We start from the raw sequence: 260,661 nt of genomic DNA, 5'->3' as shown, positions 1-260,661 counted from the left end.
TTGTATGGTTACCCACTGATTGGGTGTAAAAGGGGAAGAGGAGAGTCAAGACTATCTCTGGGTATTAATGCTCAGTATCTTTGTATCTTGTATCCTTTTATATGGATTGTTTTGAGCAGATTAGGAAAAAGAAGGTAAAGGTATTCTTGGTGTACTTTCAGAGTTTTACTCAATAGTAAAGGTCCAAGAGGTCAGAGAATAAGAAAGCTGATGAGGATTCCTCAGGGGCACCAGTGGTTTTGCAAAATGGGTCAGAGAACAAAGCTAGGCAGGTTGTTTTTGTTCAGAACTGCTTTTTTCCCTTTCAGACCCCCAGACAATCTACATTTAGGCTCTATCCTAGTTCCCAGCACACCTGTACCAAGCAGTCAAGAACACTGAATACTTGAATAATGCAGCCACATATTTTGTACTGGGAGAAAAAAAAAAAACTGTTCTGACCATGAAAACTGTTGGAAAACCATCCCAGACTTACAGAAATCTTGCATCTTAAAGCCAAAAACCTGGGTAAGATGAGCCATTTTTTTACTTATGTTGACCTATAGCCAAGGGAATATGAGACAGGAATAAACCTACTGCATACAACACAACTTCAAGATATGTGCCATCGACTGAAACCTTAGCAGTGTACCCAATTCAAATAGATAAAATATGGGGTCCTGCAATAAAATCTTGTGCCCAACTTGCCCAATGTTAGGGGTAAGCTGAACCATAAGAGAAAACAGTTACTATTTTATTAACCGGATTTTAAAGTATGATTCAAAATATCATTAATAATTAAATCTCTAATTGTATTAATAGTATTGGTGTTCATGAAACAAATCTAAATTAATAAAAATAAAAATAAAAAAAGTAATTATATAGCGCTTTTTACAACAGATGCTGTCACAAAGCAGCTTACCCACTGGCTCATCTTGCCCTGTTCTCCCCTACATAGTTTGTTAAAGTAATAATACAGTGCGTATTGCTGAACTTGTTTTTTTCCCAGCATGTAAATTAACATTTTGTTACCATCAGGCACTGGGCTTGGCAAGAGAAAGCCTTGGCATTGTAGCACTGTATAACAATGTCACGGAACGCTCCCCCCTCCCACTGTTCAAGTGGTATGGCCTGCCGCGTACAGTGGGAATTCAAGTTATTATAATCGTAACCATCACAGAAGGCATGTGATTACTGCATTCCATTTAAATGGACTCCCATCAGGGTCTCTCACTTATCATCAGGTAAACCTGCATGGACAATCTTTCTAGACTGATAAGTCATAAATCCAACATCTGTTGCAGTCTCATTAGCTTCATCTCTGCTATCTTGACTTGGAAGGACTATTGGAGCATCATGAACTATGATCTCTTCTCTTGAAAACCTAACTACACACTCATTTGTTTCTGTTACTAAGAAGTCAGTAAGGATCCAAACAATCCCACCAGTGGTTTGGAGGGTTTGCCGCCAGTCAAACACAATATACTCTCACCTATTGGTTGTACTTTCCTTGAGGGGATTATGTAGTGTATTTGCAGTATTTTGATAAGCACACTGAGTTGAGTGTCCACTTAACTACATTTTGTAATTTTGCAAAATTATCACACTATGTGGTATGACACTTTAAAAAAGGCCTTAGAAGTGTGCATACCTTACACTAATGTTCGAGAGGCCAATCAATCAAAAATATTAAACCTCCATTTGTTTAATTTCCTCTTTGCTAATATATAATACAATAATTGTTTCAGAACTTATCTTATGAAGAAATAAGGAAGCAGGTACAGATGTTCAAGAATAAATGTATATATGCCACAAAATAATGTACCTAAATTGGTTGTAAATATAGTTGGGCACAGAATTTGACACAAAATGTCATACATCATTTTGAGTATAGTTCTTCTTGAATTAGTTGCAATTATCGTAGTTGCATATTATACATGTTAATTTGTATTTCTATTCAAAATTAATTGGGTAGGAAAAAAAGGAAACAAAATTCCCCACTCACCTTCTTCCAGCAGGACCCCAGGTGTAGGCTGGGCAAAGATACCCCTGAAACAATCCAGCACACAACTATAGGATGCAAGCTGTGATAGGGGGCAGAGTATACACGGAATGTCATAACCAAGTGGCTGTCATAGCTTACAGAAATATCTGTGCCGAGTACTGGCTGGGACACCTCCCCCAAGGTGGTGGAGAATGTCCGAGCTAAGAACCTGTGGGACTTCCAGATCCAGACTGACAAATGGTAATGGCTAACCCACCAGACATAGTAATGACGGACAAACAACAGATGAGGGCCATAGTGATATATGTAGCAATCTGAATTGATAGCAACATCAGGAACAAGGACACAAAAAGGTCAAGAAATACCAAGGGCTGAGAGAAGAGCTGAAAAAGAAGTGGAAGGTGAAGGCCACAGTGGTTCCTGGAGTAAATGGAACACTAGGGGAAGTGACCCCCAAACTGGGATAATGGCTCCATCAGATTTCAGGAACAACATGCAAGATCTCCATCCAGAAGAGTGCAGTCCTGGGAACAGCTAAGATGCGCAGGACCCTCAAGCTCCCAGGCCTCTGGTAGAGGACCTGAGCTTGAAGGAAAAGAGACAACCTGAAGGGGATTTTTTTTTCCTTCCCAATAAATTATGAATACAAATGAATTTCCTACACCAAAAATTGCTGGCTAGGTTTACATTTATGGCATTAGCTGACACTTTTTATCAAAAGCAACTTACAATTATGACTGAGTACAACATGAGCAATTCAGGGTTAAGGGCCTTGCTCAGGGGCCCAACAGTGGCAACTTGCCAGTGGTGGTGCTTGAACCAGCAACCTTCCAATTACAAGTACCTTAACCACTGCCCATGTTCAAACCATGTAACCAGTTCTCAGTATTGCTGAGATAAGAACAGGGGTACTGAATATTCTCATAAAGCTTGAAAGATATTTGAATTATTTTGGTGGATTAGGTTCGTTTATTGGTGGTTCATGCTGTTATTCTCCATCAGCAACTTTTTAAATTCACTTCTGGAGTAATACCAAATCCCACATTCAATTGAGGTAATCACTAATGGTGTTAACAGAAAAATGTGTACAGGCCAAAAATCAAGGAATAATGGCCACATTATTGTCAAGCGCTCAAAACATTTCTCATGAAATACACTGAGTGATAACATCTGATTATGCATATATTTCTTATCTGTGATACAACAGCACTTACAGCAGAAATTTAATTTCAAAAGAAAATAAATGTTAGTCATTTTAATGATACATTTGCAACATTTCACTGATGCCACATCAGCCTGCCTTCATACTGATTGCGCAATCACCAAACTGATACAATCTTATATATGTTAGAGAGCAAGCAGAGAAGAAACTCCTCAAAAGCTGTATATTTCAGAGGCACTCTGCATACCACCACAGAAACATCTGTTGTCTAGGAAGTATTTAGAATCACAAAATGTGCAAAGTGCAGCAGAAGATAAAAAACCTACAGATTTTCCTGAAGCCAAGCAATGTAATCTTCCACTGCCCGAATTCCCACGGAGAAGTATAAGGGCCAGAAAGCGAAGCTCACGCAGCCATGGAAACAATCTTCATAGTGCTGCAGAGTGACGGAGACACCCGCCTGCTGCAGCCGCAGCCCGTACATGGTGCCGTCATCTCTCAGGACATCATGCTCACAGGTCATAATGTAAGCACGAGCAGCCATGCTCAGCACCTCCTCTTCTGCCAGCAGGGGAGCAGCTCGGCTATCCAATAGTGCCGGTACGTCTTTTAGGATAGACGGGGTGCCAACTGCTGGAATGACAGGCTTGTAGTTCTTCCGCATGTGCTTTGGGAGCAGTGTCATCCAGTCAAGCTTGGTGCGGTGCGGATCAGCGAGGATCTGGTCCTGGGCCGTGTGGTTGTTAAGTAGAAGACTGTGGATAAGGTTAGGGTCAGCACCCAGGTACTCCAGCCAGTAGTGAACCATCAGCTCCCGATATAGGATGGGTACATTGAGGTTCTGCTGATAGGACGCTGTGTTGAAATCCAATGCCTGAAGCACAGGGTAGATCAACACCTGGAGCTTAAGAGTTCCAGCAGTACTGTTGTCCTTTCCAATCTGTAAAAACAACAGCAAACACAAAATATGACGGAACAAATCAGCACTGCAAAGACACATTTAACACAAGTGAATACAGCACTGTGATACAACACTGAGGAGAGGGGTGAGAGTGTGGGGTGAGAGTGTGACGTGAGAGTGTGACGTGAGAGTGTGACGTGAGAATGGGGTTAGGGGTGACCTGCTGGGCCACTGCGGCTGCCAGGTTGCCCCCTGCACTGTCTCCACAAACAGCTACACGCTGCGGCTCCACAGAGTAGTGTGCCAGCACCTCAGGCCTCAGGAAGTGGCGTGTGGCCTGAAGGCAATCCTCATACTGCACGGGGAAACGCACATCAGGGGCCATGTGGTAGCTGAGGCCAGAACACACACAGTTCCACTGACCAGGGAAACCCAACCAGAAGAATAAAAGTACTGCTGAAATGGTTTGTTGGAATGCACTTACTCCACCGTTACGACAACTGCATTAAGTTCAGCAGCCATTTTCCTACAGAGTAGGTCATAAGACCCAAGTTCTCATGGTCGAATAAAAAAAGAACAAACAAATTTTACTAGACATTCACTGAAGCTTAACAAATAAAAAAGTGCATATATATTATGAAAATTACCTCTCACACGCACACACACACACACACACACACATAATACTACTACTAACTAGGAAAGCCTAGGGACCACCCTCCTCCATGGAAGAACACTACTGCTCTCCTCAGGGTGACCTGGTTCATCTGTGTGGGTTCATACACGCGTACAGGGACGCTGTGGAACTCAGCGTCATGGCTCTGGACACCCTCAAAGTCCACCGGAATCAGGCTCTCAAAAATGGTCACAGCATGGTTGATGATGTGGATGTGATGTCCCAATCCGAGAGAGTGTGTGATGTCTGCCTGAGGGAACAGCAGAGGCAGAGAGAACTGCTTGTCTTTTTAATGAACTTTCCCCTTAACAGTAACAAACAATTTTGCAATAAAGTTGCTACTGCTTTACGACATGTTTCTTGCTCTGACACAAAACATTAGTCAGGATGAAAAGAGTGCAGGCAAGACACTGTGAATACGGACCATTATACGGATCTTTACTGATGCCAGGTTGGTCAAGGGTCATCAGTGCTGTCTGTACAAGAACATATAACTGGAAACTCTCATAAGCAAACTTTCAGTAAAAGGCTTTCAAACAGGTGCTTTATTTCTTTCATAGAATTGTGAAATATCAACATGATTATAGATTATATAAGAATTGACCATTGGCATTTTGTTTTAGTATGCATGTATTCATGATGATTAATATTCTCACACAGGGAAAGGTTAGATAATGTATAAAAACCTTTAACACTATCATGAACAACATGTACAGTGTTATCATGGAATGAAACAGGCTATGCTATGATTTATACGGACCATCTTACACTGTGACAAATGACGCTAATTGAACGTATTGATTTAAGACAGGTAAGCATCTACCATCGTAAATAATACAGTACCTATACAGTATTGTCCTGTCTTTTGATAACTATCAGCTGCTATCTAAGATAGCGTCTCTTCCCAATTTTATCTTAATCTATCAGTCACTTAGATCACCGGGTGTTAAGTACAAAGTGTGGCAACTTACCACCTGTGTCACGCCGCGAAAAGCTGCCGCGACCACCAGGAGTTTCCACGGTTCCGAGAGCCTTCTAGGTAAAGGAATATACACGTAGTAGGCAACGGCAGCAGTTAATAACACGGTAAAACCACAGAGCAGCTTCATGATGAAATGACTTCGCCGTGGGTGATACGTTTTCGCCATCTGAGAATTATGCGCTGTGACATGTAGCAATTATTTAAACTGGATTTACTTGCTGGTATCATGGTTAGCCAGCCAGTCAGATTGGAGAACTGTAAACCTCTGGGAAATGTAGTGCTTTGACATATTTGCAGTACTCTGAAAGGCTTTTATAGCACAATTTTACAAATCAACATAAAAACTATAACTCTTTCACTCTTTCATCCTCTGTGTACCGTTTAAAGCATATATCATATTATAAGTAATTGGTCCTATGAATTACATTTTAGTGTATTTTCCATCACGAAATTTGAATGTTGGATTAAAAACGAATGGAAACAATGCATTTTGCATGCCTTGAATCATCATAAACTGAATAGCTACAAATGTAGCTATTTAATGTTTCACCTAAAATGTAATATATATTATCCTCCCCAACTATTCTCAAGAATTCCAGGGTAGGTCACAACAGGCTATATAGCTACAAACGAAACATTTCATTTAAATATTTTTAACTTATCTATTGTATAATTAAAGTTAGACCATCTATTAATTATGTCAGAGATGTTCATGACATGTTATATGATTAATAGGAACAGGCGGAAGTTGCAATGTATATTTATTTATTGGTTTCATATTATTAGGTTATAAATTTGCATTAGGTGGGTATGGTTCTAACAACAAGTTTCCTCTTTAGCTTGTAATATACAGTAATATATCATTTGTTTGTTTATCATTTGTTGGTTTCTACTTGGTTTATCTCGATCCATGCTATTGGTAAGTAAGACTACTCTTTGTGCCCTAGAGAGACTTGCTTGTTCATCATGAACTCATTGTCATTTTAATCTTCGGTTGAATAAATAAGTAGATTTATTCAGGTCATTATGTCTGACAAGGCAGTTTAATTCAAACAATGTCAGGGACACTGTTAGCAAAGAGATAGAATATATTTTATAAGCACGCCATGTCAGATAACAATGGATTCCATGCCGCATGTCCTCAGAGTCAGTATACATAGCAAAGGTCTTCCACAAGGAGGCAGTATTGTTTTAGGAAGGAGCTTCAGAGACTGTTATGTAAATACATAACCTGTTCAGAGTGGCAATTGTAAACTCCTAATGTGGCTCTTCACATACAAGACACAAATTTATGTCAGTAAAAAAGTCCAAACACATCTTAATGTTTTGTGGAATTTTCCATCAGTTTTTCATCTGTTGCAATTTTCTTCATGCAATAATCTTCATGCATCTGGTCTTAAAGCACTTGTGCTCTTCTGATGCATGTTTTTCATATTGGGATGAGCATTTCTGTTTTTCCAGCAACTGAATATGTGAGACATCACCTATTCTTTACCAACTCAATTTTCATTAGTGTTTACAGATGGATAATATACATTCTCTCAAAAATATTTATTGGTGTTTAGGGGAGTGAAAAATGACAGCATAAGATGTGAACTGGCAGAACACTCTGCAGAACTGGTAGTGTGTGGCAGGTATTTTGTACCCTTGCATGTGTGCACACCTATTGTATTGACCCTTGATATTCAGTCTTTGTTCCTTCAAGATTCCTGCAAATTTCACCCAGCTTTTATCTAGGAATCAAGCATGATGACTCAGAGTCTAATCAGTTCAGTGATTCCAAAACTACAGATTGAGCAGGTTTTGGAATCATGGCCCAAGATTGAGTATTAGGGTTTTATACCTTCTTTCAGTCATGTGTGGTCTGGAAGCCAGTGCTGTGTGACAAAATGCTGTAAATTTATTGAAGACTGTTATGAACACCAGGAACCATGCCCAACCCCACACTGCCGCACCTACCTCTTCTCGCACACCGATCTGGTTTGCCAGGATACTAGCATGCACCTGATCATCATTCTCCTCATTACTGCTCCCCTGCCTAAGCTCCTCTCGCTCACATTCATGTCGGGAAGTATTGCCAACCCTATGTTGCATATCCAGCTTTCCAGATTCGTGTTTGTCTTCCTGCTTTTTGACTCCTGCCTGTGTTTCAGACCTTGTCTCCTGCCTGACCCCTGGGCACCCCTCGGACTCTTCCCCGTGTTATCAACTTCGGACAAACCTGACTACAAATGCCTGCCTGAGCCCTCTAATCTGTTTGATTTCAAAAATAAAACCTCTTGCAGTTGGATCCTCCCCCTCGTGTGTGTGTGTGTGTGTGTGTGTGTGTGTGTGTGTGTGTGTGTGTGTGTGCGCAATCGTAACAAAGACCATTCATCTTGGCTTATAGATTCTTAATATAAAAACAGCATAACTATTATAATAAGAATAATACGTCTGACATCATATTAGTGTTCAATTAAATTTGGTAGTGAAATTTGGTAGGTTAGTATTATGGCAGGTTCACATTGTAACAATAAACATGCCAGCTGCCATTAGTTCCTTTATCATTCTCCTTTTCATTATTTATTGGTCTTTTATGTCAAGAACCATTTTCAAACACAATAAATTCCTTTATTAGTGCAACTGAAGGCCCACTTTCATCTGCTAGCTTCTTTTTGTATTACAGAGCCTCTGTGGTCTGCTTGTCATGCATTATTGTAATGCATCACAGCATTAGATTCTCTTATGAATAAACTAGTTTAAGTGATGAAGGAAGTAGTAAAGTTTTGTTGCTTGTCAGAATGCCAAGTTTTGCAGTATTCCAAAGCCAGTCCTCCCGCTCAAGCCCTTAGGCAAGTGAATACTGATTACCTGGCTTAGGCAGTTAGGTGGACCAGCAGAAAAAAATAGCCTGACTAGGGGGTCACTATGGCCACAACTCCATGCAGTGTAGCTGAATTGTTTTTTATTTTTCTAAAATATGTGTGCAGTTTTTTCTATACTTAATTTACCACATCCACGTACTGAATCTCTCACACTGGTACAGCATTTGAACATGCCCCATGCAGTCAGAATGACTGGAACTGTTTAGCTTGCTACTAAGCTATTATGTTATTTGTATAAAGACAGAGATGCTGAGAAGGAACGATAGCATTCTGCATATCAGTCTTATGACTGAGATGGGTGTTTTTACTGTCAACATGAATTCATCCCATGCAAAGTAGATTTTCAGCCCTCTCTTCATGAGAAAGATCACTGCTATGAGGAAAACCAGTAAGATCTAGTCATTGGATTAGATTTTTGCTACAGTAATTTGTGCCAAGATCAGTCCAAGCAGAGTCTGATGGATGGTCTGCTTAGCCTGATGGTTTGGGAGTTTTTTGTATTATATAAAATTGAAATATTTTAGACTGCCAAGGCAAGGAGAAAAAGCCCATGGTCTTTGCTGTGTGCTTGGCTGCATCTTTCTAAAGCAACAAATCTGCTTTCTTAGCAGAATACTTGAGGACAGGGTGAGTGTGAGGCTTGCTGGGCCTCAACTGGATATTAGCTGAATATACTGTACACAAGTGATATATGCCAATCAACGTAATATCCATTACAAGAGTAGATAGTTTGTAAACGGTGACTAAAAATGTGGTGTCAGCAAAAATTTAAACAGGGTTATTTAGACACAGGAAGCCTATAAAGCCCATCTAAAAACATTTCACCTAATCTGATCACAACAGATGTTTTAACAAGACTGTATTTATGCACAGTTAATTTGTAGCTTTTACTTTGAACACCCTTTGGTAGTGTAATATTTCAAATGTACTAAGAAAGCCTGACAGTCCAGGGGAATTAACATTAAACATTAACAAGATTAGCACTGCCAGAGCTATAAGGGATGTTACGAAATGGCAGCTGGATTTCTTTGGCTGCTCCATAACTAAACATGGATCACTACTGGCTGGTGGCCCTAAGATCTGTAAGGAGTTGGAGAGAAATTAAAAGTTATTTAATAAAACCATCTGTGGCGAGAAGCTGAAAAGTGAGACCAAGGCATACTAAGCCTTTATTTATTGGGAGTGATGTGTGTGTGCCTGTGTGGACGTGGGGTCTTTTGTTTTGTTTTTTGAGGTGGGTGTTACTGTACATTCATTCAATCAATACAATCATTTAGGAATGATTCACTGTGACTGCACTCTAGAGATGATCCTCTTGATTTCCTATCAGCTTTAAGACAAATTTATCAGCAGACTGGTTTTAGAATATGAGGAGTTACTAATAAGCTTCTTGGTGCTATTTAGTGACACCAGAATACACCCATGTTTTTATACACTTGGACAGTATTATATGGGGTTAGAAAAGATAATTCTACATTGAAATGTGTCTAGAAAAAGAACTTTTTTTTTTAAAGGGCTGGGAATCAGGGCTTGGGTCATATCTATTACAAAATTATTCTTCTAGCTTCAGTTCTGCTAGTTCAGCTGACATTCAACTGTTAATTGATATTTAATGAGATTTTTTTTTTTACATCAAATTAAAGTTATTATTAAATTTACATTTAAAACACATCTTAAATTTAAATCCCGTATGCATCTTGAGTTGATTCAATACATGGTAGGGAATATGTATATTGGGGCTGTCACTAAATATTGTGTATTGGGGATGTGACTAAGCTGTAACTCTTCTACGGATCTTAGGAATGACAACATCGATCTCAGTCTAGAACAGCAAAAATACTGCATATCCTCAAACTCCCAAGGCTCTGGTAGAAGGTCCTATTTATAGTGGATTCAGAAAGTATTCAGACTCTATTATGATGTGGATTTGATTTTGACCTGATGTTTTTGCCATTTTAATTAAAAATCAAAAAATGAAAGTTATGCACAAAAATAATTTTGATCCTTTGCTCCAGCATTCCAAAACCATGGTCAGGTATAAAACTTGGTTAAGTTCCACTTGTTTCAATTTTATGTGATCAGACAGTTTAGAAAGGTGCACCGCTGAGTCTATAAGGGCCTGAATTTGCACTGCATTGTCTGTACAAAAAGCAAGCCATGAAGTCCAAGGATATCTCTATGGATTTCTGTGTGGATCTCTGCAATAGAATTGTGGCAAAACATAGGTCAGAGCAAGGATATACAATATCCAGGATATCCAAGGATATCCAGCCATCTCTGGAGCAGTCCATAGCGCTCAAGCCTTTATGGCAAGATGCCAAGATAGAAGCCATTGCTGAACAAAGTTCAGCTGTCTTAGAGTTTTTTCTAAACAGTATGTAAAGGACTCTGGCAATATGTAGGAAAAGATTCTCTGGTCTCATGAGACTCTGTGAGCAGAATAGAATGTGCCATGTCTAGCAAAAAAAACCTGAAGATGGCAGTTTATACACCCTAGCCATCCAATCTGATGGTTCCTGAGAGGACCTATCTATCAGTATACTGGTGCTGCTCCTTGCCTCAGTTCCATGGTCCAGGTCCCCAGACTACTGATTGTTCATCTCCCGTCTCCGCCTACCTCACCTGTTGTTGGTTACTGGCTATATTTAAACACTGCTGATTCATATCTACTTTAAATACTGCTGATTCACATCTGCTGATTTTTAGCCTAACAGCTCAGTCTAGTCTCTCCTGCTCCTTGCTGTGCTTCTCCATACATTTTCCCCATTAGGATCTGTGCCTTGTCCTTGTTCATTCACTGCCTTAGTTTACATTGCTCTGTCTACCGGCTCTCTGACCAGCTGCCAGTTCCCTAGTTTTGCTATTAGCCTGCTATGTAATATTCTGTTATCCTGGTGTCTGACTCATGTCCTGTACTGTATGTACATCTTTGCCTATGACTGTATTTCCCAGTTTGTTGTTGCTGATCTTTGGATTGTTCTACATCTACTGCTAAATAAATCCTCCCTTCACGTGTAACCAGCTTCAGAGTGCCTCACTTATTCTACCATGAAAAATGTTATTGAATCTTGGTATTGCATAAAGGGTCTCAATACTTCAGGCTTTGATTTTAATTAGTTTTCAGAACATGTTTTCACTTCATCATTATGTCTAATCAAAACAATTCAAAATCAACCAGACAATAACGTTTGCAACAAATAAAGGAGTGTGAATACTTTCTGAATCCACATTCTGTTAGCAAAAAATGCTTTGCTGTTGAGAAAGAGCCGAAATGAATAGCCCGAGTGGTTTGAGCTGACAGGAAAGATATAGTAACTCAGCATTTTTTTTTACAACTATGTTGCACAGAAAACATCTCTGAATGCAGATGGGCTGTAACAGCAGAACAGGGCATCAGATTCCCCTCCTGTCAATCATGAACAAGTATCGGTAGACACAGGCTCACCAAAAAAGGACATCTGAAGATTGGAAAAGGTTGCCTGGTTGGATTAATCTCAATTTCTGCTGCGACATTTATGGTACAGAATTTAGTGTAAACAGCATGAATCCATTGACCAAACTTGTCTTGTGTCAACTGTTTGAGCTGTTGGTGGTGGCATAATGGAGTGGGGAATGTTTTTTCTGGCAAACACTGAGTCCCCTAATAGCAATTAAGCATCGTTTAAATGCCTGAGGCTATCTGAATATTGTTGCTAAACATGTGCATCCATATATGGCCATAATTTACCCATTTCTGAGGGTTACTTTCAGCATGATAATGCCTCATGTTACAAAGCACGGGTCATCATGGTTCTATAACCATGCCCATGACTTCATTGTTCTTCAGTGTCCTCCCCAGTCACCAGATCCAATAGAGGTGTTGAATATGGTGAAATGAGAGATTGACAGCATGAATGTGCAGTTGACAAATTTGCAGCAGTTATATGATGCAATCATGTCAGCATAGACAAAAATATCAAATCAATATTTTCAACACTTTTTGGAATCCATGCCATGAAGATGAAGAAGAGTATTACCCAATACTAGCATGGTGTTTCTAATAAAGTGAGTGAGTGAGTGAGTGAGTGTGAGAGTGTAAGTGAGAGAGACAGAGAGTGTGTGTATTTGTACATATTTCCAAAGTATCAGTATGAAATGTCTTTTGGTGTTTAATACAAGTCTGAGCTCTTAAAATGTAAGGAACACAGATCAGATTCATAATGAATAGTAACAGAATGCATTCCATCTGAATCACTGGGTCAATAAGATCAGCATTCCTAGGGCAACAGCAGTTCCAGAACCAGTGCCATAATATACCTGCTGATTAATAATATACCATAAGCCATCTTATATTTTTTGTTCACATTCTAGTTGACTACATTTTGTGTGTGGTCCAGGACATCCCAAATCCAGACCAAATTCAAAGGTAACATTCTATCATTATTCTCTCTAGAGTATTATTACAGTTGTTGGGTTACATTGTCTCCATTTGATACTGGAATAAATATCTCATATAGTAGTATGATTCCTTGAAATGTAATTTAAATGTTTTGTAGAAAAATTAAAGAAAATAAAAATTGAGTGTGTTATTGTCTGTCTAGAAAGCTTTTTGATATGAAAATGGTGATTCTCAATGGTGGAGCTTGGGTATATATGTACACAATCTACAGAATGTACAGATCCATTTCGTATAATAACATATCTACAGTTGTTGTGTAACAAGGTAATTGAATATAAATATATATATACAGATGTACAGATATACAGTTATGTTACATGGTGGTGGTGGTCCCCACAGTTGATCAGTTTCCCTGATTCAGGGCCCGAATGGCCTGTGGGAAGAAGCTCCTCTTCAGCCTCTCTGTCTTGGTCTTCAGGGAGCGAAAGCGCCTCCCTGACCTCAACAGAGAGAAGAGTCTATTGTTGGGATGGGTGGGGTCCTTCACAATTCTCCTGGCCTTGGTCTGGCACCGCTTGTAGTAGATGGTCTGCAGGTCAGGAAGTTCCGTGTGAGTGATGCGCTCTGCTGAACTCACTACCCTTTGGAGTGCTTGTCTGTCCTGCTTGGTGCTATTCCCAAACCAGACTGTGATGTTCCCCGTGAGGATGCTCTCGATAGTGCAGGTGTAGAAGTTCTGCAATACTTTGGAGGGCAGTCTGAAGTCTCTTAGGCGTCTGAGGTGGTAAAGACGCTGACGAGCCTTCTTTGCCAGGGAGTTGGTATGGCGGGACCAGGACAGGTCCTGCGAGATGTGAACACCAAGGTACCTGAAACTATCTACTCTCTCCACCGTGGTTCCACTGATCCTCACAGGTTGGTAGTGCCGCTCCTGCTTCTTGCTGCAATCCACGATCAGCTCCTTTGTCTTACTGACGTTTAGGAGGAGATTATTTTCCTGGCACCAGTTTTCCAGCTGTTTAATCTCCTCCAGGTAGGCCCTCGTCGTTGTCCGAGATCAGACCCATGACAACGGTGTCGTCAGCAAACTTGACAATGATGGTGGAGCTGGAAGTGGCTGTGCAGTCGTAGGTGTACAGTGAGTAGAGCAGGGGGCTTAGGACACAACCCTGAGGAGCTCCAGTGCTGAGGGTGAGGGTGGATGAGGCGCAGTTGCCCACCCGTACTGATTGTGGTCTGTCTGTTAGGAAGTTGGAGATCCAGTCGCACAAGGATGTATGCAGTCCTAGATCCCCCAACTTAGTAGTGAGTAGGGAGGGGATGATGGTGTTAAATGCTGAACTGTAGTCGACAAATAGCATTTTAACATAATTTCCCCTCCCTTCGTCCAGGTGAGTCAGTGTAGTGTGGAGCAGATGTGCAATTGCATCGTCAGTGGAGCGGTTGTGGCGGTATGCAAACTGCAGTGAGTTCATGGAGGCTGGCAGTGAAGATGTGATGAAGTCTCTGACTAGCTTTTCAAAGCACTTCATCACGACTGATGTGAGGGCGACAGGGCGGTAGTCATTGAGGTCGGAGGGTGGAGGTTTCTTCGGGACGGGGACGATGGTGGACCGCTTGAAGCTAGACGGGACGATACCGAGCGTCAGGGAGAGATTGAAGATGTCGGTGAATACCGGGGCTAGCTGATCTGCGCAGGCTTTGAGGACCCTCCCGCAGATACCGTCTGGTCCCATCGCCTTCCTGGTATTCACCCTTTTGAACACTCCCCTCACGTCACTCTCCGTGATGATGAGAGGGCGCTGTTCTATGGTGGGCCCCGCGCATGTGCCATTGGCTGCGCCGATAGTGCCATTTGGACTAGCGCTGTTAGCATTAGCGCTGTTAGCACTAGCGCCGTTAGCATTGGCGCTGTTAGCATTACCGCTGCTAGATGTAGCCTCGAAGCGAGCGAAGAATATATTCAGCTCGTTCGCCAGAGACTCATCCGCACTCATCAGTCCGGAGGGTGGGCTCCTGTAGTCCTTGGACTTTATCTCCAAGGAATCTTCCCATTACCTTCCCAAACTCTGATTAGCACGGTTTCATTTTCAAAGTCCAAAGTGCTTTTGACCTTGAACTTTTGACCTTGCTCACAGCAGGTTGATCTCGCACTGTCACTGTCATGAGTGCTAAATCAAACTGCTATGATGCCAAAATGCATCTGCAATGATGAACCCCATACTGAGCTTTTTTTCTTTATGAAACATTGTAGATTATATCTTAAATCTATTTTAGCTCATCTGGACTCTCTTCAATGTTTGAATTATTTGAGACGTGGCAGTGCTACATGACCTTTAATTACACATGCAGGGATTCATTCTACAATGCAGTGTGAATGTGATTCAAGGCTAACTGGATTACAGATTCATGCTCAGTCACCCTAGGATAAACCCAAGGTTTGTCTTAAACTTTATTTGGTGGTTAACTGTTACATTCTACAGTAATAACTTTGGAAAACCTAATTTTCCATACTATGCAATTTTAACAAAAGGGAAAAAAGATCTCTACTGTTACAGGTGGAGAACACACAAAAAGTAAACATGAGTCTCCAACTGAAAGTGAAATGAATGAAACAAAACAGAACATAAGCAAGCACAAAATGAAAGGCAACATAACATTAATGGCCAACAATAGGCCATACAAACACATAGGTCTTATAAGGAGCAACGTACAAGTGACGTGGCAAAAGAAGTTCAGCACTTACCGTTTGCGTGGGGCGTGGCACAAAAGCAAAACATACAACTCCTGGAATATGAGACACAGGCAGCAGTGGCAAGGCAGGTAAATAGCCACAGTGCGCAGGTACACCACCCTGTAGGAGAGATGCAGAGGGCACCACACCAACCAGAGAAGGGGGCATGGTGAGCACTGTGCTGCTTAGATCCTGGGACTCAGTAAACAATGCACCACCCAGGATCACACAGGGTTCTGGGCACAGCGAGCCCAGTGCCACCCAGAGCCTGGGGCACGCCACAAAAATCTTGGGGCACCGTGAGTCTAAAAGAGCATGAACACTGCCTCTCTTTTGTCAATGGGGGCTCTCTCTCGTTGACAGGAGCATAAAACCAAAACATGCAGCACATGCAACTGAACAACTGAAAAGCACAACATAAACAAAAGGCCAGGGCAGAGAGGTGCCGTCACACCTACAAATTGTCTGCTTGTTATTTTATTCATTTTACTGATATGACATATATATTTATTGATATTATTATAATACTGATATTAATATGAATATATGTGTTATTATTATATGTTTATGTAAAGAAAAATTCCAATGTTTTCCAAGGCTTCATGATGTTTTAAAAATAAACTTAATATATTCTCTGTAAAAGTTTATTGAACATAACTTTTGCTGGATCTTGTTAAGTGTGGAGTAATTGTAGTTAGGTCCCTGAGGCATCAAAAACAAGCCATGATAAAATGCACCTGTCTCTGGGTTTGCAAACCACCATTGACCTGCCCATACAAGCCAGACAGTATTTGCATACAGATGTAGAGGAAATCTATAGCTGAGATACCCAACCATGACATGCTGAAACCACCAATCTTAAGGCCAAAAGCTAATGAGGTGGAGAATCTGAAGCAACTTCTATCTCCTTAAAACTGTGTAATCTAACATCAGATATAATCAGTTATATCTGATTATATCTGATATAATTATATACAGCTTACAATTAATAGTAAGCTAACAATTAATTATAAAGAGTTTGCCATGCATGTTTTTAAATTCCATCACATTTCTCCTGCAGGAGTTCTTGGGAAATATGTTCCCAGACAGCATATTGTGTGTTGTCATGGGAACCCTAATCACTGGGGAAATGTCCATCCGATTAAAACATTTAATGCTATGAAAACATTTAATGCTATAATGTATGAATAAGATAATCATGATAAATTATCTCGAATAGAAAGTGCTAAATCTCATGAGTAAAGACATTTGTGTTATTGCGTGTATGTTTGTATAACTGCCTATAAAATGGTCACCTTTGCTAATGGTAACTTCTGTATTTTGGCTGTTTCTTCATGAAGTGGTAGTGGGTATACCACTATCCTATCATATAAATGTATCCAAGTTCACAGACCTCACTAAGCCTCACTGTCCAGACACACAGAGATTCCTCACTGCTCTGGAGCACTTGAGAAATTTACAAACTTTTTTGTATAGTTGATAGGGTAAATTATATTACATTATATTATATTATTTTAGTAATTAAAGTTTACATAAGTGAACTGAGGTAAAGAGGAAGAATAAACCAGATAAGCCAGTGAAAGATATGTAAAATCGTTTAGGTCTTTTGAGGATTAATGACAATGTAAAACTTATATAGGATGTTTGGGATGTGAGAACAGAACAGGAGTTCAGGAGACAATTGACTTGTAACTGTGGAGCATGAGGACTAAGAGTTTAAATATATCTTGTCTGGAGAGGTTTAGGGAGGTTTGAGCACAGCATAAGTCTATTCATATAGGCTGGTCATTGCAGCTTGAATGTGAGTGGCAAATGGATATGGCTATGAGGTGACCAGGCAGGTCCAGTGTAGAAAGCCAGAGATGCACCAGCAGGAATAGCAAGGTTTCACATTGGTGCCATGAAGCTCCATGGTGGCTCATGGAGTATGTGAGTTGTACATAGTGGCAAGATTGGACCTGTAGTGAGGAATGCCTTTTTGGAAATTTGTGTTCTGTAGCGGAATGGTAGCGCAGTGCACTTTGATAGTGAAACAGGCTTTCTATTTCCTTGAATCCCAGATATACATCTTTATTTGAAGAAACAACTGTTCTCTGAGAGGTAAGCTGTTAACTAAAGAGATAGATGTTTTGATTCTGAGTTTCAAACACATGACAAGGTTATTCCAAAGTGTGTGGGAGTGGGAGGGGGTACTTCCAAGAGAAACAAATACATGAATGACATGAACGCAAATTCTTGCACCCTTTTTGAAATACCTCTAGATGTGTGTGTCTCTGAGGAAGAGAAAGAGAGAGGGAGGGAGGAAGAGAGAGGAACAATGATTTATGACTGTCAAGTATCCTTGATCTCATTAACCTTGCAATGCCTCTCTGTAAGTTTTTGTCCAGTAATCACATTACCATAAGAGTGAGTGTCCTATCATAAGAGTGATAGCAGCAGTGTCATCTTCTTGCATGCCATTGTTCAAGCAGAGAAACAATTTCCATTCCTTAGCAACTTAATACTTGGATTGTAGCTGCATTTATTTTTAGGCAGGACATTCATTGCCATCTCAAAATCAACATGAAATCTGAAGTTACAAGTATGTACATGTGTGCACATTGAGTAAGCAGCTCTTCCTGTGTCCCAAGCCTGGCAAACATGCTGACTGGAGAACCCCTCACACAAAGGGCTGCTTCAGTGAGGTGAGGAGATACTGGCTATGGCCATGAAGATCAGATTCCAGTACATTCCTCACTGACTGTGCCCTTGGCATGCTGCCTTGCCTCTGCCCTCAAGCTGCCTGTAATCCCAAGATGATCTAATGAAGAAAGACATGGTGCATATCTGAAAGGGTCTTCAGACTTCAAAGGCATTTTTGATGCTTTCTAGTATAACAAGACATACTGATGAAATGAATAACAACCAGACAGCCTTTCACTGATACTCCAGGCCATCACTTGCTATAACTTGGGAAAATGCTGTCCATAAGGTCATGGGTCACTGTTTTTGCAACTGTTATTACAATTGGAACTGTCCTTATATTGTAAATTAGGCAGCACATCTTGTGGGTGTGTGTATGCTCACACTGGTTTGTTTGTGTGTGTGTGCTTGCGAGTCTATACAGGTCTATGAATGTTTATATATATACCATATAGGTGTGCAGGCATTCACCGTGTATGTATGTGTGTATGTATGTGTTTTGAGAGAAGTGTGTATGAGTGAGAAGTGTGGGAGGAAAGAGAGTGTTTAGCAGGCACATTTATGGTTCAACTCCTAATTTCATAGTAGCTAATAATTATGTGCAGATACACTGGCTGAAGCTGTGTGCTCTCCTGGTCTTGCTGTTATGAAAGCAGCCCCAGATGCAGAGATTTATGTATCTGTCTTCTGGCTCCAGGATGGGTCACACTGAGTTGTGTGATCCCCAAAACTGATGAGTTCATTTCAGGACACATGAAAATTGAACCTGAAAAATCATACATTCTGCTGTGTTTACCAGTGACAGAGTGCTTAGCAGCACCCAGATTACTACTGATAACCAGAGTGACAGAGACATATAACCTTTTCCTGTGTTAAGGTCCTACCCTGCAAAATAGATCATAGGAACTGCATTTCTGTTACTATTCTCTGACTGGTGTAGAGGAAAACTATCATAGGGTCTGAAATGAGAACTGTTTTGGCACATCTTTTTATTAGCATGGTCAGAGAAACAAAAGGAACCCATTAAACCTAGTACACATCATATATTGGCTGGCTTCCATGAGCCCTTATACATATACTGGCTCCCAAGGTTGCTAATGAATTGCTATTGCCTGCTGTATGTATGTTCTAAGACTCAGCTGACTATCAGTCTTAGTGGCTTGATATTCTGTCATCAGACTGATGCTATCAATCTCCGCAAGTAAAATGACCCAGCTGGCCCCCATATGTTCTCAACATTTATATTTCACTATGAAAAAGAGGTAGAGGTAGGCAGAGCCTCACACTAACCAAATTAGGGGGCTTTTCTTGGTCAACAGCACCAAGAGTCAGTTGCTTGAGTGTTGTCACAAACAAAGACAAAAGTCACATGCAGTATGGTGAATGCAGTTTAATAGAGAACAGAGGTAGTCCACAGTAGTAATCCAAAGAACATAAACCAAAGTCATAAATCCAGAAGCGCAGTCAGCGAAGCAAACCAAACAGACAGTGAATAGGCGAAAAGGGTAATCCAATGAAACATGCTGAGATCCCCAAAACCAGATGAAACAGCCACGATAACAAACGATTCAAAAACATGAAACGAGTTGACGGGACTGCACAATGACTGAACACAAACATGGGATTTTAATGCAAAGACTAATGAGGACTAACAAAATACAGCAATAACTAAATGGGAGCAGAAACAAAAGAAACCAAAACAAGGGGAAACAACGAAACAAAATCTGGAAGTAAATAAACGTAGTGGCGTTGCCGCTATGCCAGGAAACATGTTTTCCACTAAAAGTGCTTAAGTGTGGTTATAAGAGTGTTCAATTTTAAGTAAGCAGGGAATTTATGTTACTATCCACAATGTTGGGTGAGCAAAATGAACCTAAATGGCCCAAAGCAGCACTTCTATATCGTGCTAAAGAAATGTCAACCAAGACAAGCCTATTCATCAAACAAGCATAAACTGACCCACAATTACATGATGCCCATGTCCCACTAATAGACATTTAATTAGCACATAACTATGTGACATTATGGGATGCCAGTCTGAACACAGCAGAGGCACATTCTATTTCAGTCACATGTTAACACCTTGGGTCACTGAGCTTCAGATAGCTTGGAAGCACATCACGTAAGTATGTTGTCTACTGACATACCTGTTGCCATCAGGGAACCCATCATCTGCATTTTCTGATGCTTCAAAAGGAGTAGGTGAATTTGTATGTGTAACACTGAGTGGTAAGGAGGCAGATGCGTGTGCGGAGAAGAACGAGATTTATTAAGGGCAAATCCAGAGTTGTAGTCCAGGGTCATATTACCAACACAGAGAGTCATAGAATACATGATTAAACTAGACAAGGGCTAGGAAAAATGAAGCACTACTCACACAGAGGCTTGAGTAAACAAAGGTGAGAATTAAAATACAGGCTAGGGAAAATGGATATGACTTACATACATTCAGATTTACAGATAATCAGATATACATTCAGTACAACCACAATGAACAGTCAACATGCAGGGCATCAGACAGGGTTTAAATACCTGAACTTAACAAGGTAGAAACGAGAGACAGGTGTGAGAAATCAAACGAGGGGAGGAGAGATTGAAACTACAGCATGGAACTAAAATACATAAGATAGGAAAAACATGGAACATGGAAGCTGGGAGGGACTAATCGTGACTGTATGCATTGTGAGGGCTTTTAGAAACATGATGTCAGGTTTTATTAATGACATTGAGTCAGAACATGTCTGTGATGCTGTGATTTCTCTAGCAGACTCTTGGGAGGTCTATTGCCTCACTTAAAAACTTGGGGCAGTTGAAGCTCAGTGCCTATGGTACTTGCCTAGTAATCAGAAGATTACTGGTTCAAGTCCCACCACTACCAAGTAGCCACTGTTGGGGCCCCTGAGCAAGGCCCTTAACCCTAAATTGCTCAAATTGCACTTGGTCATAACTATAAGTTGCTTTGAGTAAAAGCATCAGCTGAAAATTGATAGGAACATTAACTCCCCATAGGAAAGCTGTAAGTACTGCCTGAGATGTGCCTTTGAGCTAAGGCACCCAATTCTGAGTTTAACTGTGCTGAGTCACTTTTGGCAATGTGTAAAAGGGAGTCACACTTTATTATGGTGCTATTACCAGTCATGATCTGTTTTAAACTTTAATAATTAAAGTAGCGGAATTTTAACTTAATGGAAACCTAATGGATAAGACACTAACTATAAAACCTTTTACTCTACACTCAGAATGATTGGAAAGTTTAATATGATTTTGTCTATTAAAGTCCAGTTTCTGCCAGATTAAAAGAGAATGTTCTCTTTTCTTTAGCTTTAACTCTCATCTCTTTTTTGGGCCAAATTTGTCCTTTCTTTCCCTTAATTCTGGCATCTGCAGAGGTACCAAATAGAGCAGCTCAGAGGCAGACACACTGATACTCACAAACAGCACTAGTATTCCCAACATGAACAGAGACAGGCACAAAGATGTCTGGACATCAAAGATACTCTCATGCCCCAGCATGGGCTCTCTGGTTATAGTGCTCACAATTACAAGTCTGAAGGTTCTGAGCACACTCTTCCTGTTGCATTTTATATAATTTTATATACTGAATAAATGCCAGTATGACAGTCTTAGGGAATCTGATTTGAAAGTGATCAGTTACTGTATCCTTTGTGATAAGTGAATCCATCTTTATGATATACCCGTCTGTGTGAACACAAGCGCAGCTCATTCAGTGACTAAAGCTCAGCGCCTGCTGATTAATGAGGCAGGCAGAGTCCCAGCAGCGTGTGATGGTTTCTAATTCAAGATGAGTCAGCCGGTTAACAATGTCTGTATTACTGTATCAGGTTTGCTAAAGTCCAGTAAAAAGCTAGCATTGATATGAAATATATGATTAATCAAATAAACCTTTCTGCTCAGTTAGAGCAGTTATAACCACAGTTAGAGTATCTACATGTAAAAACAAACAAAAAACAAAACAAAACAGAAAACCCTGTTGTTGTTGGTGAACCATTGTCAAACATCTGACAGTGCTGCACAGTAAAGGTGAAATGAATATCTCTATATCCCAACTGAAACAGTGAAGTGTGAAAAAGCTGATGACATTCCATCTAATCAGAAAATAGTGCCTGTGTCACCAGCAATCTCATGTGGAGCCAGAGCACCAGACAGTAATTCCCACTGGTTCATTATTCACTAAAAAGGCAAAAGGGTCTATGGAACTGTTATATCACGAATCTTACCTGACTATGTTGACCAGCTCTCGTACTGACTCCTTGGGCTGATCATGTTTTTGATGGATTCAAGACTTTCACATGACATAATCTTTTTCTGGATTTTGCAGTGACTGGGTATTATTTATACCAAACGTATGTCATTTTTTTCCTTTGTTGGTTTGCAGTTATTGTTTTTAATTCTGTGTTTACACTTGGCTGGACAGAACAGCTGTGAAAACTGAGGCATTAATTGTAATGTTGTGTCCGAGGCAGATCCTCCAGTCCTCCCTGAATTCTTTGCCGTCATTGTGGAGGAGTGAAGTTCCTCATTTTCCCCCCGCTGAGTAATCTCTGGGGAGAGGAAAAAAATCTGTCTGCAGTCTGAGTGAAACTCATTAAAACACTGGAAAGAAATTTGAAGCTCAGGCAGATACACTTATAGAGACTTGGTGCATAATTCTCTCTCAATACATTAATTTTTTGAGGCAACGTGGTCATTTTTCAGCAGTTAATTTTCAGCTCCCTAGACTGGAGGGCATTACTCCTCTCTACCCCTGATCTAGACATACAAAGACTGCTGTGTTTGATTGCCAGCTGCCCCATGGCTGGACGCTGACCATGTTCCAAATAGAACAGTAATAGAGAGGCAGTGCAGCGTACCAGATTCTTGACATTTATTCCTTTCCCTAAGAGAAAGATCTCTGACTTCCTCTCTCTTTCTCTCTCTCCCTTTGGGCTTTAATGGAATCCTGATGTTGGGAGACTCCTTTCTACATTACATCCCTGCTGGGACCTTCCTCCCAGTTCCTTGTATAAATGTAACTTTACCAGATGGGGGATGAGCCCCACCAAACCCAGCCTCTGGGCTAGAGGGACAAAGCAGGCTGTCGGTGCTGGAGGTTGGAGGCTATTCCGTGAGCGAACCTGGGAAGCAAACTGGCTCTGGAAAACAAACAGGGTCAGTGAGATATATGAGGAGATACACCAGAATCCTCACTGCATGTTACAAACACTGTATGTTATTTGAATTTGAAGCATATGTTTTTTAAGAGTGCAAGTGGTTACAGCATACACCAGCCTCATTATATATACATCAATAGCAGCACATTATCTGATAACACTTTTCTGCCAGTGTAGTAATCATATGTCTTTTTATCTAAGGACTGAAATCAACAGTGAGGGAGAGCAGTTACTGCAGACCTGAGCACCCTTCCAGCAGCTGTGACAACAAATATGGGTTTGCCGTGGAACATTCTAATGGTGAAAATGGGGCCATTTTCCATTTTCATGGGGTCAGTCATCAGTCATTTCATTAGATTTGGAAGAAATGTTACATCTGAAGGAGCCAATCACATTAATTTTAAGAAAGAAAAAAAACCTCTTTATAGTAATGTCAAGGTAAGTTTGAGTTCCACAGAGAGCTAGGACGCCCTGTGATCCTCTTGTGCTGATGCTTTCTTGGGCTGGTGTACCCAGCCATCTCGTGAGCTTTTCGCCCTGGTTCAATTGTCTTGCAACTGGTAATGAAAAGAAACCAACTGACACAAAGTCACTTCCCAGAATACTTCCAGAAATTACTAATTTGTTTAGAACTGCAGATGTGAGCCAAATGTTCAATGTTTTATTTAAGATTCACTTTTTTGAATGTTCCCTATAGTGGTGATGACTTATATAATTTATATCTATTATATTTTATATAATACAATTCCAGACAGAAGAAAAAACAAACAAATAAACAAAGAAAACAATGTTGTTTCAGGATAACAAATTCACAGTCTTAGAAGCAACTTTATACTGCTAAATGTTCCAGAGATTAGTGCAGACCACATAATGCACCGTTTCAACCTTTAAGACCAAGCTCAACCATGCTGTATATTTTATTTAGAGTCAAAACTGGGCATTTCTTGTAAAAATATGCTTTGATTATTATTTACTGATGGTTATTTACTCTTTTCTTCACTGCACTGCACTCTGCAACCACAATAAAATGCCACAGGTTACTATATTAACGTGGATCATGCTTTAGTGAAAATGATGTCTTCTAGAAACTGGGCATTGACTCTGATTTAGTCCTCTCAGACAAACTCACTGTATTACTTTTATCTTATGCCGTGGTCTCAGGACTGGCTGGGGTATCCACTGTCTTTGTTCTATTTTGTATGCAGCTGTATTTTTGGCTGCTGGTGTCTGTAGCTCAGAAGTGGATGCAATGGTCTATGCCCAGAGGTAGCCAGGTGCATACTGACGTGTGATCTATCTGGGAACAGCCTATCTGTCTCTGCGGTGGCTGTGTGAATGTTTGGGTGACAGTGGGACAGAGAGACTGCTGAAAGACAAGAGTTTCCTTTCCGCATCAGCACCAGAGACTGAAGTGTGAACTACAGCCCGGACGTGATCCCCACCACTCCTCCTCTCCTAACTTTGGATGAATGACTTTACTGGCAGCTGATGCCTGAGGGATCGAAGAGGCCCAGTCTACTTTAAATATCTCTGCTCACCTTGGCAGATGTCTGTTCACTGAAGGGGTTATGTCCCCACCTTGGAAGATGATGAAAACAGATAAATGAACTGAGGAGGAAGAGGAAGCACTGTAGGTAAGAGACATATATACTAATTTCAGTCACTTCACGCCTGCATTATTGACATCATTCTTATTATGTTATAAAACTTTAAAAATGTCCATGTGATTTTTTCTTAGTACCACATAACCTTCTTAGCCAAGATCAACTCCTCAAGGGACACTATTACAAATAAACTAGCAGTGTAATAATAATAATAATAATAATGCCATAATTTTAATTGGTAGTTTGGTCCAGACTCTGTGCCCCATTGATGCATTTGGTTTTGGATTAAGTCAGCCTAATCAGGGATTCAGAAGAATATTATGTTGGGCATGTTGTCATAGCAACTCCAGTGATGGAGCAATGCCAGCTCACTGACTATTTCTCCACTCCTGGAAAAACAACTGTGCACTCACCATTACACATCTAGCCACAGAGTGGCAGGGTGATTATGCATGCATACACACGCACACACACACGCACACACATGCACACACACACACACACACACATACACACACACACACACACACACACACACACAAACATTTCAATCTAATCAATCAGTTTTCCAACTGATTATAAGGAGCTGGAATTCCAAAACCATGCAAAAAAGGGGATGTCTCACCGGGACAGAAATTAATAAATGGAGACATTAGAAAATTAATTGTAGTTTCCTCTACTGATTTATTCTACCTTAAAGAAAAACGTATGAGGAATCTCCTGCAGTATTTATAAAAGTGTTTGGACTTCCATAAGCCTCAGATCAGCTCAGTAATGGCCACTCAGTCAAACTCTGCCATTAATAGATGTAATAGAAAAAAACCTACTGGGTGCTTTTGTGCCTAAAGACATTATTACAGTCATTAAACTTATTGTTTGTCAATTACTGTCTATTTGCCATCAAGGCTTATATATAGAGTCCCTTTATGTGAATACTACTGTTCACACACATCTTTAGTGAAAAAATGATTACATGGAAACTAGTTGAGATAAGAACTTTCTCTACGTAATCATTATTTCTCAAGGTTAATTTGTTATTATTCTGGAGGTAGCTCATAGCTATCTTTATCATTAAGTAAATGTTGTTTGTTCGCTTTTTTTTTTTTTTTTTTTTTTACTAATGTCTTTTTTCTGTTCACCACGCCTGGGTCACCTAGCCACTCAAGAGTCTGGTCCATCATCTGTGGTGTCCCATACAATAGACATATGGGTTTTAACACCTATAATGTAGATGTGAGAGACAATTCCAAGCATTTGCTTTGAAATGTGAACAAAGATTTGTTCATATTCCATATTGTCTAAAGGACTCAAATGCATAAGGATATCATAGTTCTATGTGGTTGCAGAGAATATTGTCAGAGACTCTGGTATTTGTGTCGGCTGGTGTACTGTGACCCATTAACACTGTCTCTGTGATACTGCAGAAGCAGGAACAGCTACAGCCTAATCACTTGTGGAAAAACACCCCGTAGTCTTGTTACTGAGCAAGCTTTCATTTTTGTTTCTTTGAACTCTTTTTAATTAGGTATGGTGCCAAAAAGACAAACGTTTCCAGTGTCAGGTGATGCAACTGGTGTAACCCCTTATGTTGTTAGTGGGGCTACACAAAAATTCCTCCTCAGTGTTCATCACAGAGAGAGAGAAAGAGAGAGAGAGAGAGAGAGAGAGAGAGAGAGAGAGAGAGAGAGAGAGAGAGAGAGAGAGAGAGAGAGAGAGAGACAGAGAGAGACAGAGAGATACAGCAGATCTGGCTCATATGTAGGAGTCTTATGAAAGCTTATAGGAATGAGGTCAAGGGAGGGTAAAGCTTTATGGGACATAGAGGTACCAATATAAACTTTCCTGTTCTTGGGGTTAACTGCACTTTCTTCAAATACTAATAGCCTATAACTGCCTTGTGTGCCTACTAGTAGTAATCACCATAATGAATAGGCTTTTTTCCAGAAGAAACGTTTGGATAACCTTTTCAGTTTATTATTAATGTGGCCATGATGACTTCAAATTGCTTTTGGTAAACATAAGGAGAAGTAGGCATGTTGTCTTGGCTTACAACCCGGCACTAGGTTAGCTTGACTGTTAGTTTCATCAGACTTAAGAGAAGCGATGTTAGAAATGCTGTTATCAAATACTGCTGAAGGAACGTTATCAAATACGAAACGTCATTCTGTAATTGCGACAATATAAAAATAAACAAAAAAAATGCAGGCAAATACTGTAAACAAACACTGCTGTACTCTAAACAACAAAACGTGTTAATACGAACAAAATTAGATAAAACATTATTTACATTATGCTATATATAACGCGTATATAGATTCCATTCAATTCCGTGAATACTTCTCAATGTTACCATTTAGGAATTCCCGCCCCAATCAGGCTGTTAGGAACTCCCCTCAGGGCGTGCTCGGTTTGCAGCTCTCCTGGCACCCTGTCACTACGCAGAGTAGAGCGGCTCACTCCGCGGACGGGCGTTACGTTGCTGCATCAGAAAACACCGCGACTCGGGGATTGGCATGCTGTTGACAGATCAGAAATGAAAGTAGCGCTCAGGATATTCGTCTGCTTCAAATAAGCAACGGCAACTCGGACACCAAACTGAACCTGGAACACGAAGGTACCTGTTAGTCTGTAGAATGAGTATTTTACGGCTCACGATACTTGTCGTAAATCTGAGTGAAAGTTACGTGTGCTTGTCAAATGTTAATGCAGGTTACCTTTAGAGACTGTTGAAGGCAAAAGTTTCGATCCACTTGTTCGTCGAAATAAAGCGTTGAGATAAGGTAATCTTAATTCTCTACGTTCGGTAGCCTATATATTTTTGGTTCGCGCTGACGGTTTACCACTCCCAGATTTGTATCAAAAAACGCTACCCGATTGGACTTTTTCACCTTCTCATTGTAACAAAACCTGTGGCACGTTGAATGATCGGAAGGGAAGGGTTCCTCCGCTGACTGATATTGTCTGAATTAAAGAGCTGCATTCATCCAGGCGGTTCAGCGATTCAGACTTGCATCATTCTAATGATTAATGCTCTGCTAACCCACTATCAACAGTGAAAAGTTTTTTCGGCTTCACCGTTTCTCCTTTTAATATACAAATCCAGAAAATTGTTTTTATTTCCCTTGTTTGATTTTTGGCTTCTCCTGTATTGTTCTGGAAGCAGTAAAGAAATGATTGTGCAACTGGCTAAAGTTTGGATTGTGAAAGAGGAGCTGATTCTCTGAAGCGTTTGTGTTGATTGCCTCCTTTCTGTGCTGATGCACCGTTTAAATGGTCTTAATGCTCTTTGCGGGCAGCGAAGGGTTGCCCGCGTATAGCACTGAGGTAGATCAGATCTCCGTAATGTCGTCTTTATAAATATATCAGTGGGGTCTCTTCCCTGCGGGTGTGGTTTTGTAGCATGCCTGTGTCGAGGAGGGGAACCTTGGGGTGCGCGCTGCGCTTTGTCACGTGCTCTAGACAGAGGCTGAGAGCGCTGGACAAGTTACGGGATCGTTTCTTGTCAAATTAGCCCACAATAGTACCGTATGTGAGCAGTGAGGTTTGTTCATTTAATCGTCTGCTAAAGAGTCGTAATCGATCATTTTAGGGGTCCGTTGTGGCCTATTGTCTTTTTCCAATCTGGTGGAAAAAGAGTAGTGTTGGAAACATTCAGTACATTTGAAGTGGAGCTTTTCTGACTCTTCTCCACTACTGGTGGTCCAGGCTGGGCTCTGGGTAGCATCCACCTTCTACTGTATCGTGCTACTGACTTGAGCTCACTGCAGGCTACGAGGAGGCTTCCCTTATTGCTGTACTGAGGTTTTTTTTTTTTTGGTAGTAATGGTATGGGGTGGGGGAAGGTGGTGTAGGTTAGGAGGTCATGCCTCCCACAGTACAAGGCTGTGGTCTGCATTGTGGTTTGTTCTAGAAACTGGCTGTGTTACTTTTGGAACATATGAAAATGTAGGTATTGAAGTGGAGAAAATCACAGATTGCAGATCATACTTCTATTGTTAGGAGCAGAACTGAATAACAGACCAATTGTTTATGCACTGAACAAAGATTCTTCAGTGATATTGTTAATCTGTTATCAAGATTGAATCTAATATTATGGTATACACATTTAACTATAGTAATGCATTTATTGTCATATTAATATTTGCATATGTTGGTATCTTATCATATTGTCAGTTTACTGATGTATTGTAACATACTAACATTAAACACCTGTAGTCCATTCAAGTCATATTCATCAATCCATTCAGCACATGCAAATTTGGAAAGCCTGGGACTTAGTGTTTTTAACTGCAAATAGTGAAGAGTTAGTGTTTTGAAGTGTGGCAAACCTTTATCTTTTTGTGCAGGTAATCATGCCCACGGCAGGAACAGAGGGCAGTAATTAGGGCTTTTGGCAAGCTTTTGTATGGTCTTACTTGCAGTGAGTCTAGCTGACAAGAACCCTTTACTCGATGTGACTCATGCCCAGCAGGTTTGGAGACATGCTGTTGCACTCTTTCCTTTTCTCAATGCTTTATTTAGTCAAAGCAAACCTTGTAATTTTGCAGATGCTTTGTTTTGCTCCATACAGTCTATTTTTGAATTCAATACTTGCATCTTTTTGGTTAAGAGATCTTAGAAGTTTGTGGCTCAGAGAAGCCACTCCCCCAAAACATGGCAAATTGATGAGCTTTGTATCAAACTTCCTACTTAAGCTTGTTAGGATTCTGTAACAGAAGTGCTCAGTCATTGACACAGAGGCTGTTGTTCATGTAGAATGGTTGTCATTTGTGATTTGAATGGTCTCAGCAAATGCAGGACAAGCAAAGACAGCTGCAATTAAGTGTCTCTCATGTAGTCCACACCTGGACAAGATCCTCGGGAACAGCAGACAGCTCTGACCAATAAACACACACACACACACACACACACACACACACACACACACACACACACACACACACACACACACACACAGACATACATACATTGCCATATCACTAACATCTAAATTTCCCAATTTCTACTGATTTGTGTGTGTGCAGAATATTGTTTCTCAAAGTTTTCCAAATAAACCAAATAAAATGTAAATAAAAAAGATTATAGCATACATGGGATTTTGTTGATCAGTCATTTAAAACTGCTCACCTTTCAGAATATGGTCATATTGCCCACTCCTGTGTTTATACAGTTTAAGCATTGTTTAGCATCTACACACTGTGATACCTCCTAGGAATCATCCAAATGTGATCCAAGTGTGTGAGATGGAGGAAGACCCTGTTCTGAGTTCGCTGTTGCAGGAAGAGTTCATTGTATTTGTGAAGCTGCAGCTCTAACAGGTCTATTGAGCTGTGTGGCTTCTGGATTGTCCTGTTGTCATTCAGCTCAGTCTTTGCGATAAAGCCATTGTGGCTAAGGGGATGAATATTGACTTGTAATTTTGCTACAGAAAGCGAGTGTTGCTGACATTTTTTGCTGTTATTGGAAGTCTGTTGCCAACATCGGGAAAATGTGTTGCTTCAAAATATATTAAGCTTCATGCAAAAATGTTTGCTAACCTTGTTGACTTTTCAGGACACAGCCAAAATATTGCCTTCTGTGCTAGCAGCTTAATGTGTGTGTGTGTGTGTGTGTGTGTGTGTGCCACATTAGGATCTGGCATAGGCTAAAACAGCAATATTTATGCATTACGTTAAAGCTATGTCACTTATTTATGACTTGTTGAACAGCTGTATCACCTGTCACTGGGCTGCTTATATATACTAAGGCATAATTACAATCTAAATGAAAACTATAAGTCAAAACATTATTTCATGTGTGCAACATGTTCTAGGCTGTACATGATTCTACCCAATCGTCCACTAATAAGGCATGTTTATGGAAATTCAACTGAAGTTGAACAGATTTTTAAAAAATAATAATCTTAATTTGATCACAGTGTTTTTGATCATTTGTATACTATTAAAAATGTTCATCCCCAGGCTTATGGCAGGTGCTTCAGTAAAAAAGCTGTGTATGAAGTGTGCACGCGTGTGTGTGTGCGTGTGCGCGCGTGTGTGTGTGCGTGCGCGTGTGTATGTGTGTGCGTGCTTGGTCATCAAGCCTTTTCTCTCCTCACACCTCCCTTTCTCTAACCACCTTTAAAGACTTGAGATGGACTTAATTATGCTGGAGCATTGATCCATTTCCAAGTCACAGACTAAGGGACATTGGATGTAGGAGTCAAGGAGGGAGGTAATGGAGAATTTGAGGAAAAAAACAATAAAAATAGACACTTCTGGAAACATTTCTGATAATGTGGCATTCTATTATTCTGTTATACAATAGAAGTGTGAAAGTTTAAAAAAAACTGTAAAATGTAAAACAGATTTATTACTAAGAAGAAAATGCAGTAGATCACAGCCCATTATACACTGGAGACTGATGGTTTGTCTTTCCCACACTACAGAAACAGCAGAGACAGAACCAGAGAGGAAAGCCAGTCTAAGCTGTCAGCGTTCTCTAAGCTAATGGAGAAGGAGAGGTTTCTTACAGGGCGCAGTGGGATTACAGCAGTTTTACAGTCGCTTTTTGTTATGGGCAGTGGGGGCACTTTGTTTTTTAAATGAGCAGCTCTGGCAACTTGAAGAATTATTACTCATGCAATGTCTTTTTTTAATGAGCAGCTCTATGTACATATGACAATAAATTACACCACACTCTGCACTGTAGTGTCTTTCTTCACCTTTATCATGGTAAAATTTAATTTGGGATTGTGTGGTTATAAGAGGAATTAACTGGTTTATTATGGAATTGTTTTGAAGGTTAAAATGTCTTGGCTGGAAACTGTCAATCCACTTAAAGTGGTTGGATAAGACATGCTGTTCTTTATTTATGATTGTGTGTGTGTGTGTGTGTGTGTGTGTGTGTGTGTAGCTGTGTGTGCATGCGTGTGAATGATACACCTATGATATTTAGTTTTGGCATCTATTTTAGCACCTTAGTGTACACAGGTGTTTCATGTATTGTGGTTTAAGTTATTCTCTCCAGTACCTTTTCTCCATCAGATGAAGAAAGAATTCCTGATGTGTCTGATGACACTAAGGCTGTGGAACTTCTTTAAAAAATGAGCATTGCCATAGTAACTGCCTGTCAGTTTTATTATGATAAGCTTATGGAATATAAATAGTATATAGTCTTATCTGTAACTTAATTCACATTTTGCTTAAGCCTTGAAGGTAAGGTTCTCAAGGCTGAAGACCAGTCTTTAGGCCAGTCTTTAAAGGTGCCAGTGTAGCACTGCCTGATACTCATGTAGACAGAGTGGGGAGGACCAGTGCCTTCTGCCTTCTGCGATGTTGCTGAGTTAGGAGGTTGATGACAGAGTGTAGTAGTTTGATTATACAGTATGTCATGCATTGTTTGATTACTGTTTTGCACAAAATAGATAAACACAAAAAGTGCACAAACACACATTGTGTGTGTGTGTGTGTGTGTGTGTGTGTGTGTGTGTGTGTGTGTAGGCACGCAAACAAAAAGGATAACATACAACAGATAATTGGTTAGAAATTACTGTTTTAATCATTTATACCAGGCAATCTTAATGGTACCGGGCTGATATGACTGAAGATTTTAGTTCCAACCAAGTAGGAACACAGATGAATCTGCTTGTTTAATCAGTTGTCGCCGGTCATCAAACAACTGATTTGTTGTATCGTGCTCCTGCTTGGTTGGGATGAGCTCTTTCTGGATAAGATTGCTTGCCCCTGTTCAAGAGGTCTGGAGGGCCACAACAAGATTTGTATTGAACCATGTCCTAATTTGGATGCCGCTGTAAATACTCAGTAGTCAAGTGTTGTGGGTCAGGGAGATTCCAGGCCTACCTCACACAATGCAAAACTAAGACTGCACAATTTAGTGTTTATTAGTTCTTTTCACAGTACTGGTCTTGGCAATTCTGATAGTGCTGAAAGTTCCAATTAAGTAACAAATACCTATTTTTATTGTATGTTGTGAGCAATGCTTTACCAATTTAGTTTTCTTTCATGCCATTCCCATGATCCACCATAAACAATATGTCATGGATGAAGGGTTTACCATTGCAACATACAAGGCATAACACAGTTTCACTGTGTAGCAGTGTAATCATAATAGTATTAAGTAGTATTTCATCCAAATCATGCAGCCCAGACAAGCCAGCATTTTGTAATAGCATCTTTTCCAGCCCAAATGTCTTGTTATAGATTACTGGTGGTCTGGTATTGATTGCTGGTGTCTTACAAATTGCTGGTTATTGCAGGTGGAGAAACTGGTGCCCATGTCCCCAGTGGGTCAAACTCAAGATGGCAGAACAAGGTGACTGGTCTTGAACCTAACACTAAACTGTCAGTTTAATATGATCCTGACTAGATACCTGTTTGCTAGCATTGTCGACTGTATTTGAGCTTGTATATGCCTCTGACTGATTAGTGCTGTGGTGAGAGGGCAGTCCTCTCCAGTAGGTCTGATGTGCATGCTGCGTTTGGGACCCTACACCCTGCTTCTCCCCAACTCTCAACTCGAGTCCTTATATAGGAATAAAGGCAGAGTGTACACATCTGTGCTTTTCTGAGTTTTCACACGTCTGGCTGATAAAGTCGGCAGAGCTGTGATGACTGAGCTATCAAAGATAACTTGAGCAAAGCCAGTGGCCTGCTGCAGATCTGTCATCAGCTTGTTACTGTGCAGGGAGGAACAAGGGATACCTTTGCTTTTAGGGGTACTGGAGTTTACAGTATGGACTATGTTATGTAATGTTTCTTTTAGAAAGAAGACTTGCACAGATGCTGCATAGAGGTTTTGTTTGATGTCTTTTGATGTCTTTGGAATGATGTAAGCATTATCTCAGCTTCCATTTCAGTCTGTGACATTAATCTGTTTATTCATCATTTAGACCATGGACAGCATTCTAATAAAACACTGGCCTTAGACCCATGTAGCACTACATTAATGTATATGTGCCCAGCAATCACATATCTTCACTACAGCTGTGCCTGTTCAGAGGTGATAATATTTAATCTGGTTCTATGACTCCACTCCTTAATATGAAGTTGCTTATGTTTACAGTTAACATTTTTTTGAAATCCAAATATTGTGGTTCTCATTCAAATAATCAAATAATCAGAATCAATAAACACCCAGTTTAATTTGAAAAAGAAGGTAAGCACCTTCATGAGCTGTGTGCTATGAGCCTTCTTCACTACTTCCAAGAGCCCTGTCCTGGGGGCGGAGTATGTTGTTATGTCCCACCCCTAGGCCCTCTCTCGCCAGCCCCAGGCGTGTGGAATGCAGCAGGCCTGCTAGATGGCTATGCATTGAGTGCTTGATTGTTGTGTCCTTGCTCCAACACTGCCTCTCTTTGTGAACTTCCCTCAGGCACACTGGAACATTCTTCCTGTGCCAAGTTCTCCAGAGGAAGAAATACAAAGGAAGGAGAGGAAAAAAACAAAGAAAAGGAGAACAAGGCTATTATGTTGCTTCAGTGATATGCTTTCTTCACTGGTCCTGTTGCGAATATGAATGTAAAAAGTAACTATTGTGCATTTGTTTTTAAGATGATGTGAAATGTGTTATATTTATGCAGTGGGAATGATTGAGCCTGATGGCTTTTTTGGAGCCATGAGCCGAACAACCACTGAGAGTAATTAAACAGTATGAGCTTTACTGTTGGGGACAGCTTCATATGGCTCTTGCGTTGGTCTGTGTTTATCATTTGGTCTGGTCATTACAGCATACGCTGTCAGGCCATGCAGACCCATGTTGCTTCCTGCTCTGTTCTCTTCCAGAGCATTGCTGTCATAGCCAAGCACAAAGTGCAGTGGATGCTAAACTATTTAGCACATGCAGGAGAAAAAGGCTCCTCTTCCAAAAGATGACCTTTTCCATCACCCACCCAGCTGTATTCCCCACCCCTACCCCTGCAGTCTCTCACAGTGACTCACTGCAAGTCCTGACCCTTGTTAATCTCTCTGTTTCCTCTTTTTTTCCATTCCACACCCCCAACATGTCTCCCCCCTTCCTCCATGTGTATAGCAGCATGATTTCCCGCTCTCACACATCTCATTCAGCTGATGAAAGGCATGGTAATTAGCTGCTGCATTCAGGTGTGTACAAGCAGGAAAACTCAGAGGGTGTTGGGGCACAGTAACCACCCAGCTCACCAAACCCCAGGAGCTGGGGTTTACCCTAGTGTTCACCCTAACCCACCCTAATCTATACAGGGTTAACCCTAACCCCAACCCCAACACTAATGTATGGAGTTAGCCCTAACCAAGCCCACAGAGATTAACGCAAACCCCAATATACCCCAGTCAATGGGATTACCTCAACCCAAATCGCAACCCAGCCTATATGGTTAACCTCAACAAAACATTCACCCCAGACCTTAGAGGGCAGTGGTATCCATAGGAATTAAAAAAAATGAAAGAAAACTACAATATCGCTAATAACATTCTCTTCTTTCTTCCAGTGTTGTATCGGGTTGGAATACCTGTGTAGATCAGGTGTCTCAAGCATGTTTAAAGTCATCCTCCCCTGTGAGCTCTATCAGTGCAGCATTAGTCCAGGGTCTCAGACTGTGTCCTACTGTACTATAAATACAGTCTCCATAAACAGTTAAATGTAAACTGCAAGAACACATAAAATGCTGTTATTTGAAATCCTAGAGCAGCTGCAGGGGGGTGGGTGAGCTTTAATGGCTACAGCTCTCCCCCACCCCTCCGCCCTCCCAGTGGGAAAGTTTTTCTCTTATGCTATTCCCTCCAGCTTTGCTGGCCTTTCTGGGGGAACAGAGACTACAAACAGGGTGGATCCCAGTGGAAGGCGAGGAGAAAAAAAGGACCAAACAAAACAACTCTTGTCACGTCTCACAAATGCAGTGCCTGTAAACCCTAATTGTGTTTATAAATATGACTTGTAATGAGCTGAGGTAGAGTGAGGTGGGTAAGTCAGATGTCAGGTGTGGCGGTCGGGTGTGATGGTCAGGTGTTAGAGCAGGGTATAAGAACTGTGTGTTAGGGACAGGTGGGGGAACTCTTTGCAGTAGTTGGGTGATATGACTGGGTGTGAGTGTTGGATATAAAGGATGGTTGTTAGAGCTGGTTGTGGGGGTTGGGTGTGGTGACTGGACGTTAGGGCTGGGTGTATGGTAGGGTGTAAGGGCTGAGTGTAGGAACTTTGGACTGGATAGGTGTGGGGGCTAGGTAACACCTAGTCGTTACACCTAGCCCTGGGCTGTGTATATGGGTAGGATGTGAGGTATGGGTGTGGGGATTAGTATGAGAGCTGAGTGTGTAAAGGGTGACTAGTCTAGAGAGGCAGCACTAATACTGCATCCTGTTGGCTGTGCGTTGAAGGTGAGCCCTAGGGGTAGCTGAAGGTGATCCCTGGGCGTAGCTGAAGTTCAGCACCCACTCAGGTTCCTGCCAAGGCCAAATTCCACAGGTCCTTCCTGACCTGACATCTATGCCAAGAGTCATGGCTGATAGATGGACCAAGCAGGGCTCAGACATTAAGAGAAGAATGTTCAATTCACCTCTTCCGTTGCAGTAATAGGAGAATGACTCTTATGGATTTGTTACTGGTAACAAGATATAAGATATTGTCCTTGTAGTCCTTTTTGCTATTTACCACAAGTGCTTCTTTTTTTGTTATAGAAGAACCACAATTACTTAAATACTTTATTTTGTAATTGGTTTGGATTTCATTTTTATTATTAATTGATATCCATGTTTAAATATTAAAAGGTCTGAGTCCATTAAGAGCTCTAATAGAGGATGAGCTCTTCTGTAAAAATTATTCTCACAACCTGGTGTACTTCTTGCAAAATGGAGAAATCATTGTTTATAACAAAGAAATGAAATTCAGATGTAAATTCAATGAGATGGGGGAGCGGATGGTGAGGGAATTCTGAGGCTCGGACAACATCTGAGGTGCATCTTCATGCAACCACAGACTACCTGCATCTAGATGGGGTCCTGACAAGAAGCCCAATGTTAGGAGTGAATACATGGATGGCTGAAACCAAAGCAAAAGCATTCCATAAAATGGCACTGTAGCCATGAGTGGAATGGTTCTGCGCAGCCCTGTCCAGTTAGCTTTTCGTGGCTGGTGTTGCTTTTATGCATCATGTCTGCAGCATTACAAAAATACATTGACACGCTTCCTTCAGGTTGCCTTTAACTAGTTACCATGGCTACAGACACTCTTTCTGCTGGTCAAGCAAAATGAGCAAAGTGTGTGTGTGTTCATACACCCCCTCCCCATCCCTGTCTTTCTCATTATAAAAAATATATTTTCATATTTCTATATATGCAAGTTTTAAAACATCAGACTTACAGATATGTGCACATGTATATACCAATAAATATATATCTTCAAAATATTTTGACCATGGCTCAAGAAGCAGAATTTTGGTGAATACCTCTCTTTTGGGTCTTCATACAGTACAGCAAAATCTGCAGTAACAATGGCTGTGTGCCTCCCTCCCTTGATATCTTTCTCCATAGCAGTGTCCCTCTTCCTCTTTCTTGGATTGGTAAAGAATGGAGTATAATAAATTGGTGATTTATCTGGGTACCTTTGTAGCAAAGTGCAGTAGGCTGATTCTTCTATTGGCTCGAGGAGAGAAGTGGTGGGGACAGTCTGGGGATGGTCACTCGTGATTTCAAGCATTTTAATCATTTTCATACTCCAGGCATTGCTGTATCTCCAGTAGCTTTTCGTTCATAGCCTGATACGCTGCTGTAGTCGTAGGAGAGTTTGGTAGCCAGAGAAGCCTACAGTCCTACAGCCTCATAACCGCACACTCTGTCTGAAGACACACTCAGTCAGGTCCACCAAGGCATGAGCCAAAGTGGATGTGCTGAAGCAGCGTCAGCCACCTGTTCCTCCAGGTCTGGAGCTTCAGTCTGCTGTTCTCTGCTAGTCAATCAGAAAAAACTGTGTATGTGCTGAAAAAAAGACAAATTATGCACATAGATTAAAAATATATATATATTGTGTACATCTTCAGGTAATAAAATAAAAATATATTTATTTTAATTAACCATTTAACTAATTATTAAAAAAAGAAGAGAGTCGTGTGCTGATTATGATTCCAGTATTGGAAACACCAAATGCGTATATTCAGATCCTAATTTCAAGTATGTTGTAATTATACAACAGAAAAATCATCGGAGACTGTGTATAATTATGTTTAGTTAACATGGTGCCCCTGAACATTGTGTGATTTTGTGTGCCTGTGCGTCTGTATATAACTGAGAGAAATGATCATACTGTATCATATATGAGTGGATTCCTTCCCTACTTAATTCATTATAGAAAAGTTTTTCTGTTGATCATTTTAAAAAAAGGTTATGAAGTCTGTTAGTGAGGAGTACGTCTAATTTGAACTGCAGTAAGGGAGTTAGTTGTGTTTTACCTGCAAAGACACTGGCTCAATAAAGCCCTCAGTGGTTAGACTAGGGTGGATCCCCTTACCACTGCCAACCTGGTTATCTATCAGCAAACATGAGTGTGAATGATATCTGTTGTGGTATTTATGGCTACAAGATTGTAGTGGGTCAATTCTCGGATTGCAGTTATTACCAGAGATTGGTGCGTGGTTAGTGCATGCACAGAGTAAACATCTCCAATTTATCAAAATATGTGATCACTTGTGATCCAGCAGAACACTCAGTCTATGCAGCCTGGAGACTAAGTATCAGTTTAGACTGATGCATTGATTCTAAAATATGATGTTATTCTCTCGAGCCAATGTACATGCATTCTTAAAACTTCTTTGAGTTTATTAAGTTTCCTGAATTGGTTTGTGGCCTAAAATCAAAGATTATAATACATATCTTAAAATGTAGTTATTAATAGTAGCTTAGTACAAAAATAGTGTAGTATATTAATATTATTAGCATATTAATAGTATTACAACAATAACAGTAAATTAGAAATGTAAAATGTGTTTTTCTAGAAGTAATATCTATTATATGATGATTTTATATGAGCAAGTGGTATCTCAGTGGTTAAGGTACTTGACTTGCGATCAAAAGGTTGCTGGTTAAAGCCCCACCACTGCCAAGTTGGGGCCCTGAGCAACGCCCTCATTTGCTCAAGTTGTTCTCAGTCAGAATTATAAGCCCCTTTGGATAAAAGTGTCAGGTAAATGTAAATAAGGTTTATGCCTTAAGCAAAGGCACACTCCATAATGGGTGAAAACTCACTCCACAGTGGCTGGAGACTTACTTCATGATGGGTAGAGAGTCACTCCAGAGTGGGTTGTGACTGAGCAGTTGCTATCCTGCCAGTGTCCCCAGGGTCTTGTCTCTCAATATTTAAATGAGATGGATATTTGGCCACCATGTATGCTTTTAATTTGTTATACCAGTTTGACACATCATAAGCAAGCATTTTGCATGGAAAGTATGTTTTATTTGAAAATCAGTGTTCTGTAGATGACTGGTAAGGATGGTAGTGAGTAATGTTTTTCTTTTAAAAACGTACTGCTTTGTCACCACTGGCTGCACTGTGTTAGGATCCATCATAAAATGTTTGTAGCCTAACTTGGTTTTATGCCATAGAATCTTAATATGGAGCAGGATTATATTTACATGGCACTGAGCTCCAAAAATACAAATATAAATAGGCCCAGTTACTTCAAGGTCAGTAGATCAGCAGCATATTAAATAGTATGTTTATTCTGATGCTGTGATCAGTAAACATTGGTGAAACTGAGATTCAACCATGCTCAAATATGTCAAACATATTTGTCAAACATATTTCAGGCCTCTTCGCACTTAGGCCTGCTCTGGCTTGGCTTTGTGTGGCCAGCAGACCATGTGCCAAATTTGACCCTTGCTAGTTACTTTTGTTCCATTAAATGCTTTAGGCCTAAAGAAGTTCAATCAGTCTGTGAGTTATAAAGAAGGCAATGGATTGCTGCCAAGAACAATAAGCATTTAACATTAAAACATTTGGAAGTCTTGCTTCTATTTGAGTGGCTATTGGTCCTGACTCAAGGGATTCAGTCCTTTGGGTTATTGTGGTGGGAGGTTGTTGCTATTTTAGACTGTACCTAGTGAATTTTGGGAGGTCAATATGACCTGTAGTAAATGTATCATTGACGTGTACACAAGGCCAGCATAGCTATTTCATCTGTGTACAGTACAGGCTTGCAAAAAGATTAGTTATCCCACTAGTCTTGTGATGTTACATGTATCCAGTCTATATTTCAAGAAAGGTGCAATGATCTGGCAGTTCTAACAATCTTAAATCACCTCTCAGTGTGTTAATGCCTCAGTTAATAATGTAACCTGTACTTAGATTCAGCAAGACAAGATTGCTTTGCCTGTAATAAATCTCTGAAATGCCAACAGTAGAAAGTTTAACACATGCATCCGAGTCTGTGGTTTCTAAATAACCACAAGGAAAAATCTTCTTCAAAATGCAGTACCACCATGACCCATCAAACATATAAGACCATTTTTGTGCTTGTCATTAAAATTTAAATTCCATATTATTTGCTTAAGGTTATTTGTGGCATAGACCAGCTTCAAAGCAAAACCAGATACAAAAAACAGGTCTGCCATCATCATTATGCGCCAAGCTTACAGTTTCCATGCGCTCAGTAACTGGAGCTTATTATTGTGGTAGGACTTATTGAAGTTATTCTTGGGCTGCTGTTCAGATGATTACATAGCTGGCTCATTACAGTGAATCATTATAGAGTTTTTTTTTCCATATAGTACATAGCAGGAGAGCCCTGGTGCCCTACGGTGTCATATTGCACTTCAGTATAAGCCATTATAACAGTTCAATAAAAAATGAACACAGCACAATAACAAAATGGATGTGCACTGTAGCTTTTCAGTTGTGTCTTCTTTTTTGAAAATTTGCCCTTGCTGTGACTTTGCACAGGAGGAAGCAAGACTTTCCATGAACTTGTAGAGCTGTGACCTGGAGTTGTAGCAAATCTGCCTCCACCCAGGTAAGCAACGCAGCTTAGCAGTGAGCACAAGACTGGCAGCAGCACCCACACGATTGGTTATTGATACAGCTGACTTGGTCTCTTCTCTTAATTTAAAGCAGGCAAGGTTAATCCTATAATACTCACACTCAGGTACCTCTCTACCTGAGTGTGAGTGAAAAATTCCTACACAACAGTGAAATGCACTGAAGCACTACCTCCAAATGACTCAGCCCCAAAAGAACTGTAGTGTACACCTGTGCCAATTGATTATAGAGGTTTTTTTAATTCCTTCACTTTACCTTGAGCTGGATGAAGCATGGTGGTCAAGAGTCTGTAAACCTGGCACAGACCTAAGGTATGCCTGTAACGAAAAGCCTAAACACGTACTTCTCAACTGTTTACTTTTGCCCTAAAGATAACTCAGCCAAGTTTAGAGTGCAACTCCCTGGGGGGGATAAAAGAACAGCTCACTTAAAATGCATAAATCAGAGAAGGCTGGTGTGTGGTGTGTTGGCCCCACCTTGCATGGAGCCATTCTAGAAAGACCTATGTGGGAGTAACACACACTCCAGCGATGGAACAGACAAACACCTCAGCCTCGGTATGGCCCTCCCGAGACATTCTTATAGAGTGAGGTAGTGCCCGGGGAGAAGTCTCTCAGCGATTCTGTGATTCAGCCCATGGAATATTCCTCCTTATGGGAAACTTATCCACCACTCCTTTTTCAGAAGGGATCCCTTTAAACAGGGCAAAAAAACCTCCCCCACGCATATATGCACACCATGAGGGGAGTCAGAGCTCAGGAACACTAAAACCCAGGAACATAATATGGTGCTTTGTCCATGGTAAGACGTGCCTATTCACAGATATTCACTGTGAAACAATGGAGATCAATCTTGTGACGATAAAATGGGGACAGCATTGTACCTAATTTTAACCTATTTTATTGGTCCCTTTTTTAAACATTTTGTTGCTTTATGAGAGTAGTCTCTGTGTCATTAATAAGGCCTGTTATGGCTTGCAGACACAGCTGGACTCTATAATTCCAAATGGAAATGATGTATAGTGGTGAGTAACCGCTTGTCTTTTCACTAGTGTTTGCCTGAGTCAGCCCCTTTCATCTGCAGCACTGGCCATTTTGTGTTCTGTGTGCATGTACTCAGAAAATGATTTATCCATATGCCCTCTCCTGTTACCTTCTCTGCGCCACCCTTTTCCTACAATTAGTAATCAGCACCCTGCACTTACACACCACAATTATTGTCTTAACAACGCAATTAGTGTGAATGAATGCTCTTAATGATTTTATATTTTACATGATTGTCATAATCAAAACAGTCCCTGTATGAGACAACAGAACCATCATTCTGTAAAAGAAATCATTAGAGGTTTTACTGGGCTTAGTTTTTCTTAGCGCTGCAGCGTTTTCCGCCCCCAGCTGCAGCTCTGTTCCCATCAAAGTGTTTTTTATTGAAGGAAAGCCTTTATAAAGATTTTATAAAATCTTTTTATAGAAATATTTTTTTTACCTCTCTCTCTCTCTCTCTCTCTCTCTCTCATATATATATATATATATCTCTCTCTCTGTGAGACATCATATACCCAGCAGGCACAACAAGCCGGCCAAGAGTAGCTGCTGACATGAAAACCAGAAAGCTTCTCATAATGCACAGGGCATTTCACCTGAGATCCAGCATCTATAGGCTGTATGCCATCTGGAAGGTAGGATGAACAGGCCTACAAAGGGTGAGCTACACTGTCCAGGATGAGATATGAAACATCCAAATAATGGAAGGGCTGATGAGAGAGTGCCTCAAAAAGATGTAAGCAACGAATGTGGATAACACAAGATAATCCTACAAATGGCTGGAAAAGGTAGGACTGAAGTAGTCATGGCAGCACAAGGTCAATCACTAAGCACTATGTCAATCAAAGCTGGGGTGTGTTACACCAGCTAAGACCCAAGATGCAGACTGAAAATGAGCTTCTGAGACAATCCAGCATCTAATAGTAGGATGCAAGATGCTGGCAGGAAAGCATACATTAAGAGACACACCCAAGTGGCAGGGATCATATATAAGAACATATGCAAGGAATATGACCTAGATACCACAAGTCCAAAAGGGAGGATCCATAGAGAGTGGCAGAAAATAAGGCTAAGATCCCATGGGACCTCTAGATCCAGACAGATAAACATGTAGTGGCGAAGGATTCAGATATTGTGATAGAACATATAATGTGGAAAATAGCAATGGTAATAGATGTGACAATCCCAGGTGATAGAAACTTCCAATGGAAAGAAAATGGAAAGACCCTGAACTGAAAAAGGACACAGTGAAAATGTGGAAGGTTAACACCAAGGTTGTTCCAGTGGTGATAGGGGCAAGTTGGGCTGTAAACCCTAAGATGGAGTGGCTCAAACAGATACCAGAAATGACAATATCTATCTTAGTCCAGAAGAATCTCTCTCTCTCTCTCTCTCTCTCTCTCTCTCTCTCTCTCTCTTTCTCTTGCTCTATTCAAAATTGTAGTGAAGAACACAAAGTCTACAGAGAACATATATATCCAAAGAATATTCCAGTTGAGTAATAGCAGTGTACTATAGTAAAATACACACGTGAAATACACAAGGCTTTCCAGACAAACCAGGTGTTTCAGGCAGAGGTCCTTTATCAGATGTGCAAACAAAGTGCCTCTGAAATTCCAGGAGCAGGAATGAGTTTATATTAGAAAATGTACATCATAACATAACATAACATTACATTACATTCCACGATTTTAAAGTTCAGAGAGTGTAGAACAGTTCTTTGTCTTTGAGTTTCCTAAATTATTTGCTGCCATAGCAATGACTGGCAATACAAAGAGATATGTTATTAACATATGTTATTAATGCCCATTAGCATTAATTAGTACCCATTAATATTAAAATTCCTTCTCACTGGACATGACAAATCCTTAAATCTGATAGTCCAAAGGCATTCAACAAAATTATCACTAAGACTTATCTTGTTTTCTGATTGCATTTCTTCTAAGTAATATGATAGATAAGTCCAACAGTCATGCAATGGGTGAGAACAATTGATCTTTTTGTATTAGTTATTTTAGAGGTTGTGTTAATAAATTTACATGTAGCACATCTGGAGCAGTTACAGGCCACAGTACCACAGTTATTATCTGAATGTTTATTTATCTCATTCTTGACGAGAATGGCTTTGATGTTTTTGCCTTGACTGTAGATTAGTGGAGGATCCTTAAAAATAGGTGTGGTCTCTGTATCATCCTGGAGGATTCGGAAATGTTTAAGTACAAAATTAGCCAGCACAATAGGAATTTGTTGTCTTAACAGTAGGTCAGTTCTCTGAAAAGGTAAAACACGGTTATGAAAATGTTCATAAGACCTAAGCACATTTGCAGTGAGAGTAAACAGTTTCTCAGGAAAAGTATGGATATATGGATGTATGAATATAACACATAAAAAATTAAATAATAAGATAAAAAATACCTCCAGTATTAGTGGGCATATAGCTCAGTGCTTACAACCAGTTGCTAGCATGGCATTGTGTGCAGATTGACCTAAACTGACTGATCTAATTGAAACAGAAGCAGTTTTGTAGAAGTAAAGCTGGGTGAGGGACAGCCATACCAACAAAACAAGTCTGTTGTACATTGTAGCAGTTTAACCCTGAAATGTTAGATCATGGCAAGATTGAGTAAAGCAACACAACACCCAAGACAAAAAGGTGTTTCCACATGTTGAGGATGCTGAGGACAGAAAGTCAGTGGTCGGCCATGGAAACTGAGTATAGAAGTGGATTATTAGTGGAGGAAATTTACTTGATTTTTGCCTATATTTTGCCTCAGAAGCATCTCTCTTTCGTGCCCAGAAATAGTCTGCAAACATAGAGGGGGTCCACTTTTCCCTACTACACATAATAACGTGATTATAATGTAACAAAACAAAACAGAATAAACAAAAAACTATTGGTTATAGAGAAAAAAAAGGTATTTTTCTACAGGAAGCAAAATCATTGTTGACTATTGATATTGATTTGATTTAGGTTTCTAATGCTTCCTTCAAGTTTATTGGTATGTGTATACACTAGATTTTTTATTTAATTATATATATATATATATATATATATATATATATATGTGTGTGTGTGTGTGTGTGTGTGTGTGTGTGTGTGTGTGTGACTCGTGGTACAAGTGGACTGAGCATGAAAACATCTTTTAGTCTCATATACAACTACAAGATGGGTTTTGGACAAGAAATGTTGCAATCAAGGCTTTCTTGTAAAATTTCTCTGTCCTGCATTTTTGTGTGAGTTGTTTTTCTCCCATATGTAAGGTAGCCACTATAAATAGCTATTTACAGAGACAGGATTTGCATTGTGTTTGTGTTTGCGGAGAAAAATGTCATTAGCTGAAACAAAAGAAATAGTCAAACCTGCCCAACACTAATAACTTATAACAACACTAATAATTTATAAAACTAATATATTGGAAGCATTTTTCACATGACATGTTTATTTGTCTAATCATAGCTGACGGAAATGGAATGAACAAATTTCAATTATTGAATTAGTTACTTTACTATTTTGATGAAACCAAGACCATTGTGTCATTGTGCAATCCATACATCATGGAAGGGGCACTGTGTAAAAATTAAGACTGTCTACACTCCCATGAATTACTATAAAACCATGTCTTGTCCTGGTCCATGAGTAGCCCATAAGAGGCTTGGCTGAGCTGTGTCCCTTCCGAGCCTACATGGAAGAAAATGATATCTAAGCGAGACAGCTGGAGTTGTCACATTTAATGGCTTTATGTAACCATTGCACACACAATTATTGCTGTTTATGTTAGAGAAGATGCATCATGATGTTTGTCCATGTGCAATCACTCTGAGTGAGAGCATTTGGATGCATCTCTCTGTTGTTACCCTCCTCACTCCATCACTGCTCTTTTTAATTGCTGAGTAACACAGCACTGCATTTCTGTGGCTGCAGAGAAACACTGAGAGTGAGACTGAGAGCTGAGAATAAGATGTGGCAACTGGATCTATCAGGTTTATAAACCTCATTTTGCACATACTATGTGCCTGTTGCGCATGCTTTGTGTATGCATGTGTATTTTGCATCTCTCTGCTTGATTCCAGCTCTTTCAGTTGTTACATTGCTCACTGATATGTTCCCCTTCCAGATGTGTTTGAATAAAAGTCTAAGAAGTTTCACTTCTGCTTAGCCCTGCAGATCTTGCATGCTGCAGTGAGATGAGTAGCTTCTGATGTCCGGTTGATTGCACTAGTTGCGTGCGCTTGAATATTTTAGTGTATTGTCATAGCCTTTAAGTTTTTACTTTTGCTATGGGTTTGTACATGTAATGATTTTTCAGTTTTTTATTTGGTCCATGCCGAATTTCACAGATAGGACAAAGTTCTTTTGGTATTCTGCTTTCATTAGTGTCACAAGTGGGTTTGACTTGATTTTCACTCTCAGCTTAAATAGCTGTGCAGGGTGGAAATTCAACCCATCCAGACATGTTTCAGTGTCTTGGGGCTCCTGTCGACTAGCGTGGGTTTCACAGTACTGTGTCACATGAAGTGTCACATGTGGTTTGCCAGATTAAGCAGGGGGCAGGTGGTCTTCACTGCAGGCCTTGTTTATGAGAGCCATGTTAAACCGTGAGTTCCTCTCAGAGTGGACAGTGGTTTGAACTGCTGAAACCACTTTGTCTCTGCTGAACAGCTTAGGCAGCTTGACCATCATGCTGGCCAGACCCCAGAATCTAATTATAAAATATAAACAGTATGTTGAATGAGGGGCCAGTGAGAATTACAAGCCTACTAGCCTGCTTTGCAAGGTGGCTGAGGAGTGTGTTTACAGTGTTGATAAGGGAACAGTTAAGGATTAGTGAAGAACAATGAATTTAATAGGAGCTGACTATTAGAAAGCAGTTGCTTAGTACCTGTTTCTACTTCTGTACTTTGAGGTTAATATCTGGCATTCACGAATTCAGTATCTACTAACTTGAATGTCCACAATTAGTTTCCAGACAGCAAAAGCAGATCAAACCATGGAGACCCCAATTGATAATTTTTAAAATTTTTAAATTTTTAACAGTTTATAACTGTATATCTCAGTTAAAGGCCTTGCACAATTTAGCATTTTCCTTCCTGTAGCACACCAGAGCCAGAACATTTCATGAGTACGTGGACTTCATTCGCTGTTTTTAGAAGTGTCCACTGTAAATCAACCCTCTCTGGTTTTACTCTCTTGGATGCTAAATGTACTGTCCTCTCTACAAACAAGCTTGTAAACTGTAGCTCCAAACCACACAGCCAGCATCCATTTCATATAAGAGGAGTGTTGGCCAATCAGAAAGTGTCAGGTTTCATAATAAAACACATTTATATATAACTCTGGTTCCTATATGACATACTACATTGGCTCCTGCATGACATACAACACCAGCTCCTGCATGGAGCAGACCCTTTTACTGGAGCCCCACTGCATTTATGTGCTGCCTGATGCATCCCTAATTAAAGAAATCTATATATTCTCTTATGAAATGCCAACCATAGCCAAAGCTTGCAAGGAGTAGAAAGCATGATGTTATTTGCCTGTACTAGCTGTTTGCATATGCTAATTGTTCTCCACTGACAAATTAATGAGCAGCAACTTTAGAAGGGTCCTTAGCTCTTAGTAGATATGGAAGACTTGGCTCAGCAAAGACAGGACATACTCACTTAAACACACACACACACACACACACACACACACTCACACACACACACACACAAAAAAAACACCACACCACACACAATTCACAGCAGTTCCCCACTACAGGAAGCTAAACTGCAGCCCAACAACCTTCTGCACTGCTCAGGTTTCCTTACTCGAGTCTCTTCGAATAGTTACCAAACCACAGGGTTCATGGTTTAACACAGATCGCTTTTGCATGAAGGCTTTAGCAATTAGCAGTGTCTGATTATAAGAAAACCCACCATGAAGTACTGTAATTGTCTGAAGAAAAAAAACAGCCCCACAGTGAGTGAAGGGAGAAAGTGAATGGTTGACCAGACAGTTATTTTGGGTGCTGCATATTGTTTCAGCCCTTGTTAGCTATGTCTGACATTGAGCAGGTGTCAATAGGTGATGGTTTCCTATTTTAGATCCTCTTAGATTCTGAAAATGCCTAGAGTCCAGTGGAAAGTAATGTACCCAGTCATTGGGACATAGATAGGTAAAATGTATGCTGGGGATACTGGGGACGTGTCCCCACCACTTTCAGAAATGGCTGAGATAATAAACTCCACTGAAACCAGTAAGAAAATTGCTTTACCTGCCAGCTGCATTCACTCAGCTATTTCACAGAACACTGCTTTTGAAAAAAAAAAAACTTCACATTCCTGTGTATCTCAGCTTTAATGAAAATCAGGTGATGGACTTCAGACTCTTTTCTCTTAACGTTATAACACGGGTCACAAAAACAAGCTCATATCACTTTCAATTTGCATAGCCTGAAAGGAATCTGAAACTGCAGTTTTAATTCCACAGCTGGATACAAAGGTAGGGCTATAAAAGTGAAATTACAAATCAATTTAAAAAGTGTTTTTCTTCATCAAATTATTTTTGGATTGCCATTGGCCCCTATAGCGGTCTTGCATGCTGTCAGTCATATTGTATCATCACAATGTCATCAGGGCTGTATGTTCAAGTTATTCCTTGTGCATGCACATATACATGCATTGTTCACTACAGGCCCCTTACACACTGCTCCTATACTGTTTGTGACACTCCTTCATTATTGTCCTGTCTTATTAAAGACTACAGCCTTGCATTTGCCAACAACTATCTACCTTCTCGTGCTGCAGTCCAAAGGCATTAAATTCAAACTTTGAAATCGTGTTAACCCCAGAATAGCACCACATTGTCATGTGGAATGGAAGCTTTGTCTAAGCTTGCGGACTGTATGGTTTAGTCTAATGGATCAGGGAGGGTTTGACAGCAAGATCCATTTTTGGTGCCAGTAGAGGGTCAAGACTACCACTTGCATGTTTAGGACGTGATCCTTGTCCAGTGCTCTCATTTCCACAGGACTCTACAACATTTGTATTGCCAAGATGATATGGTTTGTGGATGATGATTCTATACACCTCCAGCTTTATGTACCCTCTAGGTTATGATTTACCGTACAATAATGGAATACTTCACCTATATTTACAGTTCAGTAATGGAATTCTACATGATACAATGATTAATAAAAACAAAACAAAAAATTGGCATATTAGCATTACATTGGAATTCTGTAAATTATGTTGACTAATTTCCCGCGCCATTTTACCATTATTAGCCACATTCATGTTTTTGTTTACGGAAATTTAGATGCATGTTTTAGGACGTTGTGATTCAGTGTTGGTGTCACGTGACTGTAGGGCTGTGTACAGACTCTGGCGTGCTGTGGCGGTATGTCTGGAGTCAGACGAGTTGGAGAGATCACCGCTGTCTTGCATACCCAGCCTGGTGCGATACTGTCACTGCTGCACCAACATGTATCTTGACTCTGGTGGAGGATTAGCACCTAATAATACCCAACAGCTCCTGCCCTCATTACACTGCTAATATGGTGGGGTGAGTCCAACCACTCCCATCCAGATCAGTACTGATGATGTGGATACACCATTGGACCGGAGGTTATCATCCCAAACATTTGATAAAAATATTTTGTGTAGAGCCTTTGCAAGTAAGTGTCACTCAAAATTAAATAACGATCTTTGATCTATCAGATGTAGAAATCAGAAAACATTAACATTAGCTGTGGTGTAGGATCTTTGATCTGTAAAGAGAAATATGGCCTTTTTTACCATAAAGGCCACATTCACAACTTTTTATGAACTGATTGCTGATATGTAATATTAGTGACTGATACATTTGGCATTTTCATCATGCAGGTGTTTTATTAAAATAACAGTGATTAATTTAAACAGTGATTGTGTTAAATTAAGCAAAGAAATAGGCAGCACTTCTATTAAAAGTCAATAATATAACTCAACTTTACTCCCTCATGGACATCACACTCTGGTGATCCAATTATTTCCTACTCTTAATTGGTAGGGTTTTGTGTAAAAATTGTATATTGTGTAAAACTAGCATTCAGTTTTGACCTTCACACGATAACGTGGTATCAAAACTTTGGGGTTTTCCCTTGGTCAAAATTGATACAATGTTCCCATCAGCAAAAACACAAGATATCAGCAAAGCAACAGAAAAGGCCATTTCAGTTAAAAAAGAAAATTTGTGAACAAAGTGTATGAAAGAGATAGATATGACTGGTTTTATGCTTACTTTTTATGCTTACTTTGTATTATTGTTGTTATTATTATTATTATTATTATTATTATTATTATTATAATAAGTAGAAGTAGTAGTTGTAGTCGTAGTATTATTGATGCTATCTGCCAAGGAAATAAGTAGTGGTGTAAATGTTTATTCAATTTAATTTTACCCTTTACTGATAGTGTATACAGTTACTGTTAATTTACTATTATTTTTGAATATAATTGTTTCATCTTTTCTTAAATAAAGGTTTGTTACTTGAAAGTTGAGTGTATCAAAAACAAAATAAAAGAAAATCAGAAATTAAAACAGATTGTTCAATTGAAACTGAGGGACAAATCAAATAAAAAATACATTAAATCCTGACCTATCTTTCAGTTATTGTAATAACCCTACATAAATGAAACATTATATTTTGGTCTGTGTGCATCCAAACACACACACACACACACACACACACACACACACACACACACACACACACACACGCATGCACACACACACACACACACACACAGACAGACAGAGAGACAGACAGACAGACAGACAGACCTACCTGAAGACAAGGAATCTTATGTCTGAGTTATTAGTGTGGGTGAGGACAGGTGTTTCCTGAACTCTTTATTCACTTGTGAGGGTGTAGATGGAGAAAGAGAACCATAAGCAGGATCAGTCATCAAACCTAAAGCCTGAACTTTTACAAAAATCAGCCAAACCACAGAAGCTTTTATAAGTTAACAAGTCTAACACATGAAGTTGCCGAGATTTGTTCTAGAATTAAGAGGAATGAAACATTATAATTAATTTTAGGTTATGTAATAGATCACAGATAAACCTTTGCATTTGAGGATAAATTATCCAGCCATGTACTTTAGTGTATTTTACTGTTCCTTTTTTCAGTGGGCCCAAGCCAGGAAGGCCCCTGTGGTGAAAACTGTTTAATTCTATGTAATATCACTAAATAAAACCAAATCAGATACTGATGAAACCACTGCTCTCGTCTTTGCTAATCAAAAAACGAGTCTGTGTAGTGGGTCTGACAAATGTGCAGATATGCATATCTGCTGATGATAATCACAAAGCTCATTGTATTGCTAACTCACATCATAACACAAGGTGTAGATAAGATCTGATGTTTATATTGCACTGCTGTAACCTAAGTAATGTATATGTAATTGACCTTTTCTATGTGAAAAAAGGACCTTCTGTCTAGCTGTTGACGTACATCAGTAAAAGGAGGTCCATTGAGACATCAGTGGGCATCAGGAGTAAGGAGTAATAGAGGTTCAGTGCTTTCATTCAGCTCAGAAAGCAAAATAAATAAACCTCTAATAAGCTCTCATGTTCCCATGATGTGTTTGTAAACACTAGCATCTCATTGCCAGTTTTAGAGACCTAGCTATTGTCTCCTGCTCTGCTGGTATGTCTGCCTTTCCCATCACGGCCTTGCAGAAGTCCATAATGCACTCGATGTTACCTCCCAAGACAGTCATTGCCCCACATGGATGCCCTGGAGCAGGACAATGATTCCTGGTATGATGTTTAAAGTATGATGTTTAAATTGTGACCTTACAAGGGAAGATATTGGAACAGACATTTCCCACTTATTGAGCTTGGGGATGGCATTTTAGTTGTCTAAAGTGCACTTAGCCTGTGTTAAAAAAAAGTACAAGGCAACAAGGTATATGTTGGTCTGAAATAGCACTGAAGTAATCAATACTGTTTCGCTGAGAATAGTGGCAGTTAGAGTAAAGGTCAGGGGCCTGTTTTTGTAAGTTGCTGGTCATGTTCCTTTCCTGAAACCTGACGTGACAGCCTACGGTGGGCTTTCCCTGCAGTCAGAGAGCTAAATCTGACTGGGAGCCATCAGGCTGACTGAATGCTCAGTTGAGAAGAGCCATCTTGATGAGATGCCTGTTTGTCATGTAACCCTATGGAACTGGCATTAGGTCCCACCCTGATGGACAGAGACAGCCATGTCCATCCACCTATCCAGTCCACTCCACACTGGCCCTTAAAGTGACCATTCTGGGAGCTCCATGCCCAACCTCCCCCTGTAGCTTTGTGTGTCACTCTAATTTTGCTTAGGCTGGTTCTTATAAGCCTGTAAAGAAGAAATTTGCAGAAATTATAAAATATTAAGTATCTCCTACTAAGCAGTTCATAGTGGCTAGGAACAGTTTTAGTATGTAAGCTGGATAAAGTTCTGGACTTTGTGATACACAATAGCTGAATTAAATTTGGTGCATTTTAAAACCACAGGCTGACCTTTTCTGCCTCATATACAGTATCCTCATACATTCTCATTCTCATGAATATTTATTGCCATAGTCTAATGTAAAAGAATAGGATTTGTCTGAGGAGATTTTGTAGTAGCTTTTGAGTGTCCATACAGAGCAAGGTTGTGGCCTGAACACATATGGATCGAACATATCCAGCTGTGTGGTGCAGGGGGTGTGGCCTGAACACAGATGGACAAAATGCATACAGATGTGGGTGGAGCAGAAATCCAGAGTCCACTGAGGGGTCAAGCAAATGTGTTATGCCATGACTGGGCCAGCTGTGTCTTTCTCAGTCTACCTAAGCCTCACTCATTGTCCCGTACCGGGGCCGTACTGTGATAGAGCCCCTCCCCAAGGGCGCGACTCCCGGCGCACCAGCCTATCGAGCTACGGCCCCCGAAGCCAACACCAAATGGCGACGCTTGAGGGCCGAGCGACCCGACACAGGCCAGCGCGAGCAGGACAGAGGGGGGAAGGACAGGGACCAGAACGACAACAGACACAGGGAGAGACCCTGACAGGTACAGACACAGACACAAAAGTGCACAAAGTGACTGGCACAGACCGTGTGATGTGGACAGACACAATGATAGGGACAGGTACAAAACTACATAGAGGATTGGTAAAGAGTCCAGGCAAGCCGGCAAGTGCCCCGGGCTGTCTCCCAGTCGTCGGCTGGGCTGAAGTCCAACCTGCCCATGGGGGATCGTCCCTCACTGATTTGGGGTGTGGTAACTTTTGCTGCCCCGTTTCAGGAGTTGCACCGGCTACTTTGCCCATCTCTGGGGTGGGCACTGGTGTGGCTTCTTTCTTGCCTCTATGAGGCTTTGGTACAGGTGCACGAGTTCCGGGGCTGTGTGCCCTAGTGGAGGGAGTTTCTTCCTTGAACAAGGTCATCTCTATGCATGGGACGGCTTGCTTGCTCCTGAACGGTACCTCCTGGGCGGTATCTTAGGTGCCATAGGCTCGTCGCTGCTGGAGACTGCAGACTCAATGTCACTGTCAGTGAGAGGATCCCCATAGAGGATCTCCTCCACCTCCATTGACGGATCCTCCAAATAGTTGAACCCCATGTCCGACCGCAGACTAACGTTGCTGCACTCCCCCCTCCCTCCATAATCTGCGTAACCCTCACAATAGTCCATGTAGGGGTCGTAGGACCCAGTGGAGTCCACTCCCAAATACTGATCCTCAACGTATTGCTCCCGTACTGCGGCTGAGGTCTTTAGAACTCTGCAGGGTCCGACCTTGGACCATACCCAGGGCCCCCCCAAAATCCACCAGTTGTCTTCTCCCATGTTGTGGGAGTATGGAGTGAGGCCAGGATGACGGAGGATCTCACTGCACGGATTGTGGAAGGGCATTTGCTTCCTTTCTTCCCCATCCTTCTTTTGCTCCCCTTCCCAGGCATCCTTTGTCGGTCGGTGCTTCTGTCACACTTAGAAGGCAAAGCAGGATGCGGGGACAAGTCACGTAAAATAGAAACATACGCTTATTAATACATATAACACATAAGATGTAGCTCACAGGCTATCAGGGTCAAAAAGTGACAACAGTCAGACATAAACAACAGACTTTTATGCACACATACTAACGACACACAACAAGGAGCAGTGTGGAACACAGGGAGGGCATGGCCACCCGGACGAACACACACACACACACACACACACACACACACACACTGGGAGATGTTTGGGAGGAGGGGCTGTACCTTGACATTTTACAGCTACACTGCATCTAAACAAAGCAATCGAGATTTAACAAGTAGTCTGATTGTAACGTTTCTGGCCCGAGTGCCACAGGGTGCAGGGCAGGACGCACAGACTCCCTCGACTGTGAAGGACGTTTATTGACATTAAACACATACGACAGAGGTGGCACTCACACATAACACTGATGGTAAACATGACTCTACACTTAACATTAAACAAAACACATTAATATGGGACTACACAAAGCAACGTTACGGCTACAATGATCGAAAATTAACACACACATAGCGACAATGACCAACAAGGGAGCACACACTGACAGGGGTTTAAATACAGACAAGCACTTAACACTAAACCCCATGCAGGTGTGTGCTATCCCAGGGGGGTGTGGTTACGAATGATACACGTGAGTGCCTCTGCACGTGGCGGGCCATACCATGTGACTCGTGGGGGGAGGAGCCTTCCGTGACAGTGATAGCTTCCTTCTAGTAGCTTTTGAACCAAGTAAAATATTTCTGTTTAAGTAGTAAGAAATTTCTTACCATTGGATTTTCTAATATGCTTTATACACTGACACTCCGAATCAGCAGCATAGGAAAAGAAGCCAATGACTTGTTACTAAATAACTCAGTGTCCGAGACTGAACAGAGACATTGTACATTTACGTTTCTGTTTATTTGGTTAGTGTAGGCTTTCTGCAATTTTTGTTGCCTGTATGACTTTCTTGCTTGCATGCATATACTGAAAATGTAAGTTTTTCCCCTGGTGAAGAACAGCAGTCCTATAACAGAGCCATAGGGAACACCAAATTTTAATTTTGTACATGAGGAGACTTTCTCAATGACATTTACAAATGGATGGCAGTCAGTCAGATAAAATCTGAAAGAGGACAGTGCTATTTCTCTAAAATATTTTATTTTCTGATCTGTCTAACAGTGTCAAAAAAACTGTCCAAAAAAATCTGTGATGGCGGCAGTGAGGGAGTGAGACGTGAGTGCAGTTGCAGAGACTCTTTATACTCCATCAGAAAATAAACAAGGCACACAGCGGCGAGCAAATATGAAACTAAATGTAATAAGCATAAAACACTCACACCAGGTGCTGTGTGTGTGTGTGTGTGTGTGTGTGTGTGTGTGTGTGTGTGTGTGTGTGTGTGTGTGTGTGTGTGTGTGTCAGTGGGCATATCCCTCCTTCTGGGTGACAAATCTATACTGTTAAAAGGTGTGCAGAGATCATGTAAGGAGATTCAGCCCTTTTTGGATGCCAGTAATTAATGATTTGCCACTTTTACTAGTGCAATTTCAGTACTGTGATCACACTTGATTAAAAAAATTAATCTATTAGATTCCTGTGCAGAACTCGATGTAGCTGTTGAGATGTTCATCTCCTTTTTTTGTGACCTAAGAATTAAGGGGAGGATTTGAAATTCGCCTATAGTTTGACATTTCACAAGGAGGTTACATTTCTTAATCATAAGTTTGATAAATGCTAGTTTGAGAGCTTTTAGAACATAGCCAATAATAGAAGTGAATTTACTAGTGTTAAAAGAGGTAAGATTGTTTAAGAGTAGGTTAAACTAGAGCCTGTCTAGCCTATTTACTGCAGAGCTGTAGACCACTCAGCCTTATTACCCAGTAATAATGATATAAGGTGATGTGTTATTTGTGCTTTCGCCTTTGTTAATGGCGATATGTGGCTACAGTAACAAAAAGATCCATGCCTTCATTCATGTAAATAGAGACAGTATAGCAGGGTCTCTCCAATAAGATATGAAACGGGTCATGAAGGGAAATTCAGGTCAGCTGGCTGACAAGATTACTGCTGAGTATGGCGAGAAGAGCTCCTGGATGCAGTGGAATTCTTCTCTCTGCATGCTATTCTGTCTTTTGCAGACAAATCTATCTCCCTCTGTCTCTATTTCTTTCTCTTTGCCCCTCTACCACTTTGTGTGTTGCTGTCTTTTGTTTGCATGTGTGTGCTTATTCTCGCGTTGTGGCGTTAGAGCAGGATGCGGGGACGAGTTTCATAAAATACAGACATACATTTATTAACACACAACACCGAAGCCGTAGCATGCAGGCTATCATGGTTAAACACCTTTAACCGTCACACATAAAGAGCAGACTTTTATACACACATACTAATGACACGCAACAAGGAGCAGGTGATTTGTCATTTACTCATAGAATGTATCCTAGCCAGTAGAGTAGGTTGGAGTTCAAGATCCCATTGAAGTAGAATACTGTTGAGATACAGGGATCAATGCTAATGCCTAGAAGTGCAAAAAAAAAAAAAAAAAAAAAGTTTATTTATATCGAGATTAGATTCAGGCAGACAGTCTAATGCTGGTAACCTTTAAACTATAAACTAGTCAAGAGTTGAACTGTCAAAGCACACCGGTGAACAGGCTATTAAAGATCGAACTCATGAATAGGAACTGACAAAAAATGTGAGTACACAGTAAACACTGAACAACATAGTAGAAAACTCCACTGTAACAGCACCAGGTTATACCGCATTTCTTGACAATGTATGAAGTTGCAAGGTACACTTAATGATTTCTACTCTCATTATAAATAAAATATTCTATTCTGATTCTTATGATTAAGCTATTAAGCAGAGTTGTGCATATGTTGGTTAATCATAACATTAGGTGAAATGAGTGTGTAAGTGATTATTTGTGTGAGAAAATCTCCCTGTGTAAAATTTTGGATTTGTACTAGTATTAACATTATTGGCAGTTTTAATCATTTAGACACTTGCCCACCTGGGCCACTACCTTTCTGCACTGATCAGGAATGCAGACCCCTGGAGTCCATCTTCTTCTGGTTCTCTGATTAAGTAAGGCTATTTTGCATATGTGGAGCTCTCCCTTTTGTAACTGCAACCATGTGTGTGGAGCCTCTGCCTAAACAGTATGCTGGTGATGTGCCACAGTTTAATTCACACCATAATTTAATACACTTCATTGGACAGGGGGGTGTGGGGGGTGTTACTTTGTCCAAATTCACTTCCACCAAATTCAAAGTTCACCATTTATTTTAACCTGGTGTTCTGATTAAAGGCACATTTTTGTTTGTTTATTTTAGGGGAGTTGGGGGTGGGCAGATGTTAAATCTTGTTTGATGCTATTGGTTCTGGAATAAGCTAAGCCAACTAAAAGTGATGGACCAGCTGAATGACTCTGGGCAGTGTTGAAGTAGCTGTGGTTTCAGGTATTCTAGTTATTGTAGTGAGATGTTTGAATTGGACAGGCCTGCTTTGAACTCTCAGGCTCTTTCTGTATAGCACACTTGAACTGAGTGGGGCTTGGTTTGACATGACCCCAAAAAAGAGGAAAGAACAACAGAGCCAGATAGGGTTCATCGGAGATTGTTATCCACATTAAGGCTTACTGTGCACATAGTTACAGCCTTACTGTCCACATAATTGCATGCTTTATGTGTTACACCTTTATAGTCCTGCTACACCTTTACAGTCCACACTGGTACAGGGTTTATTGTCTGCACCATTACATGCTTAATGTCCACACTGTTATACCTTTACAGGCCACAGTTACAAGGTTATTGTCTATTCCATTACATGCTTAATGTCCACACTGTTACACCTTTACAGGCCACAGTTACAAGGTTATTGTCTATTCCATTACATGCTTAATGTGCACACTGTTACACCTTTACAGGCCACAATTACATGGTTATTGTCCACACCATTTCATATTTACAGTACACACAGTTCTGAAAAAATGAAAGCATAGCTTTTGTCTGCTTGGCATGCTGCCAGCCAAATGGGTGTGATGGGAGCTCCTCACACAATCACATTTCACAGAAGGAACATGCGAGATTGTTGATTATCTCTTTGAGAGCCAAATTTTGCTCATCATGAGGCACTCTTCGTCATTTAGATCAAATGTACTGCAAACCAAACACTGTTCATATAATTTTGTTACAGAGGACCTTTAAAATAACAGAATAACAGCGTTAAAACATTGTTAGCAAAAAGAGAATACCCATCTTCAGCTTGAATGCCTCAAATGCAGCTGAGCATTCACAGTTCTCAGGCAGAGCTACTGTGTCCTCATGGTACCCCTGTCCTATGGGAACAATTCAAAATCAGTGAATTGTTCATGGGCTTTGAGAGTTGTGTCTTTGGGGGAAATGCTGTCTCTGCTTATGCTTCCTTCTGTGCTTTTAAAAAATGTTTTTGTGTTTGGTTGTGCTGGAAAAGACATGAACTCTAGCTCGATTTAGAGCTTTGACATTGCTGGGAATAAAACAGTATTATGTGTAATTCAACTTGATAGGAAATTTCAACAGAATCCATCTGTCCTAATAGGGGGGGAAGACCTTGAACCAGATGCAGCTTTCCACATCAGCATCAGTCTCACCAATCTACTAGTGGAGTACCTCTAAGAAAGTATGTGTGCATTCTTCATTAGCAACAGGTGGAAAAGGTTTGATTTATAAACATAAATAGGAGTCTGTCTAATAGCTATTAACAGGTCAGATTCTACTTAATTTCTATAAACAGCACTGGAGTCTGCTTAATTGCTATAAACAGGGGAGGAGTCTGAGTTATTGCCACAAATTCTAGATTACTGATTCTAGATTACAAGTCACCACTCCTTATACTTTGTTATTGGCAGCCCTAAACTCTTAACATTCCTCCATGGTCTTTAAATGGAGATACAACCCCTTACTTCTCTTCAACATGAGTGCTCAACCATTCCCTCCCCAAAACACATTCTAATGTTGAAAGACACTTTCTGACCCTAAGGGTGGTGTGGTGTTCAGGATTTTTAGTTAATTAATGGCTTCTGTGGTTGCACTCCCTTGATGTCCTGTTCCATTTTCACATATTTCAGAATGTCAGAGTACACAACACTGACTCAGTGTTCTTTGAATTGTTATCAGCTGTAGGCATGCTTTGTGCCTACATCACTGGCCCTCTGTACAGCTGTGTAGCCTGTTGGCTGGCGATATTTTGCCTGGTGATTGGACCAGTGGCTCTGAATGTAAAATACAGGACTTAAGATATGAATGGAGCCTGTTACATCACAGAGCAGAAGAGCTGCGCTGCTCTGTCCATTTGCAAGTGTGAGCATACATGGCCCACATGTGTTTGTGTGTGTGCATGTGTCTATGAGAGCTGCTCTTACCTCTGCTGTGGGGGCTGGCTGGACTGCCCAATCATGCTGTGTCATACAGTGGAGGGTTATGGAAAAACTCCACCACCCCACTGGTCCCCATGTTCTTAAAACCCCCTGCCTTTTAACTCTTAAAGACTTGTTGTAGCTACCACCCACTTACAAGTTATCAGTGTCTTTCACAAATACCAAATTATTTTTTGCATACCCTATCTCTGTATGCTGGCATCTTAAAATGTACATGGCTGTGATTTAATCAGATTAAATCTATTTACTGCATACCTACAGTACAAATCAGAGATTTCTGTACACTTTAGGCTTATACATTTTTTTCATATTTGGCAGACACTTCTCTAGAGCAATTTACAAGTTTTCCGTCATGTTACAGAGGTAGGTGACTGTAGTGTTAGGAGTCTTAACCAAGGACTCTTATCGGTATAGTATTAGAGCACTTGCCTGGGGGGAGATTGAACTCCAGCCCCCACATGGGAAGCTACATTATATCAACCACCACCAGGTGGTTGGTATAGTGGTAGGTACCTGTAGGTGTTGCTGCTGCAGTTTTGGATGTATATCTCTGCTGTATGCAGGCATGCAGGCCTGAAAAGGGGGATGGCCTCTCATAGTCCCCACTCCACACATAGGGAATTTTAGACAAACCTTGGAGCTTGTGTGCATTTAGGATAGCACAGACTACAATCAGTTAGTAATTACAGGGCTAATATCTGCTTAGATGTATAGTTTCCAAAATAAATCATTTTAACTTACTCCAGTGTTGAATATTTTTGCTGCAAAGGCAGTTATTTGCTGTTATCCGTTTTGGGGGCTGCTTTGGTCCTGTGGTTTCAGTTTTACAGTTTAACTATCATATGGGTCAACATGTGCATCTGATTAACATGGTACTCTTTAAGGGCCTTTTAAAAAATTCAGTAAAACAGTAAATTTTTCACAAAACATAAAAAAAAAATGTTCCTGTATATTATATATGTTATGACAGTAACTGAAGGAGAGTGAATGGGAGTGGATTGGTCACCGTTTCTGTGCTGTGGTAATATCTGCTCTCCTGCTGAGTCCTGGTGTAACATTTCAGATGTAATATTTCAGATCCTGTCAGACTAAGTGCTTAAACTTTCTTTTTTCAGGTAGTTTAATCTGCATTCATGAGTTTAAGATACCATAGGATAGACATGGGGAATCCAAGCACATCTCTCATACTCACTGGAAAACTGCAGAAGTTGATAGGAAGTTTTCTGCCATGTGCTTGTTTACACACAGTGGTTTTGTGGGACCAGTGTTTATGAGGTGCTATAGCATTAGAGCAACAAAATGCATACACGAAACATATGCTGCTGTTTGATGCTATTGCTTGCTAGTTTCTACTCAGTTTGTGTCCTTATTATGATATTTTAGCATGTGCTAAGTCACCTTTGATGAGTTATTTCTAAGTGTGAATAGGTCACAGTGTCAGATGTGGCAAAGAAAATGTTTTGTTCTGTTTTGTTTACATTTTATGGAGATAAAGTATCAGTTTTACGTCATTTAGCCAGCTTCAGTTTACTATGAGTATTGTTTGCCTTTCTTACAGTGTATTTAAAACCTATCGCTCCCATCTGCAGCAGTAATCTGTGAGTATCATCTTCAGTGTGATGGAGATGACGTTTAAGGCTGACCTGTTTCCTGCTTTATTGGAACAGTAGCCTGCCTGCCCACCACTGGCCTGTCATTTAAGCAGTGAGAATCAGTTATTGCTATCAGCAATAGCTTCCAATTTTGTGATGTTTTTAAATGAACACTCCTGCAGATGTCTGTGAAAATATTGCAAGGTTGTTGATTGAATTTCACAGGTGAAACATCTGCAGTGCGTGACGCAGTGTTTGGAGAAAATCAGAACATGGGCGCTCAGAGGCTTCAATCCCTCTGAGGCTCCAGTTCTTTTTTAGGGTTGAGTCAATGGAAAGTTCTCAGGGGGCTGGAATACTTTCTAAATGCCCTGTGTTTTTTTCCATCCAGTGAAAAACCACCAACACATCCACCCTTTCTCTAGGCCCTCTCTCTCTCCCTGGGGGCCCGTTTCCTGAGCCTCCCAGAGCTGTGGCCCTCCAGACAAGACAGCAGTGAGTGGGAGAGAGGTGTGAGTAGTGGGGCATGTGCGTGTGGGCCCCGAGTAAGCCAGCAATGCCTCACATTCCAAGCATGGACACTGATGTATCTTTCCTGGCAGCCTGTGTTATCAGTCTGCTGCTCTGCTGTGGCTGTCCATCATTTTAACGCCTGTACTCCTTTGTCACCAGGGTGGCAGGGCACCCTGGTTCATGTTACTGCCCACTGGGTGCCAGGCTTTCTTCCATTTATTTTGCCCTCCTCCTGTTTCTTGTTTTCTGCATTTGTGCCTGACTTAAGTGTTCCTGATGTTCTGAGCCGAGGGAAAGATTTGACCTGCCTGTGCTTGAGCAGGTCCATAGTGTGCAGTGTGAATCTGGGCCCGGGCCTGGACCTGGGCTCTGGCAGCTACACACTTCCCATGCGTCCCGCACCTCTGTTAGAAACATATGGCACTGACTAATTGTCTAGTCTTGTAAATCCTCTTAGAGGAGCCAAGAGAGTCAGAGGAAGAGTAGAGAGAAACAGAAAGGAGACAGAGAAAGTTGGAAAGTTGTGTGCTTTGGTTTTTCTCATGGATCGTCCTCTGGTTGGTTAAGGTAGGCTCTAGCTTTACTTACTTTTGCCTTAGATTCTGTTAAATTCAAGGCTTGTTGTCTGAACCTAGTTGCTTGTTAGCTGTTATTAATGTATTTTGTACTTCTAGGCATCAGCACTGATCCCTGTATTTCTACAGTATTCATTGGTATATTGGACTCTAACTTACTCTACTGGCTAGGACGTATTCAACGAGTAAATGACAAAGCACTTTTGTAAGCTGCACTGGATAAGAGTGTCTGCTGAATGCTGTAAATGTAAATGAGATGAGAAGAGAAAAGGGGGAAAAAGCTAATAAAGACTTGCTGAAGAAGTGATCCTAACTCAGCTTCTGTGGTGAGTTGGCCAGGAAGGAGCTCTTTGTCTGTTGCCAGATCCCAAGGATAGTGGTCGTATCTCTCCTTCTCAGTATTTCTCCTTTCTGTTCTTGCTATTCTTTTTCTCCAAACCTCTAAAAAAAAGGCTTTGTGAGATTTTATGGCTTAGTCAATAAGGCGCCTTTGATGTGCAGAAGACCTGGTAGCTTGTAGAGTAGATGTGGATCTGTAGCTTATAAGATAACACAGGACACAAACTGAATGCCATCATCTCTGTTATGCCTGGTGTGGGCGTGTGTGGGTGTGAATGTGAGGGTAGGTGGGTGGTTGTATGTGAGTATATGTGTGTGTTTGCTAAACCTGTAATATGGCTACAAACTTTGTTCAGAATCATGTAGATTTGCTGATTGATCCAACTGGGTAATAGATTTTGACAACTATAAATGTGCGAATACTAGTTGTTGCAGTTATATTATTCCAATTGGCAGGATTTTTTTTCTCACAGCAACAGGTTCTAATTAACATTTAATACAGATTCACTGGATATAGTTTGGTTTCTTTTAATTTATGAAAAAACAATGTAGAATTAGTCTTATCATCTATTCATAAGTATGCTCCTAGCAAATAACTTTTTGTGTTTTGTGTGACTCCAAAATAGGAGCTGCATAATGCGAACTGCATAACAATAGGGACATGTGTCACGGGACGCCCCCCCCCATGAGTCACGTGGTACGGCCTGCCGCGTGGGGGGGGTTCACCTTGTGTGTGGCCACGCCTTTTGTGATTACGCGCACCTGCACGGGGTTTAATGTCATGTCTATTTAAATCTCAGCTAGTGTGTGTATGGTGTTGGTGATTGTTAGTCTGCTGTTATGTTAAACGCATATGTAGTCCTTGTTAAGTGTTATTGTGTAGTGTGTTGTGTTAATTATGGAAGTCATGTATTTTGTTAATATTGTGTATGAGTGCCACCAGTGTTGTTTGTCTCTTTCGTTAATAAATGTTTCACCTTATCGAGGGAGTCTGTGCGTCCTGCTCCACACCTATCGGCACTCGGGCCAGCAGATTCGTTGCAACATGTTCCAAGGGGGGATAATTATTTATGTGGAATCAGGTGATTTTCCATAACCACATTTCTGAATGTTTGTGATAAATGGAAAGAAAAACGAATCTGAAATTATATAAAATAAACTTTCTCTACCAATCATTTTAATAATTTAATAATGATCAGAATACACATGGAGCTACCAGCATCACTGAAAGCGTCCTAAATGTTGGAGGCATCAGGAACACAGAGGAAAGTGGATTTCTTCATTAATGTGGCACCCTTTTTGTAGACCTATTTAAATAAATTCTTAGAACTATGATCTATGTAGCCTGAAAATGAATGAATCTTTTAAAGAGCATTACCACATGCTATATTTGTTTTCTGCTCAAGCTGCATCGGTCTCACTGTTTTTCATGGGTGCTTCTAAGGGTTTGTTCTGCACAACAGATTTGATACGTCAACACTAACTACAGCAGTATTTCTATGGTTCCCTTGCTCAAACACTCCTAGTTCAGCTCAAGTTCAGAGTTTCTTAATAAGCGCTGGCCCATTTCCCAAAAGCACTGTAGTGTTAAGATCTTAAATGAGGGAGTGTTCAGTATGAAACTTGCTCTACTATTTAATGATTTTGTTTGTGTTACAATGCTTCTGAGAACCTCCGCCCTAATTAGCTGAACCATGAGCAGGACAGGGGTATTCAAGTTTCAGGTCTGAGAATCTCTACACTACAGAATTGATCAGATGATCTGTAGTTTGATGGAATTAAATAAATTAGCTAAACCTCCTTATGAAGTGCTTCATGCAATGATAAACACAAGCAGCGTTCAGGGAGATGTCCAGGACTCTGTGAGATTGTTTTGGATATATGCACTGGTGACTGGGGATTTTCTGATTTCTCAGGAGTGTTGTGAACCCAGCAGTGCAGCCTTTGGCCAGCTTGTTTTCTTTCCTGTGGGAAGTAAAGGGTTATGGGTGGATCTTGGCTCAAGGACAGACGAGCGGTATCCAGTGAACCTGTAATCCAACTTTTATTAACGTATTGTTATTGCCCAGGCCGAGTTCCCTGTCCAACTGAAGGCTTTTAAAAGTCATTACTCAGACTCAGGCTGCAGGGCCCCCTTTGGCAGCTACTGCACAATAACAAGACTGTGCATGACCACAAAGGAGAGCTCGCTCTGTCTGCTGCCCTCCCCAGCTCTACTCATGGTGCCTTTCTCCAGAAGGATACCATATTGTCCCTGAGCCCCAGTTTACTGAATCCCCAGGAAACTACTGGACACTTAGCTAGTTTCTCCTGGTGATCCCCTTCAGTATGAACAGACAAACTCATAATGATTAAGATTTGTAGAAGAACTGAGATGTTTGGGCCCCTGCACTATAGTGTTTATTGTTTTCATTGGTCGAATTTGCCCCTTTGAGATCAGTAGTAAGCTCTGTGATTTGCTGAGCAGGGGAAGCCCTAATCATTGCATTGCTGTGAGACATCAATGGTCTGTTTCACTAGCAGCAAGGGTGTGATGAATGTGTCTTCCAACAGTACCTGTTCATCCAGGCAAGAAAACCAATTCCCAGTCCTGGAACTCAGGGTCACCACAGCAATGGCAGTATATGGACATGCCTCCATACAGGGTAAATGTCATTAAGCGACATGCTTAGAGGACAATGGGCCTGAACAGAAACAGAAAAATGAGTCTCTCACTCTAATCCTCAATGGCAATAGCGCACTGTACATCTCATCTGGAACACACGCACACACGTTCTTTCTTCATGGCATGTATTTTAGGATAATGAGTGTGTTTGTCTACCATGGACACTTTCTGCTCTCATAATGAATTCTATGCAACCAGGAGAAAATGCTGTGGATTCTCTGAGGATGAAAAGGTAACTTCACACTCTGACATTGCTCTCTGATTATATTCATTGCTGGTCGTGGAGGGGAAGTTATGACCACACTGAGGTTTTAAGTGGCATTGAAGCTCTCAGCAGCTGTTTAGGTTGTTTTAAAGCACATTCTTGTAACGGCCCGAAGGTGCGGTTACGGCTTGCAGCATCGGCAATGGCTTGCAATCGGCCACCTCCTCAGAGGGACCTAGCCTGTATATATAACACATTGCACCCATAAGCACCGTGGATGCACACAACAACAAACAGACGCGCCTGTAGACAAATACAGAAGGCGCATCGACAGAGCGCCCACTGAAAGCGCAGGTGCTGGAGGCGTGTCCTTGACTCTACTAGACATGCAGAGGGGCACATCTGCCCCAGATCCAGACATGCTGCTCCAGACTACGGTCCACCTGTTGCCAGCCGCCCAAGGAGAGCCCCAGATGCAGTCCACCTCCTGGGATTTGGGCGGACCCATCCAGTACTCCTGGCCTTTCTACGGAAGAAGGAGAGCACAGGCTATATCCTCACTACCCAGGGACCTATCCAGCTCCAACAAACCGCCTACACCGCAGTTCCCGTTGGAGTCTCTCAGCTCTCCCTGACTTGGTAGCCTTAGGCTCCCCCCAAGAAATTCCAGGGGGTGTTCACCTCCTCCTCAGGTGTGGCTGCAAACACCGGTCGTGGTCCAGTCCCAAATATACAGGGATCCCGGGAGCAGCTTGGGATTTCCCTAAGCACATCCCTGAAAGGAAGTCTGTTTGCCATGGAGAGAATAGGCATCTTTTGGTGGTCAGTCATTCTGTAGCGGCCCGAGTGCCGCAGGGCAAGGAGCGGGACATACTGACTCTCTCAACGGTGATAGACATTTATTGACATATGTTAAAGACAGTGGCACTCTCAAAAACAGTGAACACGAAAACAAATAACTTGGAACCTTGTCAACATAAACATGAACACTAACACAGGCTACGACAAATGTAATGACTGACAGATGCACACTCCAGCAATGGTTTAAATACACACAGACATTATAACAGTAAACCATGTGCAGGTGTGCTGTCAACTGTCAATAGGGGTGTGGTTACAAATAAAACTAACAATGAACTCCCACTGCATGCGGCGGGCCGAATCACGTGACCAGTGGGAAGTCACATTACTTCATTTATTTCTATACATGGCAAAACCAACTGAGACTAAGATCCCATTTTTAGTAGGACCCTGTAAAACAACATACAATAAAACAAGCATATAATAAATATAAAATAAGAATACAATGAAATGAGTGTGTAAAAGATGGGTAGTAAACCTAAAAAAGTGGCTGTCAGACAAGGCCAATAGAATTTAGTCTATGCAGAAGCAAAGCAAAGAAGCAGACTCTTCCATCATAATTTGCTTCTGCGGCTGCTGAATTTTGTTGGCCTTGGAGTTTGACAAGAAAATAAAAGGGAGCGATGCTGTTATTTTCTAAGCATACATATGCTGTCATTCAGCCAAAGAGCTGCTGCAGTGGTTCTATGACCAGACATAAAACTAGACTGATGAGGATCCGAAACTATTTATTTTTTAAGGATCCTGATATTTTTGCTGGACAGAAAAGCTTTAATATTGTATTTTTAAATATTTAAACAATTCATATTTTAATATTTAATTAATGACAAGCTGCTTTTCAAGCTCTAAGGATAATACCCACATTTATTGTTTAGTTGTAGAAATTGACAAGTGGTCAAAAAAAAAAACAACAAAAAAAGTTTTTTCAGACCTCGAATAACGCAAAGAAAATGTTCATATTAATTTCTAAACAACACAATACAAATGTTTTAACTTAGTGAGAGTTTAGAAATCAATATTTGGTGGAATTACCTTGATCACTTTTGTGTGTCTTTCTTGTGTCTTTTATCATTCAATTTATGCCAGACTTAGGGTTTTATCATTTTCTTTTTTCTATCAACAAAAACACCCCTCCACTGGGTGGTATAGCACTCCCTCAGTGGTCCTTATAGCACCCCCTGAGTGGTCCTTATAACACTCCCTCACTGGCCCTTAAACGTTCCATTACTGGCCCTTATAAGACTCCCTGACTGGGCCTTATAGTGCATGCTGACTGGTCCTTGTAGCACTCCCGCCCCGGCCATTGTAGCACTCATTGTAGTATAACCTATAAGTACTGAAGATTTTAGCTGCAAACAGACAATCATTTCACAACATTTCTCAGAGACACTGGATAGTTTTGAAACGTTCACTGTCAGTACTAAAATGTTATAGTTCTGTGTTAAATTCTGTGTTGTTTAGTTATGAGTGGATTTGGACAAACTATAAGGAATTTCACCAAACCCACTTCTGTGCCTGCTCATACCTAGCTGTGAATAATTCCCAGAAAGAATCACTGCAATTTTCTGTTTTGGTAAGTATGCATTAGAGGTCTGATGGTGCTGGAAATATGATGCTGCCTGGCTGTCTGCTGGGCTTAACAGAGGTGAACTGGACATGGGAACATATTTGGAGCTGCATTTCTTTTCCTCTCCTCTGCTGTGCCAGGATACCATGTCCTAAAATCAAATCAAATCAAATCAAATCAAATCAAAGATGTATTTATTTATTTAGTGCTTTTTCCAACACATCTTGTCACAAAGCAGCTTTACAAAAGTTCCAGGCCCCCAGTGAGCAAGCCAAGGTGACAGTGACAAGGAAAATTCCCTAGAGCATGAGCCAAGATCCAAACGGGAGGCCCATCCTCCTCTGACTGACAACGGTCACCACAATAACAACAATTTTTAGAGAAAAAGAAATAATAATAAAATGGGAAAATAATGCAGCAATTAATGTCTAGTCCAATTTCCTAGAGGTCTTAGTCTTGTCCCGATGGTGTGCACATGTCCGAAACCCATCCTGCAAGAGAATGTCCATTAAGGGAAATGGAGAAATGTCTCGGAATGCTCCCCCTAGCTAGTCACGTGGTACGGCCCGTCCCGTACAGGGGGATTCACATGCCCTCCATGATATCACACACCTGCACAGGGTTTAGTGTGGTATGTCTGTCCGCATTTAAGCCCCTGTTGGTGTGTGCTTCCTCATTGGTCATTGTTTGTGTAGTCACTGTTAATGTTATTATAGTCTCTGTTGATGTTTTGGTCATTGTCATCAGCGTTATGTGTATTCATGTTCAGCGTTAATGTTATGTGTGTCACCATTGTCGTATGCGTTGTATGTTAATAAATGTTTGTCAAAGTCGAGGGAGTCTGTGCATCCTGCTCCATGCCCTGCAGCACTCGGGCCATCACAAGAAGGCTGGGGTGGAGGTGTGGTGAGCTACAGCAGGGGAATTAAGGGGTGGTGGGAGTAGCCATGGCAGATGAGATAGGTTGAGGCTCAGTAACATCATGACCTCAGGGGTAGGTGTACCTTGGCAGAAAGAGAGAATAGATTATTTGGCATATCCAGGTATGAGGGTGTGGACTCCGGCAGATGTAGCTATGGCAGCACAGTTAAAAAAAAATAGAACCAGAAGGAAACACAGGCATGAGGGCACCCTGGAACATCAGCACTCTGCCGCTCTTAGTCAACAAACTTGAGTGACAAAAGAGAGGTGAAGTGACAGCATCATAACATCCCAGTTTACCAGAACTGTCAATCCCCCAGATCTACACCTTTACCTAATATGGGAAGTAGTTAATAAAATGCCTGACTGTACATATAGATTTTCAGCTTAGCCTGAAAGACTGACACTGTATCTGAGTCTCAAACATTTACATGAAAGTTATTCTATAGTGTGGGAGCTTTATAGAAAAAAGCTCTGCCCCCTGCAGTAGACTTTCTTATTCTTGGTACTAGTAAAGAGCCTGCACCTTTTGAGTAGACTTGGTAAATTGTAATGCGCTAGGAGTTCTCTAAGGTACTCTGGGGCAAGACCCCTCAGTGCTTTGTAGGTCATTAGAAGTATTTTATAATTAATACAGAATTTTACTGGGAGCCAATGTAAAGTAGCTAAGATAGGAGTGATGTGATCAAATTTTCTGGTTCTAGTAAGAACTCTGGCTGCTGCATTTTTAACTAGCTGGAGCTTGTTTAGGCATAAGTGTTACAGCCAGATAGTAAGGCATTACAGTAGTCCAATCTTGAAGCGATTAAATGCATGGACTAGCTTTTCTGCATCATGTGAGGAGAGCATGTTCCTAATCTTTGAAATGTTCCTAAGGTCGAGAAAGGTAGTCCTAAAAATATTATTTACATGAGCTTCGAACAAGAGACTGGGATCCATAATAACTCCAAGAGCTTTAATTGTTAGAGAAGATGTGATTGGCAGACCAATGAAGTTCACTGAGTAATTAGAGAGTGAGGACCTAGCTGTCTCTGGGCCTAATATGAGCACCTCTGTTTTGTCAAGATTACGTAAGAGAAAGTTCCTTACCTTCCAGTGTCTGATGTCCTTTATGCATTTGTCAATAATACTAAGCTGATATATGTTCTCTGGTTTGGCTGAGACATATAGCTGAGTATCATCAGCGTAGCAGTGGAAAATAGAACAGTATTTACATATAATGTCACCTAGAGGTAGCATATATAAAGAAAAAAGCAAAGGCCCTAGAACAGATCCTTGTGGGACACCATAGCTAACCTTGTTGAATGCTGAGAAGTCTCAATTTATGTTAACAAACTGATAGCGACCAGTTAGATAAGATTTAAACCAGGGAAGGGGTATTCCCCAAATCCCAAGATTTTACTATCTAGTAAAATGTTCAGATCTATAGTGTCAAATGCTGCACTCAGATCAAGCAATAGAGACATAACCCTGGACAGAACCCAATAACATGTTATTAACTACTTGTGCTGTTTCTGTACCATTAGGCCTAAATCCTGACTGAAAGACTTCATGTATCTGGTTCTGATTCAGATATGAGCTTAGCTGCTGAGCTACAGCTTTTTCTTGGGATCTTGGAAATAAATGTAAGGTTTGAGATCAGCCTGTAGTTTGACAGCTGACATGTCGAGGTTAGATTTTTTGATAATTGGTTTGATTACTGCTAATTTGAATGATTCAGGAATGTAGCCAAGGTTCGAGGAGTTTATTAACTTTAGTAAAGGTTCAATTACTTCAGATAGGAATTCCTTAAGAAAGTGTGTGGGCAGTGAATCTAGTAAGCAAGTGGAGGATTTTGAATGCAAGATCAGAGATGTAAGTTCTGGCTCTTGGATAGGTGTAAAAGATTCTAGAGTAATTTTTGGCTTGGTTGTTCTGATCTAAGTAGCTGCGCAATGTCATGTTAATACTATTAATGTTATCTCTAATGTTCTTAATTTTCTCATTAAAGAAATTAATGAACTCATTACTACTGTGTGATGTTGTAATCTGAGCAGTGGTATCAGTTATTCCTAGTTAGATGTGCAATTGTACTAAATAGAAATCCAGGATTGTTTTTATTATTTTCTATTAGGGTCGAGAGATGAGCTGTTCAAGCAGTAATAAGTGCTTTTCTATACTTGAGGAGGCTCTCCTTCCATGCAAGCTCGAAGACTACAAGCTTAGTGTGGTACCAATTTTTGTTTTGTTTTAAATGGCGAATGTGATCATTATACCCGGGTACTAATTTTTGTCCCTATTTTTTTTATTCTTGAGTGGAGCAACATAACTGCAGCAGAGTACTGATTCTAAGCATTCAGTTATTTGATCAAGTTCCATGGGGTTTGATGGTGTCCTGGTCGCAAGTCTGAGAGATTTGCAATAAATCTAGGTGCAGTGGCTGACGTGATCATGCGTCTGGTATGATAGTGAGTGGAGATTACTATATTGTGGCTCATATGTAGTTCAAATTAAATTAGGGAATGGACTGAGATGGTATCTGACTGGGGTAGTATAACTACAATCTCTGTGTCTACACCGTATGTCAGTACTAAGTCAAGTGTATGTCCACCAGAGTGTGTGGGTTCCTTATACATGGGGTGAAACCAACTGAATCTAATAAAGAACTAAAGTCCAATCTCAGAGGGTCTTTGTCATGGTTAGTCCTTCCCAGGTTCCATGTTCCATGGTTTCCCTGTCTTGTGTGTTTTGGTTCCATTCCTTAGTTTTGTTTTCTCCACCCTCCTTTGGTTTTCCACGCCTGTCATTACTTTCACCTGTTCCTCGTTTCTCTATGTTGTTCTCCTTCTTTCTCTATCTCTATGTTGGTAATATGACCCTGGACTTTTCCGACGACTCTGAATTTGTATTTGCCCCTAATAAATCTCACTTTTCTCCGCACATGCGCCTGCCTCCCTACAGCTCACCATTGCAGTCTTGTGCACTGTCAAAGTGAATATTGAAATCACCAACAATAATGGTACTTTCTACTAGAGTGACTCGATTAGAGAGGAAATCTGCAAATTCGTTAATAAATTCTGAGTAGGGTCTTGGTGGTCTGTAGATGCCAATTTAGTGAAAGAGGCTAAGTGGGCTCCTTATCACTGGTTACATCATTAATGCTAGTAAAAAATAATTTCAAAGGACTCAAAATCATAACCAGCCTTCTGGTTTATGCCTAATGTGTCAGTATAAATAACTGCAATGCCGCTTCCACGGCCAGTTAGACGAGGACGGAGTAGCTACATAGCTGTAGCCAGAAGGACGCTCTTCGTTTAAAGCTATGTACTCATTTGGCCAGGATTCTGTTAGGCAAAGTACATTAAATCTATGATCTGTTAGGATTTCATTTATCATGAGCGCTTTAGACGTTAGGGATCTAATATTTAGTAAACCCAGCTTTACTAATAATTAATACTAATAATTAATACTAATTATGTTATTAAGAATTTTTTTTTTAACCTCGGGTGACGTCACGTAGCGACCAGCAGATGGTTGGTTTAGCCTCTTTGTCTGCTGCCTGGCCTCCACTCTGAATTGTCATAGATTTACTAGGTCTGTCATAAGACTATGGCTTATGTTACAGGAAAGGAGAGCAGCACCCTCCCTTGTAGGATGGATACCATCCTGCCCTAAAAGGTCAGGATTGCCCTTGAATATGTTCCAGTTATCTATAAACCCCACATTGTTTTGTGAGCACCACTTGGGCATCCAGCATTTCAGCAAATATAACTGGCTGTATGTTATATCGCCACACCGCATTGGGATGGGTGTCGCTAACTGACACACCTCTTCAATATTATTTTTAGTAATCTCTGACTGGCAAAGGTGTATATCATTGGCTCCTACGTGAATAACTATCTTAGAGAACCAATGCTTGCCCAAGACCTTAAGATTACCTGCAGTGTCTGCCCTGGCCCCTGGTATACAGCTAACTAATGCTGCTGGTGTCCCTAAAGGCCTAGATAATTTCACATGTTGCGAAACAGAGTCCTCTACAACCAGAGGTCCTTAACAGGTGCCTCGCTGAGTGGAGCAAATCTGTTGGACATGCGAATTGGGGACGTGTAGTGCTCCCGCGTGCGAGCCGAAACTTGGCTGCTTTGCCTTAACGTCACCCATTCGCCCCGTAGCGAGGGCTGTAGTGCCGGAGTTGAGGGCTTGCTAACTTCCCCTAAGGCCTCCAGAGCTTGTACTTCTAGTTCCTCAATAGGTCTAACACTTTCTAAGGTGCACTTCTAGCGCTAGAATGTTCTCCATCAGACTAGCAATTATTCTACACTTCTCACAGATAAAACTATTGCTAACGACAGATGAAGAATAACTAAATATGTTGCACTCAGCGCACTGAAGAAGAATGGAAGCGCCCATGATAGAAAAGCAAAATGTTAACGTTACTTACATTTTTGGTAGTTCTTTGGGTGTAGTTTGTGATTTTAAAAAGTGGCTTTCAATGTCTGATGGAAGCTGCCAGTTTCCGGGAAGAATGTAGTTAAGTCCAAGGAAAAAATGACAAACAGCTTGAGAGCAGTAAGGTTTACTATGCCAAAACAGTGGTGATGGCGCAAAACAGTTTCAAAAAAGGGAAGCAGTCTCTGCCACAGTCTCTGCCAGTGTGCACCAAAAACACAGCTGTTAATGAGGCTAGCCATTAGGCAGGAAAAATGAATCAAACCAGAAACAAGAGGAGCAAGACCAGCGCAGCAGTGACAGGAGAGCAGACTGAGCGGAAGAGGGAGATGGCTGATGATGGGAGAGAGATTCCTGGGAGGTGAATGGAGGAGCTTCATTCCTAATGCTCTTTCCCACATGTCCCAGTTTCCTGCATTGCACTGCATCTTCCAATTTCACACTGACTCATCTGTTAACTCTCAGTGGAGAGAAAGACAGAAACAGAGAGAAAGGGGGGAAAGGCAAAGATGCGTATTACAGTGCCATTGTAATAGCTGCTCAACAGCCAGTCAGAAATGTCTTACCTTGCTTGGATTTATTTTTAAATTTCTGTACATTTTTTGCAGCTTGAACCTTTTTATTGCATCTTGCGGCATTTGTAGCTAGAGGGGAGAGTATGTCATGTGATGCAGTTAAAGATTGCTTAGCTAATATAAGGCAACCCTGTACTTATATTGTCAGAAAGGACATGAAGTTTCTTACTGAATGTGAATGTTATCCTGGAATGCTTAAGTGCTTAAGCAATTATTTTATTATTTCTCATGGTAGCCTTCTGCATGTATAGAGGGCAAAACACTGATTTATTACTTTTAATTACCATACAGCAGATTGGATAATGATAAGTCCCTGTTAGATTTACCATGTGTGCTTTATTTATAATCATCACTGCATTTGATTTTAAAGACTGACCATGGTGGTTAAAAATGCAGATGTTAAAATCTACATCTTTACACTTTCCTCCAATTATTCCAGCTAAAAGTGTCTATATGTGCTTTGGTGGCATTCACCTTGATGCATGTATGACCACTGTATGAAATGAGTAGTGGGAATGAGTCACTCCTGGGCTAATCTCATTGTGCTGAACAGTCTGTGCTATTTGGTGTGTTCTGTTTGTTGTGTGTTTTGCCTGTGCTGTTCTGGCTAAGTTCTGACTGCTATTGATAGGTGCTGTTCAGTGTGTTCTATTTAGTCTGTGCTATTTGTTTTGTGCTCTTTTTACTGCTATGCTGTTCCATTTTTACTTTTTTTTTTTTTTTTTTTTTTACTATTTTTACTGTCTATGCTGTTCTGATTATGTTATGACTGTGGTTTTGGTATGTACTGATTAATGGGTTCAGATTGCTCTGTGCTGATCACCTGTGCTGTTTTGAGTATGCTACTTGCTCTGTGCTGTCTATTGTCTTTCATTTTCTGCTCCTTTACACTTTACAGTAAAGCTGGAAGTTCTTTAAGAGCACTGCCTTTAAGAATATAAGATACTCCCCATACTCGAATATTGTCAGGGACGCTTTTCCTGGCAACGCGTAAATGCTTGACTAAAAGAGAATTTGAAGGTGAATCCACATTACTTGTCCAACTCCTTAATGCATAATTGTGAATACCAGCCTACCTAAGAATCTGAAATGAAATGTATTTTCATTTCAGCCAAGATTGAGTTTCAGCACTGACAGTCTTTCCTGATTCACTGCTTTCTGTTTTTGTGGATTGCCACTGACTTTTCTGTTATTCAAAAGTTCCAAAAAGGGAGAAGTACTCTTCAACTAATGAAATGAGAAGCCAATATATATATATATTAAATTATTTATTGGTGGAGTGCTAGCACGTCGTTCAATTATCTGGGCTGGTGTGTTTATGCTCTTTGATCTCTTTAGAAGACTTTTGCATACTTGGAAGCTGTTAGCACACACTGATACAACATTAGGGAGCTTTTTAGGTCATGCAGTAATGGTCTAGGATCATTTTAAATATCCACCATAAAATAGTGTGACTAAAAGACTAATAACAGAACACACAACCTGAGAAACCTACTTACTGAGTTCTGTCTCTCTGCCTTTTGACTCACAGGTGATCTCACTGGACTCAGAGAACATTTGCGAGAGAGAACATCTGACTTGAGAGAGAGAGAGACAGAGGGAAACAGAGGGTGGACAAACGATTGGGACAAACGCACATCTGCAAAGCGAATTGAGGCAGAACGATCACCAGGCGGCCTGACATTTTACGGGGTTGGGGAAGAGGCCAGCGGACACCTCCATGCCAGCAGGACATCTCTGTGTACAGGGGAGATGACGTGGACCACTGTTGGCTGGCCTATCATTAGGCCACAGAGCCGTGTTCTGAGGAACGGATAGCCTCATCGCTATGGCTAGCTCTGCAATTACCTCATTAAGTACGGGGCAGCCATAAAAGACGGCCATGGAAATCTTTTTTCTTATGTCTGAAATCAGCAGGAGCAGCAGTATTTGAAGTAACCCCTTATTACTCTGTGCCTCAGCAAGGATTGTACCTATGCTAGATATTGCTTTTGTTTTGGACCCAAAAATGTTGATCTTTTAAATGCAGTTTTTTTCATTCATTGTCACTGTAATTGTTTTTAAGTGGAATATTTGTTATATGAAAAGACGTGAACATTTGAGAGAACATGGCAGCGACCTACCGCATTGTGGTCAGCAGCATAAACTGTTACAACAGTGTGGTGATTGACAGGCGCACACAGCACGCGGTGCATTACTGTAATGGGCCATGCGGTGCGCTCAGACACGGACTCAGCTGCACAGTGGCTCACCGCAGTACCTGTGCAGAACTTCTGGATCCTCCAGCATCCTGGCCTTATGCAGACAGGCCACTTAGCCTCCATGAGCCTGCCACAAAAGCGCTGGAAAATGGTACTGCTAGCCATGGTGGATTCTGTGAAGACTCCCACCAAGTCATCCCAAGAGTCAAAAAAGGATCTGCTATCCAAAGCTCAACCAGCCTGAAGGACATCACAGGCGAGGCCATCAACCTAGCCAGTGGGAAAATCAAGGAGTTTTCCTTTGAGAAGATCAAGTACTCCTCCAGCCATGTGACCTTCAGAAAGGGTCGAAAGGTCAGGCCTGACTCCTTCAGCCGGCGATCCACTGACCTCGACATAATTTATGGCAGCTTCACAGGCAACGATGAGAACTGCCCACCGTTCGGCATGCTGCAGAAGGCCACACCAGAGGAGCAGAAGCTCAGTCGCAGTGCATCACTGGAGCAGAGTCTGAACAACACGGCCACATTCTACCTGAACAGCCTCAGTGAGGAGAGCCTCATCACCCGCATACTGGAGAAGACCAAGGCTAACAGCGGCACATCAGGGGAAGACATCAAAGCCTGCCTAGACATCCTGCTTAAGTGCTCCGAGGACCTGAAGAAGTGTACAGACATTATAAAGCAGTGCATCAAGAGGAAATCTATGGGCAGTGATGGGAGTGACTCAGGCAACCCTGAGGCCATCTACAAGAACGTGATGGCACGACTCTCCACCTACCTGAAGAGGCTCCCTCTGGAGCTGGAGCTGGGACAAACTGGGCGGCAGGAGCACAGCGATCTGTCTGAGCTGCTTAACAGCCTCCATGGTTTGCAGCAGAGCCCCTTCTCTCCTTTTGGCAGCGAACAGCCACCACGCTACGAGGATGTTGTCCATTCCCCTCCACACACTATGTCGCAGTCTAAATCCAAGCCCTGCTCTCCTCAGCCAGAGTCCCAGGACCTCTCTAGGGATCTCACCAACAGCTTGAAACCCGTTCAGACCCTCACCACCTCCTTCCCAGCACTGATGCCTGCGAATGGCCTACAGCTTGGCCACCTGCTCTCTGCCTCCAGTGGCAGCCTGCCATCCACCCTTCACCACTCTCTCTCCACAGGCCGTCATGATGCCTTCTCCTCCAGCAACTCACTCCTGTCCTGCAGCAGTGACAGCATCTGCAAAGATGCTATGGAGGCCCTGTACATTGAAGAAGATGCAGATGTGTGCCGGGTGCTGGACAGGGCGGTGAGAGGGGACGGGCAACAGGGTTTCGGGATTACGGAGTCGAGGCAGCATTCTGCACGTGCTGGGCTGCCCCCAGATCCCAGTTCCAGCAGTCCAGAGAAATTGCCTGAGTTTAGTAGAAATGGAACTGCATATAAGCCGAAACCTGAGGCAGTTGTTGGCCAGCCATACGCACCCCTGCAGAGCATAGAGGCCAGGCTGTTCTCGAAACCAGCCCTACGCAACGGAAGGGAAGGCGAGGATGATATTGACAAACTACTGATGGACTTGGAGTGCCTCTCCCAGAATATGCAGAAGGAACCACTGCTACCACCTAAGATAAAGAACTGCACCCAGCCATCCAGCATCTCCTGCCAAAACCCGCATCTGATCGGCATCTCAGTGACTAAAGGTCCACCAGTGATCAGTTGTTCCGGCCACCCCTCCACCAAGTCGACAGATCGTGGGGCTGAGGAGGGGGGTACAGAGGACGATGGGGCTTTATTGCTGCGTATTCTGGAGAGCATCGAGAGCTTCGCCCAGGAGCTGGTGGAGAGTGGTGCCAGCACAGGTACCCAGACAAAGGAGCGCGAGGTAATGCGTTTGCTCCAGGACAATCTGGTCAGCACTAAGGCGGAAATGGCTATGGAGCCTGCTCCTGCATCACCGTCTGAAACTGCCTCTGGGCCTACTAACACTCCCATACCTACATCCTCAACTTCAGCTGTGCCTGCACTGGCCACTGCCATAGCTACAGGCTCCACAATACTCATCCAGCAGACACCCGAAATCATCCGGGTGAGTGCTCGAACATTGAATGAATGAATAAGTGAGTGAATGACTGAATGAATAGATGAATGAAAGGATTGAAGGACAGATTCATGTATGAAAAAAGATATACATGATGCTGTTAACCATGGGTTTGGCTCACTTAAAGTGAGGTGATTGTCAGTGAAGTGGAAAATTCATTTTACCATTCTGTGAGGCACAAAATGAAAGCCCCCCACAAAGCTGAATTTCCTTCTGAAATATGCATAGCATAAAAACTGAGAATAGGGATTCTTTTAAGTTTTATAATATAAATTATTGTGCTTCTAAAATGCGGGTTGGGATGGGATTTCATTTTCCCATCTATTGAATAAACCATAAGTTGAGCTAGGGGTCTGTATTTCTGATGCCTGAAACGGACAGACTGACTCACCCATTTTTGCATTTTTACTCCAAATAATCTCAGGAAGATAGAGGCGTTTCTATGACAAAGTGAAACTTGAGAATTTTTGTTTTGTTGCTGTTTTGTGTAGGTAAGCACTTGTTATATAATGAGGAGTGCACTATTAAATATATAAATTTCATTCATTTGTTTAATTTGTGGTTGGTGACTGCATTCATGTTATTATGGCATCAGTGGAGCATTCTTGATGTTCTTCCACTTGAGTAAAAACTGTTCCAATTCTCACCCAGAAACTGCTAAACTGCTGTGTCTTGTAGCCCCATATCAATCTGTTGTAACCGCAGGACTTCTGTTCTACTGCTGTCTCTTTCTTTTCTCTCTGGTAAATTGGGACATCACATGTTTATGTGCAGGGATTTGTAAACCAACACCAGCTCGTCTGCTATCTAGGGCTATTTATGATGTTGCCATGACACATGTCAGGAGTCAAAACCCTTTAGCAATAGCAACCCGTTTCTGGGCCTGCATGCAGCCTTACTCAGATCCACTGTGTTAGGACTCTCTTCTGTCCTCTACCACTTCTTATACATGTGGGTGAGAAACATTGGCACTTGCTATGATTTTGGTTTCAGAGGGCAGACATGATGCTGTCTCGCTGGCTCGAGTGGCTTTTAGGATGTCAGACTGCTTTTTGTTCGTAGAGATGTGAGTACTGGGATTTGCACCTTGTGCCTGTGGGCAGAGAAAAAAATACCCGATCACATAATTGCTCAGGGCTTTTATCTAATACCATTCATCCACACAGAAAAGTCTGATGGGTATCACGCAGGTGTAGCTGAAAGCATCAACAGGGCACCTTTGATCTGAAGCACATTTCTCTGGCTCTTCATAGGTGCTTACTGAATAGAGACTCCAACCCCAGTGAATATGCTGGTTTGGCCTTCCTTAAGGAGGGTATGTTCATTGGAGCACGTTATTTTGGGGGGAGGCCATGCAGCTGGTGCCATGGAGGCTGAGTCCTTTTACAGGGAGCTGATAGGTGAGAGAGCAAGAGAGCAGGAGTGTGGGGTTGCTGGGAGGAAGAGGAGAAAGAGAGAGTTAGAGAGAGAGAAGGAGAGGGAGTGAGTGATTGAGTGAGTGAGAGAGAGAGAGAGAGAGAGAGAGAGAGAGAGAGAGAGAGAGAGGGAGGATACTGCTGGTGTCATTTTTGCATGGAGCCACTTCTCTTCCAGATTCTACTTGTCATCCAGAGACAAAGGTGTGAGTGGAGCCTGTCAGCCTTCTCCCCTACTATGGCATTCTGCTAAGAGACTTAGTGTCGCCACAAGGAAAATGGACCCTGCACTGCTATGGCAGAGGGGTGGGGGCAAGGGGGTGTTATGGCTAAGTTTGGGAACGCTGCATTGATCCCGTCTCACACAAGGTGGCCAGGGAAATTACAGGGCCCACGGCCCTGCTCGTTAACCTAGCGGAACACAACGCTGTCACTCGCAGACATAAATACAGCAGCTGCCAATCACAGTGGTAAACACTGCAGCTGAGAGACACAGTACACTTACTCTGGAGTGTGTCAGTTCACTATGATGGCAACAGTCCAGTTAAAAATAAAAACAAAAACGAGCATGTAACTTTTTGCTTTTTATTTTTTATGGTGTTAATAGTTAATAGTTACATTAATTTTAAATGTTTACACCTTAAATTTGTCTCATTCCGACAGTGTGAAAGCTCCATTTGAAATGTTTGAAGATCGTGATTCATCTGAAAATGGTTTATATGTGTAAATGCCAGGTACTCAAGCAACACAAAGTACTCAAGCTGCGTAACACGTAACAGGAACTGAAGATGTTTTCCTTTTTCTGAGACATTAGTTACATTTGCCTGCATTGATTGTATTCTACATTAAAGTTAGAATGGTTTATCTTTATAGAATGCTTGCCTTTGTCATAACTGCCTTGTCATGGGCCACAAATGCCCTTAATGGAAGAAAATGCATTTGCAAGAAAGTTAATACCAGGCTCTGGTTGCTGTTAAGCTCATTTGCCAAGTAAGCTACCGCAAATATATTTAAATAGTTCTTTCCACAGCATGTATGCAAAGATATTAAAATAGTTCTTTCCGCAGCATGTATGCAATGCTAGAAAAAATAGGAACTGAGACTGATGGAGGCTGATGGTTTCTGTGGTTGGGTCTCCTTGCCAGTTCTTTGAGAGCTGACAGACAGCTGGATCTAGCTCCACCCCTTTGATCCACACTCGTTAGGGAAAGCCCTGCAAGCTAACAGCTCGCTGAGGCCTGGATGAAGCCAGGGTGGATGATTGGAAATGTAGCTCTGTAACATATGGCTCCCTGGGGAAAGGCTCAGGGCAGGAGCGTGGACATAGGAGCCACCTCTTCTCATGGCTGCACCAGTATGCTCCTGCTGGTATGGCTTCCCGGTGCTGACAGGGCATGTTGACCTCCACTGCACCTGTCAGGAAGTGCAGTTAATCTCCATGGCGACAGGGAACCCCATCCTGGCAATGGACGTGTTACAGTTGCCATAAATCAAAAAGATTCCTTTCGAGACGAGTGACCAGGCCAGCGAGTTGAGTGCAGAGTGCAGAGCTATGTATAGAACTCGGTTTACTTGGTCTAAAAAAATGAAGAAATCTTTATAAAAGCAACACTTAGCCCAAGTGTTATAAGTGATTAATTGTATGGGCATGTATGGATACAGAGATTAGTGAGAGTCTGTGGGAGAGTGAATAAATGTTTGAACTCATTGTGAAACAGAAATCTATTTTTATGTTAAATGTCAAATTAATGAAATTTAGAAAGGATTTAATTGCAGAGTGGCAATGAATGTCATTTGGTGCCACATTTAAAAAAAAATCTCTGCTGCTTTTCAAATGAATAATTCATAGAAGTCTCAGTAACTATGACAACAGTTTTTTCTTTCATTAAATACATTTGAAGTCTTTGTGTACATGTGATTGCTATATACTGACTACTAAATGTGCTTTTTGTATTTTCTTTGGATTACTTACTTCAACCAATTGAGGCCTAGATTAAGATAACTAGAGATTTTGAAATTGATAGTGAAGTTTGGATTTCCAACTACTCTAATCAGTTTATGCCATTGCATATATTGGGTATGTGTTTTATTATACACATTTAATGTCAAGTCAGCATGTTATGTTATTCAACCTGTTATTTTGCACTATTGTCTTTCTCATAAGGTTTCCCCTCAACAAATTTGGGATTATATCTAATTTAATTGTTTAAACATTGTTAAAAAGAAATATTTTAACATGTAGATCAGTCTTGGACAGTTATAAATTCTGCTTTCTTTAAAATGTACAACATCTACTCCATATTAAGAGCAGTTACAATGCAGTTTGTGGCCATAAGGTAATAAGGCTTTGTGTAGGGAAGCGTGAACCAGAACCAAAGAGGGAAAATACTCCAGTCACTGTTTGTTTACACTGGGGAAGAGGAGAATTACATCACTAGCACAGCTTCAGTGCACAGACAGGAAATTAAGTCACAGTCGAGCCTCAATCCAGCCTCAGCAAGAAACCCCCCACCACATGCACATGCATACACATCTTGCACAGCACACCACACAACAGAGTTACCAATTGCTGTTTTGACAGGTTTACAGTACAAAACAGAATAAACAGGATGTCTGTAGTAAAGCTAAAATTATATGGCAACAGGACAGTTATGAAACACTCACAGACTAACCGGCATGACATCAGAACTTTTCCCTCCATCCCTGTGTATCTCTATTGGGAGTGCTTTTCCCCAGTTCTAGCGCTGCTTTTTCTGAGGGCTGGGTGTGTCGAGGCCCTGAGCAGGCACACTGTGTCTCCAAAGTGAGATTTGCTGTGAAAGTAGCTATAGTAGTTACACAATCCAAACTACCTTCTGCTAACCAAACTCCTTCACGCTCCTGGAGTCCCCTCTGTTAGAGCTCTCTGGCTGAAATGCAAGTTCCCATGGGAGGCTGGGACAGAGCAGAAACAGAATGTGTTGAAAGCTCAGAAAGAAGGAAAAAAATGGAATCAGATTTAGTATTGGAGGTTTAGTGTTGGAGAACAGTGTGTACTGTGTAATTAGCAGGGTGATAGTCTGAGGAGAGTTTGAATGGATACCAAAGTAGCACGATAGGTGGGGTAAGATTCTGTTCTGTTATTATGATTGTGCGTGTGTATGCCTGTGTGTGTGTGTGTGTGTGTGTGTGTGTGTGTGTGTGCCTGTGTGCATATGGATTATAGATGTGACTTGGGACTGTGCCTTTACTCCTAGAGCTGTTTTAATGATGTGATTAGATGAGACCTTTTGCAACAATACATTTCTAAAATCTGGTTTCTCATAAGCGAAAAGCTCCCTACTAAAGGTAATCTTATAGTTATTTTTGGTCGGGGTAGGTTGGGAGATTGAACACAGGTTCTGCATTTGAAAAAAATACTGATATTCCCAATGTTCCTAGGGAAGAGTTCAGTTGGCCCAGTTTGACTTTTCCTTTTATCTATTACTCATTTTTAGGCAAGGTTTAGTTTCTTCAGACATTCTAGAGCTTGTGAGTTTTGTGCTGTGGGTGTTTGTGCTGTATGAGTGGAGAGGCCCTGTTTTGGGGAGGTGAGTTGCGGATCTTGTGGTGTCTGGGCTGGAAAGCCTTGGCACCAACACAGCTTGGCTTAGACTTTCGTTGAGGTTTACCAGAGATTAACTTGTCATTTTTTTTCCTACTTTCCAATGCGTCACCGAAAGTACAGTTGGAATAACCAGACTATGTATTCTAGATTCCACTGCAATTGATAACACTTGCTGGACTTTTTATATGTGTGTGTTTCTGTCTATAGCTCATGCCACTGGATGAAGTGTTCTAACCAATCGTCATCAGTATTATGCTGGACAAGGCCTAATCCAGGGACACTTTAAAAATACTATGATTGAGTCATTTCAGGAGAGCTGCTGATTGACTATGATATTTCTATGCTGTTAAAAGAAAAAAGCTTGAGTAACACTCTTACAAGCTAATTATGAATTATTACAAGATAATTACTAATTAAATAATTATTATACTATTATTAATTTCCAAATTTGACTTCGAAATGTTTTGTAGGTCTACTACTTTTGATACAATTTCCTGTCTTTTTAATCAGTAGTCTTGTGAGAAATAATAGCTAATTTACTAATATGAAAGTATTAGCCTAGTCTTCACATTTATGGCCAGAATATGCATATTTAAAGGCCCTGCACTGTTCTTAAAAAATCTGTGAGAAATAAATATTTCCGCAAAATGTTATATATTCCAGTTTTCTTCCAATTTTTCCCATTAAAAATAGTTCTGGAAAACACTGTAAATAAAAGGCAAAAACTCAATAACAGAATAGGGAACAGGGGAAAAGGCTACAATGAGGAACACAAACTATATAAACAGTACCTAAGAAACATGACAACCAAGGCTTAGTATAGCCAATGACCAGCAAATATGGACAGAAAACGCAGGGCAATTACACACAGACTATTGGGGGACTACAAGGAATAGATGATACAAATGAAAGCCAGGGAAACTCAAACAAGGGGCGGAACAACGTGGTAAAGCAAAACAAAGACAGGAGACTGCATAACCATGGTGACAGGGGCCAACCGTGACAAGTGGATCACACTAACATGGTTTAACTTGATGGACCTGAAGAAGCTATTAGGGGTTCCGTTCAACAGCAGAATCGGCGCAGTGTTTAAATGGAGGCTAATCAAGACTTCTGGCTAAATTATAGGCCACAACAGTTCATATTTTAAGAAGTATTTAGAGCAGTGTCATCTGTTCATTTCTTACATATTGATCATGTTTACATTAAAGCTATTAGCTAGCATTAGTGAGCTATTTTATAGCTATTTTACAACTTGAAGTTGTGTCCATGTTGGACCTGATGTCGTCATAATCTTCACCCTTGCTGTAATCCTCGTAGCCATCCTGGTAGTCTATAGGGGGCGAGTAGGACTCTGCAGAGTCCGAGCCTGGATACTTGTAGTTGTAGCCATAACAGTCCCGGTAGTCCAGCGAAGGTAGGTAGGACTCTGCAGGGTCCGACCCTTGATCACCACCATGGCCCCCCCAAAATCCTCCAGGGATGCTCTCCCTCGTTATGATGGCAGAGAGTGTGCCCACCAGGATGGAGGATTTCCCACATGGGTTGGGTTGGGGAGGCTATGAGTGGAAAAACTAGTAAAAATGTTTCCCCCATTAAAATGAATTGGAAAAGTCATGAATTATTACTATTAATAGTTACATTTTTAGTAGAAAAAAAAATTACTAGTAAAAATGTTATTTGTACATCTGAAAATGTAATTCTTGATATAACGAATTCAATTTTTACTAGTAAAAACTTTATATCAAGAATATAATTTTAGAAGTAAAAATTAAATAAAATTTTCATATGTATAAATTGAATTCATGGTATCATGAAAAACAGCTATAAAAGCTAAAACAGCTTTCCATACAATAATGAATTTCAGATATCGATTTGAAGCTCCCATATAAATAATTTGAAAATTGCATCATTCATTCTAAGCAAAATGTAATTAGAGATATCTTTCCTTGCCATTTTGCCTAGTCAAAATGTAATTAAAGATATATTGAATTAGAATTATGTCTAGGCCTGAATGAATTACAGATATCTGTAATGTAAATCTGTTCAGATTAATAAATGTTAAAACTGCTTGCCATAGGTTTGTGCCACTGAGAGAGACATTTGTGCTATCTCTTGTTATTGGCTAAAAGATGTATTTAAATGAATGATATCACCTAGCCACCCATCAACATAAAGTGGTCTTGTTTGTTTTTGTTTCCTTTATGCAGCTTTGTAACACTAAAAGACATGTTTGTGCTATTAAGTTTCAGTTTTCACCTATTACATACAGTTTTAGGCTAAGCAATAGTTTTTGTTTGTGCTGGTAATGTTTTTTGAGAAATCATTCAAAATATTTTATTAGCCAGGACATCACCCAGCCTCCATTATTGTCCAAATCGTACCAAAATACTCTTGTTCATTTGTGTTTTGATTGTGCTGGATTTTGCCATTAAAAGAAGCACTGTACTATTGTATTTCTAGATATTGCACTATGGGTTTTTATTTTTTTTTAAATAAACAACCTTAGATCCAGAGCCCAGCCATTTACTAAGGTGTCCCATATTAAGATGTATTTAAAAACACAGATTGAACATTATTTACTTATTGAACAATAACTGTGTTACTTATGTGCTCTCCAGAAGGAACACTGGAAAATCGAATTGTAATTTGTCATATCATCTGGCATGCATGACCATGTATGCAAATGATTCATACTCAGACCTCAGAATGAATGGGGTATCCAAATACACACTGAATAGCCACTTTATTAGAGACACCCATCTAGTAACACGTTGGACCTCCTTTGGTGTTCAGAACCACAGCAATTTGTCATCACAAATTCCACTATGGTGTTGAAATCTTTCTGCAGGAATCTTGGCCCATGCGGACAGGATAGCTTCTCTCAGTTGCTATAAATTAGTTGGAGGTACTGACATGCACTGAACAGCCTGTTCTACCTTGTCCCAGAGATGCTCTATAGGATTAAGATCTAGGGACTGTGAAGACCAGGGAAGCAAGCAAAACTTGCTGTCATTATACATTTTCCTGCTGTAAGTGTCCGTAAGACATAGGGTAAATAAGTGCCATGAGGGGATGAATTTGGTCAGCCACAATGCTTAGATAAGCCCTACTGTCTAAACTTCCATTCACAGGTGTCGGAGGACCCAGGGTGTACCAAGGAAACATTCCCCACACCACTAATCCACTTTTGACATCTGACAGGAAGGGATCATTTATTCATGCTGTTTGTGCCATTTCTGACCCTACCCTCTGCATGGTGCAACAGAAATCTGTATTCATCTGAGCAGGCGATGTTTTTCCACTGCTCAGGGATCCAAGTTTTGTGTTTTTTTGCTGTTTGGAGTCTTTCTTTTCTGTTTCCCTTAGACAGCAATGACACTCAAACTGGTCATCTGCTGTTATAGCCCATCTGAGTTAAGGAACGATGAGTTGTGCATTCGGACACATTAGCTGAAGCAACAGCATTGCTTGTGGCTGCACTATGCTTGAATGTGCACTGCCCATTTGTGAAAACAATTCTTGGCATCCTCTGTTTTGGTTTGTTCCTTTTTGTAGGGTTTTTTCTCTAAAAGTTTACTTTGCTATATGCTCTTAGAGAGGCTGGTTTGTTGTTCCAGCTGTCCCTGTCACTGGGAGAGGGAAAATCAGAACTGGGACAAGGGCGAAGAAAAAGAGAAAGAAAACAGAACCAAAGAAACTTGTCCTTGAAGCTTAGACATAGGACGACCTGTTTAAAAGGCTCAGAAGTGCAGACACTGGGAGACCTACTGCAGGCTGCATGGAGTATTATTCACATGTAACAACTTTCCAACAGGGAGCCCAAGGTGTAGTTTTTCTTCTTCACCACACCTGACTCAGTTCCCACAGAGCTCAAAAATTAGCTGCCAAGTTAATGACTGTGAATGTCAGCCCAGGGAAAAATCAAGGAATTGGCAGTCAACACTGTAATTTAAGCATAAGGATGTAACATCACATCCAAGAAGTTGTATCATATAAACATTTAAAACGAATGAAGCAGGAAATTCAGTGACACACAATAAATGTTGCATGATTTAGCAGCAGTAGGCTCAATACTAAGTATAAAACAGATTTTGGTTTCACTGATCTCCATAGTTATTGTGTCAGAGGAAATGGATTAAAAGAGGGCAGTGGTTTAATCTCCTGATTTAGGGAATTTCATATCAATTTCCATCGTCTTGCACTCCAGAGTGGGTGAGCTATTCCTACTGTCTGGATCCAGTATGTGCTCTTACTCATGGATGTGGGGCCACCACTGACCTACTGTTTTATAGACTCTTCCCCTGTGAGTTTCATTTGTTGCTATGGTTTCACGGCTCAGTTTTTGCTTTTTCCATGGGTGCCTGAGCAAGGTGCAGGGCAGGAGCTGAGATGTCATCCAGTGAGGTAGAGACAGGCCTTTCACACCCAACACACACACACACACACACACACACACACACACACACACACACACACACACACACACACACAGCGGCGGTAGAGATGGGCATTTCATACATAACACCAGTGCTTAAAATGGGAAAAAGGTGCCAGTATTTTCATACCTAACACACACACATACACACAAACACACACAGGTAGAGATGGGCCGTTTACATCTCTGTGCTGAGGGCTCCAGAGTCTGGAAGTGGGAACCCACTTTGCTCTGGTTCACATCAATTGTCCCAGGACTAGAGCATGTGGGCACTGCACATTTTATTCTGTTTCTGTGTACAACAGATTATTCAGATCAATTGTGCTGGAGTAGAGAACACTAAACTGTGCATTCCAGAGATATAGCAGGATATACTCTAGTCTTCCTTCCCACATTGTATGGGTAGAAGAGGTGTGTGTGTGTGTGTGTGTGTGTGTGTGTGTGTGTGTGTGTGTGTGTGTGTGTGTGTGTGTGTGTGCGTGCGAGTGAGTGAGTGAGTGAAAGAGAGAGAGAGATAGATTGTGGTACTTGATTCTAAATGGCATGACCTAATGTTTCTTCTGCTGAGCAGCTAATGGCAGGGCAGATCTGACCCCTCTTCAGTAGCACAGGCAGATGTGAATGAGCAGCATTGTTTAAAAATTGGAATGCACTCGACGCCAGCCATGGCCTCACTTTTTTCAGCTACTTTAACAGATTTCCTGGTTTTATGTGACTTTGGAACAATTACAGAAGCATTGGATTCATTGCAAAACACTCTATTCAGTTTAGGGTTTTTTTCTGCAGAGGTGCTATTTTGATATGTAAGCAGAAATCATTGTTATCTAATTTTTTGTTTGGTTAAGAGTGCTTACATTTTTTGGAAAGTATTTAGGGGCCACTGTAGTCCTCTATCGGCATCTGCTGGTGAAGACTTGTACTGTTTTGCATACATACTCTTATGCTTCTCATTGGATGTCCACTTTTAGGTTGAGTATTGTATGTTCTAAACTCATGTAAAGACATTTGATTCATCAAGTTTGCTTTATACATATGGTAAATATATTTACTGGTTATAGGTGTTTTTTTGCACAATTGGGTACTGCCTTTTAATTTGGGTAGTTGTTGCATTAATTAGTTTTACATGTACATGCCTATACACATACTTGTACTGTACTGTATGGACTAGTCCATCCCTGGTCCATGCTCTAGTTATGGTCATTGTTCTGTTCTTGGAGTATATTAATCCAAGTCTCTCGTCTCATGTAACATTTGCACATCATTGCACTTTACTGTCACTCTCTCTCATTGGTTTTATCTTGGACTATATTAATCTAGGTCTGCACATTTGAACTTTAATATATTTTGTAGTACATACCTTCTTGCTATTTTGCCCACTAGCAGTATCCATAGGGAGTTTTATCAAGCTTCAAAAGGAGCATGTGTTTGGATAGGAGATTAAATCTGCATTCTCATTCTTTTCAAACATTTAATTTTGTGCATTGATATGACACTGTGTGCAGAAAAGAAGAATAGTAGTTCTAATAACAATAATAGTAGTAATGATCATGGTGATAATGAATCAATAATCCTAATTACCTACTTATTAATTATCAGTTGCACCTGTTCCTCATTCCCTGTTCTTTGGCTAAGATGAGCAGTTTTGTTTTATTCTATAAACTACTGGCAACATTTCTTCCCAATTCCAGATAAAAATATTGTATTTTAAAGCATGTTTTTTTAATGAAAATGACTAATGGTCAAAATAACAAAACAGTTACATCTCCCTCTGTGTGTCTGTGTGTGTGTGTGTGTGCATTCGTCTGTATGGCCATGCCCTGCCTGTGTTTCATACCTGCCTGTGTATCGTTAGTGTGCATGTATATAAGGCCTGTGTTTGAATATGAGTGTTGTCAATGTTTGAACCCGGTTAGCCTGCTAGCCATGCATTTGTCTTTGTTTTGTGTCACGTTTTGCTGTGTTTGACACGACTCGTCCCCACATCGTGCTTTGCCTCCTCACGTCACAGAAACATTGACCGCTGAAGGATGCCGGGAAAAGAAGAAAAAGAAGGGGAAGACGGCACATAACCATTCCTCCCCAGCCCTTCCGGGGAAACCCTCCATACTCCTAGGCACTCTCGGTGCCCAAACAACAGGGGAGAGTGCTCCTGGGAAATTTTGGGGGGGCCCTGGCTATCGTTTAGGGGCGGACTCTACGGAGTCCTACAGGCCCCCAACGGACTATGAGAGCTGGTACAAGGAGGACCAGTATCCAGGTCCGGACTCTGCAGGGTCCCAATACCCCTACTGGGACTACCGGGAGAGCTACAGGGAGTTTGAACAGACTGAGGGCTATGGACCTGATGGACCTCTGAGTCCGATCGGAAGCTGATGTTGGTGTATTCCGATCGGACTCGGAGGTCCATCAGGTGGAGAATCCGGCCGTGGAGGAGGTCCTCCATAGGGATTCTCCCTCGGAGATGGATACCGCATTGGCGGATTCCGAGAGCGAATGACCTCTGGTTACCAAGGTACCACCCAAGGCTCTGCCCAGGAGGTGCTGCTCCGGAACAAGTAGGCTGCCGAATGGGGCTTGTAGGGAGTCGCCGACTCAGCCAATAATTTGGGGACTGGCTGGGGCTCCTGCTACCTTCCCCGGACTGTTTAATGGTTCTTTATGTAGTCCTGTTCTTGTACCTGTCTGGATCACTGCACCTATCCCTGTCTCGATTACCGTACCTATTGCTTTGTCCCCCTTTGTGTCAGTGCTTGTGCCTGTGAGTGTGTCCATTCCTTTGTCTGTTGTCGTCTTGGTCCCTGTCTCTTCTGTCCTGCTCGTGCTGGCCCGTGTCGGGTTGCTCAGTCCTCCAGCCTTGCCATTCGGCGGTTAGCCTGCTAGCCACGCATTCGTCTTTGTTTTGTTTCACAATAAACGTTTTCTTGTGTTTGACACGACTCATCCCTGCATCCTGCTTTGCCTCCTCATGTCACAAGACCACAAATAATGCAAAGAAAACAAGCTCATATTAATTTATAAACAACACGAGAAATCAATATATATGGAATAACCCTGATTTTTAATCATAGCTTTCATGCGTCTTGACATGCTTTACACCAGTCTTTCACATTGCAGGTGGGTAACTTTACACCACCCCTGGCACAGAAAATCCATGAGCTCGGCTTTTTTTGATGGCTTGTGACCATCCATCTTCCTATTGATCACATTCCAGAGGTTTTCAGTGGGGTTCAGGTCTGGAGATTGGGCTGGCCATGATAGGGTTTTGATCTGGTAGTCCCTCATCCACACTTTGATTGATCTGGCTGTGTGACATGGAGCATTGTCCTGTTGAAAAAAAACAGTCAGCAGAGTTGGGCAACATTGTCAGAGCAGAAGGAAGCAAGTTTTCTTCCAGCACAGTTTTGTAAGTGGCTTGATTCATGTGTCCTTCACAAAGACTAATTTGCCCGATTCGAGCCTTGCTGAAACACCCCCAGATCTTCACCGATCCTGCACCAAATTTCATAGTGGGTGCGAGATACTCTGTCTTGTAGGCCTCTCCAGATCTCCATCTTACCATTACACAACCAGGTGTTGGACAAAGCTGAAAATTGCACTCATCAGAGAAGATGACCTTATTCCAGTCCTTTACGGTCCAATCCCTATAGTCTTTCGCAAATTTCAGTCTGGCTCTTCTTTGCTTCTCAGTGATGAAGGGGCTTTTTCTAGCTTTGCACAACTTCAGCCCTGCCTCCAGAAGCCTGTTTCGAACCGTCCTCGCTGAGCAGTTCACCCCAGCTGCTGCATGCCGTTCTTTTTGTAGGTCACTTGACGTCATCTTACGGTTATTAAGTGACATTCGAATGAGGTGGCAATCATCACGGTCGGTAGAGAGTCGTTTGATTCAGTGCCTTGATTGAGATTTATGGTTCAGCAAGTGTAACGAAGGCTATTAGGGCCCAGAGACACAGTAATAGCAGAGCACAGCAATATCTCTGCCAGTTTGTAGCTGTTGTTGTCCCATGTGTTTGTTGCTTGACCTTGTTCTTATGAACCACAGTTTTTGAAATTTTCAAGATGGAAGCAACCTGACTCTTACTGTATGCCTCTGCCAGTAAAGCTACAATTGAACCCTTCTTTTCCTCATTGAGAACCTTTCTTTCCAACTCTTTTGGCATGCTCTGTAGCTCTATTTTGACTACACTTACTTTCTGGGTAGTCCTAGCACTGCTTTTCTGGTTCTATAACAAGAAAATAGTGATGACAGCAGCAGTGGTTTTTATACTGTTGCTCGTTAGAATAGGATTTTGTTAAGGAGATCACCTATTCAGCATCTCATTAAGTAGAATGAGGTGTGTCTGATTTAAGAGAAAATTGGAGTGGTCTCTTATTTTTTTTCTGGAGCTGTATATATACACTGCCTGGCCAAAAATAAAAAAAAGTCATACCCTCTAATATTTCATTGGACCGCCTTTAGCTTTGATTACGGAACGCAGTCGCTGTGGCATTGTTTCCGCAAGCTTCTGCAATGTCACAACATTTATTTCTGTCCAGAGTTGCATTATTTTTTCCCCAAGATCTTGTATTGATGATGGGAGATTTGGACCACTGCGCAAAGTCTTCTCCAGCACATCCCAAAGATTCTCAATGGGGTTCAGGTCTGGACTCTGTGGTGGCCAATCCATGTGTGAAAATGATGTTTCATGCTCCCTGAATCAATCTTTCACAATTTGAGCCTGATGAATCCTGGCATTGTCATCTTGGAATACGCCCGTGCCATCAGGGAAGAAAAAATCCATTGATGGAATAACCTGGTCCTTCAGTATATTCAGGTACTCAGCTGACCTCATTCTTTGGGCACATAACGTTGCTGAACCTAGACCTGACCAACTGCAGTATCCCCAGATCATAGCACTGCCCTGACAGGCATGTACGGTAGGCACTAGACAGGATGGGTGCATCACTTCAGCCGCCTCTCTTCTTACCCTGATGAACCCATCACGCTGGAACAGGGTAAATCTGGACTCATCAGACCACATGACCTTCTTCCATTGCTCCAGAGTCCAATCTTTATGCTCCCTAGCAAATTGAAGCTGTTTTTGCTGCTTAGCCTCACTGACAAGCAGTTTTCTTAAGGCTACACAGCTGTTTAGTCCCAGTCCCTTGAGTTCTCTGCATTGTGCATGTGGAAATGCTCTTACTTTCACTATTAAACAGATTTGATACAATTTGATTTCACCAAACGTTTAAGCGATTGTTGATCACGATCATTCAAGATTTTTTTCCAACCACATTCCTTCCTTGAAGATGATGTTTCCTCACTGTCCTTCCACTTTTTAATAATGTGTTGGACAGTTCTTAAGCTGATTTTAGTAGTTCCAGCAATCTCCTTAGATGTTTTCTTTGCTTGATGCATGCCAATAATTTGACCCTTCTGAAACAGATTAACATCTTTTCCACAACCAGAAGATGTGTCTTTCAACATGGTTGTTTAACAAATGAGAAGCTACTCACTGCATCAGTTAGGGTTAAATAACTTGTTGCCAGCTGAAACATAATCACCCATGCAGTAATTATGGAATTGGAGGTTCTTACCTATTTGTTTAGTTAAATCCAGGTGGTGACCTTTTTTTTGGCCAGGCAGTGTATATCACTGGAAATATCTAATCAGCCAATCACATGGTAGTCACTCAATTACATTAGTGATGTAGACATTGTCAAGACGGCCTGCTGAAATTCAAACCGAGCATGAGAATGAGGAAGAAAGGTCATTTAAGTGACTTTGAACATGGCAAGGTTGTTGTGCTAGACGGGCTGAGTATTTCAGAAACTGCTGATCTACGTGGATTTTCACACAAAACCATCTCTAAGGTTTACAGAGATTGGTTTGAAAAAGAGAAAATATCCAGTGAGCAGCAGTTATCTGGGCAAAAATGCCTTGTTGATGCCAGAGGTCAGAGGAGAATGGCCAGACTTGTTTGAGCTGAAAGGCTACAGTGGTTAACTCAAATAACCACTCGTTACAACCAAGGTATGCAACAACATGTTGAACCTTGAAGAAGATGGGCTACAGAAGCAGAATACCACACCTGGGGCCATTCCTGTCAGATAAGAACAGGCAACTGAGGCTACAATTGGGCTCACTAAGAACAGGTAACTGAGGCTACTGAGAACAGGCAACTGAGGCTACAATGGGCTCACCAAAATTGGGCAAAATGTTACCTGGTCTGATGAATCTTGATTTCTGCTGATTTCAGTCATTTTTACTCTATTTCACTCATTTGGATGGTAGGGTCAGAATTTGGCATAAACAACATGAAAGCATGGATTCATCCTGCCTTGTATCAGCAGTTCAGGCTGGAGGTGGTGGTGTAATGGTGTGGAGGATATTTTCATATCTCACTTTTGGTCCCTTAATACCAATTGAGCATGTCTGCCTGAGTATTGTTGCTGATCATATCCACCCTTTTATTACCACAGTGTACCTATCTTTTGATGGCTGCTTCCAACAGGATAATACATTGTGTCACAAAGCTCAAATCATCTCAAATATGTTTCTTGAACATGACAATGAGTTCAGTGTACTCAATGGCCTCCACAGTCACCAGATCTCAATCCAACAAAGTACCCTTGGGATGGGGTAGAACAGGAGATTTGCATCATGGATGTGCAGCTGGCAAATCTGCAGCAACTATGTGAAGCTATCATGTCAATATAGACCAAACTCTCTGAGGAATGTTTCCAGAACCTTGCTGAATCTATGCCATGAAAAAGTAAGGCAGTTTTGCAAGCAAAAGGTGGTCAACCCAGTACTAGCAAGGTGTACCTAATACAGTTGTTAGTGAGTGTATATATATGTAAACAGAGAGTGTGCAGTCTGAACTGATGGTATGTGATCTTCATTGCTCTGCGGTCAGCCTCTAATTTATTTATGAGTATAATGGAACTGATTATGGGTTGGTGGGTGTTTGTGTGTGGGGGGGGGGGGGATGAGTGAAAGTCTGTGTGTGTAAGGAAATGTGGGCGGGGGGTGAGTGAAAGTCTGTGCGTGTGTAAGGAAATAAGGCCTCTTTCATAGACATGCTTTCCAAAGTGCCTCTGTCAATCCAGGTAAAGGGTTATTGCTATGGTGATGGCATTTGGTTTCTATTTTTAAGATTCCAAATTGAAAACTGTGTCTGTTTTTCCAGCCATGTGTGCATGTGTATGCATGTGAGAATATGTGTTTATGAGAATGTGTGTGAATATGTGTCAATGTGTTATACATGTGTCTGAGAATACATGTCTAAAGTCTGCCCAGTGCCTGCTGCAGAAATAAACTGCAAATTAGAATCTTAATCTGTTGGAATCATTTTACACATGGCTCACATGGCTATAGTCCCTGCACCTGGAACTAGGGGGAGTGGAGAGAAGCGGGGCGGTTCTGTCCCAGTCCCCTCCCACAGAGAGAGAGCAATATATATATATATATATATATATATATATATATATATATATATATATATATATATGAGAGAGAGAGAGAGAGAGAGAGAGAGAGAGGGAGAGAGAGAATGCTTTAATCATTACTGTTCTCTTTTCTAAATTATATAAATTATGGAGAGGGACTGTGAGGCCTGAACACCTGTTCATATATGTCTTCCAGTAAGACACAGTAGACATAATGACTGTGCAAAGTTTTCAGAACATCACATGTCCTGCAGATGTTTTCGTTTGTGGTCGATCTCTTACATACACCCGTTGCTTCCACCTACCAAGAGGGATGAAGCATATCTTTATCACTGTACTCTAACAATTATAGCCTCTCTTTCACACACTTTTTCACACTGCCCTCACACTTCCATGTTGACACCAGGCTGTGGTATCTCTCTGATATACGCAAGCTCTGGTATTGCTGTGCTCTGCAATTACTGTGTCTCTGGGCCCTAATAGCCTTTGTACACTTGCTGAAGCATAAATCTGAATCAAGGCACAGCTTTTGACAGCTGAAATCAAACACGAGGAGTCGGGCAGTTATGCAGGCTTTTCCCCCTATTAGCTGGACCTGAGGAGTGACCTGACCTTCTGAAGGGTCTCAGTGTCCTCTTGTGTCGCCAAGGTGATTCTTGCATGTTGACATCATCAACAAGAGTGTTCAGGGTGTTGGGGGTGGGGGGGTGCTGGGAGTCGCTGCTATTGGCATTTAGAAACTACAACTGAGATGCTCTGTAAATAGATGGAATAAAAACATTATTGTTCTTGTAAACAGAACTAATTACACTGCATTCAGGCTTCTTTCAACAGGCTTTCTCCATGTTAACAAGCACTGCTGTTATTGCAGTACCACCACTCACTTTGACTGCTTACATGTGTAATGGATGTGAGGAGCAGGGCTAGATATTGGCTCCATCATTGTGTTTGTACGCAGACATTCTCCAGTCCAGCCACTCAGATATGGGTGCCTTTAAAAGTCTACAGAACCTCCTGTATGGTGACTGTGATTCACCCTTCATGGGTCACTTCACCAGATAAAAGTCAATATAATAATGAATGATAGCTGAAAGGAAGCAGTTAGCCAGATAGCCTTTTTGCTAACTGGTCCTCAGCTGTAAGGCCCGTTTAGTCACATTAGCATTAGTGGGTGGGTGTTCCTTTAAAAAATAGATGCAGTAGTCTTTTAAGAAAACAGGTGTAGTAGTTCTTTAAGAATCAGTAGATTGAATTCAAGAGAATGGGTGGAGTAGTCCTAAAAGAGATTGGGTGGAGTAGCTGTTTAGTGTAATGGATGGAGTTGTCCTTTAGTAGCCCTATAGGAGAATGCTGAGCTGGCTGATGGACTTTGGCTCAGCAGGTGAGAAGGAGACAGGTGTGTGTGTGTGTGTGTGTGTGTGTGTGTGTGTGTGTGTGTGTGTGTGTGTGTGTGTGTGTGTGTGTGTGTGTGTGTGTGTGTGTGTGTGTGTGTGTGTGTGTGTGTGTGTGTGTGAGAGAGAGAAAGGGGATGGTACGCTTGTCCATGCAGGCACATGCTCATCAATGGCTGCTGCTCCAGAAACAGGCTGCGGCACTGTTACAGCACGTCCCAGAACAGACTGGCCCATGCAGCTGGGTGGACAGGTGTGTCTCTGGGGGAGGGCAGAGGGGTATTAACTGTCCTCTGGTCATTGGGTTTCCCAGCACTCTGACGACATTGCTGCTCTCAGCGAATGCTCTCACACTCAGCAGTGACGAGCCCCTCTCCGTATCTGCCCATCTGCCTGTCTACCCCTGTCCCCTACACCCACTAACTGGTTCTTGCAACACCACACTAAAGATCTGAAGTTCTGCCTAGCTCACTCAGAGGATTTTAACTCCAAAGCCAGAAGTGTCCAGTGGCAAATAGCCATTTTTTGGCCAAAGTGAAACTTAGTGTTGATGCTGCTTACAGGTTACTTCCCAAAACCAGTCACATAAAGTTTTTAGGCCCTTACAGGTTTTCAGTGAGGAAAGACATTCAGACATTCAGAATTTACAGGAAATAATCTTATTTAAAATGATACATTTGCTCAAATCAGATTATGATCATCAGAATTCATTGTGACACTACCAATGTATTCCAGGTATTGAAATACACTTGACAGTAGTATTAGCACAAGTAAGAGTTGAAGCAAATCTTGGAGATCTCTCCAGAAGCAAGCCAGAGAAACCCCAGCAAGCTGTATGGAGGACACTTGGCAGTGCCTCTGCCCCTGTGTGGATTAGCTCGTCTCAAGTAGGGGGTCTGTACTTGCAGTGCATGTAGTTCAGCCTTTGGGCCAGTTATGTGAGTAATGAGAGCGATGGTGCAGACACATTTCAGCTGTGACCCCTAGGGGCCAACTCAAATGTGTCAGGCAAGGTGACCCTTGCAGGAGTAATATTGTTTAACAGGGAGGAGCACTTAAAGCTGGCTCCAGCGCCACTTGGCTGTTTGCCATGTTTTTTCAGGCACCAGGACCATGACGGGAGATCCAGGAATCCAGCCACAAGGATTGTGGTCTTCCTCATGCAAAGCTTGCCTGATCTTCCTGTAATAATTCATGCGCCATATGGCTTTGACCTGTATGAGAGAAGGATCAATTTCTCCCTACACAATTTGGTGTTTTCCTGACCTAGCATTTCTAATTCAGTTCAATAAGAGTGTGATTATTTGTTGATGATCAGCGAATTTTTGGTCTTATAATATCCTAACCAGTGGATCAACTAAGCTGATGAGTGTTATTAAAAGTGTCTCTGGAAAAAGAGATCTAGGATTTCAAGAGGCTTACCTAGTACATAAAAGCCATCAGTACGAATTCAGATCTGTGGTATCTATAACACCTGTGAGGAGCAGGTGAGTCTCTGTCTAGAGATCTGCTGCTAAAGTACTGTTCAAGTTCTGTATATTTGCTAGACAGCATGAAATGTTTCTTGAAAGAAAAGCTAAATATTTGGGGCATTTAAACTTGGTGGCTGGGTACTGATGTAAGGGGTGAAGCTCTGCAGGCCTGTGCATTGTTTGTCAAAAGCACTGTAATGTTATGATTGTCTTAAATGAGAGTGTTCAGTGTACTACTCAATCCAGCATTTAAAAAGTATCTCTTCAAAATGTTTTTGAAAAACCCAAACCTGCACTCCTATACCTGATTTGGATTTGGAATTAGCACATGAATGTATATGTGGTGGAGTTTCTGTGGTCCTCTTTGCTCTGGTTGATAGCATTAGCAAGAGTCATAGACTTCCCCAGCCCTGCCCAGCCTGGAATCTTGATGTGTTTGATATTCGTCTAACAGCTGCCAGGGTCGGGAACTGTGGGCTAACTATGTACAGCTGAAATGTCAGGAGGCCTCCTGTACACAGAGTTATTTATAAGACTGAAAGGGATGGGGAGAAGAGCAGTAGGCTACTGGCAGGAGGACATCTCAGCTATGCAAAAGCATTATTATCTACTGTGTCCCAGCATGAAGACCTCTGCGGTCTTCGCTGGCAACATTTTTAATGCATGTTGTCAGTTCCCTCCTTTATTATGATAAATTAATTAATTATGCTAACATTTAGTTACAGAACATTTATTGGATGGCTTTTGGTTTGATTGGTAATTTATGGATGTAGTCACTAGATGTCACTATATACATGCTAGTTGTTGTGTTTTTATATCTGCGAAGCTGGAGCAGTGACATTAGCAAATATGAGCTACAGGAAAACTTAAACACATATGTTAAGTGTGCAAGATGTGTGTCTTTTAGGCCTCATATTCATGACTGAACGGAGATTTAAAAAAGCATGATGCTTGCTACAATAGCAGTACCTGAGAGACAGTTCTGATTTAATAGAAGTCTCACCTCTTTGTGGTGATCTGGCCAATCAGGACCCTTTGGCCAATGATGTGGCTGTTGTTGCAAGGCTTTATTAGCAAATAACTCCATGAAGGCCATTCGGCATTCTCCCCTTCATACTCATCAGCCCCACAGGTCTCTCATTCCTTTTGTGTGTGGGTCTGAACCATGTGGTCCTTGAAGCAGCCTTTTATTGGTTCCATAGTGAGGGCTGTGTATGATATCAAAGTGAGACCCAGAGGAGATGGTCCACTGTTGGTATTGATGTTTTTGCACCATCGGCAGACGTGCCAGAAAAACGTTTAAACTCCCTCCCCCTTCCCAAAATGTTCTTAGTGCACTCACTGAAGCTGGATCTCAGCATCTGAGCTATTACCGTCTCTCGCTCTCTCTCTCTCTCTCTCTCTCTCTGCCTCTGTGCTCTTTCTCACCCCCCACATTTCTGTCTTTTTCTCTCTCTTTCTCTGTCTGTATGCTGTGCACATAAACAAAGTTATGATCGACAGCAGTTTGCACTTAATCTGTACTCCTGTCAGCTAACTTTAGCTCCTCTTGCCATGGAGAGGAGGGGGCTTCCTTTCCCATAATGCACCTTTGCTGATCCACGCACACAGGCACAAACAGACATCTGACACAGCTGACACCCTTTCCCCCCTACACCCGCTCACCTCCCACCCCCACTTCTGTGCTCAACCCTCTGCTTGTGAGGACGGGGCAGGCGGAGATCGGGGACTTGTCTCGGAGGCAGACCCCTGCGAGGGTCATGTTTCGCAGAACTGGAAGCCACTGGCTTTGGACTAGTCGACGTGCAAGTTGTATTTTGTGTTTGCGAAAGGCAGGCAGCAGCCTGAAGGCCTGAGTGCTGCCATGCTTCTGAGCTCCAGCTGCACTGCTTGCAGTCACCTCTCCACGCACCCAGACCCAGCCACCGGGAGCCCCTGGACCGGAGTCCACCAGGACAGAACACTGCCAGAATTTTGAGGGGGTGTGTGGCTGTGTGCGCGCGTGTGTGTGTGTGTTGCGTGTAGTGGAAGAGAGCGAAGGAGAGGGACTAAGAAATAGAGAAGCAAAAAGGTGGGAGAAAAGTGGGAGGCATTGGCCTGAGACGTTGATCTACAACGTCTTGATCAGAAGTCACCGAGGACATTGGAGTAATTTGACCAATCATTTTGGGCTTCGGTTCAACTCTCTGGATATCGCAACCATGATGATAAAAGAGGCCTCGCTCAGGGAAGATCCTGACCTACGGGGGGAACTGGCCTTTTTGGCCAGGGGCTGCGACTTTGTCCTGCCATCGCGTTTCAAGAAGAGGCTCAAATCTTTTCAGCAAGCTCAGGTCAGTAGGCAGGGGCCCTCAACCAGTTCCGTAAAGACCGCTAAAGATAGCTCATACATGCCAGGCAAGACAAACTATTCACAGGCACATACCAACAGGGTTATACATAGTCCCACTGGGATTGGGTGGTATCAAAGAACTTCAGAAATACAGTGTCCAAATGGATGCCGCATACAGAAAGGAGGGGGGTGTAAACCCCCCCCCCCGACTAACAGCTGTTGTGTTCAATACATACTGTACACAGGATCTGTGTGTTCCCAGTATGAATGTGCACCAAATTCAGGTGCAGAGTAGATGTTCATGTCTAGTCAGACCTTTTTGGTCTTTTGAGTGCTGTTGTGAAGTTTCTAGATGAGATTTCACAATAAGGCTCCTGGGCCTTGTTTCACACTGAGAATAAACACTGTAGAGCATTTGATCTGTGCACCAACCTGTCTCTGGAATTTACCCTACCAGTCATTTAACCTTCAGTTTGTGTTGGGTCCCTTGAGACCATTGCATGGTGAGGCAGGACACAGCTGTCAGTGGCCTGAAGTGTCTGGTGTGTAAATTAGAGTGTATGCATACCATACTTTAAGACCAAAACAGCACACTGTACTACACTGTTCATTAACTGTCAAAGGCTCTCTACTGTCAAACCTTGCTGCTTTATTTGATAAGCTCACAAGGTTGTTGGCACAGTCACTTTAAAAGTCTTTCATCTCCTATAACTACATTAAACGGCTACAGTATTCTAACCTAGGAACAATGTAAGTAGTTTTTAAGCAATATTTGGAAGCTCATTGATATTTATGTCTGTGACAGGGTAAATTCATTTAATCGAACTTCAATCAAATGAGATTAAGTGTCAGGAATGTGGTGGGTTCTGATGGATCCTTCCATGAGTTTTTTTTTTTTTTTTTTTTTTTTTTTTTTTTTTTTACAATTTGTTCCCAAGATGAGAAGAAACGTCATGGAAGTTCCCACTCTTGTGTTTAGAATGCCAAGGGAAAACATTTCTACATGCTTCCTATAGAATTATTTAGAGCAGATTCTTCTTACACATGACAGAGAAAAGGTTGGAACTTTCAGGAGTGTGTGGTGATTTACTAGCAAATAGTAGTACTAAACATACATATGAAACGATATACAAAATAATTAAATCTATCCTTATCAGGTGAGACGCAATCTTGTTATCTGGAATTATTAAGGGATGCATGGAGGCATACAGGTGGGTGACCTGTCTCAGGAACAGCTTGTTATCTCTCGAAGAAAGCTGATGCTGTGGTAGTGCAGAATATCCACTGGTCTGGGATCTGTTGAAGTTACAGCAGAATGGGGTGGTAATCAATGCCTATAAGCCAGTACAGCCTGTGGCAGAGTTCCTGCATGTGTTGACAGGCTTGGACAAGGTGAGAAAAAGGCACTGTGTGCTGATGGTTAATGAGAGGATTTTGTTTCTTGTAGCAGTTGAATTATTATATGTTATGCTGGAAGGCATCATCTATCTTAAAACAGCTTCTCCACTCCATCAACTTTCACCATTTTAACAATAAGAATTTGTTATAATGATTTATAATGAACTTGTTTTCAAGAGGATATTTAATTTCTCTGGCCAAATTGATTTTTGTTGTGTTTTATATGACTTTATGAAAAAATCAGAACATATAGAACAATCACAAACTCAGGAATGCAAGTTTTTGGTCTAAAGACAAGCTTAAGTAATCATACTTAAAGCATATTTTTGATCAATCTTTCTCTTTTTCTCTCCCTCTCTCTATTTAGATCCAACCAGAGAAGAAACCGGGAGCTCCTCCTCCAGCTATAGCCCCTCTCCCTGAACCAGCTCCACCCTCTCCTCCCCCCCCACCTGCAAAAGTGGTAGAACCCCCCCCTCCTCCCTCCATAAACATTCCACGCTTCTACTTCCCCAGAGGCCTTCCAAACTGCACTGCCAACTATGACGAGGCCCTTGCCAAAATCGAAAGAGCTTTCACCGAGTTTGAGGAAGAGAAAGCTGACATTTACGAGATGGGGAAGATTGCAAAGGTGCCCAAGAAGTCAATTACAGTGTTTTGTCAGAAGCATGATATGCAGCGATATACAGCGATATCAAGCTAGAGGCTCCTGATGAGAACCATGTTTTCATAATACTGATGTGTTCTTGAATGTAATTACACCATAGTTTCATCACAGCACAATGTATATGAATAAGGCAACATATATCAACAGCATGCAAACCTGAGTCTTAAGATAGATGGCCACATACTTCAAAGTCGTACCTAATAGGCAGTCATATATTTTATTGCAGTTGTAAGTTGCAGTCCACCATTCCTAGCACCACTATTGTACTCTGAAATCAGCTGGCTGGCTGCACCAGAGTTATAATTATACCCCATGTATATTGTCTCAACCCTTCCTAGCAAACACTTGGAGATACAACATAAGCAGATATGGATCTATACAATTATACAGAAAATATTCAGATATTGCCTGCTCTTTTTTGAACATTAAATAAAGAGGCCACTGGAAAAAAAGAACAGTTGTAAAGTGACAAGTATAACCAGTCATTGAACAGATCATAGTTAAATGATTTAAAAGAATTTAGTATCCTACAGCTATAGTCAAACCAATAAACTGGCAACTCAGTGTATAGTTATCCTTTAATCCAGTGTTTTTTTTAATATCCTTTTTACTTCACAAAAACGCATTAGGAGTGAGTTTTTGTCCTCCTTAACAGCTGCCACTGAAAGGGAACCAGAGAGAAACTATTTCTAAACATTTTAACATTTATCATGATCCGAGTCAAAGGTCACAGACAAGACTTGCACTGTGACCAACAAATGGGAATGTTTGATTATCACCAATGATTCTTAGCCACCAACAAATCTCAGGAGTGTTAGTCATGGACCCAGTTTGTCTTGTCTGTGGTATAGTCTGCGCTGGTCTGTGTTGATCTGAGCTGACTGTTTAAAGCTGACTCGTCATGACTTTAGGGATCTTGTCTACAGCTCTAGTCAAAGTGAAAGGTGTTTTTATGCTTTAGAATATGTATTCTGGTAGCATGCATGGTTCTACCTACACATGACAAATGCCGTCATGATAAATAAAGTTGCTTTTACATGCTTGATAAATAATAGCAGTGTGACAGATTTTTCTTTTTTTGTTCAGGCCTGTGGGTGTCCACTGTACTGGAAGGCCCCCATGTTTAACTGTGCAGGAGGAGAGAGGACAGGTTTTGTCTCAGTCCACTCCTTTATTGCCAACTGGAGGAAGTAAGTGAGCCAACAAGGTCTAGTTAAAAACAAACAAAAAAACACAATGACATAACCCACCCCTTCAACCCCTACCCCTAACCTTAAACATACTGTACACATATCCTAGTGCTCTACTTACCCCAAACCTTAAACATACCCTATACATATCCTAATAATCTACCTACCCTACCCTTAAACATACTCTACACATATCCTAATAATCTACCTACCCTAACCTTGAACATACTCTACACATATCCTAGTACTGTACCGAATACTAACCTTAAACATACTATACACATATCCTAGTACTGTACCTACCCCTAGCCTTAACCAGACATATTCTGAACAACACATCTGCACAAGCTCTGCATGTAGACAGGAGGTTCTCAGTCCCTGAGTCATCAGACCCTCTTTGAGTTTGTTTTCGCCCTATGCTAGCCACTTCTCAGCAGGTGAACAACATCATTTTTCCTGTTTCAAAGAAGCTCAGGAGAGATGCAAGCTTGGAGAAAGTTCTTTGTGATCCTGAAACACTGTGTTGTAGAATCTGTGATGAAGACTTCACAAGATTCATCATGGCAACCCGCTGTTTAGAGTGGATCTGTAGTTAATGTGTGCTCTCTGGCCTCTCCACAGGTTGTTACACAGCTGCTATGATGATGCATCCAAATTTGTTTACTTGCTGGCCAAGCCAGGCTGTAATTATCTGGAACAAGAAGATTTCATCCCTCTGTTACAGGTTGGCTTTCCACCGCAGAGAAAAGAAAGCTTCTGTGTGTTCACCACTGGGGTATAAGTGTGCTTGCGTTTAACTTTTTGTTTGTTTTTATTTCTTACAATGTCTTTTTAGGACATCGTGGACACTCACCCAGGGCTGACGTTTTTAAAGGACGCCCCTGAATTCCATTCCCGCTATATCACAACCGTATGTGTCTTTATTAAGACTATGATGACATTACACTGGCAGACATCTGTCACAATTATAGCAGCAGCCATTTTGTAGTCACTGCACAGTAAATGGTGACCTGTCCTTCAAGCTGTTTTGTTAGCAACTTTTTCTACACATGTATGAAAAAAAAACTTAGCTGCCCAGAGGTTGATATATAGATGAAGCTCAAAGCAGAAGTTGCTTGAAAGTGCAGTTATTTATAAGCATTGATCAGGTATTCTGGTGTTGAGCTCTGAGGTAAACTCAGCAAGATGAATATGGTAAACTGAGTCCATCTATTAGAGCTGAGTTAGTCAAGCTCACATACTCATCTTACTTGAGTAAGACATGACCCACTATGCGTCTGTCTGTCTGTGGACAGCTGGATGGGGTGTGGTGGAGAAGTAGCTTTGGTCAAGCCTGACATCACGGAAAGATGCCACCGTCAGTTCTACATAGCCATATTTAGCCCCTTCCTGTGCTATCCATTGCTCCCAGGAGCACAAAACTACCAGGAAGTGGTCTTTGGTCCTCTCTGAAACTACTAAGAATCCGCCCTTGGCCTTCCCTGAAATTACCCGGGCACTGTCTCTAGTTCAGCCCATAACTTGAGCACATACTGTCACTGAAGCTTTGCTTTTTTAGAAGGCTGACTCCTCTCACATAATCACAAGTTGTGCAGACCTCCTTTGAGACTGGAGATATATGTGACTTATTTACACTGCGCCTTTATACCTTCTGGCTACTGAGATCAACAATTTTTTTGTTCTCTTATTTTTATTTTATTTTTTATTATTTTATTTAACCAAGAGACAAAGAGACATTCTGGCACAGCAAAGACCCTTTACCAATTCTGATGGCTTTTCTAATCATTTAAGAATCAAAATATAACCACTGTAGTACCTTAATGCTTAGTCTTGATGAGCCAAATTTATAAAACCTACCACTAGATTTACCATGACATTAACAGCAAATTAACAGCCGCAGTAACACATTTCCTCATTCATAAATATGGATTGCCGACATATTTTCCCATTTATGTGATATATGGTGCTACCACATTTTGTCCTCGTTAGCATATGATGTTAGTGATTCATAATACAGTACTCCACAAAAATACCACCTAAACCTGTCCAGTGGTATATGTAAAGTGGGCTATTTTTTTTATTTCATGTGGATTTGAATGATCTTTTCTCTAACACCTATGCAAGTCATCCACAAAATTTTGCAAAACTCAATTTCGATTTTATTTTGATCTGTTTTGACTAAGCATAATGGCAAATATTGCAACTGCAATAGAAGGATTACAAGAAGAGGAATAAGTAAGATCTCAGAATACCACAAACCTTTGCCATAAGAAATACAAATGAAACTATAAACAGATATAGACAGAGAAGTGATACAATTTTGCTGTTTAGAAGAAGTACTGATGTAATCATCTCAGTGCAACCATGGGGTTCGCATCAGTTTTCAGCATACCTCTGGTCTCTTGACTAAGCTTAGTCAGTCATGTGTTTCCTTGTGTGAGTCTTTAATATGTATGGCCTCATTTACATGTCAAGTTTGATTGGCTTTCACCTAAGGCACAGGTTAATTTACCACAACAATTGACACCTGTGTGCCAATTATTGCCATGGTAACTTTATGAATATGAATTTAATACTCTCACGTACATTTTGCATGCCGTAACGTGGTTACTGCCATGTTTAATGAATCTGGCCTATTGTGTTTAATATTCCTTTTTGACTCCTTACTATATGCACTGTCACTCTTTGCCCTGTTGCTTTGTTGATATAGGTGATTCAGCGCATATTTTACACAGTCAATCGGTCCTGGACAGGCAGGATCACCATGACTGAGCTCAGGAGAAGCAACTTCCTACAGGTACAAGATGTATATCACTAAAATGTAGTACAAATGTCTCAACATAGTTCTTAAATCAACATTGTTTTAAAGGAGTCAAATCCTGAAGGAATGGATTCGTTTTAGATTTATTCTGTTCTTTGTGCATCGAGATGCTGACAAATCCTGAAAAGGGAAATGTAGATATGTGAATAATACATTATACCTGATCATAACTAGAATTGAAGTTTTTCGAAATGCCTGAAGTTGTCAAATAATCTGATTTTGTGTCAATGAACACCAGAAATCAGAAAGTATACATTCAGCATTTCAGCAGTACTCTCTCAGCATATCAAAACACAGAGAATGGAAGAAAACCCAACTGACTCATTTGAAGAAATTTAAATTGCTAATGTTGCTAATAATGATACCTTTTACTAATTCAGGATGAAAACTATCAGTTTTTCATTAGCAAAATGCAAAATGTGAAATATTTGGATGAAGAATTCCTTTATGCCCCATAGCTTTACTTGAAAACAGCACTCTCTTTTGCCAGACTCTTGCCCTGCTGGAAGAGGAGGATGATATCAATCAGATCACAGACTACTTTTCTTATGAACACTTTTACGTTATCTACTGTAAGTTCTGGGAGCTGGACACTGACCATGACCTCTTCATTGACCCCAAGGATCTGGCTAGGTACAACGACCATGGTAAGTGGAGTGAACAGCTACAATCAGGTTGAAATGTGAATATAACAAAGTCAGAACTGAGTTTTTCTGAGAGTGAGAGTAAGTGAATTTCTGATGAGAGTTCTGATGTAAATGTCTTAAATGCATTTTTTTTCTGAGATTGAGTTTTTGATTAAAGTTTTTTAGAAAGTGAGTTTTTGATGAGGTTTTTTTTTTTCTTAGAGTGAGTTTCAGATAAGAGTTTTTCAGAGAATGAGTTTCTGATGAATTTTTCATAGAGTGAGTCTGATGGGTTTTTCAGAAAGTGAGCTTCTGATTGTTTTTTTTTTTTTTTTTTTAACTCAGATTGACTTTGTTGTGAAGTTTTCTGAGAATTAATTTCAGTAGAATCAGTTTTTGAATGTTTTTCAGATTTTTTTCTTAGAATGAGATTCTAAGTGTTATTTTTCAGGGAGTGAGTTTCTGATGGGTTTTTTTCTGAGACTGAGTTCCTGATTAGAGCAGGTTCTGAGAGCAGGTTCCTTATGAGACTGTTTCTGGGAGTGAGTTTCTGAGATGTTTTTTTCCTTCCTGCAGCATCATCTAGCAGGATCATTGAGCGGCTGTTCTCAGGGGCTGTGACCCGGTAAGACAGAGGGGAAATAAAGTCCTTTGTAATGTCTGTGGGGTTGTACTGGACAGAGCTAAATTCCTCTCTTATGTTTCAGGGGAAACTCTGTGCAAAGAGAAGGCAGAATGAGCTATGCTGAGTTTGTGTGGTTCCTCATCTCAGAAGAAGACAAGAAGAATCCTACCAGGTAGCGCCACTGTTACTATATCAGCCATTTATGGGGGGTGGGGCTTTCCTTTTACCAGAACACTTTGCTCAAGGTGATGGTCCTTGCAACACTGCAACAAACTCTGCGAATAGCAGTGTGGGCATGATAATTTGGATGTTAATCTGGCAAGTGAGTCAGTACCTGCTAAGACTACACAAGTGGCTTAGCTCTTAAGCACTTAAGCATAAAGGTGGCTAAGGATGCTCAACTTGCTTGTGTTGGGAGCCGTGCTCCTGAAAAGTTTTTTAATAGGGATTTTTTAAATTTAAAACAATTCCACTTATGATTCAGAATGAACTTTATAGAGAGATGTGATGAACTTGAATTAGCTTGCCATAAAATGTCTATGATGTGTGTGTTAGTGTGGAGTACTGGTTTCGCTGTATGGATCTGGATGGGGATGGCGTACTCTCCATGTATGAGCTTGAGTACTTCTATGAGGAGCAGTGTGAGCGAATGGAGGGCATGGGAATTGAACCACTGCCCTTTCAAGATCTACTTTGCCAGATGCTGGACCTCGTCAAACCAGAGTACCAAGGTGAGAAAGGCTGGGCATCTTCTACCAAGTCCGTCTCAACACCACCTAATCAGATAAAAGTAAACTGACACAGATCATCCTCATGAAAACTATAGTATGGAATCTAAAAAAAAGAATGGAAAGTGTAAAACACATTCACACCATTCCCATGAAAATTAAGAAAGTGTAGAACACACCATGAAAATGAAGAAATGAAACATTCTTAGCCAATCTTCCTGATGCACTGACAGTGTTTTGGTTAAATGCTGTCCAGTAAATTCCCAGCTGTAATAAGATTAGGCACTGGGCAGCACAGCATACTGCTGTATTGATGTTTCCCCTCCCTTTTCCATCATAAAATGTTCTAATCAGTGTTTTTAAAATCTCCTCTGCAGTGCACATGATGTTTTCTCAACCCGATGATAATGTGGCCTCTACCTTTGTTGTGGTCTTTGCAGGGAAGATCACGCTTCGTGATCTGAAGCGGTGCAGGATGACACACATATTTTTTGACACTTTCTTCAACCTGGAGAAGTACCTGGACCATGAGCAGAGAGATCCATTTGCAGTGCAAAAGGTAAGACTCATTGTCTTTCTCCTACACAGACCCCCTGACTCAAACCATTTTCAGACATGTACATTTATAGTGAGCTGCCATGGAAACGTGGTGGTGGTGGTGAGATTTCTTTGCTTCTGCAGCACATTCAACCGTATTAGATAACAAAAAGCCTACAACTTTGCACAAAGCACACAAACCAACCAAACACATCACAAACACAGCTGAGATGCTACTATAGCTATGGCACGTAAAACCATTGTATCTGTCTGGACCAGTTGAGTTTGAGGTGAAGAGTATGTGTGTTTGTGTATGTGTGTGGTTTGCAGGATTTGGATGGAGATGGTCCTGAACCCTCAGACTGGGATAAGTTTGCAGCAGAGGAGTATGAGATCTTGGTTGCTGAGGAAACAGCCAGTGAGCAGCTACACGAGGGGTGAGTATGACCCCAGTATAGAACCAGCCTTTCCTAGTCTGTTTTGGCACAGACATATTAGCTACACATATTTATTTACTACTTATTTACATACTTTATGTTTGTGTTATATCAATATAGTAAGTATGTTCATTGATGTGTTTAATCTCCACAGTTTCATCTAAATGAATAGTCATCTGATGTGCTATGTGTGCTTGCTGTTTCAGGTCTTTTGAGGATGATTATGAGACTGATGAGATTTCAGTCCCCTCTGAGATTGGAAATAAAATGGACAAATTGGTTATTTCTGACCTGTCTGTGTGACCGTCCTCTGCTCTCCCAACTAGAGTGCAAAACACTCCCCTCCTAAACAGTTTTCTCTCTCTCCTCCCAAAAAAATGGAACTACATTTTTTTACCGTTCAGAATGGACATTTTCTGCCTGTGCGTAATTGTAAAATGTAAAGGTTTTTTTGGGCTCCCAATAAGGCTTCATGTGCAATATGTCTTAAGTGTAGTCACAAACTCATTATCCTCCCTGGCTGTCAGTATTTTGAGTCTTCCTGGCCCCATTGTAAATTGCCAGCTGGTTCCTTCTACAATTTTAAAAAGACTGACATGAAATCTAGGTGAACCCTTAGGACACAGTAGAAAGTGTTTTAGTGTGAGTGAAATGATGTTCCTGCAGCATTTCAAATGTGTTTTCATATTGCTTTTGTGTGACAAGTGTCCCATACAGAACACAAATACAGCAGTGTAGGACACTACAAGCTTTGTGGAAATCAAATAACATCACATAACACAGTGAATGTTTTTTATTTAAATATTGCACATTTGCACTGAAGAGAACTATTTGGAGATACACACAGCAAAGCTCTTCAGTGCTGAAATATTATTGGTGATGTACTACATCTCCTAGTGGTTACTAGAGGTGTTGCATGGAAAAACTTGAGTTGATTTTCCCCAAGGTACTCCGTAGTGAGAAACATGGTGATGTTTTTTTTTTGTTGTTGTTGTTGTTTGTTTGTTTTTCCTACAAACATCAAACTAAACTTCACGTCACTAAACATTTCCATATTCAAATTGTGATATATTTTGGATACAGGACAATCTTTACTGTTTAATAGAGACTGGTTGAATTACTGTGCTTGCCTCTCTCAGCCATATTTTTCTGATTAGGCATAAGAACTATAAGAGGTGTATGGGCACTATAGAGAGGCCTTTGTGAAATATTAATATAGCATGTTGAGAATGTTTTGAAAGACTGTTGTTCACTTATAATCCTGTATAAAGGTATGCAGATAGTGGTGAAAGTGTTATTTATTTGCTATTGTCTGCTGCATAGGAAAGGCTTATGTCCAGAGCTGGGTATTACCATCTGTGCCAAAGGTCACATCACATCCCCACACTAGCTGACAGGCTGTGCTTCTTATCCTTAGTGGCAGGGTACAGGACCTTTATGGTCTTAAAACATGCAACAAACCATCTGGTTCATCACTGTAAACACTCTGGCTGATGTTTCACACCAGAACTATTGTGGTTTCTAAAGCAGCTCAATAAAAGCTCTATGCAGCAGATGAGGGAGCTTGTTTACACTCTGCACCTCCAAGCCCAGGGCCCTCTCAGGCTTACTCAAACCAGTGAAAACGCTTTGTCACACCCACATGTTCACGACCATTGTCAGCCATTCTTTGGTCATTATCTTCTTTTCCCACTCCTTTTCTGACCAGTCTGAATTGCTATCATTAAAGTGCTTGGTGTCACTGGCATGCACAGAGAGACTGCCCCTACTATTTTTTGTTAAAAGCAAGTGCCCTTTCATACAGTAGTTTCCCTTCATATACTTGATTTGTGTTTTTCTACGCCCAGTGAGATGCTATGCTCTGATTGCCCCAAACACCATTGGCCTTTAAACTTTTAAAAGCCACTAAATGAGTAGGCTAACTGCTTGCATCTGATTTTGATGATGATGATGATGATGATCATTATTATTATTATTATTATTATTATTATTACTGCATCCACTTATAACATTCAGAGAAATAATCTCACCAAAGGCCTTGGTTTTTGATTTTCAATAAGGAGCCCTTTTGCCCATGCAAATCACTGCCTGACAGCCTCAGGCTGAGAGCTGTGGCCCTGCCGAGTGGCAGAGCATTGCCTCCCCCAGCTTCACCCAAATCCTTTGATCAAATCCTGGGCCCAAGCTCTGGGTCCTTGCTTATGGTGCAGTGACTGTGAATCAACTCTCCACTCTGGTGTCTTATGCTCACGCAACCCAGGGAGGAAGTCTACACGCGTCTGCTAGTGTCAATGTTCTTTTTCACAGGCAAGCCTCTCCCCCCACTCTCCCACTGTGTATACCGTTCCCATCGTTAATGTAATTAGTGTAATATATTTATATATGTGAAGTGTTTTTCTTTTTGTGTTTCCTGAGTGACACACAGTAGCGCTGTATACTGTAGCTGAGCTGGTGTGACCTTGCCATAGCATGTTGATTTTCTATAGCCACTGTAAATTACTTTGATTTTGTTTAGACTTTTATTTTATTGTTTAGCCCTGCCACTGAGTGGCAGGGCTGTTTTAAATTATGATATACAAATATAACTACAACTGCCAGTGTTAGAATGATGTGTATTAAGCTGAGAGGGAATGATTTTATGAAGGAGTTCTCTATGAATTCTCTATAAATTCTGTATGAATTCACTGTAAGATGACAATCAACTGGATCAGTTTTATGGGACAGCAATGTATCAGTAGCACTTCTTGGACACCAGAGCAATAAACCTGCTGTAGTGTTATACTTTTATCCGAATTATTTGATATTAAGATAAACCCACATACTTAAATATAAACTTGAGATTAAAAGTGTCTAACTTGGTCACTGCTGTCATTAACACATTAAAGTCTATGCAAATCCAATCCTCTGCACATAGATGGCAGCTACAGGAGCTGTTAGACATGTTAGTGTGCAAGTTTTTTTCTTTTTGTTTTTTTGAGTTTATATATATAAATTTCCCATGTGTATTTCTTTGGATCTAAGGTATGTCTTGCTTGTAGAAGAAGAAAGGATTAGCGGAGATTCTGGGATCTCCCTGCTCTGATCAAATCTGATCAAACTGTTTCGCATGAGTTTTTTTTTTTTTTTCCTTTTGAAAAACTCTTAAAATAAATAAAAATGTAAAAATCTGTTTATTTACACCTAACCTTTTCTACTGTGCAACTTTGTGTCTGTGTCATATTGGTTTGGTGGATGTATTTTTGTATACACATAGCTTATTTGTTATTGTGTTGCAAGTCAAGGCTCACAGGAATAAACTGTCAGGTAAAAGGTCCTTAATGTGGTAACATCCAGACCCTTAATCTATACCACCATTCAACTCCAAAACGGCACACACACATTTTAAGTGTGGAAGAAGGGACAGCGGTAAAGCAGAGAAGTGTGTATTTTGACCTCATGATATAACTATATGTCAGGCGAAATAAGTAATCCATAAACCCAATCAACATATACAGATAACGGATGATTATAGACAGTCAGAAATTTGATAATAGATAATAAAGATAATAGTCAAAAATTTGTCCATCCCAAAAAAAATCAGTTTCATGCAAAGACTGACAAGAGACAGGTATGATCCACAAAGAAAACACAGCCACATATAAGCCAATGGTTTTAAATTCTCATTTGTTTTGTCCAGCATTACTTTGGAAAGAAATATTAGATATGCAGCTGAATATACTACTACTTAGCATTTCCAAAGCTTCAGTATCTTCATGAGTTGTTATGGAGAATAACTCATTCAACATTCCTAGGAAGAGTGCAGGAGATCAGAGATAAACAACTATTAAGGCATAAATGGAAAAAAAAAAAACATAAATTACATCCTGGCTACCAGGATGTGTATATTTCTGCATGTATGTGTCTCTTCATATTTCTGTTTGATTGCTTTCTGTTTGATTGCTCTGAGTCACTGGCTGTCTGTCTGTCCCTCTCACTGTCTGCGTGTTTCTTAATATCAACGGCAAAGCGGCAAATGCACCTGTCAGTCATGTCACGCTGTGTGAAAGCAATTGTAAAAGGAATCGGAAGACTCCGAACATTCTGAATGAATAATTTAAATGTGCTGCTTGTTTGGTGTCTGGACCAAAGTTTTCTAAAGGTATTTTAGGAATGTTTTTGCTTTCAAGATGGGCGCCTTCTCTTCTCATGAAGCCATGGTGAGTTCGCTACCTCAAGTCAAACCTATCCAGCTCCCCAGCATCCTTTTTCAACCCAAAGCTAAACAATCACATCAGTCAATGTGTCTGAAAGACAGTCTGCACTTACATTATTTTATGTTTCGATGTCAAGAGTGAAATGAATAATTTAAATACGTTTTAACAAATGAAAATAAGTTTTTGAAGTCATAATGGATCAAAATTCCCCTTTCATTAAAAAAAAAACTGGATCGTGTAAATGTAAGTGATCTCCTCAGGCAAGGAACAAACGAAGAAGAAAAATGTGTGTCTAATGTTATCAGGCATAAGCCAGATGATTTACCACAACAAATTCCCCAAATCTGATGTAGTGGAGACAAAGAATCATAATAAGGAAGTTTTCCAAACTGTTTTCAGGATTCTGGGCAGGAGCTCAACATATTAAGTTCACTCATACAGACAATGGTCTTTCTGGAGACATTTGCTGCTTTCAGTATCACCATGAATATGCATGTATACAACTCATGTGTATGAGTTTGCATGTGTTGTTCATGATTGTTTACACAGAATAGACTCTACAGTATATACCAGATATTCATTCCAGAGAGCATTTGGAAAATATCTTTTTTTCTGTACATTTGTTTACTGTTTTTAGTAATTGTGTGTATTTAGTAATTAGTAACTGTGAATAGGAATATTTTGTGTGCATGTGTGTCCATGTGTGTGAGAGAGAGATAGAGAAATAGAGTGAGATGAATGAACATCATTTTCCATCCTCCTTCTCTTTGGCATACATGCAGAGATCACATTACTTTGGCATAACTGTTGAGTATAAACATATGTTGTAGCTGTCTGAGTGTGTCCAGTTCAGATGGAAAATTCACTTTCTGAAAAACCTGCCAAATCCCATCCCCTGTTAGCCCATAGAAAGAGACAGCTGGGAAAGTCATGCAGCCTTCACAAACATGTACAGGAAGCTAAAGTTGTGCAACTGCAACACTGGTGAGCCCACTGCACAACACTGCATGGTGATTCCCTCTTCTAATACAGCACACAGCAGGCCAGGGCAATTACCTAATGTGATAAAGAGGTTGAATCAGGTGTATTCCATCAGAGGGGGACACTAAATAGTGTAGTGCTGTGTTATGTGGGATCAGGAAACATGATGTTTCTACGTCAGGGCTACATGGGGCAGGGCAGTGAGACTGGATGGAGGACAAATTCTACAACATGTGATGCCCTGGTAAACGAAAGGAGAGAGAGGGAGGATGGCTAACTGATAAAATGAGGGCATGGGGGATGATTAACAAATACTATGGAACATATTAATGGCATGCATCTGTTTGTGTGTGTATGTACAAGAATTCCCCATTCCTCCATCCACTCCCAGTCTCCAATGAAACATCCATTCATCTTACACTTTCTCTGCAAACATGATGTAGCACATACACACAGCTCCTCGTACAACAGTAAATCCCAGCAATCTTTAATCTGCCACTTTCAATCAACAAAAGCTTAAATACCAGTGATGCACATTTGCAACTGTGCTGTTCATTTCAGACAAGAGTAAATGAGGAGTAGCGTTTCTGTGGCATATTAGTGATGCATTACCGCCACTTCAGAATGTATAGCCGGACATTCCAACTTCTGCAGCAGTTTCTGAGACATGCTCTTTCTGTGAGTTTCAGCATCAGTGAAACGCAGATGTGACCTGCCCTCAGAGTCATCAGGATGGCCTAATTTTCCACAATGGAATTTAATGATGGTGCTGAGTTTCACAGCACAGGCAAAATGCCAGGAAAAACATGGGAAATCAGTAACACCATGCAAGGACCCACTGGTGACCTCAGAGATGCCTGCTCAAAATTACACACTCAAGCTAATCTCCATCATACACACAATTCACCCTGAATTGATTCTGCAGTGAAATATTCTCTTAATTTGCCCAAGAGAGCAACAGAGCTGCAGAATGTTTAACATCAGTTAAATTAAATACACACATTTTTTTTCAGAGGTTCAACACTGAAGACTACATGAAGGATAACTATATGAATAACCTTTTCCACCCTTAATCGGTATTGAGAGAAACTAAATAAAAGAAAAGGAAGATATATTTTATCTTGCCATAAAAGTCAGTTTGAAATGAAGTTGAGGAGATGAAGTCTTAACTCTGCCTCAAACCACCATAACAGGCCATAAACTCCATTTAAATGTAAAGACCTGGTCCACATACATATTGTATGTTTCAATGGGTTGTGTTGTTCTAAATGTCAGTTCTTCCAGTGCTCAAAACAGGCCTCCTAGTTACAAATGAAGGAATCATGGTTAAACCTTAAAGCAATGAGCTAACCTCAAAGCGTTTCCCACTCAACAGGAGAATCAGATTCCTATAAGCCTTGAGTGAGGTTTGAGTACTCAAAATATGGGTACATACCTGGGCTATATATTGGACAGAAACGTAATGGTTTTTAAAAGGCCCGGATGTGTGGTCTGCTGCACTACCCCACTTTGACCTTTTGATGGCAGTAGTCCCTTAACTGCTGCTGTTTGAGAGGCGACATTAAAGAGGACATCGGTTTACTTAGTTGGGCACTAATATTTAGGTTATAGAAGGGGACGCCTATTGTCAGCACCCATAGATACAGTTACTGACAGGACACGGGCTCAGAGTGCAGTCTAAATGGCTTACATATCTAGATGACAAAGTAAATTTAGCTAAAAATGCATTACTGTGAATATTTTGCCATGCAAGAGGGTTACAAATGCTAACAAATTACTGAATAATAGTTTTTATAGTAATCTATCATGTACTCAGACTCATACAAATTGTGTTGGGGGAGACTGTATTATACAAATCTGGATTTCTTGAAATATAATAAAACCAGCCAAATAAATGCATTTATTTGTGTGATAGAGGCTTGACCTTACTGCTTTTGTGTTATCTTGTTTCTCTTACAAAAGATCAAACCATAGGAAGCAGTGATTACTCCACAAATGCTTGGAGCTACTTACACGTTCCAGAATGAACTCTCACGTGGACCAAGATGAGGAATGTCTTCTGGGAGCCTGCAGAGATCACAGGCAGCGAACTATCCAAATTAATATTTGGATGTGATTTTATCAAAATGTTGCTATGACTTTCATATCTTTGAACAAGGACACCTTTTTGGTTGGATGCATTTTACAATAGCTGATGTCAGATATGTAAGTTATAATTCAGGTAGACCCATATCACTCAGAAGTAACCATTTTATATGTCTTATAGAAACTGCAGTATGTCACAGTAATATGCATGCAACTATATTATTCCTTTCACATTCGTCACTGTTAGAGATGCATAATTGAAATGAAACATTAATAATGAAATGATTAAACTTGGTCTATGTGGATTTCCCAAATTATTTCGGCCAGAGGAGGTTTCCTCCTCATGTTCTAGGGAGTTTTTCCTTGCCACTGTTGCCTTTGGCTTGCTCACTGGGGGCTTGGATTTGAACATTTGTAAAGCTGCTTTGTGCCAACATCTGTTATAACTGTTGCACTATATAAATAAATTTGGATGATTTTGATGATTTAATTTATGATGATAAACACAAAGAAACCCCTTCAGTTCAAAGAAGATTTAATTCACTCATAAGTTTCCTCTTCAGGACTGAGGCTATAATTTCACTGTAAATACTACGGCCAAGCAGACCTTTCCTGTTGGAAACTAATGAAAATATAATAAGCACTGTTCTATGTTTGCGTTTCTTCACGTCAGGTCCATACAAAACCGGATATCTGTTCGAATGACCTTTGAAGTAACTTCATAGTTAAATCAGTGCGCCCTCAGTAAGGCACAACGTTACCACAATTTCTGTCCCACTGAATCCATAGATTTGTCATTTTCCATGCGATCTCGTACTTTGCTTGTTACGGTAAAAGTGGGCAGGATCTGCGCTCACTTACGCTCCGAGACATCATTGCCATGGCGGCGGATTCTCCCTCGGAGTGGGCAGTTGTAGGCAGGCTGTCTGGGGATTGCCAAAGTTCTGTCTGGGGTAAAAGTGGAGTTCTGGAGGTTCTTTGAAGATCATTTAATTGCAACGAGGTGAGTGAAGTGTTGTTTTATTACTGCCTGTATGCCGTAGTACGTGCCGTGCAAAATAGGCTCCCGTAAAATGTTGTCGTTCATAACGGAAAAGTGATTTTTTTTAAACATCTGGAGCGCGTTAGCCGGAGAACGGGAGTGAGGGGAAAACGTTGCTTCGGGCAGAAGTGGAAACTTTCTTTCAGAGGAGCGAAGGCGCTCCAGACATGGATATATCAGTGTTTTTCTGTGGACATGTGCAATGTTGATTCGCCTTGCGATTCACAACCAAACGCGCTTCTTGCGTGAGTGCTGGAGTTTGTGGTTTGGAGGATGGAGTTTAAGGTTTTGCCGTTGTCTGAAACTTAAATGCGTAATTGATTTTAGAACAGTAACAACCGTTTAGAAATAATAAATAAAGAAACCATAACTATAACGTTCTAAATTTTTAAATTTTTTTTATTTTGTACTGTCTTTTAGGCTGAAGTGCGGTGTTTTGCTAAGGAGTTCAAACATTTTGCGTAACTTTTACGGTGATGGAAGCGCTTCACGCGAACCCTTCCAATAATATTGGAACTGAATGGAATTTGCAGTTCTGCAGTGACCCGATAAGACAAAGATTTAAGAGTATTTTTTCCACTGATAGTTTTTTTTTTTTTTAATGATAAAGATATACAAAAGTGTTTGATAGTCAAATGATGATGTGGATGGCTGCATGCCAGGAGCCGGATAAAGGCGAAGGTAGTGAACTCCATCATGCCCTGGTATTCCAGAGAGCCTGTTTCACCGCTGCTGCGTAGATCACCGTGTCTGCTAGCAGGGAAAGCCTGCTAACGGACGTCTTTAATATAATCAAGTGTTTTTGATAAATTAACAACCCAACTGTTTTACTTCAGCACTTCACGGTGTTGTTATTGATGGGCTTTAGGCAGTAATTGATCGTATAAAAGAGACAAATCTAAATATAATCAAGGGGTTATATAAGATGTAACATATGGGCAGCATTTTATTTGCTTTTATGCACCCTAAGCTCCAAAGTCCTTTATTCATAGGTAGGCATGTCACATGAGAGATTTTTACCTGGATCTAGAGGGCTCGGTGGAGACAAAGCAATCTGAAAGACAAGAAATCTGACACTAACATATGACATAAGATTTACATTCCTAAGAAAAGTTTTTTGTGTGTTTTTAGAATAAAAATTAAAAGTATTGTGTACCTTGATTTATTGCCATGGCATGTTTGATATGATTCTGTAGCACTTGTTTAATGCTGCTGTATGAACCACCCCAATCAACTGGTTTCATTGATTAACCAAGTTGTGCTTGTTGAAGTTGCCAAATTTTTCCATGTAGTACAAAAAAAATTGAGTCGACATTGTCTGTTAGGTGTGTGCCTATCAAATCCTCACCACACTCATGTATGCCATAAAATGAGAGCAAAATCGAATAAAATTTAAAAAATGGACCATGAACAGTTAATATTATCAATCATTTATCTACGGTAAGATGTGGTGCACTGCACAGCCTGCTTCAGTCTTGATCTGGACTGACACAATGTCCTATATAATTATATCAAATATAACTTTGAGGTGGTAATACTGTTTGCACTATTTAAAAGACAGCAAACATTGCTGATAAGTCACTATTTCAAAAAGCTGTTTTAATGGCTTTGTGAAACACATTAAAAATCAATTGACTAATGATCAACAAATGACCTACCCAAATCTCACACCCATCCAGTATTCCACTATTCAGTGTTAATAATAATTTATTGATATCAATAAAACCTAATTCATCTTTAGCACCACATTATTATTCAAGGGATAGGATGTTGTTAATTTGCACTTAAAATACATTTAGACCCTTTTCACACTTGTCACAATAAGGGGAATCCTGGAATGCTTCCTGAATTCTGTAATGGTGATGGGTGCCTGGGCTCAAGTCTGCAAACAGAATACTGGCTAAAGGTTCATCTCTGTAGCATAATGCACTGTTTGGTCCTGCTGACATGGAGGTCTTCTCTTGTGGGAACCGCAAACACACACACACACACACGCGCACACGCGTGCCCCCCTCCCCCTATCACTTTGTTGGCCCCTCCTCTTCATTAATTTCCAGGCCAGCCAGCAGCCTGGTGCTTTGATGTGGGCTGATGTAACGTCACTCTGGATGATAAGATCAGCAGTCATTATTGCTAATTGCAGCGGAGAGTCCACTTTCTTTCAGACTCTTCCTCTCACCAGCTGATGCACAGAACTGAACATGAACAAGTGCATTTAACAAGCAAAAATTATTTTACTGACATCAAAGGGATTTGGATTTCTCTAAAGCTGCTTTGGAACAATGTCTCCTGTGGAAACTGCTGCACAAATATTGAATTAAATGCTTTTTTTTTTTTAAATATGCGAAATTGTTGGGAAACTAGAAACTTTGATCTGAGACAATCCTACATGATACATGGAAGCTGATCAGTTTTCACTTACTCTTTCAGTCTAAAGCACTTTAAAACCCTGCACCAGGGAAAAAAAAATCAGCAAATCTGTGTGTGGACCACAAAGCGCATGGACAACAAATGAATAATGAAGTCATATGGGCTGAACACAGTAATATGTAATGGAGTGATAATGGCCTGAATCAGATCTCTTACTTGACAAAAATAGTGCAGTGTTCTAGTGGCTTAGGAGTTTGGAATGGAGAGATTGGATCAGTCATCTCTACTAACATTACCTAGTCGCACTGGCCCCATGATCACAGTAACCCAGCACTGCACCAAAGGCTGCATCTCTTTTAAAACCCTACAATTATGGGAATGCAACAGGTCCCAGCAGCTGCATTCAGACAGTCTGTTTATGGGAGGCAGGCTGTTGCTAACCCACCTTACCTCTTTCCTTCTCTCTTATCTGTTGACTTTCAAGTCCACTACTCTGCCTTGACCCCATTTGTGGGTTTGGGGAGCGGGGGTGTGTGGAACCTGACCAGTGCAAAGATTGCGGAAAGGGGGCTGGGATGAGATCTGTTTGGTTAGTGTGTTTTTGCTTTAGCTAGTCAGGGCTTGTGTGCTATGTGTGCAGAGATGATGTGGCAGTCAGCTGGGCTGTGATTCAGGCTCCCACTGCCTGCGAGTTCAGCAACAGCTCCCAGCCAATTCCACACTGCAGTGCTTTCTTAAAGCAATGCAGTATGTTAGAGCAGCTCCTCACATCTCACTTTCTGCCAACTCACTCTTCTTGTGCGATGTGCTCAGTTTCTTCTGGATTCCATTCTTTGTTACAAGCGTTAGCATATCCTTTTTAGAGATGTCAGGCTGAGGAACCTACTGCTTTCCATCGGTTTGCTGCTCACACCTTTCTCCAGATGGTGTTGTCTAGGCTGCCAGTGTCATGTCTGGGTGCTGTGTGTTTGCTTGCAACAGAGCTCTTGTGTTTTCTGAATTCCTGCTCATCTTGTCTTTGATTTTTTTTTTTTTTTTTTTGATTCAGAGGCAGATAAAAGATGCCTTTCAACTTTTTCTTTCCTATCACACAGTGACATTTCTCATTGCACTGAAGCTAAAAAGGCTTTCCAGTAAGTACTCTGAGCTCTTAGGCTGGACACAGCCTGGTGGGCCCAGTTCAAAATGCTGATGAAACAGATGTGTTCAGTCATTCTGCCCTGCCTGGATGTCCTTCAGGCAAATTAGATGAAAACAGACGGGGACAACTATGGCGTTGTTTGGTCAGGTGGCCTTGGGAACACGTTCGTGCTCACATTAGCATTCTGAGTGCGGAGGCAGCACTGGCTGGCCAGCCGTTGGAAACTACAGCACATTAATGGTGCTTTTATTTGCTGGTGCAGTGACCAGTTTTAGCCCAGGAGGCAGGAATGTGTGTGCAGGGAGAGAGCCAGAAGGACCATTCTGGCTACAGAGGAAGTGTTTATTTTGGTGCAGGGTTTTATTGTCTGCTTCAACCCTAGCTCACCCTGGGCTCCCGGAGCTCTCAGAAACTTCACGCTGCTCTCCTCAGATGCTTGCAGGCACTACCAGACCTCCTGCTGTCAAAGCCTCTTCCATACAATCAGTAATGGCCCCATGAATATTAAGAGCTTTGTAGCAGCTCTTGTTTCGTACTTCCTGTTTTCCTTTACACAGAACCCCCTCTGCCAACCTTCCTACTTCTTTCTCCTAAACATCACTCTCATACACACTAACATTTACACACAACCCCCCCCCCTCCCCCCGTTGCTCTTACTCACTCACTCCCTTTCCCCTACCCACTACATGAAATCTGGAGGCCTAATTGAGGACGAGGAATTTGTCCATTTGACGTGTGTGTGTAGGGGTGAGGATGGTTGTGTGCATTCTCTCAGCTGAGATGGGTGAAGCCTGGTGAGTTTTTTCTGGCCAATGTCACTGAGAGTTTAGCACTTTAAGGTCTGCTCTGGAGGTGGTGGGAATGGCAGCCAGGAAGTGGAGCACTAAGCGCACAGCCTGCGACACGGCTTTTACATACCTAAACTTGCATATCTAGAAAACTCTAAAGCCTTCTTAGTAGGACGCCTTATTAGTAAGAATTTTGTTTCTCTTGAGGGTTGGGACAGTTACTCATTTGAATGTATAGCATTGCAGTATAAAACCCAATCCTTATACCATTGTAGAGTTTAAAAATGTCTAGTTTTAAAGTGGTGTTGTGGAAGTATATAACCTACTGCTGCAGTCTCCTTATCAAGCACATGACGGCACAATACAGACCAAATATGCAGCGTGTATTGGGTAACTTGCTATTTTGCGATAGCTGTGGTGCAGGGAGGTGATAGCACACTGCCTTGACCTCATCTGGGAAGCCATGGGGGACGAAGCCCATGAAAAGTCGCTTTGCTTGTCTAAGAAGATAAAGTCTGAAGTGTGGGCGTATTTTGTTGTTTTAAAAATCTACTGAGGGGAAGATGGTTAAGTACCAGGTAGGAAAAAAAGCTTCTGTGAAGAAAATGCTTCCAATTCCAATATTGTGATAATAGGTAAATTGTCATTTTGGTGAGTGTTGAAATCCCATACTGTCCCTTCCCTGTTTAGGTTCCTTTCCTTTTCTAAGTCTTTGCACAAGATGCCACTGCCCGTTTGGAGCAGGGAAGTCTTAAGCAAGGCAGTCACTGCACCTCTACAATTGCTCCACATCACTTTCCATCGCTCCACAGCACTCCTCATCACTCCACAGCACTCCTCATCACTCTTCAACACTCCATAGCACACCACAGCCCTCCTCAGCACTTCTCTTCAATGTGCCATGGTGTTCTTCAGCGTACCAGCCTTGACTCTACCTCTGCTCCACCATGGAGTAGTACCATGGAGTGCAGTGCTACTTTCCTTTCTGTGGCAGGGCTCCGGGCCCCACGCCCACTGCAGGGCCCATCCACACTGAAACACAGCTTCTCTAGGCTGTGCTACTGTGGTGCGATTTAGATGGGATTTTACTGAGAAGACGAGTATTGTTCTTCTCAGTTTTTTTCTTGTGTTGTCTGTTGGTTGTGATGCACCTTGTTTCATTAGCTCACTGCTTGTGTTGGTAAATCTTAATTTTGATTCATGCTGGGTTCTGATCGGCAGTGCAATGTGTAGGTGTGTAAAATGTGTTGCTTTATGATCAGTGCTGAATTAAAACATCAATTGCTGCATTACATTTAAGCTAACACTTTATGGAACAAAGTGGCATATTACACTTTTTAAAATATTATAGTATTTATCAGTAATATTTCTAAATAAAATACTATTAACAACAACAACTACTACTACTACTACTACTGATTTAAAAACTTTATAGTAATATTACTGATAACCTATGTTTAGAATGTTGAATGACAGTTTGATGAAACTTGTATGTACCTGAGTTGAGCGTGAAAGAGACAAACAGAATATCGAAACATGCATTCTGACCTTCTAAACATGGATTACATGTCCTGAAATTGAGCAGAAAATAATTGTGGGTTAAAAATCTTCAGCATGGTTTTCCCCAGAGCTGACCTGTAGAGAAGACTATCTGGAAATGATCTGTTGGTTCACGTACTATAACAGCTTGTTCGCACATCTCTGTTATCTTTATTCAGGAAACAATTCTGGTTTCATATGAGCTGCCCAACAGCAGTGAGGTAACTACAACAAAGCTCCCTGAACTTGTATTCATGTAGGTATTGAGGTTTGTTTATTTACCTCAACCCATATGTGAATGAATTTGAATTTCAGGTGGCCTAGAATTTCAGGTAGCTTGAAGCCTGGGACACAGTGTGTTGTGAATGTTACATTTCTATAGAGAGCCAGATAAAGCTTGAATAGTAGCTAGTGACTCTAACCAGTGTGAAATAAATGGAAAAATGTTATTTGCATCTGGGCTGCTGAGGCCCTCCGTTTTTGAGGGTTGAATGATGTGGCTGATTATTCCCCACTATTTCACTCTTCACCATCACCACTCTTCACTTTAAGAGTGAAATGTTGTGGGAAGCAGATGGCTGTGTGGTGCTCTGGGCATCTGCTTCTCATCTCATCTCCCTTCACTGGTATGATAGCTGGAGTAACACCTTTATTTTATGTTTTAAAATTCATGGTCTTACAAAAGGCTGCAGGTGATGTGTACCTTTTTATTTACTTTGTTCGATGGTAGGCTGGTAAGAGTGTCAGTGGCCAACAGCTTGGTAGGTGTCTGGGGCAGACGTGCCCTATTGTGGAGGCCGTGGTGGATGGAGACATCTGGGCCTGCAGCTTGTCGGCCGACTGGGCCTCCACATGATCTGCAGGAGTGGTTGCGGGGTCTCTGGCCTTCTCAGGGTCACTGCCGGCGCTCGTGCGCATGCTACTGGTGCACATGTACTAAGGCAGCTCGTGTTTTTGGTGGTGCCCGATCTTTCCACCAGATGACCCGGGGAGGCGGGGCTATCTTAAAGGGCCTGTGTGCAGTGAGGAGAAAATGGGCATTTTTGTTTCAACTGAGTAACTGTCCATGTGGGACTCAACTTCTTGACAACTTTCTTTTTTGTTCTCTCACTAGCTTGCGCACGCGTGCCCTGACCTCCTAACCCCCACCCTGCTCCGGCCCTGGTAACCTGGTAATAAGAGGAAAAGGAGGATGTGGGATGGGACCCTGAATTTCTTGTGCGTATTTTTGTCCTTTGACAAACTGGGGAAAATAATAGTCACTGTTGGATTGTGATTGATTGATTGTTGTTTGCTTATGTCTCTTAAGCATGGGACTATTGGATGAAAGCTTGCTCATTCGCTGCATGGAGTGAGAGAGGAAATTTCTGCTGATCCTCACTGTGGTCTCGCTCAGGGCACACTGTCCTCATTAATCTCACCGCCTACCCCATGTCCATGTTTAACAGAGTCTCCACTTGAAACCTTATTAGAACAGACTGTAAAAGTTCTCCAGATGATCCACACCTGTGGGCTTTTGAGGCCCTCATCAGCGATTTACTGTGGGTGTTTCTTTGCTTTCAGTGTGGCTATTTTTGTGCTTTAAATAGTTGCAAAAGATGCTCATTTTCTCCTGAACTCCCGCATTGGCAAGGCCCGCATGTTTGGAACAGCCTGGCTCTTTTCTCTGGTTCCTACCTGTATCTGTTTCCATGGAGATTGTTGTTTATTCTGCTGTGTATAAGGAGCTCCTAAAGAATGAATGAATGAATGAATGAATGAATGAATGAATGAATGAATGAATTGTTAATGGGGGAAGTATTTCTGCCCATGTTGGCTGTCCTCGGTGGAGAGCCATCCAGATCCCCTCTCTGTCCTCTCAGGTCTACCCCAGCCTTTACTTTTATTAACCACAGTACAGTCTTTCCCCTCTGATGACCTCACTGACAGCTGGTTATGAGATTTTTCAAACTATTAGGCCAAGCTGAATCAGAATCAGGCAGGAGAATTACTAGCTTATTGTCACCCTATTAAAACTGTTTTAGTGCACACATGCACATATGCATACTGTTCATTTACTGAAGCCGACACTCTTCAGGAGAAGGTGTGTGAGTGCATGCTTGTGTGGGGTAGTTGGTGCACGTGCATTGTATTGTAGGTGGTGATGATGTGAGTGTGTGTGTATGTTTCTTGCACTTTTAGGAGCAAGCCTGTTTCCTCTCCTGCCTCTCAAATGCAGGTTAAGCACTCACACCTGGAGTGCAGAAGTCGCAGTGGCTTTTCCTGTTCTCTGTTTCAGTGGTGCACAGGCTGCCATGTTGCCGCAGAAGGAATGGAGCACAGGCTACCATGGTGCTGCTGCAGGGCTTTCCAGCTCAGCATTTTCCTGTTTGTGTCAAATGAGTTTCCATCACATCAAGACCACCTGGCTCCAAAGTGTATTGCAGCAGTTCACTCAGTGGTGAGCTCCCTGCAGAGCAGCGTCTGCAAACTGCCTGCCCTCCGTAATCACAGGGACTCTGGACTGCACTAAAGCTGCATAGCTCCAAGGGCTACACTCAACATTTTGAATGCGTAGGTTATTCATTTTCTAAGTTGCTGATCAAATCTAAGTTTGGTATTCAGAAGCTTCTTTTAACTGCAATACATTTCGTCTGCCAATGCATTCATAATGTGACATCGGCAGAGGGGGAGCAAGATCCGAATACAGGAAACAAATGCTGCTATTTTCTATAGCAGGATGAAGGAATTGACAAAGAGTGCAATGGCGAGCTGGCTGAATATAATAAAACAAAGCTAACTGCCTGTGCTAAGGCTCAGCAAAACAGCAGCAGTCCTTGGGGCGTCTCGCTGAACGCAGGAGGCAAGCGATGCACAGTACTGGATGAGTGTACCTGTGGGCTTGAAATAAGGAGAGAAATTAAAGAAACAAACTAGGCATAGGTGCACATGGTTAATAATCAGTTGACTGGGAGCGGGGCGCGCGTGTGTGTGTGTGCGCGCGTCAGGCAGGATGCACAGTGACAGGTAATTGTAGAAAATGGACTATGCTATTGCATCATAAATTCATACTGTACATGTAGAATTCCACTTAGTTGTTTGGGCAAATATAAAATTCTAATCAGACAACAAAAATGGTATACAAAAGATGCAAGATAATATTGCAGCTATAAACAGTGAATCTCTGATTTTATTTTATTTTTTTATTTTTTTATTTTTTTAAATCTGAATTTCTGAATATTTCATTTTTACCTCCAGTAGAGAAATATTCATGGATATTCAAAGCCTTTGTGCTATTTGCGATAGTGCTAATTCCACTGATAGCACTTTTCCACTGGCATGGTGACAGTGCTGGTGCCATTCTTGAGTGATTCTACGCTTTTCCACTGCCAAAAATAACAAAGTTTCTTAGAACCAATGAACCTGTGACGCAAATGGCTGAAGGGTGGAATCTGATGTCACCATGTAAATTTGTAAAAATTGCTGTAAAATCACTTTTCAGTGATTTACAACCAAAAACACAAGAGCCACAGCAAAAACAGCAGCAATGAATCACCAGTGGTCCGAGTCAAGGTTTTCAGAGACAGTTAGATATGCCCTCACAGGGAATGAACCCATCCAGATACGTAAATGTATTAGGGAATGAACTCATCCAGATATGTAATTGTTGGGCTTACAAACCACTGGAAATGTGGGTCTGTTCTTTAAAAGGTTTGCTAGTTCACAAGAACCGCAACCAGCTCCAACGTCAGTACCGACATCTTGCTGGAAAAGTGGTATCAGTTGCAGAAAACTCTTTAAAGATGTATATGAAACAGACAGTGGTGGTTTTAGAAAAGGAGTTTTGAATGAGTCGGGATTGTGCCGTGTGGAACCTCAGAATGCCTTTAGACTGTGGGAGCTGTCCTGTGTTGCTAACTGGCAGTGTGTGGGGAAAGTAGAGCTGGTGGGCTGCTCTGCTCTCTGCTTGCAGGATCAGCTACGTGGCACTCGCACGCTGCTCAGCCACTCTGCTGCTTTTTACTGCCATCTGGCCCTCAGCCCAGTCCTGGCCACATGCTGAGATGAGAAGCTTTCCCCCCTCCACCCTTTCTCCCTCACTCTCTCTCTTCCTCCCTTCCGCTCCCTCCCTCTCTCACTGTCCTTTTCTCTCTCTCTCTGTTTCCTGTGCTGTAGCTACTGTGAAAAGTGGGCTGAGTATTTGGACTCATCCCTCAGACACTTTATTGCCTGAGCGTTCTTCTCTCCAGAGTGTTCCTCTGAGTTCTCTTGGGTCTTGCCATCCCAAAGGGACTTTTGGAGTGCTCTTTCCTTCTGTACTTTTATTCCACTCTTCTTTCATCCCTGGTGTTTTTTCGCTGAGCTTTGGGAAATGGCTCCAAACTTTAAACTTGGCTGGGCAGCACTGTTTTCATTCAGAAATGGGGCTGGGAATCCAAAACTTTGCAAATGTCAAATAAATAAATCTGAAATTTTCTCTGCCCTCCTCCCTGTGCCAGGGTTCCTCACAGTTAATGAACATGTAAACGTGTATACAGTGTTTTAACTGTATTTGTCTATATATCAAATGCCTAAAGCCAATAGAAATATTTGTAATTGTAGTGATGCAGTGTTACACGTGTTCTGCTTAGAGGTAAAAAAACCAAACACTGTATCCAAGTGTTGTTACTTCAAAATAATAATTACTCAAGTAGAAGTAGTAATTAAATTATTACAAAGAGAAAGTTAAAGCAAGTTAGTAACAGTGAGTTAAAAGTAAGCAAGTTACTTAATCAAATGTCATTTAATAAAACCAAGCAAAAAAAAATTTTTTTTTTTTTTTTTTTTGGTTTCATAAACTAAAGTAAGTGGACCTCATAGTTAGGTTTGGTTATTGCCAGTAACTTCACAATATGATGTGTATCACAGTATGGGCATCACAGTACAATATTATACCTAACAATTCTGTTTTACAAACAAGTTTACAGTAAATATTACCAAATCTTCTAGTAGTGGTAGCATTTATTAATAATAATTCATGAATATAATTTTAATTGTAATTTAAATGAATAACAAATAAAGACCAATAACATGGCCAGGGGGGCACAATAAATGTATAATTCCAATATAGAGAAAGAAATAAAGAATTCCTGAATAGAGAGAACTATTTCCCGCTGACAGGAAAGGATTTAACTGAATATTATTAGACATTACTAATGAAACACTTGCGATTATAAATTAAATGATGATTTCCCTCCTACATTTACCCAAATGTCAGCTTTATATTCTGAAGGGGCTTTTCATGTTTTTTCCTACATAAATGCACATCTTTCTTTTCTTTGAAGTGCCACCTTCTGGATGTTTTAAAATACTTAAACTTGAATCAGTTTCACACTGGTAAATAAAAGAAATGTTCATCGGTATCAGCATAGCTGTGACTGAATCGATTCAGTCACAGCTGTGAACACAATGTTTTTAAAATAATTTTTTATTGTTATTATAGATTTTCTGTTACAGGGCATTAAATGTGGCAGAGCAATACATTTTACAATAAGTATATATTACATATTCATAAATAAAGCTGTTATTACACTTAATATGTTGAAATATTCTGGAGCTCTTTCCCAAGGTTACTTGACAATGGACCAATTAGACTGGCTGGATAGATAATTAGGATACCTGTTGCCAAACAATTCTATCTGAAGGTGGAAACAAATATAAAATCAGTAATCTTAAATGTTTCCTGCTGTTCTAAAAATTTTCTTTTGGAAGAATGTCACAGCGTGGAGCATGCACTGGATGCCATGACTTCACTTGCTGCATTTGCTACTTCTATTGCTTGTAATCTAGTTATCTTGTATATAGCTAGCTAGCTAGCCATTGTTGTTTGCAGCAGAATATTTTGATGTCGCTTTATTTTCACATTAATTAATATACATTTGGAGACGGCACTGATGTTGTGCTACTAAAGATGTCGCTAATTTTTACTTTCCCAGGCCGGAAATCTTGCTCGTTTTCTGTTCGTTATGTTCGGACTACTTCCTGTTATCCAGTTGGCCTACTTACTGAACCAAAGCAGTGTTGCTCAGTCATCTTGAGAGATCTCAGTAGCCCTTCCACCTTTCAAAGTGTAGGTCATTAGGAGGGAGTTGAATGAAATGCACATTGAATTAAAATTGTTTAAAAATCTAATAGGAGGAATATAGCAAAATAAAGGTACATTTCTTACATTGGAAGTGTACACGTGTGTGTATAAAGTACCCTCTAAAACCACTTTTATGTAACGGAGGAAATGTAGCACATACTAGTACCATCCTCTGGCTGTCTATGATGTCTTAGTGGTCATTCAACAGTGGCACATGCATTAAACATGTACAGTTGTATTTCTTCAGCAGAAACAAAGCCTCACTATAAAGCAACCGAATATTGGATCTTAATTTAGAGGCTAATTATAGCAAAGGCAGTTTTTGCCTTCCTGCCAAAGTGGTTCCGCCAGCCCAAGTTGCTGCTCTCAGCTTCCTTTGCAACAGTGCACAGTACACATTCTGTCCCCATTTAATAGCACCCATTCTTTCATTCTCGGATAACATCAGAGTGGGGTGAGACGCAAGTGGCTCTGCACATATGTAACGTAACCCCAACCCCCCAATGCTATGTAGGCTGCATTGGCAGCCATGTTTGTAGAAGCAATGAGTGGATGTGCGCCATTGGCTCAGCTGCAGCAATCTGGCCATGGCTGCCAGCTCCAGGGTCCCCCCCCCCCCCCACCCTGTGCAGAGCTCCCAGGCACACATTTGACTGCTCTGTTACTCAGATGTGCTCAAGATGACAAAGATGACAGATAGTTAGCAAGAAGCACTTTAGCACTATAACATCCATCTGCATCAGCTTACCATTAGCCATTATTGGGAGACAGACAAGAACTGTGCTGGCTCTGCGTACATCAACGCACTACCCCACTCTGGGCTGCTCTGGGTGGATGAATGCAAGGTCCTACTCTGGGCTGCTCTGGGTGGATGAATGCATGTTCTTGTTCTTGGTTGCTCTGTGTGGATGAATGCAAGGTCCTACTCTGGGCTGCTCTGTTTGGATGAATGCATGTTCTTGTTCTTGGTTGCTCTGTGTGGATGAATGCATGTTCTTGTTCTTGGTTGCTCTGTGTGGATGAATGCATGTTCTTGTTCTTGGTTGCTCTGTGTGGATGAATGCATGTTCTTGTTCTTGGTTGCTCTGTGTGGATGAATGCAAGGTCCTACTCTGGGCTGCTCTGTGTGGATGAATGCAAGGTCCTACTCTGGGCTGCTCTGTGTGGATGAATGCATGGTCCTACTCTGGGCTGCTCTGTGTGGATGAAGGAAAGGTCCTACTCTGGGCTGCTGTGTTTGGATGAATGCATGTTCTTGGTCTTGGCTGCTCTGGGATGATGAAAGCATGGTCCTGCTCCGGACTGCTCTGGGTGGATGAATGCATGTTCTTGTTCTTGGCTGCTCTGGGTGGATGAATGCATGGTCCTGCTCTGGGCTGCAAGGTCCTACACTGGTTTGGCTCTTCTCATCTTTCCTGCAGCCCATATGCCAGAATGCTACTTTGTGAGATCTTTGGTTATGTTTATGTAGATCGCAAGTAGTGTAAAAGGCTGTGTCTGGAAGGGAACTGGACATCCTGGGATGAGGACTGAACTTTTGAACTGGTACCAGCTGTTGTGTGGTCAGGAGGACAGACAGAGACATGCATGCACACACGCGCATGTGCGCGCGCGCACACACACACACACACACACACACACACCCACCCACCAAAGAGAAAATATCTCCTTTCACTGCAGTTTTACCCCCTCCTCTCCCCTCAAATCTATTTCTCTTGGTCTGGACACTCTGTTGGAAAAATGGAATACATCCTTTGTGTGTTTCTGTTTTTAAAGTGATTGCTTAGCTGAGATGGGCTTTGTCCCTATGCACTCCTCTCTTCAAAGGCCCCAGCCTGCTTTCTCACTCAATACTCTGCTCCTTCCAGCGGGTGGGCTGTGTTTTAACACCTCTTAAGGGTGGAGTTAATGTATAAGATGTGTTTTGGCAATGTTTTCGTGGTGATGGTTTGAGTGAATTGTTGTAATGTTTGCCAGCTACAGTACTCCTGTGGGTAAATTTCATGCACACTTGTCTAGTTACACTATTTGTGAGGTTGCTATAAACATCTTTAGCTTGTGAGCATAATTTTGTTATTATACACTCAAAAAAGATTAAACCCTTTCCAAACTACGTTTCTTTTTCTTTCGACAAGCAGGAATAATTTGGGCTTCCTCTCAAATGGAGTACTTGGTGGTAATGAAGTGAAAAAACTCTTGCCTTTAAGTAGAATGCTGATGCTGTCATCGGAACAGGGTCGGGTTCAGACACGCTGGCTCAGGTGTAATGGCTCAGGTGTGCACGAGGAGCAGCAGAGAGACCACACGGTACCTCGGCAGCAGTTGTGTGCACCAGGAGCACCTCTGTCACTGGTACAGCAGCATGAAGGCTCCACCTCTGTGTGCCCCAGGACTGCACACTGCAGCTTCGTCGTGTTTAAAAATGATTGCATGTGAACATCAGTGGGCATCTGCTGAGCCAGTGGGTTGCTGCCTCTGAGATTTTTTAAATAAGTGAACATTAGCCTGTTAGTCAGCACCTTGCAGCAAGAATCCATTTTCCATACTTATATTTGTAATACGTCTCTGCTAAAAAAAAAAAAAATAAAAAAAATAAAAAAAGTTAAAAAAACTAAAATAGTATAACATTTTAACCACTTTCCTCTGTGTACTACTAAATTTGTCTAGGTGTCCTGACCCTGAAAATTGTAGCCTCTACAATTTGTAGCCAACTGTACTTCTATCTTAAAGCATGCAGTTCTGCCTCATGAGCTCACTATCTCAGCCTAATGTAGTAATGAGCAGTACTGAGGGATGGGTCTCACCTAATATACTAGGGTACATTACAATGCAGTGCAGTGCTGTGGGTTGTGTTTTTTACCCCTACAGTGTACAGTGCACCTGGCTGAACTGAACTTTTCAGATCAGATCCAATCATTAGACAAAGCAAATCTGCATATCAGAAATCAACATCAAAGATTTATTTATATAGTGCTTTTTACAACAGATGTTCTCACAAAGCAGTTTTACAAATGTCCAAGTCCAACCCCCAGTGAACAAAAAAAGCGCGACAATGGCAAGGAAAAACTCCCTAGAACATGAGGAAGAACCCTTGAGAGGAACCAAGACTCAAAGGGAGCCCAAACTCCTCTGGCTGACTGGCCAGCCCATAATAACAATTTTAAGAGAAAAATAAAGAAATAACAAAATGAGAAAATAAGCAATTAATGTGTAGTACAATTTCCTAGAGGTCTTGGTCTTGTCCCGATGGTGTGCACGTGTCCCAAACCCATCCTGCAAGAGAACGTCCATTAAAGGCAGTGGAGAAGTAGTTGGCTGGGTTGGCGGTGTGGTGGGCTACAGCAGGGGGCATCAGGGGGTGGTGGGAGTAGCCACGGCAGCTGAGACGGGTTGAGGCTCAGTAACATCGTGACATCAGGGGTATGTGTACCTCAGCAGAAAGAGAAAATAGATTAATAGATTATGCATATTCCTGGGTTCTGAGATCTCCATATTTTGGAGAAAGTATGCTCGTCTGTATACTCCATTTTATTCATTCGTTTCTATTCCCTCTGTGATCTGAGACTACACAAACTGTTTGTTTTGAGGTGAAGTGCCTCTCAAAGCCCACGACCCTGAGTGGTGGCTGTTATCTCAGGCAGGGCAGAGTACGTGTTTGATTAGTGCTGGTTTACAGTTCAGAAACTGCAGGCTGGGCTGGGTCTGTGCTCAGGCCTTGGGTACCCCTGTACCCTGCAGAGCTTTGACCAGAGGGGCCTTGTCTTTGAGAATGAGGTCTGCTGCTTCTTCACCCTGCCCTCTCCTACTCTACCCTATCTTACCCTGCCTTACATACTATACCCAACCCTACCTTATACCGTATCCTACTCTGCATCACTCTGGGTAAAAAGCTTCTGACAAGCTGCAGGGTTTTAAGTCATTGAGGCCTGTTGGGGCATGACAGAGAGGAGATTTTTTTTTTCATAATGAGAGAGAAAGATGGAGAGATGGAGGAAAAAAGGGGCAAAGAGGGAGGTAGAGGGACGATGTCAGGAATGGGAGAAGTGGAGAGGAGATTTAGCTGCAGCAGGCCTCTCGGCCGTGTGTCATGCCATTATTCCAATTACAGGGAGCAGAGCCCACTTGGCTGTTTCCCAGCAGCGCTGGTGACCACGCAAAGTGGTGCAACACTCGCTCCCTCACGCATTTGCTCACACACACACTTGCTCATTCCTTCAACGTTACTGAAGAAAACGCTTCACCTTACAAATAGTGGGCTGGTATTGATGACTAGGTGGAAGTCGCATGCTGTTGTGTGGGGCAATGGTCCTCACTTGCTGTTCAGGGTGAATTAAGCCTTTTAAATGTGTTCCAAAAAGACACAAAGACAGTGCTTATAGGTGCTTGGTAACACCCACCCCCCTCCCCAACCCACATTTTCTTCTGTTACTCCAGGTACATTATGCAGGCATTTGGTGAAGCACGGCTGGCAGTCTGAACCCAATGAACTCGTCTGCACCGACTCTGACTCACTGACTGCAACCATTTATTTCCACCCACCCCACAGAAACCTAATTTGCCATATCACTTTGTGTACTCCCTCTCTATCTCTCTATCTCTCTCTCCCTCCCCCTTCTGTCTGTGTGTCTGTCTCTCTCTCTCTCAGCTGAACTGGTCTACTGTTTGATCTCAGCAAAGGAGCATTCCAGCCAATCCCACTGCATAAAGGTGTGCCCTTCTTGGCCAACCTCTGTGAACAGCCATTGTGCAGGCAAAGCTGGAGAATGAGAGAAGTGTGTGAGCATGTTTCCCAGCCCTCGGGCCTCTCTCCTCCCCACAGCAGCTCAGGTTTAGCCACGCCTCCCATCCTCCACCACCATGCCTGTGTTCCTGCCCTCACGTGTGGGCTGGGTGTGCAGGGCCACATCTGAGTCAGCTCGGCGCTCCACGCGCCGATGTCCATCACACTGCCATGCCTCTGCCCAGAGGCATCTGCTCCAAGCATGTTTGGCAAGATTTGACCCCAGCTGGCATAGTTTGGTCATACAGTTTAGTCTTCAGTCTTTTATAGGAGTGTGTCCATGAGGACAGCTCCTTCAGTCAACAGGGCTTTTTTTCTTGATGTTGCCGAGACAGAATAATAACTGTTATTGCTGTTAAAAGTGTGTGTGTGTGTGTGTGTGTGTGTGTGTGTGTGAGAACACACTGGCAAAAAGTGTAGTGTTCAGCACTGGTTTGTTTGTTTTTTATTTTATTTAAAATGCTTAGACCTTCCTTCTGGAAACCTTGTATTACTGATTTTGGTTTTATCCGTTCTTGATTATATTTATTTATTTATTTATTTATTTATTTATTAGACTTCTCTGAAATGTTCTCTTATATTTAAAACAGGCAGAAGAAGGCTAATGTGTCTGAATGATGTCATCTTTGACCTCCTAGCCTGAACCTTTTATCCAGTGTCAGTTTGACCTGGAAACAAGGTCACACTTGAAAAGATGACATTTTAAAAGATGCAGTTGCCCAGGGAGATGGCTGTTGCCATGGTGCAGTTTCTTAGCCCTTGGAAAATGTTGAACATCAGCCCTTGTCATTGCTGTGGACATGCTGGATACAGACAGATCTGCCTCAAGAGTGGATATAGGGTGTTTTTGTGTGTGTGTGTGCGTGCACGCGTGTGCGTGTGTGCGTATGCTAGGAAATTCCTAACACATCTCAGTTTTCAGCTAGTGCATAAACATGCACAAATAGCTTTGCATGGAAATGGGGCATTTATAATCAATCAGGATCACATTTTTCTCCCTACAGTTGCAATGTTTTTGCTGGTGCTTTACCTATTTGTACATCCAAAAAAGAACTGTCAATGGTTTTACCTTTAGGAGGGTTTGCATCCCTGTGCAGCATGTTGAACATTTTAGGCTTAAACTATGTTACTAAAAGCAGTGATTTTTGTCCTGAGTGATCGAGCAGTCTTCTGTAGAGTCTTCTGTGAGTATTCTGTCATACGTCTGGTATTTACACAGCTGACAGACATTGCCAGACACAGCTTGTCAGTTTCAGATAATAACTGCAGGTGCCATGTTGCTCTGCTTGTTCAGTTCTCTGTTCTCAGCCTTTATTCAGCATTATGTAGACACGTATGTCTGCAAAGCAAGGGGATCATCTGCTCTCCTGCCTGCATTATCAGTAGAGTGGTGAGAAATTCAATATCTCGTATTCCCTGTAAATGTCTCACACACTCTCTCCTTCCTCCTCCTTTCATTTTCTCCTCACCTTCATCCCATATGTATTTCTCTGTGGCCAGAAGCATCTGGATCGATGCCTCAAAGAGTCGTAGACGTGCCCGAAGTGTACCTCCCCCTTGCTGTGCCTGGCCAATCACAGAGTACCTGTGATCTGAGGCTTGGAAAGTTCTTTGGCCTATGATGAATTATCAAATTAAAGCTGTCCCACTTCCACACTGCCATTAGAGCTAGAGATGATGTGATTTGTTTGGGCTTTGCTGAGCCTCTTGCTTTAAGCTTTGTGTTGCTCATGTGCTATAGATAAATGCTAATATGACATTTTATATGAAGATTATGAAGATTATATGAAGATTTATATGAAGATTAACACCCATGGTGTGTTATTTGGTAGCGAAGCCTTGCTGAGGGCTATGTGCTGGACTTCTACTCCCAGAGACTGTGTGTGGTGGTGTGTTGGCTTGACTCCTGTTGGAACAGGACATGCAATATTATTCATTCCTTAAGGGTGAGTTCTATAGAGGAGAGAAACCTCTTAATTGGTTCTTTGTGTGTGTTGGTGCTGTCTGGGTCAGATGGGTTTGTGGTTAAGCAGTGCTAATAAGCAGATGTCAGACAATTCTGACAACTGTCCCTGTCTGCGGCTAGTTGAGTGCATACCCTGAGCTCCAGATCACTGCAGTCTTTCTCCTGGCCACACCCCTTTCTTCTTTCCTCTGTATATAAGCAGACTATAGGGTTACTGGCTGTGGGTGCATGGCATCATATACGTTTCTGTGGTTCTCTTTCTCCTTCTTCGTTCTCCTGTTGTTCAGACGTGCCCTTGTTTCTATCCTTTGTCCTTCGCTGCTTTGGCATTAAGCTCATTTCCGCTGCCAATGGTGGCACTGACCGGTCGAGGGGGTTGTTGGGTGATAATAGTCCTGTGATTCTCAGCAGAGTGCTTTGTGTAGTGTGCTGCTGTGGGGTATTCTGACTCTTGAACAGTTGCTCTCTAGCTCCTCATCTCTGTAGATTCTGCTTCTGCCTGGCTCGGCTGCCTATATGGTACCTTTCCACATCTAATTCAGCTGCTTCCAACTGACAGTGAGTTTGACAGTATCATAGGAGCTCATTGGCAGTATAAAACACACCCACTGTTAGACTGGCGTGGCCATGCAAACAGCTGTGCTTGTCTGACAGCTTTTTAAAATAAAGCTAGTCAGCTCTGACCATACCACCTCTCATAGCCTCTGACTGCCGATTGGTTTCTATGACTTTTATTTTATTTTTTTTCTCCCTCTCGCCACGTTTGGGGTGACGTTTTGCAAGAAATAGGAGCAGGTTGGCAGAGGACTGTGGTCTCATAGCAGGAAATGTGAACGTGAAGCCTCTCACGCCAGCGCTCGGGACATTTGGGGTGCGGTATGTGCTCTGCCTCTCTGCAGCTGAAGCCCAGCTCGGTGCATGAAGAGCAGTGGACAGATGTTTTGCAGGCCTTAGATGTCGGCACCCCGAGTCTAGTGTTTGCATTCCTGGCTGTGGGCCTGAGTCCTAACAGTCCTTGGATCCTGTCAGCAGGCCCGCGTCTCCCAGAAAACTCCCTTTGTCTGGCTGGAGGGAGGGGGAGCATTAGGGCGGTATGGGAAGGCTGTCTTGAGGGCGGCGTGAGAACGTTCTGTGTTGTGCTCTCTGTCCAGCTTCACCAGTCATCTGAGTCTTCCCTTCTGCCCTTCCCTGTGCCAGCTGTACCCACGTGGGCTAACACGTGTGACAGGAAGTGCCGGATGGGAGAGGGAATGAAGGGGAGGTCTGGAGGGTGGGAAAGAGAGAGCGAGTGAAGCTTTTCACTGGCCAAGCTCCTCAGGATTTAATTATGCTGTGTGATATTTAATGCATAAATAAGAGAGTGAACTGCGTGTTTACACTGTCTGGCAGCACTATGAGCTCTCACTAGGATGTAACATTGACACGCACATGTGCCCTCACACATCTCATAAACGCACACACGCTGTAAGCAGTAGACACATTCATGCATGCACCTAGATGCCTGTGAGAAGTAAACAGATACAAACCCAAAGTCAGCAGTCACATACACACAGGGTATGCCGCATGCCTCTGTTGACTTGTGTGCTCCGTGGCTGTAGTGCACTCTGACACTAGTTGCTCTGCAACTGTGGTTGTGTGGTGCATTCTGCAACTGTGGTGATGTGGTGCACTCTGTAGCTGTGGTGCTGTAGCATGCTCTGTGGCTGTGGTGCATTCTGCAGCTGTGGTGCTGTGGTGCGCTCTGTAGCTGTGGTGCTGTAGCATGCTCTGTGGCTGTGGTGCATTCTGCAGCTGTGGTGCTGTGGTGTGCTCTGTAGCTGTGGTGCTGTAGCATGCTCTGTGGCTGTGGTGTGCTCTGTGGCTGTTGCGCGTGCTGCGTCTATGGTGCACACTACTGCTGTGATCCACTGTAGGGTGCTCCTAACACCTGCAGGTCCCCGTCTCTGCACAAGGTTAGGGTTAGACATTTCATACGCGTTCATTTTTTACATTTTTTATTTAATTTTATTTTTCTAGTTTTTATAGCTGGACCATATGGGTGTTCACTGGTTTGTCTGACTTGGTTCATGTATCAATAAAACAGGCTTGTACTGAATACAAACAAATGAAATCAAACAAACCAGCTTTATTTTATAGTAGTCAAAAATAAGGGTGGGCGATTCAAACTAAAATTCATATCGCTGTATTTTCCACTATCCAGCCAGTAATAATATAGTACTACGATGTGGTGGTGGTGGTGGTGGTGTAGTCACTAAAAAAGAACTTGACTTTAATACTTCTTAAATCAGAAGGCCAAATCATGAGTGAGTAAATTGCAGAAGAAAATCATGTTCTTCTTTATTGTGCAAATGGAAGTATACACTTGAGGTATAAATATGTGAGCATGAAACATAAACTGGTATATTAAATTAACTCTCTTAAAGCAACTAAAGCACATAAGAATAAAAAACCTGTTATATTTTAATGTTTTAATTACTGTACCTAAAATGTGTGTGAAATAAATTATTTGGATGGAATTATTTTTTTAGACATATGTACATAAAGTAATTTCACCAAAACACCTCTATAATGTTTATGATCAATTTACATGGGACATTTCAGTGTAAATTACAAAGATGGGAGTGGGTACTCAGTTAACACATTGCCATCAAACAAAAAAAGGTATGTGTATTATGTAGTTTTCCCTGGTCACAAGTACAAAACACACAATCTTGCACAGAGTATTAAATAAACAGTATCTATCTCGCTATAATTATCCAGAAGCATGTTCACTACAAAATGTTGATATCATCTAATAAACCTGCTTATAGTAAAAATAACTTGCGTTAGGTCTGAAAAGGCCTTTGGCAAGTAACTGCTAAAGTATGTAATGCAAATAAATGCTTCTTTGAGGTTTACATGTCTGAGAAAATCATGAAAACTAAATTCTACAGTATATTAGTCATTTTGTAGTAGATAAAGGGTGTATTTGCTGATGCAGTCTGTAAAAATAACTGACATGGCAGATTCAAACTGGAGTAAGGTCAGTAAGAAACATGAGTAAGAATTACGTTATCTCACTTTCCCATCTGCCATCCACTGTTACTGGAGTTAACTATTGCATGCACTCTTGTCACGTCATATTGTAACAATGTAATTTTAAAGTGATGAAGAAATTGCTTGCATTTCTACCTTTTTAGCTGATAGTGTGTTAACAATACAGTGCATTAAAAATACTGTACAGTTGTGGCCAAAAGTTTCGAGACTGACACAAATACCCTCTTATTTGGAGTTCCTCTAGCCTGCAGAAATATATACTTGATTATAGCTAGCTACCCTACATTATATATAGTCATGGCCAAAATTTTTGAGACTGACACACATTTTGGTTTTCACTGGTTTTTTTTTTTGTTTTTTTTTTAGCTCCTTTTGTCAGATGTTTATATGGTATAGTGAAGTACAATTGTGAGCATTTCATAAGGTGTCTTTTTTTTTTATTTTATTTATTTTTTTTTTATTGACAAATACATCCAGTTTAAGCAAAGACTTACATTTAAAGTGTTGACCCTACTTTTTTACGACTTCTGCAATTCACCTTGGCATGCTGGATATCAGCATCTGGGCAAAATCTTGACTGATGGCAATTTATCAGTGCTTCGAGTTGATCAGAGTTTCTGCATTTTTGTTTATCCACCCTCTTTTTGAGGATTGAACACAGGTTCTCAATGGGATTGAGATCTTGGGAGTTTCCTGGCCATGGACCCAAAATGTCAATGTTTCATTCACCAAACCATTTGGTTATCACTTTTGCCTTGTGACATGGTGCTCTGTCATGCTGGAAAAAGCATTGTTCAGCACCAAATTGCTCCTCTATCATTGGGAGAAGTTGCTCTTGGAGGATGTTTTGATACCATTCCTCATTCATGGCAGTGTTCTTAGGCAAGATTTTGAGCAAACCCACTCCCTTGGATGAGAAGCAACCCCACCGAAGAATGGTCTCAGGATGGCTCAATGTTGGCATGACACAGGACTCGTGGTAACACTCACCTTTTCTTCTCCAGACAATCATTTGTCCCAATCAGATGTCCCAAACAGTGTGAAGGGGGCTTCATCAGAGAAAATAACTTTACCCCATTCCTCTGCAGTCTAATCCCTATACTTCCTGAACAATGTCAATCTGTCCTTGATGTTTTTCTTGGGAGAGAAGTGACTTCTTTGCTGCCCTTCTTGACACCAAGCCATCCTCCGAAAGCCTTCGCCTCATGGTGCGTGCAGATGCACTCACACCTGCCATCTCCCATTCCTGAGCAAGCTCTGCACCGGTGGTGACCCGATCCCGTAGCTGCATCCTATTTAGGAGATGGTTCCGGCGCATGCCTGACTTTCTTGGGTGCCCTGAAGCTGTTATTGATTGATTGATAAATAAATGGTTGATTTTAGGTGCTCTTACAAGCAGCAATGTCCTTGTCTGTGAAGTCCTTTTGATACAATACAATTACTTTGGAGGTAGTCACAGTGGAAGTAAAGACTATCTTGGGCCATTTACTGTAGTAGACTACAGTCTACTAAGGTCATTGCATACCTACAGATCCAAGCATCAGTTTCAAATGGACCTACAATGTCCATAGCCATCTTTCTGCAATGGTCTATCCGGAAGTGGCATAGGCTGAAGCAGGGTGTGGCTTCATCCATTTTATCGTTCACCTGGCATCAAGAACTGATTGCATCATTTACCAGTGCATCCATTTTCGGCAACCAGTAGAGTTCACAAAGCTGCTGTTAGTGAGTACAATACTTTGATGATTCCAGTGAGCTATCGATACAATGAGAGAATGATGAGCAATATGCACAATCAAGCAGGATCCATGGAATATGACACACAAGAAGTTCACAACAAGTTCCAGTCGAAGCCTGTAATAAGGCAACAAGTCAGGATCCAGACCCTTAGGTGAAGGTCAACCTCACACAATTTGTGCATGCACCTTGGTCTGCTTGGGCATTTGGCACAAGCAGAATCCATGTTGGTAGTTGATGGTGTCTTGGAAACAGTGGAGAGAAGAGCAACCACTCCTGATTCAGCCTCATCAGCAGATGTAGGAATATCAGGCAAGGGCAGTTGAGACAGAAAGTCAACTATAGCATTCTGGGAGCTTGGACATCATAATTTAAATGATAGGAAGTGAGCAGACCACCTAGCATCACAAATACCAGCACAAGCAATACCCTTAGTAGTCAGTAGGGTTGTCAGTGCTTGATGGTCAGTTTTTAAGGTGAAGCAGTAAGTGCGCCACCTCTCCAAAGCCCATACATGGGCAGAGGCTTCTTTCTCTACTACAGAGTATTTCCACTCCGTAGCAGAGATTTTAAGAGGTGCATAGTCGTTTATGGGCTTGATGTAGGGAGACATGTCTATTCCATGGATGATAACATCATCTATGTAATGCTCTACCGTTGGCAAATCAGCCAGAATGGTGGACGGCATTTTTTGAAAGGCACCAGGGGCAGACACTAATCCATAAGATCGTGACTTTCCTTGTAAAAGGGTACTTGGTAATAGGCACTGGCCTAGTGACACCCCTCAGAAAAGAAAGCAGTTCATCCATATGGAGTAAGGGAAAAGAGTCCACAATCATGGCCTTATGGGGCTGGTGTAGGTCTACACACATATGTATTCTGCCCGATTTCCTTGATGGGAGACACCCACGCAGAGTCCATCAATCTGTTCTATAACACCAGCAGCCAACAGTCGATTCAGCTCCTCTGTTATGGCATTTCTAACAGAGAATGGAAACTGGTGCAGCATTTGCCATACCAGATTTACTGTCTCATTATTTTCATACGGTTATTTTCATAACAAAGTTGGGAGGCAGAATGCCAGCCACAGGAATGTAAATTTGGAGAATGTCCAAAGCCTGGCTGTGGATATGCATTAGCAAAATGTTGCTAAAATGACAATTCTGCTTGGCAAAACTCCCAGATGATTTGGTGTTGTCAACCATATTTACCAATACAAGGCTGTGAACTCAAACTGAGACTTCTGCTGTACATTTAATTTTGTCTGGTGCCTCTGTTTGTCTGTTTTGGAATTGCACACTTTACACAGATGTAATGTTAACATCAGAGGAAATGGCTACTGACCAGTAGTTGCCTCAATCTGAGTAGCATTGTCACTGCTTCATCCATTGTAAGATCCGGTTCTAGTAACAGCCTCTCATCCTTTCGGGGCTTATAGGCATGTTCTAGCATCTAATCCTGAATCATCAGCATGATCACCAGAGTGGCAGGTCACTACAAGGTCACACAAAGCAGCCACATAATATACCTCTGTTTCTTGTGGTCCCCAAGTCCTTTTAAGAAAACTATGGTCAGTACAACATTAGCTTTGCGTGGGCAGGACTGGTAAAGGTAAACTTGCAACTGCTGTTTCTGCTGTATCACCCACATTATTCACAGTATGGCGAAATCATGGCACTGCATCATAACAGTAGATCCAGCCCTACACTTTCATTATTTTTTTTATTTATTTTTTTTTTTACGTTAAATGGCAGCCCATTCTCATGATTAGCAGGACATGGGTGATGGTGGCAAACTGTGTGGCATAAAGAAACTTTCTGCAAATCATCATCTGGAGAGAAGGTTGTGAGACAGAGGCTGAAGGCTGTAGCGCCTTCTTGATGATCCTGCCGGTACCGTGTCCATGGCAGGCTGAAGAGATGGCTACTTCAAACTTGGTGTGCTCAACTCTGTCCAATCTTGGTGTATCTCTAAACAGTGTAAACATGTTGGTCCTTACACACACCTACAGGTGGAGTACCAGATGTGGCTGGACAAGTCCTTCTGCACAGAATATTTGGACCCCTGGTGTGTGTGTGGGTGGGTGGGTGTGTGTGTGTGGCTGAACTGCATCCAGCTGGGTGATGTTAGTGTTGTGCAATCGTGAATTGCAGCTGGCCCTCTCCTTTTTGCCAGCAGGAAACAGGAAATTGAGGGTGTGCATGACCAATTTTTTATTTCTTTATTTTGTTCACAGTGGCAGATGAGTCACCACAGCGCTAGAATCACAGTAATAGTGTGTGTCTGTGTGTTTGAGACCATTATGAACTGATCCTTTTTGCTGTCTTGTGACAGCATCCTCTCTCTGACCTATGAGATACCATGACTTCATAGCAAGAAGTATAATATACAGTGCGATCAGTGTTTTACATATTGCAGTTTGTCGGACAGGCAGTCCACTGAAGACTCTGTTTTTCTGTTCTTGTTTATTAATGGATTGCGAGAGACGGATGCTTTTCTAACCTGATGGAAACAACTATGAAATTTAAGAACAAATTGAAACAGAATGAGGCAACCTGTTCATACCAACTAGAGGCCAGTGATGATTGTATGTTTCTGTCTGTATGCGCCTGTCTCGGGGTGGGACTGGGTGTGGGTGAGGACCGATCTTGAGATCTCAAGATCTTTCAGTTTGTAGGGTGGTGGTAGTGCTGGCATTTCGTATGTGGGATGGCACTCTGAGCTGCTCTGTAAATTCAGAACACTTTTCTTCTGATGCACGCGCACACACACACACACACACACACACACAGCAGACATCACTACATATTTCTTCCAATCTGTTTCTGATTCTTAATGCCAATCAAAGAATGAAAAGGGACTGGAAAATAATGCAGTAATGAAAGGCCAGAAACCACTGGGGGACTCTCAGATTTATGTGCCTTTGGAATGGACTCGGAAACCCAAATTATTTTCTGCTTGTTTTTATTTTGTACTTGTACACTCTACTCTATTCTGCTCTGCTCTACTCCCCTCTGCTTCCCACCCATCCTCCCAATTTTCTGAACAAGCCTTCGATTGTTATACTTAGTCCTTGAAGGAATCTCTGTTTAGCTTTTTATCATCTTTTGGAATCGACACCTTTATTACTCAGACAGGAGAGCTGGGCACCTCATGCATCCTGCAGCGTGAGGAAGCTGTCCGGCACAGTCTCCAGAGAGCTCTCGCATGCTCACAAATGGGCCCTGTGTCTGCATGAACACAGCTGTGTCTCCATCTCACAGATGTGCAGCCTCTGGGGCTTAGCCCTGGTGGGGAGGCTGTGTGCTGCCGTCAGCGGTGCCGGCTCATCCGGGCTGGAGCTCCAGTGGAGCAAGCTGTGGAGTGACTCCTCCATTGCTATCCCTGCCCAGCCACTCGAGCTCCCATTCCAGCGCTCTCTCACTCTTGCTTCTCTGGCTTTTCACGCTTTTATACTGTGCGTGTGTGTGTCTCAACTTTGAAAGTATGGCTTAGTGATTCTTGAAATGTCATTAATTACTTTAGGTTTATGGTTACATCTCTGTGTGTGGCCAGTGGTGGGTTGGACTTGCACTCTGTCTCTTTGTCTCTTTGTCTCCCCGCTCTCAGTGATCCAATCTTACAGTTTTTCACTTGTTTGAACCCGGGATCATCAACCTTCCTTTGCTATGGTAGTAAGTTCTCACTTCTCCACACTGTCTTGATTTTTGTGTGTGTGTGTGTGTGTGTGTGTGTGTGTGTGTGTGTGTGTGTGTGTGTGTGTGTGTGTGTGTGTGTGTGTGTGTGTGTGTGTGTGTGTGTGAGAGAGAGAGAGAGAGAGAGAGAGACAGAGAGAGAGAGAGAGACAAGTGAAGAAGTGTTGCATTTGATGATGTGTTTGTGTGAAGACTGAGAAATGGACCTCAAGGACTATGGGTGTAAAGGCAACCTGGCCATGGGACTGTAACATTGTCTGCTTGTGCTGCTGACGGGGCAGTGTCCAGCAGGATGGTACCTGCAGCCGGGCTGGACTTAGGCACTTCATTGCTTAGGTGCACATTGTGGGCTTGGCTGTAAGCACCTGCTCATGCTTGGACTGAAAGAAATGGACATTGTCATACTGTCAGATTGTCCAGAGAGCTAGGTCATGTGTTTGACCCAGCTGTGTTTTGACATGGAAGAATATTGTTTGGTAACACTTAATTCAGACTAGATAGATGGCATCTGCAAGCTGTCAGCTGTGCCTTTCCAGGTCTGAACTTTCAAGATTAGTGGACCCTGGAAGTCTTTCTTCTTGGAAGCAGATCACTGGGTTTTAAGTGGTTTTAAGGGAAGGTAGATTTGCGGATACCTCCAGCCAAAAGCATCATATGGAATCCACGTTGAAGTCAGACACACAAACTCTATATGTGCAAAGAGGAGGACATTGGGTGGTCAACTGCAGATCCACACTTTGCTCTTCACAGACCTAAAGCACATATTTATCCCATTAGAAGGAGGCTTTGCTTTTGCTTATTTTGTAAGTTGAAGGAAATGCTTGAGCACTTTTATTTGTCTTGTACTGGGCATAGAGTAATATGTAGATTGCTAAGCGCATCGTGTGGGAGGGGTTTGCAAAGTTGGTGAAAGGAATTACATTTAGCTTCAGGCCTAAATGTGAAGCTACTCAGATAGTAAGGATGCCTGTGGTGAATTTTTCATTAGGCGAGGAAAAACTTACTAACCAGGTGCCAAGAAAAATCTCAATGCGAGGGAAAGGGTCACTGGATCCCAACACCAATCCAAATGGGGACAAGCACGGGCTGGCAGAGAGTCCTCAGGTCTTGGGACATTGAGGCATTGTATGTGCTTTTGTCTGAGAGGACAAGAGTTTATAGTACTGCAAAAGATGGCTTAATTATTTAGGCATTAATATTCATAATGCCCTTTTGATGGCAAACTTTAAAACAAAAAGAAATGTTATTAAACTTGTAGGCATTATTGTGGTAATAAGTATTTTAAAGTCTAAGGTTTGTCTTCTGTTTGGTATTTACAGGTTTTCTTAAGGTGGTAACAAATTGCGGTGGTTTGGTTTTCAAAAAATGGGACAGTATAGCCTTATACATAAATACATAACCAATTTAATTACTTACAGGACCAGTAACAGTTGCCTTCAGAGCGCATATAGCCAGATAATCTTATTCCTCTCCATTCAGCTGCTCCTTAATAAAATAAAATGTAAAAAATGTATTTGATAATTTTTATTTCATGCTGATAGAAAAAATGAATCAGTTGCCATAAAAATTCACATCATTTTAACAAAGCAGATGTGAAATTCACATGTGGAAATTTAGTCTTAATAGTCCAATACAGATTTTCATGCAAACTCCAAGGAGACTTTTGTCATGTTGATGTACACGGGCAAAACAGACACGCTAAAAAAGGGGCCCATCCAACAGAATATCTCTATAAGCTGTGTTTGGGCATTTTGGCTTCTTGATAAGGCACCCTACGTGAGATCACATTGAGGGTAAACTTTATGTATCCTCTTTGGCCATACACTTTGATGAAGCAGCTAGACACACCTACGGAGAAGCCGTCTGACCAATGGTTGTGTGCAGGTCATGTACATGATCAATTAACTGTGGCATGCAAGAAGGCGGGACCTATAGAGAATGGTCAAAGGAATGCAAAAACAGCTGCACAGTGTATGGTGATTGTAGAAAGCAAATGTCAGCATGAAAGGCGAGCCAAATCCTGGGCATTTTAGAAATCCAATCCGGACACATTTTTTAGGTACATGTCTAGGTACATGTGTAGGGAAAAAGATGATATATAGTCACCATACAAATATATAACCTCGAAATTAACAAAAGAATGCCAGTAATGTTACTTAATAGGAGCAAAACAGTTACATCATACAATATTTACATTTGTTCATCATTCTGAATTGTGGCAATATTGTTGAGTCTATGCTAAACAACAGCACCTGCAGAGATGTACTCTCATATTTTCTCTCTCCACACACACACACACACACACACACACACACACACACTCTCTCACCCTCTCTCTCCCCCACCAGTAGGAAGCATGTGTCTGAGAGGACTGGGATCATGGGGCCAGGCTGGGAGTGAGCCTGGGCCTCTCGTTGTCTTGGACAGATGGCTTGCAGGCGGAGCAGAGACTGTGTTAACCCTCACCATGCTCTCAGCTGGCTGGGGTAGGAGGACATGGACAGCCCCTAGCAGGGGAATCCTACCTCCCCCCTCTAACTGCTATTCTGACCTGCTGCTCTCCTATCTGGGGAGGTGGATGCCTTCTACCGGTCCCACCTCATGCACAGTCATTCCCACACATTTCCTGTGTGTGTGTGTGTGTGTGTGTGTGTGTGTGTGTGTGTGTGTGTGTGTGTGGTGCAATAAAGTGGTTGCTGGTAAGACTATTTAAGGTGATGGAAATGAATCATTATAGCATAACTTAGGAACTTCCAGGCTTGTGTTCTTGACTGCTTGGTTCAGGTGTGTTGTGGATGCTGAGAATAAAAGTCTGGCTCATTTGGGGCTCCCTAATGCTGCCCTAGCAAGCCTCTTTCAGGTTACCAAGTTACGCTGCATTCTGTGAGCTGACACACGCATACAAACACTATCTCTCTGTCTCTCTCTACAGAAGGGCAGTCCAGGAAGTCCTCCATGAATGTACGTCACAATGATGATGACCGATCAGATCCCGCTGGAGCTGTCACCACCGTTGCTGAGTAGAGAGGTGGCCATGATGCCTCCCATGGTCAACGGGGATGGAGCACAGCAGGTGTGTGGGTGTGGGACTCTCTAGAGGGGGGAGGGTGTGGGGGTGTGGGTCCCCCTGGGGGGGGAGGGTGTGGGTCTCCCTGTGGTGGTGGGGGGTGGTTTCTGTGTGTGGGTCTGTTGGGGGGGGGGGGCACTTTGCACATGTGTGTGGGTCTCTGTGTGTGTGAGAGAGAGAGAGACTCACTTTTATATTTTATTTTAGATTGTTTATATTATATTTTATATTGTTTAAACACATAAGCTGTTTGTTATATGCTATAAGTAAGAATCATTTAAAGTAAATTTAAGAAAATATGCAAAAACAGAGAAAATGCTCAGTGCCTTCAGAGTTAAGAACACTTTAGCCAAGCTGTCATGCTCATAGTTTAATTAGAAGAGTTGGTCTGTGTCCATGACTGTGTTGGGCTCTGTAATCAGCATTTAAATGCTGTATTAACTGATAAATACATTTCTCTCTAAAGAGGTGCTTCTGCCTGTTATTTCACATCTACATGCAGCAGACTGAATGGAAGCACAGTTTCCTGTTCCCTTCCTGCTCTAATAGATGGGGATCAAAGCATTCTTTTACCTCTGTCATTTTTCTTCTTCTTTTACCCCATCTCTTGTTCTTTTACCTCTATACCAATCTCTTCCTGAGCCCAGAACCCAGGGACTAAATGAGAAAGAAAATCATTTTGTATCTAGATACAAGAAACAAAGTATTGTGAATACCCACAGTTCCTCCTCTGGCTCCTACTACACACACACACACTCTCTCACTCATATCCTGTTGAATAGTTTCATGTGGCCAACAGGAGTTACAGAATCTATGGTATGAACATGCACAGGCTGTGTGTGTGTGTTTGCAGCTTTTTTTTTGTATGGACATGTGAGGCACACCTGTGTATTCTCTGAAGGGTTTAGCTGTGTGTAGTATGTGTTTCTATAGCGAGTGAGGGAGCTGGAAAGAAAAGGTGAGTAGCAGAACCGGGGGCTGGGGAGGGCTTTTCCCTTTTCCTTTTTAAACTAGGGTTGACTTGTTACCATAGCAACAGCACCAGCAGCTCACAGCTGTGACTGTGTGAATAAAGCAGGTAGTAGCTGTCCAGGTCTCTGGGCTTTGAAGCACTGGGATTGAAACATTGCCTGTCACACTGCTGTCTGGAGAGAGACAGTAAGGAGGCTCTCCCTGCCTTATCTCTCCCCAACGCATACACCACACACACACACACACACACACACACACACACACACACACACCCCTTCAGAAACACACTCTCCCTCACTTACACACACGATCTTCCGAACCTGGCACGCACTGTTTACAGTATGGCAGGGCAACTTTTTCACTTCTCCCAGCATGTGTGCACTCTGAGCAACCTGCATGCTGACAGCACCATGGTAAGCACTTTGATCTTTCCTCTGTTTCTCTTGCTCCTTTTCTCTTTCTCAGCCTTTCTGTTTCTCTCTGTCTTTCTCAATCTTTGTCTCTATATGTCTCTCTCTTTCTCAGGCTTTGTCTCTGTATACCTCTCTCTCTCCTCTCACAAAGCTGGTTCATTGTGATTTGTGCTTATTTCTAATGAAAAGTCATTAAAAGGTCATTAGTTGTCTGGCAACTGTTTACTTTGGGTGTGTGTTTGTGTGAGAGAGAGAAGTGGGTGGGGAGGTGGAGCTGGTAACAAATAATTTGATTTTTGTAAAAAGGAGACCATAATATAATTTAATTAATATACATGCAGATCTTATGTGAACGATGATTAGTTCAATGATGGGAGGTTTGTGGGACCCTAACAGAGCTCTGGTCTGATGCATCACCTGTTCTCTCCTCTCAGGTCATCCTGGTGCAGGTAAACCCTGGCGAGACCTTCACCATTAGAGCTGAGGACGGCTCTCTGCAGTGCATTCAAGGTACACCCACAGCTTTCTCTGTGTTCTCCATAGTGTCTCAGCTCTCTAAGAACAGCCTCTCTTCCTGCTCCTAAACTGACTGTCCTTGTCCTTAAACATTGAACAAAGATATCTTGAGGCAGGATGGTTTTGTCTCTGCAGGTGTGGTAGTGTGTGTTTGCTTCTGGAGTCTTTGCCTGTGATGTGAATAAGGAAGGTTTTATGTCTTTCTGCCGCTGCTGGGGTAATGCGTCTGGGAGTTCATAGCAAATGCTGCATTTTGCTTCAGTGTCTGCTAAGGATGCACATGGCAGAGGGTTTCCTAGGTCTATATGTTATAAGGGTTTATCCAGTCCATTACATTTTTTTCAGGAATTGAATGGCACAGAGAGATTTCAATAGTCTTCGACCCCCTAGTCATTTGCTCTATGTACAGTATCTTATTGGTCAGTTCAGGATAAGATCTCAGCTGTCTTCTGGCCGAAAGCCTACATATCTCTAAACATTAAGGGACCATTATAGGAAGTCCACGAAGAGCACTGGAGTGGACGCAACTGTGGAATAAACATAATCACATCTCTATACTGATGGAACCTCACTGTGTGTCTGAAGTGCCTATAGGTTCCAAAGCCAAACGAGGAGAAACCAGGAGACAGCAAGTTGGGGCAGGCCCCAGGCTTCTGGAGATCCTCCACCTGTCTGTGGGTAGGGGGCATGTGAGGTCAGGGTAGGGGGCATGGCCTGCTGAGTTCCCTCCCAAGTGAGACGCGTTTTAAGCAGAGCTGCTTTGGTGTCCAACAAAAGCGGGGTAGCAGGACAACGCTGGTAGAGGCTGGGACTTTGTGGAACCACACTGGAAGAGAAATGGCTCATCTGAGTTTTTGGGAGGAGCTGTTAGACATTAGCTGCATTAAATTTCTATTGCAGCATGCTAATAAAAAAAACAAGACAGTCCACGTTTTTGCTCGACCCCAGCTTCTTTCATAAGTCTACCATATGTTCATGTTCAGCATTATTGCTTGAACGATGGTGAGCTATAATAAAGCAAAATGTGGTCTGTGTCAGTGTTCCAGAGGAATAGACCATGAAACAAGGCTCTGCTGAATAGGTTTTTAACTATAAATTCAAAGATTTTGTCACTTGATATAGCTTTTCCTTCATTTGTGGCCCATTGTCTTGAGCTCTGTAGTGAAGTAAAATATGTTTAGTCATTACCAAGGTTGTTGATTTTATAGGATGCCCAAGTGCAAAGGCTTGCCAGCATTATTTGAGCAATGCCCCTCCTGCACCTGGCTTATGGCAGCTCAGTGATGCCCCTCCTGTACCTGGCTTATGGCAGGTCAGTGGTACAGCACTGTCTCAGCAGCAGGCAAATGGAAGCCATTTATACACAATTGTTTATGGCTGAGGGCAGCTGTCACTGGGTATACTCTCATATTAATATCCAGGCATAAAAATCTCTCAATTAAAATGTTAGTTGAGAAGATTAATAAATAGTTTGAACTATATTAGGATTGATCTATAGAAATGTCAAATGAAACTACATGGTTTACTGATATTTTGAAGTAAAGTTGTGTTGCTCAGCTGCTGGTATCAGCAGCTCTAGTTGAGCCGTGCAGGTGGAATGGCATTACCTGGACCACAACTGAACTATGGAGTATTTCTTCCATTGTAGGCAGCTTTGTTACAACATCCATGGACACTTTCAGACTCTTTGCCACACAAGTTGTTGTTGTTGTTGTTGTTTTTAAAGCTACTAATCCACTAGTGTGCAAAGTCTAAAACTGGATCTTTACACTGTTTTTATACTACTAAAAACAATATGGAGCCCCTTTCCCTTCCTCAGCTTTTAATCCAGTTGAGTCCCGAATGGTTCAGAGTCGGGAGGAGGCCCTTGGATGCTGGACCCAGGCATGCTCATGCTGTGTGATGGGGTACTGGGTCGGTGTGAAGGACGGGTGATGAAGCGGAGGTCCCGGACGGAGAAGCGCATCTCCAGCACGTGTTTCCAGGAAAGGTCACGGGGTTTAATTAAAAGCATGGAGAGGAGAAGTGGCCCTTGGAGGAATTGCTTTTTACAGAGAGCCTTCTTTGTCATTATGCAAAACCTCAAGGCAGAACCCTGGATTTAAGATTTTATATAAAGTAACCGCTGTTTAGCCTGCGGTGGGCCTGCTTCTGCGATGCAGCGGACGTGTCCTAGAGAGGCCTGAGATGAGAACTCAGCTCCCGGCATGGCCAGAGGCTTTTGACAGTTTACTCGCTTAACTTCTTACTAACTCCTCTTAATTGGGCTTATATAATTCTCTGTCTAATAAGGAACTGTCATCACTTTTAACCTATAGCTTGATTGTGGTTAGAGGTCATTATTCCTCTTCTGAAAGGTCCAGCTCAGCATTTGTGTACTGTGTCCAGTGGGAACATGAGCAGGAATTGTGGGTTGAAGGATGGTAGGGATTACTAGGCCTCTTGTTGTTTTAATTGTTTTATTGTAATCCTTCTCCTTTGGTCTATGGTGTTGGGGGACCAACCATTGGATTTTTTTTTTTTTTTTTTTTTATGCGGGTAAGTTGCCCTCACTGAGCTTTGTTCCTCATGGTAGTTGTAATAGTCATAAGTGCATCATGTTCGAGCTAAAGAACAGTGAGTTCTGAAACCTGGTACTGTAAAAGTCAGACACACACTCACACACTCACTCACAAACACAGCAAAGATACTGTAGGGGGCAGAAAAACACAGATATATGGTACTGAAAGGGATGGCCCAGTGGCTCTCAGGACCAGCACAGTGAGTGATGGATTATCCTAGAACAGTGATCTGTTCTGAACTTTGATGTGTCTTATGATTGCACTAGTGGTGTGAGCAGCTCTAGACTTTGTTGATGTATGTTATGATGGCATTAGCAGAGTGAGCAGCTCTGGGCTTTGTTGATGTGTGTTATGATGCCACTAGAAGAGTGAGCAGCTCATTATGACCCGGCGAACCTGTGTTTACTTCAACCCTGGTTTGGCCTGCTCTTGCTGTTAATTAGAGTGGAAGCAGTTGAACTGTAATCTTCATCTTGTTTAAACAGGGTGACCTTTTCCTCCTTCCAGGGCCTGCAGACCTGCCCTCCTCCCTGCTTTCCCACACTCTTTTCAAAGGCTGTGTGTCTGCTCTGCGTTTGGGCTCGTCTCGCACCCTGTTTGCGCTCCGCCTGTGCCCTGCAACATGTTCCAGTTCACCCCGTGCCGTGTTTGGGATTGCTCTCCCTGCTTGGGCTTGCCTATCTGGAAGAGGACAGGGCCCATCTGCTGGGGCGTGTGATGAGGGATTTTGTATACAGATTATTTGTGATTCTTGCTCAGCTGTGGTCTGTGTTTGGTCTGCCAGGAGGAAGGGAGGGTGGGTGCTAAGAGCTGGGGGCTGAGGGCAGGGTGGCTCTGGGGCCCTGTGAGCGTGGTGCTGGGTTGCTCCACCCGCTCCATGCAGGCTGGGGCAGTAGGGCATCCATAGCTGTGGGGGTGTCTGGACATCTTTTCCTGTTTGTCATCTGCTGGAGGTCCCATACCCTTTCTCTTGTTGCACCACTTGTCTCCGTGGCAGAGTTCTTGCTGGCCAACCAGGCTTCTCTACATTTGCACTTTTGTGCTCCTGGATTTTAGCGAGGGTGTTTTGCTGAGTCTTGTGACTTTTGTGTGTTACTGGACATCAGAAAGGGAAGCTGAGTCAGCTAAGAGAAGCTGGAAAAGGGGGTGAAGGGAAGAGGCGTTTGAGATGACATGACCCCACTGCCCTTCGCTGGTGTGTGTAGCAGTACTCGCTGGGGTGTAAAAGCCAATAACTGATTCTGCTGTTGTGGCTACTGGATTTCAATCCGAGTATGAGATTTCATATCTGACTGCATCTGTTGAATAACTTAAACGCATCAAATTTTGTGCCGGTCATAATACCTCCTCCACTCTGACAGGATCCAGGTTTGCGCGCGTGTGGTGTGTGTGTGTGTGTGTGTGCGTGCGTGCGTGCGTGCGTGCGTGTGTGTGTATGTAGGCATTTTGCAGTGCTGTTTGGCACAGAAGAGTAGTGCAGGCACTGTGTAGCAAATCAAATTTTCAGCCTTGAACACACAGTGTGTGTGAAAATAAGCCGGTGTGAACTCCCCTAGACGAAGACTCAGAGGGACTCGGACAGGGCTTTCATACGCTTGCAGTCTCTGGATGGACCAAGGACAAGCACAAACGGATCCTGTCACTGACAGCAGTGTGTGAGCGTTCAGAAGCTTTATAATACACTCCTCACTTGCTGATTCAGCCTGTGGTCTTATGTCAGCGCTGTCGTCTGTTTTTTGTGTTTTGGGGTTTTTTTTTGTGTGTGTATGTGTGTGACTGAGGGAGAGAGAGCGTGAGGGAGTGCAAGAAAGATTATTTTTGTGAAATTCAGCATATGAGCGGTTCATGAGTCCTGCCCCGTCCACACATGCAGAACACACAGCGGCTAAGCTGAATCACATTTGTTGATGTAGGGTAAGCTCTCCGCTGTTCACCGTTCAGAACAGCTACAGCAGAGCCCACTGACACTACCACATTGCTTTAGACCAGACTATGGGGAGAATATTTAGACCATACTCATTAAAGCAAAATAAAGTTAGGGTGCTCTATCAGTGAGGTAAAAAGTGCAAAGTTTCTCAGAGAAGGGAGGTATGTGAAGTGTCCGTAACACCCTCAAGAGGGATCAAAAGTGGAGTTACTCTAGAGTTAGTAGAGTAGAGTTAGGAGCAGCATGAACAGACACTTTTTAAGAGAGCGCAAGAGTGAGTGTCAGTCTGTCTGTATGGTTATGCTACAGAATGGTTGAAATTGACTGCCAGACCTCCATGGGAGCCCAGTGACCCAGACTGTGTGCGCATGCACGCACGCACGCACGCGCGCACACAGGGAGAGAGAGAGAGAGAGAGAGAGAGAGAGAGAGCAGAGGGGAGCACTGAGCGAGAGAATGAATGAGGCTGTTTTGTTTTTTTGGGTTTTTTTTTTCCATTTTTGAGACTTTTTATTGAGCCTCACCTCTGCACTGATTGAAGCAGAACTGAGGAATGTCACTGGATTCGGGAGGGCTTTGGAAGGAATGTCCCACTTTATGGTGAGCCTCTCTGCCATCTCCTAGAAAAGAAATCACAGAGCAGTCTTGAGCTTCAGTAGGTGTGAGCTGTCCTATAGCAGCACAGAGCTTCGTGGTGTTTTGGCACAGGGAAAAATGAAATCCTTACCCCCACCCCCCACCCCATCTTCGAAATGAGTACAAAATAAACAGTCTTGCAAACTCTCTCTGAAAGCCGTGCCATGTAAATTACAGAACAGTCTACGTGCATTGACGTGGAAACAAAACACAACAAACGCACAAAAAAAAAAAACCTGTTGGAGACACTACAGTATGCACAAGATGCAGGAAGGTGGAGCAGGCAGTGGGGAGAGAATTGCACCCGTCTCCTGGCTGCAGCGAGGGGTGAGGGAGTGCGTTTGGACCAGCCTCTTTGGCCTCGAGCAGACAGGCACAGGCGGGGCAGCCAAGCACACTCGCAGTGCCTGGGTCCACATGACCCGCCGCACCCAGGCAGAAGACGAAAGCAGTGCTGCAGTACGCGTGCCCCGCCAGAGAGACGGCATGAGGACAGATGCTGAAACAACCAGATGGACAGCCAGACAGGTCAAATTATTGCTGTGTCTTTACAGACAGTGTTGGCACTTAATCAAGCAGACTGGCCGTTCAGTTTAGTCTCCAAGCACTGACAAATGCCAACAAGTGCAAATAGTCGTGTTTTATTGGAAGACTGAAATTGACTAGGAGAGAGTGTGAGGTGTTGGATCCAGTAAGTGACCACCAGTCACTCTTCTTGCGAGTGCAGTGGAGTTGTATTTGGAGCAGGTGACTGACAGCAAGACTGCACGTCTGCGCGTGTCCTCAGTGAGAGCAGATGTGCTTCACTCGTCCTCACAGCACCAGATGTGTCCCAGCATCAAGATGAGACGGTACAGGAGTGTAGCTCTTTTCCAGGGAGAACTGAGTCACAGGGCTGGAGCTGCTCACAGGGTCTGGGGGGCGAGGGGTGCACCTCTTCTTCCTCACTCCCTGACATCACCAAGATTTGGCCATCCATCTTAATGGCCCTGGAGGCTTTCGCTAGCCCCTCTGCCTCCATCCACCATCTCTTGTCCAGATGGCTTGTCTTCTTCTTCTAATCTCCACTGTTGACTCCTTCTGCATTCTTACCTTCCTGCCAGGAATCGAGAACTCACTCTCTCTCTCTCTCTCTCGCTTATGACAGGCTTTCTGTTTTCTGCTGACGTGGCATTGCTATATGAGAACTGCTTTCTCATGCTCGCTCTCTCTTACTGTCTTTCTGTCTGTCTCTCTGCTCTAACTTTGTTAGCTGGCAGGCTACATTAAGCTTTCAAAGAAGTCAGTATTTTAGCTTCAGTATTGGCTAATTTAGTATGTTTCTTGTGCTCTGCCGGGCGTCTGAAGACTGTTGTCTGGGTTCGTCAGGAGCCTGGAGTGCCATGCTTGATCGTGTCTTCTCCTTGGGGTTGGTCGTGGTCTGCACTGGAGCCTGGGCCAGTCAGAACACTCTGGAACATTCCGGCAATCCTACTGCACCGTGTGGGGGAGGGAAGCACAAATGGAAGGCTATGATGGGAGAATAAGGTGGACCTGTAGCCCATCTTCTCTGGATGAATGTCTTTTGATACTGTATGTTCTTTTGCATCCCTTAGCTAGTGTGAATAAGAGGGTGTCAGGATGTTCTCTCTGGGAATGTTCTAACTTCACCACTGTCCACAAGTGCAGGAACTGTATGTTCTAAATGTGCCCCTTCGCACAAGTGAATGTAGCATATTAAGAATCTGTCTCTCTGCCTACAACTCTTCACATAACCTGCTTGTTCACATCTCAGCAGTCTGTAGCAAAGAGCCACTGGATTCCTGCATTTTCCTTAGTGGCAGCAGTAGCTCAAGGGAGCGTACTTCACGTGAAACCATAGATCTGGGGGCGATGCAGATGATGTGTATATGCTCCTCCCCCTGTGTGCGTGACTTTTACCTTCCCCCCCCAACAGCAGCAGGTTCTGTTTTATTGGTTCCTCTCATCTCCTCCTGGTGGAAGCTGTTAGCTCTGCTGACAGAATGAGTAATGTTGCCATAATTTTTACTTCCTAAGACACCCAGCACCTCAGCTGACTGACCGCCGTGAGAAGTGGCTTTATAGGCATTACCATATTCCTCTTCCCCTGAAGTTGCCTGGAGACAGTGACACATGAAACGGGACGAGCGATAGGCAGGCAGTGGGGGTTGGGCCACCACTGCTTGTACTACAGGGAGGGGTGTGCGCATGTGCTTGCGTGTGTGCGCATGTGCGTGCGTGTGTTCCAGGTGCATGCATGTGTGTACGAGTGTGAACTTGCTTGTGTGCGCATTCATGGCAGGGGTGGTGTGCATACATGCTCATATGTGTGCATCCTTATGTACGGACAAATGTGTGTGCATGTTTGTTTTTGTGTGTGAGTTGGTAAGTTCTTGACCAACTGTAAAACATGTTTCCCCTCTTGTCCACAGCAGTGACCCTTCCGGCGGCTTGTGCAAGTTGCCCACTCTACCTGCACTGTGCCACCTGTTCCTCAACATCCAGTGTTCCAACTCACTTATACTTCCCATGAGTCTGACTTCATTAACTCCTGTACGACACGCCTCCGGTGTCAGCGTTCTTCCCATCTACACCAGTGTTCTTCCCATCCAGTGCCAAGGTTTTCCCTTGCCCCTGTCACCTCTTCCTACCAGACACTTGCTTTGTTAAGCCCTGCATGGAGTCTGTGACCTTCACCACCCCTCTCTGCAGGGATACGGTGGATTAGAGGAAGGAATGTACCAGGGGGCTCTGATATGATAGCACAGTGCTGTGGATTCCAGCTCTGCTTATCCCTCCATCTCAAGGCTGCTGAGCAGTTGTATGACCCCCCCCATAAACAGGGCTGTGGATAATCCTGAGGCTTCAGCCTACCCTCATACCAGGTGCTTACCTACACCAGCGCTTCCTGGTCCAGCTTTGGACAACCCCCATCTAGCCCATGTTTGGTTGTGAAACTGCCCTTTAAGCGTCCGTTGCAAGGATGTTTGGACTCGGTGGGGTTTCTGTTCTTTTGTAAGTACAGGAAACACTTTGAGTTTGTTTATGGAGGAGAACTTGGGACTTCTGCTGACCCTGTTTAAAAAAAAAGTGACAAATAATGGAATAATGTTGAACCAGTGGATCCTTTGAACGCCATAAATATCCCAGCATATGTCCAAGGTCAGCAGTGTTCCTCAGTCACTGCATGTCCACGTCCACAAGCGAGGCAGATCATTGGCAGGTAAAGAATCCAGTGAAGACACACAATTTGGCAAGCAGTAACCTAACCCAAACCCCAGTAACAAGCTGGTTTAGCTGAAGAGAGAGCGTATGGGGCAGCACAGTGGCTCAGGTAGCCTGGGTTTGATCCCTGGTAAAAGATATTTACCAATTAATCTATGCATAAAGTTGTCATTTGCATTAGGACAACATGCAATGTTTCTTTTACACTAAACAATACTGACCTTCTCCTTCTGTTATTATTATTATTATTATTATTATTATTATTATGAGGAGGAGTCTGAAAGTGTGTGTGATTTTTACACCGTTTCACCGGTTACCATAGTTAACAAAGTATGCATGCTCTGTTACTGACAGTGTCCTGTGTATGTATTTACCATGTGGGACGTGCTGACACTAACTCGTCCTTTCCCGTCACATGTCCTTTCAAAACTATGGCTGGATCAGTACAGAGCCCACACACTATTGGCACACAGAGCACAGAGCTGGCTCCACATGACTAAAGGTCAGCGCTCTGCTCAGGACATGCGCTTCTACAGTCAGCTTCTGCAGTGCAGTAGCATTGGAACTGGAGAGCAATGCACTTCAGTGCAGCGCCTTCAGTATGTGGTCTGCTGCTGCACCATGCTGTGTTTGCAAAGTGTTTGTATTTGCTTTTTCTGTGTGTTTACTTTGTGGAGGTTTTTTTTTTTTTTTGTACTGAAACATCTGGTGTTATTTGAACACCTGGTATGCACTGAATCAACATGTGTGGCTTAATTTAACATTCACCCAGAGCCTAGCAGAACCTGCCAGTGAAGTGCCTTTCATGCTGCCTCAGAGATGAAAGAACGTAACGAAGTGAGTGTATGTGTGCGGAGTCATGCATCTGCTTCGTCTGAACCAGATCCAGAGCATCGTTACACACACTCACTCACTCACTCACTCACTCATATGTACTATGCACACATGCAACCTGCCTCTGATTACGGACAGTAAAGGTAAATGGCTTTGGTCTCCTCTACTTATGGGAGACAAGTCCAGAACATATGCCCCCTGCTGTCCTGGGTGAAGTTTGGGGAACCACCTCTGTGGAGGCTTGGAGGAGCAGAAGCTCTTGGGCCCGGGGAGGGAGGCTGGAAGAGGGAAAGAATAGCTTTCCTTTTCCCTAGCTTCTTCAAACACAGAGCCATGGGTCAAAGCCTGTCCCACAGGAGGGCGGGGGAGGTGGAGAGGGCTCCCTCAGCCACACGGCTTTGGTTTGCTCCAGGCCTCCATGCCTGCAGAGAGTTGTGATGGAAGCTGTGCGGCGCGCTGCAGGGGCCAAACATACATTCTTGTGCGCTCCATCAGTCTCTCATCCAAATGTAAATATGGGCACGTGTTTGGACCTGTGATGTCAGTGTGCAAGGGCTGGAGGAATGCATGCATGCATGCATGTGTGCGTGTGTCCATATGCACGAGTGAGAATCACCAAGAACATTGGTTAAAGGAGCCAACGTCTTGTTCCAGAATGCCTCTGGATGAGTTTGGTTTAGTCTGAGCTGAGCATGGCTCTGAGTGAGTTTGGTTTGGTCTGGAGGAGGCAGGATTCATACCTCTGAGCCCACCCTGCCACTGCTTTTTCCTGCACACTGGAGATAGGTTATGTTTTGTTTACAGGATACCGGGTAAAGAATGGTATCTATGACTACTGATGAGGAGGAGAGGAGTGTGAATGCCTATTTTTGGATGCTTATCTGTAGGGCAAAGCAGAACACCATCGTGTCAATTCCACATTCCAGCCCCATGAACTCAGCCTGGCTCCAAGCTAACATCCTGCATAAATCCAGACACACATACCCATACCAACATCCTTGCACAGTAAGGGAGTGGCATTAGTTCCTGCATGTGTGCTTGCCTGTGCATGTGTGTGCATGTGTGTGCGCATATGTACACTTAGTGTGTGTCTGTGCCTTATACACATTGTTGCATCCAGATGTGTAATAAACGCATATGGACAGGTAAGAGGGGACTCAAAATAAAGGCAGCTGTTGAAAATGAGCACTGACTTCAAGCTCTCAAACTGTTAGCCCAAACTCCGTCCCCCTGCGTAGCCCCTCCTCTACATCATGCTGCCAGTCTCTGCTGAAGGGAGTAAATTATTCAAGTTACAATTGACTAAAACTTATTGACCCAAATTTAAGCGCACACAAAACTACCTGTTTGTGTAGTAGGTGGTGTTAGATGGGACCTAAGGTCACAATTTGCCATATTTACATTGCATCTCCTCAGCAAACAGCAGGTCACCCTGAGCAAAAAGCATCACTCTCCTCTCTGTTCCTGGGGGGTCCTCTGGAGCTCCTCTTGACAGAGTAGTGGGTGTAAAAAATAATGCTGCTGTTGGGCAGGAAATATGAACCAAAGGGAACTAAATTTCATAGAGCTTCACCAAGACTCATATTTGTGGACAATACAGTGTGGGCTTGGGTTCCTGTGCCACTAGGTGAGGAGAATGTCTGGAACAGCTCCTCTCTCTGTGTCTGGCAGGCATGTAGTGAGGGACAAGAAGAAATGTGGGTGAGATGGTGAGTGGACGTTGGTGAGGTGGGTGATGTGGTTAGGGGATGTGGGTGAGGTAGTGAGGGAATGCTGGTGAGGTAGTTAGTGGCAGCAGTGCTCCGAGGAGGAGGAGCAGGAGGAGAGTGAGGAAGGTGAAAAGTGCTGACTCTCTCAAGCAGGAAGTAGTCTACAAGCCTGGCTGTTATTCCTTTGTCTGATATGGGTGGGTGGGTGGGTGGCTGTGTGTGTGTGCGCTTTAAAGATTGGGAAATATGAGTCATCAGGATCTGGGTTATTAGGCTGCAATGACATGCCTTGCCATAATTAAAAGCAAAAAAGAATTTCTCGCACGCTCTCTCGCTCTTTTCTGTCTCTTGCTGTTCCTTCATTTTGTCTCTGACTCTGTACACCCCCACACTGCCCATTGGTAGTATTTAATCATTACAAACACAGAAAGCCACTTCCCATCATTTTGTAATCAGTGCTAACAGGGTTTTCTCTTTTATCACCATCATACTCTGGAAAAATACAAGCTTTCTCTTGAGGTCCAGTTCCCTGGGTGGGTAGGGGTGTGTGTGTGTGTGTGTGTGTGTGTGCGTGCGTGCGCATGTGTGCATGGGGAGAGCGTGAAGCGTGACATGATTTTCTGGATTCTCTCCACAGGCTACAACAGACCAATACACTAAGAGCAGTGTCTGATGTATGCCTTGGCATAAGGGCAAAATTTCTTCATGACTCCCAAAGTCATTTTCATGATAAACACTGTATAATTGTGTGTCATGAGTTTTGTTAAAAGTTCTAACAATGGAAAACGATGAGATTTTTTTATTTAATCATATTAAGAGAGGAACAGAAGAACATCAAATGATTTATATCGATCAGTAAATAAATATGTAATATAACGAGATTGACAAAATGGGTTACTGTCCGATCAGCTCCTTGATGCTATGTGGTTTTAATTTAACACTGTGGCCCCACTGGTTGCTGTTTATAGGCCCACTGTAGTTGGTCTCTCTTTGTAATATGCAGCTGGTCATTGTTTTAGAAGCTAATAATACCCACATTGTCCTCAGAAAAGTCTGTTGCAACATAATTTATTGTAACTGCAGTAAGGCATATTGCTTAGCTCTACCTCTGGGGTGCAGGTTGGCTGGGGTCACTCCTCCACCACAATTCAGTGATGTCCTGTTCAAAAAACAAACAAACAAACAAACAAAAACCGCCCACCAATCCTCGCTCCATTATGCACCAGCTCACATTGCTAATAATGTTGCACCAGCTGTTGGCTTTTCCATCCGGATGAGTGCATCCGCTAACGGGTGGATATGGATGGAGCAGCAGGTGTGGTTTAGAGGCAGATCTGTCAGTGAAGCATGAGCTGTTGAATTTGTGTGTTTGTGTGTGTTTGAGAGTTTTTAGCCTTTGTGTTGTCTTGGTTAGTGTGTTGTGTGGCTTCAGATCAGTACTTTAGAACTTCAGAATCTCTCTCTCTCTCTCTCTCTCTCTGACAGACGTTACCATATCGGACACAGACGGAACAAGATAAGAACAGGAACAGTTGCTAAGCAATAGTGACAACATGCCAACGAGGGCATCTCTTGCAGACAGGACACACACATAAATGCACTTGCATGAGGGCATGCGCACACACACGCAAAAGAGAACCTCCTACTGTTGACCTCCATGTGTTTGCAGGCTGAAGAATTGCACTTTAATTACGGACTTAAAAAGTAGTGATTTGCTCAGGAATGTAAATCATAAGTTGTGGGCAGTGTTGGCTTTGCTGGCTGCTCACAGCTGCAGGGAAATGCTCTCAGCTCCCAGCATGTCCCGCCCACACAGCCTAAGCGCCGTCCTCATCATGCAGCCTAAAGCTGCCAATTAGACAGGTCTTTTGATGCACCTCAACATCTGAACGAAGACTTAGATAAGTATTTTATAGACATGAATGAGAGCTGAGTACTGATCTGAGTGATGGGAACATAAGACTCACTTGCATCAGTGCATGCAGATGTGCACTTGCTCTGTAAAGCACACATACCTCATTAAACATTCCTTGCTAAGGGATTTCCAAAAAAACACACCTGGGCCCAATCTCAACATGTGAACGCACTCAGACACCCACAGCTCAGCTGTTCAGCTGTTTGGTGTGCAGACTGCAGTCTGGCATTCAGACAGTCTAACTCTCACTGCCTGTTGGTTACTGTTATTTTCTAGTAGCACATGAATTGTGTGCACACATGTGCGTGCATGTTCGTGTGCTGCTGTAAGCTGTAAGACAGACAGAGACAGAGACACTGCAGGTCTGGCATAACTTGGGAGTAGGGTCTGTCTGCCTCGTTACCATTTCATGCTTTTTCAACACTTTCCACTCTGGCTTTCTCTTACTCTCTATCCCAATCCATCTGTAATGTTTTTATATTTATTCTTCATCATCTTTCCCCCCTTCCTTTCTCTTTATCCTTACTATCCTTTCTCTGCCTCTCTCTCTCTTCTCCCCACTTCTCTCAAGTTAAATTCAGAATAAACTGGCTGAAAATATTCAACAAAAGTAATAGTACTAAGAACAACAACAACAATAATAATAATATACATGCATACATATTTAAATCAAAAATAGTCCTCATAAGAAATCTCTGAGAGCTACAGCCAGAACAGAGCTGCTCTCATATATCAACAGTCATTCTCATCACTATAATACATCAACAGTCCCCTGGCCACTAGAGACCTCCCCTCAAAAACCCACACAGAGAACCCCCCCTACCCTGCCCCGCCGAGGAAAAGCCCACATGAGTGAGAGGGCAGGGAGTGAAAGGAAGAAAGAGATCACAATCAGGCATCATTTACCCCCAAGTGCGCACTGATCTGAAGCCAGTTGTTTCATACAGCACGCTCCCTCCTCCCTGTACCACGCTGTATGTAGGTCAGCTCTGATGCAACCTGTTGCACCAGAGCTCTGGCTCTTCCTCCCCATGTGGAGACCATGTGTGTACAGAGCACAGGAACAGAGAAAAACGCAAGTACGAAACAAAAAGAAAGCGCTTCACTCTTCTGTGTGTAGCTCTCCAGCTGGACCTGTTGTAGTTTTCACAATGTTTTCCTCTCTGCTTGTTGAAGAAGGAAATTTCATGCCTTCTCTTTGCTGAGGATTATGGGAGCTAAGGTGATATCAATGACATGTGGCTGGCAAACAGCTGAGACTGGGAACAGGGAGGAGTTTGAGGCTGCCAGACCACAGAGAGAAAAGCATGCAGAAAGATAACTTGGGGGGGGGGTGCACACATACACACAAACACATGCGCGCACACGTGTGGGTGAGAGACCAGGAAGGGAGTGTAGTGTAACGGACAATGTTTCAGTTCCAGTGCTTCAAAGCCCAGAGACCTGGACAGCTACTACCTGCTTTTTTCACACCCACACACCCAGTGAGGGAAAAGCAATATAAATATATATATATATAATATGATATATCATATATATAAACACACAAACACGTTAGAACCTGTAAATCTTTGATGTGGTAAATGAAGAACTACTTCCTCAAGAATGTGGATGTCCACCCAGTGATGAGGCTGTGCTTTACAGTAACACTGAATCAGACACTGAATCAGTCTGCATCCTGGAGTTTTTCATATTTCATGTTGGGTCCTGTACTTATAATAATTTTTTCTGTGTCCAATTTGCTATACTAGGAGGAATAAGGGGTGAACACTGGTGACTTCACTCAGTAGGAACATTTTTATTCTAAAAAGATTGAGGACTAGCAAAAAATGAAGTCTGAGTATATCACTGAGCATATAAACTACAGTGTGCAAATGTCACTGTGCTGATGACTCCCACTCCAGAGACTCTGCTGCTATTACAGTCAGTAGAAAGATGAGACAAACCACACATAAAACAGAAGTCATCAGTAGAGTAACTCAGCACCTCCTACAAGTCTGCACCTCTAGAAGATCCTTTCCATCACACTGCTGGACAGAACTCCTTAGTACAAAACTGTAATCATCAGTGTCGTACCAACCGAAGCTACACTGAACCCATTATCTACTCTTTTATGGCATCATCAATGAACATAATGTTCTATGGCCAGTTCCATTTTTTTTAGACACCAGCCAATCACTGGCTTTGGTGGAACAGAGTTCAGTTTAAGACTCAAACAAGGAAGGATCAGCCATTCCAACACTGAATAGCTGTGCTGTTCTTTTTGGCATGGGGTCAGGGAGGAAACGGATCATATGGGCAGGCATACTCAGCCTTGGCAGAAGCAGCATGCTAATAAAAGCAAAAAGGCTTCTATCAACCAAACTTAGCAAGTCTCATATTTTATGTGCATCTGTTGCAGTTTGATCCAGAATAGGACACTACAGCCATAAGACTCTCAAATAAGAGATGATGACCATCAGACTCAGTGGTGTATATCTGTCTGTCTGTGAGAGAGAAGGAGTGCACAATATGAAGAGAGAAAGAACAAATGAGTTTCTGCCTATATAAATGCGTATATTGGCCTAGATCGGTGTGTGATTGATGCATCTTGGTCGCCTGTACGTTTTGGTATGTGATTGGTGCGTCCCAGTTGCCTGTATGATTGGTGTGTGATTTGGGCATCTCGGTCACCTGTATGTCTCAATATGTGATTGGTGCCTCTCAGCGTGTGATCAGTGCGCCTTGTTTACCTGTTGCTCGCGGGGTTCTGACCCTGCACAGTTTCCCTGGCTGGATACATTTGTATGGCCTGTTTAAACCCCAGTCTCCCAGCAGGAGCACATCCTCTGTGCATTGGGATGCCATGGCTTTTGCCTATCCCACTGTAGGTGTGCTGTTTTTTTTACAGGTTTTCCCTGGCATTTTCTGTGTTTGGGATTCCATTGTTTTGGGGTGTTGTAGTGAGAAATTGCAGCTTCTTTTTGGAGTGGTATGCTATGGGATCATGTTGGTTTTTGGTGTACTGAAGAGTATGGACTGAGGTCCAGTGGTTTACATTTCAGTATAGGACAGACCACCCACCTTCAACACCATCCCCACACTGATGGAGACACATGCGTGTGGATCCCCTACATTCTTGTAACCCACCAAGTCAGACTTCCAGACTTTGTGAGCTAGGGAGAGAAGTAAGCGTGTGTGTGTGTGTGTGTGTGTGTGTGTGTGTGTGTGTGTGTGTGTGTGTGTGTGTGTGTTTCTCATATATATATTTTATCTTAATATTTTGTACAGACTAAGTAAAAGACATGCCAGTGAAACAGACTATGATTTGAGATAATGTTGGAGCTTACAAAGGATGGTAGGTTTTCTTCTCAGAGTGCCTCGTAGGGTGAAATTTCGTGGGGTTCAGCCTTCAGGACCTTTCCTCTCTCACAAAGCCCCGCTGTGGTGCTGTGGAGGTCAGGGGGAGTGTAAGCTGAGCATGCACCACAAGTCCCTGGCGTGCTTTCCCCTCACAATGAGCCCTTCTCAGGCCTCAGCGCATCCAAAGGTTCTCATGCTCCCAAGGTTTCGAATTTTCAGCTCAAACACTTGCACAGGTGGGTGACTGGCACACACTGCAGCCTCTGCCCTGCTGGCTTTCTGAGAGCAGTGTGCTGCCTCAGAGAAGAACAATCCCAAAAAAAAAAAAGATTTGGTTGAAGTAAAAGGTATAATTGGTGTATTTGGGAAATGCCTAAGAATAATGGGTGTAGGTGGGAGATGCCCAGGTGTAATAAGAGTAGGTGGGAGGTGCAGGGTGTGGCCTGAAGCAGGTTTTGTTGCCACTACCTATGTGCCTTAGCCTGTGTGCCCACTTATTTTTCACTTAAAAATAAATAAATAAAGCATCTACTCTGGGGTCTGACATGGGAATCACGCAGGCAAAACTTCTTTTACACAACTCGTTTGTGCTCACCTGAGTCCAACAGCAGCAAAAGCTTCCCAGGAGCAGGTTAGCTATGGAGAGCGAGCGCCTGTGGGGACAGAGGCATTACCTGCTGAACTGTCTTGCTGCCATTTAAGCCTGAGAAAAACCAATAATCCCATTGGTGGTACACTCCTCTGGGGAAATGGAGGCTGTATTTGGCATTGTATTTCTCTACAGAAAGCTCGTGCTCTCGTAGGGTAGCTGTGCATCAGCATGGGTGTGTGTGATGTGGTTGCAGACTACAATGTAGAATTTAAATGCATTATATTAAAAAAAAAAAACGGCATGGGATACAGTTCAAACCTAGATATGAAGTCACATGAGTGTTTGTGTGTGCACGTGCATGCGATGTGGGTGATGTACAATGTAGAACCTCTAACGTTTAAGTGTATAATCATTGATTGCTTTATATTAACAGGACACATTTTAAATCTAGAAATCTGAGGTCAGATTAAAGGTGTGTGTGTGTGTGTGTGTGTGTGTGTGTGTGTGTGTGTGTGTGTGTGTGTGTGTGTGTGTGTGTGTGTGTGTGAGAGAGAGAGAGAAAGAGAGAGAGAGAGATGGAATGTTGATGATAAGGGCTGAATGCACTTTCTGCAGCTTGTTGGAACTTGCTTCATCATATGTCATGGATCCTATGTGGTTAGCTAACCCAGGCCTGCCTGAGATTCAGCCTGTGTATTTGGCTTTTATTAACTACATGCAGTGTATACATTGCTGTGTACATGCGTGCATGTGTATGCATCCTACGTTCTTTCATTCTTTTCTTTCTGTTCCCCTTTAGAGCTCATTAATGGTGAAGCAGGAAGTCAGCTGATGTGCTGTATGTTTTCCAGCTCAGCGTGTTTGTAAGGGTTGGTTTGGTCAAAGAGCAGAGCTGTGGACAAACCCCAGAGTGTTAAGGACATGGCTGGCAGATAAAACACAGGAGACAATTGAGCCAGGCTACCCTGAGCTGAGAAATCTTGCCTGATGTTTGTATAGAAGTGCACATATTGGAATTTGTCACATTTGCTGTGAAAGTAGAAGCCATTATTCTTCATTTTGTTTACAGATTGACCTGCCACTTTGTGAGACGATGAGAAGAAGAAATTTGTTCTAAAATTCTGCTACTGTGTGTGTGTGTGTGTGTATATATATATATATATATATATATATTAATATTTTATATATATATATATATATATATATTAATATTTTATATATATATATATATATATATATATATATATATATATATATATATATATATATATATATATATATAATACATATTTGTGTGTGTATATATGTGTGTGTATGTATGTGTGTGTATATATAGATAGATATAGATAGATAGATATAGATAGAGATATATATAGATGGAGAGGGAGAGAGAGAGAGAGAGATATCTATACATATACACACACACAATGGGTGTGGGTGTGGGTGTTAGCTTTGAAGGATTGTATATTCTTTTACCTTCCTTTAATACTCAATGTAGCAATAAACTGCTTCATAGGCCTGTGTGTGTGGACACACTTTTGCAAAACTCCCCACAATCCCCAACTACAGCAGTGTGCCGTAGGGTCCCTGTAGACATTGCAATGTTATCCAGATGTTATCCAGCACTGGATAAACACACAACAGGCCAAACACACTGCGACTGGCTGAGAGTGCGAGCCTCCACTTCCCAAGCACCCTCTCAATGACCTCACACATGCATTCTACATTCCCTCGAGGGATGCAGTCTGCACCAGTGTCTGCATCTGTGCCTGTGCGCACACGCGCGCACACACACACACACACACACCCCTGTGGCAGGTCTACTCTGTGCGTGGTTACTTTTCTGGTTATGTGAAACAGAAGGGTGGTGCATATGGCTCTGCTGTTCTCCAGTCTTGTTTCACTCTCCTCTAGCCTGTAAAAGTGGGTCAGACTGTCCCAGCTGAAGCATGGCCTGCCACAGACATGCACATGCACCTCTGCTTGGAAAAGCGTTCAGCAGCTTAGTTAGCTCTGCGGTGGAAGGTGCTACAGGGTTGAGCTCACCAACCTCAGCAATATCAGGATAACATCTGATACGCCTGAGAATGTAACCTTTTTATCAGAGCAATGTGGTATTTTTAATCTTAAGGGTTATCAACTCCTGGAGGAAGGCACACATGACTCCTTGATTTTAGTATTTTGTTTTGTGTTCATCTTGGGCGCATGTGCAGCACACACCGGTGTGCAGATTTTACATTTACAGGCTGTTCAACACAACCTGGTCCCTGTTATTCTGTTTTTGTTGGAATTCTGAAATGTTTTCCCCCATTTATATAAATTAATTAGCCTTTTTAACAAATCTGTTTTTGTGTGTTTAAAATCACATGCCAAGATTAGTTAATTTGTGTTGGATGGTGTTCGTCTGAGCTATGCCATCATAATGCGCACCTATTGGCTGGCGGGAGACTGAAGCTAATGCAGGCAATCCCGACAGACAGGCCATTCAGGGACACTCTGAGTGATGATTGTAAAGATGAATCAAGGGAACAATGATGGGAAATCTTATGAATGGAGATTACAGATATGAATGGAGATTACAGATAGATCATATTCTCCAACCACATTTTCATTTGCATTTTCGGCATTTGGCAGGCGCGCCCTTCCAGAGTGAATAGATGGTTTGTCAGAATGACTGTATGTGTACTGTCTGGAAACTGAACCCATGACCTTGGTGATAATTCTTTGCTTGAGCTCACGTGTGGGGGTCCAGCCCAAGTGTGGGGTCCAGCCTCCTTGTGTCCACACCTTCCTTTCTTGGAACCAAACCACCTCAGGCTGTAAAGGATCCATCTCTAATGAAGTCAGAAGCAAAAGTAAACTAATTTCTCCGTGTCCTTTGTTTCATAAATAGCAAATGTTGTATTGGCTGAATAAGCAATAGGGTAAAAATATCCCTGTCTACTGACTAAGACTTATACAGTCTGTAGATGTCTATATTATTTGCATATCTGCCTGCTTTTAGGTTTTTTTTTTTGTTTTTTTTTTCTAAATTCCTGCATCAGTCTCTCCCACCCGTTAGTCGCTGTCTTTGTTTAACCACCACCCCTGGTGAGACAGCTGTCCACAGCTCTTACTGGGGCTTACTCTTACTCTTGTGTGTTTTCCAGTGCAGTGGCTGCATGAGAGAGCAGCTCCTCCACCTCCTCCACCTACTCCACACACACGTCGTTTCTTACTGGAAGATCTGGTCCCTCTGGATCCCACAGGACTGCTAAGGGAACATAATGTGCTATGTGAGAGAGAGAGACAGGCAGACAGAGAAAGTGTGTGTGTGTGTGTGTGGGTGTGGGTGGGTGTGTGTGGGTTCGCGCACACACGCGCATAGCTGCAGGAATGCTGGTGTTTGCTAAGCGCTGCAGAGACTGTCCAAACACACATTTACCAACTGGGAGCATATTAGTGTCTCTGTACTGCAGACCTGAATAGAGGCTCTTGTGCAGATGGAGGAGGCGGATGAGGGGACAACTGGTGGAGGGGCAGGCACTGGGGTAATGGTTGCAGGGGCTGCTGTAGGAGGGATGGGAGCAGGGGCCGAGTAGGAGTAGCCGGGGTTGAGGTAGTCTTGGGGTGGTGGGGGGTCTCAGGTTATGGGGGCTATCGATGGGCGTGTAGGGGTTGGTGTAAGAGGGGCAACGCACAGACTGGGCAAGGGCAGCAGGGGCACAGCTAGACTGGGAGGGTGAACTCGGACAGCAGCTCTGAATGGCAGCGCCCTCTTGAGTTCTTCAGGAGTTGTAACAGCTGATCTCGCCTCCACGAGCTGCTCCATGGAAAAGGAACCCCTGCTCTTAGAGGTCTTCCACTCTGCTGAACTTGGCCCCATCTTTCCAACGCTGTGCGTGGGCGTGTGTGTGCGCGGGTGTGTGTGCGCGTGTGCTTGTGTATTTAGGCCAGTCCTGGAAAAGGCATGGTATGTGGAACACAGTGGCATTATTTTTGATATAAGTAAAATTGTTTGAGCATCTGAAATTTTTAAACACCCTCCAAATTTTTGGTTCTGTCCATAGAGTGGGAGCGTTTGGGAGTGTGGGTGGTTTGTGAGCAGCAGCTGGCAGAGCTGATGTGGCAGGTTGTATTGGAGCATGGCACTCATGCAGGAATGCTGAAAGCAGAGCATTCTGGCTGTGCTGCACGACTTTGGAGGGACATGGCATGTTCCCTGGAGTGGTGGCCACTCGGGAGCCAGAGCGAGTGATGTGCATGTGGTCCTGGTGACAATTGACTCCCTGCTCCTGTGTGCTAGTTTTGTGGGACGAGCACCGTTCTGCAGATAACTGAAGCAGCGATGCTCTGGGAGGGTGGAGGCGCTGCACAAAGACGAGGGTGGTGGAGTAGTGGGGTGGTTGGTGCAGTGCTCTCTGGAAGGCTGTGGAGAAGGTGGGCTGGGTGTAAGGGGGTGTGGGCCTAGTGTGGGCACTTTGTGTGCTTCATACTCTGCTCAATGCTGTGTGCATATGTGAGAGTGTGTATGACTGATGAATCCCTGAGGTAGCAACATCTGTCTATAAACACACACTTTGACCGGACCACAATATCCAGCCTCAAGTCAAATGCCTATTAAATTCTGGCGGCTCCCCCAGACCCACTGTGCACAAAGTAGGAGACAAATACTGAATCACATTTCTCTTTCTATCTCCTTCTCTCTTTCACCCCTTTCTTTTTCTCCATTTCTCACTATTTCTCTCATTCTTTCTTCCTCTTTATCTCTCCTTTCTTTCTGACAGTCAATTTCTCTAGGTTTCTGTCTCTCCACACTACCTGTCTTAGGTGCACATGTCTCCACACTATCTGTCTTAGGTGTACAGTTAGGTAGCACACGGTGTTGCTCCAGAACAACCATCTCACGCTGCCAGCTTTCCTTTTGAACATCTTCCTTAACACAGCAGTGCACATACACATCCTCAACTTTGGCAATAACACACTCCACCATGTCCAATGGCAACATTCTCCTGTTGTTACGCATTGTTTGGTGCTACCATTTTGGTTTAGGTTCCCAGCCAAGAGAGGGAAGGATGGATGGATGGATCTGTTCAGTGATATTTAAATTTTGTTACTACCATTTTTCCAGTATGCTTTCTTAAGGAGACACTTCTCTGTGCCATGGACTTGTATCATTATTTATTAATTCAAGATGTTTGCTCACACAAAGGAACATTTACACACATTATCAGGCAGTTTCTGCACACAGCCTGTTCTTCCTCTGCCTCAGCTGGAACTCTTGCTTTTTCCATTACTATTTATCAACTGGTATTTATTCTCTTCTTTTTATGTAGTCTGTGTATGCGTGTGCTGTATGTCATGTGTGCATGGCTCAGTGGGCATATAGATGTTAGACTTTGCTTGTGTTTGGTGAAGAGGGGTAAATTTGCAGGGTACACACCCACTCATGAACATTCCCACACACACAGATTCATGCACACTGACTGACGGGCTGTTCCTAATACACTAATATGCTCATTACACTTGTAAGAACACCATGTTTTACTACATGCATACACATGTCCCCTGTGAAGTCTCTGTCTCTGTCTGTCTGTCTCTCTCTCTTTTCTCTCACTCATTCACATTCACTCAGTCACACACACATTCTCTCACACACACACACACATTTAAAGCTCTTCCAGTAAGAACCCCTCCTTCACTCTTACCAAAAAAGGTGCTTTGATGTCAGCTGGAGCCGCCAGTAGAGTCATGGCTTCTAAAACGCTGCTGCTTGCCACTCCTGCCAAATATTTACTCTGCCTCTACTGCGCTCCTCACACTCGGCCTGCCTTCATGGCTCCACCCCTATTTAATGGAGCCTTTGTGATCTTTGATGCTCCCTGCCTTTCATATGCACAGACAATAGAGCTTGGCTATTAAATGCCTGGGCCACATGGTGCATCACCCTCTGCGTGGCTGGGCGTTTATTTTCAACATCAGCTCACAAGCTGTGCTCCTTTATTCAGGCCACTGTTGTTTTCCAATTCAGCTGAGGTGGAAGGTGCTGCCGCAGGCCTTCAGCCATGGAGTGGTGTCCTGAGGCACGCTGGTCGGCCTCTTCTTCCTGTGTCTGCTACTGCCACTACAAATGGCTCTGGGCCTTCTGGAATGTTCCTCCAGGATATGACATAGTAGCTGTGTTCTTGTGAGGAGGCCGGCGTGCTTTTGTAGTTACTGAGGTGTCAACCAGAAGGCATTACCGTCCACCACCTGATTTACGTCGGCCAGAGCGAACCTTGGTAACGCTGCTGCCTCAGGGCCACTGATGGCTCTAACAGGCTTTTCTCATGGCCAGAGAGAGGGACACAAAAACAGAGTGGGAGAAGCAAAAACCCTGGAGAGAGAGACGAGAGACCGGGATAGGGAGAGACCGAGAGAGACCATAGTAGACAGAAGTGGAAAAGTCATTCATGCATCAGAAACCAATCATAGTGCATCACTTTTGAGAGGAACTGTGTGTGCGCATGTGTGCGGATGTGTTTGTATTTGAGTGTCTGAGGTTTGTGTGTGTGTCTGGTTACCATACAGTTGCTGGGAACAATCTTAATGTTCTAGTTTTGAGTCCCAGAAGGCAGGACACCCCCCCCCCCCCACAGCACCATGTCCTGCTCATGTTTCAGTATGATCTCATATAGTGTTTGTGTGTATCCGCGCCTGTGTATCTGCGCCTGTTTGTGTGTTATGTACAAAAATAAATGATGCTGATTGATGAATCAGTGCTTCTCTTGGCTTCTGCCGTGTGTGTGTGTGCATGTGCGTGTGTGTGTTCATCAGAGTGTTTGACGGTTGTCTCTTCTCCACACACAGGGCCTGCTGAAGTTCCAATGATGTCACCCAATGGGTCGATTCCTCCAATCCATGTGCCTCCTGGCTATATCTCCCAGGTGAGTGCGTGCATGCGTGCGTGAGTATTTAAAGTGTAAGAGGGAGTGTATAAATCTGCAGGACTCCACTTGTATCCAAGCTCCACTTGTTTTCAATATATTTATGGAGAAAATTATTTTAGGAACATATTCCGGACTGTTAGACCACTGCTCACTATGTGTCTGGCAAAGTGTATTCCTGTTAGCATTTCAGCAGGCCGCACCAATGAACAAAGTATTTGTGCAAACATGCTGTTGTTGAAACATTCTAGGCGTCAGTTGATGGAGTAGAAACTACTTTTAACTAGCAGCTAGCGACACGGGTCATTTATCCTACGTTATTGTTTCATTGACTCGTCTAGCGCTAACATGCTAGCTTGCATGTTTCAGCAGTAATAATAATGGTAGGTGATGCATGCCAGTTTGATGTTAATTTCTCCTTGCTTTTGATAGAGATGACAGGCAGTCTGTTTGATGGGTGTCTGCTCGCATTTTCCATCTCCTGCTTACTATTTTTCTTCTTGTGTTTTTGCTCAAGTAAGTTTATGCAAGATGTGACCAAAGTTCCTGGCCCTGCTGTATGCTTTTCCAACTGTGTTGCCATGGGGTAGTTTCTTTCAGTATCTTAAATATAACGGGACTGAACCATTTTGACCAAGTAGAGCCAGAGTGAGCGGGTGAGAGACAGAGGTGGCTCTAGAGGTGACTTACCAAGACAACATGCCTGATTCTCTGGTTGTTCATGGCACCATGGGTGTGCAAGATACATACCCTAGAATTTATGTGTGTGTGTGTGTGTGTGTGTTTCCTAATTTTAAACATATCATTCTGTACTAGTTCATAGTTTGGACAGAAGGAGCTCATTATCAATATCTGTTTAAGGTGCAACTCCACACACAAACACACGCGCACACACACATACAAACACACACATACAAACACACACACACACACACACACACACACACACACACACACACACACACACACACACACACACACACACAAACACATTCCTTCTATGTCCTTGGGCTCTGCTTGAGTACAGAAGCAGCTTTGCCCAGAGCTACCTACAACCTATCTCCATGGGGAGGAGGGCAGACAGAGAGGTTGAGCCAGGGCACGGCAGGGGGAGTGAGTAAGTGATTGTGCAGGTTTATTTGTCCTTTTCATCTCTTTCTTTCCTCTCTTTCACTCTCTCATGGACTGAATGTGTCACCCTGAGGCAGTTCCTAAGAAATGTTGTGCATCAGGGTGGACTCGGATAGGTTTTCAGATTTGTGGAGGCTCATGTGGTCACCTGAAGAGCTGCCAGTAGTGAGTCATGATGAGATTATCCATAAGAATGTGTATATAGCCTGATCTTCACTCACTCCTGCCTGCTAGCCCAGACAGGGAGGTCAGTATTTCACTCCCCAAATCACTGATCTGGAAGTCCACTACAAATCTTAAACCTGTATTTTTGTCTTTAATTATTTGGAGCATCACCATAAGTCTCTGTAGGAAGAGATTATGACCTTAATTCACCTCAGATGGTTCTTTTTGTTCTATTCAGCAGTTGTTCTAGCCCTGGCACACTGCAGTGCCCCTCTCTCCTCATTTACCGTAGAACAGGTCACAGCTCACGTCATCCGCCGTAACAGTTTGCGGGAGCCAGCCGGAGCACAGCTACCCCGAGGGAGTTGCAGTACTTCTCCTGTCAGACTTCTTCCCTTAAGCCTCACTGTGCTTGCCAGCGAGTTTGGGGAATTGGTGGTGTTACTTTGAAGCACTTTGTTACTTTGAAGTAAATGTTTGACTCGGTTAAAGTGCCTCTGTCATTCAAAAACTTGATGGCCTGCCCTCAGTCTGGGGCAACAGGGCTATAACATACTCACCCTGCTGATGTCATTTCCCTGAAGGGTCTGAACCGAGAAAACACAGTTTATGTATACGGACAGAGGTTCGTAACGATCCTCTCCCACGCTTTGGACTCTGCCCTTGCAGATGGCGCAAAACAGGAATAATGGTGGGCAGAGTAGAGGGGAAGAGAGAGAGGCAGAGAGAGAGAGAGAGGGAGGGGAGGGCAGAGAGAGATAAATGAGACCGGGAGAGACATGGGGGCAGTGAAGATGGGTGTGTGGTTGGTATACAGATCTGGCAACTATTAAGAGTGTGACAGTGTGAGAGAGATTTAGAGCAGGCCATGTATATGCCAGCTTAGAGCAGAAAACAGACACACTTATATAAGATGCGTGAGACTTGCAGCAGGCACAGGATCAGGGTGTGGCAGATCAGGGATCAGAGATCAGGGATCAGAGAATGGCAGGGATACTGATCAGGGATCAGAGAATGGCAGGAATGGATTCAGCCATCTCCTGTTTATCCCTAACGATCTATTAGATTGAGATGTGTTGGAGGTTCTGGTTTAGGGTTAATTGCATGACCAGAGCTGAATTCAGCATTGCTCTTATGTGACTGCTTGAGTCTGCTGCGGGGTCAGAGGTTAAGGGTGAGGTGCCTAGGTGCAGGTTCAGTTTGCATAAGTGATCATCTCTAAACATGCCCCCTTCACAGAAAGAATTTATGTGCCAATCTGAAATTTGTCTGAATGATGTCCGAATGATGCTGCTCTGTCTGTCCAAAAGTCAAGGTTCAAATGTGTACTGCATATTTGATAGTCACTCCAGCCATTTTTCTCCCTCGCAGCTCCTCCACACATCAACATATTTGCTCAAAGATCACAGTGTAAAAAGATGCTCACAAAAGCCTAATGGCTGACTGAACAGCCTTGGATGCATGACTGATGGAGAGATCCATCAACCATCATCATTTTGTTTCTCTGTAGGTGCTTGAGGATAACACCGGAGTCAGAAGAGTGGTGGTAACTCCCCAGTCTCCCGAGTGTTACCCCCCAAGCTATTCCCCTGCCATCTCCCCCACCCACCACTTATCCCCATACATGACCCACCCCCACTTCATCCCCAACTCCCACACAGCCTTCTACCCACCAGTCAGCCCTGGGGACATGCCCCCCCCCCAGTTCTACCAGCACCACCTCCCGCCCATGTACAATGAAGGTAAGACGCTTCCTCTCCTCAACTGGGTTCTCCGCCCTGCTGCTGTGCTGCACTGCAGACGACGCCCCGCTCCACCTGCTCGGACACGCCTGACTCTATACCGGAAGGGCTCGAGCGTCACCGTGCAGTCGCCCAATGACTTGAGGTCGGGTGTGCCTGTCCTGGAAAAAGACGCGTGTGCAGTGCAGTGAGGCTTCTGGGGCTTGAACCGAGAGCCATCTATGTAGCATAGTGCTGGCTGGATGAGCTATGACCATAATGTTTTACTAATGTGACGTGTGTCTGTGAACACGTGCGCATGTGTGTGTTTGCGTGTCTCCAGAGATTATCCCTATCTTTGGAGTGAACTACGGGGGTCGGGAGGAGCAGTACAAGCCGCAGCCCAAGAAGATGAAGGAGCGGGTGGAGCGGCAGAACTGCGCCAACAGCCTGCCCTCGTCCACTTACAAGAGTGCCATGACCTGCAGCAGTGTCTACAATGGCTACAGCAAGAGCCACGCGGGTGGAGGGGGAGGTGGAGGGGGGTTGGGGGGAGGGGGTGGAGCCAGCCCCGGAGCCAAGAAGGTGGGCCGAGGGCCACGGAGCAGCCCCAGGAGTCAGGAGCCCGACATGCCAGGTGAGCATCTGGACAGAACAGAAGCCTTGTGTTTTACTGTTGCCTGTGCTTTCTCTGTGATCTCTCTATTCCTGTGTATTTTCTCTGTGTATGTGTGTATGAGTCTCTCTGGGTGTAAGTCTGTATATGTGTGTGTGACGGATGTACCATCAATAGTCAGTTAGCATTGCAAGTTGTGTAATAAGAAAGGGAATATGCTTTTGGATTAAAACACACGTTTGAGCTTTAGCATCTCGGGGAGTGAATGTTATGCTTAATTAATTAAATGTGTACAAATGTTTGGGACGGACAAAGGGCAGGAAGGAGCCAGAGAGGTGGGTGGGTCCATTCTTCTGGCTAGCTGGCAGTAGAGGAGGTGCTATCAGTTTTCCTGCTCCTACAATGTAGCCCTTGTTGGTCAGCTTGGGCTTGACCCACATACCTACAGTGTTGTGTTCTTGTGCTGAAGGGCCCCCGTTGAGGCTCATGTCCTCCCCCTTTATATAACCACACCCCCTACATGGGGACTGGTGGAGAGGCTCCACCTCCTCCCATGCATCATTCTCCTTCTGTGTGTTTCTGGGCTTTATTATTTTTTAGTGACTCATTATTTTATGCAGAATTGCTTAAACGCCCCTGCTGTGCTTCACAAAAACCATATGGTTCCTCAGCAACTACATCTGCCACGCTTGTGTCAGTACCAGACTGGCCTGATGTCTCAGGTGGGGAGGTTCTTGTAGTAGTCATCCTCTTCCTCAGCCCAGGATCACCCTAATTCTGCACTGACCATAAAAATGGGCATTGTGGCAGTTCTCCATGTAGGTGTGTGTGGGACCTGTTATTTGCTGATGTCATGGAAATGACATGTATGAAACGGCTTGAAGAAATTAAAGGGCTTGGCGTTTCATTTCTTCAGCATTTTTACCCACTCCCATATGACACACACACACACACACACACACACACACACACCATCATGCTCCAAAGTGGATGTATGTTCTAGATAAGGGGAGTAATCTCTAGCTATTGTTCACTTGAAACCACAGTGAACCAAGAGTAACACATGCCGTCAGACACCACCTAGTGGAGAGCAGCCGAGTTTGGCTTTACGGCGTAGCCCATCCCACCAGTCCACCTTGCATTTGACCCACGCTTGTTGTTGTCAAATGCGGGGGGCTGAGATCCACTAAAGATGACAGATGATAAAGCACTCAGCTGGTGTTACAGATCTGATTTATAGCTGGATTTGTTCAGGATTTTGCCTTCGGATTTCATGCATGCTCGCGCACACACTCATGCGTGCACACGGTCTGTTTCGCTTTCAATACCATGTTGGAGATCAGGTGAGCGCAGTCCAACTGATCCATATCCTTCTGTAAAGCAGCTGAACTTGGCTGAGCAGTTCCTGCCGTAGGTTGTCATGTTGTCATGCTGCTGGTGGTGTGGGTGTGTCATCCAGAACTGCTTATGGTGTGGGTGTGTCCTCACTGAATTGCAGCTGAATTCCAGATGCATGTAGATATTTAAAAAAAAAACAAAAAAAACACCCCAGCCTGGAGTCCACTACACTCACACCAGCCTGGAGTCCACTACACCAACCCCAGCATTCAGTCTGGTGCTGTCTGTATGTTCAGTATGCAAATCAGCCAATCACACAGCCCAGATACTCGCTGTTAGGTCTCATTGACAGGGCTTAGAGGCCCAGTAGAGGCACAGTAAAGGACACAGTGCACAGCTAGTCTGATGCTTCAGCCACCTGCTCCATCCTGAAAGTAAAGTCTCTAAGCCTTCAAGAAGGAATAACATCCTTCAAAACACCCATACACATACACACTCACATACATGCATACACACACACTCTCACTCACTCTGGCTCTACTTTAGTGTTTGTGTTGAGCCAGAAGGTGATGGATTCCACTTGTGAAAACCTGTGGTATTCTGCATGATTTTTGCAGATTCCGGCTGGCCTTAACACCCCAGCTGCACCAGATGTGTCCTAATCCTCCATCTTGGCTGAGATGTTCTTCCATTGTGGGGGAGTCCCAGACACTCATGTGTAAACATACAAACACAAAAACACACACTTTACTTATATGGGCCACTACAGTGTGACTTGTTGGGTAAGGGGTCACAGCAGTGACACAGCTCTGCAGCGCAATGGCAGGATTGAGGGGCACAGGGAAACTGGCCACCTCACTGCCTTCCGTGCAGCTGCCATGGGTGAGCTCCCAGCTGTCTGGGTTCCAGGGCAGGCCTGAGATCTTCCAGACACTTTCCCATAACCCACGTCCCGACAGCCCCTGGGAATGGCTGCTGCACACACTGCCAACAGCAACCCTGCGCCTGCTACGCTTTGAGTGTGGGAAGTCCCCCCCAGGACAGCCCTGCACAAGGCCCATCTGTGTGAGGGCAGGGATGCTGAATGGGGATCGGATCTGCAGCATCAGAATCAGAATTCCACATAGAAGAAATTTGACTTGATGATGTCAATCAGAATAAACACTATAAAAATCTAAAGACTGTATACTATAAAAATAGTAGATAAATAAAACTTTAAAACGTTACAGTAAATAGATAAAAGGACTAAAGGATTCATCTGGAAAAGAGCTCACAGAGTGCAAGTAAGGAAAAGGGGGGAAAATAGGAAAAGATGTGCAATGCAGTGAGTTTATACAGTGTGCAGTGCATCTTGGTTTAAGTCATTGGGGGACCCGGGTCATGTTGATGAGGCTGGCTGCTGCAGTTAAGGGGAAAAAACAGACCTCAGTCTCTTGCCAGTGGGAAGTGTTTCGAAGATGTCAAGTCCAGGGTGTGAGGGATCAGTCATGATCTTGCCTGCTCACCTCAGTGTTCTAGAGGCGTGCAGGTCTTGGAGGGACAGATGGTTGCAGCCAAACACCCTCTCAGCAGAGGAGTTGATACAGTGCAGTCTGCCCATGTCCTAGGCAGTAGCCACAGCGTACCAAGTGACGGAGGAGGTTCGTATGGATTCAGTGATGGCAGATGCACCATCAGTGAAAAATGCACCATCAATGGTTTTGGCAGGTTGAACTTCAACTGACGCAGGAAGTGTATCCTCTGCTCTGCCTTCTTAGTGATGGAGCGGATATTCTGCTTCCACTTGAGGTCGTTGGTGATGGTGGTACCCAGAAAGCAGAAAGACTCCACAGTCAGTCAAATGTCAAAGTCAAATTTATTCATGTAGTTTACAACAGCCATTGTCACAAAGCAGCTTTACACATGTCTGAGTCCAAGGCCCCAGTGAGCAAGCCAAGGGTGACAGTGGTGAGGAAAAACTCCCTAGAGCCTGAGTAAGAAACCTTGTGAGGAACCAAGACTCAAAGGGGAGCCCGTCCTTCTCTTACTAACAGTGGACACAGTGTCAACTATGGAGTCACGCAGAGTGATTGGGTCAGGTGCTGGAGTGCAACAGCAATGCTGGGCTCTGCGGTGTGTGTGTGTGTGTGTGTGTGTGTGTGTGTGTGCGTACTCTTTTTCTCTTACTCTCTCGCTCCTCCCACCTCATTCTTTCTAATGCTCTGAGTTCTGTCCTGCATGTGTGTGTTTCAGACCAGAAATAGCAGTGTGTTGTTACTCTCGCTGAGTGTCACTGGGAGACTTGTGTAAGTGTGTTGGAGACCAAGTGCTAGCATGCGCACACCACAAACAAACACTCCTGTGGCTGATGAGACGGGTGCAAGAAAAGGCACACACATCTGCTCTATTCACATGTCGCACGTCCGCAGTGGGGTATGCTTAGTGCCTGCAGGTGGAGAATGTGTGTGTGCATGCTTTCGTGTGTGTCTATGGGTGTGGGGACTGTGGTGGGATGGCAGCAGCTTCGGAAGTGGGGTATATCTAAGTGTGATCGAGTGGAGCGGGTGTCAGCGTTAGGATCGCAATTAGCCAGCCAGCTGTGGAATGTGTGCTATGCAGGGATGAAAATGAGTCTGGAGTTTTTCCTCTCTCAATCTCTCACCTCCCTCTGTCCATCCATCCCACTCTTCTCCCTCTTTACCTGTCAGCATCTCATTAACAGCCTCTGTATGTCTGTCTTATGAAGTCTGCCTACATGTCCTAAATTCAGTGTCTCAAGCCTCTGGCCCTCAAGACTCGGACTGGAAGCAGTGAACAAGCACTTGTTTATACTGGCTTTGGCCAACAGGTGGCATAAAGTCACCAGTGTGAAATGTTTGCGATTTCATTTGTGACGCATTGTCTGTCTGTCTGACTGTCTGACTGTCTGACTGTCTGTCTGTCTGTCTGTCTGTCTGTCTGTCTGTCTGTGAACACAAGCTTTTTATTTCTCTCAGCGGTACATTTGGAGTCCTCCTGGAGACATCTGTCTAAAAACAAAGTGATAAGCCAGTGCTACACTGCCTTTGAGTGGTGTTTAGCGTGAGTGATCACAACGCCCACTAGCAACAATCCCACTTCTTCCTGAGAGCTGTTTTTGCCATTAAGACTTACAAGACTGATGTCTGAGGAGATTATATGTCTGTATGGTCTTGTATACATGCGCACAGACACACACACACACTGAGACAGCTTGTTGGTGTAGTTAGCTGTATGACCGTTGGGTGTCTGAGAATTCTGTTGATATTCCTGGAGAGGCTTTTATCCTCTCAGTAGTCCCCAACAGTTTACCTTTTCATACGCACAGACACATCTACACAAACACGCACTCATGCTCATACACTCACACACACAGACGTACAGCCATACCATGTCTGCTGTTGTTCCCTGCAGACCATTAGAAAAGAGAGCTGGTATGTTTGGGGCTGTGTGTGGGGAGGTTACTTAGAGTTGTACAGTGTTCTGTGGGTTGGTTGGTAGATGGTGGGGGAGTCGCATCCTCTTGCACCTTATCCATCTTTAAATGAGCACATCCACCCTACCCAACTTGCCTACCTTACCCACTCTACCCTCCCTATCAACCTTTCCCACTCTATCATATGCATAAGCTGGAGAGAGAGACAGAGAGGGATGTATTGACACACAGAGAGAAAGACAGACTGAGACACACACAGATGGGGTCAGGCCAGGGTTGCCAGTTCTCATTTTGTGTTCTTTTCTCGTTTGCTTCATGAACATTTAACAGAGCCAAATACCAACATCTTGAATACACTACTTGAATTCACTGTTACACAGATGGGGTCTGAGTCCTAAAAGAGCTATTGTGAGAACAGCAAGTACTGTGAGATCTTATCAGATCACACTCACACACACACACCATTTATTTTATTATAGTTGGTGTGTGTTAAATATGTACAATTTGTCTTTCTGGCCTTCCGTCCTCTGAATATCGTCTAACCTCGAATCTTTCAGGGATATAAAGTGATCTCTGTGGTCCCTCTCCCATTTGTGATCCCTCTTCCACTGTCATCCCTCCTATTCCCTACTGTGATTCCTCCCCCTCCCTACTGTGACTTCCTGATTTTGTAATAATCCTCCTCTCTCTCTCTCTCTCTCTCTCTCTCTCTCTCCCCCCCCCCTCCTCCACATCCTCTCATCCTGAAGATCAAGATTCAGAAGTGAAGAAATTGCAAGATGTTCTTTCAGAAATGGAGAAACCACAGGTGAGTTGTGAGTGTGAATGGGTCCACCTATAGCGTCCTACCCATACTGTCAGGTCTGCTGTGGCATGGTGGGAAATGTCCACCACAAAATGCTTTGAATACTCCGGCGTCAAATCCCATGCTTGTGGTGGCAGTATGCATATATTCTTGTTGTGGGATAGTGCCACCATTAGTATGTGCGCTTGATCAGCCACTTGCATTTCTATATACAGCCACATGGTGGCAGCATTTTGCCATCCTAAGGGATGTTTGAGTTTTTGGTAACCTGATGCCAAAGTAGTTGTGGTTTTAGTTTCTTTAAACAGTGTGTGTTGCAAGTTGTCATCTACTCATTCATGATGGAAGGTGCTTGTTTTTATGAGTCACTGTGGTGATACTGTATTGTTATTGTCAACTACAGGCTTATTTTTCAATTCTGCTACACTTTCTTTTTTTTCCCCCACAGACACAAACAACTCATTGGGGCTGAGTCATATGCATTTTTAGTACTGTTTGTCCCATTCCCTGTGCTCTATATTTCTCTTCCTGTATGAAGAGAAGAAGTAAGAACATTTGACTACTCTTAAAATCTTAGGAGTATAAGGGAAAAACAGTTCATTTAAAACTCATTTGCACAATAAAGCTAATTTAGCCCTATATAGTCTTTTTAATATGTTAATAAAATTATAAATAATATTTGTAATATACCACTGTAGCTGGTATCTCAAAATCTCTGTCTAGCTCATCTGTTCTTCATGACCATAGGTTTTCCTCAAAACTGTATACACTGAAAATGCAATGCCAAGAACACTTACTGAAGTCTTTTTCTTAACTGGTCATACACTGCAGATGGAGCAGTCAGAGATTAGATTAGAAGGTGCTGCAGATTTTTCTTCATGTCCCATTTTTATGGCTGTTCTGTCAGGTATAAGGAATTGCTGTCCTTTTTTAAAGCAAAATTAAATTCTGTTTATAACCATCTGAAGTGTAAGGGCACTTTCTCTGTTTCTGCATATTTACTTAAATTCACTTTAAAGGTACTTACTTATAGCACTTATAACAATCCCGGGTCTCTTCCTAATGAAGTGTCATTTGACCTAGAGTACTGCAACAAGAAATAATATAGCCCTAAACTTGAAAATATGCAGTCCGGTTTCAAAAATTTATCATATCTCATGTGAAAACATACCAATGTCGCTTGTCATTACTTAGATTGAACAAACATTTCCATTATAGAAATGACACAATTTATTAGAATAGCAGGCCATTTTGAATTCCGTTCAGAATTCTGTTCAGCCTATGCTCATTCATGAAGCCATCCAACACCTACAGTGGGTTGAGCACCAATGCATTAAGATGGCTGAAACAATGCATATGTTGTTTCAAAAGGAAACACTGGTAGCACAGCAGCATATGTCTGTGGGCCTGCCCCAGCCTGCTGTTATTACTAGTGGGTGCAGTGTGACCAGCTCCATCATGGTCAGTCATTTGACTCAGGCCTCTGGCAGCTTATGAGGTCACCTAACAAACCTGCAGTTGGAGCTTGGCCTTCAAGTTTCAGGTTTGATTGAGCTAGAACAGGTAGTCCAGTCATAGGATATGAATCTTTAATAATGAATAAAAAATCAGGTTAATAAAATCAAGAGGAAGGAAGCAACTAACAGGAGGGGAAACAGAAATGGCAACAGAGGTTGAAGTATCTTACATATGTACTCACATGAAAGTTTTAATACTGATGTGTATAACTATTTTTACAAGTACATTTACGGGATTAGCAGACGCTTTTATCCAGAGTGACTTACAAAAGTGCTTTGTCATTTACTCATAGGGTACATCCTAGCCAGTATGGAAGGTTATATATACCAATGAACTAGAATATTGTAGAAATACACGGATCAGTGCTGATGCCTAGATGTGCAAAATACATGAGCTCTATCTTAGACAATCTTAAGTGCAATAAACAATAAGTACAAAAGTTTTAGTCAACATCAGTATTTTTAAACATACAACTACAATTTAAAACATTACTCAACACAGCTGTAATTAAATCAGCAGGGGCTGAAGGTATCTTCCCTTTAGTTCTGTTACCTTTTTACTGACTTTGCTGGAGTGTTCAAAAGCAGATGAGAGAGAAGCATGTGTAATGCATCAGACACACTGCCTAAGTCAATTCCAGATTAATACAGATTGGAGTGATCTCCCCTGTTAGACACTGAATGGCCTGTTGTGAACCTGCTGTCTTGCACAGTGGTCAGGCAGAGCTTCTGTTCAATTCGGGGTGTTAAATCATGGAAACTTGCTCAGGACCCATCAGAACTGGGGTCTGACTGAACGCTTAAAGCAGAGAACATTTCCAGTGTAATCTTGACCCACAGGGTGACTTCACACCCTGAAGCTTTCATTGTTTTCTGTTCTTAGTCAGGATAGATTCCTTCTAGAGACTGGTTTCATGTTTGAGAGGAGCTCATTATTCCAGCAGCAGCACAGAGTTGAGTTGGAGATCTAGTGCTCACGACACTGGCGTTCACCTGCTCTCCTGGGGAGCTCACGGCCTTGCTCTCTGTTATAGCTCCAGGCTCTGTAACTCTGGGGTTCTGTAGCACCATCCTTTCTGGCTCTGGGGCTCTGTAGGTCCAGGCTCTAGATACTGTAGCTCTGAAGCTCCAGGCTTTGTGGCTCTGTAGCTCCAGGCATTGTGGCTCTGGGCTTTGTGGCTCTGTGGTTCTGTAGCTACAGGCTTTGTGGCTCTGAGCTTTGTGGTTCTGGGGTTCTGCAGCTCCAGGCTTTGTGGCTCTGTGGTTCTTGTAGTTCCAGGCGAGTGCTGCAGGTGGACACCACATTGCTTCCCCCTTGGGCTGGTTCCTGCTCCTGTACACTTCAGGTTGTGAGTTCATCAGAACAGTGTTAACACATCATGACCAAGGACTATGGTTTAATGCTGAAGGAACTCACTGACATGCAAGATGACGTTTCTGCGTGCTAGGGGCAGCATTTCATTAGCCAATCTGACAATCCATGCAGGGAAGATGGGGTAGACAAAAGCTTGCCTAAGAGTTTCATTTGTTTAGTTTATGCAGATTACTTCAGGTGTGGGGTTTTCTTTGTTGGGTTATTTCTTAAGTAGGCCTCCATCTTTCGTGGCAGTATGTTTATCATGCTTAAAGTTTCCATCTCGAAACTGCTCACTTGAAGATATGACGCTGCAGATGAGAAATGTCTGTTTTTGATATTCAGTGCAAATGCAGGGAAGATGGATCTGAGGTTGAGTGAGGTTTCATCATAAAATTTCTTCACCTAAGATCTTTCTTCAAAATGGCTTCTCCCCTCGTTGTGTGTTTCCTAAATTTGACACACACACACACCCCCCCCCCCCCGACCCCCCCAATCACTTTGGGGGATGAAAAAGAACCAAAAAAAACAAAAAAAACCCCATCTTTTTATCCTTTGTCTGGCCCTGCAACACCATGACTGCAGAACAGAGATGTGTGACTAACTGTTGATCTGAGTGTCCCACTGACCTTATGCACTGGGCTTTGTGCCTGAATGTGCCAAATGTGTACCGGGCTATGTGCAGGAGTATGTTAAGTACACACCTGGCAACTAGGCTTGTGCACCTGTCTTGTGTATGACCCATTGCTGAGGGATGCTGCTGTTTTACGTGCAGGTGTCCAATGTGCAGGCCCGCACGGCTATGCTGCAGTGGTCGCCTCCAGCAGCCCTGCAGAAGCGGGACAGACAGAGTGATGGCCACCCGTACTCCTGCACCTACGAAGTCACCATCTCGGACAAGGGCCGCGATGGCAAGTACCGCGTCATCTACAGGTAAGACCAGCTGCACTCAAATGGGAAAACATACTCTAAATGTATGTCCATTTTACTTTGGTTATCGGCCATTAATACGCTGAAAGAAAACATATGATTACATATGATGTTAATCTAACTAAAGAATGGGTATTTCTTGAATAAATATTTCCTGGTTTTGGTCCATCCGGCTGGCTAAAATATGAAGAAAAAAAAATTAAAACTGACTTAGAAAGATCTATTTGTGCTAATGATTATTAAGTTCTTGGATCCAAAGCTGTCAGTGAATTTGATGAGACTTGTACAGCTAGGTCTATCTTCCTCTGCTGGTGTTTTGTTTCATTGTGTGAGGCAAGCATATTGTATCAGATCTCCACCTCTGAATATTATGATAATAACAATGTATCAAATAAATAAATATTACATTAAATAAGAATATGCTGGGTCTAAGTAAAAACCTTGGGTCAAAGTAATCTAAAAGGAACTTAAATTTCCGCAGAACATGGCCATAATGAAGTAATTTATGATCGTGTGGAATTTTGTTAGAACATAATAACTGAGCTGCAAGAAGAGCCCACTCAAAATGGAAGCAGAAGTTAAAACAATTAGAGACAGCCATTGTGTCAGCATCCCAGAATGCACCTTTAAGACTGATTTGTCCTATTCCAGTGGTGAGGAGTTGGAATGCACTCTGAAAGATCTCAGACCAGCAACAGACTACCATGTAAGGTAGGACTGCTGATATATATATATACACACACACACACACACACACACACACACACACACACACACATTTTTGTTTACATCGACTAATCTACATGACATCTGGAAGGGCAATCACTCAGGCTGGCCAAGTAAAGTGCGTGTGTTGAGTGTGATGAGCATCCAAAGCTTATTTTTGTCCTCAGATGTCAGTGTTATTACCATTTTACTGCTCAGTGTTATTACATGTTTTATTGCTTAGTGTTATTAACATGTTCCTGGTAGACAATATGTAGGTGTTCTATTCATGGTATAATTTACATAATGTTACAGTCACTTGGAGGAAGGGAAGGAGGACTAGGGTCAAGCCAGGGAGACCAGAGAACCAACCACTACAAACAAATAAACCATCAGAGAAACGAACAACACAAACAAATAAACCAACAGAGAATCGACTTCCACAAATGAACCAACAATACAGGGTCTTTCTTAACTCTGTCCATTAACCATCTGCTCCTGTCCCCATCAAATCTTCTGTGGGAGAAAAGGGGAATTGAATGGACAGTGAAAGAGTGAGGGACAGGTATACAGAATGACCCATCCTTGCCGTCCGAGCACACCCTCTCCTGTTCCCACCTCACACCAGACCACACCTAAGCAATGCTATGCAGTTCCAGAGCTCCGAAATCCTTTAGCATTAACATCAGTACATCAGTATCTTGCTGATTTAGTCTGTGGGCTCTGTTGACCTTAGTTTCAGAGTACAGGGTGTCATTGAGTATGGGCCTGTCTGGGTGAGTCATGAGGCTTGGAGCAGGTGCACTGTTAACCTCACTACTTGAACAGCTGGCTGTGCTGGGACACCGCTATCTAAACGGGCCAGAAATTAAATCTGGAATTACCTCAGGATTGCCACCTCACAGCAGACACTCATAAACAGTGTAAACACCTTTGAAAATAAGTTGTAATTTATTGTACTGTAATTGAACATATTTACATTGTTGCTAGCTATGTATGTCACTCTGTTTCTCTGAATCAGGAATTTGTTTATCTTTAGTCGCATTTGTTGTGTGTGGGTGTGTGTGTTTACTGCAGAGTGCATGCCATGTGTAATTCATTGAAGGGCTCATGCTCAGAGGTGGGAACTTTCACAACTCACAGCAGCTCCCCTGACTGCCCCTCTCTCCCAAAACTGTCTCACCGCACCAAGAGCTCCCTCACCCTGCAGTGGAAGGTAGGAACTGCCCCTTTCCCCAACCTTCACACGCCCCTGCCTTCATACCTCACTCACTCTCACCTACCTCACACACCCTCACATGCGCCTTGCACTCATATACTTCGCACGTGCCTCACACTCACCTACCTCACTGAAAGTTTTGGGCAAAATTTGTTCTTGTATTTTTTTAATGTACTTTTGAGCTTGTCAACAGTCCACAGCTAGAAAATTGTTTGATTTCTTAGTGTGGATAGTCTTATCTCTGGCATTTGATTGTCTTGGTAACAGGGGAGGAAAAAATTGAGTCTCTGCATGACTGCTGAAATTGTTTGGAAAAATTGCCCATAAAATTTGAAACTGCGTCACAATCTTACTAGATCTGCCTGGAATCACATGTTTTAGCCTTTATCATCCCAGTATGCTTTCTTATTTTTTGCTTTGATTCAAAAATGCTGTCTATTTTCATCGTCATCAGGAAAGATGTTATCAGCCGATAGAAGATTGCTGCTGTAACAGTTCATTTGACATGCTAAAAGCTGAGCTTTTGTGTTTTGTCCTTCTGCATTTGAGCCTGCTGTAGTAGAGTGCTTCAGTACCCAGGTAGACCTGAGGTCCATCTTCCCCAAACAGGGTAGGCAAAATGTAGTAAGAATGAATGCCTTTCTCTTTACATGTGACATCTCCATTTTTCTCCCCTCAGCCTCCCGTTGATAACGGATCAAAAATCACCAGCTACCTTTTAGAGTGGGATGAGGTAATTCACCTTCCCCTGCTATCTGCTGTGGATATTTTGAGCTGTAGTTTATTCACAGGTGACCTGAAAACTGTGTAAAGAGTTGATTTTTGCTTTGGTAGCAAAATGCTTTATTCTGGCCAATTGACTTCCTACCCATTTTCCTTAATTCTGTCTTTTAACATCAAATCTGTGGTTTTCTGACAACCAGCTATGTTTCTGCTTTTGATTTAGTTCTGTCTTCATAATGATTGTCCAATAAATCACTCTTTTGTCTTTTGTCTCCAACAGGGCAAAAAGAATAACATTTTCCGAGAATGTTACTTTGGGAGCCAAAGGCATTATAAGCTGATCCGTCTGTGTCCGGCCATGGCATACACGTTTAGAGTGGCCGCAAGGAACGACATCGGCACCAGGTGTGGGCTCCAGATCTCATCGGCTTGCGTGTTTGTTTGTGTGGGGGAGGGCGGGTGTTTGTTTGTGCATAAGTTTGAGTATGCGTAGGTATGTCTGCAACCTTTTCTGCACGGTCAGAGTTGCATTACTCTGACCCTGTGTGCGCAGTGTGTTTTGTCTCACCCTGTTGGTGACAAGAAATTAATTATCACCACACAGTCATTGTTTTCTTCCTAATGGAGGGAGAGAGCAATGGAGCCACTTTGATTTAGGAGAACAGCAATGTGCTGGAGATGAGGTCTCCTTTCTCTTTGGAGAAATGTTGCTGTTTACCTTCTTACCGTCTCTTTATAAGTGTGACTAGTGAACACCCATGCGTGCACACACCTCTACCTATGCGTGTCTCACTGTCTCACACACTCCCTCACTCACACACAGCCACACATGCACCATTAGTCTATGTATTGCCTGCGATGCAGTAGCAAGGCTGCTTGGAGAAGTGAACAGAGAGGCATGTGGAGAGAAGGGCAGGGAAACTGCCCAGAGCTCTGATGGTGTCGATTTTTATAGCAATGCGGCGAAAAAGCTATGTAATCCACCCCCCCACCCCCACCCCCACATGCATACACATAAAGAAATTATTTAATTAATTAACTAATAGAATAAAATAAAGAAATAAAAGGCCAAGGATGCATTTAGCCTGTAAATGAACATGAATAAGTAAATAAATAATTAATGTCTTTTTTATTCTCCAAACAACAAATGATTACAGCAAAATTACAGCCATAATAATATTATTATTATTATTAATTGGACTACAGGGATTTTAAGTCCCTGTCTGTAAGTAGGGTTAGCCTTAGCCTAAGTCAGTAACAACAATATCAAAGTGCAACAAAAAAAGAGAACATGCATATTGGGCAACTTTTGGAAAGTATGCTAGCCTATGAGTCTGTATTGTGCTTGGTGTACGACTACTTACTGGGCTTCTAAAGGGAATCAGCATATCCTATTGCTTTATTTTTCAGTCTTCATGTTTCTTGCCAGTGAATGCGTTCACTTTGTCTGGTATAAGGGAGGATCTGAACACTGGCAATATTGCCAGCCATACTAAATGCGCGTCCCGAGGGAGTGCTTGAAGCACGTGCTTCAGGATGGTTGATTGTAAAATGTAAGCGGAAGGCTTTCGGGGCTCAAAGCAGCAAATCTTTCTTAGTTTTTAAAAATAGCTATAATAACTTTGTGTCATGTCCCCTCAGTCTCTCTAACTGGACTAGCAAATCAGTGGAGCAAAAGTTCTATTATGGGCACACCACATCACACACCATATGCATTGCTGTAATTTTGACCATCAGTATATAAAGCTCATGGAATTTGATTGGTTGCTCTGAAATGCTTACATAATCCAGCCTTTCCTTAGCCTCTGAAACTTCTAGACAAAATACTAAACAGAATAGCATGCCCTTCTTTTGTGTACATTAGTATTTGCTTGTGGTGTGGTTTGCACTTTTATTTGATTTGATTTCTCTCTCTCTCTGTGTGTGTGTGTGTGTGTGTGTTTGTGTGTGTGTGTGTGTGTGTGTGTGTCTCCATCAGTGGGTTCAGTCCTGAAGTGGTTTTCTGTACGATGGGCAGTGTGCCACAGCTGCCAGCTGCCCCCCGGCTAGTGCGTGCTGGAGTCACCTGGATCACACTGGAGTGGAGCAGGCCTGATGGCTGCACTGCTGATGAGCCTGTCACGTACACTCTGGAGATCCAGGAGGACAGCAAAGTACGTCGTTGGCCACCAGTGCTGCCAGTCATCATAATGCATAGTGCTCCTCTCCTCTTTTTTGTACAATGTCACTACCCGGCACACGATTGCTTTTGATTATCCTTTTCCCATACCACTTAAATGTTTCTCGTTTCTCATTTCATTTTGATCAGTTTACGTTCTGTACAATAATAACATGTTTTGGATGTGGGTGTGTCTATTGCTCCGCTCCACTGTGTGCCTGTCTGTATTGTATCTGTACTGGGTGAATGTGCGTTTGCAGGGAGCTGAATTTCACCCAACGTACACTGGACAAAGCTTGAGCTGTACTGTGGAAGAGCTGAAGAGGAGTTCGCAGTATAAATTCCGGGTGAGTGGAGGAGAACAGGCTTACACACACTTTACCCCCCCCCCCCCCAGTGTTGATATATTCTGATGTCAAGCCAAATAGCAAAGACAAGGTCATCGTGCAGATGCCATCATACCGTTTAGTTTCCATTAGCTTACATTCACTGATGGCCACATTGCTAATAATGATTATGCATAGGAGAGTTTCTAAGTATCTGGATTAAGCATTCTGTTCATATATCTGTCTAGATGTCTCTCTCTCTGTCTCTCATCCTGCCTGTTTTCCTTGTTATAAATAAGCTTGGAATAAAAAGAATAATAGCCTAATTCTACAGACACAGCAGGACTTTCTCAAGTCACATATCAGTTGTTGTTGAGATTTGGCTTGGTTTATTTCTAGAAATTTGATGCTGCTAGGTTTTTATATACTGGACATCCACAAAATGGATTTTTTTTTTTTTTGTATATAATGCAGAATGGCACAGAAGTGTAAACACCCAGACAGACAAAAACATCCTTTTTATGTACAGACACCTGAGTACTTTTTGGACTAGACTTGATTATTACTATTATTATTACTAGAATATTTATTGTGTGCACTAAAATATTTACACAATATTGAAGTTGTAAATGCTACTCTAAGGCTAAGTTCAGACTGCAGGAAAATCAGATTTGTTTCACAAATCAGGTCTTTTGAGACAACTGTCCACACTTGCAATTAATCATATTGGATTTATATTTACATCCATCACCAACCGATCAGCATGGGGTTGCTGTGGTAGCAGTGTAGGCATCAGTAACTACATAGCTATGCCGCATGTCAGACACGGACGCAGGAGAGGTAGTGATGCGTCATCTCGCACTCCAAACAATCAGTTTGTCATGAAGTCTTTTGTCATTTGTTTCAGAAGTCTTGTGTTGTAGCAGACTGCTGTACTCATCTATTCTCTTAATTTGCTTAATTTTCTACCATGCATTTTGGAACTCTTTTTGAATCCCAGCACTCCAGTTACACTGGATTTGACATTGTCACTGTTTGTCACATTGCAATTGATGCAAAAATCCGATTTTAAGTGGCGAGAACATCCAGACTGAGACACAAAATCTGACTGGATCACACCATCTTCAAATGTGGTTTGATCCAATTTTCTAAAATCAGATTTTGTGGGGGTTTTTTTGTTTGTTTGTTTTTTGATGTCCAGACTGGATACAATGTACATATGCCAGAAATCAGGTTTGGCCTGGGAATCTGGACATAGCCTAAGACGAGACCTCAGTGCAGTGGTCAGGCTGCAGGTTAGAGGTAGAGTCTTTATGAATATCCATACACCGAAAATAATGACATGAACACAGCTAATTTTATTAGTACATTTGAATTGTGTGTAAACACTGGATTAAAATTATTTGACTTTTGGTTACACATCAGTTTTCACTTTGTGTATTGGAAAATCTGTACAATGAAAAAGAAATAGATTTCCATGGTTATGGGCTAAAGATGCACCTAAAAGTAACTAAACGCTAAACGACAATATAGAAGGGTGATAGTAGATGGGTATTAATAGAGATAATACTGAGACATTAAACACTGAACTGTGCAGATACTTAATGTTAAAAACTTGGGTCAATAATTTAGACATAGGTCATTTTTTCCCTGAGAAACTGTACCTTCTCTCTGTGGCCCAAGCTGAAACGGAGTTTGTTGCCTTTAAATGTAGTGATGGATGTGAGGTGGAGAACTTGCTGGTTTATACTGGATCATTAATTAAACATTGAATTGTTTTCAAATTGACCACTTGTTGGGCTGTATTGGAGGAAGTAGTAATGAAACTTTCATTACAGAATGATAATGTCCTGGTGTTTCTCTGCGTAGTGCTGGATGCTAGTGAGTCAAAAGGCAGGCAGCGTGCTGAGGCACACCTCGGGATTTACAGGTTGAACGCAATGTTTTTGTTTACACTGATAGGTGAGTGTATCACAGTTGTGTATCTGTCACCATGCCATGTGAGTGTCAGGGTAAATCTAGGTTTATGCATCTGCAAATTTCACTTGAAATGAACCAAAGGCCACTCTGTTAGTGAGTCATCATTTCCCCCATCATTTCCCCCCAGTGTGCTCACCTTTTGAACAGCAAACAGGCCCCCGCGCAGCTCTTCCTGCAACTGAACGCCTTCCTGAAGGTTGTGACACGTAACACCCCCCCCCCCCTTACTGTATTTGTTGAGTGAGCTGAACCAAAGCAAAGTTGGTACAGAATTATTTAATGAATTATGTCACTCAAGCTGCACTCAAGCTCCTTTTCATATGGCAATGATTGCCATTCAGAGGCTTTACAAACTGATCCTTCACAGAACAACTTTCAGCTTTTTTCACTTTTTTGTCTGTGGTATAACTGGAACTTAATCAGTTGATCTGTGGCATTGTGTATCATCTCCCCTCTGAACTTGCACATGTCTCCTTTCTCTCTCTCTTCTTCTTTGTTTCCCCACATTTGGACCATGTCATCTTCTGTAGCTTATGGCCTCCAATACGGAGGGGCGGAGCAGTCCCAGTGAGGTGCTGGTGTGTACCACCAGTCCTGACAAGCCGGGCCCACCCTCCAGCCCCTGCGTGCAGGACCCGGTCAGCCCCTACGGCTTCACCATCAAGTGGGGTACGTGGTGTCAGCCCATGCTCAGCTGGAGTGTTCAGTGGCATCGCTGAGAGCATAGCTGAGTGATGGACAATATTGAATATTGTGAATATATTGTCAAATTAGTGATGATATGAATCAAATGATCAGAAGGTTGCTGGTTCAAGCCCCACCACTGCCGAGCAGCGCCAGCAACCTTCTGATTACAAGTCAAGTGCCTTAAGCACTAAGCTACCACTGCAATGACCCACTGCCCACTGTAACTTAAAACTTAAAAAAAAATAGCCACTGTTTGGCCTCTTGGCAAAACCCTTAACCCTCAATTGCTCGAGTTGTATAATTTACAATTATAACTGATAAAAGCGTCAGCTAAATTCCATAAATGTAAATTACATACTCTCATGCAAGAAATGGATGAGCTTGTCCAAAAGAAGGCATTCAGTATGCCAGTTTAGCAAGGTTTTGGGTTGAGGTAGTGTTGCATTAAATTAAAAGATCTCCACTGGTCGATGCTCACTAAATTTAAATTACTGTAGTCATGAGTTCCAGAAAATGTTCATAGGCATGAACAGATGGAAAAAGTTAAGCTATTTTTTTCTTTAACATGGTGTTGATTTTTCCAGAATTAACCTGTGTTAAATTTTAATTCTCTGTCAGTCTCCCACTGAGATGCAGCAGATCACTTGCATAGTGGCTACAGAAAAGGGTCAAAGATGAACAAATCAAAGACCCTGGAGACAATAATCGTTTGTCTGTACATGCATTTGTGTCTGTCTCTGTCTGTATGTGCATATGCCAGTCTCTTTTTTTACACTGTACCATCCATATTGTTTCATTTCAGAACCCCCAGAAGACAATGGAGGATCAGAAAGCTTAACATACCTCTTAGAGATTTCAGATGGAAATGTTGATGGTATGATGAGGGCTTGTGGGTGAGTGGGTGGGTTAGTGGGTGGGTGGGGTTCTTTATTGTTCTGGTTTAATTGGATTTGGCTTTCTATTCAGTGCTTATTGTCTGTGTTTATGAAACTCCCCGCACATTCACAGAGGATCTTAGCATAGCACGGCTACTCTAGGAGCAAGATATTTCAGCAAACAGACCAACAGTAATGTCACAAAGAGTTTCCTCAGAATCATACAGCAAGTTCACACTGAGACACCTCAGAATTAGACAGCAACGTCATACTTGTCTCATTATCCATAGACCCAAAGAACTACATGCTCAGACTCAGAATCTCAATCTCCTCTTGACTCCTCGTACTCAGAAACCGCTATGTCACAGTGACTCCTCAGACTCAGACAGCAAAATCACACACTTGATTTAATAGTTATTTTTCCCTCAGTATCTTCACACTGAATCAGTCTCCTCTACTCCTCCCTGTGGAAATTCAGCTGTCCCAGGTGTAATTTACCCTATCGGGCACCTCCCGCATGGGAGTCCAGATAACAGTCTCTCATATCTACTGCAGAAGCAGTCCATCTTCAGCATGCACTGATCAGATGGAGAGGCTGATTGAGCCTTGTTCTCTCTGTGCCTGCATTTCTGTTAGAGCAGCATCATCAGCCAGTCATTAAAGCTTGTGGTTTGAGCTCTCTCTCTCTCTCTCTCTGCATGTTGGACATTACATATGCAGACACAGGAATGTTGGGGTTGGTGGTTGACAGCAAGAGTGTTAAATCACACATATTTTGATCGCCATTGTGTGTGTGTGTGTGTGTGTGTGTGTGTGTGTGTGTGTGTGTGTGTGTGTGTGTGTGTGGTGTTTGTTGAGCAGCTAATCAGTGGGACATCGCATACAGTGGACCCGCCACCCAGTGTGTGTGTGAACGCTTGAAGCCAGGCACTTTGTATAGACTCCGCCTCTGCTGCATTAGCACAGGGGGACACAGCCAGGTACACACACCCACACCTGCACAACATTATGCATTATGTTCACAGCCAGGTACATGCTAGAAACCTGCACAGCATCACACAAGTTCCAACCACATGGTAACACACCTAAACCACACCACACACACTAAACAAACATACACCATACCTGAATGGTATACAAGTGTATTCAGAAGATCCCTTACAGTATTGGTTACTTCTGAAACATAAGCTCTGCAAGGACTGAAATTTTCTAAATTAAAAATCGTTATCCCTTTTGTCATCACATTTAGCCTTTTCCTCCTCAGAACTGGACTAATAGTGTGCGTGTGCGTGCATGTGCGTGCGCGTGTGTGCGTGCATTTGTAGTGTTCAGACAGCGTCCTGGTGCGCACTCTGAGTGTGGCCCCTGGCCCCTGCCAGCCTCCCAGAATTGTGGGCAAAGCCAAACACAAGGAAGTGCAGTTACAGTGGGGTGAGGTTCCTCTTCCTATCAGTGCTCGACACACACCCATACCCACACACACACTCACTCCCTCACCATGGCCTGTGAGGATTCTGCAGTGTGAGGGTTTTGGTTATAACTGTCCTTGTATCAGCAGGAAGAAAGCATGTCGTAAGAGGTGAGCTACCACTGTTGGCAGTGGTTAAGGTACTTGACTTCAACTCGGAAGGTTGCTGATTCAAGCCCCACCACTGCCAAGTTGCCACTGTTGGGCTCCTCAGCAAGGCCCTTAACCCTCAATTGCTCAAGTCGTACTCAGTCATAATTGTAAGTCGCTTTGGATAAAAGCGTCAGGTAAACGCAGGTGACACAAACTTGTCCAGTTACTCTAGAGCTCAGCAGGGAGGGAAAATATTTGGCATTTGACAGATATTTTTAGCCAGCTATTTAGCCAGCAAAACATCTAAATGTAACAGTAAAAAGTAATAAAAAGTACATGGTAAACATTAATAACCTAAAAGTCAAGAGTCTGATGCTAGCTTGATTAACTGGACGTACAAGTTAGATCACACATTTCAAAGTGCAACATTACAATAATAATAGCAAGCTAGCATCATTTGCATGTAGAAAAGAGCTTCTTAGCAAGTAAACAAATTGGTACAAATTATCTTACATATTCTATGAGTGCCAAAAGTGCCTATAGCTACATAAGCACAGTGCATTTCTGTGAAAAACTCATAGATCCTGTGAAGAGTTTTAAGACTGTGGCATGTCCGAGATGGAGCAGTTCAGAAGGAAGCTCGTTCCTTCACTGAGGGGCGAAGTCAGCAGCAAGAGTTTCCCTTGTGGCATTCTTTACTTCTTAATGAAGCAGCATGTCGCACAATAAGGTTTTAAAGGGTCCTCAAGGATCTGAGTATCCATGCTATGTTTTAGACATTATTGCTGTATCCTTAACTGGAGTCAGAGATGCGTCAGAACTATAATGTTAAGATGGTCTTTGGCTAATGGCTCTCATTGCTGTCAGTGGCTCTTTCTCACTCTCTCTTCCTCCCTCTTACGTGCTCCCTCTCTTCCTCCTAGACTGCCCTCCATCTGAAGGTTCGTGTGGACTGACAGAGTACAGCATAGAGATGCGCGAGGGGGAGGCAGAGCCTGCCGAGGTCTACCGTGGTCCTGACCTGGAGTGCACAGTCAGCACTCTGCTCCCTGGCGCCACCTACAGCTTCCGTCTGTGTGCAGCCAACGATGCAGGGGTGAGTGAGGCAGCAGTACAAGTGCGAGGCACCTATGCCTTGACTCAGACACACCTTGCAGCAGTAGTGCTGGATGACCAGAACTTCAAATGTACTGCATTAAATGATATAATAGAAAGCAGGAGCCTTTTTTCTCCACCTTCAGTAAACTATGAACATTTGACAGCTTCTGAATTAAGGTCCTGCTCCTGGATTAAATAAATCTTGGTGCTGGGTTCAAGGTCTCAGCCGTGTGCTGTGGTTCCATCTTTCCAGTTTTTTATGCTAATGGGTTAATATGCCTATGGGGAATATGCCTAAACACAGGCTTCTATGTGCAGTGAGACAGGCCAGTGAGCGATTCTAATTTCCTCATTTGTTTACCATTTTTATTTGTCAGCCCAGAGATCCCAGATGAGGGAGTCTCGAGAGAGAAGCCTTCATCTCCTAAACCCTGAAACAGAGACTTTGCAAACATGCTCTGATTTTAAATTTGTTTAGGTCATATCAGTGTAGCTTCTAAGATGATTATTATTTCATCTCTGTAAAGATTGGTTTCCACAGACTGCCTGGAAAATTGTTGGTGTGTGTCTCCACGGGTTTGTATGAAATACATGTGCATATGGCTGCCGTCAGAGCAGGTATTCAGGAGAGGTTGTTCATGGCTCAGACATGAACATCACAGACCTACACATGGGTTTTTTGGTTGAAGTGACACCAGAACACAACCTTCCTTTCTCATGTCACCTTTACATGGGTATGCCATCATACACACCTTCACATAGATATATCACTGTGCAGTCATATGGTTACCACCCTCGTGTTTCTCCTTCACAGTACGGCGCCTACTCTGAACCCACTGAGGTTACAACTGCAGCAGGCCCTCCTGGCCAGTGTGGGGTGCCCTCCCTTACACTGACTTCCAATACGTGTGTGCTGGTCAGCTGGGAGGTGAGTACACACACGCAAGAATCTGGGAGAAGCATTCAAACACTTATTCTAGGGTATCCTGAATAGAATTTTATTATAACTTTGTAATAGGTTTAAAGCCATATCGTTTTGAATTAATTGACACTAAACTGTTATTGTAATTACATTGTATAGATTAATGAGCCATCATTAATTATCAATGTTGTAGGCCCATTTATTATACATACTCACAAAGGCACCTTAAAGTTTTGTAGCAATAATAGAAGAAGAATAGAAGAAGAAGCGGTGAGATGTGGTCTGCCAATTTGTTGTCCACGAAGCAGAAGAGGGCAATACTAATGAGAGTCTGGTGTGTGTCTGGCTCTTCAGAATCTAGAGAGCTCAGGCGCAGATATCTCGGAGTTCCGGCTGGAGTGGGCCAAGGACCAGGAGCCCATGGAAGTGATCTACTGCGGCTTGGACACACAGTGCGAGGTCTCCAACCTGACACCTGCCACACACTACTGCTGCAGGCTACAGGTAGACCACCCAGCCCAAAATTAAACCACACACTACTGCTACAGCTGCTGCTGCTACATACACTACTAAATAGTCCTATGGCCAACAGAATGCTCTTGAGGACAACATCACCTAACACCACAGCATGCACTACTAGCATATTTAAGTAGAGTATAAATGCACTCAGTCTCAAAACCATTTGAGCACGTGTGGCCCTGCAGTAAGATAAGCTGCATTCAGACCACTCCCTACAATTATCTTCACAGCCCAAATTGAATAAATGTCAGACATGCAAGACACAGCACTGGCACTGCACTCAATTGCAAAACAACCCGATCACCATAAATAGGGAACTTTGTCATGAGCATTCAAAGAGATTTTGAAAAGCAATATACAGGCTGTCTCACTCTGACCCTCTCCCTGAATTTGCTGAGTCACCCTCTTTCAGTTGGACTTGCAAGTTCTTTATCCAAAATGCTTTATGGTCTTTTTCCTTTTTGAAAATTTGTTAGGGAAAGGGTGGCCTTATTGAACTCATGCTGTTGCATGTCAGCTGCTTGAGGAGATCCAAGAGGAATGTCTGTGGTAATTAACAACCTTGCAGGCTAAGTTAATGTGGCACAGATTTTAAAGGTCAGTGCACTAGAGGATCCAGCATGGCAGCGTAGAGTACTGTGGACTTGGTTGAGCTCTGCACCACTGCGCTGATATTTTTGAATGCATTTTTGAGCATGGATGAGACATTTCTGAAAATATAAGAATTCTGCAAGTCTGACACTGCAAATGGCTCATCAACTGGCATCAGACATCGACAGAGATGACTTGGGACCAAGATCTTTCATGTCTGGAGATGCTTGAACGTGCACAGTATGTCTTAACACATCGATGACCTCAATAACATGGGCAAGAGGAAGAATGTGTGAATCCTCTGTCTCGCCAAGGGCTCAGAAGGCAGCCAACCAACACTGTGTTTTGAAGCCTGGATACCTCACCTTCCTGAAGTGGAATTCAAGAGTGGCCATATTGAAATCAAAACGGCACACTGCACACAAATTCAGAAGCCAAGTTTGAAACTGCCACCAGCCCATTATCATCAGATTTCATAACTGTGCAGAGGAAAGGTGTTTGATGCTTCAAGATGCAACAGGCAGATGGACAAGCAGACACTAAATTACAAAGGCTCCAGGATTGTGTTCTTCCAGGACTGGTTGTCCTACAGAGGTGTGAAGGCTTTGATGAGGTTTAAGCAGCTTCTTAAGGACACTGGCACCCAGTACGTATTGCTCTACCTGGACATATTGAACCACATCTACAATGGGCGCACTAAGCTGTTCCCCACCCTGTTAAGGGCATTATAAGCATATACTGTTGCATCACGTTTTACATAGTTGTTGTTCCGTTGCCTTCTCAGCTAACTGGCACAGATTGCTGTTGTGTGTGACCAGTGACTATTAGCTTTGTTTATACTTGTCCTTTATTTTTAATCATTTTGTCAATGTGATGCAACGTAAGATGGAGCAGTAGGAAAGCGTGACATAAAAAGGTGTCTTTTCAATTTAAAAGACCAGAAGTGCCTTGTTGTATATCTGTTGTTTTGCTTATTTTGATGGTGATGAGACAGAAATCGGAAAGTTGAGAGTTTGTCTAATCCATGTTTTACTTCATGGGGAAGACCCTTTGGACTGTGTTGTCAAGACTGTCACAGTCATAGAGAGAGTCAAAATTACAGTGTATCCAGATTCAAAAACTGTTATAGTGGGTGCTAGGTCATTTGCCAATTAAAAAACAAAAAACAAACAAACAAAAAAAATTTGATAGTCACACAACTAGTTTTGAACAAGTTTACTGCTCATTCTTCACTACAAAAAGAGGAAGGTGGCAATTTTAAGAAAGGCTAAGCATTTAAATTGTACAAAAGTTTTAAAGACAAATATGGACAGTTTAGGCTTATGAAGGCAGAAACTTGCAAATGGAGGAATTTGATATTTTCAGTATTACATGTTTACCACCCACCAAGTCATCCAGTCAAATTCCTTATAGATGTACTTTCTAATTTAATGAAGTTGGTAGTGGAAAATATCATTATATGTAGGGATTTTAAATGTCTCTCAAATCCAATGATTGATAGATCTCTGCAATTTGTCCCAGACATCACTATCGAAACAAATCACTGGTCTTTGTAAAACCAACCACTTTTTGTGATTTGTTTTTACAAAGAATAAGGATACATAGATGTCTGGAGGACACTTCACTCATACTTCTCTGTTACACAAAAATCGGCTTTTCAATTCCTAAAAATTTTTTTTAAATATTATTTCTGATTATGCTACTATATATCTTGAAATGTTTTTAAATTGTTCAAAACAATTCAAACATTGAAGATTCAGCTCTTTTATTCTTAAAGATTACAATTTTAAAACATTCTTTGCCTCAAATTTAAGTAGTTTCTTCACGCAATTTCTCCATGGCTAGTAATCCATTCCTACTCTGTGAAACTTCCAAGGGTTATATCAGGGGACTTGTAATATCCTACATTGCCATTAAGAGGTACAGAATTGCAGAACAGCAGGTCTTTTTAGGAATTCAATTCAAACAGCCAAAAACAATATATTAAAAATCCTGCATGAATTAGATTAAAAGAAAGTATAGGCCTTCATTGGACTCTTTATTAACGCAAAAAAGATGGTGTAAAATTGGGATTTGCAATCAAAGATCATTTGAACTTGGGGACAAGTCCACCAAATACCTGGGTTATTTAACAAGGAAGAGAGTAAGATCTTAAATGATCTCCTAAGTGTGATCAATTGGACAGGATCTCACTCTTCTGATCCTCAAATTTTAATAGTGTCTTTAGAATTTCTTATTGAAACCTTTAAAATACAGAAGTAAATAATGCCACAAACAGTTTAATGGGAGCTTCCATTTCTAAGCTTGACCTTTCAACTATATCAACAAAAGCTTCTTCTTGATGAAGCTCCTCTTCTCTGCACTCAAAGTAGAGGAGCACATAAGACCAAATAGCAAAGGCCTTGGGCCCTGATGGATTTAGCAGTGAGTGAGTTTTATAAAGAGTTTCAAAACCTCTTAATGGTGCCTTTGTTACATATATATAACTATTCTCCCAGTTTTCTTAAGAACACCAACATCACTATTTTAAAGAAAAGGAAATATCCTGATTATAGACCATTCTCGGTCTAGTAATCAGAAGGTTGCCAGTTTAAGCCCTACTGCTGCCTAGTTGCCACTGTTGGGGCCCCTAAGCAAGGCCCTTAACCCTCAATTGCTCAAATTGTACTCAGTCATAATTGTAAGTCGGTTTGGATAAAAGCATCAACTAAATGCTGTAAATGTAAATGTAAATCTCACTTCTAAAGGTAGACTTAAATCCTATCCAAGATCTTGGCCAAACGCTTTGATGGAATCCCACCTCCTATAATTTAATTAGGTCAAATTTCACTTCTAAAGATATTTCTGAAGATATCTGCTTTACCCAAATGAAATGGTTGCCTTTATGGGCCATTATATTATTTCACAGTTAGACAATTGGACAACTTGTTTAGCTATTTTATTGTGAATAAACAAAGGCCCCTTATTAAGATGCCTGTGTTACAATTATGTGAAAGATCTAGACCTTCTAGGTATTTAGAAATATCAGTTAAGTGCCTATTTATAGTATATAGGTGACTATATATGAAATGATGGCTCCTCTGTATGGATAGATATTGAAGCAACTCAGTCAGAATGCCCTCTTAGAAATGTGATTTTATAAGGTTCTCTACAGGCTGCTAAGGGGTACTGCAATAATCCAGTATCATTAAAAAAAAAAAAAATAAATAGCATGGAGAATAGTCTGATGGATCGTATACAGAGCCATATTAATTTTGGTTTTCAGTCCAATTGCACATAATCCTGACTTCTTGCTGAGCATTTTAGATGTGGGATTTAAACATTGGGCCTCCTAAAGGACTTTAATCTCTGGATGATTTATTTGATGTTATTTTAATGACCTTTAATCAATCAAATAAATACCTTTTAAGTTGCTAAATTTCAAGTACAAAACTTTATTAAAAAAAAAAACCTGATTATTGAATTAATTATTCACAGAATTAATTAATTAATTATTCCCCCTAGCTGGGGGGGGGGGGGCCCACATTGTGTCCTTAGTGTAAAACAGACACAGGAAGTCCCATCCATAGTCACTGGTTATGCTCCAAATTACAAAGATATTGGAGAGCTATTTTGCATGAAATAGTTTTGAGTGTGAAACTGAAGTTTGATTCAATTTTTCTTGTCCTGGATTTCACTAGGAAGTATATTGTTGATGTGCATAGGAGAAAGCTCTATAACATCTTAACTTTCTCTTCCAGGAAAAATATACTCCACTCAATTTCAATAAGCTTCTGTCAGTTGCGGGGTTGCACAGATTAATATTAGAGCTCGTCCCTTTGGATTTCTTGACTTGCCTTTGGCATGAGAGGACAGATTCCTTTTTATAAAGTATGGAAACCTTTTTTGGATGTAAATATTTTTAAAAATGTATATGTGCTATAATATGTGGAACCTTTATATACAAGGGATAGATTGATCACATTCACTTTGTATATTATACTAAGCCTGTTCTTATCTATCCCATGTGCTGTATTTAATGTACTGAGGAAATTAAACTTCTCCAAAACTGCAGAGAGAGAGTTATGGAGGACTTTTTTTTTTTTTTTTTTAAGAATAAAAAAAAAATCAGGAAGGGTGGCAAAGGTATCAGCATTTGAGGATGAACTCACCTTCATTAAGCTGTTTGCTCTCCGTTTCTTGGATGTGGAACTGCACTTTGCTTTACTGAGCGCACCCACATTTCACATACAAAACCAGAGATACAGGAGACACCTAGAACCTCCATGCAACAGGGTTCTGGTTGGCAGTGTTCAGATAACACTAAATTATTAAGTCTTGCTATGAACTTCACAGCTGTTAGAGTGTGGGTTTAAAGCAATATACACCATGAAAGCAGGTTTTATTAAAGCATTGGGTAACCTAAATCTGTGTGTTCTGTCTAATTAGGACCATTTTGCTCTTTGGCACAGTCTATATATACCAAGTGGGTCCTATGAGTACTATTCCAAAGTCCAGAAAATGACCAATTTAATTATCCAGAATTTTCCCCATATGTGGTTGGTGAAGGTACGTGCATAGAAGTCTCAGCTCCTATTATCAGATGCTGGTGTCAGAGTGATGTATTTGTATTACTGTAACTGAACTATAGTGACCACTATTCAAGCATGCACACATTTTTTACAGTGATTCTAAATGTTTTAAATTTATAAAATAGATTTTGCTTCTGTGTTTATTTGTACTAAAGGTACAGTTTCATGTAGCACTTTAATTTCTGTCTATAAAAGGCCTGAATATGTTGCTGGTCTGGAAATCCAGAAGTGCTCATGTGTTTATCTCTCTGTCTCGTTCTTTGTTTGTTTGTTTGTGTGTGTGTGTGTGTGTGTGTGTGTGTGTGTGTGTGTGTGTGTGTGTGTGTCTCTCTCTCTCTCTCTCTCTCTCTCTCTCTCTCTCTCTCTCTCTCTCTCTCTGTCTCTCTTTTTCCCCATCACTCCAACCTCTGCAGGCAGTGAACCAGGCTGGACCAGGGCTCCACAGTGAGCAGGTGAGCTGTCACACTCCAGCCGCTGTGCCAGATGTGGTCATGGGGCTGTGCGTGCTGGACCACGACCCCACAGCCAGCAGCATGTACTGTCCATCCACCTGCCTTGCCCTGAAGTGGGAGGAGCCCTGCAACAACGGTGCAGAGATCAGCTTCTACACCATCATACTGGGCGAGCAGCTCATCCAGCTAGAGGCCTGCACCTGCCACATGCTGCAGCACCTACTGCCTGACAGTGAATACAGGTACAGTGACAATTGCACAGTTCTACACACAATTACCCAGCAGGATTAGCAGTGTACTCTATACGCTGTAGGCATGGTGTCATCACTGATTTCCAACCCACACACCTTTTCACTCACCCCTCTTGACGCATTTTGTCCCTGCATGGTAGTATGGAAATGCATGTAATCAGGGGCATATAAAGTAGAGAGTCTATACAGAGTAGTTGTGGATCCCCTCTGTGTCATATTTGGTATCATACATGCAGACCCCCATAAAGATCGCTGAAGTTAGGCTACATTCAGGCTACACTAGGATCAATGACAAATGTACACTGTAGAATAGAGTTCATTACAGTAGATGAAACTATATAAAAAAAAAAAAAAATCAAAAACATGTTCACAATTTATAACATTTACTGTTTAAGGAAGTACACAAACATGCATGAACATCTCATGCTTCGAGCTTCTTTCCCCCAGTTGACCGGTGTCTCCCACAGCATGCTTCCCTGTGCGGCTGCAGACAGCAAGTGCTGAGCCCCACAGTTAACAGCACCGGCCCTGTGGCGCTGTGCTGGGATACAGCAGCACTTTTGCTATATACCATATCGCACTGGTATGTCAGCTGGTGGTGGGGTAGACACCTCCCCCTCCTGCCCCGGTCCATCTCCCAGCACCTCTTATCTGTGCTCCTGCCACTCCTCTGATCAACTCTCAGACACAATTCAACAGAATTATTTCTTACCCTCTCACAGGGTCAGAAAGGTTCCCCTTTGTGGGTTGCCTATCTGCAAGAGGTATACTGTCTCTTGTAATCATAAAAGCAAGCACAGATCAATCAATTCTCCAAGCACAGATCAATCAAGGCCATTGAGAGGGTCAGTGAGACGGATGTAGCCAAGGCCTGTGTTAGGCAAACTAACATAGATGGTTTGATGGCTTTTAGATTGATTTGATTGTCTGCTGTCATTAAGCCCTTTCAGTCTTGCAAAAGGTTAGTGTGTGTTGTTTTCAGCTAAATGTCAGCCAGGAAACCATGCAATTGGAATGGTCCACAAACCTCAGCGAAATACTGATTATTTTTATTTTGGCCCCATTTTTTCCAATGTTTGAGTTGTGCTTCTTAAAGATTGCTTTAGCTGTTGCTCCTCATTCTTTTTACTTGTTTGTTTGCTAGTTGTTCATGAGATCACTGATGCAGGCACGTCTTTCCCACTAGTTAGGTCTGCTTTAGTTGTGCTGTTTGGCTATTTAATTATCACACTGTTTTGCTGAGCTTCTCCTGGGATGATGGTCTTTTCTCAGTAAAGAAAAAAGTTCATGAAGATGGAGAATTATGGAGGAACAAAGAGCTCGTTTCGCTTTTGCCAATAATCCACTAAGTGCTTCACTGCATTGCTTCTCTGTTTTAATGCATCACATCAAAGAAGTGAATTTGTTGCCATCATAATTCAATGTTATCGACTTCATACCTGTTGTTCTTTTAATTACATCTATTAAAATAATTTTATTAGATGCATTTTTCTATCCATTCCTACCTGTGACAGTCTTTGTTTGTGCACAGACTCCTTTTCACCTGTACCAATCTGTAAGTTTTGCTGATATTTTGATCATTTTGATCCATTATTTAATTTCTTATCTCAAAACTCTTTAATGACTGAAGGTAAATACCATGTAGTGTCATTTTATACTCCCAAAACATTTTTCTTAGACCAGTAACAGAGAAGGAAACATTTGTTTTCCCCAAAACGATGTCCTATTTTCTTCTCTCCACATCTTGGACCTCATTCTACTTTTGAGCCCAGCAACAATACATACATACGTTTTAAAAAAAGAATATTCACTGCATCTATAAATAATAAATAGTATTAAATGATTATTAAATATAAATACTGTGCTCTACTAACCTATAGTAAGTTAGTTCTTATGACTGCTCTGGATCAGAGTGAGAGGCCCCAACGGACTGTGGGGTTTTTCCGCTTCCCTTTTCCTTCCTGTAGGGCAAATGCCAACGAAACTTTAATGTTAATGTAACTCATGTTATTGATGTAAAGCTGGTCACTCCCTGATGCCACACACAAACGCACAACCACCAGTCACTTCATTCACTTACAATGACATTTATATAAAATAAAAATGACTATTTATGAATGTGGTAAAAGCTATGGACAAATGAACCAGTCATGGAATACTGACAAAAGCGACTATAACACATGCTGAGTGAGGAATGAATAATGGTTTAATTAGCATGAAGTGTCAAATGTGTGAATGCCCTGAGGTTTAATTCACCTCAGTTAGCCTGTTGAGGCTGTTTTACATATCCTATGGGAAAATAATTGTACACATTTGCTCACAAAGTACCTAATTTGTCATTTCTGTCTGGCTGCTAGAAGGTAGTGTTCCTCAATGCTTTTGCTTACACAATCAAATCCCCTTTTTGTCCTATATTATGCTCTTTATAGCTGACTGGTTGAACCAGTGTTAAAGCTGTGCAATATTCTGAAATAGCCCATGGTATTTATCTCCATTGTATATTTCTGCGTGTGCAAGTCTACCTCTCATTGTTCAAAGTGTAGGAACTGCATAATATGTATGGTTGCACATGTGTGCAGTTGCATAGCTGAACTAGACAGCTGTGTGTATTCTCAACGAGCCTTTTTCTTCGAAAATCAACCATGTATCTGAAATGCATGTCTACCACAAAATCATCTAGTCTGACTGCTATCATCTGTCTTTTTCAGCAGTTGCACAGTTTAGAAATAATCCCGATACAGGCAACATTTCAACGCCATGGTATACAAAATGGTGAGCAGGTCCTGTGTGCCGTGTGTTAGTGTGCAGATCCAGGCAGTGAATGGAGTGGGGGTTGGCCCATTGAGCCCTCCACTGCTGGCCCGCACCAAGCCCCTACCCCCCACACCCCCCCGCCTGGAGTGCAGTGCTGCAGGGCCCCAGAGCCTCAAGCTGAAGTGGGCGGACAGCAGCACCGGTGCCAGGCAGCTCCTGGGTGAGGAGGTGATGTTCAACCTACAAATGGAGGACAAGAACAGCAGGTGAGGGCTCCTGCCTGAGCTACAGGATCTCTGTCCGGCTCCCAGTACACAGAGAGGTCTGTGGGGAGTGCTGGAGAAAACGCTGCTGTTGGAGAGTGGAGATCGGATGCGATATTGCTAGTCTTACTGTGAAAGACCTGTGTGAGTGCAGGGAGGTGTGTTTGTGTGTGCGTGTGTGCGTGTGTGTGTCCTCTGAGACCTTGTAGGTTTCACCAGCTGAGCAGGAATCACTTCTGTTGTAGTGAGGGCACCATGTCAGACCTACGTTGCCATGAGCATGCCACATGCCTTTAGTTAATTGAAACTGCTAGTTGTTTTTCTTGGCAACATTAGCATGTTGGCACCTTTGGCAAGTAGGAATGGGACCTGACAGATGGGCTTCTAATGTGAGGATAATTAGCACCCTGACTGCCAGCCTGCCAGAAAGCCTTTCTGTGTTAGAACTACCTTAATTCTCTTGTCATTCCAATTAGCCTGTTCCAAAGGTTAAGGACAGGTTAGCACAACTTCAAACAACAGTTTGGGCCTTTTTGAAGAAATGCTTCATTACTGCTAACATTTTTGATGATGAGGGAATGTCAGAAGGACCCAGCTAGAATTGTGTATATTGCTTCTTTTTTTTTCATTGCATTATTGATTTTGAAGATGAACCTTTCTTAGATTAACTTTAACATATAGTTGCAATGCTAAATGTCTGTGATTTTGCCGTTTTCATATATACTTGAGTGCCTGAGTGATGTTCTGTGTACAGTACTGTGTACCATAAATGGAAGTCAGAAGAACATGGGGAAAGTGTGAGCTTCAAATGTGTCTATAAACAACCGCTTTAAAAGAAATAGTTTATTTTTAAATTCTTGCCATTAAAATCACTTTTTGTAATTTTAGAACAATAACTATTTGTTAATGCTTTTTGGCTGATTACTCTGTCATTTGGAAAGCATAGGTGTTTGGTAAACATCATGTTTTTAGATATTTTTGTGACTCAAGTACTTAATCACAGTTAATTATGGGATGAACACAAGCTAGCAAGCCTCAGAAATAAATAAGGTGCAATTATACCCAGAGTCCCATTATTGGTGACATCGCCATAGTAACCATGAAACAACTATGAAACCAAGAGACAGAGATGTGGATATGTAGATAATGTGCTCTACAGCTACAGTGCTATATGGATGGGTGAGGGAAGTCATTTGTATTAATAAAACATATAATTGCAGCCCAGAAATGAATGAATCAGGTTATTTCACTGTGTGGCAGTACTTGACAGTAAAAGTGGCTTTTGAAGGGTGTAATTTATATGTATATTTGCAGGTGCTGGTTAAGAGCATAAATTTGTGGTTGCAATGCTCAGTTTATAAGTGTCATGTCTCTTAGCGTATTGTGTAGCTTCCACCAGGATCCAGCCAGTCTGCCTCTTAATGCCTCTGTTCACATGTGTGATGCCTTTGTTCTGTGCAGGTAGTAGTCCTATGACCTCTTTACACCTGCAGAATTGTATGTCTGCTCTGGAGCTGGGTTGGCTCAGGGCAACCTGAGGCTATTAAGGGCTCTTTACCCTGCAGTGTCTGCAGGGGTCAGTAGGGCAGACTGAGTCATGCGTTAGAAGATAATAAACTCTAAATTGCTGGATTTCATGCAGGCAAAAAGCACAATTTTGATTAATAATGAAAGCAGGTATTTTGGCACAGCTCCATTGGCCTAACTCTCATTATTTCTATATCCATTTCCATCAGGATCTGGCAAATTAGCATCTGTGCCTGTTCTGTCACCTCTCCTGACCTCTGCAGGCTTTGCCCTATGAGCATGTGTGCACGTGTAACTGCTATCTATTCATTCAGAATGGGTGAAGTGAGGGACATTTGTCTTAATGTGCTGGTCTGCTTTGCAATATGCTACCCAGTATATGCTGCTTGCATTGCCAATAAATCTACAATTAATTTTATCACAGAGAATAATATTGATTTTTACATGACACTAGTTTGCTGTGGCAGCCACCAAAATTAAAGATAAAAATTAGCAATCTTTGCTTTGTGTTAATCTATCCGATTTATATTCCACATTATGGAGTATAAAAATGTTCCACATGGGGTATGAACTTGTTCCGATGAGACAGATTTCTAAGGTTTCCTTGGACATGGCACATGTATAGTCAGTGCTCTATTTTAATGTGTAGTTTTTCCTTTAAGGTTTATCACAATCTACAGAGGCCCAAGCCACACATATAAGGTCCAGAGGCTGGTGGAGTCCAGCAACTACACCTTCCGCATCCAGGCAGTGAGTGACGCTGGGGAGGGCACTTTCTCCGACACACACACCTTCACCACTACCAAGTCTGTTCCCCCTGCACTCAAAGGTACGTTCTGCTCTCAATCACACACTCAGAAAGACCTTAAGGGTCAAAATGCCTTCAAATGGCAAATGAGTGTGTGTTTAAGCGTGTACGGTCTCTGCAATGAGTGTCTCTCCCTATACAGCTCCCCGTGTGGTACAGCTGGAGGGCAACATGTGTGAGGTCACCTGGGAAAGTGCTCCACCAATGAGAGGAGACCCCATGAGTTATGTGCTACAGGTGCTGATCGGGAGGGAGTCTGAATACAAACAGGTGAGCTACCACTATTTTCATGGTATTCTAAATGTTCTAAATCTCTTTGGTCAGTGTCTGAGCATGTTGGTTTTGTTCTGAGAGACATGGTGTGTAAAATGTCAGTGTAAATCCAAAGGCCTGGTGGGAAAATGTCTTCACTGCCACTGGGTAGTAATCACCCATTCACCCACATCTACAAGGGCAACTTTTATTAGACCATTTTAATTGTGATATGATTTTTTTAATTTGTGACTTAACATGTGCCAGACTGCTCAAAATTTCAGGCACCTGTCCTGTGTATACCTGTTCAAAGTGGTGGCAGGTCAGTGGAATCATGGACCAGAGTGGTTGATATAATCTCTGACTGCTCCTGCTAGGCTGCTCGTACAGCTGTTTAGCTCACACTGGCCCCACCAAGCAGCTGTTCCATCTTCTTCACCTCTCACTGGTCACACTGAGGCGCTGTCCTTGATGATTACCCCCCCCCCCCGATTACCTGTCTGGTTCACCATTTTTCCTTTACATGCTCCCACAAATACACATGCATGCAGGCACAAACACGCACGTGTACACACACGTGTTTGGTAGCAAATGAAAAAAACATGGCTGCAAGTGTAAATGAAAGTGTCCAAACACAACCATGTAGACATTCGCACTTTGGCAGTTGACCTGATCACTCCCCAAGTTCACCATACTTATTTGACAAGACGGAGACCTACAGCACTGCCCAAATGCTGATTCAAATCATATTTTGCATGCATCCACAGCATGTATGTACATATCCCTCAAGGTCTGTGATAATCTGACATAGAGGCCAAAAGATTTAATGATTTGCTGTACAATCCTCTTCAGGTTCATGATGATACTTGCATATATTTGCATGAACAATTTCACTGTGATATTTTACCTTTACACTATGTTTGGTGATCCTTGGCCTTACAGTATCCAGTTAAACTGGAGAAAAAGGAGAAGAATCAGAAACCCATCAGTTAAAATAAGGGTCCAGCACTATATTCTTGAACCATTAATATGGATATTGTATCTAGAGGCAACTGCTATGTTTATCTTTGTTAATAACCTGTTTTCTGGTGTGGAGTACCCAGTACATATATTTATGTGCAGGGAGAGTTTTATGGCAAACTGCTCATCACTACCCACAGAGTTCCCTCTGTGAGTACCCTCTTGGGGAAAGAGAGCAAAAATGCATTTGTTTTGTTTTCTTTAGAGAGATCAGTTGAAAGCTTCTACCTTGGGACCTATAATTATTTTTCTCTTGGTAATGATGTTCTTTGTGTACATTTTTAATTACCTCAGACTATGCAGAGATTTTGTACATTATAAAACAGCAATTTATGTATGAGTAATGGGAGTTCCTAAAGCAGTTTTCATCCTGAAACCACTTGATATGTACTTTTCAAAAATTAATTTGTCTCAATGGCTGGTACAGTACACAGGAACAGAAAATATGTATTTATTTTTCTTTTTTTTCGCATTTTATTTTGCTTTTTTTATATTGTCTGCCTTTGAATTAACATAAGGGATTCAAATACATCTATTTATTAAATAAACATATTTAGATATTTAGATTGGTTTGGTACTGTGGGGTCAATACTGAATTTCATCCCAAGTGTCTGTAACTTCCTTCACACCTTCTCTCACATCTAAGGCCAATCGGATGGGTTGGTTCAGGAAGAGTTTACTGCACTAGGCATAGTTGCATTGGGTGCCAGCAATCAGAACAGAGCACATTGCTTGTCTGCTGAGGGAGCATTTGTTATGTTCCAGGTAAGGTTAAAAAAGGCCAGTGTGGATGAAGGATATGTCTATGGAGTGACATCTAATACGAAGCAGCTGCTGCCAACCCTGATTTCCAGGCCACTATGTGGCAGGATTTATCGCAGTTTGGTTTCTAGTGGGTTAGACCAAACCAGACATAATTTCAGAAGACACTCCTGTTTCTGCTGAACAAATAGTGTCTGCTGCACAAGAAACATCATCAGGGGCATCTCCCTCCTGCTCAAAACCAAACTTTTTTGTTGACAGGTATATTCTGCCCCAGGATTTTTAAGACATCAAATTGCTGTGCCTTTTTGGGTTAAATGATTCTGATTAATATAAGCTTTAGAGATACAGTAGTTGTATGGTATGCCATGGTGTAAAGTAATGAATTAATGTAATTGCAGCTTAGTAGTCTCTTTAATAATTTTAAAAGATGTTTAATGCGGTAGACCTTTCAGTCCAAGTGAAAATTCAGTTTACACTGAGCAATTTCTTTTTTCCTGAAAATGCATTCAGTGTTATTTCTCCTTAATTTATTACCCTCTGCGGTCCAGAGTTGTTATTTGTTGTAATTAAAATAAAGTTTTCTTTATATAGTATTATATGTTCTATTGTAAATACTTTTTGTTTTACAGAGTGCTTTTACATGACATCAGTGCCATGGTAGACCTCAGTTAATCATGATTTTTTTTTTTTTTGAGGATGATTTTTTTTGGTTGAGGATACTCATTCATCCTAGCGAGTCAAACAAGCTCTCTTTGAAAATTTGACTCTGGAAACTTTCAGAACCATCAGTCGTCTCTCTAGCCATGGAAGTGGCGTGTAAGTCCTGCAATCCCTGACCTCGTTCATTATTATTTAGCACTATATATACAAAATTACAATATGCAATTCCAAATTCCAGGGGTAGTTCCACTGTATTTGCACTGCCCACTGCTAATTTACATGTAGGTCTGCTTGAAAAAGTGTGAAAGGAAAAAAATCTCAACAGATGAAGCCAATGCTGCTTTTTGATTGCATTTTAGTTTTGACACTTACTATGCATTTAATGAAGAAATAAAGCCAAACTGAGGATTTCCTTTTCCTTATTAGCCATTTCATTTCAGCTATGACCATAAAATATCATGATGATGAAAATGAAATGACAAAATGATGATTTGATTTTCTTTTTCTATTTGTCAAAATTGACTCATGCTTGTAAGGGAAATTAAACTGTAAATATCGCCATTTCATTTGTGTTTTCATTTAGGCAGTATTTTTGCGCACATGTATGGAAAAAAAAAAATAAGGATTTGCATTTTCATTTTATTGGTTTAATTACAACATCCTTTTTGGCCAGATTCCCATACAGTAAGAAGCAACTGGTGTGTTGTGTGATCCTATACTGTTGTTTATTTCATCAAAATGATAGCTTGTCACAAACTTGAATATTTGGCTTTGTTTGCGATTCGTTTTTTGTTCCATTTCCTTCCTGATAAAACAGTCATAAAAGGGAACATTCCATTAGAGTATGTGAGGTCCATTGATAACATCACATTTTTCTTTGCTTTTTTTTGGTTTTAAAATAACAGAAGTATTTCTACTTTACTCAGATTACATTTTGTACTTCAGGATGTTGTAGTTCTCACAACCCTTGGTGGTGTGATGACAGAGATGACCCCAAAACATTGCAGTGTATTAATGAGATGCGGTATTATCCCATTCACAATTGACAGGATATGAGCCCTGGTGCTTAGTACAGCCACTTTCTCATTTGGCCCTGGCTTGTGATTATGATGAAAACCCTCATCTACACAACAAGCAATACTGTAGCAAATATCTCCCTGTGAAAGATACAGGCTGACAGCACCAATGTTATTAAATGCCATCACGTTCTTTTCTGGACTCATAAATGTAAAGGAAAATGTAAATATTTTTTTTAGAAACATATTTTCTACATGCCTCAAAGTATTTTTGGTGAAATGTGTCCTTCAAGAGTAAGAGACTGTAAAAGTGACCTCCTGATAGGCATATAGTCTTTTATAACTACAAATACAAACAGTTGAGTGGCATGACATCAACACGCTATTGAATTAATTATAAACAAATGATCTATAAACAAAACCATAAAATTTGTATATACTTATTAGTCTATTAGTTTCCTGTGTTCTTGTGTCTAAGAGGAAAGTGGTGTAATTTCAGGATTACTCACAAGGATTGGATTTGAAAGCACAATAATGAACAATGTGTATATCCAGAGATCTACATATTATACATGTAGGCACTTTCAGGGAAATAATGATTTGAATATCAGTCAGTCTGCACAGCACAATATTAATATATAGCAAAGCATCACCAGCTGCAACATTCAAACAAGTGTGGAACAGTAAAATGGTCCAGAAAAGGTCTCCATATTCCATATTCTCCATATTTCCACTATGGTGGACTATGTACTAAATGCCACCAATCTCTCACATTCTCTGTTTCTGTAGGTATATAAGGGAGAGGGCACAGTGTTCCACATCTCAGGCCTGCAGTGGAACACAGACTACCGCTTCCGCGTTTATGTGTGTCGCCGTTGCCTAGACAGCACACAGGAGCTTTGTGGACCGATAAGCACACCCACACCCTTCACCCTCCACCGTGCAGAGCTTCCTGTGCCTGGTGAGATACCTGCCAGCCAGACAGGCAAGGCTGCGGGCATGTTTGCCACGGACGAACGGTTCGCTGCGCTCCTGGTGGGAGCCTTTGGTGCCCTGTCTTTCTTCATAGCCTTTGTGGTGGAGCACTTTTTCATGAAGTAAACAGCGGCACGTGAGAAACAGACCAAAACACTTGAGATGTACACCGCTGACATACGCATTGTAGTTCAATGATTACTTAAGGTCCTCTCTCTTTCACTCTCTCAATTGCTCCCTCTTGTGCTCGCGCTCTCTCACTCACAAGCTCACTGTCTTGCTCTCTCTCTTATACGCTCGCTCTCTCTCTCTCTCTCTCTGTCTCTCTCTCTCTCTCTCTCTCTGTCTCTCTCTCTCTCTCTCTCTCTCTCTCTCTCTCTCTCTCTCTCTCTCTCTCTCTCTCTCTCTCTCTCTCTCTCTCCTGGGTCATATGGATTTTGCTCTAGACAAGCCCGAAGCCTTTTACTGCACCTTAGGAAGGGAAAATCACATGATCAGGCCTTGCGCATTGGCGCTCATTATCATTGTGCCATGTATTGCATGCTCCTGAATCCCTACTCATGTACACCATATACCTGTTGAAAAAGTTATTTTCTCTGCATTGATCGCCTCACCTTGATTTTTTTTTTTTTTCCTCCCTTCGGTATTTTTTCCTTTAAGGCTTATTACAAGGCATCTATTTTACAGATATATACAAATTATTGGTATTGTAGCTTTAATATGATAAACGTACTATTCAACAGTTTTTATTTTATGATGATCGCCTCTTGTCCTTTCTTTTACTATTAGTTTGTGTGCTCTGTAGAAACCCCATTGTAGTTTTAAGGCTGTTTTAAAAGCCCCAGCGTTAAGCAGCCAAAGCTAGTTGTAGTCAACATGTGGTTTATGTGATGCTGCTATTCTGTGTTTTATTTTCCTAAGAAAGAATGGAACCAGTTATCTAATATATACATGTATATGAAAATTTATAAGATTCTATAGAGGTTAAGTAATATAAATTACCTTGACATTTGAAGTATCTTTTCAAGAGCTTGTGTTAACTCACGTTCTATGGTGCTTTTCGGATCTGTGGTCAGTAGTGGTGGCGGAGGTGGGTTCGGGAGTTTGACCGACATGCAAAATGCGTTAGATTGGAACACACACACACCGCACCACCACATATATACACACACCAGTCTCTGTTCTACACACAGCCCCTTGGTGAAGTGCTTGGGCTGCCAGATGCATTGTCCTGCCCCTGTCTGACAGCTTGCAATCTGTGGCTATTTGGCCCTCGAAGGTGAAGCACCTGGTGCTGAGAGACTTGCTTTGCCCACGTGTTGCCTAAGCGGCTTGGATGCCTTCCAAGCTGGATGTGTGCTCTGCTAGGTCCTTGCTCACCCAGAACACAGGTGGTGCCAGAATTTTCAGTGTGTCGCTGTGAAACAGAGGGCAAAGTAAAAAATAAGTGTATTGTCTTGATCACTCTGTGAAACTCTTTCATGAGCACATAGCCACCAAAAAGCATTTAAGATGCTTTTTATTCCAGCACCATTCATTTAGGAACAGGTGTCTTTGCTCTTCAACCTCATTATGGAAAAAGCCTGTTAGAATTTTTAAAGGTGCTTTATTTGCCATGTCATCAGCGCAGCAGAGATGCCCCTCCCCCACAGAGCAGAGTTCAAGCCAAACCAGCCAGGGAAAGAAGTGGTATTTGCAAAGCATGATTAGCCAAGTAAAGGTACAAACCAGCAGATCTCACTGATCCAAAGAGTCTTGTGTTTTTTTGTTTGTTTGGTTTTTTTTTGGGGGGGGGGGTAAGGGTTTTTTGTTTTGTTTTGTTTTGGGGGGTTTTTTAAAAGGGGGAAAAACAAGGGACAGAAGTGGGTGTAGTTTAGTTTCAGAGTGAACCCCACCCTTTGACTGATTGAGAAGCCTGTATTTGTACCTCAGGGACATGGACTATCTCTTGGTGAAGAAATTAATACTCTGTTTAAGAGAGGGTGCAGAACACTCAACTCAAAAGAAAGTTTTTTTTGTTTTTTTTTAATTGCTGTCGTCATAATGGTAGCCTCTTGTCATCTGCCTTCACCTTTATATGCAGTTATTTTATTGGTTATTGTTGCCTAAGCTGTGCCTTTGCTCTGATGCATCTGTAAGCAAAATCGTTTACTGGCTCAAATACTTTTGCCAAAGTTAATGGGAAAGTAAGGTATCATTCTACTTAGGTTTATTTATACTATGTATTGCAAACAGTACTTTAAAAGCCAATTACAGTGCAATCTTCATTTATTTATTTTTAAGAAATTAAGAGATGTAGTTATGTACTAATTTTTTTTTTTTCTTGTAGCATGTCTTTGATTTCTTTTCATTGTGTGTGTGTTTGTGAGAGCACACGTGTTGTAGATTTACAGTTAAGGCCAGCGTTTCTAACATTAAGAGTCGGGTTTTCTGCAGTAATTGGGAGCATGTGGCATACTCTTCAGAAAGCATTTTAACCAAATGCCTTATCTCCTTTTACAAGACTGAATCTTCCAGCCATTTTATTTACCTAGTGATTTGTAGCATATGTTTAAGCAGCTTCTGTTTTGTTTCAGTTCAGTGTAAGGATATGCAGAGATACATTTGGCTATGCTCCATAGTGTTATGAAGCTTACTTTAGTTTACTTTTGCCAAAGCATAGGCTTGTCTACTTTGATACTTCCTGTTTATTTTTAAGGGTTCTGTGACAAATCCATTGTGATCCTTAGAGCATCCTAATTCTTGAAAAGGAAAATGTCAACTTTATCTGTGATTATCTTTTTTATAGATAAAATTGTGCCATTTATTTGTACAACCCCTCTGAGGTGAAATGTTTCATGTTATTTCACACTGAAAAGTAACACAATCAAACGTATGTTTTGAAGCAAGTGATTTTTTTTTCCCTGACATCATTATCACCGTAGTGAATTTATCAAGTATTTTTGCTAAGGAGTTATACATAGAGTTTATAGATATAGTGTGACAACTAACAAATGAAGCACTTTTTTAAAACAAAGCATTAGGAGGTTTAGCATGATCAAATTATGATGTGCGGAAAACATTCTTTTTTTTGCAAGTGTATTCAAATCCTGATTATTAGTACAGTATCAATTGTTTGAAAAATATCTGTAAAACTAGCAAACTGGCCGTGTAGTAGTTATGATCATATCTAATCAGATGACATTGGCATGAGGACCCCCTTTTTTTAGAAAAAACTTTTATGACCCAAATGCAATTTTGTATTTTTTGTATTGTGGGAGTGTTCTGTTGTTTTATATTTGTTCTGGCAAAGGTTTGGAGATTTATCAAATCCTAAATTGATTGATTCAATTGATTCCAGATAAATTGTAGAAAACCACAAATGTATTCAAATATTTTCCAAGAGCAAAGTTTATTTTTACCTCAAAGATTAAAAAAGGAAAAACATTCCAAGGTTTTGATGATGTATGATTTTTAAGAATCATACTTTGTTCTAGTATTGTAAATGTTAGACAATTTCATATGCATATATTAAAGAAACTGCCATATCAATTTTAATGTATAGATTTTTTTGCAGATACTACCCTATGTAAGACCTAACTGTAACTGTAGCGTATATGTAATATATTTATACCCAATAAATGTTTTAATTTTTTCTGACTTTTAGATGTGTTTATTGTATTTGGTAAATTTACTGTCAGTTAAGATGGAAAATGATTCTCAATCATTTAATTGTCATATTTGCTAAATCATTAAAAGGGTCTTCCTTGTAAACCATTATAATTCAAGCATCACTCATTTGCATGGTTATTTCAGAGACACTTATTGAAGAAATACTTCAAGACCACAATTACTACTCACACTATGTCTGAAATAGCAGTGATTTAGATTTCAGTTTATATTTAGGTGTAATGGTTGACATATGAATTTTTCAATGGTTGATGCTGATATTTAGAGAGTAGGGAGGAGGATGTGTTGGATTTAGCTTTTTGTAAAATACAATTTAATAATAATAAATGAAACAAAGTTAAATGAATATTTAACACTACTATTGTCTGTTATTTTAAATAAAAATGCATCAACTAAAATGTCCACATGTAATCAAAAAGCTTTACTTAAACTGCTTGAGTTACAGTAGGAAGGTTCACTCACAGATATTCATTTTCTTGATCACATTTCTTCTACATTCTGAGTCTCTAGGCCTGTATTATTGTAAAGGTTTCCTAAAAAAACAGAACTTTTCAATCCATTTGTTTATGACCATACAATAGAGTTTAAAAAATTTGTTCTTGCAGAGTGTGGGATGTTGAACTTGAAGTCTGTACTTAACGCCATTAAACTTTTTTTCTGTATCTAGAGGAGTTTCATTCAGCTCATCACACCAGTGAAGGTAAGTGGCACAGGACATCAGGCATGTGGCTGTATGGATTTCAGATGTGTACTCTCTTGTGAAGTTGTGAACTAAACATAGGCTCCACTTGAATTTGGAGTTCATTGGTCACAGATATTTCCTGTTCTTACCCATCTGAAGACATGACTTGGTTGAGTGAGACGGGCAGAGCTCTTTAAGGGAACAGTGTATGAATTTCCTTTTTTTTATTTGAGAAAAGGATTAATTTATTTGAGAGGATAACGCTTCTCTGACCACACAGCTAATAAATTGAATTTACTCAACGCTGAATATGCAGATTTGCTCAATGAACAGCCGTGCACCATTCAAATTTGGAAAACTTAAAACACTTACATGCTTGCGAAGTATTTTTGCTTTCAGCTCCACAAACCTCTCTCAAGTTTTACATCTGCTTGATGTAAAATGCTGAAATGTTTGTGCCAAAACTCCAGCCATTCAGAAAAATCCCTGTTGTTCTAACAAATTGCAACATGCTTTACTAATACAATAAACGATGGGTGGAAATTGGTGGAAATGCAAGAGCAAACAAATTTCTCCCTTTGCTTTCTTTGCCAGGGTGTTGGGTGCATCTCAGATTGTGACCAGATTGCTGTTTAATTGTTGATAACTGAATCTCATCATCTCGCTAGCTAACTACAGTTGTGGCCAAAAGTTTTGAGACTAGCATAAATTTTGTTGGTTTTTTTTTTTTACAAAGTCTTCTGTTTGTTTTTATGGTGGCAATTTGCAATAACTCTAGATTGTGAAGAGTGGTCAGATGAATTGATATTTAATTGTAAAATCATTCCTTGCCATGAAAATTAACTTAATCACAAAAGGTACTCATTCCAGCCCTGCCATAAAATGGCCTGCTCTCTTTTCAGTGATCTATTCGTTAGCGTAGGAGAAAGTACAACGCAGCTGATATCACTGTCGTGCTGATCAGAAAAGCAGACCGGTTGCTTTAAAAGGGTGGTGGTTGATGTTTTCTTCTGTTAACCATGGTTACCTCCAAGGAAACATGTATAGTCATCATTGCATTGCATTAAAAGGGCTTCACAGGCAAGGACATTGCTGCTTGTAAGAGCACCTAGATCAACCATTTATTCATCAAGAACTTTAAGGAGAGATGTTCAATTGCAGTTAAGAAGGCTTCAGCACACCCAAGAAAGTCAAGCAAGCACTAGAACTGTCTCCTAAAGAGGATGCAGCTACAGGATCGGGTCCCCACCAATGCAGAGCTTGCTCAGGAATAGCAGAATGCAGGTGTGGGTGAATCTGCATGCATAGTGAGGCGAAGGCTTTTGGAGGATGGCTTGGTGTCAAGAAGGGCAGCAAAGAAACCACTTCTCTCCAAGAAAAACAACAGGGACAGACTAACATTCTGCAGGAGATATAGAGACAGATGACTGGGGTAAAGATGTACTTTCTCTGATGAAGCCCCCTTCAGGCTGTTTGGGACATCTGGAGAAGAAAAGGTGAGCACTACCATGAGTCCTGTGTCATGCCAACAGTGAGGCATCCTGAGATCATTCTTAGGTGGGGTTGCTTCTCATCGAAGGGAGTGGGTTTGCTGAATTTTGCCTAAGAACGCTGCCATGAATAAGGAATGGTATCAATGAGAGCAACTTCTCCCAACAATCCAGGTGCAGAACAATGCCTTTTCCAGCATGACAAGCACCATGTCACAAGGCAAAAGTGATAACCAAGTGACTCTGTGAACAAAACATTGACGTTTTGGGTCCATGGCCAGGAAACTCTCCAGATTTCAATCCCATTGAGAATCTGTGGTAAAACTTCAAAAAGAGGGTGGACAAACAAAAATGCAGAAACTCTGATCAAATCCAAGCACTGGTTAGGCAAGAATAGGTTGCTATCAGTCAAGATTTTGCCTAGAAGCAGATTTCCAGCATGCTCAGGTAAAAGAAGGGTCAACACTGTAAATATTAAATCTTTGCTTAAACTGGATGTATTTGTCAATAAAAAGTGGGGGAAAAAAACTTATGAAATGCGTATACTTGTACTTCACTATACGATAAACAGCTGACGAATGAATCTAAAAACTGAGGCAGTAAACTGTGAACCAAAATTTGTCGGTCTCAACTTTTGGCCACGGCTGTATATAATGTATGGGAGCAATTCTAAAGAGGAGGGGCTTAACTCCAAACAGCCTTCTCTTAAATGCTTTCTTATTGGTCTAAGAGGCTAGTGTTTACATACATTTCTATGTGCTTTACCTGTCATCTCAGTGCAGCTAGTGTTTTTTATTTATTTTAAATATATGCATTAGTTTTAAATACATAAAAAAAAATAAAACCCATTTTAATGTAAGACATTAATGGAAACAAGTTTTTCCTTCTGTAACTTGACCCTGAAACAAGGACGGTTACTCCATGGGTACGACAAAGTTCCCCTCCATTCTGCACACCTTAAAAGAGGTGGCACGATAGAGAACAAAATCGCTATGCGTTATCATCGGATAAGCGGAAAGTTGGTCAACATCATGCAAAACGTTATCTGAATGTTGACAACACTGGTTAACTGAAGTTACAGGCCTACTACAACAAAAATAATAGGCCTGTTTAAATATCGGCTGTGCGTGTAAGAAACACATGAGAGTAAACGCGAGGTGTCGTAGGCATGGAGCTCAGACCTTTTGGGACCTATAAACTACGTATCCCATTGCGTTTCATATTCGGTATGTGAAAATACGTTTATCGCGTTAGTTGATATACTGCATAATTAGATCTGGTGGTATTTGGTCATAAAAAAAACACTATGAAACGGCAGTGCCAACACATTCGAAGTGATGCCGATTTAATATTCAACTTTATGTAACTACCAGTTGTTCGAATATAACTAGACGAAAGTGAACAATAAACTATTTAATTGTAGCTTAATGCAATAAACTGTATCCAATTCCAGTTAGTCTAACATATTATTTTAAGACACAGTAAAGATAGGCTAGATAGCCCAGCTGCAACTGATTCCGTCATCACAAACAGGTTTGTCGGTGCCGGTGCAGATAAAATACACTTGAATTGAAATGTCTCCCGAGTAGATAGACTGCCCTGAGCATGTTAGCATGAAAATGCTTTAAAACGTTGTCTTGTATACAAACATTTTGAGAAAAATAAAGAAACTCCCTTGAACTAACTTCACAGCATAAGTTGCGGCTGATCGATGCAATGATGGCACTATATGTGCTACAATAAGATATTTCAGCTAAAGAGGAATTCTGCAAAGGAAATACACTAGCATTTACTTAACCTAGCGTTACCTGACTAGAGATGATTCGAAACTATATATATTTTAAAAGTTTCTTCACTAGCAAATGTTATATCGATACATAAGATCTGCTGAGAAACCGAAATACCATAAATTAGATAACAAGCCGCGGTAGTTCTTTGTGGCATTTACATTTATGTTATAAAGCAAGTTACTCATATAACCCTAGCTAGCTAGCTAATGTCAAAAAGGTTACAAGCAGATACTACCATGGCAACGAACATTTAACAAGCTCCAGCTAGTTCAAAATGCAGCCGCTGGAAATCTAAAAGCATTTCATCACATCACCCCTATCTTAGCTAGTTTACACTGGCTCCCAGTAAAATTTCGTATTGATTATAAAATACTTCTAATGACCAACAATGCACTGAATGGTCTTGCCTTAGAGAACTGTTAGTGCATTAAGATCCACCACGTCTGCTTAGATCAACAGGTGCAGGCTCTCAAGAATTCCACACTATGGAATAACCTTCCTGTAAATGTTTGAGATTCAGACACAGTCACAATATTTAAGGCTAGACTGAAAACCTAGCCTATACAGTCAGGCATTTTATTAACTACTTCCCATCTTATGTAGATCTGGGGGTCCATGGGCACTGAAAGTAATGGTAAACTGGGATGTTTTTATGCTTTGGCTTCACCTCTCTTTTGTCACTCAAGTTTGTTGACTGAGAGCAGTGGAGTGCTGATCTTCCAGGGTGTTATGCACATAGGAGTTTTTGAATGGAAATAACATTGTCAAGTAGGTTTTCAAGTTTTGAATGAAAGTACATTTTTTGATCAAATCCAAAGATATTTACCTCCACATTAAGTGCTGACAGGGGCGTCACTAGAAATATATCAATAGGAGAATTGCAGAAATGAAAAAGAACAACACATTAACACCTGCCCTAAATGTCAAATTGTTTAATGCACAAGTTGATTTTAGTTTGCTTGTTACATTAGCATTTGTTTATTAGTCATCAGGGTTCCTTCTGCTAGCTTAAAGGCTATGCACCAGCTAATATGAAAGTGTATTAACATATAAATACAGCTAAAGCTGAGCCTCTAACCCTCATGCACAAATAGCCCCCAAATCCCAAAATATCCAAAAATGGACAAAATCTGTTAACTTTAAAAGGGCATACTGGAGAGGACCATCCGTTTACTCCATTATATGTAGTGCTTTACCACAACTATGGGATGTGTAAAGCTTAGGCTCATACAACTTGATCTTAAGACTGCTGCTTTTCCAACAATATGAGCATGTAAAGAAACTAAAGAGAGGTGTTCAGTAGCCTCTGTGTACATGGAAATAAGGTTAAGGGTAAGTGCAATTACTTTGCTCATTTATTTTACATTAGATAACATTAGCTAGCGTTGCTAGCTAACTAGGTTAGTAGCTAACTCACTGACTTGCTACGCTTCTGTACCATAACGTTACCAGACAAAAACTACTCCATGTAGTTGTATTACAGTGATTTATAGAATATCAGTAATGGTATCATAGATTACCCAAACTTTAAATATTTCAGAGTCAAACTCTGGTTCAGGTTTCAGGGCTGTTATACAGCAGCAGCACTTCTCCCAGGTCCTAGGTCCTTTTTCTCAATATGTTGTAAATTTGGAGATATGATGGCATGGTTGAATAATATAGAATAATGAGAACTATTGATGATTTAAACTAATAATGCTTATTTGGGGGAACTAAAGAGCATTTAAAAGGGGATATAGCCCCCCTAAAACAGGCCTAATGATGCCCCTAACTACTGATAAGTGCATTCAAGTTTATTTGCTGTGCAGTCAGAGCACTGTTTTCCTCTCAATGTGTATTATTCCTTTTAATAACATAATTATCTTCTCTAAAACATTTTGGAACAACAAAAAAACAACAACAACAACTCCATAACAGTGTTAGCACATTCCTACAAGTATTCTCAGATCTGTGTCCAAGCCAGGTATGGGGCAAAGTTAATGCGCATAAGCTCAAATAGTTCCAGGGGAGCACCCACTTGCTGTGAGAGCAGGCTCCACAGAGGTGAGGTCAATTATGACCTCAGTTATGGCTTTTTGGTCTGGAGTTTAAACATAGGATCTAACCATAATACAAAATCATATTCAAGGACTTTGTGAAAGAGGTGGACAATAACCCAGCTCAAGCTTTTCTTGTGGGACAGCAGGTCATAGGGCAATATGCATGGAGACTCATGTATGCCCTAGCTTTTACAGCTCTACTTCTGCTCCAGAGAACAGAATGCAATTGTACTCATTATACACCATATGTATACATCTTATATGTACATTTAGAGAATATAGCCCAGTTGTTGCCATGTACACCCCTAAATTCCTCATGACTGTTCAGTTTCTGAGGGCTGCTACTGGCTGGTTATTATTAGGTAGACTCTTAATCCAGAAGTGGTGTTGGCACATTTCTAAGTTTCAGGAACACTTCTACACTGATGTACTCATACCAGCACCAACACCTAGTACCACATCACTACTATGGCTACGTCAGCTATAAATTTGGTTTTAGGTCAGCTCCCTGTCCTCCATTCAACAGAAGGCCTGGGCAAACAACTATTTGTCATCCTTCTGGAGTGAACTGGTAGTTGTTTTCCATTGATCAGTATTATTTTAGCACATCACTGGGTCAAAATTATGTCAAAGCAATACTTTGTATTTAATTGGTTTAACAGATAGCTTTTGTACCTCACTTGCCGGCTAACTGCTGAAAGTCAGCACTCTAAATGCTAAACAGTTTTCATTTACACCCTTTTACCTGGACATTAGCAGAATATTCCCATTGCATCTAATGGATTTACACTTTTTTTTCTACAGACATCTCATCTCTTTAACATTTACTTAAAAACATAAATCACAGAAATACAAGTAGCATAATGTTTGTGTATTTACAAATTTTATTTAAGTTTTTACATAATTTTATAAATAGTTACAGTTTACAAGAGACAGCCGAGGAAACAGATATTCACTCAGCAACATCGACATTGGTTGGACGTTGATAGGCGTTTTAAACACAATCCTTTGCAATCATTTCATTGGTTTGCGATGCTCAAATGAAACGAAATGAAATTTAATTTTACAGTGCAAGAATATGAAAAGACTCGAGCTAAACTCATCTTACCACACACAACAGCGATTGTAAGCGAGTTATTTGTGAGGCGTAAGTCATATTCACAAGCCACTGCTATCGTGAGATTTTTGGTCGTGACAGAACGAAAAAAAAGCCTTTTGTGCTTTTTTTCGTTGCTGATTCTGTAGGCATGTGTCGGAGCCCTGAGCGTGCGCGCGCATGTTACACGCACACAACAAAAACTGGGCAAAGCTTGTTAAGAGACGATGACATTTCAGGCACATTTAAAATAAAAGGCAGCACTTTGGCATCTCCTTGTCGAGTGCAAAAAGACGCTGCTGTATCTACAGTGCTAATTTTGTCCTCCAGATTTCTGTTATATAAGGCAGCTGATGTTCTTTTGTTCTATGTACCTCAGTTTTTACAGTTTATATTCATTTGTTAAAATATTTGAAAAACCAACAAGACAACACTCTTAAGTTGTACATGATTGGTAACGAAATACATGCACTAAATTCCTCTTACATGCTCCCTGATCGTTTATGATGTGTTTGACATTGACAAATCGTTTCCAGTGTTCCGTGACCCGCTTCCCTCCCCTCCAATGTCCACTGTGCATCCATTTAAAAGTTATCTTTATTCTGAAGTAACCACTACTTCTTTTTCTGAAATTAGTGGTCAAAATCAACAGGTCTTTCAAAGCGAGAAAAAATGTGCTAAGCTGTATTACAATGTATTTTACAGCACAAGAAATTATGTTGAGGTTTAGCATTGAAGTCACAAACTAATACTGGACTCAGTCAAGCCCGGGGAACTTTCGCCTTTCGCTGCGCTCGCGTGCTTCCGCGGGACGCGTCTGAGGCTGAGGAGTCTGCATGCCGCAATCCTGTACTTCTTAGACATAATGTTGTATAAGATAGGGTTGATAGCGGCGCTGAGGTAAAATAGCACAAAGGAGACGATGCTGCAGTACTGGGTGATCAGAGACATGATCGGTGATACAGCTTGGGACGATTTGGAGATCAGATAGCGGCCGACGTGGAAAGGAAGCCAACAGAGTACGAAGGCGAATACCACCACAGCTACGGAGAAAGCATCAGCAACAGTTAACACAGCAAAAGGTTTTAAATCACATAACTAATGAAACATGATAAATAATAGTAAATTTGTAGGACAACTGGCACGGTTTATATTGGTGGCAGGGAGCTCATGCGTATTTGTTCTTGGTTATGCACATATCTCCAATCCACTCTCCGCGTACTCAAATTTTGGTCGTGTGCATCAGTAGAGCATGGCAGTGATAGGCTGCGCTTTTCTATAACTTCACTGTGTAAAATATTAAAATTGTTTAATTTTCACATTTTAAAAGATTTAGCATCGCGTGCGTAATGTGCTCAGTCGTGCGTAACGTACGCAGTTGGAAAAAGCATAACAGTTACGCGACTGTTAATCTTTATACATATTAAATCTTTATACATATTAAACACTTACCCAACATTTTCACTGTTTGTCTGTTGTTTTTATCTCGACTTGATAGATTCGTTCCAGCTGTTTCTTTTTTTCTCTTCCAGAGCTTTCGACCAATAAGACTGTACAAAACAGTTAAGCAGAACACGGGCAAGAAAAAAAATATGCTCGAGACCCACACCATAATGGTCAACAGTCCTGACCTGATGGCATATTCTGTCGCTTTGCATTCATTGGTATCCCGTGAATTAGTTCCATTTTCGTGCTCGACTCCAACGAGGACAACAACGGGTCCTGCACTGACGAAAGACAGTGTCCAGAGAAACAGAATTACCCCCCGCACACGACCCTTGGTTACTACTACTTTCGCCCTGAGGGGAAAGCAAATCGCGAAGTACCTCTCCACGCTCAGGGCTGTAATATTAAGAATGGTCGAGTAAGTACAACACTCACTAATAAACTGGAACAGTTTACATAGTGCATTGCCGAAATTCCATGGTCGGTACCTCCAGATGCGGTACAAGTCCAAAGGCATGCATAGGAAAATGAGTAAGTCCGAGAAGGCCATGCTGGATAGGTATAGATTTGTGGTTGTTCGCATGTCCTTGTATTTGGTAACCACAAGAATCGTCATTAGATTCCCGGAGACTCCTGCAAGGAAGAAGACAACACAGGTGACCGTGACCCCGATAAGGACCGGGACAGGGAAAATGGTGACCGGGTGCTCGCTCTCCCACAATGTAGCATTATCATCCCAACTGCTATTAATGGAACAGTTGGAGTTGTTGGTACAGGTATACATACTGAGAAGTGTCTGACTATCTAGCGACGTGTTTCGATTCGCCAATGTGAGAGATGTCGGGGTGACAGTTGCCACACTGATTCCCCATAGCTGTTATCCCTAGGGGTGATGACCATTTGTAACCGAAGTTCGGTCACCTTTATCCAGGGCACGAATAGCATAAACACAAATAGCACAAACGTGCAGTTTTACAAGTGCCTGTGTGTGATATTACCAAACACATACCTATAATACTAAAAGGAAACCTAAAAACTTCCCATCAATAAAGGATCGCACTGCGTCCAAATGATCGGAAACTCAATGTAGGCTTTTCAGCATGGAAATCCAAGTTTTGTAGTATCCCAGAAATCCGTTTGCGCGCCACAGAGAAACATTGCCTCTTAAGCAGCCTTACGTTCCTGTAAGACGACAGAGCAGGAGAATGACCGAGGTCACGGTATCCTGGGGGATGTGATCTCAAGGCAGCCCAATGCATTATGCACGCTACCTATGAATGGATATGCGTAGACCTACGCGTGGATGCCACGGATGTGGCTTAAATCATTTTGTCCTAACCTGTTAGTGTGGAGAATAGTATATTTGGAGGGGGGGGGGGCGCCTTAATTTATTTGTTTCTAATAAATAAGCAAACGGACTATAGTACCTAAAGCTCATCTAATGATGCCATCCAGCGGTGACACAGTGTAACAGAGTTGAAAAATCCTACGTTTAGCTTGGTCTACGTTGGGCTGACTCAGTCGTTTATTATTGGAAGAAATCTTAAAAAACCGAAAGTGTTAACATAACTGGAGTGAGGTGGGAAGAACGAAGATACCTCTAGAGTTAAGCGCCAGGAGGACATACAAGGTTTGAAGGGTACAACAAATGCTTGCAATGTATACATGTAATAAAACTGAGGTTTCCGTTAACCTTACTTTAGCCTAACTTTACTTTAACCATTAAAAGATCCTCCCGGAAACCTATGGGCTCTTTGGGTCTCATATAATGTCATTATGTGTATAGCCTATGTCTAGACAGTACACAGAGTTTTTAAATGATTTGAGACATAATCATCCTAATCTGACTATAAACAAACAATAGTTATGGAGTGGTTATTAGATGACAGACCACTAGATGGCGAGCGAGACAATCCTGTAGATCCTAACGTATGTACTTTTGACCCGCATAAGAATTTAGAACAAGGAAACATTCAGTATATGTCAGGCAGACTGGCTTAAATGTGTAGCAATATGTATCATTTATCCCTCAGTATTTATAGATAAATGTATTGATGGCTGCAGATAATGGTCCCTTCACTCTTCTCTGCAATGATTTTACACACACTGTAGCCATGCCTGGGTCAGATAAAAATGTCAAAGAAGTTGTGAACAGTAGACAGCCTGCTTTCCAAATGGAGCTTGAACTGCCTTGTATGTGGGTGTATCCACAATGCCTTATGTTTTGGACACCTGTGTTTGATTTGGAGTTCAGTGCAGTGTTTAGAGCACATGTTAGAACACACTGAACCAAACCTACAGTGTGAGCATTGTGGCAGCAGGGCAGGGTTCTGCCCTTCAGGCTGAGTCAGTAAAATGCTGAATTCTGTTCCCGGGCCAACCCTGTTCAACAGGTGATGTCAAGATATTTGGTGTCATACATTGCAACCTTTCCAGCACCACAAAAGGGAACAAATGTTATAAAGTATAATATGTATATTTGTAAATAGTTCAGTGTTAAATGTGTTGCCAGGCCTCTGCTGAGCAGTACAGGTGTGCTTCCCTGGTGTGCTTTTGTCACACTGCTGAATGCTTTCAAGTAACATGTGCTCCATGGTCTGTAAATTCACAGGTGTCCTGATTGGCTGACCAATCAGGACCTTATGAGAATGTTTGATCTGGCACAGAACTGATTAGCAGCAGAGCAGCTGAGTGTTTGCTGCTCCAGTAACCAATACTTCATACTGAATAGAACCAATTTCAAGTTGACCATACCGAGCACATAGCTTGTAAGAATGCAGGTTATGTATGTGACTCAGTTTACTGCAAATCTCTTCAAATACTCTATGCATAAATTAGCTTCAGCAGTCTACTCCTGTGCCTAGGAGAGTTGGACTGACTGGACTCCACAGCTTGCTCTTGTACACTAAGGGTTACTCCTTTCATAAAGGAGGAACTTGACTGCATCCTGTCTTCCCAGTACCACAGAGCACCCAAGAGATCTTTGGCTTATCTCTGTTCTAACATGCCATTGGTTGTTTCTAAAGCCCTGGGCTATGTTCTTTGGAGTGGGTGGTCTATTGTTTTCAGCAACAACATGAGATCTTGACTGAGTTTTCCTCAAATATAGGAGGGAAAACCAGCCCGGCTCTGCAGACAGACACAGCAGTGGTCTCACACTAAAATGCCTAGTGGAAAGTTGCACTCAGATATGCAGTCACACTCTGGACAGGGAGTTACATTCTGTCTAAACAAAAAACATTGCGGCCTGACAGCCAAAAAGGCTGTGGTTTGGGGTTTCACAGAACACGGCTTCTGCTTATTGTGACCTCTCAAACAGTAGTGTCTTACACTTTAACATGTCATGCTTTTTTCAGGGAACTTAATGAGAAATACTACACTCAGTGTTGTGAGAAGTATTGATTATCAGAAGTGCAGTGTTTTTTGTTCTGAACTGTTTGCATCATCATATTGTTGCAAATAAACTAACATTACCAGTGGAGACTGAATAAGACTGCTCTGACAGAGGGTATTGTGTTTTATAATTCTTCCCAGAGCACATACCCAGGCCAACTCTAGCCTGTAAAACAGTATTGGGAGGAGGAGTATGTGAGCACAGCTGATTGGTGGGCTGGTACGAATTGAGAGGCTGAGCTAAGAGAAAGAACCTCCCTGTTCAGAGTCACAGGTCTGTGAATGATCTTTCCACTGTTCAGTCAGTCTGTTCGAAACAACACAAAGGGAGAGTACATGCTTCACTGTAGAGTGTGTATAAAGCATGTGAATGGTATTTAAATGCATGAATTCAAGCTGGAATAGAAAGCAGACAAAATGAAGAGAGGCAAACTGCAAGCGCAGGTCAGTAAAGTTCTTCTCTCTTTTTCTTGCTCTACTCCAAACTCTGGGCAGCAAAGCAAAGCTGTGGAGTTGGTTGGGGGTTGTTTCGGGAGATAGAGAGTGTACTACATGAGAGTGTGTGTCAGGGGCAATATTGTGTGTCTGGAGTGTGTTTTTACAGCTGGCTGGAAAACACTTTTCTGAAACTCCACTAAGACCTACAGGGAGAAGCTGCATTCAAGATATTTGGTCAAAATTTCTGAGTTCCTGTTTTACTGGTTGTTAGACTTTCTGTTGATTTTCTTTCACCTTATCTTTCAGTCACCTAGAGCATCCATAATAAGTAACCACTCTGTCTGTTATAGCTCAGGTATAATAATTTCAAACACAACTGTGAGAGGAGAGCTAAAATACTCTCATACACCAGCAAGATGAACACACTTCTCTGGAATGACTCGAGTAAGAGAAATGGCATTTTAGCTGGAAGCTGCATACAAAAACTGAGTATAGTGATTTTCTCAAGACTCAAGTTTGAGAGGTACAACTGGTCGCATGCTTCTGCAGTTCTGACTACAGTTCTTCCAGTCGGAATGAACAAGGCGCTGACAAAACTCACAAGGCTGCTGTGTGGTAGTAGATGAAAGCAAGCTTTAGCATGGAGGTGAGATGTTGGTCTTAGCAGGAAGCCAGCTGCATGCTCTTCACCAATGCACAGGACACATGGCCCTGCTTGGATAAACCTTACTGAACCTTACTCAAGTACTCAGAGGGACCTTCTGTCCCAGAGACAAGCTTGGAGCCTGCAACTGTATGGAACTTGAGGGTGTGGCTTTCTAATGTGATTATTGACCTCCTGATGACACCAGATGATGCAACCAGAAGTAGCTCACGGAATGTTCTCACCAATCTCACATGAACAACATTATATGACAATAATAGATTTACTCTATGTTGACTTAAGAGTTCCCTAAAAGTACCAAGACCTCCCACAAAGTTGATCCCTAACTTGTCCTCACACACAGGAGACTGAAGTTCAGAGATGTGAGGTGCTGATGGTGAAGAATCTTGTTTCAATGACAGCTGACACAACTAGTTTCATATCACTTTTATCCTCCTACCAAAATGCCTTTTTCAGGCCTTTCTCCAGGATAACCACAATGGCCAGTGTAAAGGAAATACTGCATTCTTCGGTGATTCACATACAGTCAGTAGTACCATGTTCTCCAGGAAAAAATGCTTATGTAAGCAAGGATTATTAAGGGAGTGTGACTGTAGATTAGATAAACAGGAACTGTCTAGCTTGTTTTACTACACTGCATGCAAAGAAGAAACGACACCCAAGCAGACTGTTACCAGCTGGCCTGAAGAGATGAGCAACGCTTAAAGCTGACTGGTCAGAGCATACAGCCAGAATTGTATATTAAGCAACGCTTTGTATACTCGGGGCTCCTCTCGGCAGTGAGTCCCACACTCTGTGGAATCTTTCTTTTCTATTAAAACCTTTTTACTTATTATCCACATCTGACTCCCCGTTTCATTGAATTTCCACCACACCAGGAACTAGTTGCCAGGAAGCAACAACTGATATCCCATCGTTGGAGCACAAAGGAAACAGTCTCTTTCTTTATGCCTTTCTGTTTCTTTCTTTTTCTTTCTTTCTTTCTTGTCTTTTCTTTTTCATTCTTTCTCTATATCTCTCCTTCTCTCATTCCCAGGCTGAGCTGTAAGTTGTCTCTATTAATGTATTTTTGGTTAATGTAGATGTGAAAAGCAGTGAATATATTTCCTAGTAAAGTTGTGGACAGGAGCTGATAGTCTGCGGTAGTTGGTGTCCTTCTGCTGGCTGAGGGTGTGCTGTGAAAACACTGCGCGAGGTACTTTTCTTCACATTATCTATGGCTGCACCTCAGGGTCCCCTTGAAACTCAACCTCTCTTTCTTTGTTACAGACATGGAAAGCCCAACCCAGAAACAATCTCTGACGTTTGTGAGACTAAGATCTCTGAGCATTTGTACCAAGGTTCTAGTTAATCTGCAGTTTATGTAGAGTGAATTAGACGATAATTCCACACAATGATGCTAAAATGAATCTGCTTTATCATTTGACAGAGGGAAAATAAACATGGGATTAGTTTTTGTATATCGTATTTGTGTTCAAAAACATTTATAGCAGCTAATGAACACTCCCTCTACTGCACTATTTGGCCATATGCCTTTTCCATAGTTTGTCCACTACACCACATAGCGACTAGTTCAGAATGGAGCTTTCCAAAAATATCCTGGCAGTTAGATAACCATAGAATACCCCCAAATACAGTACATGGTATCTTCCTTTTATGTCAACATCAAAAATCAGACATGTAAGAGTTCAAAATGGTGTTCTCCAGAGTTGCAGGTTGTACCACTCTGGGATCATTGGTGGGGTAGTTTAGTGAACAGTGCTGAGTAATATATGAACTTTGTGAATATGCATGTCAGTGTGCATGAGAATGCATGTTTGTGCATATGTCTGCAAATATACACATGCGTGTGTGTGTACATGTGCGTGGGTGTGTGTTGGAAGTTCATTCTGGACCTCCATGCCTTTTGCTGATCTCACTCAGTGGTCTTTCATAGCTGACTGTAACCATGGTGAGATACTCTAAATCCCAGGCAGTAATAGGACTATTCTGTCCTCTGTCCAAGAGAAGAAACATGCATCTATGGACAAATGAGAACTCTTAGTCTATATTAGTAGACAAAGTTAGATTGTCATCTATTTAATATTTTCAATATAAAACAAAAGTCATTTCAAATATAGATCAGGTTTATTCTTTGCCGTTTTCCAAGTAAATACATTTTTTTAAAAAATCAGATAAAAGTGGCTTGGGCTTCCAGTTCTTGATGTTGACATGGTGTTAGACTGAAGAGTCTTTATTGGAATCCTTGTGGAGGGCTGGACCTTGACAGTCTTTCACTGAGTTGGAACATCACAGCCTTCCTCTGAGCTCAGCTGGCTGCAAAAGCTTCCAGAGGTTGTTGGTTTCTGGCAAAGATGACATAATAGAGGACCAAACAGCTACAAAGCCTCTCTTTCCTGCTTTTTGGTGCATCCTTTAAGCAGAACGTCCAGAGCCCTTAACTCTCACCTAAGACTGGATAATTCACATCTTTAAGCTTGACTGTCTGAAGGACTTGAAAAGGGTGAATGCCCCATTATGTCTTTATGTAGCCACATTTCTGAGATAATTGCATGAAGGAGAAAGGACCTTGGCAGCAAAATCACAGCTGTGTGATGATGCCATTTGACTATCAAAATGAGACTGAGAGAGAGAGAGAGAACCTGAGACCACTTGCCAATCACTGCTGGTGCCAGCTCCTGTTCGCCAATGACCATGGTGTGCTTCTAAAAATCCTGAAACCAGTCTTTGTTCTTAAAGCCCATCAGTACACTGTGGATACTACACTTACCCTGGCTACTGAACTACAGAAGACTGTCCCTGTGTTAACTGGAAAAACGTATATTAAAAAATGACAATAAAAATTTTAATAAAAACAAACAAAAAAGTGCACATTAATAGTCTTTGGTAAAAGTAATCTGTCTTACATACTAATTTGTCATTTGTCAGCATAAATGTGTTTATGATCATTTAAACCTTTCGAGGCATAAACCTCGTAAATGTGTCAGCATGGCAGAGTGAGACATGGTGGTGCCATGATCATGCCATGCATAGTGTTACAGTTCTGAAGCAAACAAACCCCACAGCACAGGGCAGTCAGCAGCCTCAGGTTCACAGCAAGTATCCCACCTATTCTCACGATTACCTCATCTAACTGTACCATGCTGTTAAAGGACTTACCCCACCTAACCGTACCATGCTGTTATAGTCACACATTAATGGACACATAATTATATACAGTAAACACAGTGGAAAAAAACAGCGCGAAACCTATGTGGCCCCATGGGTAAATGTTTAATGTGAGAATGACTTTATGCTCTAATCCCATGTTTATTTTAAAGCTCATGTTTACTGGAGGGGCTTCATGCACAGATGGAGCACAAGTTGAACTATAACCTTATGACCCTCTGACACAGGAAGATGAGCTAAACATAGAAGAGAGCCAGTTAAATAAAACAAAGTGTGCTTATCTGAAATGACCAAGTGATAAAACACAGTGGATGTTTACAAATAGAGCAGAGATCTTTCCTGTTGCTTCATTTTTGCAATCTCAGCTGTGACGTGAGTTCGCCTGAAGATCTGACATCACCTCAGATTGATCTGTGGTTGATCTTGGCTTAATCACCACAGGCTGTTCCTGGAGAAGAATCCAAATAGCTCCCCTTCCCTTGTACTAAATCCCTACCTTTATGCTTAATAAAACAAGCACTTGGGAGTTTCCTAGGCTTTGGTTTCAGCTAGAGTTCTACATGTTTAAAAAAAAAAACAATTTCTTATATTTACCAGGCTTGTGTATAGCTGAAATCACACACAATATATGAGAAAATTATAAGTCTTGGCATTTTTAGAGCATTAACATATATGCTATTGATAGATTTTTTTATTTTATTTTTAGAACAGACTTGGAGCTTAATTTAGAAATACCTTTATTTTTATTTTGTGTGTGCCAGTTTTTGTTTTTTGTTTTTTAATATTAATGTTATCAATAGGCTATGGACAAATGGATGAGTGAATGGATAAATTAATGATTGACTGAGCAAATTAATAACACCTTGGATCACTAGTCCCACTAAATGCACACCTTTATAGGAAACTACACTTTTCACACAAAAGACAAATGTTGACACATGAGACAGTGGGAGTAACTCGACCTCACTGATCATAAGAGACTGACTGACTGTGCGTGTGTGTGCGTGCGTGCGTGTGTGCGTGCGTGTGTGCGTGTGTGTATGCACGCATGTGTACAGACAAGGCGTTCTCCCCAGACCCACTGTTGTGTATGTTGAGGGTGTTGCAGACCACAGACAGGAAGCTACTGCTCACAGACATGACCGACATCATGCCAAATCTGGACACTCGGGAGCTGGATCTCAGCGGGTCGGATGAGGAAGCTGAGCAGGTGGATTACCTTCAAGAGAACCATACCGGTGAGGAAAGCACTTTTCCACCCTCTCCAGTGCAGGACTCTGCGAGGGCGGGGGAGGAGGAAGTCATCAGTGGTTGGCACTATTTTTAGCACTTGTAAAGGAACTCAAGAGAGTGTCAATAGTGTAGCTAGACTATTATGGCTTAAAGTTTGTTTTCCATGTTCAGTAAAAAAAAAACGGTGAGAAAGAGAGCAAGGAAAAAAAGAAAGCGAGAGAGGCTTTGTGGTGGCAGGCAGGGTAGGAGGTAGTGCACACTCCCATAAAGATACTGCATCATGTCCCAACATGCCTATAAGACCACAATACTGCTCCCTCACTTACACACCTTCAATCACGTAGTGCTGTTTCTCTTTTTTCAGTTCCTCCCATTGTTGCTCCCATTCTGCAGCGTTGCTTACACAAACGATTGCAAAAGAGAGCTTATGTGGGACTGCATGGGGGATCTGAGTCATCCCTGTCTTTGTCTAACTTGAGACATGTAAGCAGGCAGGCAGGTTGCTCTACCTGTCCAGGGTGAGGCAACATGCAAAGACGCTGATATGAAAATTGTGATAAGTGGTATTGGCCCATTAATTTTTTCTATGCGTGTATGAGAATAAGTGCCCTGAGCGTTTCTGAACACTGGGGATCAAGATGTCACTGCTGGGCCTGCCAAGAGTAGCTTGTACTAAAGCATATAGTAGGATAGTAATTCAAATTGGTTTCAGATTATCTCTTAATTGTGTTGAAATCCATACTTTCATAAGCGGTTACAGCGCCACCACTGTGCTTTTGGAATATAGCACTGCTGTACCAATGCTCCTGGTACAAAATATTCCCATATTGTCAGTGCAGTTCCTGTCATTACCACAAATGTTTCTATGGACAAGTGGTGTCATCTCTGAAAGAACAGACTTGGAGCTTAATTTAGAAATACCTTTGACTGAAGAATTAATTAAAGCATTGTACAAAAATTTGTTTGATCTAAACATTTAACATTTAAACAATTAATTGCTCCAACAACTGCCCTAAGACATCTGTCATGTTTCAAATCAGCAGGTTATAAAATGTCAGAATTATCCATTGTAATTGAAATGCCATAGACGGGTTAGATGGAGAAATGCTGAAAAAAAATCTTTGAGTATAGATATTCTCCATACAGTATCTGTTTTTCTTTTAGTGATTTTCTTTTTCTTTATTGAGGCAAAATTGTTATTTAATTAAAACTATTATTTAAACTAAACCATCAACTCAGTATATCATTTATTTGATGTGATGTGTTTTCTTCTTGGTCTGTTTCTTGATATTGACTGGGTAATCAGTATCCTTCTGTGCTCCAGGAGAAATTCATATTCCATTCTCAGCTGTCTACCAAACAATGGGCTTTAAAGAGCCACATGCACGTGTCTTCCTCCCTACGCTCCCCATCACAGCTAAAATACAGGCAGTGGAGCGTTTTACCAGGTTCAAGGACCGTTTCAATGTCTCCAACCAGGGAGGTGTCTCTAAGGTTTGCCTAACACTCACTCACACACACACACACACACACACACACACACTTTCAGCACATCATTGTTAGTCCAGTCTTGTCCAGTAAATAGTTTAGCTAATCTGGGTCCAGTTTCCCAAGGATTGTCTTAACTGATAGTGTTCAATGTACCATCCTACCAATTAATGATCATCTTCATGTTAGTTTGTTCAGTGTTGGAGCTAAAGCGGAACTTCTGACTTTTTTTGTGTTGTTCTGGGTGGGTGTGGGTGGGTGTATAGAACACATCGACAGTGTTTCGTATTGAGCTGAGGCACGGGAACTTCATCTGGGTAGTAAAGAGAAAAGAGAAGCAATTCTTGGAACTGCATAGAGAGCTTCTGCGCTATAAAACCCTCATGAGGATTCCACTGCCCTCCCGCAGGTTAGACATTAGCACCACCCTGACACCTGAACCACCTACTAACATCTTCCCTGCTTGCTGAAAATCTGCCTCACTCACCACCACCTCTTTCAGGTCTGGCTGAGCCCCAACCCCACCCCACCCCCAGTACTTCTGTTGTCTTGTTTTCCCACACATCCTTTTTCTCTTTTCTTATTTTCTGCTTCTCATCATATGCAACATGAACAGTACATGGGATAGATATACTATGGTCCTTACTGCACAAAAAAACCCCAACTGTACTACTTAAACTCTACTACCCTGCAGGTTTGAAATTAAATCTCTCTCTCTCTCTCTCTCTCTCTCTCTCTCTCTCTCTCTCTCTGCCTTAGTCACACTATTCGCAGGAAGAGTGTAAAGAAGAGTGAAGCACGCATGATGCCCACTTTGCCCCGTGGGGCGAGGGATGAGCTCACCCGGGATGACCAGGTCTCTAGCAGACGGGTGGGTCATTCCAGCACTTCACACAGCCCTCAGTCACATGTTTACTTACATTATTGATGTGCATAAACACAATACACAAGGTTTGATATTGTGTATAATATTGGTTGCCATTCATGTTTTACATTATCATTCCTGATTAACATGCACTTAAAGCAAGTGGATGGCTTATTGAACGCCACTATAAGAAAACTGGCTTGGGTGTCTCCTCTCTGGTATATGCTGACTGAATCGAGCTGCCTTAAATACAGCCTATTTTTCTTTTTCTCTATAATCAAGGAAACTGATCATAAGCCCCAAAGTCTCTTTGGTTGCTAACTAACTCATCCAGCCAACCTCTAGTTTCTGCTAAGCAATTTTATTCAATCCAAATCTTTTTTGGATTATTTAAATGACTTACTCAGGAAGTCTATTTCTCTCTCTTATCTGTCCTATTTGATTTACACTTCCTGGTGTGACGTTACAGAGTGTGGGGGCGCAAATAAGAGGCAGGATGCAGAGACAAATCCGAAACAATGATATGATGATAATGTTTTTGAACCTTTTCAAACTGGCTTTCACACACTATGCATCACTAGGACTACTCTTCTAAGTACCCTAAATGATCTCCTCCCATCTGCTGACTCTAGCACTCCTCTCCTCTTAGATTCTAGCACTGCTTTAACACTATACATCACAATCACATCACTTCTCTCTTAGCAGTTAATATCAATGACCTACTGCTGACCTACTTCTTGGTTCAGATTGTATCTCAACAGCGGATAGTAATTTATTGCCGCTGGAAAGCACAAGTCTGCCTCTGATATTGAGACACATGGTGTTCCCAAGGGATCAGTCCTCAGTCCTCTCCAATTCATAATTTCCATGCTAGCCTTGGGTCAAATAATTTGTCACAATAATCTTTCTTTCTGCTATGAATATTACACTTACATTTATATTAGCACAGATTTAATTTTGTCTTTTCCACATGCCCTAGCATTATACCTAACCTGATGTCATGTATTCTTGACAATTATGGGTGAACTTCAACTTTCTGAAACTTAACACTGATAAAACTGGTCTCAAGTCCTTAGTTGTATGATTTTCCAACCTTGCCGTTCACTTTGTGAATGAGAGTATGTGAAACCCTCCCCTGTAGCCTGGAAGATCGGCATAGCATTCGACCTCATCGTTATTTTCACCTTTGCTCACCCTTGCCATCTGCTCCATACCAAAGTCACTCAAACTATAGCCTAGGTACGGCCCCTCCTCCCGAACGTCTCTTCGTGTGTGTGTGTGTTCATCAGTGTGGCCATGCTCCCCCGTGTTCCACACCTGCTCCTTGTTGATCCATTAGTATGCCTGTATAAAAGTCTAGTGTCTACGTGTTACTGTTGTCGGTGTTTGGATATGGTAGCCTGTGAGCTATGTTGTGATTGTTACGTGTATGAATAAACGTGTGTTTCTGTTTAATGCGACTCATCTCCGCATCCTGCTTAGCCTCCATGTTACACTAGGTCTTTATCATGATCCAACTTCATTACCATAAATCCTTTTTATTGGTATTGTGACTGAAACCCTATGTTGTCTCTACTATATGCAAAAATTAGTGGCAAGATTTATTGCATATACTACAGCTACATCACTTCTGTTTTTACACTGGTTTCTTGCACCCAATATAAACTGCTTATGACTCTCAAAGCCTTACGTGGCCTCCCTCCAGTCTCTGTGATCTTCTTCGAGACCACTTTTAGTACGCTTAATTCCTCTGGTATTGGGTTCCTTGGGTAGTGTGTATGTGTGTGTCTTCAAGTTTAGATTGTCCATTATGGGGGTCACGCTACCTCTGAGATTCTATAATTGCTCTACCATAACCTCTTTTAGGACACTAAAAGGTAACCCTTGAAGGTGGCCAGCTAGATGAGTGTCCTAAAGGCAATAACACTTTTCTTCTTCTCCTGTTCAGAAACAGATGGAGGACTATTTGAACAAGCTGTTCCAGATGGCCATGTACCTCAAGTACCATGCAACTGTAAGCCCTTATGCTGCCACCTTTAAGGCAATGTAAACAAGAAAATTTGCTTAACCAAAAAGTGCAGTAGTAAAAAATGAAAGAAACCATATGATCTATATCAAAACAGGTTCATTTGTATCATTTGTATCAGTATAACAGCATGTGATTCAAACACCCTATGTATCCTTAAAAATTGGGTTTAATGTCAGACTTCTAATTAAAGTATGATGTGCTCTCTCTCTCTCTCTCTCTCAGATGGAGTTTATTGATGTGAGCCAGATGTCTTTTATTCATGACCTTGGCCCAAAAGGCTTGTGAGCATTCTTTCTTCCTCATATTGTTTCATCACCAAATGTCCAATAACTGCCATCATACTGTGTTTGTGTTGGTTTTGCAGTGCTGCAGCACATGTCTCTGTGGGGTTTTTTTTAGAGAGGGCATGATTTACAAAAAATCAGGAGGTCACAGGATCCCTGGAATTAACTGCTGTGGGCACAGTCAAATCTGCTACCGCTGGTCTAAGAGGTCAGTAACGGCGCCATCATGCTCAGTGAATTATGCCTTCCCTCAGACATTCTCTTGCTCAGTTCCTCATACTCTCACACACACACTCTCACACATTCACAGCTCTCTTGCCGATGTCTTTACCCTATTATTTAAGTTGGTAACTACAAATGCATATAATGATGCATTTCGCTTTCTCTTTGTCTCTCCCCGTGTGTGTGTGTGTGTGTGTGTGTGTGTGTGTGTGTGTGTGTGTGTGTGTGTGTGTGTGTGTGTGTGTGTGTGTGTGTGTGTGTGTGTGTGTGTGTGTTCATGCGTGTTTATTATCTGAGTTAAGATGGCTGGTGGTGAAAGATTCTTTTCTGATGTACCTGAAGCCTGACACAGGAGCCATTTCGTTTGTGCTCCTAGTTGACAAGAAGTTCAGTATCAAAATGGACTCCAAATACACCGAGACAAAACATGGAGTGAGGATAGACAGTCTCTCCAGGTGAGCTCAGAACATATCACTACCAGAGGGAACAAGAAGTCATCATACACTGCTGACTGGTGCTGTCTGGTGCTGAGTATCACATGTGTGTCGTGCAGGACTCTGGTGCTAAAGTGTAACAGTTACAGACAAGCCCGCTGGTGGGGGCAGTCTGTTGAGGATTTTGTCCAGAAGTACGGAAAGGCCTTTCTAAGGACACATCGCTTTGACTCCTTTGCCAAGGAACAGGACAGTATACTTGCCAAATGGTACATTCCAATATTACTGAAAAATGGTACACTCTAATGAGGTTCTAAGAATGTATGTGAGCTACAGCTCTGCACAGTTTAATGATTTCTTGCTCCAACAGGCCTGATTAAATTCATTATATTTCTGAAGCAGGAAACCACTGTTTATGCACTGTTGCTGTCTTCCAGGACTGCTTTTCTAATATGACATTCCATCTGGCCTTCCCACAACTAATTACATATGGTGTGCTAATGTGTCACCTCCTATGTTTTCTTTATAGTGATATCTGTTTATACAGCTGTGATTTAGAATATAGTACTTCAACGTAGAGAAGATTGCATGTGTTCATCTGGCCCCTTTTACACAAAAACTCCACCAATTCCACATCCATACAGAAGACTGACCTAATTATTCAATTGTATTTAATGTATTTAATTATTTATTTGTTTTACTTGTATCTTAAAATTATATCAGTGAATGTATTTTACAGGTCGAATTTTAGATCATTTCCTGAATAAGATTAACCGAAATTTAAACCTAAATGAATAAACTCCAATAACAGAACTGTCACACTCCTGTACATACGCATGAAAGACTCGTAAAAGCCCATAAAAGACCAGAAATGGCATCTCCCACTGTTCTCTGCAGGTACGTGAATGGCAAAACCTACATGGAAGATGTAGCCAGTGCCCTGGAGGAGGCCAAAGAGGAGATCTTCATCACAGACTGGTGGTGTGTACTGCACCGGACTCCACACAACAACAGAGCAAATGCTCAAACACATTACTGTTCTCTTAATAAACATGGAAATAGGCTGTTCTGTATAATCTGAGGAGGGCTGCTATAAACTGGTAACAGGTGTAAAGGTTATTTGTCACATGGTGTCTGATCTCCACAGGAACAAAATGTGAACAAAATGTGTATATAGTCCAATAACAAGCCATAAAATATAATAACTAGCCATATGCAGCATAGTTGTGAGGTGTTTCTAGTTTCACAGAGAGGCACATAGCCACAAATATGTCCAGACAAATCGTTGCAGCCAGCAGACTACACTGAGGGGACGTTTGACTGTTGAGAGCACTGCAGAGCGCTGGTCCTGCTTCTCCCTGGCTGGCTGCAGTATCACTTACTTAACTGGTGTCAGTTTGCCTGCTTTTTTCATGCTATAAATATGAGGCCTTAAATACCCCCAGCATAGCAGAGGCTGGTGGGACAGGCATATTTATGTGTTTTTGTCCTCTAGTCTCCTCTTATCTGTGGTTTTCCTAACCACAGTTTCAATCTGAACATATTAAATGGAAAATTCCAGAAATACAGTAAACAATTCATATGTTGAATTACGTGCACGGTTTGAATAGGGTGATGAAATCAGGCCCGGAACATTACTCATCCCCTTACGCACTATGCTGTATCCACTACACTACAGTACAGTACAAGAAATATTTTAGAGAGAAAGAGCTTATTATAGTATATAATAATTGTTATAATTGTTCTATTTTACTATTGGTTATTGTTGCAAATGCCTTATTGTGTGTGGAATCGATCCCGTGTGGATACGGGAGGACTTCTGTGATCTGATTGTCACCTATTCACAGTGGTTTTCATGGCATACTGGTAATCTCCACATAGAATGTTTGACCATGCTAAATAATTGTGTGCTTGCGTGCGTACGTGTGCGTGTGCTTGTGTCTGCATGCATGCGTGTGTGCATGTGTGTGTTTGTGTGTTTGCTGTGGGGCAGGTTGAGTCCTGAGATCTTCCTGAAGAGGCCTGTGGTTGAGGGCAATCGCTGGAGGCTCGACTGCGTTCTCAAGCGCAAGGCAGTGAGTGTGTGTTAATGCATGGGCTTTACAGGATGTGCTCCTACCTGTAGTCTTTCTTAGGTTACATTTTAATTAAAATGGTTCATTGAGGCATTACATTTTCTGGCTGATGTTCTAGTTATAGAAAGAGTGGATGTCTCATCTCATCGTTTGCAAGTTTTATGTGTTTGTGTGAGTCTAAACTTTAGTGGTGTGTCGGTTTGTGTGTGGGAGAAACAGAGAGAGGATAAAGCTTAGTAAGGTGCGTGTGTGTGTGTGTGTGTGGGTGAGTGTTTACAGTTTAGTGGTGTGGGTGGGTGTGTGAAGCTAATTGTTGTGTTTGATTCCAGCAACAAGGTGTGCGTATCTTTGTAATGCTGTATAAGGAAGTGGAGTTGGCTCTTGGAATCAACAGTGAATACAGCAAGAGAACGTTGATGCATCTTCACCCTAACATCAAGGTAAGTGCCTAAGCATGTGTTTGAGTGAGTATGTGCATTTGTGTGTGTGTCTCTGTGTGTGTGTGTGTGTGTGTGTGTGTGTGTTTAGGCACGTGTGCACATATGCTTGCACACATACACAGGTGCAGTTACCTCTGCTTGTTTCCTCTGAAGGTAATGAGGCATCCTGACCATGTCTCCTCCTCCGTGTACCTTTGGGCTCATCACGAGAAGATTGTGGTCATCGACCAATCAGTGGCCTTCGTTGGAGGGATTGACCTGGCGTACGGGCGCTGGGATGACCGTGAACACCGGCTGACGGATGTGGGGAGTGTGACACGCTCTGCCACTCAGGAGCAGGTTGCTACTGACAGGAGCTTCATAGAGACTCACAGGGTTGAGGTAGCTCTCTATTGTTATTTCTTTGTGATATTGCTTATATCACTGTGGAGGCATATGCTAAACTTATAGCCAATGGACACTGTTTGCATTTAGTCATGATCTGCACCAGGTTCTTTCATTTAAGCACAGACAAGGCATAATTTATCCAAGATCTCCTCTTTCTCCTCCTCTGAAAGGGGAAGATGCAAAATCAATCACTGAACATTTATAACTAGTTGGAATAATCTGAAAGAGGAGGTATACTGGACTGGGATGTGGAGTAGTGTGTAACAATCTATCTAATCTTTGATCTTGATCTTCTAATCTATTTAATCTATTTAATCTTTGAATGAAACATTGGTTACATGAATACGTCAGGCACCTTTTGACAGGCACCTTTTTCAAAACTGGCAAGCTAAGGGGTGATTTTCTATGAGAAATATTTTACAGTGGCAGGTGAAAATTGCAGCTAAATGTACTTTTAAAGTGTGCAGAGAACCCAATTCAAAAAGGCCTTAGAAAAAATATAAAATAACTTATGGCACACTTGGTGTTGCAAGCTGCAGGGTGAACAGATTGATATGTGTACACCCGAACTGGATCCAAGTATCCTCTATGGGCTGTGGATGGGTTTTATAGGACCCTTGACCCAGCTGGCCTGGGACATACACAGCACTCAATGAACATAAATATCTATGTATATTGGCACTTGTTGCATGGCTGCTAAGGGGACACCAGCTCAGCTATTAATTTTGGTTACGGTGGCTATGTTGTCCATAAAAATTAGGGCCAGGTTTCCCAAAAGCATTGTAACACAAAGATCATAATCTAATGTTAGAGCAAGTACTGTACTAAACAGTCTCCCTCTCATTTAAGGATATCTTAACACCACAGAGAATCCGGGCCCAGAGCATGCTGCACTGTTATCCAGTGGCAGATGCATCAGAGAGATGAACAGCCTCAAGCTCAGGTCCTTTTATTCTTCAACCTCTCTGCACCTGCTGCTTGCTATGCAGCCCTCAAATACTGCAACCCAACCCATAAGAAAAGTCTTGGTGTTTATTACAATCTGGAATACTACAGAGCCCAGTAAGGTGCCCGTTAAAAAATACTCTGACTTTTCCAGGTCACCGTGCTGGAACAGCCATGTGCCATAATCCATGGTGGACAGTTTATGTCCTGGTCAGAATAGAATCATCCTAGAAAGCAGACAAGCATTTCCAAACTGTCCACTTATGTACATTTTCCCTTTGGACGTGGTGTGAATTGTCTCAAGATTCAAAATGATGCTGCTGATAGATGAACATGGTCTTATTTATCTGTGACACACTGAACTACTGGCAGAGGCTGCTGTGGCACAGAGACAGTGCCCATCCCATCCCCAGAGACGGGACAGTCCAAATCCCATTCCCTGAGACAGAGACAGTCCTCTTGCATGCCCTGGCAATGTTCCAGGCTCCTGAGTAGCATTGGGCTCACTTTGCTCTAAACAACCTCTGCAGCTCCTGGGGATCAGTGGACAGAAGATGTGGTGGGTGTCTGGGCACCCACCATAGGATGGAAGTAATATTTGTAATAAGGTAGGAATGCTGGCAAAGTGCTCAGAAGCACAGGTTTCCTTCTCAGTGTACATATCTGATGTTCAGTAAAAGTCTCCTACAACATTACACACACACGTACACCCCCTACTTGAGTGTGTAGCCTGTGGGGGGTTTAATGGTGTTTACGGTGATGGTGGGGGCAATGTCAGCTTCTACCCAGATCTCTGGCTTGTGCAGGTGAGGGCTGCCGATACCTGACACCATTGAAGGCCTGTCTTGCACACTTGATTAGTGCCAGCATGGATTGAAGGCCATGCAGAGAGTGGAGGCCATGGCAAGCCCAGGCTTTCCACTGCTCTCATCAGAACTTCCATAAGTTCTTTATTATATGGGTTCTGAAGGTCCATCTCCCCCCAGCTTACTGCTGTGTGGGCCTACTTGGAATTCTCCATTTCCTTGTCCTCTTCTCCAGTCTCCCACTTTTGTGCATGGAGTTGCTGCTGTTTCACATGCTGAGAGGACAGGAAAAAGGGTCAGCCAGTGCAGGCTCTGTGTGTTACAAACACAAATTCTTTGAGGCAATCTAACAAGTGCTTACTGCAGGTGGTTCAGTATTTCATAAACCATCACTGATGGTTCCATCACTGGCTCAGTGGGTCACGGGTTGGTTTGTGTCAGGGCTAGCAGACTAACATGCATGTCATTTACATATATGTTTACATTTTTGGCATTTAGCAAAAGCACATATCCAGATTGACTTACTGCATTGTGAGCAAAGTACTGCTTACTGCTTTGTGCTTTGTCATCTACTCAATGTAGATTTCATCTACCCAAATGTATGTGATGAACGTTTACTTGAAAATGCGACAAAAGGTGAGCAAATTAGCACAAAACAATAATGTGCAGCTGCAGAGATTGCTAAATGCAAACAAGACCAAAGCAAAAAAGCATTATAGCATTGTAAGAACTCAAGTTCAAAATTAAGGAAAACACTAAAAATAACTTTTAAAAATGCTAGATAATTGAGATAATGCTTTCATTTATGGTTAGCCATGTTTTTATTTTCCTCTACAAACATGTACTCTGTCAATTAGTGCAGCTGTCACTGCTGCATTAACATGTGAAAATGTTTTGTGTGGTTTTGATGCTGTGTGCCTTCTCCTCTGCAGACCAACAGCCCAGCCACCCTGCCCACTAAGGGAGTCTCTTCCAGGAACAGTTCCAGCGCCGCGGCTGTCAACACGGTAGAAGTGCTGAAATTGAAGGGCGTGGGTCATGCACGCAAAGCCCGTTTCAGCCTGCGTAGACACCTGCACAAACACGGGCTCCACCGTGTGGACAGCGTCAGCAGTGTGGATGGTTCAGAGAGTAAGTGCCCGCCTCACACTCCACCTGGGATCACTACAGCAGCACCACTCAGCAAAGATGTGCTGACAGGCCCCAAGATCATTGGCTCAGATACGGACCGCTGCAGGTGTTTTACACACTCAGTGTGTGCTCATTACTAGCTTTACTAGTGATGTGGTGCTAACTGGTAATTGCAAAGAGTTTGAAAATTGTGCATGAAAGATTGCTACTCAGAAACAGCTTTCTCGGCTTATCTGAAGAGATGTTCAGACTCCCCTTGGAAATCTGTTTCATATGTGTTTGGCCTGCTAAGAAGGTGCTGTTTATTACCTGAGCACAACAAACAAATCAGAAAAAGCAACCCTTCAGGGCTTAATCCAACTGTGTCTTTCGCCTCTTGCTCTCTCCCTTGCGCTGTGGTCATATCTTTCCCCTGTCTGGCTTGAGATACCCCCACTTCAAACCTTTCACTTTGTCTTCCTCTCCTGGCCATAATGATGCTGACCTCGTTGAGCTGTCTCAAAGGAACAGGGTTTACTCTGCGTGACTCTGCCATCTATCAAACAGAGAGGATTATCTGAGTTTGAAACAGACCTAAACTCCAGACAGCTCAAAAATGCTCGCATTAGTCTGACCTTCAGTTCCTATGGCAGCAGGAAAGCAAGCTACTGCTGGAATTGAAGTGTGCGAAATGTGCAAGGTGTGCAAAACCCACAAGTTCAAGGGTCATAAATCTCCCACATTTATTATAAAATGTATGTAAGAATGACTCTTAGAGATTGAGGGAGAGTCGGTTAGGGGGGTGGTACAAACATGACAAAAAGCTGCTTGTTGTGTAATTTGGTTTTGAGATGGATTTTGAGATGGATTTTTTGGAATATGTGAAAATTGGGTATGGTGGGATGATCTACAGCGATATTCTCCACGTGTCCCTTTCCTGGACCTTACCATCCTTGACTTGGTGGCAGGCTACAGCTGATAAACTTCCGAAAAACCAGATAATGGATGAAGTCAGGATGGATGAAGACCACCATAGCAGTCAATCACACTAATGTGCTGCTGTAATCAAGGACTGCTTAATGTGAAATATGCTGAGTGTATGAATGGCCATATGGAAATTTATGCAGTGTGTCTATTTGTGGAGATGGAGTGGAGTGCTGTTCTTGGCTCCTCCTTGTACTGGGTCTTTCCTCTGTTAACAGTGCACTATGTATTGGCTTGACGTTGTATCTGCTGTGCTGTCAGTGATTTTGCCTGCGTAGGAAACATGTGACAATGTGCTTCTGCACCCCAGGCCCTCCACATTGCTGAGGAGGGCACTGGTTTTCCTGCATTTCCACAACTGACTCCCCTCTTCTGCTATTTACCAAGCATCTGATTTGAATCTGGCGTGTTACAGCAATCAAAGCACTTTCTTGCACTGGATAACAGGAGCAGCATTGTAATTGATGGTATTGGTTGTGTAAATGTGTTTTAATGATTCTGGTGTGTCAAGTGTGTAACATTTCTCTAATGGTTCAGGTGTGTAACACTGCTCTCATGGTTCACATGTGTAATGGTTTTGGTGTGGGCCCACAGGGTATGGCTCCAACCACAGCCTGGAGACAGGCATGGGTGAACTTTTAGGCAACACACGTTTCTGGCATGGCAAAGACTACTGCAACTTTGTCTACAAAGACTGGGTTCAGCTGGAGAAACCTTTTGATGGTGAGATACTCCTTCAACTGGAAAAAATACACTTTTGATGAAATGCTGATGAGTTATTTTACTTTCAGTTTGAATTTGTTTTAATCTATAATCATATACAACTGCGGTCAGTGTCATACTTTTGACAGAGAAAGTTTGAGCTTTAGTAGTAGACCCACTTATACAGTAGATAAACTTCCAGTGATTGCTCTCTCAGTGTTTGAACAGTTTAGTGTTCAGCTGATTGATATATCATGGTGTGTCTTGCAGACTTCATTGACAGGTACACAACTCCCAGAATGCCCTGGCATGACATCGCCTCTGTGGTTCATGGGAGGGCAGCCAGAGATGTGGCCAGGCACTTTATTCAGCGCTGGAACTTTAATAAGGTCAGCTACTAACTAACCTGTCTGCCACACAGGCCAGCCAAAATAACTCCTTTTACCTTCTGCACAGTATTACACCCACACACATAAATGAACACACACACACACACACACACACTACACAGACATAAAAATATCACACGCATACATACACACAAACATGCCATAAACTGCTTTATTACCCACAGAACTCCTAAGTCAAAACTTTGTTTCCTGTATGATTTAGTCATAAGAATGTTAACCTTTAGATGCTTGTTTTCTCAAACCAGGATAACCCTGACAATGTGCTTAGTCATGTTTGGAGGGTTTTCCAAAGAATTCACATTTGTATTTGACTTCAGATTATCATGTGCTGTATTTCTTCTAAACTTCTGGTTCTGGTATTTATCTAATTTTTCCTCATCTTTTTTTATTCTCATCTTTCTTTCTCTCTTTACATTTGTCTCTGTCTCTTAGATCAAGAAGCCAAAGTACAGATCTCTCTCTTACCCATTTTTACTGCCCAAATCTCACAGCACAGCCAATGAACTGACTTACCAAGTGCCAGACTGTGTGCAGACAAAAGTACAGGTTAGACACACACACACACACACACACACACACACACACACAGCTCCTCTTTATCTTGCACCATTACCCTCCCCCACTCCCTATACATGTGTGTTTATTATTTGCTCTTTTTTTTTTTAATGGAGTAGTTGTACAGGGCACACAGTGGTTGTAATCCTGGTCGTTGTGTATCTGTGCAGGTGTTGCGTTCGGCAGCAGATTGGTCAGCAGGTATAAAGTACCATGAGGAATCCATCCACAATGCCTACATCCAGGTCATTGCCAAGAGCAAGCACTTCATCTACATCGAGGTAGCTGCTGTCTCTTAAGAAGAGTGCCCTTCCTAGATTCCATGTAGACACAAGATACAATAAAATGCAAGAAAGTCTGCTACACATATTTGATTATTTTGTCTTTTTTGCAGAACCAGTTTTTCATTAGCTGTGCTGACAACAAGCAGGTTTACAACAAGATTGGCGATGCGATTATTGAGAGGATCATCAGAGCTCACAAGTAAGATCTTTAGGACTGTACTCTTACCGTCACTCTATACATACTCCATACATACACATACAATACTCCATACTATACATACACAAGCAACTACACCCAATCTGATATACAATGTGATGTACACATACACACACACACACACACACACACGCATGAACACAAACCGCAACAACAACAAAACTTTTGATAGTGGGAGCAAGTTTGGTCCTATTACCATCTTAGGCAAATGTTCAGTTCTCTGTCTGTGAATGGGGGGCTGGCTCAGCTGTGCAGTCCAGCATGTCACTCCCTCACACATATAGATTGGCTTTTAAAAGTAATTTAAGAAGTATTTTAGTGTGGTATTGTCAGAATGTCATATTATTGATAATTCTACTCTTGATGTAACAATAATCCACAGTAGTTCTTACATTCCTGGATCATTCTGATTATTCTAGAGCCACACACTCCCAGTCAGTCCTTGGAGAGAGTATGTTTTTATGCAGTATGAAATGTCATCAAACGTGGCTAGATGAAAGCTGAGCAGGCTATAAAGACCAACTTTGCTTTCCGTATTATTTTTCTATTTTAATTACAGGTTAAAGAGGAATTGAACTGGTATTGAGGTCTTTGGCTGTGATCCCAGGTGCATAAGCAGATGCAGTAGACAGACTAGGCTATGCCCTCAATGAGACTCATGGTAATCTGTGTTTGTGTGCCTGACTCCAGAGAGAACAAGAAGTTCCGAGTATATGTGGTGATCCCTCTGCTGCCAGGCTTTGAAGGAGACATCTCCACTGGAGGAGGCAGCGCCCTGCAGGCTGTCATGCATTTCAACTACAGGTGTGAACACAGCTGTAAACACTGCTGTGGCCTTTCTGCCATTGGAGCAGCAGTCAGGTGTAACCGATTTGCTCCCAAATACTGAGATCTGCCTCGAACTGATCTTCATGTTTCAAATTGAATGATTGTGTTTGGGGTGGGCATGGGTGTGGATGTGGGTGTGTAGGTGTGTGTTCTGTGTGAAGGGCATCTTTCCTGTATGTGTGCGTGTGTATTATAAAATGTGCTACTTCTTGGAGGTGTCCACCTGTGGTGAGTCCTCATAGGCAGGACTAAAAAGGCAGGGAAGGCTTAACAGTCAGATCTCTGCTAAAACCACCACACTGGGAGCCTGAAAGACTGTATGCTCTCGGTGTGTGAAAGAGTGCTTCCACTGGGATTAGAGCAGAACCACTGGGATGAGAACAGAACCACTCCTTGACTCGTGCATCTGCAGTGTCGGTGAGGCATCAGTTTTATTCCACAGTAAATAATGTCTTCTTATCTTCTCTCCTCTTGGAAATTTCCAATAACGAAGAGAATTACCATAACATGCAATGTTTTGGTAATAAAAAGTAAACAGCAAATAATGCACACACAAAAATCTCAGCCATGAGATAACATGTTTTTTTCTGGGGTTTTTTGTTTTGTTTTGTTTTGTTTTTTTAATGATGGGAAGAAATAGGCAGTTAAAATTTTGAAACTTGTTACCATGGAGATAGATTATAATTTGTTACATATGGTATTTGGTTGTTTTCTAAATCAATAAATTAGACAAGGATTTGCCTGAAATGCTTATTGTGCTCCCCAGAAATTGCACTTTACTACACTCCATAGTTGAACTGGTAGAATGAAAAATGGATAGGGTGCCCACCTCTGTTGCTCCTCGCTGCTTCCCTCTTTTCTGGAAGTGCTGTTATTCCAGGAGAACAAAGGCTGAGCAAAGGCAGTTTGAGAAAAAGCTTGTTTCAGATAAAGAGAAATTGCCATAGTAACAGCAATATTTTTGCTTTGCATGGAACTTGGCAATGGAACTTTGCATGGAACTTAGTCAAGTCAAGTCAAGTCAGGTCAAATGTGTTTATATAGTGCTTTTTGCAACACAAGTGATCAAAAAGCAGCTTTAGAAATGTTTGGGTCCGGGCCAGGGAAAAATTCCCTGGGTGGGAAGAAACCTTGGGAGGACCAAGTGTCAAGAGGTGATGCTTTATTACATTATGTTTAGTCCAAGTAGCCTTTTGAGTATAGGTGTGGGAGTTTCAGCTACTCCAGTTGGTCTAGGGTTGGTGAGCTGTTTCTGCATTCATTGGTGTAGATGGAGTGGGTGGATGGATATGGTGCATTAGTTCATCTGCTGGCAGCACTGGGACATTTTCTGGCATCATCTTAGATGCTTTGTCACCAATGTAAATTCATGTGATCGCGTGAAGTGGCTGGAAGACAGTCACAATATTTCAGATTGCCAAAAATCCATATGCCCAGGCTCTGCACCTTTATATACAGGATGTTACCCAATGTCTTTAGCTTGGATTTAAAAATTGAATATGTCTGAATCCTGGATTAAAGCTGGAAGGCTGAAGGCTGTCCCCATAATTGAGAGACTTTATAGGAGAAGAATTTCCCCCTGGCTATAATGTTACTAATTATAGCAACTAAGAGAAACCCTGTATTTTGAGAACACAGTAGGTGAGGTGGGTTATAGTATACAATGTGTTCACTCAGATACTGTGGGGCCAGACCAGTTATGTCTTTATACATTAACACAGGTATTTTAAAGTCAGTACGAAATTAAACTGAGAGCCAGTGCAGAGCTGAAAGAAGAGGATTAATGTTGTGAAACTTTCTAGCTCTCATAAGGACTCTGCCTGCTGCATTATGTACAAGTTAGAATTTATTTAATAATTTTATAGAGCATTAAGAGAATCCAATATTGATTAAATAAAAGCATGGGGTAATTTTTCTGCATCTGATGAGGAAAGTATATATCTCAGTTTAGCAATACTATGTAAATGGGAAAGTCGATTTTGGTACCATTACAAATGTGTATGTCAAATGAGAGATCAGAGTCAATAATAACACCTGTTTTTTGTTAGTTTTTTACAACAGTTTGGGGTGTTACTGAAAAGCCAAATTTAATAGAATATTAATAGATAGATCATTTGCATGTTGCAGCCATAGTACATGTATGGGTGTGGTACCAAGGTGCAGGTTTCTTGCTAATTCTTTTTGTCTGAGAGGTGCAACCTTTGCTAAATGTATACAGAATGAATTATCAATGTACTTGGTTATACAATAAAGTCCTTCTGGATATAGAGGTAAATTAATGTTTTTAAGTCTGGTAAATTATCAATAAATGTAGCTATAGTAGATGCAGATGTAGTAGGTCAATTAATTTGATAATGGGGCAGCAGATGATCAGGGTTCAAAAATGCTTCATAAATTATAAGAAAGTGGTAAGATATTGCTTCAGTTTGAGGGAGGAATTCTAAATTGTCTATGTCAATACCAAAAGATGAGATTACATCTAAACTATGGTTATGTTAAGTTATGCACAAGCCACACCACATTCTGAGTGACACCCACAGAATCAAGAACTGGTTGAAAGCTCATTTTAAAAGAATCTTTTTTTGAGTGAATATTGAAATCACCACTTATAAAAAGGAATTCAAAAGAGGTGGCTATACCACCTCCACAACCAGTAAGACCGGGGTTATGAGCATAGCTAATGCCAGAAGGAGAGGATTCATTCATGGCCATATAATTGATCTAAATTCATCTGATCCAGGTTTCAGTTAAACAAAGCATGTTCAGATTATGCTCAGTACTGATTTCATTAACAATGTGTGCTTTAGATGACAAATATATTTAGTAAACCTAGTTTCAGATTTGACTGGTTGTTGGTATTAGCATAATCTAGTTTAACATTGTTTTTTTTTTTTTTTTACAAGATCTATTATGGAAGACACAAGGAATAAAAAGGGTGAAAACTGGGTGATGTCTCATTGTAGCTCGCAGACAGTCGGTTTAGCCTGATTAGTCAATTTCCCATTTACTTCCACTACTGCTGCACTATAGCTATCATGTTTTAGAGCCCATAACATGCTGCAGGTTTTGGTGCCATGCCAAATTAGAAGGGTGGTGTTTTGCATGCAAAATAGGATCATTTATCTGGGTGTTTTGTCTGGATAATAGATGGTCTGATCTCACCCTTGTATTTAATGCTGGTGTTTACATGCTTTCTGGTGGTGATCAGATCGCCTTTCTCTTTCACAGTTGTCAGAGCTCTGAGGTGGAATGGAGGAAACTCAGACCACTTTCAGATGTCTTCTTAAATTGGTCTATTTCTACAGCAACTTTCTATAGCATTTTTGCTGCTAAGATTGCCCTAAAACCCTTTTAAAGACATTCTCTTGCTGGCTCCAGGAACAATCATCAATCCATTTTGCCATAACAGAGACCACATGTTTGTTGGATTTTTCTGGTGTACATGTCCTGCTATTTTCTCCCTAATGTAAACTACACAGTGTACAAATTGTGTTTACACCTCAATGAGATCCAATCACAGTGTGATGAGAGCCTCTAGAGGAGGTGCCTACTGGGTAGTGTATAATTCACTCTTGTTGCTATGGTAATGCATGCTATATGCATTTACCTACATTTTATCTATCCAGATAAGATGTATCATATTCCAATTTTATTTGTCATTCTCTGAGTTTTGCTATCTGTGTGTGATCTTTCCAGGACCATGAACAGAGGAGAGTACTCCATAATCTCTCAACTAAAGAAAGAGAGTAAGTAAGAATTTATCTTTCTCTCCTTCCCTCCCTCACTTCACTCGCTCTCTTAGAGTGGATGGCTGTATGAAAGGTTGCTGTTCAGTCCAGTTCAATGTATTGAGTATGAGGCAGACATTACTGCTGTAGGTGTCACGTTCTGGACCAAGATGTGGAGTTAGTGAAGACTGTGTTAGAGTAGGTGATATTGGTAAGATGCTGACATCAACACAATCCCACTTTGTAGAAAACCATGTGCGATAACTAGACATTCATTATTTGTCATTGAGACAAATGGTGGCTGACCAGTGTGTAGTCACAGGTCAGAGGTCATTGTTGGCAGCAATGTCATGTAGTTAGGGGCAAAGAGCATAAAACATGCATTTTAGCTTTCAGGGTGAGGAATGTTTGAAGTCAGACATCTCAGGTAAATTTAAATGATTTTCATTAAAGTCATTTTATGTAGGCACATGTTTTTTATTGATTAGCATTTTAAGGGGGTGTCTCATTTCTTTCTCCCTCGCACCGCAGTGGAAGACCAGTGGATGAACTACATCTCGTTCGGAGGCCTGAGGACCCATGCTGAGCTGGAAGGACGGCTGGTCACAGAGCTCATCTATGTGCACAGCAAGATGCTCATCGCCGACGACAACACTGTCATCATTGGTTAGAGTTTAGCATGAGATTAGCATGCACAATTAGCATTCAGTCAAAGAAACTTGTTGATTGTCTTTAATAGTGTTATGCTTTGGTTGATTTGTTATTTTCTCCATCCATGATTAATCAGTTCAGTGACAGATGACTAATTCACCCTCTGGTGGCAAAGGGGAACATAGTAATGTCAGTTTGCTTTTAGTTTCACGCAGAATTAGCGGAAACAGTGGTACAGCTGTGCAGGGAATGTATTCTGGGTTTACAGCATGCACAAGAAAAGTGTATAATGCTCTGCACTGGTGTTCAGAGGCCTAAAGGCCTCTGTTGCCTGAAAGCTTTAATGTAATTTAACACCACACAACCAAACAGTAAAACTCAAGTCATCTTTAACATCATACCACTCACCCAAACATTAAAATTCAATCAGATTTTTCCTTTGAATGTGACCTTGATAACTTTGACAAAAAAAAATCACTTATTGCATATGATCCCAGAGCTCAGACAGAGCTGACTTTTCACTGTCACGGGCCTCATGGTAAAAGCAGAACCATGCTTCCTTTCAAAATGCCAAGTAATCTGCCCACTCCAGTAACATTACATTACATGAAGAGAGGTTCAGAACCAGGTGGGGGGATTGCCTGATCCCCTTTACGAATCAAGTTAGTTTGCTCAACCAATGTCTGCTCCTGGAACTGAAACATTTGTTATTGAATTGCTGCTTCAAGATCCAATCTCTTCACTAGCAAATGAATGCAACTGAAGTGCAAAAGATTAAAAATTATCAATTTATCTCCCACTTTCTTAACTTTTCTGAATGCCATCTTTTATGTCAATAGTCCTTATTGTCTCCCTCTTCCCTCTTTCTGAGTCATCTACTCACACAAATACACACACACACACACACATACACACCTTTCCCGTTATCATACCTGGGGTAACAGACAATTCAGCTAAGGCTCAGCACTGTGGAACTTCACAAGAATCTCAATGACGTATGCAGAAACATATACACATATGAAAAAAAAAAAAAACTCCTCTCCTTTCTTCTCCTGGCAGGTTCAGCTAATATCAATGATCGCAGTATGCTAGGGAAGAGGGACAGCGAGCTGGCTGTGATCGTGGAAGACACAGAGACAGTGTCATCTGTCATGGATGGTCAAGAGTACCAGGCAGGAAAATTTGCCCTGCGGCTCCGGCTGGAATGTTTTAAGTATGTTACCTGAAGAGCTTTCACAACATAGCCCTTAACCTTTATTTGGAAATGACAATGAGTCATTACAGTAACTATTTAGCTAGGCATTCCAGTCTATTGAGACTCCTCTACACAAAAGAAAAACGGCTGAATCTTCTACCCAAAAGACAGTACACACAAAAGAGTAACCACTGCTTCTCTACACCATATAACTGAGACACTGTGCTTATCTGAGACCTGAGATTTTGTGTAGTTGAATCGTTTTGTGAGTTACTGTTCCTCTAGAACCCATGGCGTATTTCATTCTAGAACAGTCCTCGGTGCCTTCACAGACCCCACAATAGACGTGAGTGATCCTATTAGCGATCGCTTCTATAAAGAGGTTTGGATGACGACAGCAGGCCGCAACGCCACCATCTATGATAAGGTGCATGTGACTCTCTTGCTCTGCCTTGCTCACACACATCTCCATCAGCTTCTGTCCAAAAAGCGTAGAGTAGAGAAGACGCTTCTCTATCTGCTACTGATATGGATCACATCAATAATAATAACTGTTTTTTTCTCAAATTGCTGGATTGACATTTGGAATGTATCAGTGCCAGCACTGTAGAGGATGAATGTGGAACAAGACTGATCTTAAGTAGAATCAGCTTCCAGCCACACAAAAACAATTATATACACAGACACACTCTTTTCTTTCTCAATAAACAGGGAAAGTGTATTTGTATTGCCTTTATAATGTCGTTTAAAGGTTGAAAATGTGTGCTTGCTTGTGTGCCATTGCAGGTTTTTCACTGCCTGCCAACCAGTCTGGTAAGGAACATGCAGGAGCTGCTGAACTTCCAGACCAAAGCAGGTCTGGTTAAGGAGGAGCCTGCTAAAGCCCAGGAGCTCCTCAAGAAGATCAGGGGATTTCTTGTGCAGTTCCCTCTGGACTTCCTGAGTGAGGAGAACCTCATGCCTTCTGTGGGCACTAAAGAAGCCATAGTTCCCACTGAGATCTGGACCTGAAAGTGCTGGAACTATTATGACAATGTATTGGCCTGAAGTGTAAAAGAAGGTGTAAAGTATAAAGGAAGATGACAGTTGTGCCCTGGCCGTAAGGCTGTGGAGGCTGAATTGTAGTGAATTGCATGAAGGTGAATATTCTGTGAGTAACCCTAGAGGAGTTTTCCATCTCTGTTTTTAAAACTGTGATTAGATTATATGTTGTAAGTAATGTTCTATAAGCAAATATACTAGTATTCTTCTGTTTATCTGTAAGGTCTGTTTATCTGTAAAGTCTTGATATGATCAAAATTATTTTCATGTCAAAGATTGCTTTTTTGGAAGTATCTTTATTTGTGAAGATTGCTGTAAAAAGAGAAGAGGCAAAATGAAGGGGGCTAGTTCAGAGCCAGCAGATTTAGTGGTCACCACCTAACTCATGGTGATGAAGTTTAGCTGTGATTTAATTGGCTGCACATAATGAGCACAACCACTACACTCAACACCAAACAGCATTATACAATGTAGGTTTTTAAATCTTTTTTATTGTTCTTTGTCTTTCTTTTCAAAATCAAATCCTGATTCCATTTACCGGTCTTCAGAAGACAAGTTGACTGAATGTCCCAGCTGAATTTCCCAGCAACAGTAATTGTATGGAGTTAGGCTCTCTTCATACAGTCAATTGTGCCTACAAAAAATATTGAGCGGCAGGGCCAGATGGGGCCAGTGAAAGTCTTGGGGTGACACAAAAAAGGCCATACTGCACAGAGGAATTTCAGAGTGCGCAAGTTTATACAAAGGTAAAGACATTATATTATAGTGTAGAATAAATTGCATTCTGTTTCATTCTGAATAATTAATTTGCCTATCAATTTCCAAGTTCAGTGCATCATCAATTAACTTGGTGTGGGTTGCATAACCATAAATATTCATTTTTAAAATTTATGAAAAAAAACAGGTTTAATTTATGTCCAACACTTAATATTTTATATTGCTTACAAGTATTTGCCATTCCTTCAATCAATACAGCCTACTGTAACGTTACTAACAGGGACAGAACTTGCAATTTCAGTATATGGATGCAAGCGAAAAAAACCTGGACAGGCTACAAAAATTGCATAAAATCTACAGTAAATATCTGAGCAGTCATGTAGTTACTGCTTTGTATAAAGTAACAACAATGTGGACATATGGTCGTTAACGTGTTTATTTCATGTTAATGTGACAGCGAGAAGTGACTAACGTATTGAACATATCACGCCTATTCTGATTTACTCTTGAAAATGGGCAGAAATGATTCCGTGGAAAGGGCCCATTTAGCCCAAAGCAGTTCAGGTTTTAGCTGTGGAATCTTTGGGAGCAGCACATTTGCAACCGTTTGTACTTAAAACAAGTGAAAGTAGAAATGAAATGTCTAGAAATGGTGTATAACTTTAATAAACATAAAACAATAAGTAATGGTTTTACAAATACTGCTTTCTGGAGGCTTTTCTGCATGGATTCGGCCTTTACTCTCACAGGAAGCTGCCCGGGTCTCTTGTATTATCAAAGATAGACTACTGCAACCTGCTACTTGCTGGTCTTCCTCTAAGAGCCATCAGATCTCTACAACTTGCCGAGAATGCAACAGCACAACTAGTCCTCAATCTTCCAAATTTCACGTCACTTCACTGCTGCGCTCTCTCTTCACTGGCTTCCAGTAGCTGCCTGCATCAGATTTAAAACCTTGATGTTTGCCTACAAAGCCAAAAATGGACCAGCCCCTCCATACATGATGTCAATGGTCAAAGCGTGATCCATACCTCAAGTACTTCGAACCTCAAGTACGGCTTGACTTGAAATACCATGCTTCAAGTCTCATGGAAAACAAGCGTCGAGATTATTCTGTCCTGGCTCCTAGATGGTGGAGCAAACTTCCGCTTCCTGTCTGGACAGGAGAGTCCCTTGCAGTCTTCAATTGCAGACTGAAGACCCATCTATTTGTGGCATATTTAAATGACTACTAATCCTGCTCCTATGTTGACAAAATGAAAGTAGTACTTATTGTTTGTTGACTGCTCCTTTATTGACTAACAAACTCTAGTACTTATTGTTTATTGCACATCATTGTCTAAGTTAGAGCTTATGTATTTTGCACTTATGTATTTTGCACTAGGCATCAGCATTGATCCCTGTATTTCAACAGTATTCTAGTTCATTGGTATATTGGACTCCAACATACTGTACTGGCTAGGATGTATTCTATGAGTAAATGACAAAACACATTTTGCCATAAATGTAAATATCATGGGTGCATAGTACCCATGGCACCCACTGAAGCTCCACTATAAAGGGTAAAATTTCTAAAATGCTAATTTAACCAAAAAGGAACGTGACTTACAGAACCAAGCACATACATACAAATGCACAAATAAACAATAGGTGTATCTGCTATAGGTTACTAACATTAGCTACATTTAACACCAATTCACTCAGAACATTCTCGAGGTGGGAAACACCAAGGGCCTATGGAATGGCCAGTAATTGAATTGCTGCAGCCCCCATAGCCACCCCTTGGGGGCGCCATTGAGTGTAGTACCTGTTTTGGATTATGACTGCTCAGTACTGTTTTCTGTTTTATTTCAGGCTATTTTATTTCAGGCTAGACAACTACACTACTATGAACCATAAATGATAATAATTAACTGTGTTTATTTATTATTTAATGATCTGTTAATTTGATTTTGTTCCAATATTTAAAAATCTCTCCTCATCTACAAAGTCTACAGTGATCAAAGCCATATGAAGTTGACTGTATTGTCTTTAATATTTTTTTTCTTGTACCCCTCACACTTAGTATCAGTATCTGATACAGCAAAGGCAGATTTAGCGCAGTTTAAATGTCTGCTTCTGTAGAAGACAGTCTTAGCCCCCATAAAGCTGACACGTCCTCCCACCACCTAATCTCAGACTTTCAGGG

At 41.9% G+C, this 260,661-nt stretch overlaps 5 protein-coding genes across 12 annotated transcripts; 3 read left to right on the top strand and 2 right to left on the bottom strand.

The window, feature by feature from the left end:
- Positions 1 to 2,930: 2,930 nt before the first annotated feature.
- nceh1a (neutral cholesterol ester hydrolase 1a) lies at positions 2,931 to 5,893 on the bottom strand. Its single transcript, XM_027008587.2, has 5 exons — positions 5,695 to 5,893; positions 4,745 to 4,973; positions 4,532 to 4,601; positions 4,268 to 4,439; positions 2,931 to 4,086 (listed from the first exon to the last, which is right to left on the bottom strand). The coding sequence occupies exons 1-5, from the start codon at positions 5,869 to 5,871 to the stop codon at positions 3,469 to 3,471; spliced, it is 1,266 nt and encodes a 421-aa protein (XP_026864388.1). The 5' UTR covers positions 5,872 to 5,893; the 3' UTR covers positions 2,931 to 3,468.
- A 21,679-nt stretch (positions 5,894 to 27,572) lies between these two features.
- On the top strand, positions 27,573 to 112,394 carry ppp2r3a (protein phosphatase 2, regulatory subunit B'', alpha). 4 transcript variants are annotated; one of them, XM_027008602.2, is made up of 15 exons: positions 27,573 to 27,755; positions 58,767 to 58,847; positions 75,377 to 78,107; positions 101,947 to 102,210; positions 103,333 to 103,436; positions 104,058 to 104,160; positions 104,272 to 104,346; positions 106,147 to 106,233; positions 106,748 to 106,904; positions 107,460 to 107,508; positions 107,591 to 107,680; positions 108,064 to 108,239; positions 108,677 to 108,795; positions 109,104 to 109,210; positions 109,417 to 112,394. In XM_027008602.2, the coding sequence occupies exons 3-15, from the start codon at positions 75,954 to 75,956 to the stop codon at positions 109,511 to 109,513; spliced, it is 3,582 nt and encodes a 1,193-aa protein (XP_026864403.2). In that variant the 5' UTR covers positions 27,573 to 27,755; positions 58,767 to 58,847; positions 75,377 to 75,953; the 3' UTR covers positions 109,514 to 112,394. The 4 variants fall into 4 exon arrangements, with proteins under 4 accessions (XP_026864403.2, XP_026864402.2, XP_026864401.2 ...); XM_027008601.2 differs by lacking the exon at positions 58,767 to 58,847 and adding an exon at positions 41,045 to 41,114; XM_027008600.2 differs by lacking the exon at positions 58,767 to 58,847.
- Positions 112,395 to 117,346: 4,952 nt separating this feature from the next.
- fndc3ba (fibronectin type III domain containing 3Ba) lies at positions 117,347 to 215,253 on the top strand. 2 transcript variants are annotated; one of them, XM_027008532.2, is made up of 27 exons: positions 117,347 to 117,472; positions 124,464 to 124,567; positions 147,599 to 147,739; positions 149,553 to 149,628; positions 173,204 to 173,280; positions 176,087 to 176,318; positions 176,641 to 176,934; positions 182,434 to 182,492; positions 186,136 to 186,293; positions 186,942 to 187,001; positions 188,073 to 188,211; positions 188,894 to 188,947; positions 189,218 to 189,342; positions 190,916 to 191,090; positions 191,356 to 191,442; positions 193,932 to 194,070; positions 194,891 to 194,962; positions 195,825 to 195,943; positions 196,289 to 196,394; positions 197,448 to 197,620; positions 198,437 to 198,550; positions 198,899 to 199,048; positions 204,639 to 204,919; positions 207,730 to 207,948; positions 210,135 to 210,301; positions 210,423 to 210,550; positions 214,783 to 215,253. In XM_027008532.2, the coding sequence occupies exons 3-27, from the start codon at positions 147,626 to 147,628 to the stop codon at positions 215,092 to 215,094; spliced, it is 3,630 nt and encodes a 1,209-aa protein (XP_026864333.2). In that variant the 5' UTR covers positions 117,347 to 117,472; positions 124,464 to 124,567; positions 147,599 to 147,625; the 3' UTR covers positions 215,095 to 215,253. The 2 variants fall into 2 exon arrangements, with proteins under 2 accessions (XP_026864333.2, XP_026864332.2); XM_027008531.2 differs by lacking the exon at positions 124,464 to 124,567.
- A 10,347-nt stretch (positions 215,254 to 225,600) lies between these two features.
- ghsra (growth hormone secretagogue receptor a) lies at positions 225,601 to 228,359 on the bottom strand. 3 transcript variants are annotated; one of them, XM_027008584.2, is made up of 3 exons: positions 227,366 to 228,359; positions 227,187 to 227,284; positions 225,601 to 226,777 (listed from the first exon to the last, which is right to left on the bottom strand). In XM_027008584.2, the coding sequence occupies exons 1-3, from the start codon at positions 227,962 to 227,964 to the stop codon at positions 226,473 to 226,475; spliced, it is 1,002 nt and encodes a 333-aa protein (XP_026864385.2). In that variant the 5' UTR covers positions 227,965 to 228,359; the 3' UTR covers positions 225,601 to 226,472. The 3 variants fall into 3 exon arrangements, with proteins under 3 accessions (XP_026864385.2, XP_026864387.2, XP_026864384.2); XM_027008586.2 differs by having other exon boundaries at positions 227,187 to 227,813; positions 228,190 to 228,359; XM_027008583.2 differs by having other exon boundaries at positions 227,187 to 228,359.
- A 2,507-nt stretch (positions 228,360 to 230,866) lies between these two features.
- pld1a (phospholipase D1a) lies at positions 230,867 to 259,156 on the top strand. Of its 2 annotated transcripts, none has more exons than XR_004776901.1 (26): positions 230,867 to 231,017; positions 235,902 to 236,081; positions 237,401 to 237,570; positions 237,831 to 237,973; positions 238,324 to 238,435; positions 240,378 to 240,443; positions 240,681 to 240,739; positions 240,858 to 240,950; positions 241,267 to 241,419; positions 241,518 to 241,667; positions 242,296 to 242,379; positions 243,392 to 243,473; positions 243,803 to 243,913; positions 244,067 to 244,294; positions 246,984 to 247,182; positions 248,740 to 248,868; positions 249,118 to 249,236; positions 249,690 to 249,803; positions 249,983 to 250,093; positions 250,207 to 250,295; positions 251,004 to 251,117; positions 254,838 to 254,887; positions 255,401 to 255,535; positions 256,580 to 256,733; positions 257,048 to 257,142; positions 257,502 to 257,592. XR_004776901.1 is itself a non-coding variant. In XM_027008570.2 (26 exons), the coding sequence occupies exons 2-26, from the start codon at positions 235,934 to 235,936 to the stop codon at positions 257,724 to 257,726; spliced, it is 3,156 nt and encodes a 1,051-aa protein (XP_026864371.2). In that variant the 5' UTR covers positions 230,867 to 231,017; positions 235,902 to 235,933; the 3' UTR covers positions 257,727 to 259,156. The 2 variants fall into 2 exon arrangements, 1 of the variants encoding a protein (XP_026864371.2); XM_027008570.2 differs by having other exon boundaries at positions 257,025 to 257,142; positions 257,502 to 259,156.
- The last annotated feature ends 1,505 nt before the right edge of the window (positions 259,157 to 260,661 follow it).

This window comes from Electrophorus electricus, chromosome 15 (genome assembly GCF_013358815.1).
Source record: "Electrophorus electricus isolate fEleEle1 chromosome 15, fEleEle1.pri, whole genome shotgun sequence".
In the NCBI taxonomy this organism is placed as follows: domain Eukaryota; kingdom Metazoa; phylum Chordata; class Actinopteri; order Gymnotiformes; family Gymnotidae; genus Electrophorus; species Electrophorus electricus.
The sequence above is the reverse complement of the archived record's forward strand: the minus strand, read 5'-3'. Positions and strand labels throughout refer to the sequence as shown.

What these genes read in the sequence shown, in the direction of transcription:
- ppp2r3a (XM_027008600.2), top strand. Translation starts at nt 75,954, where the DNA reads ATGGCAGCGACCTACCGCATTGTGGTCAGCAGCATAAACTGTTACAAC. An exon ending in AGACACCCGAAATCATCCGG is followed by an intron (nt 78,108 to 101,946) that starts GTGAGTGCTCGA and finishes CTCTCTATTTAG; the next exon opens with ATCCAACCAGAGAAGAAACC. An exon ending in TTTATTGCCAACTGGAGGAA is followed by an intron (nt 103,437 to 104,057) that starts GTAAGTGAGCCA and finishes GCCTCTCCACAG; the next exon opens with GTTGTTACACAGCTGCTATG.
- ghsra (XM_027008583.2), bottom strand. Translation starts at nt 227,964, where the DNA reads ATGTATACCTGTACCAACAACTCCAACTGTTCCATTAATAGCAGTTGG. An exon ending in ACAAACAGTGAAAATGTTGG is followed by an intron (nt 226,778 to 227,186) that starts GTAAGTGTTTAA and finishes CTTTCTCCGTAG; the next exon opens with CTGTGGTGGTATTCGCCTTC.
- pld1a (XM_027008570.2), top strand. Translation starts at nt 235,934, where the DNA reads ATGTTGAGGGTGTTGCAGACCACAGACAGGAAGCTACTGCTCACAGAC. An exon ending in GACAGTATACTTGCCAAATG is followed by an intron (nt 241,668 to 242,295) that starts GTACATTCCAAT and finishes TGTTCTCTGCAG; the next exon opens with GTACGTGAATGGCAAAACCT. An exon ending in CAGTGTGGATGGTTCAGAGA is followed by an intron (nt 247,183 to 248,739) that starts GTAAGTGCCCGC and finishes GTGGGCCCACAG; the next exon opens with GGTATGGCTCCAACCACAGC.
- nceh1a (XM_027008587.2), bottom strand. Translation starts at nt 5,871, where the DNA reads ATGGCGAAAACGTATCACCCACGGCGAAGTCATTTCATCATGAAGCTG. An exon ending in GCAGTTGTCGTAACGGTGGA is followed by an intron (nt 4,440 to 4,531) that starts GTAAGTGCATTC and finishes TTCTGGCCTCAG; the next exon opens with CTACCACATGGCCCCTGATG. An exon ending in CAGCCGCAGTGGCCCAGCAG is followed by an intron (nt 4,087 to 4,267) that starts GTCACCCCTAAC and finishes TTGTTTTTACAG; the next exon opens with ATTGGAAAGGACAACAGTAC.
- fndc3ba (XM_027008531.2), top strand. Translation starts at nt 147,626, where the DNA reads ATGTACGTCACAATGATGATGACCGATCAGATCCCGCTGGAGCTGTCA. An exon ending in GCAACAGACTACCATGTAAG is followed by an intron (nt 187,002 to 188,072) that starts GTAGGACTGCTG and finishes TGTTTACTGCAG; the next exon opens with AGTGCATGCCATGTGTAATT. An exon ending in ACTACTGCTGCAGGCTACAG is followed by an intron (nt 199,049 to 204,638) that starts GTAGACCACCCA and finishes CAACCTCTGCAG; the next exon opens with GCAGTGAACCAGGCTGGACC.